At 49.0% G+C, this 284,342-nt stretch overlaps 11 protein-coding genes across 52 annotated transcripts; 5 read left to right on the top strand and 6 right to left on the bottom strand.

Annotated features, from left to right (window-relative positions):
- Nucleotides 1-45,518: 45,518 nt before the first annotated feature.
- LOC105748798 (uncharacterized) lies at nucleotides 45,519-146,875 on the bottom strand. 15 transcript variants are annotated; one of them, XM_049705039.1, is made up of 16 exons: nucleotides 146,791-146,875; nucleotides 144,584-144,641; nucleotides 143,173-143,261; nucleotides 142,151-142,835; nucleotides 139,210-142,031; nucleotides 116,956-117,075; nucleotides 91,208-91,549; nucleotides 90,814-90,861; nucleotides 90,467-90,646; nucleotides 89,202-89,541; nucleotides 63,947-64,073; nucleotides 61,293-61,480; nucleotides 60,933-61,096; nucleotides 60,686-60,820; nucleotides 49,429-49,624; nucleotides 45,519-47,686 (listed from the first exon to the last, which is right to left on the bottom strand). In XM_049705039.1, exons 1-5 carry the CDS (start codon nucleotides 146,858-146,860, stop codon nucleotides 141,926-141,928), a joined length of 1,008 nt encoding a protein of 335 aa, XP_049560996.1. In that variant the 5' UTR covers nucleotides 146,861-146,875; the 3' UTR covers nucleotides 45,519-47,686; nucleotides 49,429-49,624; nucleotides 60,686-60,820; nucleotides 60,933-61,096; nucleotides 61,293-61,480; nucleotides 63,947-64,073; nucleotides 89,202-89,541; nucleotides 90,467-90,646; nucleotides 90,814-90,861; nucleotides 91,208-91,549; nucleotides 116,956-117,075; nucleotides 139,210-141,925. The 15 variants fall into 15 exon arrangements, 1 of the variants encoding a protein (XP_049560996.1); XR_007474906.1 differs by lacking the exons at nucleotides 89,202-89,541; nucleotides 90,467-90,646; nucleotides 91,208-91,549; nucleotides 116,956-117,075; nucleotides 146,791-146,875 and adding an exon at nucleotides 145,555-145,695 and having other exon boundaries at nucleotides 143,453-145,246; XR_007474903.1 differs by lacking the exons at nucleotides 89,202-89,541; nucleotides 90,467-90,646; nucleotides 91,208-91,549; nucleotides 116,956-117,075; nucleotides 146,791-146,875 and adding an exon at nucleotides 146,211-146,315 and having other exon boundaries at nucleotides 142,151-143,261.
- EOLA2 (endothelium and lymphocyte associated ASCH domain 2) lies at nucleotides 145,092-153,820 on the top strand. 9 transcript variants are annotated; one of them, XM_033413579.2, is made up of 5 exons: nucleotides 145,092-145,228; nucleotides 147,231-147,302; nucleotides 148,823-148,935; nucleotides 149,558-149,838; nucleotides 150,593-153,820. In XM_033413579.2, the coding sequence occupies exons 3-5, from the start codon at nucleotides 148,874-148,876 to the stop codon at nucleotides 150,814-150,816; spliced, it is 567 nt and encodes a 188-aa protein (XP_033269470.1). In that variant the 5' UTR covers nucleotides 145,092-145,228; nucleotides 147,231-147,302; nucleotides 148,823-148,873; the 3' UTR covers nucleotides 150,817-153,820. The 9 variants fall into 9 exon arrangements, with proteins under 9 accessions (XP_033269470.1, XP_033269472.1, XP_049561007.1 ...); XM_049705050.1 differs by lacking the exon at nucleotides 145,092-145,228 and adding an exon at nucleotides 146,166-146,304; XM_049705052.1 differs by lacking the exon at nucleotides 145,092-145,228 and adding an exon at nucleotides 146,172-146,308.
- Nucleotides 153,821-157,750: 3,930 nt separating this feature from the next.
- On the bottom strand, nucleotides 157,751-158,859 carry LOC125963119 (melanoma-associated antigen 8-like). The gene has a single exon (XM_049705046.1). It carries the CDS (start codon nucleotides 158,754-158,756, stop codon nucleotides 157,956-157,958), a length of 801 nt encoding a protein of 266 aa, XP_049561003.1. The 5' UTR covers nucleotides 158,757-158,859; the 3' UTR covers nucleotides 157,751-157,955.
- Nucleotides 158,860-163,637: 4,778 nt separating this feature from the next.
- On the top strand, nucleotides 163,638-164,411 carry LOC125962960 (melanoma-associated antigen 1-like). The gene has a single exon (XM_049704545.1). It carries the CDS (start codon nucleotides 163,638-163,640, stop codon nucleotides 164,409-164,411), a length of 774 nt encoding a protein of 257 aa, XP_049560502.1.
- Nucleotides 164,412-173,996: 9,585 nt separating this feature from the next.
- LOC125962959 (heat shock transcription factor, X-linked-like) lies at nucleotides 173,997-174,590 on the bottom strand. The gene has a single exon (XM_049704544.1). The coding sequence runs from the start codon at nucleotides 174,588-174,590 to the stop codon at nucleotides 173,997-173,999; it is 594 nt and encodes a 197-aa protein (XP_049560501.1).
- A 1,746-nt stretch (nucleotides 174,591-176,336) lies between these two features.
- On the bottom strand, nucleotides 176,337-207,610 carry TMEM185A (transmembrane protein 185A). The gene is made up of 7 exons (XM_004286689.4): nucleotides 207,417-207,610; nucleotides 190,888-191,064; nucleotides 188,515-188,722; nucleotides 183,430-183,513; nucleotides 180,101-180,277; nucleotides 179,128-179,251; nucleotides 176,337-177,956 (listed from the first exon to the last, which is right to left on the bottom strand). Exons 1-7 carry the CDS (start codon nucleotides 207,452-207,454, stop codon nucleotides 177,712-177,714), a joined length of 1,053 nt encoding a protein of 350 aa, XP_004286737.1. The 5' UTR covers nucleotides 207,455-207,610; the 3' UTR covers nucleotides 176,337-177,711.
- Nucleotides 207,611-217,349: 9,739 nt separating this feature from the next.
- LOC125962958 (melanoma-associated antigen 8-like) lies at nucleotides 217,350-218,123 on the bottom strand. The gene has a single exon (XM_049704543.1). The coding sequence runs from the start codon at nucleotides 218,121-218,123 to the stop codon at nucleotides 217,350-217,352; it is 774 nt and encodes a 257-aa protein (XP_049560500.1).
- Nucleotides 218,124-225,565: 7,442 nt separating this feature from the next.
- LOC125962879 (melanoma-associated antigen 8-like) lies at nucleotides 225,566-226,674 on the top strand. Its single transcript, XM_049704421.1, has one exon. The coding sequence runs from the start codon at nucleotides 225,669-225,671 to the stop codon at nucleotides 226,467-226,469; it is 801 nt and encodes a 266-aa protein (XP_049560378.1). The 5' UTR covers nucleotides 225,566-225,668; the 3' UTR covers nucleotides 226,470-226,674.
- Nucleotides 226,675-230,858: 4,184 nt separating this feature from the next.
- On the top strand, nucleotides 230,859-232,316 carry LOC101282277 (heat shock transcription factor, X-linked member 3-like). The gene is given in 4 exon segments (XM_033413582.2): nucleotides 230,859-231,066; nucleotides 231,069-231,328; nucleotides 231,758-232,107; nucleotides 232,109-232,316. Coding segments are annotated over 4 exon segments (1,026 nt in total).
- A 697-nt stretch (nucleotides 232,317-233,013) lies between these two features.
- Nucleotides 233,014-239,218, bottom strand: LOC125960239 (protein EOLA1-like). 7 transcript variants are annotated; one of them, XM_049704424.1, is made up of 5 exons: nucleotides 238,121-238,253; nucleotides 237,123-237,194; nucleotides 235,490-235,602; nucleotides 234,587-234,867; nucleotides 233,689-233,832 (listed from the first exon to the last, which is right to left on the bottom strand). In XM_049704424.1, exons 1-5 carry the CDS (start codon nucleotides 238,182-238,184, stop codon nucleotides 233,823-233,825), a joined length of 540 nt encoding a protein of 179 aa, XP_049560381.1. In that variant the 5' UTR covers nucleotides 238,185-238,253; the 3' UTR covers nucleotides 233,689-233,822. The 7 variants fall into 7 exon arrangements, with proteins under 7 accessions (XP_049560386.1, XP_049560385.1, XP_049560384.1 ...); XM_049704425.1 differs by lacking the exon at nucleotides 238,121-238,253 and adding an exon at nucleotides 237,468-237,613; XM_049704429.1 differs by lacking the exons at nucleotides 235,490-235,602; nucleotides 238,121-238,253 and adding an exon at nucleotides 239,197-239,218 and having other exon boundaries at nucleotides 233,014-233,832.
- On the top strand, nucleotides 238,135-282,906 carry IDS (iduronate 2-sulfatase). 14 transcript variants are annotated; one of them, XM_049704417.1, is made up of 14 exons: nucleotides 238,139-238,214; nucleotides 239,784-239,841; nucleotides 241,164-242,274; nucleotides 242,394-245,085; nucleotides 257,865-258,023; nucleotides 259,204-259,343; nucleotides 260,342-260,478; nucleotides 261,073-261,250; nucleotides 263,907-263,995; nucleotides 265,647-265,847; nucleotides 267,352-267,522; nucleotides 272,809-272,935; nucleotides 274,897-275,070; nucleotides 277,974-282,906. In XM_049704417.1, the coding sequence occupies exons 7-14, from the start codon at nucleotides 260,428-260,430 to the stop codon at nucleotides 278,444-278,446; spliced, it is 1,464 nt and encodes a 487-aa protein (XP_049560374.1). In that variant the 5' UTR covers nucleotides 238,139-238,214; nucleotides 239,784-239,841; nucleotides 241,164-242,274; nucleotides 242,394-245,085; nucleotides 257,865-258,023; nucleotides 259,204-259,343; nucleotides 260,342-260,427; the 3' UTR covers nucleotides 278,447-282,906. The 14 variants fall into 14 exon arrangements, with proteins under 14 accessions (XP_049560373.1, XP_049560374.1, XP_049560371.1 ...); XM_049704414.1 differs by lacking the exon at nucleotides 238,139-238,214 and adding an exon at nucleotides 238,737-238,870; XM_049704419.1 differs by lacking the exon at nucleotides 238,139-238,214 and having other exon boundaries at nucleotides 239,245-239,841; nucleotides 241,164-241,252; nucleotides 241,590-242,274.
- The last annotated feature ends 1,436 nt before the right edge of the window (nucleotides 282,907-284,342 follow it).

Genomic DNA, 284,342 nt, shown 5'->3' with positions numbered 1-284,342 from the left:
GGGTCACGTGCTGGGCCAGATGCTCTGTATTTATTATTATTATTTAAATTTTTATTAGAGAACAGTTGATCTACAATGTTGACTTACTTTCTGCTGTACAGCAAAGTGTATCAGTTACACATACACATATATCCACTCTGTTTTAGATTCTCTTCGATCCTCACAACAGCTCCATGATGCATTATTAGACATATGAAAAAACAGAGGCTCAGAAGGAAAAGTATAGTAAGGTCACGTATAAGATAGAGCTGGCATTCGAAGTCAGATCTGCTTAGATCTAAAGCCCAGCATCTTCTCCCCTGTTCTCCACTGAACAGATGAACTAGGGAAGGCTTTGAATGTCAGGTGGAGGAGGGCCTGCTCCTGGGAGGTGATGGAAGGCAGGGCAGTAGGTTGAAAGAGTGAAATCTGAGAAGGGAAAGACTCTCAGCTTTTCGTGGTAGCAACTATTCTAACTGCTCTATCACTCGGGCAGCATCTTGGATCCTGGGTTTCATGAGGATGAAGAGGATATGAGGAAACCTTCTAGAAGTCAAACCCCGCAGCAAGGCTAACAGGAGTCAAGGTGAAGTTTCTGTAGACCTGTTTCTTTCATGGTCTGGTAGCAGCCAAATGGAAGAAAAAACATAAGCCCTTCATAAATGGTTTGCAATGGTCAACAATGAGTTTCCTGTGTATTTAAATCAGGCCCATTGGAAATATGGAAATTTTCATCTAAATACTTTGATCCTTCCGATTGGGAGGTTCTTTGAGAAACTGTCCTGAGTCTGTGGCCTTCTGTTTATTTGATCTCCGGGCTGGCTGGGCTGGGGAGACTCACCCTAGAATTGTCTCCGCCGAGGCCTAGAGGACTGTTGCATAGGAGCCCGTGGCTCTCCCTCCAGAACTCATGCTATTTGACCACAACGCTGGCCTGTTCTCTAGCAAAGGCTAGGCTAGAGTAGACCTGAGCTGCAGATGGACCTGCCGTTCAAAAGGCTGGGCCTACAGCAACGCGGAAGTTCCTACCAGCAAAGGCCCAGTGCCGTGTGAGAAACCTCTGGAACGCATGATCAATGTGCACCAGACAGCAGGCTGCCTCACACTAGAAGGGGCTGCAGAGGGTGTCTAGGCCACATGGTACAGATGCGGAAAGTGAGAGCATCTGGGCAGGGCAGCAGGCTCCCACAGGCCTCAGAGTGTGTTCAAGCTGCTCTCTGGCCTAAAGCCCGGGGCTCAGAAGTTCTTAAGAACAATTTGACAAGTTCCAAAAGACTTCTTTTGGATGAGGTGTTTTGAGTTCAAATCACCTCAGGACGGAACTGCCGCCTATTTGCTCTTTTGACTTTCTTTGGCTTCCTCACCTAATAACATAAACAATAATAGTAAGACAGTTGACAGCAGCTTGCATATGCATTTTCCCCTGGACTCTTCACAACAGCCCTACGAGGTTGACAGAGCGGAGATTTTTAAGCCCGTTTATACCAAGGACAAAACTGAGGCTCCAAGGAGATGAGAAACTCATCCAAGTCAAGCAAGTGGTGGAGCTGAAACTTGAATCGAGTAATTCTATTCCAAGCCCAGCACTCTTTCCCCTCCCATGGCCTTCTCCGGGAGCAGTACCAGTGAAGCGGTTTTCTGCAAAAGCAAATCGTGGTCTTTCCCAAGCTGCGCTCAGTTGAGATAAAGTATTTGCATGTGACCTTGTCCCCTCCGCAGCCCCTAGAGATCACACCCCCAGCCACCTGGGGCCCAGCACAACCGCTCTAAGTCCCAGCCAAGGCCTCACTCCATCCGAGATCACCTGCGGACTTGAGCTGGCCCTTCCACCCCTCCCTCTGTGGCAGAAAAGACTCACATGCAAATGAAGTGGGACATTCGTATTTGCATTGGAGGAGATCAAATCAAACATGATGACCACATCCACTAAATATTCCAGGCATTTCCTTTCCAGTTTTCCTGCCTGTCACCCATTCAATCTGGTGTAAAAGGGCCATGCAAGAATGTGATAAATATTTTTTCCTTCCTAAACCGGCATTTAGCATGAAGAGAGAAGGACTGGGGTCAGAGAGTTAACTGTTGAAATATTTGCTTTCACTGGGCCAAGTATATGTGGGAAGGAGTTGGGGTCGTTCGGGATCGAGGTATCACTGGAGGGGAAATGTAGGCGCGATGTTCAAGGCAGGCTTAGTCCCAAATCCACGGCCGGGACACGTACCATCTTTGCTGTGCTTCAGGCTACTCAGAGGCAGATGGGCCAAGAGGTGGACACGCTTTGTGAAGAAATAGGTTTGTGCCTAGTTGCTGCTTGGCTGCTTAAAAGCGTGTTACTTTTCCTACGTGGAATTTGTCTCGAAGGACAGTGAACGGGTGTCTGCTTAGGACTTGTGGAAAGGCTGACCAGCAGTACGCGTGAGGCAGGCGCGGGCAGGACCCGCATGAAACCCTCAACTGGGCTGGCAGGAGGCCACCTCCTACCCTGACCAGAAGGCCTGTCAGCTCCCTGATCACAGAGCTGGAACACAGACCTGGAGGCAGGGAGGTTTTGCGTGAGAAGGGAGCTCAGGGATGGGATGAGTCAACGCCCTCAATCTGAGGCCAGAGAGGGGAGGGACTTGTGCAAAACCAAGAGCAAAGCTGGGGCCAGCGCTCAGGCTTCCAGACCCGGGGCCACGGTGCTTCTTGTGCTCCAGGCCACCCCCCACCATGTGGGCCACAGAGCTCAGGGGTGGACAAGCTACCTTCTTTCTCTCTTGCTGCTTGTCCCGAGGGGAGCCCCCTCCCAGAGCTTAGGAGAAAGAAAGTGGTGGCACAGATGACAATGTCCCCAGCAAAGAGGAGCTCTGAGTAGATCTAGGACCTGTTTGCAATAGAAACAGGAGAAGCGCCACCTCCCGACAAGCCCTTTCCCACTGGACTGGACCTTCCTTCTCAGATATGCTCCGTTCAAAGTTCACCAACTCTGCACGTGACTCCTGGGGCCTAGCTCAGCCAGGCTTTTCTGTGGGTCTGATGGACATAGAAAGCAGCAGCCTTCTAGAGGACGGGGCAGACAAGTTGCACTTAGAATGTGGTTTTTGAGTGAGTGACTGACAAACTGGGCCTATCATCCCGGTGTGTGTGTGTGTGTGTGTGTGTGTGTGTGTGTGTGTGTGCGCACGCGCGCACAGGGCTATCACTCCTGCCACCCCCCATCTAACTGATGAGGAAACCGGGGCTCAGAGGGCTGCCCATGGTCACACAGCCAGCATGTGGCAGAGCTAGGACTCGAAAACAGGTCTTCAGCCTCTCTTATCCCCCAGTCTTTTCATTATAAACAGTGTAGCCTAGGGGCTAGGAGGCCGGCCCTAGAATCAGACACCTGGGTTCAAATCCCAGTTCTACTACTTTACTTACCTGATATGGTGACTGTGACCATTAAATGAACCAATATATGGTCACACTCCATGCTTAACACAAGTCCCAAAAGACCTTTCTCACCTAGAAAGGCAACAGGAAGTCTGGCTACTCTGTGCTAGACCACGAGCTGGGGGGATGGGCGGCATAGCTCTCGGCACCTTTGCCTGACCCTGCTTGGGCCAGTCCACGTGTACACTGGTAAGGAGCAGATCGATGACATTTCCTGGGCCTCTCTACTCACTATCCACATCCAACCTTTTGTTTTTCTTTTCTGTCCCTTCCATGATGGAGGGAACTCTCCCCCCTCCCCTCAGCCCTGGGTGTAAAAAGAACACCCGGACCCTCCCTCTGGGTTTGTGGGCACAGAGGACAGAAGCACTTGCAGTGGAGGGACACTGCCCCCACCCCGCCCATGTACTCGGTCACATTCGGTCCACCCTCATCGAGTGACTGTGATTGCAGGCAAGCCCCAACACCAGGCTCTGTCAGGACACGGAGAGTAAGACCTTCCCGGCTTGGCTGGCCCCACAGCTTTCCCCTGGATATGCTCATTTTAGTTCCATAATCATGCCTAGCAAGAGTTTGATAGAAGAAGGAAAGGAGGCTCTTGGAGGGATACGATTTGTCTGTCCATACTCACAGGGCCGTAAGTAGCCCGGCTGGGATTTGAATTCAGGTCTCTCTGTGCCCTAAGCCCATGTTCCTTTGGCTCTCCAGGGGCTGGACAGGAAGAGGTTTATAAGGAACTCTTTTTCTCCCAAAGGGGATCTGGGCCAGACCAGAGGAAGCAAGGGGCCTGGGCTTCTCAACTGGAAGACTCCGTGGCTGAGCTGACGAAAGAGCTACATGGAACCACGTGGCTGTGAGGTTAAATCCATGACTGCCTCTTACTAGCAGTCTGCTCAGTTCAAGGTAGGCCTTGGCAGCGGTAGTCCTGGCTGGCAGTGTGCATGTGGTCAAGAGAGCATGCCCCAGAACTCCATCCCCTTATGGCCCTTACTATCCTAAACTCCCATTACCCATTGTTATGGGCTGAACTGTGTCCCCCACTTTCCCTACGTTGAAGTCTAATACCTCAGAATGTGACTGGATTTGGAGATAGGGTGTTTAAAAGGGCAATTAGGTCAAAATGAAGTCATTACGGGGAGCCCTAATCCAATATGACTGGTGTCCTTATAAAAAGAAGAGATTAAGACACAGACGTGTAGAGGAAAGATCACGTGAAGACATGGGGAGAAGGCCATCTATGAGACAAGGAGAGAGGGCTAGAACAGACCTTTTCCTGACAGGCCTCAGAAGGAACCAACTCTGCAAGCACCTTGATTTTGGACTTCCAGCCTCCAGAAGCAGGAGACAATAAGTTTCTGTTGTTCAAGCCACCCAGTCTGTGGTACCTTATTACGGCAATCCTAGCAAATGAATGTACCCACTTATAGAGCTCTATCCCCCCTGCTGGATCATGAGCTCCTTGAAGCCAGGAGCCCAGCACCAGCCCAGTGCCTGGTGCCCAGTGGATGGTCAGTTAAGAGTCACTGAAGGGGCTTCCCTGGTGGCGCAGTGCTTAAGAACCCGCCTGCCGATGCAGGGGACACGGGTTCAAGCCCTGGTCTGGGAGGATCCCACATGCCACGGAGGAACTAAGCCCGTACGACACAACTACTGAGCCTGCACTCTAGAACCCGCGAGCCACAACTACTGAGCCCGTGCACCTAGAGCCTGTGCTCCACAGCAAGAGAAGCCACCGCAATGAGAAGCCCGCGCACCACAACGAAGAGTAGCCCCCGCTCGCCGCAGCTAAAGAAAGCCCACGCACAGCAACAAAGACCCAGTGCAGCCAAAAATAAATAATAAATAAATAAAGAGTCGCTGAAGGCAACGTTGCCTGGGGTGGGCGGGAGCATATCAGACTGGGAGGCAGGCTCCCCATTCCTCTCAGGACAGGTCTGGGGGGCCTGCCTGCTGCGCCTCCCTCCCTCGATCTTTGGCAGTCAGAGGGGGTCTCCTTCATGGAAGAGGGTGTGAGCATCTGCAGCAAGGAGCCTGGTAGCCCGTGCTCCTGGAGACTCCAGGTTGCTCTGGGAAATACTCTGTGCCGGTTCTCTTCTCCATACAGCATGGGGTGAGGGCCTTGACAATCAGGTTCTGGTACCTAAGCGTCCCGTGTACCCATAAGTCTGGGATGTCTGAAGCATGACGATTTGGGGAAAGGGGTGGTCGAGATCTTGGAAGTTAAGTAGGAAGTAGAATGTTAGGGTGAGGAGGGCCCTGAACACCAGGCCTCGGCTGGGACTTCGTTCTGAAGCCAGGGGAGAGCCAGGCCTTCGGAGCGGGAGGCATGACTTCACAGTGGGAGGAATGTCCTTCACAGTGGGGATAGCCTGGAGCAAGGGAGACAAGAGAGTGGGCTTTGCCAGCACCCACGTGCGATGTAAGTAGTCTGAACCCCAGAAGCCAAATGGTGAGTGATGGCTGAGGGAGTGAGGCGTTTCTAACTGGGCAGCTGGGGCTATGGTAGGCTTCCTGGCCATGACCTGAAACTGTCCAGCCCTGTGTGCTCCCCAAGGTCAGAGGAACTTCCATTGTCTCCACAGAGTTCACTGCCAAGCTCAATCCGAGGGCCCAGCATAGAATCAAGAGTCTCTCAGGAGAGGTTTGTGGACCAAATTAATTTGCAGAAGAAGGAACGAATGCTAAGTTTCTGTTTTAACCCTGTAGAACGACCTTCCGCCCCCCAAAAGATGCAGGGAATGAAAAGTGGGGAGACTTCATTGTGAAAACCAGCTAATATTTAAACTCAAAACTTCAGAGGTACTCACGGAAGTCAGTTCCTGAGAGCAAAGGGGAGCTGCAACTTCCAAAGGGCAGTAGCCCTCTGCGATTTCCACAGACATGCAGAAGAGGAGAGTCCAGATCTACAGTGAACCAGCTCCATCCAGCAGCATTAATCATCGATGATGCCTTTGCATCTGTTTTGGTCTAACAATACAGGAAGAAAAGGTCTTTCCAGGGTCAAAGAAAATGCTGTGTTCAGTGTCACCCTTTGTTTGTCTCCGAGCTCCTTTCTGTGAAAGTTCTGCAAAGCCCTCAGGGGCATGCAGGACAGCCCCATCCCCTGGGAAGAACAAAGGGTTTGTCTGTGAGTCCTTGGGCCTGCTGCCTGGGTATATATACTCTGACATACAAATGACATCCCATGCCACAGGTGAGATGGCCGATCAGTAAGAGAGGACTTGCAGCTCTTCTGGAATTTGTCCTCAGTAAAGCTGTCAAGACCTTCAAAGACTGGGGTCCACAGCGGGGAGTGGTTAGCTCAGGTTGGTGGTAGGGCTGCGAGTAAAACGCAGAGAGCTTGACTCCTGGGCCCAGGCTCCTCGCACTGGACCATCCGGCCTACTTCTCAGGCTAGACCCACAAGTCCCACCAGTCTGACCATCGTGATAGAATTGTCTGGTCAAGTCAATGACAATTAATTTGGCTAATTTCTTTTCTGATCCCAATGATCACTTGTTTGCATTGGCCAGGAAATGAGTTTAAATGGACTGGTTGTTCAAATAGGTCCTTGACGACGGTTGGGCATAGAGGGCTTTGTAATTTAGAGTCCGGGGTTGTCTGTCACAGTTAACGGTACATCAAAGAGCAATGGATTAAGAATAGGCCTAACTGGTCCATCCAGACAACGGAATACTATTCAGGAATAAAAAGAAATGAGCTATCAAGCCATGGAAAGACATGGAGGAACCTTAAATGCATGTTGCTAAGCAAAAGAAGCCGGTCTGGAAAGGCTACGTGTTGTATGGTTCAGTATATATGACATTCTGGAAAAGGTAAAACTATGAAGACAAAAAAAGAGAGAGAAAGATCCGAGGTTGCCAGGAGTTTGAGGATAAGTGGGGAGGGACGGGGGTGGAACACAGCGGGTATTTAGGGCAGAGAAACTACTCCATGTGGTACTGTAATGGTGGATGCATGACATTATGCATTTACTGAAAACCATAAAATTGTACAACACAAACGGTGACCCGAATGTAAACTATGGATTTGAGTTAATGACACCATATCAATATTGGTTCATCAATTATAACAAATGCACCACACCAATGCAAGATGTTAATAACAGGGGAAACTGAGCGAGTATATGGAAACTCTCTGTATTTTCTGCTCCATTTCTCTGTAAACCTAAAACTCCCCAAAAAGTCTATTAATTAATAAAAATAAACATTGATAGAATAGGCCTAAGTGTCCAGATATGGGAGGAAACAGTGCAGGGCTGGAAAGCTTCTGTTCCATAGCAGACAAATAGGCAAATGCCTGGTAGACTCTGAAACCGTGGCTAAAAGTCTTCACCAACACATGAGGGTAAACACTGGACAATTTGGTCCTGTATCTAAGTACTTAGGAATAACTTTTTATAGGCATTATGTAGTCATGGTTTTGGCGATAATGCTGTATGTAGCTGAACAATAGCCCCAGAGCATATGAAAATGGAAAAAGCAAAACAAACTAGAAACTCAGAGGATAGTTGTCATTTTTTATATCAAAAGACTTCAAAATTTTCCCTTTCAATCTAGACCAACTGCATTACATCCTACGATTTTCTCACTGAAGACAGAGAATGTGGTTACATACCAAGAAGTGGAACTCTTTAGCCTCTCATTGTTCTTCTCCAGCCTTGGTTTTTGTGCTAAGTCCTTGAGTGCCTAAGACCTGGAGCAAATAAACAGATATGGCAATAAAAACATAAAAGAACGCAGGAGACAAACACTACTGGGTTGACCTTATATGTACAATTGACAATTATGGAACATAGCACTTAGACTGAATTCTACACACAGTTCAAGGTACTTCAGCATAAGTATCATTAACTCTGGCTTTTGTTGAGTGAGATCCCTGGAGGTGGAACCACTTTCAGATAGTTCAAGAGGTCCCTCTAAAACACATTCTTTTCACAAGAGAGAAGACTTGGTATTACAGAGATGGCAATTCTTCCAAAATTGATCCATAAATTCATTTCAATTTCAATAAAAATTCGAATAGATTTTTTCATCAAACTTGACAAGCTGACAATAAAATTTACATGGAAGAGCAAAGGGGCAAGGATATGAAAAAAACACTCACGAAGAAGAAGAAAAGAATGAGCAGGGGATCATGCTACCAGACAGCAACATTTCTTATGAGCCTACAGTAATAAAACTATGTGGTATGAGCATAGGGGCAAAGTAAATCAGACCACTGAAACAGAACAGAAAGCTCAGATGTAGGGAACCTTCGTATATGACAATGATAGAACAGCAGAGAGGCAGGGAATGGATAGACTATTTAATAAATAGTGCTTAGATGATCGGATAGCCATGTGAAAAAAAAGGAAATCCCGATACAAAAATAAGTTCCAGGTGAATTATAAAGCAATATGTAAAAATAAAACATTAAAACACTAAAAGAAAATAAAGGAGACTATATTTATGATAAGGTAGGACTCCTTAAGAGAAAAACACAAGCCATACCATAAAATATTAACAAATTTGACTTCTTTTAATTAAAACATTTATAGAACAAAGGCAACATGAAGTTCAAAGATACCTACAGACTGCGAGAAGATATTTGCAACAGATATAAGTGGCAAATATTCGCATTTATAACATCGTAAAACATTCTCAGGTCAAAAAGTAAAAGACAAACAACCCAACTAAAATGGAGAAAAACAAAACAAACAAACAAAAAAAAAACATGATCAGGCACTGCACAGAGGATGAGACCTGAAAGACCATTCAAGATATGAAAAGCTAGTCAACTCCCTACTTATCAGGGAAATACAAACTAAAGCGAGAAGATACCTTTCATGCCCATCTATTTGGCAAAAGAGTAAAGTCTAACAGTATCAGGAATGTTGTTGACGATGTGGACATACACTGTTGCTGCAAGCACAAGCTTGGCCTGACTGCTTTGGAGACCCCTCTGATGATGCTTCGTAGATAGTTGCTTAAACGATTACTTACAGTGGAGCTCAGATAGCTCACTTTAGACCTTTGCTCTTTTCTAAATTAAGTACTGAACACTAAACATTTCTCTATAAGCACTATTTTGGCTGCACTCCACAAATTTTGTAATGTCATGTCTTCATTTCCATTTAGTTCAAAACATCTTCTCATTTATCTTGAAATGGGTTATTTAGAAATGTGTCGTTTAATAACCATATATTGAAATAACCAAGAAAGTGAGAAGATGACCCACAGAATGGGAGAAAATATTTGCAAACCATACACCTGATAAGGGACTTGTATCTAGATATATATAAAGAATTCTTTAAAAAAATGTTATTGAAGTATAGTCGATTTACAATGTTGTATCTAATTTCTGCTGTACAGCAAAGTAACTCAGTTATACAAATATATATATATATATATACATATATATTCCATTCATATTCTTTTCCATTATGGTTTATCACAGGATATTGAATAGAGTTTCCTGTGCTATACAGTAGGACCTTGTTGGTTATCACTTCTATATGTAATAGTTTGCATCTGCTAATCCCAAACTCCCACTACATCCCTCCCCCACCCTCCCTCCCCATTGGCAACCACAAGTCTGCTCTCTATATCTGTGAGTCTGTTTCTGTTTTGTAGATAGGCTCACTTGTGTTGTATTTTAGATTCCACATTTAAGTGATATCCTATGGTATTTGTCTTTCTCTGTCTGACTTACTTCACTTAGTATGATAATCTCTAGGTCCATCCATGTTGCTGCAAAAGGCATTATTTCCTTCTTCTAATGGCTGAGTAATATTCCATTGTACATATATACCACATCTTCTCATAAAGAACTCTTACAACTCAACAATAAAAAGACAAACAAAAAAATACAATGTTTAATGTTATTCCCAAAGAAAATGTTTCCTAACTGAACTCTCCTGTCAAACAAAATTGTTCTATTTAATAATGCTTATCACCTATTATACAGATGCCCTGTGACAAAAATAATCTTTTGAGATGAGGTAAAAACCTCAATAGTATCTCTCCTTCTCATTTTTTTTCTCATTTATCTGCAATCCTTTATCACAAAGTAAAACAAACAAGAAAAATACTAAATATACTGAGCACATGTTCAAATAATTTCGACTCCTGACAGTTACTTGGCATTGACATGATGCTTCCATGGGTCTGATTGGCTCAGATTAAATATTTCATACCCAAATTTGGCTTCCTTCTCTATTTGACCACAGCCTTACATGGTGACACAGCTTTTTGTTCCAGCATCAATCCTGAAAAATACGGTGGCCCATCTGGTTAGAGCAATGTGGACTGCAGATGCAGTCTGTCCAGGGCTCAGCTAGCAGCCCAACCACACTGTACCTGTGAGTCGCGGGGGTCACCTCACCATTCCTGGAAGGCCAGTGGAGTAAATGACAAGAGAGCAGGAAAGGAGTCAGTGAGGACTCAAAGCTGTGTTAACCAAGAACACCAGATTTCCCAGGACAGGAGCACTTCCAATAGTTGGCTTCATTGACCCGGCTCTAAATACATCTGTTCTTATCAAACTATGGTCTAGAATTGTAACTTTAGGGCTAGGAGATCTCAGATACAGCCAGAATCACCTTTCCTTATTTGGTATACTTGCTCTCCCCTGCCTACTTCCCATCAGGGGCTGATTGGCGGTGAAGTCCCTAAGATGAAAGAAAAGTCAGCTAGGAAGTGGAGTCTGGGAGTAGCCAGGACAAAGCCGGGGAGGTCAAGCATCTGTGACATGCCACTGAGTCTCTCTGAACCTTCAATTCCTCGTCTATCAAATGTGCATCTCATACCCACCCTGCCACACCGGATATGAGGATTCAGTGTCAGAATGCACAGAAAGAGCCCCTAAAGCCTCTGGCACAGAGCCAGCCCTTATGCTGATTAAGAGTCGACCCCTGGGGCTTATGGGAAGGGGATCCTGGGTAGCCATCCCAAGACGGGAAATAGCTCCAGAGCTGAGCCCTCAGTCAGCACAGCTTCCTCCACGCCACACAGGACGACAGCTTGGAGAACGGGCCCCATGGATGGGTGGTCACACAGCTTGCTCTAGTTGAAAGTCAGCATCTTCTGAGTGCACAGGACCATATGACAACATGTTCACTGGGTACTTTGGGGGAAGCAGCTGCCGGGCAAAAGAATCATCCAGCAAGTCCTCTCAAAACCCCAATTCAGGGACTTCCCTGGTGGCGCAGTGGTTAAGAATCTGCCTGCCAATGCAGGGCCCACGGGTTCGAGCCCTGGTCTGGGAAGATCCCACATGCCGCGGAGCAACTAAGCCCGTGTGCCACAACTACTGAGCCTGCGCTCTAGAGCCCCGAGCCACAACTACTGAAGCCCATACACCACAACTACTGAAGCCTGCGTGCCTAGAGCCTACGCTCCGCAACAAGAGAAGCCACCGCAATGAGAAGCCTGCGCACTGCAATGAAGAGAAGCCCCCACTCGCCGCAACTAGAGAAAGCCCATGCGCAGCAAAGAAGATCCAATGCAGCCAAAAATAAATAAATAAAATAAATTAAAAAAAAAAAAAAAACCCCAATTCAACCTAGAATAGATGCTATGCAAGGCCACTGCAGGGTACTGCTTAATTGAGGTGACTCTTCTCCTCACCACTCTTTCCACCTTCATCCGGTATCTTTTAGTTAATTGTCAAAAGGTTGTGCTCTTTGCAGCACCTGCTGTTCCAGTGGCTGCTACAGCTGGGACTTTGAGGCTGCCTGACAATTTCCTAATTCTGATCCTAAGTTGAGGACACTGCCAGAGCAACACAGGAGTGGCAGAATATCTAGGGTAACCGTGTCATGCCACGTTGACTTCTGTGGCTTGCTCAGTACATTCTGGATTTATTATCCTCTTTAGCTGCTGTGACCTTGAGGAAAAGCCATCTGAATTGTAGTGTAAGTATAGCTCACTTAAGAAGGGGGATCTGCTCTACATCTATTAAATGATGTCTTTCAAACTGAAATGAGTGTCTTTGGAGTGACACTGTCTTGGATTACCCTTTTGAATTATCCATGCTCCTTCCTTTAACACAACGGAAGGCTGGCATCACCATCACACCTCATTCTGGGGAGTTGGGCAGAGGTAGTTAGAAGGAATTTTTATTAATATCTGTGAATGGGTACTCTAAAAATAAAGGAAATGCTTTTTAAAAAAATAACTGCATTGAGACAATGCCTACTTTCACAGAGCTTAACACGTGTTGCCATCATCTGTTTGATGGCATCTATCCTTAAAATCAATTTGTAAGTATGGATTGAGTATCTGCCATATGTGAAAGAGAACATTCCACACTTTAAACACAGAAGCTTAAGTAATCATAGAAGACGTGATGCTGTCACTTGAGTAAGAGGAGTACAAGAAATGGAGAGGGAACTTGAATTTCTGTGTACCTACTATGTGCCAAGCTCTATGCTAGGTCTCTCTCTCTCTCTCTCTCTCTCTCTCTCTCTCTCTCTCTCTCTCTCTCTCTATATATATATATATATATATATATATATATACATACACACACATATATTTATAGTTACATGTCTATAATTTTAATTTTCTTAAGAACCATAGAAAATAGGTGTTATTAGCTCCTTTTAATAATGAAGAAAGTTGAAGTGGGTAGATATTAAGCTGGTTATACATGGCCATACAAGCAGTATGAGATACAGGCAGGATTCAATCCCAGTCTATCTGACTCCAATGACTGTGTTCTTTTTACTATACTGCGTTGATATCTAAAAATGTGGTTCTTCAGATCTGGGGCAGGAAATGTCCATGATGATCCTGGATTATCTTACCATACCTAGCAAGGAAGCAAAGACTACTAAAGTCATGTAAAAAGGACTTAAGGAGCCAGTTTAAAGAGGCTCCCAATGGCCAATGCAAGCCTCAATATGAATAAGAACAATGGATTAAAATACATCGAATATGTTTAAATCCATAAATTCATCATTATACTTTTTAAAAAAATCACTCACTGACTTTACTTGCAGATGCTGGCGAACTAGCTCAGTATTTTGAATCAGGCATTTATCTTACCTTCTTATAGAAGCTGTGCCCTCAGATAACCAAGTAGTAGATAAACAGACATATTCCAGCTAACAAATAAAGAAGGAAATATAAACTAAGAATATAACAATTTTGCAATCCTTCATGAATGAATGAATCTAGACTTGATCATCAGTGGCTGACATCAAAAGAGACAACCAGATAATATGTCTGACATAGTCTCACCAAAACCAAAGCAAAAAGCTTCAACATGAATCCGATTAAGCCTCTAAAATCAACTACTAATTTAGAGAAAACACGGAGTCCGAGGGTACTTAGCATACCTATTCAATGTAACGATGGGGATGCAATCAGCAAAATTCAGACTGTGGGAAATGCTACAGGGAAAAGAATACATGTTCTTCACAAAATAAATTGCAAGATGAAGAAAGATCGGGGGGAACCTGTAGGTTAAAGGAGACTAAAAGGCTATATCAATCAATTACAGTATCTCTTCTTATTTAGGGCTTTATTCAAACAAACAAGAATCCTTTTACCCCAATTGTAAGATAATTGGAAACTGGAACACTGGCTGGATATTTGTTGATTTTAGTGAAGTTTTGTTCATTTTGAGCTGTGATCATTGCATAGTGGATATTTTTAAGAGTCCTAACACTTTAGAAATACATCCTGAACTACTTAAAGCTGAGGTCTGCAACTTGCTTCAAGATATTACAGAAAGAGGGAAAGTGAATGTGGTATAGATGAAAGAGTGGCCATGGGTTGATCATTTTTGAGGTTTGGTGATGGGATTAGGGGTATCCTTATATAATTCTATCTGCTTTTGTATGTCTTTTTCATAATGAAATGATATAAAACATATATATGATTTGAAGAGACATACATACAAAATCCCACATCTTGGAATTGATCCTACAGATATACAGTGGAATCACACCATATGCATATGCGAGTCATACAGATTCAAAAGTAGGCACTCAGCATACAGAGAGGGAGAGGGGAGAAAGGTGTGAGAGAGACAGAAAGAGACAGAGACAGAAAGATAGAGGAAAGAGAGTTGAGAGAGACAGAAGACAACAATTGAAATGGTGTAGCAGTTGTGCCTACCATTCTTCTCAATGACCCTGCTCTGCCCTAGAGAGAATGTAAAGTAGATGCTGTGATTCTGTTAATCCCTCAGTAAGTCTCCATCCCCATGTGCCTCTCACAGAGTGAGCATCTCGTTGTGATGCTGGTATTTAAAGATGCATACATGTCATTCAACATGGCTCATAACTACAAGCTCATCTCAACAGGTGCTGAGCCAAAGACCCAGAGATCTACTTCAATGCTGGAGGACAAACAGGCAAACAGACTCTGCTGGAATGATAAAGATATGGTATGTCGGCCTTCCTAAGGGAATTTTAAGGGTGTTTTTGACTATATGGGATTTTCACTGTGTGTGGTAGTTAAATAATCTAACAAAAGATGCCAAAGTCCACTGTACCCCACACAGGTGTGCAAGGATATGTGTAAAATATTTTTAATATTTAATATACCATTGTCATATTTTAAAAACTGGAGAAATCCCAAATGTTCACTAATAGAGGATTGGTTAAACACAGTGCATCCCCACAATGGAATACTTTACGGAGCCTTGACAGAGAAGAAGGTAGATATTTCCCAACCACTGATAGGAAAAGATGTCCAAGACATAGTGTTACATGGAAAAAGCACGTGGCAGGACAATGCATGTGGTGTGCTTCCATTTTTGTAAATAACAAAAGGAATAAAGATGTACCTATGGACATGTACACACCATTGTTTATTACAGGACATTTCAAGAATACACAGGAAGCTGGCAATAGTAATAGACTCTGATGAGAGGGGATGGGAGTTTAGAGTGGGAGAGTTACTTCCCTTGCACTGTACACTCTTCTATATAGTTTGAAATCTTATCATGTTCATGTATCAATACTGAAACTTTTGCTGAAGTATAACACACGTATAGAAAAGTGCATAGTTCATACCTGTACAGCTCAATGAATGAGCATAAAGTGAACACACCCAAGTAACCACTACCCGGGCCCCCAGATAGAACGTTACCAGTCTCCAGAAGCCCAGTCAGGCCCATCATCTTCCTCCCCTTCCTCCTGAAAGTTAGCACTATTCCTGATTTCTAATACAATCGTTTAATTTTGTCTCTTTCCAAATTTTATAGAACTTGAGTCACACAGCGCATGCACTCTTTAGGGTCTGACTTATTTTGATTGACATGTTTGTAAGAGTTTCCCATGTTCTTGTTAATTTGTACCGTATTCCATTGTATACATGCACCACAATTTATTTATATATTCACTGTTGATGGACATTTGGGGTGTTTCTGTTATTTGGCTGGCACTAAATAATGTTCTAATGGACATCCTCGTATGTGTCTTTTGGTGAATACATGCAGTGGAATTACGGGGTAGATTGCTGGGTCATAGGGTCGATGTTTGTTTAGCTTTCCAAAGTGGTTGTATCAGTTCAGCCTTCAGCTAGCAGTGTATGCAAGTTGAATTAACTTTTCAAACAAACAAGAACAAGAACAAAAACAAAACCCTAATTCAATTCATATAAGCATTGTTGATTTGATTGGTATTTCTGTGTTATATTCTGTTTCACTTGTAAAAGTTAAAGACATGGGTCACTATGTTACCACACGTGCTTATGCAAGGTTCTTGTGACAAATCCTCATTTGAGTTTCATGTCAGGGAGAAGATGATCTTAAAAGAGGAATATAGCTGCTTTCTGGTTCTCAGATAATACACACCACTGTAACCCTTAACCTTGACTGCCAAGAAATCCGGAGTTAATGTCAGTGTTCAACAGCTATAGCATTCCACTCATCCAGAGTATTTGGTGATATCGACTCTTTCTTTTTCAAATAGACAATTCTGTTCTATGTCTTACTTTGCATTATGTTTAAACTGGTAAGCTTCTGCAAATCCTTTTGGAAATAAAGGGGAAAGGTTAAATTGTAAATAAATAAAGCAAAAATAGTTCTAGTCCCAGACGGTGAAGTTTTAAAACAAAATTTAGGAAACTAAGGCTAATGCAACCCCAACAAGAAAAGTACAGAAAAGAAGCAGTATAGAATGCAGTGTTCTGTAATTTGTGATTGGTCAATCACCTGGTTACATGGCTGGTGGCCTAGGCAATGTCAGGCTTGGATGAGTCCTAGGTTCTCACCAAACAAAATGCTGTGTTTTATCTTGATGGGAGAAAGGTGGCAAAAGCAGTGCTCTCCCAGGATTTGGGAATTTTTGACTCAATAGCCTTTGGACAAGACCCTCTCCCCAGACAAAAGTCCAATTTCTTCTCCTTGAACTGGAATTAAATCCACATTTGGAAGGGACACACAATCTACTACCACATTTCTCAGTCAAGTATTGCCCCCTTGGAACATCTTCCTAGCTGTGCTTCCAGGCAGATCGAATCCCACATCCTTCCTGGTCACTGTCAGAATGAACCCTAGCCAATCCAGAGGTCCACTTTCCTCACCTTGGGATGCTGCTCTGATGTTCAGTTAATGCTTCGTGAATGCATCAATGAATTTCTTAGATCTCACAGTAGTGACCAGATGGTCTTAGTAAGAGCTTTCCATTTGGCTCGGGGCTAAGTCTATGCTCAGTTTCAAATGGATATCACAAAGAATAGCAGCTCAAGGGAGAAAGAGAGCCTGGGCTGAGGTCCCAGTAGGGTTTCCAAAGATCTGGAATTCGAATGGAACTTTGAAAAATAGATAAGGTAAAAAGGTATAAAGGTATAAAGGTATAATAAAGGTATAAAGATATTTGGTAAATCACATATGCAGAGCAATATGCCTACAGACCAAAGTAGAGGGAATGAATATCAGGAAAGGAAATTTGGGTCAGTTCACAAGGCCTTGAATGCCAAACAAAGGAATTTAGATTTTATGCAATTATTGAAGATTTTTGAGTAGGCTGAGAAGAGATCACGACAAAAGAATTATTTCAGGAGATGAATCTGGCTGTGGTGTGCAGCACAGACTGGCTTGGGGAAGAAAATAAGTAGATATTGTACTGCTATTGCTATTATCCAGGCAAAGACAACTAGTGCCTGAAGTTGGGAGAGAGCAACAGAGACGGAAAGGCAGAAACAAGAAGAGTACAAAGGAATAATCACCAGGGTTCAGAAGTGATTAGATGTACAGAAGGAGGCAGAAGGGAGAGCTGAGAATGCCACTGAGGCTTGGAGCCCGGAGAACCATGGGACAGACACCTCTACCACATGTGGAGGCATCCTTTGTAATAACAAAAGATTAGAACCAACCCAAATATCTGTCAATATGGACTGACTGGTTGAACAAACTATGGTTCCTCTTTGGGATGGCATGCTATACAGTTAAAAAAAAAAAGGAGGGCTTCCCTGGTGGTGCAGTGGTTGAGAGTCCGCCTGCTGCTGCAGGGGACACGGGTTCATGCCCCGGTCTGGGAAGATCCCACGTGCCGCGGAGCGGCTGGGCCCGTGAGCCATGGCCTCTGAGACTGCGCATCCGGAGCCTGTGCTCCACAACGGGAGAGGCCACAACAGTGAGAGGCCCGCGTACCGCAAAAAAAAAAAAAAAAAAAAAAGGAGCAAGGAAGTTCCCCATACGGTGACATGGAACAATCTCTAGGACATGTTAAGTGGAAAAGGGGGAGCAGAGCGATGTTTGTAGTACATGTTACATTTGTGTAAGAAATAGGGGATGGAAAACTACTTATTCTCACTTGTTTAATATTCAAATATACAATGGATGCATAAACCAAAACCTAATAAACATGATTGCTGTAGAGGGAGGGAGGATAAAGAATGGAGGCAGGATGGAAGCAGGACTTTTAGAATATCTCCTGTTATATCGTTTTGACTTTGGAACTATGTAAATGTTTTATACAAATTAAATTTAACAGGGGAAGGAAAAACAATCCCCAAAACCCAGAAAAAAAAAAAGAAGCAAATGAATCAAACTGTGTATCAACTTGGTAACATAACCACACAGAGAAAAATTACTTCAAGTGACTTTAAAACACAGTACTTTGACTACCTCCCTAGCAGAATTTATTCTAAAGGCAAAAGGAAGAGCAAAGACATCTTAACTTGCATTCGGTAGTCTTGGTAGTAACACTGGAATTGTTCCTTTGAAATTGTTACAGATATAATATAGGGGAATGCAAGTAATTATATTAATATCATTAGGAACCAGGACTTTCAGAGTGGGAGAGAAGAGACAGTTACAAAATCAAAGATGTTAAGTAAAAGCCTATACTCTTAAATTCAACTTTGAACTATCAGTAGGAACTCATCACTTTCCCTTTTAAAAAAATACGCATTTTCTAAACTCTTTTAACTAAAAAGACCTGACAACCTAGCAGCGGTGAGGAAACCCAGCCCTCAGAAGGGACTTAACCTGCACACCGCAGTGAAAGTTCCAAGTCTTAACCACTGGACCGCCAGGGAATTCCCAGACTGTGCTCTCTTAATACCATTTTACATCAAGAGGAACTAGAGCTCCTTGGAGAAATGGCTGACTCCAGGACTGGGTTTGGAATTGTACAAGATGAGCCTGAAACATCTCATCAAACCAAAAATCAAGAAATCTATCATGACAAAAGGAAACAGAAGCCAACTTGAAAGGACCCTCACTGACCTAAGATGAGACAACTTTAGCAACCAAATGAACGACTAAAATGGATCGAAACACATTAAAAATCCATTGGTTCATAGCAATACTTAAAAGACTTGGTTGGTCACCATTGGAGGTTGCTAGGATACCAACTCATTCCGAAAATTGATGTTTTTAAAAGGAAGGTATCGAACATTTATCCTGCCTTTCTTTTTTTGTTTACACCGTAATTCAAGGTAACTAAATGGCTGATAAGTAAAATTCTTCTTTATAGAAAAGCCCCAACTAATAAATGAAGAAGGAATAACAATTAGAAAAATGCCATTTTGCAACTCTTAATGAAATAATGGACCTAAGCAGTAATCATCCCTGGTTGTTAAAGCCATTAGGGGAAGGGGTGATGGGATCTTTATGATGGAGGACTCCAGGTGATACTATCTGAGCCCACTGATCAATGTTAGTATAGCTAAAAAGTGGGGGCAATCAGACATTATTTGCCTCATGAAATAACGGGATAGAAGGTACACAGCCTTGACTGTGAAGTATTCTTTCCCCAGAATTTCAACCTCGATCTAATCAAAGCCTCTAGACATAACTACCAGTTTACAGAGGATAGAGAAACGAGTTCAAGGGACAATACGAGGAAACAATCAAGCCAATTGAGAATGTGAGACATTCTTCAGGGCAAATGACCGGGTTTCTCCAACAACTCAAAAGCAATAAAAGACTTAACGAGACATAACCAAGTGCAATGTGTGGGCTTTGTTTGGGTGCGAACTCCAACAAATTAACTGTAAAATGATATCCTTGGGGAAATCAGGGAAAGTTGAATATGGATTGGGTATTAAATGATATTAATGAATTATTGTTAATTTTATTAGATGTAATAATAGCATAGTAGTTATTACATTACATATAACATATGTAATGTATTATAACTACATATAATATATATGATGATGTATTATAACGACTATGCCATATATATGTATATATATATATATGAGCTAAAAAAATTGAAAGGCGGGCTTCCCTGGTGGCACAGTGGTTGAGAGTCTGCCTGTCGAGGCAGGGGACACGGGTTCGTGCCCCGATCCGGGAAGATCCCACATGCCGCGGAGCGGCTGGGCCCGTGAGCCATGGCCGCTGAGCCTGCGCGTCCGGAGCCGGTGCTCCGCAACGGGAGAGGCCACAACAGTGAGAGGCCCGCATACCTCACAAAAAAAAAAAAAAAAAAAAAAAATTGAAAGGCACTACTGCTAATGAGAAAAGAGAAGATGGAGGAAATGAGAAAAGAGAAGATGGGGAAAGAGGTAAGTTTAGGGAAAAAGGGATGAGAATTTCATTTTTATTTTTATTTATTTATATTTTTAAGTCCTTTTCCTGCCAGTTGCTAGCTGTGTGACTCTGGGCAAGTTCCCTAACCTCTCTGTGCTTCACTTTTTTATAACACATTTTTTGATGCTATTTTTTAAAAATTTTATTTATTTTTGGCTGTGTTGGGTCTTCGTTGCTGCGCGCGGGCTTTCTCTAGTTGCAGTGAGCAGAGCTGCTCTTTGTTGTGGTGCGCGGGCTCCTCATTGCGGTGCCGCGGAGCACGGGCTCTAGGCGCATGGGCTTCAGTAGTTGCAGCACGCGAGCTCAGTAGTTGTGGAACGCGGGCTTAGTTGCTCCGCGGCATGTGGGATCTTCCCAGACCAGGGCTCGAACCCGCGTCCCCTGCATTGGCAGGCGGATTCTTAACGACTGCGCCACAAGGGAAGTCCCGGGATGAGAATTTTAAACATGAAGTTCAGGAAGACAGCCAAAGAACCAAGTATAGATGTGCAGCAGGAGCTTAAAAATGCACACTTGAAGCTCAGAAGAAATGTCAGGGCTGGAGAGAGATTTGGGAGTCGTTCATATAGATGCCTCTAAGGAGTGAAACCTTGGGATTCGGTTAATTTCACTGGGAAAGAAGAAAGGGCCCAGTCCAAAACCTAGAGAATACTTAGATCACAGTGAGGTGGGTAGTGGAGGTGGAAGAGCAAAAGGAAGACTCAACACCAACAACACAAAAGGAGGAACGAGGAAGGGGTCAGAAAAGCGGGAGAAAACCCCAAATAGTTCAATCTCACGGACACTAAACAAGGAAAGGATTTCAGGGCAATGGTGATCAACGGTGTTGAATCCTCGAACAAGACTGAGGAGGATCAGGCCTCAGAAAGTAGAGTATCCCTTACCTTACATTCCTACTATCCATCCAAATTAACTTCAGGCTGACAGTGACCTCGCTAGTAATAGTGAGCCTCTAAGAAACCGTCTTAATCAACAGCCTCCGCCTGTTCCTTCATTCATTCCTTCCCTCACGCGCCCACTCATCCAGCCACTCATTTCATCAGCATTACTGAGTTCCTGCCCCAAGCCAGAGCCCTGCCGCATTCTGCAGATACTGAAACAAATACAGTATCTGCCCTCCAGCTTAACGAGGAAGGCAGACCTGGAAAAATAATGACCACATGGTGCTAACATTTCAGCATCGACTTATTGAACGTATGTATATTCTGGGCCAGGCACTAGGGGAGGCACTAGATATACAAACACAAACAAGAGGTTCCTGCCTCCGGGGCTCAGAAAAACAGCTGGGAAGGCAGACGGAATTAGAATATGTTGCAATGCGGACTAGAAATACGAGGAATGTACAAATTATGTGAGAGCGCAGAGCGGAAAATGAAGCTTGTAAGGCAGTCTGTGAAATAGGGACTATTCATATGTCCATTTCACACACAAGGAAACTGAGGTATAAGGAAGTGGGGTTACAGCTGTGAGTGGCAGAGCCAGGGTTCAAGTGTGGGTCTGTGAGACTCAGGAGTTCAGGTTACCCACTCTGTCATCCTGCCTGAGGGCCTCTTCCAATACCCCTATTCCCTTTCCACTGTGCCACGCTGGTCACACCTCCAAGGGCACAGAGCGGGTGATCAATGAGTGTCTGCCGAATGAACAAGGGAAGTGTGCAACCTCACAGGGCTGTTGGAAAGGTTCACTGAGATAAGTACCAGGTCATCTGAGGTCACAGTGTAGGGTGGCAGGTGAGGATATAAAGACCCCACACACAGAGGATCTCTGCTGGGTGGGCCACTATTACCAAAAAGAGCAGTCAGGTAACCAGTGTGTCTGGACAGCTAGTGATAGGCATCGGGGAGCTTTGAGACTGGGGGGCAGGACCTCAGTCACAGGGACTGGGACGGGAGGGGCAAGGGCTAGGCACAGTCACAGCCCTGGAGGACTCGTGCTCTGAATGCAGGGGCTCGGGGACCCAGATCTAGTTACCCAAACTAGGCCAGCAGCACAGAGAGGCGACAGCCTGCCGGGCTGACCTGGTCCCTAGTCCACCAAGCCACGAGAAAGCCCTCTGATGGTGAAGGGGGAGGAAAAAGAGGGGAAATCGAAGGGGGAGGAGGCCGAGAAGGCCGAAGAAGAGGAGGGTGGAGGAGAGGGAAAGGAGAATAAGGGCAGCTGACGTTTACCCAGTGCTGAGGGTGGGCCAGGTGCTGGGCTGAGTACTTTACAGGCAGTCAGTAACCCAACCATCCCGTGAGGCAGAAACTAACGTTTAACTCTCCATTTTATAGACGAGGCATTAAGTAACCTACTTGACGTCACAAAGCCAGGATTTGAACTCCGGCAGCCTGACCCCCAGGCAGGGTTCTAATCCACGGAACTTTCCTGGGTCTCACGGTCTTACTGAGATGGGCTAAGCTTGCTAGGGGCAAGGGGCTCTGCCCGCCTCTTCCTGCACCTATCCGAGCCCTGCCGGCAGGTAGCAGTGGCCCTGGTCGATGATGTACATGTGACCAGTCAGCACAGCAGAGAATTAACAATCTGCTCCAAATATTTCTTTTGAATTGCAGAGAGAAGGTGCTGGGGCGGGGAGCGGAAATGCTTCCATCTCCTCCTGTGAACTCCTCAGGTCGCCAATCCCTTGATCTGGAACAATGAAGATGTTAACAAGGCCTTGCACCGGGGTCCTGCCCTGTAGTTTACAAAGCCTTTCACATACATTACTTAACGTGTCACTTTGGAGAAAACAATTGAAAAAAAAAAAAAAAAAGCTGGTTCTTGATCCTGGAAACTTTCCCCAAAAGATTGTGTATTCCTCTCCACTTCAATCCACATATATTTCCCAGATGTCTCTGGTCTTCCTGGAATTTCTATTAAGAATTTCAGCGATCCCAGCAAGAATGTTCAGACATCACAGTTTCTACTAACATATGGAGCCCAGATCTCCTGGTGTCAAATTAATTTCGCTTTCTACCCCAGCTGGGACCAATGCTTCCACAGGAATAGTAGCAGGGAAACAGGCTCCACAGGAGCTGAGGTGTCATTCCTGGTTTCTGTTCCGTTAGCCCCCAATTCAATTCCCCCACTCTACTCAGATTCCCACAGCTAGACCCACTTATCCTTACGCCTAGAGGCTCAAGCCCAACCCAGTTCCCAGACCAACCCATTCACAGGCATAGGGGCCAATGCCTGGCCTTAGCCCTGAGGCTGCTCTCCTGGATCTGGTACCCCCAGAACAGCTGCCTGAGAAGCCGTGATGCTCCCGGACCAGAACTCTCCCCAAGCCCACCTCTTACACGGACACAGTCTTAACAACTAGCCTCTTGCCTCGATTCCTATCCCTAAGTTCTCCATGTTGTCCTACCAACTATCTCTGCCCCCTTTAGAACTAGCGCCCTGGCAGATGAGAGTATCTTACTTGTCTCTTCCCCCAACACGTGGCACGGAGGATGGTCCTCAATGCATGCCTGCTGGGTGGATGAGCCCTTCCGCCCGGCCTTGGCCTTGCCCACCCTTTTCTCTGGAGCTGGAACCTTGGCCCACTGATGGGTCTGGCCACTAAGGAGGGGACTTCTAGATGATGATTCCCCAATTGGCTGAAGATCCAAGCAATACTCACACACCCACTCTTTAGCTGTGTGATTTTGAGCAGGTTACTGAACCTCTCGGTGTCTCGGTTTCCTCATTCGTAAAGTGGGGAAAGAGCATTGCTACCTAATGGGATTGGTGTGAAGATCAGAAGAGTAAAGCTATGTTAAGTGCTTGGTACAGCGCCCATCCATATAAGTATCTGCTCCTGCCATTGCTATTACTGTTGAGTTAGTTACTGTGGACCCTTCAATGTTGACCATTTCCCAGAATGTCACTGCGGCCCCTGGGCCTGCTCCCTTGCTCCGCACCCACTTGCCTGCCTCTGCCTGTACCAAGGCCACTTCCCCAAGCATGTGTTCTGGCCCAGTGTCTGTATCCAGCACCAGGGCTCGATTCCCTCTCCCCCACTGCCTGGCCTGCTTCTGCCATTAAGCCCATCATTCCAGACGCACAAGTCTTAGCAGGCTGAACACCATCCTTCTAACAACTGTTCTCTCAGGGCCGGGCCAACCCTAGGGCGAGCAGAGGTGGGAGAAAGCAGTGGGGTTAGAGGGGTAAAGCAGCAGCACAAAAAGCTGGGCCATGTCCCTGGGAACTAGGTGTGGCTGGACAACCCTCTGCAAGCCGGAAAGACCACTTCCCCCGATGGCGGAGCCACCCTGGGAAGAGTGTCACAAAGCAGGAAGGCAGCTGGGCTGTTTGCTTCGTGGGGGGTAGGGGTCCTGCCAGTGCAGCTCTTGACATAATCAAAAGAGAATCCTAGCATCTCAGGGACTCAGGGTCACACTCTGAGGGAGGACAGTGGCCCACCCAGCAAGATCACTTCTTTGCTGCTCAGAGCCCTGGAGGCTCTGCAGACCTGCTGACGTGGGGAATGTCTGACACGGGGGTGCCCTTAGAACTCGTTTAGCCCCTTGCCTTTCTCCTACAGGTAAGGACACTTCAAAACTAGCCTCAAAGAATGGCTTGTCTTGGCAATTGGACCCAAGCACTTCTTGCTGGCCTATGACCCACAGCGTCGCTCTTATCCTCACTGCTGTGTTCCACATCTTCCCCATCTACCACCTTAATGCCTGGTCCATTAGGTCCCTCAGCCTGAGCAATGCACTTTATAGACTTGGGCTGCACCTCAGGGCTTTTCACTGACTGTGCTGCTCCAGGCAGTGTCTGCACAGAGAACCTCTCCTTCAGCCCCAGCCAGACTGGTCCCCTCCTTTGCCTCACATGCATGCAGCTTCCAGGTCATGGGATTCGGGCACTGTGGCCCAGAAAAGCAATAATAATAGCAACACAAGCTCCTTGGCAGCAGGTGAGATGTTTTTAACTTTTAAAATAAAGAACAGGGGCTTCCCTGGTGGCGCAGTGGTTGAGAGTCCGCCTGCCAATGCAGGGGACAGGGGTTCGTGCCCCGGTCTGGGAGGATCCCACATGCCGCGGAGCGGCTGGGCCCGTGAGCCATGGCTGCTGAGCCTGCGCGTCCGGAGCCTGTGCTCCGCAACGGGAGAGGCCACAGCAGTGAGAGGCCCGCATACCACAAAAAAAAATAAATAAATAAAGAACAGAATACTAGTACAAATCTCAGTTTCAGCTCTGCTTAGCTACACGATCCTTAGCAAGTTATTCAACCTCTTCGAACATCAGTTCCTTTATCCATAAAATGGAAACTACACGGGATACCGTACCTGAGTGCCTGGCAGTAGGAAGAGCTCACTAAATTCTAACTAACAGATGATGTAATAACCTTTACATCTTCGCCATCCATCAAGCTGGTGCCCCAGGGCAGTTGCTCAGTAAGTGCTGAGTGAAAGATGTTTCCTGGCCTGATCAGCCCAACCACCAGGTGAGGCAGGTAGAGGAGACCCTGGCCTCCCCAGGGATGGAGAGCTGAGGCTGGGTGGCTAAGTGACTTGTCCCAAGTCAGAGTTAGTAAGCAGAAGAGCCTGGACTGGGAGCTTCTCTTTCCTGACTCCCAATTTGCTGTTTACTATTTTATGTCACCTGATCAAATTTAGGGCCAGAAAGGAATGTAGAGATTACCTAGCATATCCTATCATCTCAGAATGTGAAAACTGAGGCCAGAGAGACCAAGGACGTTTCACAAGACCAAAGAGCTAGTCAGCTGGGGAGTAGAGCCCAGGTCTCTGACTGCCAGCTTACTGATCTACCAACAACACAACAGCTTAGCTTGCAAAAATCACCTCACGGTTCCTAGTTCAGCAAACATGGTCATCCTAGGCTCCAGGCTACCGCAGCTTTCTAAGGAAACACCCAAGTGGTAAGTGCAAAGGCCTCCTGCAATGACAGGCCCGCCCTCAGAGGACCAGATTCATTCTTCACAGAGGGTACACTTCCCATGTGATTTGAAAAAACGTGTCAACGCGAAGCTCGGTGGCAATCAGGAGTGCACCAACAGTCACAAGCTCGGTGGTATGGAGTTCCATGTTGGAAGTGGACCCTACAGAGTTTCTGGAATGTCAAGCATGAGCTCTGAGAAACACCCTCCTTGGCAGGTCCTCTAAAGCAACAAAGACGGTTAAATGAGGCCCAAGCAGCACAGGATATTATTGTTTACATGCGACCCTTATCCCAGGGCTGTGGGAAATGGAGCCAAATTCCACAAGCTCTTCTCTCGCGAGAGCTGCTTGGCAAAACAGAGAAGGCCAGCAAGGCTTCTTGGTCTGCTGTTCTTTCTTGAAGTCAGCTTCATTCGAAAACAAAAAATGATGTCCTCAGAATTTAAGCTCCGACCCCGGGGAGATGTATTAGGTTGTTCCACTTGGAATTAATCTGAGGATGCAAACGTCAAACGAGCATCATGTTTGCCTCAAATGAGGAACACATGAGGAGGGGGCAGAGGTGAATAACTCATTCATCAACGCAACAGAAAAGGGATAGCCACTGCTCTTTGAAAGGCTTCCAAATTCAAAGGGTTTCAGCTGAAACACGAGGGGATGTTTTCTGTAGAAGAAAGTCAACACCTTGTATTCTAATAGTACTTTTTTCCCCTTGAAAATATCACCAAACACATCTGTTACACACTTCCTTGTAGTTGGGCCACGGTGAGTGCAGAAGCCTGTGATTGATGGAAGAGGCCCATCTCCGTGCTCACGGCATGCCCCGGCCAAGCACACAAATCAGGAGTACCTTGCCCTACATCCTCGAGCACAGGCAAGCTAGTGCAGGCATCCACAGGCTCAGTAAATGCCATGCTTCTTGGTTCCCTCCGCTTCCGATATAAATAGCCACAGCAAATCTTAGACAAGCGGTCTGTCTTGGTTAGCACACTTGCGTGGGTCTTGGCAGTAAAGGAGAAAGGCCTTTGGAAAGCACCATCTTTGTGGACAATCTAAAAATGATAACATTCTGCAGTTGGTTTTACTCCTACTGCATTCACCTACCACTTACTGCAGGTCAGGTTCTGGGCTAGGTGTTAGAGAAGAAGAAAGGAGGAAACAATCAATTCTGTCTTATGGAGCAGGGATTGGGCTCGATATTTTTTGAGCTGGTCATGTAGGACATGAACAGAGCTTTGACAGACATGGGGATGGGGATGGAGTACTAATGAGAGAAGATGTAAGAAGGAAAGAAGCTGGCTAATGGCTCATGCACTCATTTGCTTAAACAGTTGGAATCACTGGATTATAAATGGTTGGGGCTGTCTTCTCAAAGTGAATGAGCATATTCATGGAACACACACTTGTTATTAATAGGACACAATGCCTTTTTGCAAAAGACTGCATGGAGTAGAAAGCAATGGACTCCCATAACTATGTTAGTATTCATTTATAAGATTTCTGAAGCTTCTAATAAACAGGAATTTGGTCTTGTCTAATTGGGTTTTAATAGTTCAGACAAAATTAAGAGCTAGAGGAATTTTATATGGCCTGTTTTTCATTCAAACTTTCTATAATCCTCATCTCTTTAGAAGCTATAAATTATAACTTACCCTCATAAGATTATAAACAAAGCCCATAAGTACAGGAAAAAAAATTAATCAGATATTGTTAGTTTTATTAGATAACAGATATTGCAACCAGAGTCCTATGTCTGGTCAATAACGCCACAGGAAAAGTCATTCATTACTTTCTAGCCTATTGGTGAGACATTTTATGAAAATAAAAATCGTCTCCTATACTGTTAGAACATACATCTGTAAAGGTACATTTTACATCTATACCATGGATGGTAATATTATGTCTATGTCATTAACTGGGGAAGCACCCAAAGCTGAGGATCAATTATTCTTCATTGTTTGAAATTCTCGAAGGTCTTCTACGGTTCAGAAGGAATCTCTCATTGTTACGTTCCAATGTCCTGAAATACATACCTAAAGAATTCTAGGCATTTTCATTGTTTTAAATAAAAAGAGGTATTTATCCCAGTTCGTATTAAACTTGCAAAATTACAAACTGGCCAGAACCCAACCCAGGACACATCACAGAATCCAGAGATGAATGGTTCTATAAAAGTAGCATAGAAGCAGGGAGGAAACCTCTAGGAAAACAAAGGGTGGATGGGTCAGGGAGCCGAGTTGGGTAGGACTTGGGGCGGGGGGTAGAGGGTGGGAAGGCAGCCTGCAAAAGAAGGACAGGAACAGTGGACAGAGGTTAAGGTGGGAAGCTTTTTTTTAATGTGCTCCTTTTTCTCTCCTTATCTTTGTCCTGAGAAGACCATTTTCTGCCCCTTTGCCACCGGAAGGCATGTTAGCCATAGACCTGTACCCACCAGGGGTGGCAGGGTAACTTCGGGGTGGAATTCAGGGCTGGCTGGAATGATGGGTCCTAGATAACATGTGCATATGGATTGGCTGTCCCTTAAGAGTTCTTCCCTACCTGCATCCACACAACAGTAACCCTGAAAGCTCCAGGACTACAACTGGGAGAGGCTTCTCTCGAAAGAAAGGAATGCGGAGGCCCAGTCACCATTTGTAACACTAGAGGTTTTCTCCCCGGAGGCATCTCTTCCCTATCAAACTCACTGAGGGGCACCAGCCAAGGCTTAAGGTTTAGTTTCTCCTCAGAGTTACATATTACAACCCAGGATAGCCAACAACTCTAGTGGAATAGAATCTCACTAGGAAAAACAGCCAATGGGTATTCCCTGGAAAGTATAGTGGGACAACTGAGAATAGCAGATGAAACTGGGATGGGTTGTACATTCTCTAATACCAAGTGAGTGCAAGGGGCCTGTGGCAAAAAGGACTGAAGCAGCTGAAGGAATCTAGCCCCTATGCATTCTCAAAGCTGACGTGCCAAGACTCCCTTCTGTGACAGAATCCCACATTAAGGACAAATTGGCAAGAGTGAAATCAAAATGGAGCACCATAGTTTCTTCTGCTGATCCTCCTGTAGAGAGTAACTATATACTCTGGGAAAACTATAAAGAAACCACAATATGAAGAGACTGGAGGATGAACAGAAGCAGGTATATTCTGAAGGGGAGTTGACACAAGGTGAGTTACCCATTTTTACAGCTTTTAGACTGAGGGCAAACTAAAACTGCTAAGCGGCTAGGACACCAAGAATAAGACACCAACAGTAAATTAACAATCTTGCTGGTATGAAGAACTATAGGACAGAGTTCAGGACCACAACCATTGGAAAGTAAGGGGCGAATCCTGGAAAGAAGAGAGCCAGAGACAGAGGGAGCTCCAATTTCTGTCTATAGACCCTCCCAAACTCAGCTGACTCCTGAACCACACATAAGTGGGAAAGGATTTAGCTAAAGATCAAAGCCCTGAACTAAGATTTCAACTACCACCAAGAAGCAAAGTTTAGAGTTTAAAATCTAACCACATCAACTGTCCACCAAAACAATAAAATCAATATTTTTTGAAGGAATAAATCGGAATCCAGAGTACCCATAAGATAACACTGAAAATATCCAAAGTTATTCAACATATAAAGAACCAGGAAATTGTGATCCATTTGCAAGCGCTAAAACAACCAACAGAAAACAAACCTGAAATGACCCAGATGCTGGAATTAGCAAAAAAGAATTTTAAAGTGATTATTATAACTATGCTCAAGGGAGTAAGAGAAAATATGCTCACAATGAATGAAAAGACAGAAAATCACATCAGAGAAATAGGGACCATTAAAAAAAAAGAACCAAATAAAAGTTCCAAAACTGGAAAAATATAATACCCGAAAACAAATTTAGAAACATCATAGGATGGGCTTAACAACAGAATGGAAATGGAAGAGGCAAAGTTTCAGTAATCTTAAGGTAGAACAATAGAAATAGCCAATCTTAAGAACAGAGAGAAAAATATTTTAGGCAACAAAAACACGAACAGAGCCTCTAGCACATATGGAACAATATCCAAAGGTCTAACATACATGAAATTACAGTTCTAGAGGGAGAGGTGGGGGAGAATGAGGTAGAAAAATACAATGAATGTGTAATGGCTTGTTTCCCCCAATTTAGAGAAAGACATAACTTTAAAGATTCAAGAAGCTCAGCAAACCCCAAGAAGGTAGAAAAGAAAACTCTGGGAATATCACAGTCAAACCACTGAAAACCAAACATAATTAGAAAATCATAAAAGCATCCAGAGAAAAACAATGCTTTATATACAGAGGGGGAAAAGTTTCAAATATGGATGACATCTGAAACAATGGAGGCCAGAAAAGAGCAACGTCTTTAAAGTGATGGAAAAAAAGCCAACCCAGAATTCTATACTCAGCAAGCATATTCTTCAAGAATAAAGGCAAAACAAGGACATTTTCAGATAAAACAAAAGTATAAAAAAAAAAAAACTTTGCCAGCAGACCTGAACTACATGAAGCACTAAAGGTGTAGGAAGGAGAACAGCTCCACAACACGATGCCCCAATGACATTTTTGGCTCTATATGGACCACTTAGTCAAGGCGTGACCACAGTCTAACCTGGGTCTTGGAAGAACACTCTGCAATTCCTCCTGGAGCAAAGGAAATAAGCAGCCTGGTGAGGATCTATCACACGGCTGTTCTCATCCATCTCCCTAATGTCAGTTGACCACAGGACTTTCCACCATGCCCCACCCCCTCCTCAGGGTACAGCTAGCTGCATGCTATAAAAATATCTGCTGTTGTTTAAAGTTGACTCCTCAGTGGCAGAGCAATCCATTGTTCATGCCACCTGTCACCTGGCCCCTCTGGCTCAGTATCATCCTGTGGGACTAGAGATATCGGGTACTAGTGCCAGACTGATCTTGCTCTTGTTGCCTAAGTAATAAACTGAATCCATTTGGACTTGTTGTCTCTTTACCAGCTGAATCTATGTAAGTGTGACAAGCCAACTGAGCAGCTGCCTAGATACTACTTGACCTCTTGACAAGAGGAAGTTCTTTATCAGACTGAAGGGAAATTAACCAGATGGAAATGAGTTACTCCTTTAAAAAATGGAAGTGACAAATATCTTGCTAAATACCGAAAGCTATTTGTGTTCCTCTTAATTTCTTAAAATACATACAACTATTTAAAGCAAAAATGATGATGTTGTCTCGTAGGCTCGATATGCAGATGTAATACATATGACAACTACAGAATAAAGGACAGAGAAGGGTTAAATTGACCTCTAATGTTGGAAGGTTTCTATATTTTATATAAAGTATTATCATATTATCTTTACTTAGACTGTGTAGAGATATATGTAGTAATCTGGAGAGCACACTCTAAAAATTACTATAAAGAGGAATATCTAAAAAGCCAGTACGCTTTCTCCTTCTATTTATTTATTTATTTAAAATTTTAATTTTATATTGAAGTATAGTTGATTTACAATGCTGTGTTAGTTTCAGGTGTACTGCAAAGTGATTCAGTTATACATATACATGTATCTATTCTTTTTCAAATTCTTTTCCCATTTAGGTTATTACAGAATATTGAGCAGAGTTCCCTGTGCTATACAGTAGGTCCTTGTTGGTTATCTATTTTAAATATAGCAGTGTGTACATGTCAGTTCCAAACTCCCAATCTATCCTTCCCCCGAACCCCTCCCCACCTGGTAACCATAAGTTCATTCTCTAAGTCAGTGAGTCTGTTTCTGTTTTGTAACTAAGTTCATTTGTATCATTTTTTTAAGATTCCACATATAAGTGATATCATATGATATTTGCCTTTCTCTGTCTGACTTACTTCACTTAGTATGATAATCTCCAGGTCCATCCATGTTGCTGCAAATGGCATTATCTCATTCTTCTTAATGGCTGAGAAATAGTCCATTGTACACATGTACCACATCTTCTTTATCCATTCATCTGTCGATGGACATTCAGGTTGCTTCCATGTCTTGTCTATTGTAAATAGTGCTGCAATGAACATAGGGGTACATGTATCTTTTCAAATTATGCTTTTCTCCAGATATATACCCAGGAGTGGGATTGCAGGATCATAGGGTAGCTCTATCTTTAGTTTTTTAAGGAACCTCCACACACTGTTCTCCATAGTGGCTGCACCAATTTACATTCCCACCAACAGTGCAGGAGGGTTCCCTTTTCTCCACACCCTCTCCAGCATTTGTTATTTGTAGACTTTTTAATGATGGCCATTCTGACCAGTGTGAGGTGATACCTCTTTGTAGTTTAGATTTGCATTTCTCTAATAATTAGAGATGTTGAGCATTTTTCCATGCGCCTGTTGGCCATCTGTATGTCTTTTTTGGAGAAATGTCTACTTAGGTCTTCTGCCCATATTTTTGATTGGGTTGTTTGTTCTTCTGATATTGAGCCACATGAGCTGTTTGTAAACTTTGGAGATTAATCCCTTGTTGGTCACATCATTTGCAAATAATTCTATGGGTTGTCTTTTTGTTTTGTTTATGTTTTCCTTTGCTGTGCAAAAGCTTTTGAGCTTAATTAGGTCCCATTTGTTTATTTTTGTTTTATTTCCAATACTCTAGGGGACAGATCAAAAAAGATTTTGCTGTGATTTATGTCAAAGAGTGTCCTGCCTATGTTTTCCTCTAAGAGTTGTACATATCCTGTCTTACATTTAGGTCTTTAATCCATTTTGAGTTTACTTTTGTGCATGGTGTTTAAGAATGTTCTAATTTCATTTTTTTACATGTAGCTGTTCAGTTTTCCCAGCACCATTTACTGAAGAGACCATCTTTTCTCCATTGTATATTCTTGCCTCCTTTGTCATAGATTAATTGACCATAGGCGTGTGTTTATTTCTGGGCTTTCTATGCTGTTCCATTGATCTATATTTCTGTTTTTGGTGCCAGTACCACACTGTTTTGATGACTGTAGCTTTGTAGTATAGTCTGAAGTCAGGAAGCCTGATTCCTCCAGCTCCATTTTTCTTTCTCAAGATTGTAAAACTCCAGAAACTCTTATGTCATGCAGAATATTTGGAGTAAAATGCTTAAAAATAAAGTAAGTTTGTTTGCCCTAAACTTGAAATAAGCTAACATTAAACTCCCTTGTCCTATTTTGGTTGATAAAAGTGATAAATGACTTAAACAGTTTTTAAAGGCAATGAATAAGTGAACATGGGAATACTTAGTATTGTAAAGGTGTCAGTGACTCCCAGATTAATGTGTAATTCAATGCTATTCCAATTAAAAATCTAGCGTGGCTTAAAAAAATTTTTTTTGAAATAATTAGATTTGCAGGAGGCTGCAATATAGTTCATAGAGTCCACTGACTGTTTCCCCCAGTTTTCCGCAGTAGTGACACCTTGTATGATTGTAGTAAAATACAGTTCACTAGACCACAGAGCTATTCAGTTGTTACCAGTTTTCATATGTGCTCGCATGTGTGAGAGGTTCTATGTAATATAATCACATGTGCAGACTCATGCAATCATATTCATAATTAAGATAAAAGATTGTTGCATCACCACAGAGGTACTCATTGATGCTACTCCTTTATACCCCTCATCCCTGACCCTGTCCCTTGGCAACCACTAATCTATCCTCCATCTGTATATTCTGTCATTTCAAGAAGCTTACATACTTGGAATCATACAGTATTGACCTTCTGAGCTTGGGTTTCTTCACAACCATCAAGTTCTCAGTATCAATCAAGGATTTTGTGTATAGCAGTAAATCATTTTTTTTATTGCTGAGTAGTATCCCATGGCATGGATGTACCATGGCTTGCTTATTTATCACCCACTGCAGGGCATTTGGGTTGTTTCCAGTTTGGGGTTATTACGAATAAAGCTACTATGAATATTTCTGTACACATTTTTACATGAGCATGAGTTTTCATTTATCTGGGATAAATACTCAAGTACAATTGCCAGGTTATATAGTACTTACATATTTAGTTTTATAAGAAATTGTCATACATTTTGTCTAGAATGACTATCATTTTACATTCCCACAAGCAATGTATGAGAATTCTAGTTTCTCTATATCCTCATCAGCATTTGGTGTTATCACTATTTTTTATTATAGCCATACTAATAGGTAGGTAGTGATATCTCATTATGGTTTTTTTAATGAGTGAATATATAATATGATATGATATAATATAATGTAATATAACATAATATAATATAGTAAGAACCTGGCATGAGCAAATGGTAAGAGTGTGTTATCTCATTATGGTTTTAATTTGCATTCCCTGATACCTAACCATGTTTAATGTATTTTCATGTGTTTATCTGCCATCTGTGGATCCTCTTCAGTGAAATGTCTCTTCATATATTTTGCCCATTTTCTAATTGGATTATTTGTTTTATTCCTGTTGAATTCTGAGAGGTCTTTATATATCCTAGATTCTAGTCCTCTATTGGATACGTAGTTTGCAAATATTTTCTCCCAGTCTGTAGCTTGTCTTTTGTTTTCTTAGCATTGTTTTTCACAGAGCAAAAGTTTTAAATTTTGTTTTGTTTTAATTTTTTAAGTTTAATTTTGATGGGTTACAATTTATAAATATTTCGTTTTATGGATCATGGTTTTGGTATCAAGTCTCAGAATTTTTCACCAAATCCCAGATCTGTACATTTTTTTCCTCTAAAAGTTTAATATTTTACATTTAAATCTGTGAATCATTTTGATCCAGTTTGCTTTAAAACACATTCTGAATAAAACGGTCAAAGGACAAGAGAGACAATTTACTTCTTCACAGGAAGAACCAGAACTACTAAACAAGTATGCGAAATTCAGTCTCACTAGTAACCAAAGAATGTAAAATTGCAACAATAACAAAATATATTTTAAACTAATTAAATTAGTAAAAATTTAAGCAATTTGTGCTGAAGAATTCCCCACACTCTGGGTTTGGTTGATTACATTGTTATGGTGTTTTAAAATGTAGGTTTTATTATTATTCAGGTATAGCTAGGCAAACAGATCAGGAGACAACTGCCATTGAAAAGATAGTTTGTTACTCACAGTTCTCAAGAAGGGGACACGGCACACCACACAGGGCCACACAGGGAACCACCAAGGTCAGCCATCAGGCAAAAGAAGTGAGGGGAAAGTATGGGCAAAAGCCTTTACTGTGGTTTTCCAAGAGATGGATGGGAGAAACAGGTCAAGCAAGAAGGGCAGCTTTAGGATTGGATAGTTTTGAGTAATTTTGGCAGGCTCTGGGCTATAGGGGTGGTCCTTAGTTGTCTAGCGCCTGGCTCTGGGATGATTTAGGGCAGAGAGATAGTGTCCTGGACTGTGGAAGCCTGATAAAAGGAGGAGGATGGGGTACGGACTCAAGATTAGTTGGTTTGCATATCAAAGATGTGCTGTATGTAAGTTGTTTATCCCAGATTAGCTAATTCTGGTAGGGTCAGTCCTGCCCTGGGTCCACAAGGGTCCACAATATCAAAGCATCATAAATATAGAAAATAAAATACATGAGATACACATGGTGTTGTGGAGGTGGGAGTTTTGGTAATGGAGTGACTAGTACATGTCTTTGCAGTTACTGCATCATGAGTTTTCCCGAAGACAATAAATACAGAACTGAATATCCTCCCATAGTGGTCCATTTGTAGGATTTACTGATCCCAATGTACCAAAAGATAGCGTTTTTAAAGAAAAGAAAGCCAACCAACAACAGTAGTTGGGCAGACTACAGGAATCTCAGGCCAAGCATACCAAAAGTGAGCTTTCCTCAATATCCCAAAAGCCTCCAAAGTACCATCTGCTTCTGGCCCAGTCTCCTGACTAGAGAGATTCTGGATTAAGCCCTGAACTGCATGGTATTGAAGCTCCCACCATCAGACTATCAGATTTAACAATGACTGTCACTTCCCTATATTCTGGCTTTCCAGTTCTTACATATTCTGCTTCTTATGGAAATTACTAGTTGCAGGACACTTGCTACATGCCAGGCAATGAGAGAGGCTGGGTATAAACATCACCTTATTTAAGAGATATTGAGAAATAGACTCAAGCATATATGGAAATTTAGTATGAAACTGGCATCTCAAATCATCAATCTCAGTGATGAAGATGGCATTTCAAGTCACTTTTTAAATAAACGGTGCAGGGACCATTGGAAAACTATAAAATAAAATCCATACCTCACACCATACATGAGAATAAACTAGAAAAAAAAGGGGGGATCTAAATGTAAGAAATGAAACCATACAAGTACTAGAAGAAAACGTGTAAATTCCTCTTTATCTATGATGCAGGGAAAGGTTTTATAACTATGACTAAAAATCCAGTGAAAACAAAAGACTGACAAATTGGACTGCATAAAAGCAAATAATCTTTGCACAACAGAAAGCACTAAAAATGAAGTAAAAGGAAAGTTGATAAACTGGGAGAAAATATTGGTAGCATATATCACAAAAGGCTAGTTTCCTAAAATAGGAAAAATATTCAACAATTGAGGGACAAAGGACCAAAAACCTGGCAGTAAAAGGGGGTGTGGCATGAACAGATAATTCACAAATATATATCCCTTAACATACGAAAAGATGTTTCAACTCACTCAAAATTAGAGAAATGCAAATTAAAACAACACCAAGGTACCATTTCTCACCTATCAGATTGATGAAAATTTAAAAGAATGAGAACAATTTTATTTGTGAGACTGCAGACAAACAGGCACTTTCAACCATTGCTGATGGGAATGCGCATTGGTACAATTCTCGTGGAGGAGAATTTGCCAATAGCTAACAAACAAAACTAACATGCATCTACCTTTTGACCCAGCAATCCTACTTCTAAGAATTACCCATGAAGCTACACCTCTGACAATACAAAAATACATACATACCAGGTTTTTTATTGCAGCATTGTTTGTGATTTCAAAATGTTGAAAAAACCCTAATGCCCATACATAGAAGAATGTTTGAATAAGCTATGCTATATCCACACAAGGGAGTTCCAACGCAACTGTAATAAAAGAATAAGAAGGATTTCTATGAACTGAAATGGAGTGATTTCCAGGATAAGTGAGAAAAAAGCAAATTGTAAAAGAGTTTCTATAGTATGTTATCCTTCATGTAGGAAAGTATGGGATATAAGAAAATTTACAGGTATCTGCTCATTTGCACAAAAAGAAATACAGAAATGGTAAACCAGAAGTGAATGAGCTTGCTTACCTATGGGGCGTAGGCAGGAACAGGGTGAAAAGAAGGGAGGTGAGAACACTATATATTAGGGTTGATCAAATATGTGAATGTATTTTAGATAATGAGTGTCAGCTTTCTCACTGTTGGAGAGAGGAGTTAAAAAATAAGGGAAGGAAATTGAGCTACATGAGCTGTTTGTGTATTTTGGAGATTAATCCCTTGTCGGTTGCTTCGTTTGCAAATATTTTCTCCCATTCTGAGGGTTGTCTTTTCATTTTTTTAATGGTTTCCTTTGCTGTGCAAAAGTTTTTAGGTTTAATTAGGTCCCGTTTGTTTATTTTTATTTTTATTTTCATTACTCTAGGAGATGGGTCAAAAAGGATCTTGCTGTGATTTATGTCATAGAGTGTTCTGCCTATGTTTTCCTCTAAGAGTTTTATAGTGTCTGGCCTTACATTTAGGTCTTTAATCCATTTTGAGTTTATTTTTGTGTATGGTGTTAGGGAGTGTTCTAATTTCATTCTTTTACATGTAGCTGTCCAGTGTTCCCAGCACCACTTACTGAAGAGAATGTCTTTTCTCCACTGTATATTCTTGCCTCCTCTGTCATAGATTAGGTGACCATAGGTGTGTGAGTTTATCTCTGGGCTTTCTATCCTGTTCCACTGATCTGTATTTCTGTTTTTGTGCCAGTACCATACTGTCTTGATTACTATAGCTTTTTACTATAAATAACCCAATGAAAAAGTGGGTGGATGACCTAAATAGACATTTCTCCAAAGAAGACATACAGTTGGCCAAAAAACACATGAAAAGATGTTCAACATCACTAATTATTAGAGAAATGAAAATCAAAACTACAATGAGGTATCACCTCACACCGGTCAGAATGGCTATCATCAAAAAATCTATAAACAATAAATGCTCGAGAGGATGTGGAGAAAAGAGAACCCTCCTACACTGTCGGTGGGAATGTAAATTGGTGCAGTCACTATGGAGAACAGTATGGAGGTTCCTCAAAAAACTAAAAATAGAACTACCATATGACCCAGCAATCCCACTCCTGGGCATATACGCGGAGAAAACCATAATTCACAAAGATCCATGCACCCCAATGTTGATTGCAGCACTATTCACAATAGCCAGGTCATGGAAGCAACCTAAATGTCCATTGACAGAGGAAAGCATAAAGGAGATGTGGTATGTATATACAATGGAATACTACTCAGCCATAAAAAGGAATGAAATAGTGCCATTTGCAGAGACGTGGATGGACCTAGAGACTGTCACACAGAGTGAAGTAACTCAGAAAGAGAAAAATAAATATTGTATAATATGGCTTATATGTGGAATCTAGAAAAATGGTACAGATGAACTTATTTGCAAAGTAGAAATAGAGACACAGATGTAGAGAACAAATGCATGGATACCAAGGGGGAAGGGTGGGGTGGGATGAATTGGGAGATTGGGATTGATATATATACACTACTATGTATAAAATAGATAACTAATGAGAACCTACTGTATAGCACAGGGAACTCTACTCAGTACTCTGTGGTGACCTATATGGGAAAAGAATCTAAAAAAGAGGGAATATATGTATACATATAACTGATTCACTTTGCTGTACAGCAGAAACTAACACAACATTGTAAAGCAACTATACTCCAATAAAAATTTTTAAAAAAATAAGGGAAGGAGGGAGGTTAGGATGAGCCCTGTGCTGTTAGGTTGGAATTAGAGATATCAGTGTGAACTCATGGTGTTTAAGAAAGAGGAGAGATGCAAAAATTAGTGGGCAAAAGCATAATGATAAATAGGATATCTTCATAGTCTCAAAGTATCTCTCCACAAGATTCTTATTAGTTACAAAGGGAAAAACAGTAACTTTAGGGTGGATAAACCAGCAGACACCCCATTAACCAAATGATCAAAGTTAATATCACCAATACCATAGATATCATGAACCTCCAGATACGATGCACTGAGAAGGGCACACATACTTCTGTGGTATTCTGGCCAGAAAAGCATAAACTCAATATAATCATAAGATAACATCAGACAAACCCAAACTGAAGAACAATCTATGAAATAAGTGATGAGTACTTTTCAAAAGTGTCAAGGGCATGAAAGACAAAGAAAGACTGAGGAACTCTTCCCAGATTAGAGTGGGATCATGGATTAGATCCCCAAACAGAAAAAGGACTGGTGAAATTTGAATAAGGTCTGTAAGGTAGTTAATAATATTTTATTAATGTTAATTTCCTGGTTTTGAAGTTTTACTATGATTATATAAGGTGTTAACATATGGTGAAGCTGGATGAAGTGAACTCTATGTACTATTTGTGGAAGTTTTTGGAAGTCTAAAATTATTTCAAAATAAAATCTTTTTTTAAGTTTCTGCCTGAACCAGCACCAAATTCATTAAGGGTTCCTCAGGTTATCTTTCATGTGGAAGGTCAAGAATTGGACTGCAGCTTGGAAGGTCTAAAGACCTCAAGACCTTGCTCCTTTAGGATCCCAAATCAAGGTGGGTAAAAGAGGTAACTAGTAACCAAGTGAGGGCAGGAGGCCCTTCTAGTTTCTGGATGAGAGTGAAAAGGAAGATTATGTCCATGGGCAATTAATGAATCCTCTTTTTATGACTGAGGATAAATTACATAAAACATCCAAACTAATCTTAAGAATTAATTTATAAAAGATAAGAGGGGCTTCAGTTATCCAATGTAACACAATTGGAACTGAAACTTAAGCACTCCAAGGAATTCCTTGGTGGTCCAGTGGTTAGGACTCCACGCTTTCAACGCCAAGGGCCCAGGTTTGATCCCTGGTCGGGGAACTAAGATCCCACAAGCCACGTGGTGCAGCCAACGAAACAAAAAAGAAATGAAATTTAAGCAGTCCAATTTTCCAGTTAGACAAAGAAGTTCAAATTCTGACCCTCCTTTCTCAGCAATAAGACTATATACAGTGGCAAAAATTTGGGCAGAACGAAAAGGACCAAAAATAAAAATTTTTTAAAAAGGAAATTCTACACAAGAGCCCTAAGAGGAACAGAGAGGTTCCTCTCCTACTTAGCCTATTCCCCTCCCAGGAAGGGAAAGAACAAATGAGGAAAGAAGTGAGGTTTTGAAGCTGTTCATTGGTCTCTTATCTGTTGACCCCTTACTGACCATTTCTTGTTACCGACAAATCCCTTTCCCTTTAACTTTACAATCTGCCATCTTAAGTTCAGGATCCTTCACTTAACATCTAAAGCTCTTCCACAGCATGGCCCTAACCTTTCTCTCCAGTCACATGTTTATTTCTGAGGCATAGAGCTTAGTGGTAAAGTGATGGATGTTAACTAAACTTATTCTGGTAATCACTTTGCAGTATACACATATATTGAATCACCATGTTGTACACCTTAAATCAATACAATGTTATATACCAATTATATCTCAATAAAACTTGAAAAAGGAAGGAAGGAAGGAAAGGAGGGAGGGAGGGAGGAAAGGAAAAAAGAACTTAGGCTTTGGAGCCCAACAGACCTGGTCTGAATTCCTGTTCTGCCGTCTCTTAGCTGGTGACCAAGTTACTTAATTGCTGTGAGCCTAAGTCTCCTGATTTGTACAGTAGGGATGATACTGTCTGTAACTAATGTGATTGCCGTGAGTGGCAATTCAACAAGAGAATGCATGCAAAGCACTTAACGTCACGCATGGCACAAACTAATGACTCAATACATGGAGACTACTACAAGTCCTAAATGGATCCTGTGATTCTCACCTTGTTACTTTTACTCAAGCTGTTCTGGCCTCCTGGAATGCCTCCGCCTGTAGAAATTCTATCTGTTCTTTAAGGCCATTCCCCAAAGCCACCTTCTCAGGAAGTCTTTCCTTTTGTTCCACTAGGACATATTCTATCCCTGCTCTGAATGTCCAGTTCATTTGCACTCCTCCGCTGGCACCTCCTTCACACTGAGCCTGAACTGAGCAGGTGCTCCGTGACTATTTACTGAATTAAATCCACGTAATGCCCAAATGTTACATGATTTTCTAGAATTTTTAGTAAGAATTCCAAGTATCTGAGCAATAACTCGATTAATTCCAGGTGCCAAGTTTCTGCTAACAACCTCAACTCAACATGACCAATAACTGAATCAGGGGTAAGAAAGCACAGAGCAGAGGATGGTGGGGAGGAACTCTGTTGACATTTGCTGCCTATGACAATGTGGGCCTCCAAGATGTGCATGTGTCATATATGTGTTTTGGGGGCCTGCTACTGTCATTTTCTGTCTGTCCAGATCCCTTTCTTTGGGGTTTGTTAACTATGGAGAGCTTGAAAAACAGTTCACAAGCAAACATATGCAAATGCTTTTTAGGTAGATGGGAAAGATGACATTTGCCTATTGGAAGGAATAAAGGAATAACTCTGATGCCCCTCTCAGCCCTGGTATCTCTTGCTCTGCCTGCCTCGAAACACCAGCAAGTAATGCCAAGGGAAAGAAAAGTGTGAATAACACTCACCCAACTCTTTCCTGAAAGTTAAAGGTATCTGAGTCAATGCTGAGTTCTTAGGGTTTGGATGCCCACAGGTGTGCATTACCCATATGGCCTCAATGGGCACTCGTCATACAGTCACAGATGAGCAAAAAGAACTGCCTCCCTGAAGAGGGAGGAAGAGAGATCTCCACCAGCTCTGTGGAGATGCACTGACAGATTCCAGACCAAACAAAGCTTTGTGGGTTATTTTCCCTTCTTACTCCTGACTTGGGAATATTTACTGGCGTGTGAGTACATCACTCTCCATCGTTAATGACTCAGAGGGAGTTTGAGGGCCATGGAAAACCAAGTAAGCGGTCAATTCAAGTGGAGTTAAAGTAATCAGGTTGCCTTTAATATTATGTTAGTGAAATTAATAATGCTCAATTATCTTTGAGTCTTTCACAGTCAGATTTAACACGGGAAACATGGTCCACAGCAGTGCAATATATTGACACACATTAGGATGTCACAAAAATGGGACAGAACAGCTATTCTCTTGAATAGAAACAACCCTAGCTTCATGTTCCAGCCTCAAAATTCTCTCCCTCCCTCTCTTCTCCCTTCCTTCCTGGCACAGACATTTAATGAATACCTACCATATACAGAGCCCTGTGACAAGTACTACTGGAAATACAGAAATGAATAATGTTGTGTCCTCAGTAATTTGCAAGTTTAACAGGGAAGAAAAGACTGTAACAAAAGCAGAAATGAGCCACTTGAGGATCCTACAAAATAGCCCACAAACCTCAGACACTGGTTCCCTCCAAATAAACTCAATCCTGGAGATGTGACCAAAGTAAGAGGAGTGTTGATAGATCTGAGAAATTAAAGGGAACTTTGTGAGAGGGTTCTGGGGAAGTCTGCCCATTTATATTTATTATAGGTACTGTCTTATTGGACTTATTTCAAAGAGAGTCTTTGTGGGGTAAACTTTCTGAGGCCCTGAATGCCTGACAATATTTCATTCTTACATTTAAATAATATTTAGCTGGGTATAAAATTCTAGGTTCCAAGTTCTTTCCCCTCAACACTGAAAATTAACACTCCCCTGTCTTCTTGTATTTTGAGTACTGAGACATCGGTATGATTTTGTTCCTTTGTAGATGATCTGCTTTTTCTTGCTAGGAAGTCTTCTCTTTGTCTTTTTTTTTTTTTAAATAAATTTACTTATTTATTTATTTTTGGCTGTGTTGGGTCTTTGTTGCTATGTGCAGGCTTTGTCTAGTTGCGGTGTGCGGGCTTATTGCGGTGGCTTCTCTTGTTGCGGAGCACGGGCTCTAGGCACACAGGCTTCAGTAGTTGTGGTACGTGGGCTCAGTAGTTGTGGCTCATGGGCTCTAGAGCGCAGGCTCAGTAGTTGTGGCGCTCGGGCTTAGTTGCTCTGCAGCATGTGGGATCTTCCCGGACCAGGGATTGAACCCATGTCCCCTGCACTGGCAGGCGGATTCTCAACCACTGCACCACCAGGGAAGTCCCTTCTCTCTGTCTTTGATATTTAAAAAAATTTACTAGAATGTATCTAGATATAGGTTTACCTTATATAACCTGTTTAGCAAACTCTGAATCTTTTCAAACTGAAGTCATCCATATTCCACTAAGACTGGGGAATTCTTGGTCTTTATTTCTTCAAATGCTTAACTCCTCTCCAGTTCTTTTTTCTCTCATTCTTGTGTTCTTATTAAACTGACGTGACACTTCTCTTTCCATCTTCTACATCTTCCATGTTTCTGAAGGATTTTTTCATATTTTTCAATTATTATTTTAGCTCATTAATGTCTTCTTCATTTGTACCCATCTTGTTATTAACCTCCCCCCACCATCAAGTTCTTTATTTCAACTCATATTTTTCATAGCTGATATTTCTAGATGATTCTTCTTTGTAACTGTTTATTTTTGCTTCATGTTACCAATATGCTCCCTTAGCTCTTCAATGATATACTAGTTTGTTTTCAATTATTGTTTTGACTAGTTTATTAAGTTTGCTTTCTCTGGTAAAGTCTGTTAAGTTTGTTGTCTTTCTTTTGGAATAGTTGCACTCATAAGTTGTATTATTTAAGAGGATCAATGCTCAGTAACTCCTAAGGTTACCACAGCAGTTTTCTTTTTTGATTGGGCAGACCACCTTTGTTATAAGTTTCAATCAGATTTCTCAGATTAATGTTAGTGACTCCACTCTCATTCTGTTAGGTTTAAGTTATACATTCATCCTTCCAGGGGTTTATTCACCCATCCAAAGAAACAAACTTTTCCACATCATGCTTAATACATTAAGGTTTCTGAGAAAATTCAGTAGAGGCAGAATTCACCTGAGGGGCTCTGCTTTTCACCTATGATAACCACTGACAGAAGTTTGGACTCTCTTTGGGCATGACTGCACTAAATTAAAAAAGTGGGGTGAAAATAGCACTTTCCTGGGAATTAGTAGACCTAAGCTCCAACCACAATTCTGTCACACAATAGCTGTGTGATCTTGGACACATCACCTAACTCTCTAGGCTTCAATTTCTTCATTTGTAGAATTAGGGTTGAACTGCATCATCTCTAAGGTCCCTTCAAGCTGTACAAGTCTATCATTCAGTCTCATACGGATATACCATTCCAAAGAAACATCAGTATTTTACATAGAGGAATCTACTGCTTTAGGAAAAAAAAAGTACATAAATTTACTTTTGTAAAAAGACAACCAAAATACAGTTCTTTTTATTCCAAACTATTGATCCAACTCTCCACACCCACCTTGTGCCCTTAAATCTGTGTTTGGAAATGTTTGAATCATGTAAATATGAGAATTAGAAACACTATAATAATCAGTTGTGAAGCTATTTAAAAGATTTTTTTTTTACTTCTCATACAATTTTACAGGTTACTTTCCATTTACAGTTATTACAAAATATTGGCTATATTCCCCGTGGTGTACAATACATCCTTGAGCCCATCTTACACCTAATAGTTTGTACCTCTCACTCCCCCATCCATTGCCTGTCTCCCCTCCCCACTGGTAACCACTAGTTTGTTTTGTCCTCTCTATCTGTGAGTCTGCTTTATTTTGTTACAGTCACTAGTGTGCCGTATGTTTTAGAGTCCACGTGTAAGTGACGTCACACGGTATTGTCTTTCTCTGACTTATTTCACCTCGCATGATGCCCTCCAAGTCCATCCACGTTATTGCAAATGGCAGAATTCCACTCTATTTTTTGGTTGAATAGTTTTCCACTGTATATATATATATAGAACACCTTCTCTACCATTTATCTGTTGATGGACACTTAGGTTGCTCCCATATCTTGGCAATTGTAAATAATACTGCTATATGCAGATGGCCAACAGGCACATAAAAAGATGCTCAACATCGTTAATCATCAGGGAAATGCAAATCAAAACCATGATGAGATACCACCTCACACCTGTCAGGATGGCTATTATCAAAAAGAACACAAATAACAAATGTTGGTGAGGATATGGAGAAAAGGGAACCCTTGTACACTGTTGGTGGGACTGTAAATTGGTGCAGCCACTGTGGAAAACAGTATGGAAGTTTCTCCAAAAAACTAAAAATAGAGTTACCATATGACTCAGCAATTCCACTCCTGGGTATTTATTCCAACAAAACAAAAACACTAATTTGAAAAGATACATGCACACCAATAAATTTACTTTTATGTGTAAACCATGCAACTTCCTATAGAATAATTGAGAAAAGAGGAAAGTATATGCAAAGAGTCCAATTTGCAAGTTACTCTGCAATAAAGCTCAGTTTCTAACCATTTCCTTTATTAATCTTACTCCTAGCTATAGACTACCTCAGGGCATTTTCACAGCTTTCACCAATCTGTTCCCATTTAGTTTTAGCTGCTAAATCTATAGACTCCAAGTGCTAAATACTAGATTAATAGGTCCTTACTAAGAGTTCCAATAGCTCAGCTAGCTCTTGTGCTCCCAGCTTAATCTCTCTTGTCTTCCCCGGTAATCAGCCTTTGCATAGTTCCCAAGTCTCAGCCCCTTTCTCCAGTTCCCATTATTTTTCTCTCCTTGAATCAGAGTTTGTGAGCTGCTTTTTATGCTAGAGGCACATGATGTCATTGTGTCTACGCCCAGCTGTTCTTAATTTTCTCTCAGCTCAGCTCTCTTGGAGGACTCTCAGCAGGCCCAAAGACACAAGCCTCCCTTCTAGGGTGCAGATGAAAAGCTGGGGTGGAGGCGGGGAAAGGGCAATTCACCAACCCATAATGACTAATCCTAGCAAAATAAAGGGCAAGTCCCTTTTAAGAAACAGAGCACTCCAGGAGAGGGCGGAGCCAACTGAATAAGCCCCAGACTCCGATGAGACAAGTGTGCTCCCGGAAGCTGTCATAGCAACAGGAGTTCGCTATCCAAGATGTCAACCATCTCTCTACCTTAGGCAGTTCTCTAAGACCTGAGAATCACGCTCTGAGTGCTGTCTTGAATTACCTGGCTCTAACTACCCACAGTGCCAGCCTCCTGCCTCCCACCAAGGACTGGCCTTCTCTGTTTAGAGAGTTAAAATGGATTGTGGCGAACTCTAGACAAATTTAGCTCTCTCCTCCACAGATGCCCAGTGTTTTGTGGTGTTGTAGAAAATGCCCTGATATACCAATTCACATGACTCATAATTCTTATTGAATTTATGTTCCAGTATCCATAAGCGCTGCTTGAAAAATGATGATGTAATGATGCTTTACACAAAGGAATGAATCTCTCAGGTGGAAATTCTTACTATACAATGGCACCTGGCTAGAGCAGATGGGATAGTACCCATACTAGTAACTTTGAAATGAGTTTCCCACTGGGATAGTGGTAGAAATATTTTTCCCTCATTCTATTTAGACCAGCAGCCAGTTGAGAACAAATCCCTCCAGAGCAGGGCAATTTTGATGGAGGAGAGTAGGAGAACACAGTGGAAACCCATGAGGCAGGACCTAATGGATGAGATAGCAGCAGTTCTCAGCCCTGACTACACATTAGAATCTCTGGGGGAGAGGGGGGGTGTTAGCTTTTAAGTTGATCTTGAAATAATTTTAAAATTACAGAAAAGTTGTAAAAACAGCACAGACAGCTGCCACACACATTTCATTTAGCATTTCTCACATCAAAATTTTACATAACCATAGTGCAGTTATCAAAACTAAGAAATTAACCTAGGTACAATACTATTAACTAAACTATAGATTTTATTTGGATTTCACTAATTTTTCCAGTAATGTCCACTTTCTGTTCCAGGATCAAATTCAGGATACCATGTTGCATTTAGTTGTCATATCTCTTTAGTTTCCTCCAATGTATGACAGTTTATCAGTCCTTCCACATCTTTCATGATCTTGAAGAGCACTGAGCAGTTATTTTGTATAATGTGCCTCACAAATCTTTCCACTAATGTCCTTTTTCTGTTCCAGGATTGAATCCAGAATATTATGCTGCATTTAGTCATGCTATCTTCCTAGTTGCCTCCAATTTATGGCAATTTCTCAATGTTTCCTTGTGTTTCACGACCTTCACAATTTTAAAGATCGTCACGTACTTTGTAGAATGTCCCCCAGTTTGGGTTTGTCTGATGTTTTCTCATGATTAAATTGGGATTATGTATCTTGGGAAAGGATAGCACAGAAGTGAAGTACCTTTCTCATCACATAGTATCAGGAAGTACATGGTATCAATATGACATACTGGTGATGTCAGCCTTGATGACTTGGTTAAGGAGATTTCTTCCAGTTTTCTCCACTGTAAAGCTACTATTTAAAAAAAATATTATGTTGATATAGTTGTAGATTCACATGAAGTTGAAAAGGTGATACAGAGAAGTTCTGTGTACCCTTTACCCGGTTTCCCTCAATGGTACATGTGTATATTCTTGTAAATACCACTACAATCAGAACAATTTCTACAATCAGAAACAGAACAATTCTATTACCACAAAGATCTTCCTCATGCTACCTCTTTATAGTCACAACCCTCCTCCCAACATACCTAACCCATGGACACCACAGATCTGTTCTCCAGTTTTTAAATTTTATCATTTTAGAGAATATTATATAAATGTAATCAATCAGTATGTGACCTTTTGAGACTGACTTTTTCTACTCAGCATAATGCCCATGATATCCATCCAAGTTGTTGTGTGTATCTGAAGTTTACTCTTTCTATTGCTGAGTAGTATTCCATGGAATGGATGTACCATAGTTTGTTTAACCACTCACATTTTGAGGGACATTTGGGTTATTTTCACCTTTTCATTATTGCACATAGCTCTGCTATGAACATTCATGTACAGGTTTTTGTATGAATGGAAGTTTTCATTTCTCTGGGATACATGACCAGGAGTGCGACTGCTGAGTTGTATGGTAAGTTTATGCTTAGTCTTTTAAGAAACCACTAAACTATTTCCCAGAGTGGCTGTATTATTTTTACTTTCCCACCAGCAGTGTATAAGAGATCTAGTTTCTTCATATCCTCACCAGCATTTGGTATTATCGCTATTTTAATTTTAGCTGTTTGAATAGACATATAGTGATATCAAATAATGGTATTAATTTGCATTTCTGTAATGGCTAGTGATGTTAAACATCTTTTCAAGTGTCTATCTGTCATCTACATATCTTCTTCAGTTAAATGCCCATTGCCATTTTTTGCTTATTTTCTAATTGGATTATTCTTTATTCTGTTTAGTTTTGAGAGTTCTTTATTCTTTGTCGAATATGTGGCTTACTGATATTCTGTCCCAGTCTATAGCTCGTATTTTCATCCTCTTTAAGAGGGTCTTTCACAGAGCAGAAGTGTTTAACTTTGGTGAGTTCCAATTTACCTTTTTTTTTCTTTATATGGATCATGCTTTTGGTGTCAAGTCTAAGAACTCTTTGCCTGGCCCTAGATCCAAAAGATTTTCTCCTATGTCTGTTTTCTGAAAGATTTATAGTTTACATTTTGCAAACTTACATGGTCCATTTTTGGATAGTGTCTGCATAAGGTGTGAAGTTTAGGTTAAGTTTCTTTTTTTTTGCCTATGGATGTTCAGTTGCTCCCATACCATTTATTAAAAAGGCTATCCTTCCTCCATTGACTTGTTTTTGCAACTTTGTCAAAAATCAGTTGAACATATTTGTGTGGGTGTACTTCTGGGTTCTCTTTTCTGTTCCACTGATGTGTGTGTTTATCCCTCTGCGAAACCCCACTGTCTTGATTAATGTAACCATATAATGTCTTGAAACCAGGTAGACTGATTCCTTCTACTTCCTTCTTCTTTTTCAAAATTGTTTAGCTATTCTAGGACCTGTGCCTTTTCATATACATTTTGAAATAGTCTTCTGAAAAGAACTTGGAAATGATCACTCCCATCCTTTCAAGAAAACTGGGCAAACCAAAAAAAATCAATGACTTTTCTTGGACCCATCAGAGAACCGAGGTTGCAGGGCAAACCACCACCCCAAAATCTAAAGATTTAGGAAGATCCAGAGAGATACAGCTGTAATTTACTTACCTGGAAAAGAAGGCTCTGGAATATAAACTGGTAGGAACACCAAAACTGGTAATTTTTACAAATTGCTGGAGGAAGAATGTGGACTACTGTAAGAGTGAGAAACTTCTGAGGACTGAAGGCACAGGGGCACCCCCCAAATTTCAGGAAATCCACCAAATTCTCACAATAAAGATGTGAATAAGATCCTCTTGTGAATCTGGCGGGGGAGGGAAAGAAAAATCATTGTGAAGTATGCCTAGAGCCTTCTCCATAACTCTACAAGGAAAAAGACTTTGCCACACCTTATCCTAACTGGGGAATGGCATTCCTCCCGCTCCAGCCTCCCTCTAGCCAACTTTAGAAAACCACATACAAAGACAACATCTTTAAGGAAGACAGAGTAGGGGGAACACCTTACAAGGGAACAAGCATAAGAATTATATCAGACTTCTTGTCAGAAACCATGCAAACAAGAAGAGACTGGAATGAAATATTTAAAGTGTTGAAAGAATAAAAACACCAATCCAGATTCTATATCTGGCAAAATTATCCTATAGAAATGAAACGAAGTCTTTCTCAGAAAAAAAACAAAAATGGAGGGAAATAAAAGAAGACTTGTCCTGCACAAAATGTTAAAAGAAGTTCTTCAAGGGGAAGGAAAATGATGATAGAGGTCAGAAACTTGGATCTTCATAAAGGAAGAGTGTCAGAGAAGGAATAAATGAAGGTATGGTAAAATCTTTTATTTTTCTGATTCTTAATTGGTTTAAAGATAACTGTTTAAAGTAAAAATAGTAACAATATACTGATTGATTATAGCATATGAATAAGTGAAGTAAATTACAACAATGTCACAAGAGATGGAAAGGAAGATTTAATAATACTCTGTTATAAGGTACCTGCACTACATTTAAAGTGTTATTTGATAGGGATTGCATTGAATCTGTAGATTGCTTTGGGTAGTAGAGTCATTTTCGCAATGTTGATTCTTCCAATCCAAGAACATGGTATCTCTCTCCATCTATTTGTATCATCTTTAATTTCTTTCATCAGTGTCTTATAATTTTCTGCATACAGGTCTTTTGTCTCCTTAGGTAGGTTTATTCCTAGATATTTTATTCTTTTTGTTGCAGTGGTAAATGGGAGTGTTTTCTTGATTTCACTTTCAGATTTTTCATCATTAGTGTATAGGAATGCCAGAGATTTCTGTGCATTAATTTTGTATCCTGCCACTTTACCAAATTCATTGATTAGCTCTAGTAGTTTTCTGGTAGCATCTTTAGGATTCTCTATGTATAGTATCGTGTCATCTGCAAACAGTGACAGCTTTACTTCTTTTCCGATTTGGATTCCTTTTATTTCCTTTTCTTCTCTGATTGCTGTGGCTAAAACTTCCAAAACTATGTTGAATAAGAGTGGTGAGAGTGGGCAACCTTGTCTTGTTCCTGATCTTAGTGGAAATGCTTTCAGTTTTTCACCGTTGAGGACAATGTTGGCTGTGGGTTTGTCATATATGGCCTTTATTATGTTGAGAAAAGTTCCCTCTAGGTCTACTCTCTGCAGGGTTTTTATCATAAATGGGTGTTGAATTTTGTTGAAAGTTTTCTCTGCATCTATTGAGATGATCATATGGTTTTTCTCATTCAGTTTGTTAATATGGTGTATCACATTGATTGATTTGCATATATTGAAGAATCTTTGCATTCCTGGAATAAACCCCACTTGATCATGGTGTATGATCCTTTTAATGTGCTGTTGGATTCTGTTTGCTAGTATTTTGTTGAGGATTTTTGCATCTATGTTCATCAGTGATATTGGCCTATAGTTTTCTTTCTTTGTGACATCCTTGTCTGGTTTTGGTATCAAGGTGATGGTGGCCTCGTAGAATGAGTTTGGGAGTGTCCCTCCCTCTGCTATATTTTGGAAGAGTTTGAGAAGGATAGGTGTTAGCTCTTCTCTAAATCTTTGATAGAATTTGCCTGCGAAGCCATCTGGTCCTGGGCTTTTGTTTGTTGGAAGATTTTTAATCACAGTCTCAATTTCAGTGCTTGTGATTGGTCTGTTCATATTTTCTATTTCTTCCTGATTCAGTCTTGGCAGGTTGTGCATTTCTAAAAATTTGTCCATTTCTTCCAGGTTGTCCATTTTATTGGCATAGAGTTGCTTGTAGTAATCTCTCATAATCTTTTGTACTTCTGCAGTGTCAGTTGTTACTTCTCCTTTTTCATTTCTAATTCTATTGATTTGAGTCTTCTCCCTTTTTTTCTTGATGAGTCTGGCTAATGGTTTATTAGTTTTGTTTATCTTCTCAAAGAACCAGCTTTTAGTTTTATTGATCTTTGCTGTTGTTTTCTTTGTTTCTATTTCATTTATTTCTGATCTGATTTTTATGATTTCTTTCCTTCTGCTACCTTTGGGGTTTTTTGTTCTTCTTTCTCTAATTGCTTTAGGTGCAAGGTTAGGTTGTTTATTCGAGATGTTTCCTGTTTCTTAAGGTAGGATTGTATTGCTATAACCTTCCCTCTTAGAACTGCTTTTGCTGCATCCCATAGGTTTTGGGTCGTCGTGTCTCCATTGTCATTTGTTTCTAGGTATTTTTTGATTTCCTCTTTGATTTCTTCAGTGATCACTTCGTTATTAAGTAGTGTATTGTTTAGCCTCCATGTGTTTGTATTTTTTACAGATCTTTTCCTGTAATTGATATCTAGTCTCATACCATTGTGGTCGGAAAAGATACTTGATAAAATTTCAATTTTCTTAAATTTACCAAGGCTTGATTTGTGACCCAAGAAATGATCTATCCTGGAGAATGTTCCATGAGCACTTGAGATAAATGTGTATTCTGTTGTTTTTGGATGGAATGTCCTATAAATATCAATTAAGTTCCTCTTGTTTAATGTATCATTTAAAGGTTGTGTTTCCTTATTTATTTTCATTTTGGATGATCTGTCCCTTGGTGAAAGTGGGGTGTTAAAGTCCCCTACTATGAATGTGTTACTGTCGATTTCCCCTTTTACATCTGTTAGTATTTGCCTTATGTATTGAGGTGCTCCTATGTTGGGTGCATAAATATTTACAATTGCTATATCTTCTTCTTGGATCGATCCCTTGATCATTATGTAGTGTCCTTCTTTGTCTCTTCTAATAGTCTTTATTTTAAAGTCTATTTTGTCTGATATGAGAATTGCTACTCCAGCTTTCTTTTGGTTTCCATTTGCATGGATGGGGAGGGGGAAGGGTAAGCTGGGACAAAGTGAGAGAGTGGCATGGACATATATACACTACCAAATGTAAAATAGATAGCTAGTGAGAAGCAGCCGCATAGCACAGAGAGATCAGCTCGGTGCTTTGTGACCACCTAGAGGGGTGGGATAGGGAGGGTGGGAGGGAGGGAGATGCAAGAGTGAAGAGATATGGGAACATATGTATATGTATAACTGATTCACTTTGTTATAAAGCAGAAACTAACACACCATTGTAAAGCAATTATACTCCAATAAAGATGTAAAATAAAATAAAATAAAGTGTTATTTGAAGATGAACTCAGTTAAAAATGTATATTGCAAACTCTAGCGCAACCACTAAAAAGTTTTAAAGTATAATTGATATTCTAAGAGAGGAGATGAAATGGAATCACAGAAAATCTCAGTTAAAACCAGAGAAGGCGGGAAAAAGAGCAAGGGAGTAATTTTCTTTGCTCTGAAGTCTACTTTATCTGATAGTAATATAGCCATTCCCACTTTCCTTTGAATAATATTTGCATAGCATATCGTTTTCTGCTTTCACTTTCAACTTACTTATATATTAACTAGAAAATATAAATAGTAAATAGTAAAACTACTATCTGTCCCTTTCCATACTTTATTAGAACTGAATTACTAGGTCCAGCCCACACTCAATGGAAGGGAATTAATCTCCACCACCTGTAGGGAGGAGTATCAAAGAGTTTGTGGACACATGTTGAAACCACCAGAGCAATTATTAAATATTTTGGGGGTGACAATTTGAAGCTATGCAAATATCTTGCCCTCTAAAATTATTACTAGGCCTAGTTCTTTTTTTTGAGAATGGTATTTAGAAAACAAGATGTGGTTCTAGGTAAGCTCAATTCTATTTGAATGTTGCTGCTTTTAGGCCCTGCCAGTAGAGAGAGCGAGGGAACACAGGCATGTAAAATAATCCATGTATACACACATATAAATATTAATGCCTGAATCTACTTACCTTTACATGTATATATTTATATATGGATATAGATAAGCTTACATTTTTATATGGATATCTCTGATTCTAATCCAGTACCACAGAGTTTATTCCAGCCTTCCCTCCATGTTTTAAATATACACCCAGGCAAGATCAAATACATCATTTGTGGGGCCCAGTGAAAAATGCAAACGTGGGGCTCCTTGTTCAAAAAGCGGGGTAAAAGTGTCACTAAGGTACTACAATGTACAGATTTTTCCTTTCTTCTGCAGCCTTTCATTCAACTTGTCATGATATTTTCTATTTGCTACTCAATATTATTCTAAGTCAAGAAAAAGTAAAAATCTCAATTATTAACATGTATCTTACCGTTCATCTTTACATTGTACAATACCAGTTTTAAATAAAAATACCAGAGCATTTAATTCATATGCAGAATCACCAAAATTGCACAATTTGTACTGCATGCCCCAGCCCTGGAAGGTGACTTGAGCTGGCCAGAAGAGATGAACACAAAGCCAGACTCAAGAAAGTTAGTTATAATGGAGGAAGAGAGGGTCACCTACATGTGGAGTAGGCCCAAAGGACACTCTCTAGGGCATGGGAAGGCACTCATGAGGCAAGTGTAGACCCTTACAGCCACCTGAGAACCCTACCCCATGACTTGTGTCACATGTGTGTGCTCGGGCCTGACAACTGTTTGGTTTCATCCTTCTTCTAGCTGCTGGCCTGACATGCTGTGCCTTATCAGAGGGCAGGGAAGTTGACCCAGGCATCTCCCTTCCTGAGGCAGATGCCTGCCACCCCATCCGACAGCATATAGGCACCTCTCAAGGGTATTACCACCTCCTCACAAGGATGCACTAGGTATCTGGATCAGGGATGGGCAAGAGATTCACCCCCACTGAATGTGCGTGGTGCTGTGAACCAAGTGCAAGGATGGTCACTGCCATGCTCCACCTTGAGGGGCTGCAGGGTGCATGCACCTGACTTGACCCTCCCCACATCGAGGCTCCCGCTGGAGATGGATGGACATGGATGCGGGTGGGGGAGGGTAAGGGAGACTCGGGCACCTGGAACGAAGGGAGTGGCAGTCAAGAACCCATCTTGAAGATATGGGGAGGTAATGGGAGGTGGAACCATATGTGAATTGAGCTTCTAAGCCCCCAGTACATTCTCTACTGTCCCACTGGACTTTACTTACAAAACACAGGTTCAAAAATAAAATTATTAAGAATTTCAAATGGCAACCGCAAGGCATTAAACCCACGGCATGGAGCCCCCTTCTGAGCATGGGGCCCTGTATAATTGTGCTGCTCATATGACTCTGAAGATGTCCATGTCCCCTCTCCCCCTCCACCTGCTGTGATTCTAATGTTCAGTCAAGGTTGAGAACTACTGAGCCAGATACTGCAAGGGTTGGTGGTCAAGATGGTCTTGCTCAAACCAGCTCCCAGGCTACCAGAGCCCCTCAGAAAACCATGAATGGAGAGACTGACCCAACAGTAGCTGAGACGAGGAGACCAGACTGTGTATCACTGCCTGAGGCTGTCATTACAGAGATCACAGTAAGGAAGCAGGGAGGTCAAACACTCAGTTTTAAAGAGAGGCTCTCATTCCTCTCTCTCTCTCAGAGCCCACAGCCTTACCTCAGTACCTGCTGGTTGCATGTTGGCCTGCCTTGTCCAATGTGAGGGGTTTTAAGGTACAGGTTATATACATCTAAGCAAAGTGCAGGTACCAGCTAAGTCATGGAGGCCACCTTTCTCAGCAACTTATTTTCTTACCTATTTTACCCACCAGCAGGTTAGGCTCTTAGCAAGGAACCCTGAGGCTGCTCTAGGCAGCCATCTTAGCCTGGGTCCACAGCTTATCAGCTGAATTCCAGAGTCAGAATATACAAATTCTCTCACCTCTAGCCCCTAGCATGACATAAGCTCCTCAAAGGGTTTCTTTCCTTTTCATTCAACCTTGATTCTTTTTTTAAATTAAAAATATTATTTTTTTATTTTTATTTATATTGGAGTATAGTTGATTAACAACATTGTGTTAGTTTCAGGTGTACAGCAAAGTGATTCAGTTATACATATATATGTATCTATTGCTATATTTAAAATAGATAACCAACAAGGACCTACTGTATAGCACAGGGAACTCTGCTCAACCTTGATTCTTTTTAGAACATTTTAGCCTCTGTCACCTTCTGTAGCTAGCATAGCAAACACTCACTTAATATTTGTAGCCTAATTTGCTTGCTTCTGGCCTGCTCATAGTCCAGTTCTTAGAGTCTTTCCCTTAACTTCCATCACCTTTCTTGGTTCCTCACTCAGGCAAAACTCCTTCCACCTCCTAGCGTTCTCTTTCTAACCTCTCTCTGGTACCCTAATGGTGCTTTATAATACCAAAGTATCTGTATTTACATTACAGGGCAAAGAGAAATAAAATGAGAAAATATACACACTGGGGGACTAATCACAGGCCCTTTCTGCCACTTTGGTCCTGAAAGTCAGTCCCCTGGGGAAGATGGACAAGCGCAGTGTCAAGAACCAGAGCTCTGGAATTTGAATCCTAAATCTGCCTCTTACCAGGTTGCCGTGTGACCCTGGACAAGTTACTTAACATCTTTGTCCTCTGGATTCACTCTCTGTCCTGCTTTCCTCCCCAGGAAACTGGTATGGATTATATCAACAGGTTTGACTGGTCCCTGGCTTCTGGTTGGATTTGGTCAGAAAGGAACTCTGGCCATTGATCAAAGATTGGGAGAAGAGTGTAGTTTCCTCCTAGCTTCCTGCCTCTGAAGTCACCCTGTGGGGAGTTAGCTATGTCCCTTGACCAAATACCACTGCTCATCCGAAGGCTACCTGCTCTAGACGTCTCTCCTTCCAGACACTCTTTCTAGCCTCTCCTCTCCTTCATGCCTTTGGGCCTGGGTGATAGTGGTGGAGTAACAGCCCCACTATACTAGCCATAGGGTATTTCGCTAGCCCTTATGGCTTCCCTACACCCTGCCTATGTCTTGTAAATAGTCGCTTTAGTAAACCCTTCTCAAACTATCCTGACTGAAGTGTGCCATATTTCCTGTTAGGACCCTGACTAGTGCAGAGCCTTATTTCCATTGCCTTTAAAATGGAGATAGCAACACCTATATCACAGGATTGCTGTCAGAATTTAAATGAGACAAGTTAAATAAAAGTATCCAGCAATGTCTGGCACAAAATAGATGCTGAATTAGCTCCCTCCTCGTTTTTTCTTTCTTCTTCAAAAGCTATTTTTTATTTTTGGGTTTGAGTCCTAACAGTGTGACTTATGAGCTAAATAATTTTCAACAAGTGCTTTCACCAATCTGAACCTTAGTTTCCACATTTGTAAAATGGAGTTCATTTAACAAATTCATCCTACTAAAATTAACAAAGCTTCTACTATGTACCAGGAACTGTTCTGAGCAGTGATTTAAGACTATCCGTCTTGCCTATGTCACAGAATTATTGTAAAGATCAAAACAGCAATGAGTCCTTAAATACCACAAACTTCCAAAACTCACCCAAGATGAAATAAACAATCCTATTATCATTAAAGAAATTGAATCTGTAGTTGAAACCTTCTGAAAAAGAAATCTTCAGGCTCAGATGATTTCACTAGCAAATTCTATACAAAATTTAAAGCAGAAATAACACCAGTTCTATACAATCTTCCAAAAAATAGAAAAGGAGGAAATGTTTCCCAACTGATTTAATGAGGCAAGCCTAATACTGATACCAAAATCAGACAAAAACAGTTCCAAAAAAGCAAGCTACAGACCAATATCCCTCATGAATATAGACATAGACATCCTCAACAAATATTATCATATCAAACCTAGCAATATATAAAGAAATAATACACCACAATCAAGTGGGGTTTATCACAAAATTACAAGGTTGGTTCAATAACAGAAAAATCAGTCAATGTAATCCACCATATTAGCAGTCTAAAGAAGAAAAACTACATGATTAGAGGCACACCTTGGAGATATTGTGGGTTTGGTTCCAGACCACTGCAATAAAGCAAATATCACAGTAAAGCAAGTCACATGACTTGTTTGGTTTCCCAGTGCATATAAAAGTGGTATTTATACTATACTGTAGTCTATTAAGTGTGCAATAGCATTATGTTTAAAAAAATGTACATACCTTAATTTAAAAATACTTTATTGCTAAAAAATACTAACCATCATCTGAACCTTCAGCGAGTTCTAATCTTTTTATAATAATAACATCAATCACTGATCACAGATCATCATAAAAAATATAATAATAAAGAAAAAGATTGAAATATCACAAAAATTGCCAAAATGTGACACAGAGACACAAGCATCCCAAGTGCTGTTGGAAAAATGGCACTGATAGACATGCTCAATGCAGGATTGCCACAAATCTTCAGTTTGTAAAAAAAATGCAATATCTGCAAAACACAGTAAAGCAAAGAGCAATAAAATGAGATATGCCTGTATATCAATCAATGCAGCAAAAGCATTCGGAAAAAAGTCAATATATATTAGTAATATAAATTCTCAGCAAATAGGAATAGAAGAAAAGTTCCTCAACCTAATAAAGTGTCTCCAAAAAATCTACAGATAACATCATACTTCATGGTAAAAAGACTGAATGTTTTCTCCTTATGACCTGGAACAATGCAAAACATTGTCTCTTGCCACCAATTCAACATCACACTGGAAGTCTTAGCCAATGCAACAAAGCAAGAAAAATAAACAAGAAGCATATATATTGGAAATAAATAAAATTCTATTTGCAGGGAACATAACCGTCTAGACAGAAAATCCCAAGGAATTGACCAAAAAATTTTCTAGAAATAATAAGTGAGCTTACTAAGGTGGTAGGATATAAGGTCAACATACAAAAATCAATCATATTTCTATATACTCCCAATGTTACCACTGGAAACTAAAATTTAAAAATATACACACACACACCATTTATTGTAGCTCGAACAAAATGAAATATACTTATGTGTAAATCTAACAGAATATGCAAAGACTCTGTATGCTAACAACCATAAAACACTGATAGAAGAAATTTTTAAAAGATCTAAATATACAGATAGATATACTGTGTTAATGGATTTAAAGAAACAACATAGTAAAAATGTTAATTCATGCCAAACTGATCTATAAATTTAATGCAATTCCAGTCAATATTCCAACATAACATTTTTTTAGATAAGTAAAATTTATTTGAAAAGCAAAGGAACTAAAAGAGCTAAAATAATTTTGAAAAAGAAGAATAAATTGAAAGAATAACACTATCTGACTTCTAGACTTACTGTAAATCCACACTAATCAAGACAGTGTGGTACTGGCAAAGGGAAGGAGCCATAGATCAATGGAACAGACAGAGAGTCCAGAAATAGACTCACATAAATATGGCCAATTGATTTTTGACAAAGTTGCAAAAGCAATTCAATGGGAAAAAAGTATTTTCAACAAATGGTGCTGAAACAATTTTACACTCATATGCAAAAATATAACCTTGACCTAAACTTCACACTTTACACAAAAATTAACTCAAGGTGGATAATTGATCCAAATGTAGAAAATAAAGCTATAAAACTTTTAGAAAAAAAGAACATAGAAGAAACTCTTCATGACCTTGGGTTAGGTAAAGAGTTCTTAGATATGATGCCAAAAGCATGATAAACTGGACTTCAAAATTTTAAAGTTTTGCTCTGTGAAAGACACTGTTAAGAGAATGAAAAGACGAGCCACAGGCTGGGAGGAAATATTTTCCAACCACATATCTGACAAAGGACTTGTATTTAATATATAAAGATCTTTCAAAAGTCAACTCTTTATCCTCCTAACCATAAGATCATTCTAATTCAACCTGCCCTCACTGAGCATGTGCTCTAGGCCAGACCTAGTGCTGGATACTTTCACATCCAGTGTCTCACTGATTCCTTATACCAATCACAATTTAGGTAGTGATCATTATCGCCATTTTAGGATGAAAAAACTGAGGCATCAGTGATAAACAGAGAAAAAATAATAAGATTGATGGGAAACTGGATAGTAAGGCACTTCAATCTTAATCTCAGATTATACCATTTTGATTTCCCATACTGAGGACATGTTGTGATTCATAGAGCTAGTAAGGATTTTTAGAAAGAAGAAGAGTTTTCACTGAAGTAAGTAGCACTCTAGGTAGGAGAAACCCGGTCATCTAAACTGAACCCAAATTAGGGACATTTGCCCAAGTTGTTGGCTTTCATGCCTGCAAGATACAGCAGGAGAGACATCAGGTGATTAAAGGAAAGACTTCCTGGCTGACCAGGGGCTTCCATGTTCCAATATATGGATGGGTGAGCTCATAGAATCTTTGTCTTCAGGAGAAGAGATGTTCTCAAGAGTTTCTTTCAGGTTAAGAGATGAAGGAGAACGGGGAAAGTAAAACAGAGAAGTCAAAGAAAGAAAATGTACCCAAAATGCCATTTCTCCTGCCTTAGCAAGGTCAGTTCAACAGGTTATCATGCCTTCCCTCTTGCCTCCTTTCTAATTTCATTCTTTAAATCACAGATAAAGTATTTAGCTTCATTACTTTCATTAGACACAATCATTAGTGTGAATCATAGATCAAAAAGCCCAAGTGCCTTTTGGGAAATTCAACTTAACCAGATTTTTTCTTCCTCAGTCTCATAATATGAACAGTGATGTGGTGATGGATAATTTGTCTATCCAAGATCATCGACCCCATTGCACCTTTTAAAAACCTATCAAAACTGGTGTTGACGAATGTAAATACTGTCTTCAATTTTAAATAGACCTTATGGCATAAATAATCTAACACTAGACATGATTCTAGTAAGCAGAGGCCAAGCCAAATGGGCTACACAAGTATAAAGGCGGCCCCCGTATTAGGGAGAGTTTGAATCACATCGCATTTGTGTGAAGGTTTTCCATTTGACAGAAATAGATTTAACATAGTCCATTCAAAACAGTCTCATTGCAATTCACTGGGGGCTTTAAGAAAGGTGGAAAACTTTAAACAGGCACACTTTATTCTAAAAACCCTTTGTCGGATACCTGTACACATACGAAGACAACAGTCAATAGCAAGAATAAAGGTTTTATCTCATTTCCACAGTACTTTTCTCTTAATATGCCTCCAATCAGCAATGCTCTACCTCTGGAATTCCAAGCTCAACTTGCATCTAAGCACTGTCAAATGAAAAGGAGATAATAAAACTACCAGTGTGTTACAAGGTGATTAAATTTACATAATGCCTCTGGATTTGATTAAATGCCAGATCCCCGCTCCAAAAAAAATTACCTGTAGAGGCGTTAAATCTTACAGCACACACTTCACTGCCTTTACGCTTTATCCACAGAAGCTCCGGTTTATCTTAGCTGAGATTACTGCCATCCCTCCACAGGAACACAACATGTAGGTAATGCCTGGAAGCTTATTCAGGAGAGTGGCAGGGACTCATGTAGCTGATTTGCAGAATAAATATCAGAAAAATGTGAGAGAGACAGTCATTGTACTCATCCAGAGAAAAGACCGTAGTGCAGACTCAGAGGTAGATTTTTCTACTCTACTAAAAATGGAAGGGCTTCTTAAAATGCTATCCAAATACTTTCTCCCTAAACCCAAGGCTTTCCTCCCATTAACAAACTCTGAGGAGCTCACCATGGCTTGCTCTTCCAGGGGCACACTGGCGAGGAGTGAGGCCACAGTGTGCCAGATTTGAAATCATTCCTGTCAAATTGGTAAGACGATTTAAGCATGTTCTCTCACCCTAAATATTAGTGCACGCCAGGATCGCATAGTGGGGTATTTTCTCATCACTCAGTTGCTGCACAGCCCTGGATGGCAGTCTTTGAAATGAAAACATTCACACAAACAAGTAAAAAACAACAAAAAACCTATGCATTATAGTTTTAACAGGCACCAAAGCATAAGGCACTGTGATACAAATTTCGGAATACCTGTCACACCTATTGAAAAAGATTACACAAAAAAAGTGCCCTTGAACATCATTTGCCTCTAGACCAAGCCATTGGAAAGGGGCTGGTACTGGCTCGGAAAAGAAATGTGCCTTACCACTTTTCAATGGAACACTAAGAAAAGGGACTATAGCATCAGCATGTTGTTCATTTACTGGGTCCAAGCTGCTTTCGTCGGAGAAAATTGATTACTTCTCTACCAAGACTGATGTAAACTAGTCATTCCACATATTCCTAGCTTCAGTTAACAGAGTCTTAGCTGGGGAAGTATAGAAATCTAAGCTCTACCAGAGCTCTTGGTGTTGTTCAATGTTCTACACATCCATCCCTTTCAAGGGATCCTACTGTTTGCTAACACATGTGCATCAATCCCTTGCTAGTCATTCACTGAGATTTAGAGGTAGCTATGGTCTACCTACAGCCTACCTACAGTGTGCCTGCACTGCATTCAGTGAAGGTAAGACTCGGGTTTCAGGTCAATGCATTATCATTAAATCATAAATAGTAACCACAATTGTGGCAGGCAGGTTGCCTCAGCAACCTGAAACAGTACTTTAGCATATGTCTGACGGACAGTACTTACAAAATAACCTTTTAAAAAGTGCCATTATTGGGCTATTTTCCAAGCATACAACAATTTGAATATAAAAAGACCAAATTCCCAATTGCCTAGGCATCTGTTATGGCCCTTAAAAATATGTGTGAGCACAATAAATAAGTAGTTTTCAAGGATACAGGATGTGTTTTAGTATTTCCAAAAAATCGTATTTCGTTAGTTTTTATAATAATCATTTGGAAGGCTAAAACTAAAATTTGTTTTCCTGCAAAATGTTTTTCTTTATCACACCGGTTTATTATGGAAGAGTTGCTGTGAGTCATGAGACTGCCTTGTTCCTTTTTCTTTAAAAAAAAAAATCCCCAGGGAACTCAGGGAATTAAACTCATAAATTTAATTTCAATATCTGGTAAGCGGTGGGGACAATTATTAAGGCAGTCATTTATGAGTACCTAGGGGAAACCCAAGTGATAAACAGTAGTCAATATGGATTCTTCAAACACAAATCATACCAAACAAAGCTAACTCCTGTTCATGATAGGATGACAAGCTGAATGGTGAAAGAGGATGGAACAAAGTTAACATATCTTAGAGAGAGAAGCATCTGATGTAATTTCATCTGACATTCTTATAGGAATACCAGAGAAAGGCAATAAATAGAGCTAGTAAAAGAGAAACCTAACGTAACAGCTAGAACTGGTTTAGTATAAACTCAAAGTGAGTGGAACCAATGACAGGGTAGGATAAATTTCAAACGCAATACCACCCAGATCATGAACAACTACTCTCAGGTTATATCAACGTGGATTGTAATCTTAGTCAATATAATCAAAGTACATATAGCTACATACACTGTTGGGGAGAGAAATAAATTAAATGCATTATTGATACATTGGAGCTGTTTAAATCAATCGCATGTGTTGTGTATTATAAAGTCAAGTATTTCCCATATAGAGAATCTTCATCAAATGAATACAAATGTAACTGGAAGGCATCCGTCTGTACAAAGAGGCCACTGAGAAGCACACAGAGACTGTGATGATACGGAAGAGATTCCTCTTTGTTTAGGGAAGGGTGGTAATCCAAGGCTTCTTTTGTCTGCAGAGCAAGTCCATAAACGGTCAGACTTACCTCTCCAGTTGTATTTCCAGACCGATCGCCATTCCCCTGGGTTTTCACACCTGAAGGCTGTGTGGTTCCTCAGCCTAAACTATCTTTTCTAAAGTGCCATTAAAATGTCTTCCTGTAATAGTCTCATCAACCCTTTAAAACCAAGCTCAAAATCTTCTTTCAAACATAATATTTCCAGATTCCCTAATTAAATTAAATTTTTCACTCCTCCAATACTCCCACAGCACCTTGTTTAAACTTCTGTATATACCTTTATTATCTTCCTTGTATGAGAATGAACAGTGTACATGTTGACTTCCCTGTTAGACTGTGAACTCCTGGAGGGTGAGAGCCATGTCTTAGTCATTCTTTATCTTTTTCACAGCAGGTATTCGACAAGTATTTGTTGAATTGAATTGGATTGGGACTGGAATAAACACATCATCTAGACATTTATTATTGCGAAAGTCCCACAATTCCAGGGCAACTGCTATTGGTTCGACGTTTCCCTTTCCAGATTTTCAGGTTTATTTTCCCATGCTTGGAATAAAATAAAACTGAAAACCTGAAAATAAGTAAGTAAATAAGACTGAAAACCTGAAAATAAGTAAGTAAATACTCTTCCAACTATTCAATTTCTATCAGACAGTTAAGAAATGAAAGGCATTTACCTGACATCTAGAATGGTCTTTCTTTTGGACTCCAAGGGACTTAGAAATTCCCAATTCAGTGACTGGGCCATGACGTCCAGATTCTGAATCCCCAAAACAAGAAGGCAAGGCAGTTGGAGAATCAGGACTGGAGACAAAAAAAAAAAAGAGAGAGAGAGAGAGAGAGACCAGAATAGAAATCATCTCCTAGTTACCATGTACTTTATCTTGGACACCTCATTCAGATCAATCTGAATTCCAAGAGGCAACACCCAGGGAAGGCAGCATTGGTAGGGAAAGTGGAGAACTCTGATCTGGAAAATAAAATTAAAGACCACTTCCCTCTTGTAGATTGGTGGTTTTGGTCAAAGTAGAGGTTGTAAGCCTGTGTCTTTAACTGAGGTGGAACATGAAGAGATTAAACAAAAATGCCCAATAGCTGCTGATTCTGCCTGAGGTCTTCTAACAGTATTACACAGAAAGGACTGTGGGGCTTCGTAATGTGGGAATCCCTTTCCAGCTTGAATTGTAAGCAGGAAGTGCTTCCTCCCACCCAAGATCCCCTCCATGGTTTAGCTCCCAAGAATATGCTATTCCAGCATGTGAGAATTCAGCGCCACCCTCTTGAGCCTAGCATGCAGCACATACTCAGGAAGTGGATGTTGTGGCCTGTCCTTAGAGAAGCACAGGCTCACAGATAAACTAGGGTTGCTCTGTAATGACTGGCTAGCCAAGAAGTACTTGCTGACTTAGGGAGACAGTACATGTGCTGGTTAAAAGCACAGCTTCTAGGGTCAGATGAACCTGGGTTCAAATACCAGCTCTTCCACCTACTAGCTGTGTGACCTTGGACAATGTCCTTAACTTTTCTGTGCCTCATCTATCATTTGGGAATAATTATTGCACATCCCTCATGAGTTTGTTGGGAGGATTAAAGGAAATGCCACGTACAAGTCTGATGTACAATAAGTGTTCAAATAAGGGTGTGCTAGAATTAGCAGTTCCTTGAGGGAGGACTCAAATTGTACATGGCCAAATGAAAACTAGTAAGGACAGAACATGTCCAAATAAGCAAGAACTTTATAGTCAATGAGGCTGGACCAGAAAATATAGGCTGAAGCTGAAGGAGAAACTCTTACGAAAAGGAGGAAAGAAACTGTCATCAAGGTTGAGACAAGCCCTGGAGGCTGGATTGGCAGCTCCCTTGAAAGTGGTCCGAGGCCAGAGTGGATAAATGGTGTGCAGGTAGGGAAACCGATCAAGCTAATTTTGATTTCCCTGAAGCATCTGCAAGCCGTTGGAATCCTTCAAGTGCTGGAATGCATAACTGGGTAACACCCTCAATATACAGAAAAGGTAAAAGAAACCTGAGGACAGTGAATGAAAATTGAGTTTATACATTCAAAAAATTGGCCATCTTTAGTGCCCTCTATAGAAAACTCATCAAAACCCCAGGGCTTTCCTAAAGTCACGTTTAACCATGCAGCCTTAAAGGGAATCTGCAGGACTGCATGTACTGACGTGGAAAGCGTGCCAAGATATATATACGTAGAAGTGAATTTACAAAACTGTTTCTAGCTCTAGCCAGTGTTTCCTGAAAAAGCATATATGTGTATGTATGAACCTATATGTATATAGTTGCATCAATGTATACATACATACACTTTTGTATGCATAGAAAAGTTCTGGAAGGATACACAAGAAATTGTTACTGATGATTATGCCTAAGGAGTGAGACTAGGGACGTGAAGGGGCTCTTCACTTCATATCCTTTTGTACTGTTTGCATTTTTACTATGAATATGTATTACATTTATAATTTAAGAAGGAACAAGACAGAAGAGAATAACTAAAACCTCAGACTATTGTACGGCGCTTTGCATGAAGTAGAACCCAGTAAATGCTTGAATGAATGGATGAAAGTCACTCAATTGTCCCATCAGTTGGTATATGAGAAGGGAGAAAAGGATATAAAAAGAAAAGAAATAAAAGGGGGAGAATACAGAGATCACAGAAGCAGCCTGGAGCAGTTTTCACTACCTCAAAAGAGGAAAACTAGAAGGAAAGCTACCAAAGGAAGGAGCTGATGAATACCTTCCCTGCCCCAGTGGCACCTGTTGGCCAAGATTCCAATGTACTTGGCAAATACTGTCCGCAGACCTATGAGAGGGTGTAAACAGGAGGCTCTTTAAGGAGCTGATCAAAGCTGGGCTGTGCTCCAAACAGGGAAGGAGCGGATCAGAAGTTAATGTCCTCCTCCTGCCCACAAAAGATGCTTTGCCATGAGGATGCATCTCAGTAAGGAGCCCAGGGACTCCATGGAAAGTGCAGTAAAACATCCCATATTGGTAATGATATATGCCATTTGCAGAACACTACGTTCCCAAATATGAGAGTTTATTTTAAAATGTCCTCCCACAAAGAACAGTACAAATTAAAGGTAGAAAACCCTATTAGGTCATCCACTTTCTCCTAAAGGCCTAATGCAGACTATGTTCTGCCATATAAATCTTAACGCTTTCAGTGATGTATGAGGAGGATTTACACTAACAAATCCTAAATGGAAAACACGGGCACAAAGCGGCAATACTGACTGCAGAGGAAAGAGAGTTACCTTTACTGATTCATCCCGAACTCTGAACTGCCAGGATGTTTTTTAATTTATATTTTTTCAAAGAGTTACAACTTCATTGTAGGTTTAATGGATGGAGCTATCAGAGTCAAGTTAAAACAAATGAACACACGTGGCATTTTCATTGATCAATTCAATTTAGTATGCTCATGGCAGACAACTAAATTCCTCAGCAAATATGGGGAGAAACAGGGAGATCTGGTGAACAGCAATCCAAGTGTGCCTTTATTTCAACAAGGGCAAATACTCTTTGGTCAAGGTGCTAAGGTGGCTGGACAGTGCTGTGGCTTTCTTGCCATTAGAGAATTCCCTAGGAAAGCTAATTAGCTCTCCAATGAAACTCACTTACACTGATCATCTTCAACTCTGTGATTTAGCAGTGAGGGCCCTTATAAATATGTTTTTAAATTTTCTTTTACTTTACTTTTCAGACTCTTCTCTTTTCCTTCCTTGTGATCCAGCTGGGAAAAATAGGAATGTTTCCTAACTTTGGGACAATTACTCAACAAATGACCTATAGTAAAACCACAAGGGGAATTCAGACTTCTATTTCCTTCTCCTTTCTTTTCTTCCTTACTTATTGTCTGGCCATCTGAACGATCAGCCTGGCTGCACCACCAACTTGCTGTGTGGCCTGGAGAAGTGGCTTCTCCTCTCCAGGGCCCATCTGTACAATAAGGAGCTAGACCAAACGAGCAGTCACTTTCGATGGCGTTGACTCTATTAAGCCTGAGTGAGAGGACTCTCAGAAGTCCTTCTTGACCCCATTATCAGCCGGAAAGAGCTGGAAGCCCTCTCTAGTCAGATCCCCAACCCCTGGTGGAGGACACCCAGCCTTCAGTGTTCTCCCAGGGGAGTAAAACTTCTCTGGTGTAAAAGTGAGAGCCTTCCGCTGAGGCTCTGGGTTGACCTCTCAGGGATCTGCGTCGATAGAGGTTGTACCAACCAGCTTCTGTGGCACAATAGATACTCACTTGGTAGACAGAGCAAAAACTCAATTAATACTTTGTGACTGACTGACAACTTCAGTAAAAGAACTCACAATGACCACACACTTAAGGCTCTCAATGATCCTGCAACTGTCTCTGCCCTAAGCTACACTGCCATCTTTATGTGTCTGTCTCAGTCAGGGTTCTCCAGAGAAACAGACCAATAGGATAGATAGATACAGATGTGTATATACACATACCGATAATATATAAATATACACATATAAATACATATATACACATATACATGTATATATAAATACACACATGCACACATATATATATATATGGAGAGAGGGAGAGCAGGGCAGTATTTGAAGGACTTGTTTCACATAGCTGTAGGGGTTAACAAGCCTGAAGTTCGTAGTGCAGGCTGACAGGTAAGAAATTCAGGTAAGAATTCATGCTGCGGTCTTGAGTTCAAAATCTGCGGGGGCAGGCCAGGCAGGCTGGAAACTCAGGAAGGGTTTCTATGTTACAGTCTTGAAGCCAAATTCCTCCTTCTTTGGGAAATCTCGGTCTTTCATCCTAAGGCCTTCAACTGATTGGATGAGGCCCACCCACATCATGGAGGGCAATTTGCTTTACTCAAAGTCAACTGATTTAAATGTTAATCACGTATAAAAAAAGATTTTCACAGCAACATCCAGATTAGTGTTTGACCAAACAACTGGGCACCATGGCCTAGCCAAGTTGACACATAGAGTTAATCATCACAGTGTCCAAATGCAGCCTGCCTTTGCTGCTCACCTAGGCCACTTACCACTCTCCTTTGAATTGGGTTTACCTTGGGCTAGCTGATACTGGCCTTGTACCCTTTCCCTGGTCCCTAAATCCTGCCAGACCTTATAAGAATAATCCCTCACCTTCGTTCCACTCTTCTTTTAACTGCTATTAACTGCTTCCAAAATAGCTTCAGTCTGAGCTGCTAGAGCAGCAACAGCAAGTGGCAAACAAAAAGAAGGCAGTAGCCCCTGCGCTCTAGCTCAGGAAATTCCTCTCCACTCAGGAAATTCCTCTCCTTCAAACTTCCCTGTGCGCCGGCTCTGCTGGCTCCCTAAAGCACTTGGCTTTGTATTCTATCTCCCCAGTCTTCTCTGGCTCCGTGTCACACCACTTGCCTTATTTCTGACCTGCTATTCCCTCACTGATCCCAATCTTTGCTGTCCACCAACACCGGGCAAGAGGTTCCATGTCTATGGCTCCCACCCAACTGGCAAGGAAGACCGAATTGTCTGTAGGATGCATTACAGTTCTTAAAACACTTTCACGTTCACTGTCCACTAACTGGCATTCTTGACACCACCCTGAGAGCTTATAAATGAGCAAAGATATTATCTCCACAAAGCCTCATTTGGCAGATGAGGAAACTGAGGTTCAGAAAGAATAAGTCCTCAGCACAAGGGCGTATAGCTATAGCCACTACGCGTGCCCCTGCTATGGGGGCTGGGATCCTGGGTTATTTCATTAAGTCAGATGCACCTTTGCAAGGAACTGAATACTACTAGGCTGACTACTAACAACAATAACAATCTCACCTTAGATTCACATGCAACTTTGCTTCTCAAAAGATCTCAAGGACATTTTTCACCTTTCACCTAAATCTCTCTTTCTGGCTCAAAAATTCGCAACAGCATCTCTTCTCCCTACCATAGGCTACAGAGATACAGAAATTCTCCCTCACCGTCCATCTCATACTTTTAACTTGAATTTATCCTACAAAGTCATTGACTGCAAAGTTTTATGAGGCTGTTTTTTAACTGGCACACAGTGGGTGAGTCTGGACACAGTAGTTTCCATCCTGAGGGATGGGCCCAGGTAGGAAAACCTGGCCCAAGACATGTCCACAAAGACTTTGTAGGCTCTAACTGGAAATTGGCTGGGGTTGGGATAGACCAAGCTGGGGAGATCCAGGACCCAGAGACCAGATAGGCCCAGGAAGGCTCTAAGGGTAGGATCTCCAATGACATACGAGAAGTAGAGGCTAATAGGCAGCATCAGGAAGGCCTGGAAGTGAGTAACAGGGCAGTGTCCCCACAGAGCAGATGGAGACACCCTAAGAGGGTCTTGTAATAAGCAGTAGACAGAGGTCCGGGCAAGGCACGCAGCAGCTTCAGTGAGAGCCAGTAGCAAGCAACAAGGGGCTATGCTGGACCGTAAGGAGGACACATTGTGGAGTCTCAGACACAAGCTATAGACAAAGATCTCTGCAGGCTGATGGGCAAATCCAGAGAGGTCTGGCAGTGGCCAGGCTCAGACCTGAAGACCGAATAGAGCAGCAGAGCTCCAGTTTTCCAAGGACAAGGACACCTAGTATGAAGCCAAGGCAGGGACCTAGGCTCTCTGGTAAAAGAAGAGTGGGTAACAGACAAGCAGTGAGCTCCTGGGTGTGGAGGAGAAGGCAAGGGGTTGGTCACGGGAAGATATCAAGAATCGATTTATTAGGACTGAGGCACAGAGTCTGAGAAGAACTTACAGCTACGCTGCCTCAATGACCCCGGACCCTTTATGTCTCCCTTGAATACAGACAGGATGGGGCTCAGAGCCTTGCTGAGTGCGGCGATGGCCTACCTCTGGAGGCCACATAGGCCCAGCTGTGGGTAAAGGAGGTAAAGGAGAACTGAAGGAGCACGAAGCCAATAACCAATCTCCTTATAGGGCTTGTGGAGTGGAGACAGCACTTCCCTGACCAGAGGAAAACCTGTAAGAAAACCCCCAGTCGTACATGTCACCACCTCCCTGATCCAGGGATCTCATGATGTGAATCTCTCCTTCTCATTCCACACGGTGTCAGTAAGTACCCTCCAGAGCCAAAGCAGGGGGAAACTTAACCCTAAATATTCCAGAAGCCTAGAATGGGAGAGCTGGAACAGCTCAGCTTCTAGCACTAGAAATATGCGGGACCTGAGACCCAGAATCCCTTTAGAGACCTGCCCAAGATCACACAGTGATTTAGTAACGGAGGCTGGGACTCAGGGCTCCTAACTCAGCCCGAAGTTATTTCCATTAAATCCCAAAGATGAATATTCCAACACCGGTACAAATCTGAAGATAGCCTTTATGGTAGCCCAATTTCCATCCATGCCTTGGACAATCAAGCTGATTTATCTCATTTGGTTTCAAAACACACATTTATAGATATAGATCAATAGGGAGTAGGGAGACTTCAGCAGCCATTATATCTAATAAATTAACTTTCCTTCCATAGCCTGACTTGCACTGTCATTTGAAAAATAAAGGAAATACCTATAATATGCACCTCACCACAAAGTGTGCTATATTTAGTAAATTTCAGTAGCATGGTTAATCTCAAAATTCCAGTATTTCCCTGTTGCTATAGTTATGGCATCTGGTTAAATCAGAGTTCAGCTGCTTTGGGCAATGCTAACACTGATTCCAGCCAACTTTGTGCTTTGTTTCTAATGTACTACGAGGAAAATGGGAGCAAAACACTCACTTTCCCTCCTACCCCTCCCCAGGAGCAAAGCCCCTTAGCTAGTCTGGGTTAAGCAACATATTGACTCCCCAGCTAGCACCAATACAACTGGAACCAGTGAGTCCCCGGGCACTGACTTGATGATGCAAACAGCTCCAGGTCTATAGTGGGGAGTTACTGTGCTCTGGACGTGCTAACGTGCCAAAGCTATAATCTGCTCACCCAGAGAGTTTTGATGCCTAGTACACAGTTGTCCCCCGGTACCCACCCCCACCCGCAGATACCCAAATCCGGGGATGCGCAAGTCCCTTATATAAAATGGCGAAGTACAGTCTGCCACTTGTATCCATGGGTTCCACATCCTCAGCATACACGGAGGGCGGGCTGTGGCTGGATGCTTGAGTGTCAATTCCGTTTACAAACATATACCATTTAAGGATTCCTGGACAGGACAAAATGTGGACTTTTAAATAGAGTCACTTTGAGAGCTTCTTTTGCTTGCTTTTCAAGACAAGTTGTCTTACGTAGGTTTCTTAGGTCTAAACACTGGGCCCATTAATGGGCTCTAACCTCTCTACATAGGCCTCTATTTCCCTTACTCTGAATAGTGACTTGGTCTCCAAATGTTATTCTGAACATTTACGGCCATCATAAACACACAGGACAGAGTATTTTCAAAGTGTGACAATAAAATCAATAGCATATAAATTATGGCATGGATTTGAAATGGCAGGCCATCCTTTAGGATTGAAACATAGAGTTAGGCCCATTTTTTAAAAGGGCATTTAGCAGGTTTTTTATAATCCTTTCTCTCAGATGGTAATTTTCCCGTGAACGTTTCACAGGTACACATTTTCTGGAAACTATAATCTGTATCTGAGTTTAAATGGACTTTTCAAAAAATCATTCATCCACAGATACTGAGATTATTCTACTGATGTCTAAACATATTGGCGATGGATACTTGTGAAGAAGTTCTGATAGCAGACTCTTGAATAACCCTACAGAAGCATGTTTTCAAAATGGTCCCTCCTTTCTCTATCTTGGAGTGGGATGCCCTCTTTTTTTTTCTTTGCTGTACGCGGGCCTCTCACCGCTGTGGCCTCTCCCGTTGCGGAGCACAGGCTCCGGACGCGCAGGCTCAGCGGCCATGGCTCACGGGCCCAGCCGCTCCGCGGCATGTGGGGTCTTCCCGGACCGGGGCACGAACCCGTGTCCCCTGCCTCGGCAGGCGGACTCTCAACCACTGCGCCACCAGGGAAGCCCTGGGATGCCCTCTTGATGGACCAACATGCACTGGTTTCTGGTAAAATGACTATAGAGCTTTTGCACTGTGCTACATTCATTTCGTCTGAAGATTATCATCTGGTCACGCTGCTAAGTCCTCACTTAGCTCTGAAAGTCCGTCACAGAGACAGAACCGGGGCAGGACATCTTCACACAAGGCCAGTGGCTCGTCTCAGTTACTGTAATTTCCACCTGGAAGCCCTCAGCTTGAGAGGGACCTAGATTCATGGGAGGTCTGCTACTGTGAACTTTTGGGGGACTACATAAATATGAAATCTGGAGATTGGCACCCTTTTTTTTTTCAAATAAAAAGTATCCACGGAATGCCTTCAGAGTGTGTGCCATGTCTCTGATACCCCAGAATCTTAGCAATAGCTCCCGATTTTCAACACTTGAAAACTCACGTACACTGCTCACATGGCAGGAGGCATTCTACCATTTTGAATTTCTATTTATACTGATATTGCAACAGTATGATTACAGGGCATCAGTAGTTTCATCACACAATAATATGCATTATTGGCCAACTTTTCCATTCCTATTTCTAAATGTCTTACCAACATTCCCATGTGATTAAAACATTCAGTGTACAAATTCTTGCCCTAATGGGGACTTATCCTCACTGATGTTCACATCAATTCAAAACTCAAAGTGACGTGAACTGCTAAGTCTTTGGTGAATGTGGCAGGGGTGCTTTGGAGAGCAATACAAGAATCTCAAAAACTTTCTTACATAATTACATACCCTTTGAAATATATTTCAGAGTGAAATATAATTTGCTGACAGTGATTAGAGAGAAGATAGTAAAAGAGTATCCTTTATTAGCTGGCCCTTGCTTGCCTTCCAAATTAAGGGAACACATGGTATAGGAGAAAAGCACTGAATTAGAAATCAGAAGTCCTAGGTTAGTCTTTGCTCTGCCAATGACCAGCTGTGGGACATTGGGCACATCTCTTGCCCCTTCAAACCTCACTCTTCCCATGTGTAAAATGATGGACTTGGAACGGCTCATCTCTAAAGGCCTTTCCTACTCCAGAGTCTGTGGTTTCCTAACATTTTCATTCTGCAAGTCATAGTGAGAGTCATCTCCTGTTTTCTGATATCCATGTTAATGGTATCACTACCAACCCTAACCGATTCAAGGCTTAAGCTTCTGAAATCGTGTTACCAGACTGGCCTTTATTACCTCTTTCTCAAATACTTCCATATTATTCCTTTCCAAGTTGACTTTAATATGAGGTTCCTTTCATTGAGTTTATCTGGACCAGTAAAACATCACAAGGGAAGAAACTGACACACTTTACTCCACAGGAAGCCTTTTGTGCCCTCTCGGATGATAGATGGGTAGAAAACAATGTCCTTTGATGACCAGCTGAAGGAACTTTAAATGTTTACTCTAGACAAGAGCAGACATAGAAGTATATGAAAGCTGTTTTTAAGTATGTGAAGAGCTCTCACATTGGCAAAGGATTAGCCTTGGCCCGGGGGGCCGAAGGAATTTAATCTAGGACCAAGCAGTAGAAGATACTAGTTGATGGATTTTGGTGCAGCCTAAAGAAGAACTTTTAATAGAACAACCTGTAGATGAAGTAAGCTGCCATGAGATATAATGGGCACCCTGTCACTGGACATATTCAAAGAAGACCATCACACGTAGGGATGAAACCGAAAGGACTTAGTTAGCCTAGGATAGCTGATCTTTGCGGCCCCTTCCAGCTCTGAAATTCTGTGGGCTCATTTCCACCCTCACTCCCGTCCTCCATCTTCCATCCTCTCATTTCCTCCACTCCCCTCCCCAGCCACCACAGGTAGCCCGTCAGGTCATCTAAATGCACTCCTCCTCTCTATCCCCACTGTCCCTGCCCAGGCTCAAGCCCCCATCCTTTCTCACTTGGGACTAACAAAAGAAACAGCTGGTAACTGGTACCCCAGCTTGCAGTCCCTCTCCCTCCATCAGATTTCCACACTGCTGCCATGATAACTCTAAAATTTTTTAAATTGGCAACATCACTTCCATACTTAAAGCTCTCCAGGGCCCTCCTGTTATCCTACAGGAAAAAAAATCCAAATTTCTTAGCACAGAATGTGTCTTTCAAAGCCTGTCTTTCGCCTACTTTTCCACTTCATGCCTTAGTCAAAATGGACTCTTCACGTTTGTCAGAATACGCCAGGGCACTTTTGCAATTCTGCACTCTTCTGATATTTTTTCCCTCTGCTTTGAATGCCCTTCCCTCTCTTGCCTATCTGAGAAACTCCCACACAACCTTCAAAGTCTAGCCCAGTGTTCTGTAGGGATTTATCACCTCCCCAGATAGAACTAATTGCTCCTTTATCAGTACGATGCTACCATTTTCTAAATACCTCAACATATCTTACTCTCTGAAGATGCATTTGGTGAACTGTGCATGTGGCCACGTCTAGAAACAAAGAATGCAGATGTGCCCTAAATGAATTCCCAATCGACTGGATTTAATCTTCTACGTGGCATTGCTGAGTTTGTAAACTATTTAGCTTCTTCAATAATACTTCTTTATGCTTTGGTTTCAATTCAATTTCTAGACGCTGAGGATGGAAAGGCTTTATTATTATGACTTTTTCTGAGAATTTTAAAATATTAGTTGCCAGAGCATCCTGAGGAGAAAGATGTTGTTGTGAAGAAAAATGCAAATGGCTTTGCTCATGGAATGCAGTGAGTCAGTGGCAGATGAACAGGCGTAATTTAATTTTGCAGGGTTAGACAACACAGAATGGAAATAGAAACTAGAAATGCTTTTTTCTTTCTAAACGATGAATTCTACTTCTTCCTGTTCCAGATAAAGGTCTTACTAGGTCAGGGCAGCAGGTTGAGAGCAGGTGAGAAGTAGAGAATGATGAAGCCACAACAGGGTAGCAGAGAGAGATGATTCCAGAGAAATGAACAGAAAGCCAAAGGATGCAAACTGGTGAGCAGAGTCAGATGATAAGCCCCAAGACCTTGCAAATATCTACATTTATGCTTATGTGTGTAAGACTCACTCTGGAGGGAACCCCAAGAAGGTGGCTGTACCAGTTGCCTCTGGAGGAGGGAACTAGGGGACATAGGATCACTAGGAGAAGGGGACTTACATTTCACTTAATATGATTATTTTATTTGCATTTTTATCACGTGTTTTCTTTTACAACAAGAAAGCGTATAATAAGGATAGACGTCAGCGACTGTGAATAGTGAAAATGTTGAAGGAACAGCACAAGATACTCACAGGCCAGATAGACCAGCAAGGCTGTCCTACCTAAGCAAACAAGGCAGGCCAGAGAACAAGTCAAGGCCCCTGCCCTTGACCCTGACCCTAAGGGCAGTGCTGCCCAAATTGCAGGTACCTGTATCTATTCCCTTCCTACCTTGCTGCAAATTAATTCCGAGCAAGCCTGATCTAGATGCCTACAGGTCTAGCTGAAAATACCTTGCTGGGCAGAACATGAGGGAGGGAGCAAATGGAGTTTCCTGGCAGTGTGATGGTTAATTTTATGTGCCAAATTGACTGGGCTATCAGATGACCAGATATCTGATTAAACATGATTTCTGAGTGTATCTGTGAGGGTGTTTTTGGAAGGTATTAGCATTTGAATGGGTAGACTGAGTAAAGAAGACGGCCCTCCCCAATGTGGGTGGACATCATCCAAGCCAATGAGGGCCTGAATAGAACAAAAAGGCAGAGAGAGGTTGAATTCAATCTCTGTCTGACTGATTGAGCTGGGGCATCGGTCTTCTCCTGCCTTTGGTTCTCCTGGTTCTCAGGCCTTCAAACTACACCTCCGGCTTTATCCAGGTCTCCAGCTTGAACGTGGCAGATTGTGGAACTTCTCCCATTGGTTCTGTTTCTCTGGAAAACCGTACTACAGACTGCTTTGATAATTGGGTTCTTCAGTGTACATTATGTTCTTGCATATGCTCTTGAAAAAGGTCTGATAAAATTTTCTAAAAATCTATTGCGACAATGGTCACTTAAACAATGATGGCTACTTATGCCCTATATGTTGACTCAATCCCATCTTAGTGACAGATACAACACATGCCATGTGACCAGAGTCCAGAAGCTCTGGTAATGGTGTGGTCAAGGCGAGCCCCAGAAGGAAATCACCATCACCATCTACGAAAACACCCTAAAAGAAAATGACGTACCGAAGGGAAAGGCATCAATGTCTGCTTTGAATACAAAAGTCAATACACCATTATGGAACATGTGAGGGAACTGCCTTTTTCTTAGCAATTACATGGCAGGCACTACAGTTAAAACACTCTACCAAGTTGTGATTATTACCCCCATTTTTACAGCTGAGAAAATTAGGCTCAGAGAGATAAAACTAGCAAGTAGAAGAGTCCCTTCAAAGCCAATTATGTCTGATTCCAAAGACTATGCCTTTTTTGTTCTAAGAAACTAGGATCTAGAAATCACATTCTGTGCAGGAAAAGCCAATACTGGAAGGAGAATCTACCAGAACCGATCAATAGAGCTGTCAGCTAGGTCCACCAGAAGGTGGTAGAGGGCAAGGCATGTCTGCTCAGGACAGGTCTAGGACACGGTCCCCAGTCAAGGGCTGCCTAAAATTATTCCGAAGGACAGGACATGGGCAGCAGGACACTGAAGGTCATCCATCAACAGGGTCATGATGGCTGAAGTCAAGGGTTAACAAGGGAGAAGACCAAACCTTGATGTGAGAGGTACCACCTTGCAGCTCCAGACATCAGACTGACCCAGGGATAAACAGAGGCAGGCATAATCTGGCTGGCAAGAAAGGGGTTGGGCTGGGCCCAGATGTTGGCTCTGCCCCCATTGTTCCTTATGGAACTGGATCATGGCCCGGCTTGGTAAAGTCTTAGGGAGGGCTCTAACAGTAAAAAAAATGACATTCGGGTGACGTAAGTTTACCTACATGTTCAACTAATACACCACCACCATTCATTCATGTACTTAATAAACATTTATGGAGGTGCTATTATATACTAGGCACCATGGCAACAACAGGGACAATGACACAGTCCCTATCACCACCTGTGTGGCTCAGAGTTGGGCATTTTGGGAACACTCAGTGCATTTGGAATGATTCTTTCAATATCTGCCTTCACCTGGGAGAGCCGTGTATGTCGGGAGAGACATGTATCTGGGAGCGGGAAGGCAGTTGGAAAATCAAAGATTACAGTAAAATATGATAAGTATAATAATGATGGAGATAAGCCAGGGGTAGGGGTGGCTAAGGGAGTTCAGAGGAAGACATCTAAATTCAACTGGGATAAGGACGGTCAAGAAAAGTTTTCCAGGAAGGAGGGGCTCCTCACACTGAATTCTGAAGAATAAGTAGAAGTTAGCAAAATAAAGAAGAGGGGGAACTGTCCCAGTGGATGGGACAGCAATGCCAGTATTCTGACTGAACAAGACTAATAATTAGTAATCACTTAGCAAACCCTCATCTCAGTCAAACAATTGGATTTTAGCCAATCAGAATGATGGAGGCCGCTGCGGTGGACACGAGGCTGTGCACCATGCCCTGTGAGCATGTGCTAGCCAGCAGAGTTGGCTGGTTTTTCTGGTGCAATATGGAACACTGAGCAAGGGGTAGGGGGCATCACAGGAACTCTCCAGGAGAACACAGGGGAACAACCCTACGCTCTCTGCCGCTTAGTCATGAAACAGCAGTCCTGTACAACTCAACAGGCTTTCTAGTCATTTCTTCAAGGTGGCCTGGATTGTTTGTTGACCAGTTTGCTCCCTGCTCCAATGGCGTACAATCTTCTCAAGGAGAGCAGCTCTGTCTGTGGTGTTAAAGACATCTGCCAAGTCATTGCTATTTCTTTCACTGAGAAGTGGAATGTAATCACCTCCCCTTGAATCTGGGTTGGCCCTTAGTGTCTTACTTGGCCAAGAGAACGCAGTGGAAATGACTTTCTGGGACATCAGAGGCTGGGTCATAAAAAGCCATGAATCTTCCACCTGGATCACTAGAACACTAGCTCTTAGAGCCCAGAGCTTCCACATAAGAACACCAATCGTTGGGCTTCCCTGGTGGTGCAGTGGTTGAGAATCTGCCTGCCGATGCAGGGGACACGGGTTTGAGCCCTGGTCTGGGAAGATCCCACATGCCGCAGAGCAACTAGGCCCGTGAGCCACAACTACTGAGCCTGCGCGTCTGGAGCCTGTGCTCCGCAACAAGAGAGGCTGCGATAGTGAAGAGGCCCGTGCACCGCGATGAAGAGTGGCCCCCACTCGCCACAACTAGAGAAAGCCCTCGCACAGAAACGAAGACCCAACGCAGCCAAAAATAAATATAAAAATAAATAAATAAATAAATAAATAAATAAATAAAAGATTACTATTAATGAAAGAAAACCCGACATCTCAAGTTAATGAATTTAGTACTTTGAAAAAAAAAAAAGAACACCAATCGCACTGACACCCCACGCTGGGTGTAGGTGCTCTGGCTGACAGGGCCAGCTGAGCCTAGCCTTCCAGCCATCCGCCAAGGCACCAGACACGAGCAAAGCTATGGTGATGGGCTCACGAGACCAGCCCATCTTCCAGCTAAATACCGTTGAGTGATCTCTGTCAATGACAAGAATCACCCAGCTAAGCCCTGAATGAATCCTGAATTATGGAATATTGTAAAATGGTTGTTGCATCGAGCCACTAAGTTTTGAGGTTGGTTTATTGCATAGCAATACACAAGAGGGACACCGTCTCAGTCACCATGATATCCATGGTGCTGGCACTGCGTCTGGCACATAGTTGACCCCTAGCCCTCTGCTATATATTCGTTGACCAAAGGAATGAGTGCTAGAGAGAAGAATAAGAGAAAGGGCTACCAGAGAAAGATAAAAATGACTTACAAGTGGCAGTTGTTATACGTTTAGAGAACTTCAGATAAATGAGTATACTTTTCTAAATAATATGGTACCTACTCTGGGAAGCTAAGCAAAAGAGACAGCTAAATTCTCCTGGGGTGGCAGGGGGGATCATGAAGTAACAACGGAGTCTTTACCCCATGTTCCCTACCTTAAAATCCAGCTGTCCAGTGGCTTTCCCTTCATCCCAAGATCTCAGGTTTTTCCAGTTCTCATGATATGGACCTAGTCCAGTTACAATTAATATGCTTTTCCTTCTCTTCACTTATAAGACCTTTGCACTTTCCTGGAAGTGATTAACTCCAAAAAGACAAGCTAGAAACTTGGAGCGAGAGATTAATTACCGAAACGAATGCACTTCCAAGTTTGGCTTCAGAACTAGGCCCACCTTGCAAAGTATACACACAGACTATGCCTCCCAATGGAGATATCTGGACTTTGATTCTAAATGTAACTAGGTTTTACTTCCCTTACTTTTAATTGCCTGAAGTTTAGCCTGAAATTCAATCAGTAGACTATTGTTTTCTGCTTCCTGGGAAGCAAGTCACAGCTGAAAGGACTGCTGGGGGAGAACTGGGTGGGGTTATAAATCTGAATCTTGGCGTGACTTTTATGAATTTTCTTTCTTGCCCATTTTACTCACCTCTTTCTGGCTCTGATGTTATCAGTAATTTCCCGAGACAGAGAAAACCCAGACTTCCTCAAAGAGTTCAACTACCTGCTTCAGCAAAATCCGAAATGGGGGGGAGACTAGCTGCTCCATAGAAACCCCCCTCCTGTGTTTGTGTCCAAGGAGAGGCACACAAAGAAAACACACTGGCAGGCCGCTTTCATTTCTGCCTTCCTCTAGTTGGCTAAGAAGCGAAGCCCGTGGTGATTCTGGTCATGCCACCCAAAAGCCAGAATGGACAGGACACTCTTACAGCCAATGACGACACATTAAGATAGAATATTAAGCTTCTTCTGATGTAGTCAAAGGCATGGGCTATCCAGCACCAACAAAACAGATGAGGAGCTGTGCAAAGCGCAGACTAGAAAGCAGCCTTATTTTAATTTTCTCATCAAGTCCAGAGTTTTGCCTGCTCAGCGTTAGTTTCCAAACGGCACACATGTTAAAAGATCAAACCTGGCTTCTTCTACCTACCAGTGAACTCGGAGTTAAGAAACCTGGGCTCTAGTCCTGCCTATGCTGTTGACAGACTCTGTTTTTCCAGACCAGCCCCTTCCCCTCTCCGGGGGCATGAGTTCCCTCAGCTGCAAAACAAAGAGCATGGACAGACAGTGTTTAAGGACTGGAAGTGACAAATGCAGTCAAATGTTCGTTATCCAAGAGCAGATTCTCTGTGGGTCGCTTTGCCTTCAACCTTATGGGTAGTGCCACTTCTGATGAGTACCTTCCCCACATAATTAAGGCTCTGCTGCCATTTCAATATCTTCTTTACTTTGTATTCGGAAATGTCCTTTGAAATCCACACACTTAATGACTCCTATGTTGTAAAGGAAGTCTTAGAGAGCAATGCTTATCTCATTCTAAGAGACCTAACAGATGAGGAGCATATATTCAAATGTAAGCACAAGGGGGCTTCCCTGGTGGCGCAGTGGTTGAGAACTTGCCTGCCAATGCAGGGGACACAGGTTCGAACCCTGGTCTGGGAAGATCCCACATGCCGCGGAGCAACTAGGCCCGTGAGCCACAACTGCTGAGCCTGCGCGTCTGGAGCCTGTGCTCCACAACAAGAGAGGCCGCGATAGTGAGAGGCCCGCGCACCACGATGAAGAGTGGCTCCCGCTCGCCGCAACTAGAGAAAGCCCTCGCACAGAAACGAAGACCCAACACAGCCAAAAATAATAAATAAATAAATAATTTTTTAAAAAAATGTAAGCACAAAAGCGCAATCACCAAATAATAGGGACTGCATATTAAAATGGCCACTATGTGCCAAGACTTTCCATGGAGCATTCTAATGCTTACAACAGCAATAAAGGTTCCAGCGACAGTTGTTGATGAGGGCCACATGCTGTGCTGGACACTCTGAAATATATACTTTCTGACAGCAAACACTACATAGCACGTACTGCCTGCCAGGCCCTGTTCTAAGTCCTCCATGTATATTAATTTCTTCAATACACACACCAACTCCACACGGGAGGAGCTATGCTTAACCTTGTGCTACAGATGAGGAAACCAAGGCACAGAAAGTTTAAGTAACTTGACCAAGGTCACAGAGGTTAATAAATAACAGAGCTAGGAACCAAATCCAGAAAGTCTAATTCATACAACCCTTTGAGGAAGATAATGTCCTATGCCCATAGGGAGGCTTTCAGCTGTCCATTAACTGACAAATTAACCTCAAAACTCCACTGGCTTAACATGACAACAGTTCGTTCTCACTAATGCTACATGTTCATTGCAAGTTGACGAGGCTCTATGCTCTTCATGGTCACTTAGGGACTCTGACTGATGAAGGCTCTACCACAAGTAGTGCCGCCAGCTGCCACAGCAGGGAGAAGAGAGCACACAGAGATGGCACACGTGCTCTTCTCTGCTTCAGCCGAGAAGTGACACAGGTCGTTTTCCCTCATGGTCATTAAGTATGTGGATTTCAAAGGACATTTCTGAATACAAGGTAAAGAAGATATTGAAATGGTAGCAAGGCCTTAATTAAGCAGGGAAGGTACTCACACAGTCCCACCTAACTACAAGAGGACTTGGAAGTTAGTCTTTCACACTCCCAGAAGGGAAGAAACAGATGTTAGTAAACACTAGTAGTGTCCACCACAAGCTGCAAGTATCACAACACCCAACTAAAAGTTCCACTCCATACCTTATGGAAACCAGCATTCTTGTAACAGAGAAGAAGAAAATGGCTATTGGACAGGTAACCAACAGCGTTCATCATACACCCTCATCTTAAGATGAAGAACCCAAGACTTAGAGACGTTTAGTAATGTACACAAGGTCATTCAACAAGGAAGTAACAGCCTGAATTTGAACCCTGGTCTGACTCCAAAAGTCTGTATTGTTTTTACTCCAGCAAACTGCCTCACAAAGGAAGAAAGAAAATGTTTCGTGATCATCTACCACTCAGGGTTATCCACAGTGGTCCACAAAGTCAGGAGAGAGAACTGGAGCTCAAGCTGGCTATGGACCACCACTGCATCATACAGAAGTGCAGGTGTCAGCACTGGAAGGGGCTCTCAGGCAAGAGACCAGACCACCTTTCGCCACATCAGCACTTTTTCACACACAGAAACTGTGACCCATCAGGTGAAGTACTCTGTCCAAAAGTACCTGGACTATAATGAGATAGCTCTACTATAGCATTTGTGTCAGCCAGGGTCCTGGCAGCAACCAGAGGACACATTCACAAAGTAACTGAAGGTGTGGGCGGGGTAAAGGGGACCAGGGGATTGGGCAGCAGGCCCGAACCAGCAGCAGGGAAAAGCTGTTACCATCCTAGTCCTGAAGAGGGAAGGAGAACAGTCTGGTAAAAACTGAGGCTGTTGGAAAGGGACAACCCAACAGAAGGTGTGGCACAAAATAGAGGAACACCATCATTGCCAAATGTGACCTGGCAGAGAGGGAGCTGGAGAAATAAATATCCAGACCTCTCTTTCCTCCCAACTCTCTAATCCTCCTCCCTCCCCCACTGATACCTCCCATTGGCCAAATCCACTGGAAGCCAAGGGTCAAGGAAGCCTGGGTGATACAGTCCATATAAGTCTATCTCCAGGGGCCCAGAGCAGGGGAGAAAGGGTAAAAAGGGGATCTGAAGTGTTAAACTGAGACTATACATTATAGCAACTTTTCTTTTTATTTATCGATTCATTTGTTTACTTATTTACCATGTTCAGTGTCAGAAAGTGCTAAATACATTTAAATCCCCATCAAAATTCAAGTCTGTCTTTGAAATCTGGTAGTGAAAGCATGTCACCTATCCAAGTATAATGCTATTTTTATTTAGAAGATCAAGGGTATATTTTAAGGCCATGTTTAGTTCAGCATGAGGTAAAGAAAACTACATTTTAACCACAGCTTGACTTCTCGTTAAACATGGCAGATTGACCACATGTGATTATCTCTCTCTCTCTCTCTCTCTCTGTCGAAGCCCCATTAAAACAACAGTAAAGAAATTAAAACAAAACAATGAGAGAGAGAGAAAAGAGAAGAGAGAGAAGTGTACAAGTCCACACAAACTAAGAAAATAGGAAAGGAGACCTTAGTGGATGAGAGCTGTCAACACATTTTTTGAAGATGGGAAGTCAGTGGAGGAGTGTGTGCCAATTTAGAAGAGTGAAGGAAATGCCAAAGAAAAGTGAGCCAGTTAGCCCCAAGAGAATTCTGGGAAGGCTTAGGACTTAAAAATACCAGGTACCACAGACGTTAGGGGTAAGATACAGGAAAACAGGAATTGAAAGTATGTACATGGAGGAGTAGGTTCCCACATTTCCTTCATCCCATGCAGCTAGCCAGGCAACCGTTCCATCCACCCTTTCTGTGCCCAGGAAACAAAAGCTGTAGTCTCTGAAGACACTGGATCAGACACACTCGGGGCACTAGGAACACTGGGTATAGTAGAGGGTGGGATGAGGCACATGACAGAAAATGGAGGGATCAAGTGAAAGTCTATATATGGAATGGCAGGAACCCAGCCAGCCTACCCCCAATCCCAAAATACATGCAGGCAGGCTAAGGGATTCTATCCTTGAATAAGTAAAGGTCACTAGAGGAAATTCCCCTGTATACTGACATTTGGATGTCCTCCCACAAAAAGGCAGTCGCTGCCCAATCACTCTACAGTGAAGCCACTAGTTGGCAAGCTCTGCCTTTCCATCCAACGCTTCCACTCAGCTTTTGAGGGCTCAACTCTTAAACACGAATTGACAGCCAAGGATCACAAGACATTTAGGGAGAGCCTCTAAAATGAGAGAATAGAAGAAAAGTTTATATGTATTTATATATATTTATATATATAAATGTGTATTTTTATGTATTTCATATATATATATATATATATACACAAACCATGAAAGGACGCTATGAGAAAGATAGAAAACAAGGCATTGATGGATATTGAAAATATGATAATCAAAATGAAAAAAAGAGTAGGAAGATTAAAATAGGGAAATCTCTCCAAAAGTAGAACATAATAAAGACCAAGAGAGTAAAAGATAAGAAAAGTAGAGGAATAATCACGGAGGTCTAACATCCAAATAATTGAAATTTCAGAAAGAAGAAAGAGGGAAGAAAATTATTAAAGTAATAATACAGGAAAATTTCTCAGATACTAAGGACATGAATTTCCACATTGAAAGGGCAAAAGGAAGGGCCAGAAAAGATGAATGCATAAAGATCTACACCAACTCACATCATCATAAAATTTCTGAATAATATGGGTTAAAAGAAAATCCTAAAAGCTTCTAGAGCTGTATAAGAAAAAAAAATCCTATACAGAAGATTAGGAGACAGACTGGCAGCAGACTTTTAAGTAACAACATTGAAAACTAGGAGACAATGTCTTTAAAATTCTGGGAGAAAAAAATCAACCTATAATTTTATATGTAGCTAAACTATCTACTTCATATGATGAGTTATATAATTTTGCCTTTAGGAGAGTTGCATTTCCATGCTCATTGACACCTGGCTTGGCCATAAGATTTGCTTTGGCCAATGAAATGTGAACAGAAGTGACATGTGCCAATTCTGAGCAGCAGCACTGAGAGTCATCACTGGTTTTGTCAGTGCTCCTTTTCTTTTGCTGTGAGAACTGCTTTTCCCAGAAAGAGGTTTCTTCCTCAGCCTGGGTCCAAGAATGAAAAATACCAAGAGAGAGCTGTGGCTGACCCATGAAGAACAGAAGACATGAGTAAGAAAGAACTTGTTGTGTAAACCATTGAGGTTTTAGAATAATTTACCACCACAGCATAACCATTAGTCAGTAAAAAGCTGACTAATACACTTCCCATACGCCTTTACCTAGGAATCTACTAGAGCATGTGCCTCAACAGAACAAGTGAGTAAACCAAAACAGAGGGAGACTTTGGACCCAGAAAACTAGGACTCTAACACATGAAACTGGTGACAGAAAGTCCTAGGATGATACCTGTGCAGCAAGCCTAGAGAGCAACTAGCCCAGACTGAAGCAGGAGGCTGGAACACTCCAGGAAAAAATAAAATTGATATAGTATCTGATAGTTTTTAGTATTTAGAAAATAATACTGAGAACTATTTGACAAATCTGATGGATGTTGTAGAGAAACTAAGGAATAAATACAAAGAAAACCAGGCAAATACAAATTAAGCAATTATTGACCCTAGGGAAAATAAAATATTATTTAAAAAAGGACATGTAAGCTTAATGCATTGGCTTACCAGTGGCCAATATTTACAAAGCTATAATAATATAAACATTGAATACCGATTTTGAAGAAATATGCAATTTACTTATATTAGGGCAAGAGGGGAGGGAAGATGGAGGGATTCTGTTCACAAATATTCCAGGGCATCTCCTTCCAGGCATGTGGTAGGACTGCCCTTTTCTGGCCTTCTTTAAAATTAACTGTGGCCCTATGGTTTCCTTCAATCAATAAAACATGAGGGAAACTGCCTTGTGACATAACTGGGCAGAAGCTTTGAGAGCCAGGATGTAGTCAGCCTGTTATTTGCAGAGATCATGGAATCGGGTGTTGTGATGGAGACTCCATCAGCCTAGAGGACCAGCATAAGCCAGAGATTCCCTAACCACCTAGGGTGAACATGTAGCAGGAGCAAGAAATAAACTTTTGTTGTATCAAGCCACCAGTAATGAGGAGCGGTTTGTTTGCAGCATACACTAGCCAAGCATGACTACGAGACAGCTAGAGTCTCATCTACCATTACAGGAAGTCAACAAGCAACATCTAAAATAATGAACCAAGGAATAGCAGTAAAAACATGTAAAATATGAAGGTAAATACCACAGGCAATAACTAAAATGGTTAAAAGGTGGTTGCTCCAAAGGAGCAGGCTTAAGAGGGAGCCGTGCTGGCCTGTTTTTGTTGTCTGTGTTGTTACAAGCCTGATGTTTTAAAAGAATATTTGTACTATTACCTTGATAAAAATAATTTTAAACCATCCTATATGTGCACACTCTAGTGGGGATCCAGTATAAGGAACAAGATGCTGGTAGCAGCAGGGTTGTATGTGAATTTCCTCTCCAGTGCTTAGAATTCCTAACGAAGAAAAGAGGGTCTAGCCTACATTGTTTTTAATAGAGAAACTCAATTACCATGAGACCTTTAAGACAGGTCCCTCTAGATTGAACACTGACTCCAGATATTTGTAGGACTTTTATCTCCAGGATCATAATTCCAAAAGAAGCAATGATAAAAACAGTAGATATGGATGAATGAAGAGTTTTGATTCTAAGTAATCAGGGATACTTAGAATAAGTCGTCAGAAGGACTTGGAGATTGTATTATAAAATCCTCATGAAAGTACATGTTTCTCCAAGGGCTGAGGAGAAAAGGGCTCCCTAGGAGCATCTCTGTCACAATAGGACAGCTGCCCAAGTGGACCCTGATACCTCGTTCTAGAGATATTTCTTCCTCAGAGAGTTTCTCTGCTCACGTTTAGAGGAATTTGTACTGTGCTTCTGTAAAGGAGCAATACCTCTTACACTCCAATAGTGAATAAGGCAGAGCAGCCTAGGAAAGACCTGTGCATCTCACAGCAAAGTAACACAGAGATGAAGCAAGATGAATGATGGCTTATGGTGAAGCCCATTTCATCACCCAGAAGAGTCAGGAGACTCACCCAAAATACCCAACTCATCCAAAACATCAGGAGAGAGAAGCCTCTAGTGAAAGCTGTGTTTCTGTGTGTACTGCCACATCAATCCAACCATACTGCCTGTTATAACACGGCACCCATTTGGAAGATGGTGTGTTGGGAACAGGGATAGTACTTGTAGCTTTGGACCACAGAGTAAGTTATATATGCCTGGATCAGGGTGCACTGTCAACAACAGCTCCCATCATATGCCCAATGCATTCCTAAATGGCTCCATCTTTGGCTGCTCTTGCAAGCCTAGTCATTTGATCATGTCATGGCTGCTTGTGAACTGGAATCACATAAATGAACCAAATGGGTCCTTTATATCTGAATTGGATGTGAGGTGTTCACACTGACTTTTAAGTATGGACTTCCATATGTTCTGGGACATGACAATATTTCAAGATGATAATGAAATCAAACTATAAATTTCTGACTGGGGAGTAGGTGCAAAAGTACCCAGCTCTACTATCCTTCCTTCCCAATCCTTCTTCCAAGACCAAATCTTCTCTCCCCTCCCTAAACTAAAGACACATCACATACATCTCTGACTGATGCAGAGCTATAGCTCCAAGCCATACTGGATGCTCTAACCTCTGACTCACATGGTCCCTAGGGCCTAGGACCAGTTTTTCAGTGTTAATAGCTTTCTCTTCCACCTCCTGCTAAACTAAACAAAAGTTCTAAGAATGTCGACCAAATTGTCACTTTGATCCAACATCTTGAGTTCAAGGGATTCTAACATGTTCTGAACGCTAAAAATCTCAACTCTTCAAAATCTGACCCAAATCTACCTTACCTTCCAGTCTTTTCTCCAGTAGCTTCCTGCAACATCCACACCTCATTCCACTATGCTAGATTACTTGTGGCTCGGCGAACAACCCATGTATTTCCCTGCTGTCAACCTCTGCTCATGCCAGCGCCTTGACCAGGAATTTTCTACCCCACTCAGAGTGCTACAGCCATTTGTTGATGTATGTTTTTCTCTCCCACTAGACTATGAGACAACCTGAGAGTAGGGACTGCGCCCTTCTCATCTGTGCATTCCTGGCACCCAGCATAGCACGCAGCCCATAAGAGGTACTCGATAAATATGTGTTAAACAAATCTTAAAAGGCACCACAAACCATTCGCTGATTTCTTAAAGTAACAAATGTACCAACTGAAGCATACTACTCCACATGATGCTTCAGAACAGCCGATATCAAGGCTTACATAGCTAAAGAGCCTAAACAAACTAACAAACAAACAGTGATCTCAGATCTCCAGAGAAAAAAAAAAAAGGAAAACCTCACTTCTCAAAATACTACTTCAGTGTGGCCAGAAGACGGGAGGAGCCTCATGGAAGCCTTTCAACTCCAAAAAAAAAAAAAAAAAAAAAAAACAGGTGCAGTGTATGTTCCTGGGCCCTCCGTGTGCTCTGAGCTTGCAGCAAATGACTACTCCAGATAGGATTCTGTTTCTCACCTGGGCACTGAGAAATCAGAAGTCTGGCAGGAGAACAGAGCCACAGTTTTCTTAGTTAATAGATCTCTGATGCTCATGGTGTTGAAACAAATGCAGAACAAGAGGAAACAAAACATCCCCTCTCGCCTCAACACAAAAGAGCAGCCCAGAGGTCCAGGTGGTCCATGACAACAGCGAAGGTTAGTCCAGGAGCCACAACTAAAAGACCAAACACCAACATTCACTACATGCACGAGGCAGAAATGCTACAACGGTTCCCTCTTAACCCCATGAACTGGTTTGAGGGCTTAAGCACAATGCATGTCATTAAGGACTTTTAAAGTAGATATGCTGTGGATAATCTGCATATGATGGAGATCTGGTTACTGTATAGAGCAAATGCCACCCGATTTCAGACGTCACCAAAAAGTTTGCTAACATGTACATGTAGCATAATTTTTAACCAAAAACCTGGAGTTCTGAAAGAAAAATGACACCTCCAAGCCTATATGGAAAGCGGCGGGAGGCAGGGGTAGAAAAAGACGTACAGGAGAGAGGGGCAGCGTGTTGGTAGCAGTCGACAACGGTTTGTGTAATTGAACTTGTCTGGCCTTCCTAAAGACCTTGACGTAAACCCAGGCACCAGCTGACAGAAGCAGTAGCAACTTGAGTCCATTTGCCAGAAATTCTATGGGCAAAGCAAAAACATCACGTTTGGGCTGTAAAGAGGGACTTGGGCACAGTCGCTATTAAGAAAACAAAAAAGAGAAAATTATTTTTAAAAAGCTACATGACAGTACCTCTTTAATGATCATAATGTCCTCTGATGAAGGTGGAAGGTATTTGGAAAATAATCAATAACCTTCCCTAATAGTTTTTTCGGGGGGAAATGGTGGTCATCCTTTCGTTGCCTTCTCTTCAGCCATGCACCAGTGACACATGGCAGTTTCAAATTCCTCCCAATGACAAGGCACCCTGGAGAGTCTATTTCACGCTGGACCACAGAGGAAAGAGAAAGTTGTCAAAAAGCTAGGGCAGCCAGATTTTTCTAATAAATCTGGACAGTTAGCTGTTTGGTATCGCATAGCATTTTATTTCATAGGAGGCTGGCAGATCCCCCTGTGGCTTCTTTGGTTAATGCTTCCTGGAGAGAAGAGGCAAGAACTGTGAGTGGGTTCACCCCAAGTGAACTGTGAGATGCCCAGAGTGTCCCATGGATGTATAACCGGACTATGGGATAAGATAGACTACTGCCCATATTTTGCAGCAAAGCTTTTATAGCAATAGTGGGGACTACAAAGATTTCAATGCCAGGAGAGCAGGAAAAGGACAAGCACAGGTCAAATGGAGGCAGAACTTGGAGAGCCACAGAGTTGTCCCCAAGGGGGCTGACCGGCCCTCCAAGTTACAAAGATCAGAAAACTACGACAAATGCAAGCTAGCTATTTCAGATGGCAATCCGGTTAGGAAAGACTGGGCAGCAGTGGCAGTACTAGTCATCAGGCAGGTAGAAACACTGTGTTCCCACAAGAGTTTACTTGAACTGGACCCTAGCTGGCAGCCAGGTAGCGAGACAGAGCCCAGCACCCCAGAAAAAGGCCTAGCAAAGCCTAGGAGGGATGTCAGAGCCCCAACGAAGCAGGACAGCCTTCAGTGGGTTCCGGGAGCTTGTCCCAGCTTCACCCACACCCTAATGTAAAAAGGGTGACTGCAGGGCTTCCCTGGTGGCGCAGGGGTTGAGAGCCTGCCTGCCAATGCAGGAGACACGGGTTCGTGCCCTGGTCCGGGTAGATCCCACATGCCGCGGAGCGGCTGGGCCCGTGAGCCATGGCCGCTGAGCCTGCGCGTCCGGAGCCTGTGCCCCGCAACGGGAGAGGCCACAGCAGTGAGAGGCCCGTGTAACGCAAAAAAAAAAAAAAAAAAAAAAAAAAAAAAAAGGGTGACTGCAGACTAATTAGCGCCCACGGGCCTCAGGGGCTCTTCCCAGGGGCACTTAGTACTGAGTCATCAGACTACTTCCAGATGTTATCTACTGAGCAGCATCGGGGGTGGGGTGGATTACTACTCGCCTGCCAAGGTCAGTCCTTAATGCTTCAGGCACTGAACGTCACTGAGTCTTCCGGCTGAGACCTTTAGCACCTATCCGTGATCGGGGGGCCGGGGCAACTAGAGTCTGACAATCAGATGGCAGGTCTGGAATGCAAGGTCTATTTCACCCCTGTGCTCTGCCAAGGTCATCAATCCACTGTGCAGGGCATCCAGTGCCATGTAAGGGAATGGAATTCAGCCTTTGATTCAGCAATCCAAGGCACTAGCTCGCATTATATCAATGTCTAAGTGATACCAGTAGATAAAAATCTAGCATTAGCATTTCAGTGTCAGTGGCCTCAGAGAGAGCTTCAACATACGTACCAGATGGATTCACTCTTTTAGATTTAGTTCCCTTCTCTCGGCAAACTCCTGCAACAGCAAAGGAATAATTACTGCTCAGTGGAATACTGTACAGCGCTAGCCAACAAATAAAGTGACATCAATTTAAACCAGTAAATATGAATATTTGGAAGGGAAAAGAATTCTCTTTCCAGAGCAATTATTTGTCTTTTCAGAAATGTTTGCCAATACAAAACCCTCCTCCCCCGCCTGTGGAACTGCAAAGACAAGAACCACAGCAGGGCATCTTCACCACTGGAAGGGGCTGGAAGGCATTGGGCAGAGGGGCAGAGATGGCTTTGTACGGAGCCTTGTGCATTGCTAAGGGGAACACAACTTAAATCTAAAACTCATATGCAATGGAAAGCACACTCACAAAGGAAAGATAGCAAATGGTAGGGTGACCACTATTTTTGTTTGTTTTGTTTTTGCGGTACGCGGGCCTCTCACTGCTGTGGCCTCTCCCGTTGCGGAGCACAGGCTCCGGACGCGCAGGCTCAGCGGCCATGGCTCACAGGCCCAGCCGCTCCGCGGCATGTGGGATCTTCCCGGCGGACCAGGGCACGAACCCGCGTCCCCTGCATCGGCAGGCGGACTCCCAGCCACTGCGCCACCAGGGAAGCCCCCAGGATGACCATCATTTTTTTCACGTGGACTCCACTTGACAGACAAAAGATCATTTTCGCGTTCATTATCTCACTAGAGGCACCCAACATCTCTGCAAGGCAGGCAGGGAAAGGACTGTCAGACCCATTTTACAGATGAAGAAGCTGAGATGTGATAGCGATTTAATGGACTTCATTCAGACCTGCTTCTGTCCCACAACCGTGGCATCACCTAGGTGGCAGTGGATACAAAATGGCATCCTCATCCCTCCACTGGCCACCTCACCCCAACCACACCAGCTACTGCTCTTAATTCACTGAGGAAACTGCCTGCATCCTAGGTGTGGAGGCAGCTGTTCAAAGCCCTTTACACCCACATCCAACTGGCTCCCACTAGAGGCCGACAGCTGGTCTAATTGAATTGTCATTAGGCACTAGAGGCAGCACCTCCACGGTTTACCTTCGACAGAGAAGTCAACAGATGTATCTCCCTAGCTACTCAAGAGTGTGCTTGGAACAGTTCACTTTGATTCCCTTTTAAAGCAATAATGGCCCCACCACTACTACTCCGCCACACCACAAAGAGCCAGCAAGGCACGGCAGCGGCTCAGTACCCTGAGGACTCATGAACCGCTCCCACCCTACCCCCATCCACATGGACATTTAGGAAAACCTTCAACAGCATCGCTCTTACACTGGGGCAACAAGGTCCCTGCCCGAGACCTCACACTTTACAGGGCCTTGCTCTGGCCCCACTCCAGCCTCACCACTGCCCATAGAGCAAGGAATCTATGGGGCCAAGGGGACTTGCCCACCCAACGTCTATGCTTCCCTCTTCTATGCCACTCTCAAACTACCCAAGACCTTGAAATTCCCTGCCCATGTGCCCCAAGCCTGTGTTCATGGCCTGGCAATCCTCTGCCCTAGTTTTGCTTTCCTGAGGATGGACCAAACCACAGATGGACACAACCCTAGGCCTGAGTGGTGAACGACGGGTGTCCACTGAGCAGCTGTTACCCTTCTACCCGGTGATGATGAAGCTTGACCATGTGGGCTACAACAGTACCTCTCAAACTTTAATGTGCTTGTGAATCATCTGGGATCTTATTAAAGTCCACACCTTGGTTAAGTAGGCCTAGAGTAGGCCCTGAGAGTTGACAGTTCCAATGAGTGCTTGGGTAATGCTGATGCTCTGGGCTGGGGTCCACAATTTGAGGAGCAAGGTTGGTGTCTATAGGCTTGTGTGGAGGGCCCCTCAGGGTAAGGGACAGAGCCAAGAGCTTGGAGAGAAAGGGGAGTTTGCAGTGAGCCTGTATTTTGCGCCCTTGCCCCAGGCCCACCAAAGTTAGGGGTGGCCTTGCCTTTCATCATGTCAAGAAGTATCAAGAGTATGTCAACATCTCTGAGCACCAAAGGAAAACAGTGAAGTGAGACATACCATTTGTCCCTCCTCCAAAGCCCCTACATCCTTCCCACCATCCCCTCCCATGCCAGAAACTGGGAGGCCATCTCCTGGGACCTGTCACAGTGAACACATTCCATCAATTTTCAATATCAACCTCCCCCTTCCATGGATGGCCACGTAGTGTTTTGCTATGCCACCATAATGTCTGGCTCTCAGAAGTCCGACCTTCCACTTTGCTTACCAGTGGTCGGTGTCAAAGACTGAAGATGTGGAATTCAAGTAAGCTGGAAAAAAAATACTAGACTCTTAAAGACAACACATCTTCTACCAAGCAGTCCCACGTACTCCCTGGCCTGAGAGGAAGGGCAGGACCCTTTAGGTAGACCGGACCCATCCACACTAACACGTAGCCAAGACATCATAAAACCCCAGCCTCAGGCACTGGTCCACCAGCAAGTTACAGACAATCTATACTCACATTACCGCACCCACATGAGCAAGCCTGGAGTTTTTCCTGTCCTTTATCATTGTAAAGAGATAGGTAAAAACAAAAATAAACACAAAACCACAGAAATATTGTTTAATTGGAATACGCAAATGGGGGAGCAAACCACCAATGCATTCCTGAGGCAGTTTTCAAAACTTCTTCAACGCGAAGTCACTCCAATCCAAGGGTAGCGGTAGCCCGTACAAAACAGATGAAAACAAAACTTCATATGGAGTATGAAATGGGGATGGGCAGCCCAGAGCCCTGTTTACTTGGGACCCATTGACTGTGACTCCATACACATGGAGGCACCCAGGGCAGCTCCTAGAAACCTCTAGTGCTCCCAAGTGCTCCCTTTGGAAATGATCACTGAAGCGTAAGTCACTTTATTAAGATCAGATCAGACTTTCTAATCTCACCGATTAGCACTCAGGCACAAGAGAAGCAAAAAAAAAAAAAAAAAGTTCAGATGAAAAAGTTACAGCACAGTACAGTGGTCCGGGGAGTGGATCACAGGGCTGCGAAATGTTTTGATAACACATCCAAATGAAGCCTCATGCTCACTTGAGGAATACAGAGAGCTGGGTTTGAGTCCTAATTCTGCAGTTAAATCACTTTGTGACCTTAAATAAGGCCCTTCCCTTCTCTGAGCCTCAAGACATAGGACGCAGATGGCCTTTGTCCAGCTCTGACACTCTGGGATTTTATGATTATTTCAGCATTCCATATTTAAGTGAAGATTCACGGTCATATCATCCATCACAGATAGATGCTAGCAGAAAATAAAGGAAGCCTCTATGGTGTTCTGCTGGCACAGTTCTGTGCTTTCGTTCAGAAGCTCAAAGCATTTTAATAGCTTATTCTGTTGGAACCATAGCAGAAAAACAAAAAGGAAATTAATCTTGAAGAAATCATATATCTGCCATCTTTTACTATCTCTTAGTAAGGCTCCAGCTACTTCTGCACATTGCCAGTCCTTACTGAATTCTGGAAAGAGGGACAGAAGATAGTGTTTGTGTCTTTGCAGGGAGGGAGGTGGTCTTTAGGGTATAAGACCAGGGAGGCAGCGAGCCCATCAGGAAGCATTTGCAGGAGTCTAAATAAGCGATAGAGAGGACCCGAACCAAAAAGTCATGTCAATGGAGGTGGAAAGGACAGGACAGGTCCAAGTGGCATTCAGGAGGATACACTCACAGGACTGGGTGCTGGGGTTGAGGAGAGGGAGAATGAATGCCAAGCATTTTACTTGGGTGATGACACACATGACAGTGCCATTATCCAAGCTACGACGCTGAGAAGGAAAAAGAGATTTGAGACGCAAGCTGATGAGTTAAAGGTTGGAACGTTGACTGTGAAATGTCTGTGGATCATCAGGTGGAAACGTCCAGTATGCCCGTGAGTATACTGTTGTAAAGTCCTACAGGTCTCCGCAGGACCGAACGCAACCACGAGATTGTTCTGGAAGTCCTCAGCATACGGGGTCCCTGCCTCCTTGTAATTTTGCCACATTGTCTCGTTTATTCATTAAACCGTTTAGAGTCCCCTCCCCCAAATGTCCAGAGTCCCTCCTTACTGCGCTAGGCAAGGGGACATATGGGTGAACAAAAACAGACGTGCTCTCTGCTCTCATCTAGCTTGTAGTCTCGCAGTAGAGACAATTAACAAGAAAAAATATATAGTTATCATTTTAAGTTATGATAAATATTATGAAGGAAACAAATGGGTACAGTGATCAAGAGTACCAGAGGGAAGAGGGGGGACCTCTCGAGAAGGCCTTTAAACCAACACTTGAAGGACATTCCTGGCCAAGGTAATAGCACATGCCAAGACCTAGAAGCAGCAAGAATTTAGTCACAAAGCTAGGACACCCCTAGCTTGGGTTCTGTGCTGTGCCTGGAAAAGTTGCTGCTGTTACTGATGTCTCAGTGATAGTAATAAAGTAGTACAAGAAGGCATGCTCATAAAATTATAGCAAAGCCAAAGCACTTGATGCCTGTGACATGGTGGTTAACGATTTTATGTTGTCACTGATGGGACTGGCTGGATACAGATGGTTACATTAGTCAGATGTAATATTAACTTAAACAAAACTTTAAATAAAATTGCCACGGAACTCTGCATTCCATTACTAATAGCTCTGATTGCCTCAAATCATGCCAGAATGTGGAAGTCGCGCTCTGGGCAAAGTCACCATTCTGTACGATTTCAGTCAAACGCTGTCATTGAGGAAGCAACACTTAAAATAATGTTCCTTTTAATGATTAAATAGAGGGTTGGCACAAACTACAGAACAGAAAAAAAAAAAGATTCGATATAGCCACTGGGGAAGGGATAAGTAGGTTGTGTTTTGCAATTCCTTCCTGGTGGGTTTACAATTATTCCACAGCATGACAGCTAAAATGCCTAAGAAATCGCTTACCTGAACCTCAGTAATAATTAGTTTTCTATCCTTTGTATGTTCACTGTGAGTTCTGTTGACCTCGCCATATGGAAAGTCTGAGTTTACCCATTTACAGTTCAAGTATTCATTCCTTGCAGGCAAGCAAAAGTCTGCTGGGGGGTGAACAGTGCCTGGCCAGCAGTGTGTGTTTTAACTAGGATGTTTAAGATGCATCAGTTGAATAACTAATGTATAAATCTTAGCTGGCTGGGTAAGAAAATGAAAACAAGCTTTATTGGGTATAGACACAGATTTAGCTCAAGTCTTTTTGCTTTTAAGATGAGACGTCAAAAAAGGCAAAAGACAGACTCCTCTTTGTAGCGCAATTAAAAGGGAAACGAATTGTGTTAATGTGTTTTGCTTGTGATTTGGCTGAAAACCGCGGTGCTTCAGTATCACAATTTAGGTGCGGACCAGCAGCCAGTGAAGAACTCACCGGTGCTGTCAACTACTCGCCATTCCCTCGTTTGTAAAACCATTCAGGAATGTGTGGTCTGCCTGCAGCAAGCTATAACTAAAGCTATTCTTTGTAATTAAGGGCTATTTTTAAATTTACATTTTAAAGTCCACTGGCAGCCCTTATGTCTTTTGTCTCACGAGGGTGGAACCGACAGGGTGGGCCGTTCAGAAAAGCCCTCAATCTAACCCCAGCCCTCAGCAAAGGAGCCATGTGTGATTCTGGCAAAGGACTAAAGGGCTCCAGCTTGCTGGTGGTGTTTGCGTCACTAGGGGGCTATCAGCCCCATCGGAGTCCCTGGAACACAGCGGCCCTCTGCTGTAACACAGTACATAAGCTATTGCATCTGCAGAACTCTGTGCAGCTTGCTTTGTGCTATTTCCACAAATGCTAAATAGCCCAACAGAACACAGACTTTCTTCAACACTCCTGGCTCCGGCAAACAAGCTGGGGAAAGGATTTGACTATATAGAGTTCAATTTTGACTCTTGGGGTTTCCAGAGGTTCAGCTCAAATGTAGTGCTGAGGGTGTGTTTCTTTCCCTCAAGTCAAACAAGCTGAATGCCGAAGGCCACAGAATTGTCTTCCGTGCTTCAGAACTCACAAGTGACGGATGAGCTGTACGTCTCTACCTCCTCGAGCCTCACTTTATACACAGGGAAACTGAGGCTCTGAAAGATTAGATGACTCGCCTAAGGTTTCCTGGCCAGTTAGTGGCAGAGGACTGGCTAAAACCTGAGTTTTGTCCTCTCCCGGCGGGCCTCTTTCCAACACACTTCATCACCCGCTAAAGCCAGCCCGCTAGAAAATGTCCAGGCAGTGTGTCACGTGGAGTAATTTACTGGTATAGAGGGCTATCTGTGAGGGGTAAGCGAATGTAAACTCTAAGGCTCTTACAGAACAGCCTGGTTATTGAGCTGCCCAGCTTCCATCTGTGGTCAGGCCAAAGCTTAACGCCTTGCTGGGTCACCATGGCCCAAGCAGGGTTTGACTGGCTTAGACTTGAACTATGCTCCACCGTTCCTCGTATCTGTTACCCCTAACTCTGACCCATCTTCTTGCGGCTTGGCTTGTGACCTAATACTGCCTTCCCCCCAACTTCCATCCCACCATATTCCATTCCTCAGTCTTCCACCCCTACTGCTGCCCCACCTGGCCCTATCAGGATTTGAAGTCCAGGCCATCGTAGACAGAGTCCTCCCTCCCTCTTGGCCCACCAGTCCCCATGGATGAGCAGTGGGGGCAGGGAGTGAGGTGGCGGAGGCAAGGGTTATTTGAACACTCGCGTTTTCAAAAGATCAGCTAGAAGCTTCTCTCCACCACCCCTTGGCATAGCTACAGGGCAACGAAAAAGGATAATCGAAAGCTGACCCAGGGCCTTGCAAAGGTCATGAAGGCCCTGCCGAATGAAAAGATGAAATTAGGATCCACCCACAATTAGGACTGAATGCATTTTCTTACATTCCTGGCTTTTTAAAACTGTTCACCTCTATATGGTTTATAGTAGCATTTTCCTAGCTAGAATATTTGCTAGGTATGAAATTACTATTATTTGGGACAATTGTTTTGGTGATGTTTTTAAAAGAGCCAGGAAGTCACCTAAACTATCGGAAAGATAACTCCTCATCAAACAGCTTGGGTGGAGCATTTAGAGCAATAATCGCTGTGTAGAGAAAGTTAGCAAGAAAATTCAGCCTCATTAGCAAATGTGCGTTACACTAGTGACTGGCAATAAAATAAATACATAAAACTATAATTCAATTCAAACTACTACTAAACTTGTGATAATCTAATCATGGGTTGGCATATTTTACCTTTCCTCTATCTATTAAAAAAAACAGCAGCAATGGGTTTCTGAGTAAATTAGGAGTATAAACATGAGCTCTTAGGGGATGTTTAACCCGGTTCAGAGAACAACTTGTTTCCAAGCTCTCTGACAACATTCATTTGCATAGAAATAATTAGTGTGCTGATTTCAAATGATCTTTACCTATTCATTGGAACATACTCCATCAAGACCTCTCCTTGGCAATATTTGGCTTGCTGTTTATAATAACATTTCTGCTTGCAAGTAATAAAGATCAATCATTTTAAAGGAACGTCTAATTCGGAATTGTCTCGACATCAGAATGCCCACCCCTCCCCCCTCCTCCCTCCGCCCCTCGCCCGCCCTGTCTATGTTAGGGAGGCCCAGCTACACTACACAGACACACTTCAGCGTCCACCAAACCCTCATTAAAGAGCATTAGAATAAAAATGCCTATAAGTGCCCCCATGCGATAAGACCTGAAGCAGTTTACCTGGTTATTAGGGGTATATAAACCAAGACTCCACTTAGGAGCCAGAACACCCAGGGCGCTAAGAGATTTTAAAGAAAAAGAGACAACCATGTACCTGTGTTACTCTTACAATTAGAAAACAATCTAGTCGTGTAGAAGTTTTCAGAGGAAGGATAAAGAAGTATATTCGTAACTCAAACACTATCTGAGCAACAGCACCCCTGGCGACAAAACTCTCAAGGGAAGCCCTAGGAACCCAGCTTCTCTTTAAAGACCTCCAGAGCCTCAGAGCTTCCCACCTCCCAAAGCTCTTCGCATCAGCCAAAGGCTCAAGGCATTAGACCGCCTTTCTTTACATGGGGCCGAAACCTGCCTCCCTGTAATTCCTACACATTGGTCCAAATATCTTGGGGGGGGGGGACGACTAATGTTTTCTATGGTTCTTTACATGGCATTTTTCACATACATGTTCTCAGTGGACCTTCTCAATAATCCTGTGAGGCAGACATTCCTACGACTTTTATCTTTTTTTCTAAACTATGTGATGCATAGCAGTGTTTTGGGTTTTTTTGTTTGTTTTTCGTGTTTTTTTTAAAAATATTTATTCATTTATTTTTTTGGCTGTGCTGGGTCTTCATTGCGGCGTGCGGGACCTTCGTTGTGGCATGCGGGATCTAGTTCCCCAACCAGGGATCGAACCTGGGCCCCCTGTGCTGGGAGCATGGAGTCTTAACCACTGGACCATCAGGGAAGTCCCTACGACTCTTGTCTTATAGGTGAAGACCTAGAGGCTAAGAGAGACTCAATTCTGCACAAAGTGGCGAAGTGGCAGGGGCAGGGCTTCAACTCAGCTTCCCTAAATCCATCTTTTATGCCACTTTTATTACTCTGCCTTGTCTTGCCGAAACAGTTAAAAAAAAAATAAAGCTTCTGCTTCCCCATGAGAACAACCCTTGAAGGCAGAAAGGGGTAGAATAATTGAAGGTGTACTCTCCATGAGGTCACCCTGAGAGATCTCTGCTACTCACGTGGCTTTAAATCCCCCATACAGAGGGGCCCGTATCTGTTTCTAGCCCTGAGTTCCAGGACACAGTAGCGGCCCTCCCGTCTGGATGTCTCACAGTACCTCAAATTCAGCAGGTTCCAGGCTGAACTGATCAATTGCTCCTCATTGTCTCTCCACCCTCCACTCCTGATCTTGGTCAGAAACAGCACACTCTACCCAGGCAGCCATGCCAGAAACCTGGAGAATTATACTAGACACTTCTTTCTCCCTCGCCAGCACCCTTGCCCCAACATCATAAGGATTCCAAGACTTTGAAATCTCTTTTGATCTGCCTCTTCCTCTCTATCCCCACTGCTACTGCCCTATTCCATTCACCATGAAATTTCACTTCGACAAATTCAACAGACTCCTAACGGTCTCTGTGCTTCCAGTAGCAGCCCTCTCAAATCCACCCGCCTCCAGGTAGATCACCACCAGAGGGATCCAATATGACGATCTACGTCCCTCCCCTGCTACCAACCTGCCAATGGCTTCCTGTTGCTTCCAGAAGGGACTGTCAAACCCAGCTGATCAAGAAGATCACTGGGAATGTAGATGGAACACCTTTATATTTTTTAAGTTCCCCAGGTGATTTGACTGAGTCAGCGAAGTTGGGAAGTAATGGCGTGAGAGGCAAAGTTGACACCCTCAGTGATCTGATTCCTGCCTACCTCTCTAGTCATCATTCCTGCCACTTTACCCTCAGCAATGAACATTCCAGTGATCTCAGAAACATACCATGCTGGCTCACACCTCTGTCCCCCATTAAACTGATCTCTCAGCCTATGATGTTCTTTCTACCTTTGGCCAACCTCTACTGAACCTTCAAAACTGAACTGAGGCGTCAATTCTTCAAGAAGTCTTTCGTGACCGCATCAGAGTGGATCAGCCGTGCCTCCTCTGTAACCCCCATCACACTGCACAGAGTTCTCTATCATAGCACTTAGCACACTGTGTTGAAATTACTTCCTATGTGTCTGACTCCCTGGCAAGCCTAAAAGCTCCTCAAAACCAAGGACCACGTTTATCCATCACTGGCAAACGCCTGTAATGTGAGAGGTACTCAGTAAATGTCAACCTGAAATGAACTTGATTTCAAGCGAGGCTCTACACTGACTAACTGGAGATTTGGATTTTGGGAAACTCAGTTCACCTGCTTGGGCCTCAGTTCCCACATCCATAAAATAAGATAATAAATCCCCAGTTTCATTCATACGCCAAACATGTGAATGTCCACTAAGTGCCAGGTACTGGGTTATGTGAAGGTTGAACCAATCAGTTAGATTTTTGTAAACTGTTACACAGTATTGCAAAAATTTTTCTGCAATTTTAGCTTTTGCTTAGTCTCTCTGGACCAGAAATAACAATTTCATTCCATAAAACCAAAGTCTACTAAGCTGTAGTTTCCATTAGGCTCACCAAGGTGTCAGGGTAAAGTCACTCTGCCCAGAGGGAAGGGCACTGGCCTAACTGGGATTGGAGGTGCAGCCCGGGAAAGCATAACATACAGAGAACCTGCTCTGGCAGGGGCGGTGCTAATCCTCCAGGGACACAGGAGTCACAGCTGAGCACCACTGAAGAAAGGTCACTGAGCCCCAATCCTTCTCTCTACTGACCTCTGCCTGACCTGTGCTCAGGTTTCCATGGGAAAGGGTGTGGAGCCTGATGCAGCAGTTTACACTGGGCTCAACAACCTGACTTCCTGAGGCTTATCCAGGACTTCCTGAAGCTTGTCTACTCAGATGAGTACTGGGTCCCCTGAGATATTTCTGGCGATGTCACTGCCAGAGGCAACAGTCTTAAAGTTCAGTCCCACAAAGCCCAGGGAAACCAAATTGATTTGCTGGACCTGAAGAATTTGATCCTAGAGCAGCTCTGGGCTATTCTCTACCAAATTACACTGCTGTTCTTGAGGGCTTGTATCCTGCATGCCCAGAGGGGATCACAAACTCACTAAAATCCTCGGACTAAAGATTCTTGGACCTGTTCTAATCTCCCACTCTCTCCCATACAGTTGTTCATCCTCTACGGGGAAATTCCAGTCAACAATTGCTTCTTAGAACCCAAAACTCTGCAGGCATCTAGCAATGACAGCATGTGATATAATGCCCAATCCCTTAATGCAATCTGATGTCTCATTGGCTCAGAAGTAACTCCTAGCATGGGGGAGCTATCAGAAGTTACGCCAAGAGCCAGGCAAAGAGGAGACAGAAGCATTTCCTTTATGTACAGACCCCCGGAAAGCATAAGTCCACTTTCACTGATGCAGGTTCTTATCAAGCATTCCTTCTGGATACCAGCCAGGTGATCATGCCTACCTCCAAGAAAGTGCAAGTTTTGAGCTCTTTGACTAAGAGAAAATAAAAGATGAGACCTGTGCTATCATGTTATTGCACACTAGACATATGGAGTTAGACTTCCAGGATAACATTCGGCCCGTGGACCATCTCAATCACTCATTCAATAAATATTTACTGAGCATCTACTCCGTAGCTGGAAAATCAGCCAAAATCTGTCCCTGCAGAGCTCACAGCCTAGTAGGGAAGACAGACATATAAACAAAAGAGTTGCAATATGACATTGTATGAAGTCCAGAAGAATCCCAGAGCTGGAAGCCTCAGAAAAGGCTCTCCAGAAGAGGGGACACCCAGACAGGGCTTTTGAAGGATGAAGAAGGCAGACAAGGCAGGAAGAAGAGTCTGAGCAGAGGGAACTTGTTAAACATCCCAGAAGAATATTGCTGGAGCCTGAGATGAGATGGGGGAGGGGCATCATGAGAAATGAAGCTAAAGAAGTAGGCAGGAGGCACATCAATGCGCCCGGCTGAGAGCTTGAACGATCTGCTTCAGGAGACTGAGGAGCCACCAGGGCGACTCTAAATATTTTCATGTTTTTATTTTGTTGTTACTAGTGGTGTTCTTGTTTCTGTTTGTTCTTTGCAGTGAAATGGCCATGACTAAATTTTCAGTTTGGAAAATAACTTCGCGTTGGTGGAAGGGGGTGTGGAGCATGGTGAGAGACCAGATTACAGGTCACTGAAACCGTCTACATGAGAGCCGATAAAAGCTAGAACAAAGCAGCAGCATGGGGGTACAAACAGCGGATTCAGGGCAATTTTCCAATAGAATAGATTTGGTAAATGTGGGGCTTTTGGGGAGAGGGAGAGAAAAGGAATGATGGCCAGATTTCTATCCTAAAGGACCCCAGATCAATGGCATTGCCATCGACTGAGAGGCAGAGCAAGTTTGGGGGCAGCTGGGATGGGACTAGTTCAGTTTAACCATACAGCTGGCAGAGCCACAGGTTCCACAGCCACGGATTCAACAAAGTACATGTCAACAATATTTGAAAAATAAATTTCAGAAAGTTCCCCAAAGCAAAACTTGAATTTTCCATGCTTCGGTAAACATTTACATAGCATTTACATGGTATTTACAAGTATTTACATAGCGTTTACAGTGTCTTAGGTATTATAAGTAATCTAGAGATTACTTAAAGTACACAGGAGGATGTGCATAGGTTATACGCAAATACTGTGTCATTTTATATAAGGTACTTCAGCATCCTCAGATTTTGGTATCCACGGGAGTGCAGGAACCAATCCCCCGTGGATACCAAAGGATGACTGTTCTGAGTTTGAGAAGTCTGTGAAATAGAGATGTCCTGCTGATGGTTGGATACATGTGTCTGAAGTTCTCAAGATATTTCAGAGCTAGAAATATATATTTGGGAGTTATAAGTGTGTAAATGATAGTTCACATCTTGGGATTACGTAAAAATAACCAAGGCAGAAGATTTATAATGATCACAGAAGATGGTCAAGAAACGGGCAGATCATTTAAGGTAAAAATAACATTTAAGGTAAAAATTAAGGTCATTTAAGGTAAAAATAACCTGAGATAAAATAATCAGACGTAAGAGAACCAGGAGAATAAGAGACTGAGAAAGTCAAAAGAGGTTAGAGATCAAGAAGGAGAGAATAAAGAGAAAACAGATGCAAAACATTATGAAAGTAACATAGAACTTGGTAATGAATCGACTCTTCCCTATCCCATTTCTCTTACATCCAGATACGATGACAAGTTTCAAGTTCGGGTGATTAGAAGAATAATGGTATAAATAACAGAATTAGAAACGCAGAAAGAATAAATAGCTTGGGAGGAAAGCTGATGAGTTTCAGTTGGGATATACTAATTCTGAGATGCAATCGGGACATTAATCTCTAGTAAGCAGATGGGAATCCGAGACAATCTCAGGAGAAAGCTCAGATGTGGAAGTTAATATTTGAAAAACACGTGTATGAAGGTATCAGTGGAATCAGGGAAATTCTCATGGAAGAGAATATCAAAGTGAAGAGGAAAAGAAAGTATGCAAATGGCCAAGAAGCACATGAAAATATGCTCAGCATCGAGTCATTAGGGAAATGCAAATCAAAACACAAAGAGATACTACTTCATACCCACTACTATGGCTGTAATCAAAAAGACTGACAATAACAAGTGCTGGTGAGGATATGGAGAAAATGGAACCCCTCCTACATTGCTAGTGGGAATGTAAAGTGGTGCAGTTGCTTTGGAGAAGTCAGGCAGTTTCTATGGAAAAGTCTGGCAGTTCCTCAAAAAGCTAAACATAGAGTAGCCATATGATCCAGCAATTCCACTCCTAGATATCTACCCAAGAGAAATGAAAAATGTTATGCCCAAACAAAATTTTGTACACAAATATTCATAGTAGCACTATTTATAATAGCCAAAAGGGAACAACCCAAGTGTCCACCAACTAGTAAATGCATAAAGAAAATCTGGTATATCCATACAATGGAATATCATTTAGCTGTAAAAAAAGAATTATACTTTATTTTAAAAAATTATGCTTTGGGGGCTTCCCTGGTGGTGCAGTGGTTGAGAGTCCGCCTGCCGATGCAGGGGACACGGGTTCGTGCCCCGGTCCGGGAAGATCCCACGTGCCGCGGAGCGGCTGGGCCCGTGAGCCACAACTACTGAGCCTGTGCGTCCGGAGCCTGTGCTCCGCAACGGGAGAGGCCACTACAGTGAGAGGCTCACGTACCACACACACACACACACAAAAATTATGCTTTGTGAAGGACATTGTTAAAAGAATGAAAAGAGAAATCACAGATTGGGAGAAATATTTGCAAAATATGTAGGATAAAGGACTTGTACCTAAAATATACAAAGAATCCTTAAAACTCAACAGTAAGAAAACAAACAATCCAATTTAAAAATGGGCAAAGGATCTGGACACTTCACAAAAAAAGACATATGGATGGCAAATAAGCATATGAAAAGATGCTCCACATCAAATATAATTAAGGAATAACAAATTAAAACAATAATGAAATATTACCATGCACTACTAGGATGGCTAAAATCTAAACAGCTGACAACACCAAATGTTAGGAAGGCTGGAGAGCAGCTAGAGCTCTTGTTCATCACTGATGGGAATGCAAAATGGTACAGCCAATTTGGAGGACAGTTTGGCACTTTCTTACAAAACCAAGCATACTACTATTTGATCCAGCAATCATGCTCCTTGGTATTTACCCAAACATGCTGAAAACTTATGTCCACACAAAAACCTCTATACAGACATGTACAGCAGCTTTATTCATAATTGCCAAGACTTGGAAGCAAGCAAAATGTCCTTTGGTTAGTGTATGGATAAATAAACTGTCGTCCATCCAGACAAAGGAATATTATTCAGTGCTAAAAAGAAATGAACTATCAAACCTTGAAAAGACATGGAGGAACCTCAAATGCATATTACTAAGAGAAGACAATCTGAAAAGGCTACGTACATATGATTCCAACTACATGACATTCTGGAAAAGATGAAGCCATAGAAGCAGTGGTTTGCTAGCGGTTCTGGGGGAGGGAAGGACTGCACTGCACCAAAAAGCCCCTGTGCTCCAACTATTCATCAAAACTATTCTATACGATACTGCAATGGCGGATACGTGACATGACGCATTTGTCAAAACCCACAGAACTGTACCACACGAAGAGCGAACCCTAATGTCAATTATGAACTTTAGTTAATAATAACGTTTCAATATTGGTTCATCACTTGTAACAAATGAACCACACCAATGCAAGATGTTGGTGGGAAAAACTATGGTCAGAGGAGTGGGAAGAGGGGAGTATGTGGGAACTCTGTAATATCTGCTCACTGTCTGTAAAACTAAAACTTCTAAAAATAAAAGTCTATTAATTTAAAAAAATTAAAGGAAGAACGAAGTACTAGTCCATGTTAATACATGGGTGAGCCTTGGAAACATTACCTTAAGTGAGAGAATCCAGTCACACAAAAGACTACAGATTACAATATATGATTCCATTTATATGAAAGGTCTAGAGGAGGCAAATCTATGGAGACGGAAAGCAGATTAGTAGTTGCCTAGGGCTAGGGAGAATAAAGGGGAAACAGAGTGAGTGCTAATGGCTATAGGGTTTCTTTCGGGGGTTTTAAAACTGTTATAAAATTTATTGTGATGATTGTGGTGATGGTTGTGAATCTACAGCTCTGTGAATATACTAAAAACCACTTTAAATGGATGAATTGTATGGTATGTGCATTATATCTCAATAAATCTTGATATTGCTAATGAATTTGAAAATCTCAAAAATGGATGATTTTCTAGGAAACTTAGCCAATTAGAATCACAAAGATGTACAAAATATGGGGAAAAAAACCTGTGCTGTTTAAAAATATTTCCTCCAATGAATATAATAGTGTCCAAACAGTTTTATGAGTAAGTTCTTTATAATTTACAAGGAACAGATAATTTCCATCCTCTAAATACAGCTTCCAGTATAGAGGAAAAGAAGGAACTAAGCCCCATTATGTTATAAAACTAAAGTTATCCTACCCACAAAACCTGGTAAACACATGCGCAAAACACTGAGAGAGAGAAGACTGAAGATTAATGTCACTTATGAACATAGATGCAAAAATCCTAAATAAAATACCAGCAAACCAAACTCAGCAAGACAAAAAGAATACTACACCAGGACTTCTCTGGTGGCACAGTGGTTAGGAGTCCGCCTGCAAATGCAGGAGACACAGGTTCAAACCCTGGTCTGGGAAGATCCCACATGCCGTGGAGCAACAGAGCTCGTTCGCCACAACTACTGAGCCTGCGCTCTAGAGCCCGCGAGCCACAACTACTGAGCCCCTGTGCCATAACTACTGAAGCCTGCGTGCCTAGAGCCCGTGCTCTGCAACAAGAGAAGCCACCACAATGAGAAACCCGCACACCGCAACGAAGAGTAGCCCCCACTCGCCACAGCTAGAGAAAGCCCACGTGCAGCAATGAAGACCCAACGCAGCCAAAAATAAATAAATAAAATAAATTAATTAATTTTTAAAAAAGAATACTACACCATAAGGAAAGAGGAATTATTTCAGGAGTACAATTTAATATTAGTAAATCTAGGCACACAGTATATCACAATAACTAGCCAAAGGAGAAAACCTGCATGAATGACAAAGAAGTTCTTAAATTTCTTAAGAAAAAATATCTACAGCAGAACAGAAAATTGGGCAAAAGAGTAAAGAATAGAAAAAAAAAAAAGCAGCTTCACTGGTAACCAAATAAATGTAAATTTTAAAATAGGATATTAGGGGACCTTCAAGATGGCGGAGGAGTAAGATGTGGAGATTACCTTCCCCCCACAGATACATCAAAAATACATCTACACGTGGAACAACTCTTACAGAATACCCACTGAACGCTGGCAGAAGACCTCAGACTTCCCAAATGGCAAGAAACTCCCCACATACCTGGGTAGGGCAAAACAAAAAAGAAAAAACAGAGACAAAGGAATAGAGACGGGACCTGCACCAGTGGGAGGGAGCTGTGAAGGAGGAAAAGTTTCCACACACTAGGAAGCCCCTTCACTGGCGGAGACGGGGGTGGCGGCGGGGAAGCTTCTGAGGCACGGAGGAGAGCGCAGCAACAGGGGTGCGGAGGGCAAAGCGGGGAGATTCCCACACAGAGGATCGGTGCCGACCGGCACTCACCAGCCCGAGAGGCTTGTCTGCTCACCCGCCGGGGCTGAGGCTCGGGCTTTGGAGGTGATATCCCAGGGAGAGGACTGGGGTTGGCTGCGTGAACACAGCCTGAAGGGGGCTAGTGCACCACGGCTAGCTGGGAGGGAGTCCGGGAAAAAGTCTGGACCTGCCTAAGAGGCAAGAGACCGTTGTTTCTGGGTGCGCGAGGAGAGGGGATTAAGAGCACCGCCTAAACAAGCTCCAGAGACGAGCGCGAGCCACGGCTATCAGCGTGAACACCAGAGACGGGCATGAAATGCTTCTGCAGCCACCAAGAAGCCTGTGTGCGAGCACAGGTCACTGTCCACACCTCCCCTCCAGGGAGCCTGTGCAGCCCGCCACTGCCAGGGTCCCATGATCCAGGGACAACTTCCCCAGGAGAACACATGGTGCCCCTCAAGCTGGTGCAACATCATGCCAGTGTCTGCCACCGCAGGCTCGCTCCACTTTCCACACCCCTCCCCCCCTCCCCCCAACCCCCCCCCAACCCCCACCCCCCCGGCCTGAGCGAGCCAGAGCCCCCTAATCAGCTGCTCCATTAACCCCCTCCTGTCTGGGCGAAGAACAGACACCAGAGGGCGACCTACATGCAGAGGCTGGGCCAAATCCAAAGCTGAACCCCAGGAGCTGTGCGAATAAAGAAGAGAAAGCTGTGCGGCCTCAGGAGCAGCAGATTAAATCTCCACAATCAACTTGATGTACCTGCATCTGTGGAATACATGAATAGACAACAAATCATCCCAAAATTGAGGCGGTGGACTTTGGGAGCAACTGTAGACTTGGGGTTTGCTTTCTGGATTGAATTTGTTTCCTGTTTTATGTTTAGCTTAGTTTAGTATTTAGAGCTTATTATCATTGGTAGATTTGTTTATTGATTTGGTTGCTCTTCCTTTTTATATATATATTTTTCCTTTTTCTCTTTTTGTGAGTGTGTATGTGTATGCTTCTTTGTGTGATTTTGTCTGTGTAGGTTTGCTTTTACCATTTGTCATAGGGTTCTCTCTGTCCATTTTTTTGGTTTTTTTAGTATAATTTTTAGCGCATGTTATCATGGGTGGATTTGTTTATTGGTTTGGTTGCTCTCTTCTTTCTTATTTTTATCATTTTCATTTTAATAATTATTTAAATTTTTTATTTTAATAACTTGTATTTTATTTCATTTCTTTTTTTTTCTCCCTTTTCTTCTGAGCCGTGTGGCTGACAGGGTCTTGGTGCTCCGGCCAGGTGTCAGGCCTGAACTTCTGAGGTGGGAGAGCCGAGTTCAGGACATGGGTCCACCAGAGACCTCCCGGCACCATGCAATATCAATCGGCGAAAGCTCTCCCAGAGATCTCCGTCTCAATGCTAAGACCCAGCTCCACACAACGACCAGCAAGCCACAGTGCTGGACACCCCATGCCAAACAACTATCAAGACAGGAACATAACCCCACCCATTTGCAGAGAGGCTGCCTACAATCCTAATAAGTTCACAGACACCCCAAAACACACCACCAGACATGGTCCTACTCACCAGAAAGACAAGATCCAGCCTCATCTACCAGAACACAGGCACCAGTCCCCTCCACCAGGAAGCCTACACAACACACTGAACCAACCTTACCCATGGGGGGCAGACGCCAATAACAATGGGAATGACGAACCTGCAGTCTGTGAAAAGGACACCCCAAACACAATAAGTTAAGCAAAATGAGAAGGCAGAGAAAGACACAGCAGATGAAGGAGCAAGGTAAAAACCCACCAGACCAAACAAATGAGGAGGAAATAGGCAGTCTACCTGAAAAAGAATTCAGAATAATGATAGTAAAGATGATCCAAAATCTTAGAAACAGAATGGAGAAAACGCAAGAAAGGTTTAACAAGGACCTAGAAGAACTAAAGAGCAAACAAACAGTGATGAACAACACAATAAATGAAATTAAAAATTCTCTAGAAGGAATCAATAGCAGAATAACTGAGGCAGAAGAACAGACAAAATCAACAGAATACACTTTCTTCTCAGGTGCTCATGAAACATTCTCCAGGATAGATCATATCTTGGGTCACAAATGAAGCCTTGGTAAATTTAAGAAAACTGAAATCATATCATGTATCTTTTCCAACCACAACCCTGTGAGACTAGATATCAATTACAGGAAAAAATCTGTAAAAAATACAAACACATGGAGACTAAACAATACGCTACTAAATAACCAAGAGATCACTGAAGAAATCAAAGAGGAAATCAAAAAATACCTAGAAACAAATGACAATGAAAACACAATGACCCAAAACCTATGGGATGCAGCAAAAGCAGTTCTAAGAGGAAAGGTTATAGCAATACAATCCTACCTCAAGAAACAAAAAACTCTCAAATAAACAACCTAACTTAACACCTAAAGCAATTAGACAAAGAAGAACAAAACAAAACAAAAATACCCCAAAGTTAGCAGGAGAGAAATCATAAAGATCAGATCAGAAATAAATGAAAAAGAAATGAAGGAAACAATACCAAAGATCAATAAAACTAAAAGCTGGTTCTTTGAGAAGATAAACAAAATTGATAAACCATTAGCCAGACTCATCAAGAAAAAAAGGGAGAAAACTCAAATCAATAGAATTAGAAATGAAAAAGGAGAAGTAACAACTGACACTGCAGAAATACAAAGGATCATGAGAGATTACTACAAGCAGCTATACGCCAATAAAATGGACAACCTGGAAGAAGTGTACAAATTCTTAGAAAAGCACAACCTTCCGAGACTGAACCAGGAAGAAATAGAAAGTATAAACAGACCAAACACAAGCACTGAAATTGAAACTGTGATTAAAAATCTTCCAACAAACAAAAGCCCAGGACCAGATGGCTTCACAGGTGAATTGTATCAAACATTTAGAGAAGAGCTAACACCTATCCTTCTCAAACTCTTCCAAAATATAGCAGAAGGATGAACACCCCCAAACTCATTCTACGAGGCCACCATCACCCTGATACCAAAACCAGACGTCACAAAAAAAGAAAACTACAGGCCGATATCACTGATGAACATAGATGCAAAAATCCTCAACAAAAATACTAGCAAACAGAATCCAACAGCACATTAAAAGGATCATACACCATGATCAAGTGGGGTTCATCCCAGAAATGCAGGGATTCTTCAATATATGCAAATCAATCAATGTGATACACCATATTAACAAATTGAAGGATAAAAACCATATGATCATCATAATAGATGCAGAAAAAGCTTTTGACAAAATTCAACACCCATTTATGATAAAAACCCTACAGAAAGTAGGCACAGAGGGAACTTACCTCAATATAATAAAGGCCATATATGACAAACCCACAGCCAACATCGTTCTCAATGGTGAAAAACTGAAAGCATTTCCACTAAGATCAGGAACAAGACAAGGTTGCCCACTCTCACCACTCTTTTTTTTTTTTTTTTTGCGGTACACGGGCCTCTCACTGCTGTGGCCTCTCCCGTTGCAGAGCACAGGCTCCAGATGTGCAGGCTCAGCGGCCATGGCTCACGGGCCTAGCCGCTCTGCGGCATGTGGGATCTTCCCAGACCGGGGCACAAACCCGTGTCCCCTGCATCAGCAGGCGGACTTTCAACCACTGTGCCACCAGGGAAGCCCTCACCACTCTTATTCAACATAGTTTTGGAAGTTTTAGCCACAGCAATCAGAGAAGAAAAAAAAAATAAAAGGAATCCAAATTGGAAAAGAAGAAGTAAAACTGTCACTGCTTGCAGATGACATGATACTATACATAGAGAATCCTAAAGATGCCACCAGAAAACTACAAGAGCTAATCAATGAATCTGGTAAAGTAGCAGGATACAAAATTAATGCATTCCTATAAACTAATGATGAAAATCTGAAAGAGAAATTAAGAAAACACTCCCATTAACCACTGCAACAAAAATAATAAAATACCTAGGAATAAACCTACCCAAGGAGACAAAAGATCTGTATGCAGAAAACTATGAGACACTGATGAAAGAAATTAAAGTTGATACAAACAGATGGAGAGATAGACCATGTTCTTGGATTGGAAGAATCAACATTGGGAAAATGACTATACTACCCAAAACAATCTATAGATTCAACACAATCCCTATCAGACTACCAATGGAATTTTTCACAGAACTAGAACAGAAAATTTCACAGTTCGTATGGAAACACAAAAGACCACGAATAGCCAAAGCAGTCTTGAGAAAGAAAAACGGAGCTGGAGGAATCAGGCTCCCTGACTTCAGACTATACTATAAAGCTACAGTAATCAAGACAGTATGGTCCTGGCACAAAAACAGAAATATAGATCAATGGAACAGGGTAGAAAGCCCAGAGATAAACCCACGCACATATCTTTGATAAAGGAGGCAAGAATATACAATGGAGAAAAGACAGCCTCTTCAATAAGTGTTGCTGGGAAAACTGGACAGCTACATGTAAAAGAATGAAATTAGAACACTCCCTAACACCATACACAAAAATAAACTCAAAATGGATTAAAGACATTATAAAACTCTCAGAGGAAAACCTAGCCAGAACACTCTATGATATAAACCACAGCAAGATCCTTTTTGACACACCTCCTAGAGAAATAGAAATAAAAACAAAAATAAACAAATGGAACCTAATTAAACTTAAAAGCTTTTTCACAGCAAAGGAAACTATAAAGAAGGCGAAAAGACAACCCTCAGAATGGGAGAAAATATTTGCAAATGAAACAACAGACAAAGGATTGATCTCCAAAATATACAAGCAGCTCATGTAGCTCAATATCAAAAAAACAAACAACCCAATCAAAAAATAGGCAATAGCCCTAAATAGACATTTCTCCGATGAAATTATACAGATTTCCAACGAACACATGAAAGGATGCTCAACATCCCTAATAATTAGAAAAATGCAAATCAAAACTACAATGAGGTATCACTTCACACCGTCAGCATGGCCATCATCAAAAAATCTACAAACAATAAATGCTGGAGAGGGTGTGGAGAAAATGGAAGCCTCTTGCACTGTTGGTGGGAATGTAAATTGATACAGCCACTAGGGAGAACAGTATGGAGGTTCCTTAAAAAACTAAAAATAGAACTACCATATGACCCAGCAATCCCACTACTGGGCATATACACTGAGAAAACCATAATTCAAAAAGAGTCATGTACCACAATGTTCACTGCAGCTGTATTTACAAGAGCCAGGACATGGAAGCAACCTAAGTGTCCATCAACAGATGAATGGATAAAGAAGATGTGGCACATACATACAATGGAATATTACTCAGCCTTAAAAAGAAACGAAATTGAGTTATTCGTAGTGACGTAGATGGACATAGAGTCTGCCATACAGAGTGAAGTAAGTCAGAAAGAGAAAAACAAATACCGTACACTAACACATATATATGGAATGTAAAAAAAAAAAAAAAAAAAAAAAAAAGGTTCTGAAGAACCTAGGGGGCAGGACAGGAAGAAAGAGGCAGACGTAGACAATGGACTTCAGGATATGCGGAGGGGGAAGGGTAAGCTGGGACGAAGTGAGAGAGTGGCATGGACATATATACACTACCAAATATAAAATAGCTAGCTAGTAGGAAGCAGCCGCACAGCACAGGGAGGTCAGCTCAGTGTTTTGTGACCACCTAGAGGGGTGGGATAGGGAGGGTGGGAGGGAGATGCAAGAGGGAGGGGATATGGGGATATATGTATACATATAGCTGATTCACTTTGTTATACAGCAGAAACTAACACACCATTGTAAAGCAATTATACTCCAATGAAGATGGTAAAAAAATAAAATAAAAGTAAAAAAAAATAGTATATTAATTCTTTGCAGTCAAATCGGCCAAAAATTCAGTGATTTCAAGAATTCAGACAAAAGGGGCATGCCCATACTCTACCTCTAACATGACAATTATTATAGGGTGGTTTAGCAATACTCATTGAAAGCCTGAAAAATGTGCCTACATGTGGAACCAATAATTGCACATCTAAGAATTTATGTAAAAGAAGCAATCGGGGTTTTTGCAAAGACTTAGCAACAGAATACTCATCTCTGCATTGTTTGCTGTAGGGAAAAAAATAACCTAAATGTCTAACAGTAGCGAGTTGGTCAAATAAATTGTCCTTTCATACAATGAAATGCTAGTTAACCACTGAAAGTGTAGAATAATGAACTTGAAAGAATGTTCAGAATATATTAAGTAAAAAGCTCATGAAAGAGGACGCAGAATATAGAGAAAAGAAGACTGAAGGATTATAATAAGATGTTAATAGTGATTACCTCTGAGTGGTAAAAATACGGGTGACGTTTACATCCTTTTTCATTCTCTTTTTTGTATATGTGTGATTTCTACATGGTCTATAGTAAACATATATTACTTTGATAAAGAAAAATTCAATAAGAGTTCCTTTTAATGTTCATACTCTTTGAGAAGTTCTACTTCTAGAAATTTATTCTGATAGTCATACATTCAAACAAGAACATACATTACTATAATAACCAAAAAGGGAGACCAATTTAATGTCTAGCAATAGTAATTATAAAGTATGACATAACTCTAGCTATAGCTATAGGATGGAATACTGGGCAACTATTAAAAATCATGAGGTAGAAGAACATTTAAATCATAAAACATTCAGTGAAAAGGCAGATTATAAAATATTAAATACAATGCAAAGCTAATTTTTTTTAAACTATGTATAAATAGAAAAAAGAATGGAAGGAAATATACCAAAATGAACATCAACTCTGGTTCTCTCCAAGTGGTAGGGCTACAGATAATTTATTTTCATCTTTCTGCATTTCGCACTTTTTCTACAATGTAATTTTAAACTCCAGAAAAAATTTAAGTTTGCATTTGAGGAGCAACTCTCTGCTGCCATCATGCTGTGAGGCATTTATATCTAAGCATGTTGGCATTCCATAACTGAATCCAAGAACTGGTCCTGTTATGAATGGGAAGAATATAGATTAAAATAAGTGAGAATAGGGGCAATATATTAATATCACGGATAAACAGAAAACTTCGGAAACCAATATATCAAGATGATAAGAATGATTAATTCTTGTTGGTAGGAACATAGGTGGTGGTTACTTTCGTGGGTGTGATTTTCTATATTTTTTAAAAAATTTTCCAAAAATAAAAAATAAGATAAATAAAACCAAATGAGAGAGCTATAGATATTTCCAGTCATTGGTTCAGGAACAGTGGGGAAACCTCTGATCGTCTGTCTCTGAGACTGTGGGAGAGCCTAGTTAGTTCTGGGATGGGAGGAAGCAGCCACAGCCATTGCTTTCCTCTATGGCCTCCAGGGTTGAACCCAGAGGCACTACCAGTGAAATAATGCAATGATGCTAGTCTCTCCATTCCATTGCATGCCAGGGAGCCCCTCACCCTATGCCAACAGCCGCCCAATTCAGAGTCTCGGACCTCCAGGCCTTCACAACCTCTAGTTATGCAGAGCTTCCAGTCAAAAGCATTTCCTTCCCTGCCATGGCCCCCTTCTCTAGCTCTTCAGCAATCTGCCCCCTGCCACTACACTGCGAGCTTCTGGAGGGCTGGGACCGTGGTTTAGCTCAAATCTTGCCCCTGTGCCTACCATAGCACCAATTAACATTTACGAGGCTTTGCAGGCAGGTATGAAACAGAATCTTGATGCCTAGTTCAGGAGTAGAGAGCAAGGATACCAGCAACCCAGAAGTGTTTCATCCTCACAGAAAAGCACAACCCAGCCCACTACTGGTGATGATATGACTAAAGTCGTTTCATGGGTAAGAGTGTCACCTAGTGGAATGGGGCAGACCTGGGCAGTGATTAAAGTAGGTCAAAATAGAAATAAAATAATTCAAACAGATCTTCTCTGAAATAAAAATACACAACTCATCACAATAACTGGAGCAGTGGGGACCAGATGAACTGTCTGTGTAAGGACATGGTAGCAACAAAGTCAACATAGCATCAATATACAAACTTACTTGTTACACGATAGGTTTCCTTTGCTTCACAGTGAAAAAACACATCTCATCTCACTGCCAAGGGCTTACAAATTAATCATAAGGGTCAAGGTTCATGGTACTTACTCAAGGTTTCTGTGGATACTATGTTACTCCCATAACTTTAGAATTATTCTACTATTTTCAGCATTGTTTCTCTTAGTGGAGAGATGATGGAATTTGTCTATTATAAGAAGTATGTAAAGTGAGAAATTTCCTTTGCCAAAAGTTCATATAATGAAAGGTATGGAAAAATAACTTTTTTTCATTGAAACAAATTAATCCTGTAAATATTTGCTGGGTGTCCCAAGCCACGGACTAGTGTTCTTAGAAAAAAGCTTTCAGGGGTAGAAAAACTGAGGTCAAAATTAGTATATTTTCAAAAAAATTATTTTATTTTCCTCTTCAAATATAAGCCAAATAGTGGCTGTCAAACATCACAGGGAAATGCTCCATTTCCCGCGTCAGAATGGACTGAGGCCCCGCTGTTCAAGCTCACACACAGCACATCTGAGAGCATGCATGGGTGAAACTGATCAGAGTTGGTCTGTGTGAAGTGATGCCCTCTCTTCCAATGCAGTAAACTGGAGATGGTCAAACTGGATGCGGAGCTCCACGGAACTACATACACTTCATGATGCCAAGAGTACTATACACAGCTTGAGAAGCACATTCTGAACAAGTAAGTGCCTTCGAACCTCTGAAAGGCAAGGCAAAGCTTTTTTTTTTTTTAGTTTTTTTTTTAAGATTTTAGGCAAAATCTTAGCCAGCATAATAAGAAAGTCTGTGGAATTCAAGAGGTGACACCTCACCTGTTTTTATTTATTTATTTAGGCCGTGCCACAGGGCTTACAGGATCTTAGTTCCCTGACCAGGGATTGAACCTGGGCCCGGCAGTGAAAGTGTGGAGTCCTAACCACTGGACCACCATGGAATTCCCACCACCTGCTTTTAAACACCAGCACAGTGACAAAGCTCATAATAAAGGTGGACAACCTCCATAACACCTTTCATCCAGATCACTGCAAGTTTCTGAGGGATCTCTCCATCTTCACTGTCTCAATTTGGCCAAACCTACACATTCTAGCCATATTAACAGCCTTGGAGTCTAACTCTGGCCATTTCATACGGCCTTTTCTCCTCCAACCCGTGCTTAAAAATCTTCACTGCTTCCAAAGTGCCTATCAAAAATGTTGCAACACCTCAGTTTAGTATTCAAGGTCCCTCAAAATGTGGCCCCAACCTACCTTTCCAAGCATATTTGACATAATTCCCCCATAATGAGCCTGTGGTCCAGCCAAATTAAAATTCTCACTGTTCAAGTGTACATACATTTTCTCACCTCTCTAGCAGTGAAAAAAATCAGGTCATCACAAAAGGCCATTAGGATCCTTCCCAAGTGCTGTGCAAAGCTTGCCCAGAAGAGAAGCATCTTTAGCTGTGCCATCACATAACGCACTGCCTTTGGAAATACAGATCCATGGAGGATGAGTCACGAGTTTATACATCTCAGTACCTGACCTGGATTATTTTAATGCTTGTTCTGGTACTCACTAGTCCACTGCTTCCCAAACGTTTTTGTAATTTTGACGTTTCATTGGTCTTACTTAAAAAAAATTTTTTTGTAAAACTCACTGACCCTACCCTAAAATGCTGGAAATTTTTTCTAAAAAATTAAAGCCAATTAAGATGAATTTGGTTTTGAGAATTTTAGAGCAATTTTGTGAGATCCTATGAGACACCCTGGAATGCCCCCAAAATGGAGTTGAGAATCACTGTCTCGGCAAATATGTTTGCCTCTCCATGCTTTATTATTTCCACCTACAGAATGAGAAGTAATGATGCTGGGAGGGTGAGAGGGAGGGAGATGCAACAGGGAAGAGATATGGGAGCATATGTTTATGTATAACTGATTAACTTTGTTATAAAGTAGAAACTAACACACCATTGTAAAGCAATTATACTCCAATAAAGATGTTAAAAAAAAAAGATTAACTGAAGGCATTCTCAGGAAAATGCAAATGGGATGAGAGAAGGTTAGAAATGATAGTTTAGGAACACAGATATATCCAAGTAATGAATAAACTTGTAAATAACATTCTTTGCAGGTAATAATAATAAGCCACCAACCAAACAAACTAATCAAAATCTCAACATGGGGCTTCCCTGGTGGCACAGTGGTTAAGAGTCCACCTGCCAATGCAGGGGACGCGGGTTCGTGCCCTGGTCCTGGAGGATCCCACATGCCGCGGAGCAGCTGGGCCCGTGAGCCATGGCCGCTGAGCCTGCGCTTCCGGAGCCTGTGCTCCACAATGGGAGAGGCCACAACAGTGAGAGGCCCACATACCGCAAAAAAAAAAAAAAAAAAAAATGGCCAGCATAAATTAGTCAGTTAGCTCATCTGATAGGTGCTAAACAGTTCCTCCTGCTTCTTAAGTAGTTCTTCTTCCCCATCCTGTAGAGTGACTACTTAGGTCACTAGATGCTTCCAGTTCTTACCAGAAACACAAGTGATTTTGACCTTTCAGGGGAAGAACCATCCCAAAGACCCACAGAAGCCGTGGAGGGGTGGACGAGCCCTTGCCTTCCCTTAGGAATTGCCATGTGTTTAGAGAAGAGGGTCTAGATTAAACCAAACCCATTTTCAGAGCTGACTAGACATCCCAACAGGAAGCTGCAAGTGTCCCAGATCAGAAGCAGGGCAAAACTCAACACACAGCATAGCTCTGGGCTTCTGAAGTCTTCATTGCTCTTCCCTCCTCAGTCACAGGAGATCAGAAGTTCCAGGTATCCCGGGACTCAGCGTATGGGCTAGCAGACAAGCATAAGGGAAAGCTATCCCATCTCTGAAAGAGCTCTGAATGCAGAAGCTAAAAGGCTATCTGTCTGGGACATTGCAAAGATTACTGTATTAGATGAAATGTGGGATTGATCTCTTCCAGTCCCAGGACTCGAGGAATACTAAAGGGGGGGTGAAACAATAGGGCTCACCCCAATCTCTGGTATGCTGCACTTTGAAATCTACAGATGACTTTCCCTCCCACTATTACAGTTGATCTTCACAACAGCTTTATGAAGCCAATGTAGTTAGAATGACTTCAGAGATAAGGAAATTTATGCAGAGGTGAGTCAGTGGCCCAAGGTCATGCAGCTGGTGAATAGTAGAGCTAAGATCCAAACACTCCTTTTATGGAAACACAACACCTGTGAACAGAAGATATTTTTCTGTTTTTCTGAAGCCCTATCACCCTTTCTGGAGAGCCTCCAGGATGAAGACCTTGCAGAAGACACAATCTAATTTTCTCTTGAAACATTCTTCACAGCTGTGGAACATACAGTCAAGGGTATCTGTGGCACTGTGGCAGGAAGCATAATAATTAGCAGAGTAAATTCTATTCTTGAGGGAGTTCCTCTTCCCTGGTAGATTCCTCAGCATGAAGCCCTCTATCTCCAAAGCAGGACATGGCCCCTGTGATTTACTGCGAGTGCCTATGTCTGAGTCCTTGAGAAGAAAACTGAGTATTATTTGTGTTTTACTAGAAGAATTAATACACCAAGGGGAAAGAATTTTGAGTAGAAGCACTACTGTGGGCTTCTAATGACTGGAAAGTAGCACTGCCTCATGCATTCAGACCCCAACAGTACGGAAGTTAGGACTGATATCTATGAAAAACTAGTTTCTAACCTAATTAATCTGGTACTAACTTAAATAACTCCTTACCTTTTTCACGCTAAAACAGAGGTCAGGGAAATGATGTACTAATGTAACAGTCTCCCTCAGTCTCAGTCATATTTGTTCATCTTTAAGAGTCTTTCTTCTTGAAAAGCAGTGATGAATCTATATGAAAAGGAATCTCCTAAAATGTCTCCCTTCAGCAATTATTGCAGTTCATGAAGAAATTTAGTTTGCAAATACTTAGAAAACAGGTGGACTTCTGATTATGAATGTGATGGAGTAACTTGTAGTAGACTAATACTTTCACCGAGAATAACTAAGAAATCCAGATAAAATTTTAAAATGTCTGTTTGAAGGCACTAGAGCATGACGAGGCAGCCAGGACTTTGGAAAAGAGAGGCAATGACACTCTGCAGCCATTTTTTTCCTCAGAATGTTTGCTGATTCTGGGCATGAGGTAAACGGGTGGGGATATGAGTGAGAACATGAACTGAGGACCTCTACTAAGAGGAGAGAAACCAGCAGAGCACTGGTAGAAAGAAAGAGGGGAAACTGAGCCCAATATTCTGCCAGTTTTCCCCTCAAGATATTTACCAAACTCTGAAACTGCATTAACTGAAAAACTAAAGAAAAAAAAAGAGACTGTCAAACTAGAATTTTAAACCCAGGAGAAGTGTCTTTCCAAAAAGGAAGGCAAGATTTTAAGCAGCGTGGCATCATGGGTCTGAATCTCCCTAAATTTGAATCTCTCACATAAAACAGATAAAGTGCTAGAATAATAGAACAAAAACCCATAAACAACATCTACAACAAAACTAGGTAAAACATACCCCAATGAAACCCAAAATATGACCAGGTAGAGATCATCCACTAACAGCCATGAAACAGTAAAGTATCAGCATCTGCTGAGAGGAGGAAGGGATAAAAATGGCACCTGCGGGCTTCCCTGGTGGCGCAGTGGTTGAGAGTCCGCCTGCCAATGCAGGGGACACTGGTTTGTGCCCCGGTCCTGGAAGATCCCACATGCCGCGGAGTGGCTGGGCCCGTGAGCCATGGCCGCTGAGCCTGCGTGTCCGGAGCCTGTGCTCCGCAATGGGAGAGACCACAACAGTGAGAGGCCCGCGTACCGCAAAAAAAAAAAAAGAAAAGAAAAAAAAATGGCATCTGAAATACCTGAAAATAGGAATACCCCAAAATAGTCAACATGTATTTACTGCAAAGCACAGCAGAACATTTTAGGAACAAAAGTCACAGGAAAGAAGGGTTCTGTACACGCCGATGGAGGAGTAACTACAAGGCGTTTGAGAGGCTGAGCAATGTGGGCTTGAGAAAATCTAAAACTTCATCTTCTACTCTGGGATGAAGTAAGGTGGAAGAAACGTCACTCCCATGGTTAAGACAAAAAATAAGCCAGATTAACTTCAAATTCATGAATTTTTCTACTGCATTGGAGAGCTGAGTTTGCAGAGCAGCACACTTGCCCAAAATCTGAGGAGATACAGTCCCTACCAGAGGAGAGGAGACGTGAGCACTCACTGATCTGGGGTAAGCTTACCAGAAACCAGTAAGAAGAGTTCCGCTAGAAACAAACACTAATGAACTGGTGAAGGCAGGTTATGGACTGGCAGGATAGTAGGAAGGCTCTGAGGGCCTCAGAGACTGGGGGGTCTGCACTCTGTTGCAAGCGCTTTCTCCATGAATCCTGCTGGGGGCTTTCAGAAAAGCTCAGAAAGAGCCCTAAGAACGGACCACTGCAATGCGGTCCTTGAAGAGAGGAGCGTTAGCCATGCAGGAGGAATACGAATCTCAACCCCATGCATTTCCTCTATCTCCCCCAGGGAAAACAATGCCTTTCTCTGTGGGGAAAGGACAACACACTCTAGGGCAATGGTGGAAATTCATTGCAGCTGGGAGAAGGAAATGGGGAAAAAAACTACTCCTGGGGGAAGGGCAGAAATATACACTGGGCACAGAACCACATACTCCTGAGGCCATACCGTGGACTTAGCACCTAAGACTGAGATTTGGGCAGAACAACAGAAAATGCCCACCTCCCAGTTCCCCACATCACTAACTAAATAAATTCAAGTAACTAGTAACAGCATAATAGTACTGGGAAAGGGACAGAAGAGGAAACAGAGTATGCAAAGATACCATCTGAGGCACAGTGTAAAGGGAAGACCTAAAGTTCAGTGTCGAAAAGACATTGCTCTGGAAAACCAACTCTCATGTTAAGCACAAGGAATCACTATAGGAATTTGAAGTCTGTCGTACACTGAGGGTGGACATAGCAACAATAACCTCAAACCCAATCCAACTCCTAACCAGGTTAACTCAAAACTCTGTTCTAAAGACCCAGCAGAAGGAAACATGTGCCCATTTCCAGGCATAAAATCTTCATACCTCATTCTCTACTGGCCTACACGATATGTTTGGCTTCAAACAAACAAATAAAAACGCACACAAAGGTAAGAAAAATCACATTCCCAAGAAACAAAGTGATCATCAGAACCAGAATCTGATATGACACAGACACTGGAGCTATCAGACAAGGAATTTTAAATAATTATGGTTAACATGTTAAAGGCTCAAATGGAAATGGTGGACATTATGCAAGATAAGCAGGTAACTGCAGTAGAAAAACACACACTAAGAAAGAACAAAATAGAAATGCTAGAAATGAAAAGCACAGTAGCAGAGATAAAGAATACCTTCAATGGGCTCACCAGTAATCTCAACACAGCCAAAGAAAGAATCAGTGAACTTGAAGATCAGTCAACAAAAATTACCCAAATTGAAACACAAAGAAAATTTAGAAGAATATCCAAGATAATATAAAACAGTCTAGTATGAGTCTAATTGGAATCCCAGAAGACAGAGGGATGAGAGATTATTTTATTTTTATTTTTTATTTTATGACAACATAATGGGTGAGAATTTCCCAAAATTAAATGACACACACCAAACCACAAATGCAAGAGGTTCAGAGCCCCCAGTAAACCACCTCTTGGCGTATATTCAAACTACTGAAAACGAAAGAGAAAATCTTGAAAGCAGCCAGAGAAAAAAGAAACTTTACATAGAGAGAGAAAAATAAGAATTACATCAAATTTCTCATCAGAAACCATGCAACTCAGAAGTCTATACCCAGAAAATATCTTTTAAAAAATGCAAGGTGCCATTGCTGGTGCCAATGTAAACTGGTCCAGCCACTTTGGAAAACAGCTTGGCAGTTAGCTCCTTAAAAGGTAAAACATAGTGCACTCTGCTTCTGCTGTAAAAGGTATAATAGTCTGATGACACAGGAGTGGTTTCACATTTAAAAAGTCATCACCTGGAACAAAATAGAGAATGACTAGTATTATATAAACATTGTACCTTAAATAGTTTATTCAATCTCTTCAAAAAATAGTTTAATTTACTGAAAGAAACATTTTTTAAATGTTACATATAAGTTTATCATGCAAACCAGAAATTTTACTCCTAGGTATGAAGTAAAAAGAAAACATATGTCCACACAAAGACTTGTAAGCAAATGTTCATAAAAACATTACGTATTAAAGCCAAAAAGTGAAAACAATTCAAGTGTTCATCAACTAGTAAACAGATAAATAAACTATGCTATATCCATGGAACAAAAAACCGATACATGCTACAAAATGGATGAACCTCAAAAACATTATTCTAAGTGAGAGAAGCCAGACGCAAAACACTCAATATTGTACAATTCAATTTACGTGAAATTCCAAAGAGGGCAAATCTATCGGCATAGAAAGAATATTACTGGTTGCCTGGGGTTGGGCGCGGAAAGGTGACTGACCTATGGTATGGGGATCTTTGGGGGTGATGACAGAATTCTAAAAGTGGATTTGGGTGATGGTTGTATGATTCTGTAAATTCACTAAAAATCACTGAAGTGTATACTTAAAAAAGGTCAGTTTTACAGTATGTAAATTTTATCTCCATAAGGCTAACTTTTAAAATGAAAAAGAAATAAAGACTTTCTCAGAAAAACAAAAATAATGATGGAAATCATAGCCAGAAGTCTTACTCTACAAGAAATCTTAAAGAAGTTCCTCAGGCTGAAGAAATATATTAGGGTGAAACATGGATCTCCACAAATAAATCAAGAATGCTAAAAAGAAATAAATGAAGGTAAAATACATTGATTTTTCCTATATTTAATTGACCTAAAAGATAACTGGGGGCTTCCCTGGCAGCGCAGTGGTTAAGAATCTGCGAGCCAATGCAGGGGACATGGGTTCGAGCCCTGGTCCATGAAGATCCCACATGCCACAGAGCAACTAAGCCCGTGCGCCACAACTACTGAGCCTGCGCTCTAGAGCCTGTGTGCCACAACCACTGAAGCCCACAGGCCTAGAGCCCGTGCTCCACAACAAGAGAAGCCACCACAATGAGAAGCCCGTGCACCGCAACAAAGAGTAGCCCCCGCTCACCGCAAATGGAGAAAGCCCACGCGCAGCAATGAAGACCAAATGCAGTGAAAAATAAATAAATTAAAGAAAGAAAGAAAGATAACTGGGTGTTTAAAGAAAAAATAGTAGTAAAATATTGTGCCAGAGTAGCTATAATAACACCAGCAAAAACTTCAGGACAAAGAACACTATTAGAAATAAAGAGGATCATTACATAATAAAGAGGTCAATTCTCAAATAAGATATATAACAGAGCTTAAAAATACATTGGACAGGGACTTCCCTGGTGGCGCGCCTGCCAATGCAGGGGACATGGATTCGATCCCTGGTCCAGGAAAATCCCACATACTGTGGAGCAACTAAGCCCATGCGCCACAACTACTGAGCCTGCGCACCACAACTACTGAAGCCCGCGTGCTGCAACTACTGAAGCCCATGCGCCTAGAGTCTGTGCTCTGCAACAAGAGAACCCACCACAATGAGAAGCCCACACACCTCAACAAAGAGCAGCCCCCGCTCGCTGCAACTACAGAAAGCCTGTGTACAGCAATGAAGACCCAACGCCGTCAAAAAAAAAAAAATTGGACAAAAACTGATACTACTGAAAGGAGAAAAGGACAAATACACAATTACAATCAGAGACTTCAACACTCCTCTCTCGCTAACTGACAGAACATGTAGGCAGAAGATTAGTAAAGCTATAGGTTACCTGAACAGCACTATCAACCAATCTGACTTAATTGATGTGTGTGTGTGTGTGTGTGTGTGTGTATAAACGCCACTCAACACATTATTCTCAATTGCACATGGAACATTCATAAAGATCAATCATATTATGGGCCACTAAAAGAAAAAAACCACAATGAATTTTAAAGAATAGTGATCATTAAAAGTATGTTTTCAGAACATACTGGAAATCAATAAAAGATATCTATAAAGGATACTGCTAAAAATAGAACTACCATATGACCCAGCAATCCCACTACTGGGCATATACCCTGAGAAAACCATAATTCAAAAGGATACATGTGGGCTTCCCTGGTGGCGCAGTGGTTAAGAATCCGCCTGCCAATGCAGGGGACACGGATTTGAGCCCTGGTCTGGGAAGATCCCACATGCCGCGGAGCAACTAAGCCCGTGCGCCACAACTACCGGGCCTGCGCCCTAGAGCCTGTGAGCCACAACTACTGAGCCTGTGTGCCACAACTACTGAAACCCACATGCCTAGAGCTTGTGCTCCACAACAAGAGAAGCCACCGCAATGAGAAGCCCGTGCATGGCAACGAAGAGTAGCCCCCGCTCACCGCAACTAGAGAAAGCCCGGGCACAGCAACGAAGACCCAACACAGCCAAAAATAAATAAATAAATTTATTTTTTAAAAAAAGATACATGCACCATAATGTTCACTGCAGCACTACTTACAATAGCCAGGACATGGAAGCAACCTAAGTGTCCATCGACAGATGAATGGATAAAGAAGATGTGGCATATATATACAATGGAATATTACTCAGCCATAGAAAGGAACGAAATTGGGTCATTTGTAGAGACGTGGGTGGATCTAGAGACTGTCATACAGAGTGAAGTAAGTCAGAAAGAGAGAAACAAATATCATATATTAATGCACATATGTGGAACCTAGAAAAATGGTACAGATGAACAGGTTTGCAAGGCAGAAATAGAGACACAGATGTAGAGAACAAATGTATGGACACCAAGGGGGGGAAAGCAGGGGTGTGGGTGGTGGTGGTGGGATGAATTGGGCGATTGGGATTGACATATATACACTAATATGTATAAAGTAGATAACTAATAAGAACCTGCTGTATAAAAAGTAAATAAAATTTTTAAAAAAAGATACATGCACCACAATGTTCATTGCAGCACTATTTACAATAGCCAGGACATGGAAGCAACCTAAGTGTCCACTGAGAGATGAATGGATAAAAAAGATGTGGCATATATATACAATGGAATATTACTCAGCCATTAAAAAGGAACGAAATTGAGTTGTTTGTAATGAGGTGGATGGACCTAGAGTCTGTCATACAGAGTGAAGTAAGTCAGAAAGAGAAAAACAAATACCGTATGCTAACGCATATATATGGAATCTAAAAAAACGATACTGATGAACCTAGTGGCAGGGCAGGAATAAAGACACAGATGTAGAGAACAAACTTGAGGACACAGCAGGGTAAGGGGAAGCTGGGACGAAGTGAAAGAGTAGCATTGACATATGTACATTACCAAATGTAAAATGGATGGCTAGTGGGAAGCTGCTGCATAGCACAGGGAGATCAGCTCGGTGCTTTGTGACCACCTAGAGGGGTGGGATAGGGAGGGTGGGAGGGAGGCTCAAGAGGGAGGGGATATGAGGTATATGTATACATATAGCTGATTCACTTTGTTTTACAGCAGAAACTAACACAGCGTTGTGAAGCAATTATACTCCAATAAAGATATTAAACAAAATAAAGGTCACTGTTAAGAGAATGAAAAGACACAGACGGGGGGGGGGAGTAAAAATCTCTGCAAATCACATACCTGAAGAAGGACTTGTATTCAAACTAGATAAAGAACTCTCAAAAATCAACAATACAATAATCAAGACAGTGTGGCAGTGGAGGAGGTGTAGACACACAGATCAGTAAAACAGAATAGAGAACATAGAAATAGGTCCACACAAAGATGCTCAATTGACTTTTTACCCCCAAAAAAGTAAAAATTGATAAATTATACCTCATCAAATCTAGAAAATTTTGCTCTGTAGACCCTGTAGAAGAGATGTAAGGACAAATTATAGACTGGGAGAAAATTCTGCAGATTATATATCCCACAAAAGATCTGTATCCAGATTATACAAAGAACTCTCAAAACTCAACATCGAAAAAACAATTCCATTAGAACTTGGGCAAAAGACATGAAGAGACATTTAACCAAAGAGGATATACAAAGGACAAATAAGGACATGAAAAGATCTTCAACATTGTTAGCCGTCCAGAAAATGCAAATGAAAACCACAATGAGATATTACTACAAGTCTCAAAGTGGCTAAAATAAAGAATTGTGGCAACACCAAATGCCAGAGAGGATGCCGGGAAAATGGATCACTTACATACGCTGATGGTTGAAATACAAAATTGTGCGGCCACTCTGGAAAATAGTTTGGCAGTTTGTTTAAAAACTAAAAATGAACTTATCAGATGTCCCAGCAATTGCACTTTGGGGCATTTATCACAGGGAAATCAAAAGTTACGTTAGTGCAGAAACCTGTACATGAATGTTCATAGCCACTTTGTTCGTAATAGCCAAAAACTAGAAACTATTAAAATGTGTGAATGGTTAAATTGTGGTACATCCGTACTATGAAATAGTATCTAGCAATAAAAAGGAATGAACTATTGATACAGGCAACAACTTGAATGAACTTCCAGGGAATTATGCTGAGTAAAAAAAAAAAATCTAATATCAAAAAGTTGCACACTATAGTACGATTCCATGTATACAACATTCTTGGAAAAACAGAATTATACAGATAGAGCACAAAACAGTGGATTCCAAAGGTAAGGGATGTGAGGTAGGAAGTGCTGGAGGCTATAAAGGGGTGCGTATGAGGTGTGATGATCATATAGTGATGGTAATGATGTCTCAGTTTTGTACCTTGATTGTGGTGGAAGTTACACAAAGTCACATGTGTGATACAATTGTATAGAAACACACACTTGCATGTGTAACTCATAAAATCTGAATAAGCTCTGTGAACTACACCAATGTCAATTTCCTGGTCTAACATTATATTCTAGTTATGCAAGATGTTCACACTGGGGGAGGCTGAGTGAAGGAACGTCCCTGTAGGTTTCTTTGCAACTTCCACTAAATCTATAATTATTTCACAATAAAGTTGATAAATTTAACAATAAGAAAATAAGCACCTTTAGATTCAAGTTTGAGAAGCACTGGGTGCAGAGCAGGGAACAGGAAACTATGTTCTTCTGCAGACCAAATATGACCCACTGCTTGCTTTTGTAAGCAAAGTATTATTGGAACACAGCCATGCCCATTCATGGCTGCTGAAAAGAAAAAAGGAAAGGAAAGGACCACTATTTTGTAAATGGGCAAAAGATCTGAACAGAAAATTCACTAAAGAAGTTATACGGATGGCAAATAAGCACATGGAAAGATGTCCAACATAAGTAATCATCAGAGAAATGCAAATTAAAAACCACAATGAGGGCTTCCCTGGTGGCGCAGTGGTTGAGAGGCTGCCTGCCGATGCAGGGGACACAGGTTCGTGCCCCGGTCCGGGAAGATCCCATATGCCGCGGAGCAGCTAGGCCCGTGAGCCATGGCCGCTGAGCCTCCGTGTCCGGAGCCTGTGCTCCACAACGGGAGAGGCCACAACAGTGAGAGGACCCCACAAAAAAAAAAAGAAAAAAAAAAACCTACAATGAGATACCACTACACACCTCAGAATGGCTAAAAAAAAGAAATTAGCAATACCAACTGCTGGAGCAACTGGCATCAGCAGGATGTGGAACAACTGGCACTCTCACAGCCTGCTGGTGGGAATGCAAAATGGTATAGCCACTCTGCAAGAGTTTGGCAGGTTCTTATAAAGGTAAACATCCACTTACCATGTAACCCAGCAATCCTGCTCCTAGATAGTTACTCAAGAGAAATGAAAACAAAAAACCTGTATACAAATATGTATAACAACTTAATTCATAAGAGACAAAAACTGGAAACAAACCAAATGCCCCTCAACTGGTGAATGGATAAACAAAATGTGGTACATCTATACAGTGGGCCACTATCCAACAATTAAAAAGGAGTGACCTGCTGATACACACAACCACATGGATGAATCTCAAAGGCATTTTGCTAAGTGACAGAAGCCAGACCCAAAGGACTACATACCACATGATTCCATGTAATTCACAATCTGGAAAAGGTAAAACTATAGGGATAGATATCAGACCAGTGGCTGCCAGGGTTTAGGAATGAGGGGGGGTGGAATACAAAGAGGCAGCACCAGGCAATTTGGGGGGGGGGTGATGGAACTTTCTGTACCTTGATTGTGGTGATGGGTACTCGGCTCTGTGCTTCAGTCTGAAGTCATAAAAAAGTATACCATAGAAGTTTGCTCTATGTAACCAAATAAACCAAAATAAGATCCCCCTGCACACCCACCTAAGTGAGAGCATGTGCTACCAAGGATGTAACGGGAACTCACACACTGCTGGTGGTAGTGTAAATTGTTACGGCCACTACGGAAAGCTACTTGGCACCATCTGCTAAAATTAAACATGTACATCCTGCAAATCCTCAATTCCACCTCTAGACATATATGCAACAGAGGCATATATTTACCAAAGAAACTAAATACCTGGCTATTCATAGCAGCTTTATCTGTATTAGCAAAAACCTGGACACTACGCCAATATCCGCAAACAGTAGAATAGATCAATCAATCATAGTCCAGTCATAAAATGGAATACTGTATGGCAATGAGAAGAAAGGAAAGGCTGCTCACGTGACAACCTGAATGGATCTCAAGCAATATTAAGTATGAGAATCCAGACAATAATAAGAGTACGTAATATAGGATTCCATTTATGTAATCAAAGATGTTACAAGTCAGAATAGTGATTACTCTTGGGCAGAAGTAGTGACTTGGAAGGGATTACAAGGGAGTTCTAGCAATGTTCTATTACTTAATATAAATGCTGCTTATTGGTGTGTTGACTTTGTGAATATTCGTTAATCTGTTCACTTAATATTTGTGCATTTTCCCTGTTTGCAAAGTATACTATACTTCCATTTAAAAAGGTTTAAAAGCAGAGTATGTATATTTCATTATCTTTCCTTTTTAAAATTTAGGTTTGCTGGTCAAACATTCTTTGATTCCAAAGGCAAGGACCAAAAATCAAACAAGAAAACCTTTGTTCCTGATTGGACAGAAGGATGGAAGCAACTTTTGATTACTTGCTCTATCATGAATGGTGCCAGGGGCTTCACAACAACCAGTAGAGGTGGGAATTTTATTTCCATTTTTAGAGATGGAGAAGACCCAAGGACAAGAAGATGAGTGGTTTCAACTATGATTTGTGATTCAGCATTTCTAGAATGATGATCTTTGGGAACATCAGAGAGAGAAAGGGCTCTAAAGAGCATCTAGTCCAGCCTCTTTATTTTACAAAAGGAGAAAATGTGCTGCAGAAGAGAAAGGGGTCATTCAGGGTTATCCATCTACTGAAAGAGAAGGGACTAGAGCTTCAGTCTCCTAAGCGCCATCCAGTGTATGTCCAATGCATCATGGCCATCGTTTACAGACAAATCATCAAAACCCTTTAAGGAATGGAGGGAGAAAAGCATTAAATTGGGAGTTGAAAGATCTGGATCCTATCCCAGTTTTGCCAAGTAAGCTTGACTTCCCCCTTTGGGTTTTAATTTCCCCACCCGCGAAATACAAGGTGACAATACAAAATCAACAAGAGATAGCAAGTCTTGGATCCATGACAGAGGTAGATCCAGGTTTTGTGGGACCTGAAGCTTCATAACACTTGAGGCCCTCGTTAAGGATAAGAATACAAAATTACCAATACAAAATCAGGAACAAAAGTAAATATTTAAAATGAGAAAAGAAATACAATAGAGTACACATTTGAAAAAGTCGACGAATGCTAGACATATCTCAAAATTCAGGAAAAATGACAATAAACTAAAGCATATGTTTATTAATTGCCTGATAAGCCTCTGTAATACATTATTCCCACTTTTCTGTTATAGTCGGAGACTCACAGGACTCAGCACATAGTTTTCCTCACAGCTAAGATTTAGTACAGCAATGCAGCAAGGACACAAAGGTGGATCACAAGGGGGAAAGATACAGGCAGAGCCTGGAAGAATCCACGTGCAGACTTCCTTATGCTCTCTCCTTCCCACGTGGAACCACACAGAGGACACTCTTCCCTCAGCAGAGAAAACACGGCGACGTGTGTGATGTTGCTGCCAAGGGCAGCCCAGATTCAGTGCCCACGGCTTTTCTTCGAGGCTGTCCACATAGACAGCGTCTGCCTAGCGTGCACCTTCTGGGAGAATTCCAGACTGCCAGAAGGAAAGCAGGGGTCCAGCGTAAAGCACTCTGTATGTATAAACAGTCTAAGCACAGTGAGCCATTCTCATCAGTTCTCCATTAACTGGGGACACTCTGAGAGCCACGATGCCAGATGCCAGCAGAAGGCCACCCTCACAAGCAGGTCTTCCTAAGCACAGCAGTCTCAGGCCTGCTACATTAACTTCTGCACACCACTCAATGTTTGGACTCTTGTTTCGTGTCTGTGCTCACAACCTCAGGAATTCTGAAGAATGCCATTTCACACAACCCCCATCCAAACAGGAATATAAACATATCTTGTTTCTAATTGCATACACTGCACACTGCGTATATTCCTGACAGGACAGAACTTGTGTTCGTTGAGTTTACATATCTGATTCATGACTGGAAGACTTTCCCACAGTCTAGCTTCTGGCTCCATATATTGTGAACCTTGATGCTCTTCCACTGTCAACATACTTCTGGTACCTAGTGCTGTAAAGCACAGTGACATCACAACGTTCCCTCCAGCCTCACACCTCTTGTCCTGGTACCGTGCGCATTGGCACGGTAAGCAGGAGTATTCCTGGAAGCGAGTTCAATACAAGACGGCTAGCAATAACTTGGAACATGTACAGAATTGGTTGGGAGCCCCTTAAATATGTCTCTCCAAATCCAAACTAAGTGTATCCCAATTTAATGTCCCCTTAGCCAGATTCCCAATACGCCCATGGCCACTGTATTGTCACCCAACATAAGAGCAGGAGTGATGGAGACAGCAGAATGGAAACAGAGATGCTCTGAACCAACTGTGGCTAAAATACCTTTTGTAGATTTTACAAACCATACGACTAGCGCATACCACAATGCTAGGGCCCCTTCCAGGCCTGTCAATGCCAGTGACTCTGAAGCTTGATCTTGAACTTCATTAGCTTCGCTGTGCATCTCTGGTCCAGAGAGTTACAGAAGGGGAACCAACACTGAGAAAAGGCTTGGGACCCAGATAATAAGGCAGAAGGGAGGAGGGTACCTAACCAGAGGCAAAGATAAGGCAATCAGGATGAATTCCAGATAAACAGAGTGCAAAAGCACCTGGGAACGAGTGATTAGCATGTGACCTAAGGGATGGAAAGACAGCCTGAACTGGGACACAACACAAGGAACCCAAACTACAGAGCTGTCTTTCCTCCACGGCTGAGGCAAGAAATCTAGCATGAGGTTTGGTAGACACCGAGTGGGCAGGACAAGGAAGCAGTTCAGGGGAGGCAGGCTTCTTGAACCACCAGCAGAGAAAAACTGTGCTGGGCCAGCACACAGTCGAATTGAGCAACGCGGAAACCAACAAGATGGCTGAGAAAGACAACCTTGTGAATAGGTCAAGACTGAATTTCCAGATGGAACAGTCACAGCATCCAATGTTTCCCGAGCTTGAAAGGGCCTTCTAGGTCCCATGTTCCATCCCCCGCCCCCCCCCCCCCGTGGGGACAGGGAGCAGGCCAGCGGTGTAGGAGTCAGAAGGACTGGTTGAGTCCTGCCTCGGTCGCTTACTGTGCCAGCTGAGGTAAATCACGTCCCCTCTCTGATTCTCAGCTGCCTCATCTCTAAAACGAAGAGAATGATAACGCCTTCCCAGGAGCCCAGGGAGAATCCAGTGTGATACTGGGATGAGGAAAAGGATCTGGAGGCATTTTCCTGAACTGGAACACAAGGACCGGCAGGCAAGCCTGCTGTGCAGTGCAGAGCTTTGCAGGACCGTTAGCTTCGCCATTACCCCAGCGCAGACAGCAGCACAGGAGCTGTGCCCGCCCACCTCTCTGCAGACAGTTGGGTGGCTCAGAACACGCCGACTCTCGCTGACCCTTCCCTCTCCTGAACGGATAAGCAATTTAAAACTGCGATCTTGGTGCTATTTAGTGGGAACTTGACAGTACTTCTTTGGGATTAACTTGATATGAATAACAGTCATTTTCCAAATAGGATGTATTCTGAGAAGTAGTTTTGCCAAGAAGGGAGAAAGAAGGAGGGAGAAGCATCGAAATGTCTGAAAGAGAGGGAGGAAAGCAAGGGCAGATTTGCTGTGATGGCAGACGACACTTTCACTCCCTTATGTCCCCACCAACCCTGGTCCAAGCCCTACTCTATCCTGGCAGGAAGATGTATATGGAAGGGATTGGCAGCAAAGTATGCCTTTTTCGAAGTCACACGGCTTTGGACTACACACAGGAACAAGTGACAGACTTGACGAAAACTCTGGTACCCTGGTTATTCTGGAGAATCCATCAGTGGGACCCTCAAGTGTGAGGACACATATAGCCGCTGGATTTGGCAGCACTCAACTGCAGTACCAGGGATTAAAATTTAAGGATGCTGCTTCTGGACAGCTGCGGCACACAGCAGGCCCTTAACCTCCCCTCTGAGTCGGCCTCCCCTTACATTCAAGAGAGCACCAGACACAGGTGAGTGAGCTGACCCTTTGGGTACCATCAGGAAGTATATATACCCTGTGAAACGCATACTCCTGACTCACGCGCAACAGCTCCCCGCCCCGCAGCCTGAAGGAAGCTGTGGACCTGCTCACGAACAACACGATTCCAAGTTCCTAAGCCACACTGCATGGGAGCTGGAAGGAGGTGAAGTGGTCAAAGCAGTGAGGCTGAGCCCCTTGCCTTGGAGATGTGTAGCAAAGGGGCTTGGCCAAGAACACATGCAGGGCACAGGGACGGCCCCACACTTCAGAAGCATAACTCAGGGCAGCAGCCAACAGCCTGGGCACCAGGCTCGGAGTGTCTATCCTGTGTCCCCACCCTGCTTGGTGGCCACACAGACCCTGGGTTGGCTGAACCTGTGTTTGAATCCCAACTCTCCCTGGGCCAACTGGGAGAGCTCAGCCGAGTCCCTCGGCGTCTGCGCTCTCGGTTTCCTCATCTGCCCGGTGGGTCTAACAGCACTGGTCTTGCCAGGCTGATTCCAGGACTGAAGGAGGTGAGATGTGGGCGGCACCTTGGCCCCAACTCCTCTGCCTGGGCTCTTCTTCCTCACCGCCTCTGATCTCCTGTCCTCCCAACCGAAAGCTCACCTCTCTGGAGTGGACTCCTATATCACCGCCTTCCAAACCCTGCCCACTCCTCGGTGCACAGCTCAGAGCCCGCCTCCCTCTGGAGCCTTCCTCATCTGCCAGGGAGATTCATCCCGGACTCTCCTGAGGCCTCACAGCACTTCAGATGGTTCTGTGGAGAGGGTCTGGTCCTGCCTGCAATGAGATTACTGACACACCCGCCTTGCTGACCCACCTCGCACATGCTGACCCCCAGGGCAGGGCCGATCTCATCACCTGCTGAGTCCAGAGCAGCACAGCAGCGTGTCGTGGCATCAAGCCTACGAGCGCCGCGTGGCGATGAACAGAACTGTTCATCGCCACCATCTGTCAGCATCTAGTCAGTGTCTCCTCGGGCAGGGGCAGGCTCTGGGGACGGTACCAAGGTGACCTGGGTGGGATCATTATCCTCAGAGGGATTGCAGTCCAGCTGGGGTAACAGGGCGCGCACACACACACACACACACACACACACACACACACACACACACATAAAACAGAAACCGCCCAAGGTAACCTTGAACAAAAAGAGTACAACAGACAGGGTTCTGGAAGGTTGTAGAGAAGGAACGGTCCTGAAGCCAGCCTCAGAGGCTTCAGGAGGACACAGAAAGTGAGGAGGGAGGGCACCTACCGTGAGTGAGCAGCGTGGAGGACTGGGGACCGGGAGAGTCAGGCTGCGGGAGTGGACAGTGCGGCCACTACCAAGGATGCAGGAGAGGGCCGCCGTGAGGAAGGCCACGTTAGGGTCACAGCCTCGTGAAGTGTACAGAGCAATGGCTGAGCCCGGGCCCACTGAGGGCTCATCATCACCCCACGAGTTGAGGACTATTTTTATTGTCCTCATCTGACAGATGGCAAGCTGAGGCCAGATAGGTGCAGGCATTTGAAAGCCAAGCTCTGGGAGCCAGGGGTTGCCCCGGGCAAAGCTGTGTTTTAGGAAGCCTGGTTATGCTACAGGGGAGGCTGGGGTGACAGGGGGCCGGAGAGGGATTAGAAATCTGCTTGTGTCACGTGAGCAAAGGCCCCAGCTTTAAGAGAGCTCAGGAAACACCAGAAGAACAGGATGTTCTTCCAGAAACTTCTTCTCCTTGAGGATTCTATCTGCGGCTCCTCTACTCCTCACTGCTACTTTTGTAATGGGGGTAGGGGTGGGAAACTGAGTGGGAGAGGGGTGACGGGGAAAAGACGTTCTTGTGCTTTGTAAAAGGTGTCCGAGGAAGGCTCAGGCACAGACCCTCCAGAGGTAACCATGGTGAACTGAATATTCTGGGGAAGAGTCCACAGCCCCAGCCTCACCATGCCCGGCCACAAGTTATGCCTCCCTCCTCGGAGATTCCAGAACCTATGAGATGCACCTTTCTTAAGGCCCCTTCTGCTTTCCACCTGTCTGTCTGTGGCTTGTCAGCAAGTTCCCTGTCTTCTCCATCTCTGTAGACCCAATGCCTGGCGCCAAGGAGGTGCTCACACACCAGAGAGTGAGGGGAGCAAGGAAGGAAGGAAGGAAGGAATGAGGGTGTCCGATGGCCACTGACAGAGCTATTGATGGACGAGTCACCACACGGTCAGCTTCTGGAGGAGGGGAAGGTGGGCACACTCCCTCTTTGTTTCCCACCCGCCTGATGCTAAAGAAGCTCCTTGACAAGCCCTTGGAACACACATCTACTAGACTGTTCACCTCACCAACTGAGCACAAAAAGAACACCTCTGTGTTGGGATCCAGCCTCCCTGGCGTTCAGTCTCCCCTCGCTTCCTCAGACGGTGCACGTGCCACCTCTGCCCCCATGGGAAAGCTTTCATCCTTCTTAATGAAGGGCTTGGGCAAAGCCACAAAGAACATTCTGGTCTTCTGCCATATTCCACATAGGACATGTGACATTTAAACGCACTGGCTACTCTAGCAGTTGAGCTTTCGTCTCCTTGCTAAAGTGGGTTCCCCACCTTAGCCATGACATTACTGAATTGAAACAAAGGCTGACAAGCAAAGCTCTATAGTCTGGTAAAGCAGCTGGTCTACTGGACACACACAGGAGGAGCCCCAGCAAGGAGTGCAGAAGACAGAGCACTCTACCAACACTGAACCTGGGGCACTCAACACAGCACTGGATAGAAGGGATGGAGGCCGTTTACATGAAGGCTTCTTTCTACGTGCCACGTCATTAAGATTACCAAGAAAGCACATGGATGCCAGACACACCGACAGCTGTCCACAGTTCTAAACCTTCACTTAGACCTGGAGCGTGGAGACAGGCCTCGGCCAGGGTCTGAAAGCAGGTCATTTGTTTCTGCCAGAAGTTCCCTTAGACAAGTGTCCATTAACTCTCAGAATGAGACTTCCTTATGATCCAGACTGCAACCAAACCAAAGTGCAACTCTTCTCAACAAAGTGCGACGGCTTCTTAACCCACACGGTGCTCTTTACAAAATATTTTACAGAGGCTGCCGGCACTCAAAGTTGGGAAACAAATACATTCTGTCTGCTTCATCCTTCTCCTCCTCCATCCCAGGTCAGTTTCCACATCTGTATAATTGAGAATTTTGCCCTCAACGGAAACCACTCATTCTACACAAATTTTCAATTTGTAATATAATCAGAGTATCAGTAAGTAAAGAACTCAGAATCAAAGGATGTGAAACATCAAAGGCATTCTGTGATCAGAGCCTTGCTTTTCAAAATGATATCCATGGACCAACAACTTAGGCATCAGCTGGGATCTGCTGAGAAGTGCAGAATCTCAGGTCCACGCCAGAACTTCTGAATCAGAAGCCACATTTGACAAGATCACCGAGGGATTTGAAAGCACACTGAAGTTTGAGATCTAGATCACTGGGTTTCAAACTCGGTTCTGTGGAATGCTTCATGGGCCTTTAAGAGGAGTGGGCCAGGAAGAGATTGGGAAGAAGAAGGGGTGTGGGGAGCAGGCCTTACTTCGGCTGAGCAGCCTGCCTCTGATCTCTTTGGGAGGTTGAACCCCCAGCCAGACTAAGATATTCCATGGGCACAAAGGTTGGAGAATCCCTATTCTAGACCAATCATCTCATTTTCTACATGGCACAACTGAGATCTTCCAAAGAGCATAAGGGAATTTTACCAAGACACATCATAGTCCCTTGAACACTGTTAGAGAACTCTGAAATTTACCAAGCCTGGGAATCAAGCAAAATCTTCATAGTCATTGTTGCCGGAATAACCTCTAACCTGCAAAAGTAGAAGCAAAGACAGACCCCAAGCCCCAGTGGAAGAGGACATGACGTCCAAGGCTGTGCCCTGGAAAAGCCCTGTGACATTAGTGGCATTTTGCGCCACCTGGTTTTCAGGAGAGGAGAGAGACGCACAGAGATAGTAAGTGCCAAGGCTACACAGGAAAAGAAGAGCTGACACCCCAACGCAGGTCCCCGGGCCCCAAAGCCCAGGCTCTGGATTGCATCATTCACATTGTGAGCACACACTGGCAGCCCCTCTGTGTGCCCCATGCACTGGCCCAGCCTATGAGCTACATGGACACACATCCACTCAAAAAAAGGGCAATCCATCCTCACAGACCCAGAGGATACAAACAATGGGCTCCCTTGCCAATGCCTGGGCTCCCAGCATAAGCCCTACATACGGAAAATGCAAACTCAGTTGCTATATCTTCATGGTAACAAGCATTAAGAATCTGTTTTAATATACATTGTTATGTATCTGACATCTCTATGCCTTGGGAAAGGTAGAAAGATCAAGAAGGCAGAAATGGTCAGAGGGGGAATAGGAGAAGAAATACTTTACAACGTACTGACATATTAGTTTCAGCACCTCGTTTTTACATTCATACCCCCCAAGCACTGCATAGAGCTTTCTGCCATGGAAGCTCTTATTACCGACCATCTTTAATTAAAACTGAAGTTGAAAAAAAAAACAAACAACCCAATCAAAAAATGGCCAGAAGACCTGAATAGACATTTCTCCAAAGGAGACATACAGATGGCCAACAGGCACATGAAAAGATGCTCAATGTTGCTAATTATTAGAGAAATGCAAATCAAAACTACAATGAGGTATCACCTCACAAAGGTCAGAATGGCCATCATGAAAAAATCTACAAACAATAAACGCTGGAGAGGGTGTGGAGAAAAGGGAACCCTCTTGCACTGTTAGTAGGAATGTAAATTGCTGCAGCCGCTATGGAGGACAGTATGGAGGGTCCTCAAAAAACTAAAAATAGAACTACCATATGATCCAGCAATCCCACTCCTGAGTATATATCTGTAAAAGACAAAAACTCTATTTTGAAAAGATACATGCACCCCAATGTTCATTGCAGCACTATTTACAATAGCCAAGATATGGAAGCAACCTAAATGTCCATCGACAGATGGATGGATAAAGAAGATGTAGTACATATACACAATGGAATACTACTCAGCCATGAGAAAATAATGAAATAATACCATTTGCAGCAACATGGATGGACCTAGAGATTATCATACTAAGTGAAGTAAGTCAGAAAGAGAAAGACAAATATTCTAAGATATCACTTAAAAGATGATACAAATGAAATTATTTACAAAACAAAAACAGACTCACAGACATAGAGAACAAACTTACAGTTACCAAAGGGGAAAAGCTTGGGGAGGGATAAATTAGGAGCTTGGGATTAACAGATACACACTACTATGTATAAAATATATAAACGAAGTCCTACCGTATAGCACAGGGAACTATATTCATTATCTTGTAATAAACCACAATGGAAAAGATTCTGAAAAAGAATAGTTGCTGTACACCAGAAACTAACACATTGCAAATCAACTATACTTCAAAAAAAAGGTGAAGTTGGAAGAGCTGGCCAGCAGATGGCACAATGAGCAAGCAGCACATTACTAGCGTCAAACCCTCCTGTTATTTCAGCCAGAAAGCTGGCCCCTTTCCCAAAGCCTCCTCGGAGTATCATCTGGGAACATTCTAGTTGGGCGATGCAACACACCAAGGCCACCCTCCCACATTGTCTTGTCTTCACCGCCTGCCCTCCTCCTTCAAATGCAGTAGGTCCAGAGGCAGTAAGCGAGGGGCCCACATGGCTACTTCCTCCTGGCACTGGAGGCTGCCACAGCTCAGGCCATCGGTGAGCTGCTCTGGGCAAACCCACACCACGTCTTCTTTCTCTGGGTCATCAGCAGCAGCAACTCCGCTCAGCCTGGGCAACTCTGGGTGCCACATGGGGCAAATCAACCTTCTGGTGCGAGCCAGGAGAATCTGCCCCAAAGCCTGCACCCCCACCCAAGCAATAACCCTCAGAACATAAAGACCTACCGGCGTCTCTCTAATCTTCTTTCTGAAGTCAGGAACAAGAATTGGAAACCTCATCACAAGCCAGGAAAAGGAGGCCGCCTGCAGAGAAAGGCGCACGTGTACAGATCGGCAAGGACAAGCACCTGCACGCGGAGCGACACCTTACTCACCCGCGTGCCGCTCTTCTCTAACTGCTGCCTGGCCTGGGAGGCACACAGAGGTTTGTCAGATCACCGACTAACCAAATGAGTGAATCGATGAATTCTTCTCAGGGAGAGAAACAGTGGTTTGCCTTTAAAAGCGCAAGTGAGGGCATTGATCTACTGTACGCAGCGCACAGGCCTGACTCCTTAGGGTGGCCTCCGAGTTGAACCCAGTCTGGTTTCCCAGCTTCCTCTCCCATGAACTGGCTCCACAAGCACCTGGACTCAGTCCCCTGAACGTGTCTGGCCCTTCCAGGGGGCCCGTCCCCCATCTCCCAGCTAAGGAGACCCTTCTCACTTCAAGACCCAGCCCAGACGGCCCTCCTCCCTGAAGCCCTCCGCAGCCCCTGGCTCTGAGTCAGGGCTTCCCCGCTCTTCACGTTGCCCTCCTTCCGCCTCGTTTCAGACTCTGTGCTTTACAGGTCTGCCTGGAAGATGCCCCTCCCCCACCAGCCCTGAGTAACCCAAGGGCGAGTGGACACCTGTGTCCCTGCACAGTCCAGGACCCTCTCACAGGACGGACGTCTGCGGACTTAAATGGGCTTTGCCTTCTGACGCCTGGTACCCAGATCTGCCCTCTCCCATCAAGCTGCGCTGACACCGATGACGCTGACAGATGGCCAGTCAGCCAACGCCCTGGAAGCACGTCCCCTGCCCAACCCAGCGGTCGTCTGATGCACAAGAAGCCAAAGCACCTCCCACCAGGCCGGCCGCAGGGCAGAGCAAGGTGCTGCCCGGGCAAAGGCAGCTGGCGCCCCGTGCGCGCACGCAGCCACCCCTCGGGCACCACTTCTGGGTGTTGGTTCTCCCGGTCAGTCGATGTGGATCGCAAGGCCTCGGGCGCTGCGAGGGCCTGACCACGGGGGCCCACTGCGGGGACCTCTAATGCCCGTCCGTGCTCTGCAGCTCCCCGACGGGCTGGCAGAAACTGTCAGGTCGACATCGCAGGTTGAAGGGACACCCTGCCCAACCCTGCTTGCTCCCTGTCCCCTTAGTGGGTGTGAGTCCCCAGCCAGCCTTTGGCACTAACTCTCTCCCGGGATCAGCTTCCCGAGGGACGCAACCCGAGCCGGCCGGCCCTGGAGTGGTCCAAGGAGCAGGTGATGAGATGGGGTCTTGGTACGGGATTGTCATCACCCGCCTCACTGGCAATGAGGACCCCACCCCGGGGATGGGTGGTGTGCGGGCGGACAGCCCCGGCCGCAAGGCCGCAGCCCAGTTGCTAGAACTCTCATGCTAGAACGTTCGCTGGGCTGGCAGGGGGAGAGGAACGTCCTGGCAGGCGAGAAGATCCAAGCGTGCGGAACGCGGGGGGCACAGGGGAAGGTGACCTCTTTGCTTTGCCGACCATAGGGGATGAGCAGCTTAGGGTGAAGAGCAAAGTGAGAAAAAAGGGGGCCCCAGGGTCTCCCCAGTACCTTACAAAGGAGCCCCCATCTCAGGCAGCGGACAATCGTCCAACCCAGGATTCGACAGAAGTGGCTGAACCTCAAAGACGCTGAATGTTCAACCAAGGCACGCCCGTCCCGCCAGCATCGGAAGCCCACCTGGGCAAACCTGCATCCTTGACACGAGGACCAGGGAGACTGGGAGGAAGCCCCAGAAGAGCGGGGCTCCCCAGATGTCTCTGAGCTTCTGAGCCTGAGGCAGCGGCACACCCCTCCCCCTAAAGAGCTGGCGTCCCCAACTCACCCCCGAGGGAGCAAACATGACCCGCGTCCTTCCCCACAGGTGCCCTCCGTCCCAGGAGACAGGGTAGCCAGCCGCCCCGATTTGCTGTGGGACCTGAAGCGCTACAAGCAGGAGAGTGCAGGAAAAATGGGGAGAGGTGGTCAGCCCACTGCCAGGCCCCCAAGCAGAGCGAAGTCACCTCACAACACAGGCCGGGCGCGCCAGGCCAGGTGAGGGAGGAAAGGGACGAGCCCCTGCCCTCCCCCGCCGCCCAGGGACCGCAGCAGAGGTCGTGGGGCGCCACTGAGCGGCCAGAAACCAGGGGCTATGACGATGGCCGCCACTGACCAGGAGGCCTGACCCACCGAGCGGGGCAGGTGGTCAGTACAACACGGCTTCCCGGGGGCTCGATGGATGGGCAACCAACCAAGATACAGTCTAAGACGGACACTCAAAAGAGCAAGGACGGACGGCAGGAGGCCGAGGGCAGCCGCCCCAGTGAACAAGTCACGATCCCTCGCCCAGGTTCTGCCCCCGAGCCAGTTCTCAGACGTGGAACCGCGGACCAGGGACGTGGCGGGTCCCCAGCGGGAAGGACGCTGCAGCACCACGGCAAGCAGGCACTGGAATGACCCCCCAGCCCCTCCCAAAGGGACCTCGGGCTCCGCGCTGGGTGACCCAACACCGGGAAGCGGGACAACCAGACAGCTGGAGGCTGGTGGACACCGGGCCCAGCTTGACCCTGATGTGGGAGACGCGATAAACTCTGTCTCTGCGGCCGCTTCAGGAGGACCCCTGGGCTGGGGTTTCTGAGCAGAGGCTGTCACTGGTCCCAGGTACGCAGGGCCATTCCCGAGGGTTTGTCAGTTGGTCTTCAGCAGGGAGAGGCTGCAATCCAGTATCCTCCGGAACCAGGCGCAGGGCTTAGTGAGATGTCTGCCGAGGAATCCTTCAGAACCTGGGATGACCCTTAACGGGAGTGAGAGGATGTAAGGCCCAATGGCAACCCTGCACGCACTCCAGCGAGTAAAGGAGAAACGTGTAGAGAAAGAGCAGGGGAAACACGCCCCAGTCGTGCACTCGCGAACCTTCCTGCCTCCAGGCGATGCCTTATGGGCGTCCCTTGCTCCTGACTCTTCACATCCTCTCTGTCCTTTGTAAAGTCGCCACGGAGAGCACAGGGATACTCAGGAGGCGGCTGAACGGGCCCTACAGGCACAGAGCACAGCAGTCCTGTCATCCAAGCCCTGTGACCACGGTTACGGGATGGCAACGCTCGCTCCAGACTCCCACCCCCGCACCCCGGCCCCACTCCTGAATCTCTCAAACAAGGAAGCTGGCCCCATTCACTGGGCCACGGCCTGATGTCGGGAAGGCCCCCTCCAGCTGCGGAGGGCCTGGGGCCCGGGTCGTTGCCCAGAGACTGAGGACGCTGAAGAGCACGTAGACCCAAGAGCTCAGGAGTGCCGCAGACCTGGAGACGAGCATCTCCCGCCCCCAGCCAAAGGCGATATAACCGTCTGTAACGTGAATGCAAGTGGGGGCATCGCCAGAAGCGCACAGGAGGCCCCCTGTGCTGCGCCACGTTCCCTGCGCAGGCGCCAACCCGAGCAGTGGCGGCCAAGCGGCTGCTCACGTCTGCAGGTCCCCTGCGTGCAGCTTCTTCCCGAGGTCCTGCAGCGCCAGTCACTGAGACAGAGTCAGAAACACCTGCGGTTCTCAGGCTGGACCCCTCGATCTGGGCCGTGTGGAGAGGGACACGGCCAACAGGAGCTGCCCAGGGGACAGAGGGGAAGGAGGGGGCAGGGGAGCACGTCTTAGAAACAGGCCAGATGTGGGGCGGCAGGAGGTAAACCGGGAGCTGGGGCAGAGAAAACAAGGCCGGCCGTCTTCCTGCAGCTGCACGGCTGCCCCGGGGCTTGCCCTGCGTGAGTCCAGGGCAGGGACTAAAGCCAGGCACTGACCGAGTGACTTACCCAGTCAAGAAGGAGCCCTTTCTCACGGGCAGAGCGCTGGACGCCAGGGCACCGGCTCCTCGGGGACCACCAGCCCCAGGGGGCGGGCCTGGGAGTGGGCCGGCGGGACACGCCCTGACGTGTGGGGCACTTACAGGTCGGAGAGGGTGTAGGCGCATGCCGAGTCCAAAGCTGCCCTTCAAAGAGAGGAGGAAACCAGCCCCCAAGGGGCAGGAGGAGGCATCTGAAACACAAACAACCAGGGCGGGACTAGTACCCGGACCCCGAAAGGAGCTCCCACGACTCGGCACAAAAAGGACACGCAGCTCAGTGGAAAGATGGGCAAAAGGCGTTGCAGAGAGGAAACCAGCCCTACCAAGGAGGACACTAGGGAAACTGAGACTTTGGGTCGAGCCCGTCCCACACCGGTGGTACCCCCAAACGTGCGGCAGGAGCAAACTGGAACCCTCTCCGGGCCTCAAAGACGCAGTTGGGGTGGGGGGCTGGAGGCACCCAGGCCACCGGGGCCGAGAAGGGGACGCAGCCGCCGAGGCAAGTGCCCAGATGGGTCGCAGGGACAGTGAGGTCTGCTGGTGCCACGGGCGGGGGTCAGAAGGGGAAGTGCACTCAGAGCAGGTGCCCTGGGCTCCGAGAGGAGACGATGTCCTGGGGGCACCGCCCCCCAAAGAGCAGTGGCGCAAACGACGAGGACTTCCTAGAAGGAAGATGGGGTGCCTCACGGGGACAGAAGCGTGTCGGGGGAGGAAGCGGAGCTTGGGGAGGAGACTCCCTCCTGGGGTGTGGGCTGCGGCCCAGTCACAGGGGCTGGGAGGAAGCAGCAGCCCGAGCAGCGGAAGGCGGGAGCGGCCAGGCTGGAGGCCCGGCTGACCCCCAAGTGAGCAGACAGGAGGGAGAGAAGGCCTGTTCCTGCCGGGACCTTGCTCCTGGAGGGTGTGGGAAGCAGCAGGTGGAGAAAGCGTCACCGGGAAGTCAGAAATCAGATGGTTTGAAGGCTCGGCGCTGACTTAGCTGTACTGAAGATCAAGGCTGAGCTGCAGAGGGGTCCCTCTCCCGGGGGCAGCCACACACCGTCCCACGCCCACCTGCAACACGGCCAGGCCATTCCTCCTGCGCCCGCCCATCCGGCAGCGAACTGGCCTGGCAGCCACTACCCCGGACCTCCCCCGCCCCGGGGGACCTGGGGCTCCCCGCCTCTCAGCACACACGGGAGGGTCAGAGAAGGGAGTCCTTACGGAGCGCCGTCACAGCTGTCCCCCAACCAGCAGCCACCGATCACGTGCCTCTAGCTCACTGGGCAAGTTCCAGTTCTTCAAAACCGGGATTCGGGAGCAACGCCAGCAGCCCACCCACCATTCCCGGGACCCTCCCTCATGATTTGAAACCACCCCGACGAGGTGCTGGGGTGTCTGGACGCAGCTCGCAACCACTCCTGGGGCGACGAGCCGAGGAGGGGACACCGGCATGGAGGGAGTTGGACCTGCTGATCGCTCAGGTGCCCCGCAGCCCCGAGGCCTCACATCCACGAAGGCACCCTCTGCTCCTCACCTCGGGGCCGGCATTCCTGTTTCCTCAGGCTTCCGCAAGGAGAGAGGAGGCCAGCTCGCTGGAAGAGAAAGCAGTGCTCTGTTGAGCCAACGTCCCCTCAGCAGCAGCTGTGGCAGGCGCCCGGCTTACAGGAACGAGTAAGAGCTTGTCCTTGTCTTCCCGGGACTCCTGGAGAGCAGCTCCAGCCCGGGAAGAAGAGCCCAGCGAAGGCAGGCAGCAGGAAGGCACAGGGCGCTGCCAGAACCCCAGACGGGAGCTCCTGACGCTCGCGGCGGGCGGAGAAGGGGACGTTACAGCTGTGCCTGGGAGGAGGACAGGAGCTCGCCAGGACAAGAGGAACCAGGGCTCCAGGAGCGGGAACCGCACGTGCCGAAGTGTAGAGACCCGCAGAGCGCGTGCGCGCAGCGTGCACGGACAGCACAGGCACCCAGGGTGTTGGGCGACAAGGACGGAGAGCTGGGGCCGCCCGAAGGCCCTCCCAGGGCACCAAGGAGGTGTTGGGGCTTAAACAGGAGAGAGCTCGGCAGGGTCTTCAGCCCGGGGTCGATGAGGACAGATGTGCGGTGTGACACGGAACCGATGGCCTGTGGGGCACCCACTGGAGGAGGACAGACAGGAGGCGTCCCGGCCGCTGGGGAGACTCAGGTGACAGCAGCACCGGCCCTAGGTCATGAGGCCTGAAGTCAGCCAGTAGCAGTGGGGACACAAAGAGGAGCATTTATTCTCATCAGGCACTTGGGAGGCAGGGACACCGGACTTGGTCACCAAGGAAATGGGAGGGAGGGCTGCCTAAGCAAAGCAAGGAGGAGCAGAGCCAGGTGGGCGACACTGAGTGGGCTGAGGCCCCGCCCCCCCGTCCCCCCACTGGGAGGAAGAGGACAGGAAACAGCTCTGAAGGGGAACCTGGCTTTGTTTGGGACATGCCAGGTCCCAGGCGCGACAGGAAACCGACTGAGAAATTTTCTTCTCACCTCAGAAAAGGCCAGATAAAGACTGTCCCTCAGGACTCGGCCAGCAGTCGCAGGGTGGCTTGGACGGGAGGTGGCCTGGGCATTCAGCCCAGAGGTGCAAGACTCAGCCCAGAGGCCCCGCCCTCTCCCCCTCCCTCCCCTCCGACCCCCCTCCCCCTCCCCCCCCCCACCCCGCATCCCTGTCCCCTGGGGTCCATTCTGAGGCTCGGATTCGGTCGCTAAGGACCCTGGGTCGCTTCCACTTTGACCCTTGCCGACTGTTGCGGCGCGGACTGGACGCCTAAGGCAAGGGACTCAAAAGGGCACTGCCTGGCCTCCGCCACTGAGCTGGCCTCGCCCACCCTCCATGGGTTCCCAGGGGCCCAAGCTCCATCCCGGTCAGCTCCGCCCCCGCCCCGCACCTGCCCGGCTTTTTCCCCAGCTCGGCCCCACTCCTCCTCAGTTCTGCCTCCTTCTCCAGAAGCTCCTCCTCACCCAGCTCTTTCCCACACTTCCGCCCCAAATACTCCTCCCCCCGTTCCTCCCACCTCCGCCCTGCCCCTCCCCCAGCTCCTCCCCAGCTATTCGCCACAGCCCCGCCCCTTCTCTTCCGACCCGCTCCCCCGCCCACTTCCTGGTCCTCCTCTGGGTGCCGCTCCACGCCGCCGGTCTCGAACCTCCGAGCGGCCTGGCCTTCCGCGCGCCGCATGGCCTGGCGGCTCCTACTCTGTCTCCTAGCGGCCGGAGCCTGCGGCAAATGCGCGATTGTTCGTAAGTGCGTGTCTACGTGCCTGCGTGCGTGCGTGCGTGCGTACGTGTGGACGTGCATGCGTTCACCCCGGAAATAAGGAGCGTCAGCGCTTGCGGGCGCGGCTACCTGTCACCGGTCCCGGTTCCCCGAGGCGGACGACCGTCCTTCCCGGTGGCCGCAGCCGGGCCGTCCCACCGCGCCCGCGACTCGCCCCGCCCACAAGGAGCCAGGACCCGCCGCGGCCGCGGACGGTACCTCCGGGCGGGAGTTTCCCGGGATCTGCGTCGGGGAGCGCGCGCGGGGCGGCCGAGGCTGCACCTTCCTGTCCCCTCCACCGCCACCGTCCCCGCCCGCCATCCTTCCACGTGTGTGTCCCGCGATGCGCTGGTCCACACGCACCAGCCGCCCGCAGTCCTGCCCCCCCCCCCCGCCTCCCGCGGGCACCGCCCCCACCCCCCAGCCCCCACACCCCACACCCCACCCCCCACAACCCACACCCCACCCACCTCCCTGCCCTGCGGTGCTCAGCTGCTTGTCCACGGCTCCCCTCTCGGTGGGGCCCAGCCAGGAGTCCATTGAGGGTCACGGACTGTGGGGCTCTCCAGATCCTTCCCGCGTGGCACTGTGAGGAGAGGTGTCGTTTTCTCCTGTTGGATGCGGGAGCTGCTGGGCTGTAAGGTCACCGTCACTCCTGTGGGATGGGCTTCTGTGCTGCGGGCTGAGGCATCGTGGGGTCCCCGACCCAGCCGGGCAGGGACGGAGCCGTTGCCTTGATGAGCAGGACCAACCCTGAGGGAGGCGGCACGTGTGTTTCTCATCGGTTGGGCCCTCCTGGGTCCTGGTGGTCTCCGGTCCCTGCCGAGAAGAAGACCGTTGGGGTTCCTTGGCCGGCATTGCTGTCTTGTGGCTGATGACTTTTCTCCTTGTCCCTCTGGTTCTCGTGCAGGTGAAGACACCCAGACAAGTGGAAGAGTGTTTTCTCCTCTGGCCACCAAGCAGGCACCCTCTGCGTCGAGAGGTAGGCGGGCACTCAGCCGCCTTCTTCCCGAGGGACTCTCCCCAGGGATTCCGCCCGCACGGTTCGGGTCCCGTGGTTGTGATCTGGTGGCGCCCGTGAGGAAGGGGCTGGCTGAGAAGCTGAGTGGCGGAAACCGCGGGCGAGCCTGGGATCCAGTCACACACCCCAGTAGGAGCCGGAGAAACGGCCAGGCCCCAGGGACTGGCCAGCCTCCCTCGTAACTAACCCAAACGCAGTGAGGAGGGCGACCCTTTGTCACCCATCAGGTTGGCAGAGGTTAAGCGGGGTGATGATGCTCGGGGGCCCGCCAGTGCGTGAGGGCACGGCAGCCTCGCCCGTGGCTGGCAGAGTGTACGTGGGGGAGCCTTTGCGGAAGGCCGTTTGCTGGCGTGTGTCAGCATCTCGGGATGTGTGCCGTGTGACGCGGGCCTCCTCCGGCCCGGGGCTTCAGTTAGCGAGTGTGTGGTCGTGTTGAGTGTCTAGAGGGGCAGAAAGTGCCAAGCAGTCTGGGAGTCCCCATCGGCGGGGGAAGAGTCAGTAACCTGTGGGACAGCCGACGACGGGGTACCGTGTGGGCGGTGAAAATAGGACAGAGGGAGACGTCCAGACGTGAAGCAGTGTTCCCGAGGTGCTGTGAGCGGAGAAGTCATCCCCCACCCCCGCGTGGAGAGGTGTCCAGGACAGGGCTGACCCTCTGTGATCGCTCGCCCGGGCAGTCGTGTCAGAGTCCCACGGTCTGGGTGGCTTGAACTACAGAACGTATTGCCTTGCGGTTCTGGAGGCCAGAAGCCCGAGATCTAGGTGCCGCCGGTGGCGGCTCTTGTGGGGGCTGTGGAGGGAATCTGTCCCATCCCGCCCCCCTCACTCCCGCGGCTCTGCTGGCTCTCCTGTGTGCCGGTCTGTCTCTAACTGGCCCCTTTTTGTGGGGACATCAGTCCTGTTAGAGGAGGGTCGACCCTAATGAGCTCATCGGACCTTGATCACCCCTGTGAAGACCTTTGCTTTGTAGGTAGGGTCACACTCTGAGGAACTTGGGGTTGAGATTCCAGCACGTGAATTTCAGGGGCACGGTGTGACCCCTACCACTCTCCAAAGGCTCTGAGGTAGGAGCACACGTGGAACGTTCCAGGGATGGAAGGAAGGCCTTCATGGCTGCAGGGAGTGAATCCAGGGGCGAGGAGAGCAGGCAGCCAGGGGGAGGAGCCAGACCATGTGGGGCCTCATGGGCCCTGGAGAGAAATGTGTCTCCGCTCTGCTCGGGGAAGGAAAGCCCTGGAAGGTCCTGGACTGGCTGCCTTTGCGGCCTTGTCCCCCGTCCTCACAGCCACGTGGAAGTGGAGGCTCCGTGCGGTGCCGTGACCCGGCTGACTTTCAGGCCCGCGGCTCCCCTGCTCCTCTGTCCTCAGCGAGCAGGGACCCTCCCCCCACCACCCAGGTACAAGGAAAGCAGGCGAGGACGGGGGCGCGTGGAGTCAGGTCCCCTGGAACCATGCGCTGTCTCTCCTTCGGCGCCTCCTCAGCTGCAGAGCGGGGTGACGGTAACCTCCCGGGTTATTTGAGGATTGAATTCTATGGTCCCTGGATGGTGCCCGTCCCAGGTCCTGGCGTGGAGACGGAACGCGCACCAGTGCCGGTAGTTCCTGCCGTCACGTATCCTTTCTCGGGCTCCGGGCCGGGGTGGAAGCGGTGGTGCGGGAAGGGGTGGGAGGAGGGTGGCTCCCAAGGCGCGCGGGGAAGAGACACCTGGCAGGGCCATGTGAGAGCCAGGCCGTCCCCAGGGCCGAGCCAAGGTTGGTTGCCAAGGATTTGCACTCAGCAGCCCTGGGTAAGATGGGGGATCCGCAGAGCATGGGCAGCGGCAGGGCCAGGGAGCTGCGGGGCCGGGGGCAGGGGAGAAGCCAGGCCCAGGACTGTCCCTGTCTGTGCCGGGAGAGGGCCAGAGCCCGGCCACTGGGCTGTGAAGCCAAGGGGCCCTCCCTCCCTCCTCTCTGCCGCCCGGGGCCCAGTGCCCTCTGTCGTGGAATTGCCCACACGCCTCTCTCTCGCTGTCCCGGCCTCCCTTGTGAGGTCCCCGCGGACTCCATCTGATGGACGGATCCCCCCGGTCGGCACCCCCTGTCAGCTGACGGGCGCGGAGACGGATGGAAGGGGCTGGCGCCCGGGGGGCCCACGGGGCTGAGGTCAGGCCCACGGGTCATGAGCTCGGAGGCCGGCACGTCAGGCTGCTTGACCGTTCTGGTTCTGTGTTTCCACAGGCACGTGAGGCCCTGGGAGCTCTGGGAGATGAAGTTCGGCTGCCTGTCCTTCCGGCAGCCTTATGCGGGTTTCGTCTTAAATGGGGTGAAGACCCTGGAGACGCGGTGGCGGCCCGTGCTGAGCGGCCAGCGGCACCGCACCCTGGCCGTCCACATCGCGCACAGGGACTGGGAGGACGCGGCCTGGAGGGAGCTGCTGGCCGGGAGGCTGGGGATGAGCCCCGCGCAGATCCAGGCCTTGCTGCGGGACGGGGAGAAGTTCGGCCGCGGAGTGATAGCCGGCAAGTGACGATCGCCTCCCGGGGCTGCCCCCCAGGGTCTCAGCCGGGGCTTTGGCGTCTCGTTTTCTTTTGAACCGGTCGGTGTGGGGTTAGGGTTCGTTTTCCTGAGGCACCTCGCCTTCGGAGGGGCCGGGAAGGTCCCCTCCCCGCCACTCTGGGCCTCAGTCCCCCTTTGTGCTCTGAGAGGCAGAGGCGGGTCCGGCTCTGCCCGTGGCGCTCGCCTCCGTGTGTGTCCGTGTGCGCGCCGTGGCAGAGCCCGCGGGAGGCAGCACGGCAGCCAGAGCTGCGTGTGAGGGGGACCTGGGGACTCGGGCTGCCCGGCCGGCTTCACGCGCCCGCCTCACCCCCGCTGCCCGCCGCATCCTGAGGAAGTCCCCTAAAGCCCCCGGCGGGGGCAGGTCCCGCATCAACCGCTGGCCCCCGGCGGATCGCTCAGGGACCTGATTGCCCGTAGGCCCCCCGCAGCGGCGGCCCGGGGCCCTCCTGACCTGTACCTGCTGCCTGCAGCGGTCGGGCCTTGGTGGGGTTGTGGGGGACCAGGCCTCTCCTTTTCATTGCTCTCCCTCCCTCCCTCCCTCCCTCCCTCCCTCGGCCTCGCCCCCAATTCCCTGAACCGAGGTTGGCGGGTGCGAAGTGCTCGGCCAGAGGGACCCAGTTCACCCCGGGTCCCCTCGATGACGTGGTCTTGGTCTCTAGCGGTCGTGACTTTGAATCACCTTGTTCTCCATCTGTGTGCTTGTGTCTTTGTGCACAGGGCTGGTTGACATTGGGGACACTTCGCTGTGCCCGGAAAACTTAGGTCCCAACGAGGTTGCGGAGCTGGAGAATCAAGCCCTGCTGCCCAACCTGCAGCAGAAGTACCTGACTGCGCTTGCCAACCCCCGCTGGCTGCTGCAGCCTGTCCCCGGGAGAGGCGGGAAGGACGTCTTCCAGGTGGACATCCCCGAGCACCTGATCCCCTTTGGGCAGGAGGCCTGACCAGACTGGGCTCTCGAGAGGAAGGTGACCGAGAGACCGGCTCATTGTGCCACCGTCCACTCGCCTTCACGCCCTGGACGTGCACGTCTGGTTCGGTCTGAATCGGCCCTGCCCCGGGGAGCGCTGCCCGCTCCGTGCTGTTCACGGAAGCAGACGTGCCCACCTGGTGCAGGGACAGGGGTTGGGACTCTCCTCGTGCGATGCCGCTCTGGGCTCAGCGACAGAGTCTCGAGGACTTTGACCTTTAGGAAAAGATGGCAGTGCCACTCGTTTTGGCCCTACTGGTTCTGGGTGGTTGAGAGAGATGTGTTTTGAGGGGACCAGTTGGCGTTTTCCCCTCTTTGGCCTGGTCAGAACTCCCAGATGTTTGGACCGCGTCTGGGGAACGAACGATGGGGGAAGGCCGGTGGCGGGCCTCGTGCACGTGGGAGAGGACCGCAGGCCCAGAAAGAGGGCGCGGTCTGTCCTTGCAGGTGACCCTGGCCCTGTTGTAAAGCGTCCCTTGGCTCACGAAGCGTGTGTGTTAGACGTGCTGCCCGGCCACTTCACGTCCGAAGACAGGCTCCTAAATACAGCTCTGACGGCAAAGTGAAAAGGGCTGGCGCTCGCTTTGTGGAAACCTCTTACTTCTCTGTGGGGTTTGGGGCCATTTGTCAGCAAGCTTTCTAGGGGTTGTCACCTCTGAAGGTGCTGGGCTTTCCCCCAGGTGTCGGCTGGGAAGGGCCCGTCTCTTCTGAGGCAGACGGCAGTGTGCACGCCTACCTTGGTGGGTGGGATGGCCCTCCTTTCCGGCGGGCCTCTTTGGGAGGCCCCTGGATGGTGGGCTGGACACACGCTCAGCTGCGGGTCAGAAACTTCTGGCATCGTAGGGGGACCCAGGAGGAGGCTCCTTCTGCTTCAGGATGCATGACTAATGGAAGGTGACACCCCTGAGGTCAGGAGCCAGGCTGTGCTGCCTCCTGACTAGCAGGCAAGGCCCAGGGACCAGCCTGTCCTGGGCTGGCCTCAGCGCTCCCGAGCCACGTCCGTGGCTGAGCGTGGGAAATGCTGCGGCTTCAATCGAAAGGGGGCGGCGGGGACCAAAGCCTGCCGGGGCTGTGGGTTTCCAGCCTCGTCGGGCCCGTCCACTGAGATGTGTGACTAGTACGGACAGTTAGAAAGGAAACAAGACTCGCACTTCTCGTTCGATTCTTCATTTGCTCCCGTGGACTTTGGCTTTTCTTTATTAGAGACAAAAGTAGGTTCTTGGTTATGAGATGGGGCTTTTTGTGTGTCCCCAGGGGCCTGCGAGCTCAGGGATCGCAGTGGTCCTTGCACTGTTGGCGGAGAGCACGCCTGCAGTCTGAGGAGCCCCCCTACTCCTCGTCCACCTCAGGGACCTTGTTTGGGGACGTAGCTAAAAGGGCCCCCGGCAGGAGGGAGAGACAGCTGTTGTACAGAGACATCTCCGAGCCATAAGCCGGGTAAACCGTGGGGCTGGCGGGCAGTTCCCTGGCGCCATAGCGGGGGCACAGAAGTGACATTCCAGGGAGTGCCCTGCCCGCTCAGGCCGCCCTGCTCACTGGGGGCGTGGTGTCCCCTGGCCCATCCCGCTCCACCGCTCGTAGAGCACGTGCTAGAGGACAGGAGAGGCTGGGTAGCGCTGGGCCCCTGAGCACCTGGGGCTTTCTTCTGGGTGGTGGAATCGTTGTAAGGGATTTGTGGGGAGCGTCTAGTGGCAGCCACCGGCTTCTTTCCCTTCGGGGCTGTTGCGCTGGTCCCGGGCTGATCAGTTGCTCCCAGGTTGCATTTTCTCTGAATGTTCTCGATGAGCAGAGGCTTGTCTCTCTGAAAGTTGGAGTTGCAGAAGATCTGAAATGAAACGAATCACTTTAGCCATTCTGGGAGAAAATACCCACTCCTCCCCGCCCACCCCCGTCCCTCATAATGGTCTTATCTGACTGTGGAGAAAAGGTCTCTTTAAGTTCCTGGCAGGTTATTCCGCCCTGGAGTGTGCGCTCCCTAGAGCTCCCCGAGGCGAGCCTCGGTCGAGGTGTTACTGTCGCTACCTGACATCTCGTGGCCTCTCGAGGGGGTCTGTAGGCGCACCTGCAGGTCCCCTCTAAGGGGCTGTGGCTGAATACCACAGGCTCTACGTTCTCATCTTTCCTTAACTACCTTCTCACGTGAGGAAACTTATTCTCGGAAATGAAACCCGTTCAGCACGTGGCCCATCTGGCCTCCCCGGGAGGTGTTCGAATAACAAGAGAACGTGGGCAGCGGAAGGGCTTTCTGCTTTACCATCAGCCTCTTCTTCCCTGGAGAGCGGCTGCTCAGGCGTATTTTGCTGAATCCGTGCCGGTTCATTTGGCGGATGAAAGTCGTCAAGCTGTCTGTGTTGAAAATCCTGTCTGCGCCTCTGCGGTGAAGAACCTCCCTCTGGAAGAGGTCTTCCTCGACGATCACCATATCTCCCTTGTCATTCCAGCGCACAGAGGTGAAGGCGGGCTCCTCCGCCATCGTCCAGAGCTTTCTTGGGAGGGAGAGCTGAAGAATACTCTGGCCACACCGTAGTCTGCGCCCTGTGGTGGCGGGTTGTCTTGGGAGACGGGATCTGGGCTCTCGGCTTGGTCGCCCTGCTTCTCCGAACTCTCCCGTGAATCCACGTTGGGATGCGGGGACGCACGAGAGGGGACCCACGTTGCTGGCTCTGCGTCAGCCGATGGGCCCAGCATGGCTGTACACAGCTCATCGCTGCTCTGACTAGCCATGGAGCCAGTCTGGATTGGGAGCATTCTCCACCCGAGACCGTATGACTGAACTCTCAGGGCAGAAATGCCTTGGACCAGAGCGGGGATGCCCAGTAAATACTGTCCGCAAGATTCTAGAATCTCGGTAGTGGGGCAGCCAGCCGCTCAAGTCGCAGTCTTCTTTATTGTCACGTGATGTCACCGAGGCGGTCTGGAGAGGGAGCCCTGGCCAAGTGTCTTTTTTTCTAAAAGCCTCGAAAAGTGTGGTTCAAGTTCCCGGGAAAGACTTCCGTCTGCCGCCAGGCACCTTGTTTCAAGGGGCCAGGCCCCGGATGGGTTGAGAAACGTGACCCTGTCTCCACTCCCATCCCTTCATGCTGGCTTCCGATGTGCTCAAGGGCCAGGCCCTGGCGAGGCGTAGCTTGGCTGCCACTGAGACCACAGGGATCACGTGGGCCCCTGGCGACTGTCCCTCCCAGAAGATGGGGCTCCCTAGCGGGCTGGTTGGCCTAGCCTGAGTCGGTGCCCACCCCCCCCACCCCCATCCCCCTTCCGGCTCTGGTCGCTTGCAGCTGTTCCTGCCAGCTGGCCGGTCCCGCTCAGATGGGCCCAAACAAAGGGTCCTGATTTCCTGCCTCCCAGGTCAAGCTGTCCCCAGAGTAGGGCTGTGCGCGACCTCACATTCAACTCGAGTGTTCCCCAAGCACCTCAGACACAGCCCTGCCCACGATGCCGCGTGGGAGGGCATAGCCACGTGCCCTCCGCTGGGCATCGAGCCTCCTTTTGGGCTCTGCCTGCCCCCAGACCCCATCCCTGTGCGGATCACAGAGGGCTTGTCTTCAGCGTCCATTTCTTCCCGTAGAAGCCCTTCTCATGGCCCAAGAGCGCTCACTTTTGGAACACCTGCGTGCGTCCTTTTCCCATCGCCTTCCCAGACCGTCGGATTCAGCCTCCCTGGAGGCTGCCTCGAAAGCCCTGTTTCCTTTCCGCAGTGGGGTGGTTTGGCTTCTGCTCCCCCCGATCCTGGCCTCCCACGTCCACCTTGGGTCTCCGTGGGTACTTGCCCTTTGAAGGACTTGATCTGGGGCTTCGGCGTGTAGCCTGTCCCATTGAAAGCAGGCATTTCACTGGTGCGCTCCCAGGCCAGCCCTGCTCTCCTTCCCCATGCCCGCCCCTGCCCCCCCTCCCCCCCCACCCCCGGGGCCCTGTCCCCGCTGTTACCTTGAGGATACATGGAATGATTTTGTTTGCTTTCAGCTTCGACGCTTTTGAACGGGCCTGCGTGACACGGACTCAGTCCCAAGGAAATTTCCTACTTGCCGACCTAGACGTGACCGGGGGAAGCCCCCGTCCACGTGCATTTGGAAGTAGATGAGGGTCTGGGTGTCGGACGCGCCGAAACCCGAGTGAGAGTCGTCCGTCTTCACCGCAGGTGGGAGGATAGGACGGTGGGTTTGGTGATGCGCGTTCTCTGGCCGTTGTGGGCGACTTTGTCCTTCATAGTCACTGTGTAGCGGACAGAGTGGCACCTTGGAAAGGCCCGTCTGCGAGGATCCTAGGTCCCTGTCCCAGCTCTGCCACTAAGCAGGGTCATCTGCCCTCTGTGAGCGCCACTGCCCTATTTCTGAAAGGGGAGAGCTAAGAGGGTGTGCAGGAGGATCGCCCGAGGTGCCTTTCAGCCTAAGGACTGGCATCCTGGATGGAGCTCCCGGGCCTAGATTCGGGCCTGCTCCCTGGTCTTTATGCTTCTAAACTGGTTTACAAAGCATTCTTCAGGTCAGTTCCTCCTGTAGGGACATGACCTCGGAGGCTGCGAATTGTGGTGGAGGCCGTCGGTGGCTCCTCAGAAGGGGCCCAAAGGCTGGGGCCTCCTTGGGCCCAGCCTGCCTGTGTGGCCTTGCCTGCTGCCCCCCTCCTCGGGCCCTCCCTCGCCCCCTGGGTCCCGTAGGAACTGCCTCCTTCCTGGTCCCCCTCCCTGCCAGGTGCCAGCCGGGCCCCGGCAGTGGGTTTGTGTGGCACCGTGGGGTCTTCCTCAGCCGGGTCTCGGGACCCTTCAGCTGGGCAGGCACAAGCCCTGGCGACGTCCAAGGCCTGCCTTTGCCAGCCTCGCCCTCCAGCCCCTGCCCTTGGCTTCCGCGCCCTGATGCCCCCAGCCCAGAGGCCCCCCAGCCGCTCCCCTCCCTCGCTGCCGCCAGGGTCTCGGGGTGTCTGCCAGCGTTAACTTCCCTCCAGTATCTGAGGAGGCTCCTGCAGGGGCCTTATCCCAGTAGGCACTGGGGCCTTACAGTCAGTCCCAGGCAGTCTCAGTCCCTCCCTCCCCGTGGCTCAGCCATGAGCAGCTCAGCAGGCCAGGTTCCCGTTGGACAGGAGGGCCCCAGGGCAGGAGCAGGGACAGGGCGCCGTCACACGGGAAGGTGCCGGGACTGGCCAGAAATGCCGGCACCTGGCGGTGTCAGCTCTCAACAAGCCACAGACGAGCCCCACACTGTCTCTGCTTCTCCTTGGCACCTTCCTTTCTTGGGCCTGCTTTTTGTCAACTGAAAGACACCGTGTGACACTGAGAAGAGCAGTGAATCGCCAGTCAGAAGGTCAGCCACGGGCTGGGGTGGGTGGGAACAGCGTGGGCTCGAGAGGAATTCAGACCAGGGCTCTGGTCCCCACGCCGTCACTTACCAGCACGTGATCCTGGGAAGATTCTCAAGCCCCGTGGCCTCAGGTTCCTCACCCGTGAAGCGAATGGGTGTGATGAGCCCTGTCTCGGGCTGCAGGGATGTGTGTGAGCTACGTAGAGCAGCTCACAGGGCCTGGCGTCTGTTGGAACTTCGATGATTGGCAGGTATTTCTCATATTGTTCGGCCTCAGACCCTTCCCCTCTCTCCTCTGGCATTTGGTTGGGCGGTTTCTTGTCCCGGTCGTGTCAGAGAATATGCAGCTCAATAGGATGTGGAAAAGCTAATTAGCCAAACAAGATGTTTCATCAATAAAACTAAGGAAATTTTCCCAGTTAGAGGGTGTGTTAAATTCGGGTGCGGAGGGGTGTTCCCAGCGAGATACGACACGAAGCTCCAGGAAATAGAATCAAGGAACAAGGCTTTGCATCCCTCCCAGATGCTCTTCCATCCAAACCGTTCCTTTGCTTCATTTCAGCCCCACCAGACATCGAGTCCTTGATTACAATTGCCAAAGTACAGTCACGATAATGATTAAAGCTAATTAGCACCTTGGGTTCTGGTTCCCCCAAGAACAGGGAAAAGAGGGCCTGTCCACGGACTCTGGGCATCACGTCAAGGGAGTATGACCGCGTTTCTCCAGCTGTTGCATATATAACACCTACTTCTTCACTATGGTCAACTGCAATGCAACAAGAGCCGGGACCCCTTCCTTCCTGCCCGAGTATGAGATTTCTCTCGGGTTCATCCGTGATCCAGAAGGACACCTCACAGTAATGTCGCATTTCAGACTTTCCCCCCAAACCCCAGTCACACCGCCTGCAGGTCTGGCTGCTGCCACCACCCAGCTTCATCACCATCACCTCCCCACAGAAGGAAGCCCCGCTTCCCAAAGCCCCAAACTGCCCTGGCTCGGGGCACTTAACACTCCAGGGCTCGCTCCTGGAGCCCCACCGCCTCGTCCCATGTGGACTTGTTCTGTGGGACTTAGGGGACGTCTCACCACCTTCCTCATGTGACAGCGGCTCCTAGACCATCACTCTACGTGTGAGTGTGTCCTGCTTTTCCTAGCGTTCCCGCTACTAACACAGGGCCTTCCGGAGAGCAGAGGCTCCGTGGAGGTCTGCCGAATAAATAAGCCGGAGAGCAGGGGCCTGCCTTACTCAAATCAGTTTTTTCATACTTTCGTAAATCACCGTGCAAATCCAACTAAACAGAGATAGCTTAGTTTTACAGAATGACAGACAAGCAGGATAAGAAGCAAAAACTCACTACGATTACTTTTATTTTTCTAATTCTTCCCCCATCTACATTACTGCTAAGTACTTTCACATGTCCAGAGCAGTTCTGATTCCAATTCCGTGTTATCTGCTTCAGGGTCACAAAATGAAATGGGAGATTTCCCAGTCTCTTTTACAAAAGAGCAAAACTCTTGTTCTTAAACTGGGTAATTATAAACACATTCTAATCAATGTCATTCACAAAGTTAGACACTGAAGCTTGTTTAGTCTTCCATTAAACGGAATAACATTTAAAAAACTCCTAAAGAAAACACAGATGATATTCCATGTCATCTTACACAAGAGGAACCCAAAGATGCTACACACCATGTTCCCCCCACTCGCAGGGGCCCTCACTACTTGGAAACTCGACCGCTCTCTCTTCAAACTCAGAGTGAAGGACCAGCCTCACTTGCTACCAGTGAACTTGGGCCTGGAAGGAGCCTGGCTGCTGCTCTGGCTCAGGCTCCCTCTTCCTCGTCGCTCACACCCCCTGCACACAGGGATGGGAAGGACCTGGGATCCAAGCTACTGACCCTGAGCAGATGCTCCAGGACCTGCCACTTGCTGGTCTCCGCGTAGGCCCGGGCACCCCACAGGAACTCGTAGCGGGCAGGGTCGCTGTGGGGCACCTGCCGGTACTCCAGGTAGCCCTCCTGCACCCACACTTTGGTGAGCAGCTCCCTGGGCTCCCCATAGATGCAGGACTCCCTCCCGGCACACACCCCCATGTTGCCGAGCACTCCCCACACCTCCTCCTCAGGGGCGCGGTCACCGAACAGGGTGACCATGGTCAGGACCGGCACCAGGAGGCCGGCCTTGGGCGTGCGCTGCCCGGCCCTCAGCACTGCATCCCAGGTGAGGCCCAGGGTGGGGACCAGGACGTAGGTGCGCTCGCGGGGGTCCACCTCCTTCACGGCCACGCCAAACGCCAGCTGCAGGCACTCGCAAACGAGGCGGAGGACCACGGGGAAGTGGTCCCGATGCTCCCGGAGGACCGTACTCAGCATCTCCGCCTCGGAGGTCGGCTCCCCGGTACGAAACTTGAGGAGCAGGAACCCCACCAGGTCAGCCATCAGCGCAACAAGTGCCTCACGGGACAAGGGCTCGGCATAGGCGGAGAAGGAGGGGGCGCCAGGGGAGGCGGAGGACGAGGGGGATGCGGCCTCCTCCCCCGCAGCCCCCAGCAGCGGCGCCTCCACCGGACCCTGGGCCGGGACTGGGGCCTCAAGGTCGGCCTCAGGCTGGCGGAGCTCACTCATCTCGACCGGGGGCCTGATCACTGGGGTCGGGCCGCCCACGGGAGTGTGGGCAGGGGACCTCGTACCTGGGGTAGAGAGGGGGTGTGAGCGGCCTCGGCGGAGAAAGGCACCCTGGGCAGCCCTGGCAAAGGCCACTTACAGGTCTCGTCTTAAGGGCTGCCCTCGGGCCTCACAGGGGCGCTCCTCCCGGGTGGCCTGTCCCCTGCCAACCTGAAGAAGGAAGTGAGGGGGCTCCTCAGGGTGCAGCCAGCACGGCCCCAGGTTCTGGGGCTGACAGGGCGGTGGGGTGACTTGGGTGTTGTGGGGTCCCCTCTGTTCTGGGAGGGGGAGCCCCTGGGTACACACTCAGGGCACGCACCTCCCCTTGGCTCCTGGCGCTGCCTGGGCCTCCTCTGCTCTGTGCCCTGAGGACACGGTCCTCAGACCTGGGCCTTCGCCTCCCGGTTCCTGGAGCCCCTGTAAGAGGAATGGAGGGCGCACCTCTTGTGTACACTGTGGCACAGCTCTGGGCCTCGGTGCTGGTAGGAGGATTGGGCCGGACTCTGTGAGGTCCCCCCAGTTCTGAGTTCTGGGGTGGGTGGTCCCCTCGGGGCTCGCTCGTCGTGCTCACTGTTCCCCTTAAGGGCCTGGACCCTCCCCTTTGCAGGCCGGAGGGGAAACTCAGAACAGGACCCCGAATCTGAACAGAAAGCAGTGAGGGGGCCCCACAGGTGGCCGCACCTGCCCAGGGCCTCCCGAGGGTCCTAGGAAGGGGAGATGCTGGGTCCTCACCTCCTCCTCACATCCTGCCTGGCCTCCCAGCGCTGACCACAGGGGCAGGTTTCTGTTGAGGCCCCTGTTCCAGGGCTGGGGGTCTGCTCAGTCCTCCCTCGGGGTCCTGGGAGTCCACCCTCTGTGGACCTGAAGGCTCACCCCTCACACCAAACACCTGACCTCCTGAGGACCCCGACCCAGAGGTCAGGAAACATCTCATCTGCTGACCATGCTCTGGCGCCTCCAAGGCCCCCGCGGAAGGGCAAAGGATCCCTCCCTGTGTTGGGGTCTAACGTCCTCAGTCCTTCCTTCCTCGCGTGCAGGCTGGACTCTGGGCAGGACCTGGGATTGTCCCGTCTGCCAGTGTGAGTCCCTGCTCCTTATACCAGGTCTCCAGTCTCTCCGAGACCCTGACGTCAGGACGTCAGGACAGGCCTACCGTGCTCATCCCGCCCCGGGGCCTTAGTCCACCAGGGACCTGACATTTTACCCTCTGCCCTCATGCGACCCCACCCCTTATCCCAGGTCCCCAGCTTCTCTGAGACCCGGAAGTCAGGAAGTGCTGATGTGCTCATCCCGTCCTATGACCTCAAGGGGCCAACTCTGTTCTGGGGTCCACGTTTTCCTCAGTCCTCCCTCAGGGCCCTCACCTTGACTCCACGCAGGACCTGGGATTCTAGCCATAGCACACCTGAGAGCGGACGCTTATACCTGTTCCGAAGCCTCTCTGAGACCCGGATACATATGTGAGGACTCGCTGCCAAGTGCTCATTCCGCCCCAGGGCCTCCCAGGGCTGAAGGCAGGGAAGGGTATAAGGGTGAGGGTCTGACAGAGACTGTGGAGCGGGTATAAGGGGCGGGGTCTCAGGCGGGCACAGGAGAGAATCCAGGTCCTGCGTGGAGCCAAGGTGAGAGCCCTAAGGGAGGACTGAGGGGAGCCTGAACCCCAGAACACAGTTGGCCCTGGGAGGCCATAGGGCGGGATGAACAAGTGTGGCACTTCCAGACATCCGGGTTTTAGAGACGCTGGGGAGGGCGTATAAGGGTCGGGGTGTCTGGTGGGCACGGAAGAGAATCCCACTTCTTGCGTTGAGTCAAGGTGAGCGCCCTGAGGGAGGACTGAGGGGAGCTTGGACCCCAGAACAGAGTTGGCCCTGGGAGGCCATAGGGCGGGATGAGCACGTGCAGCACTTCCTGACATCCGGGTCTCAGAGACGCTGCGGAGGGGGAGCACGGGGCGGAGTCTCAGGCTGGGGAGGCAGTATAAGGGTCGGGGTGTCTCGTGGGCATGGGAGAGAATCCCAGGTCCTTCGTTGAGACAAGGTGAGTGCCCTGAGGGAGGACTGAGGGGAGCCTGGACCCCAGAACAGAGTTGGCGCTGGGAGGCCATAGGGCTGCATGAGCACGTGCAGCACTTCCTGCCATCCGGGTCTCAGAGACGCTGGGGAGGGGAGTACGGGGCGGGGTCTCAGAGAGGCTAGGGAGGGGGAATAAGGGTCGGGGTGTCTGGTGGGCACGGGAGAGAATCCCAGGTCCTCCGTGGAGTCAAGGTGAGGGCCCTGAGGGAGGACTGAGGGGAGCCTGGACCCCAGAACAGAGTTGGCCCTGGGAGGCCATAGGGCAGAATGAGCACGTGCAGCACTTCCTGACATCCAGGTCTCAGAGACGCTGGGGAGGGGAGTATGGGGCGGGGTCTCAGAGAGGCTGGGGAGGCGATATAAGGGTCGGGGTGTCTGGTGGGCACAGGAGAGAATCCCAGGTCCTGCTGTGAGTTAAGGTGAGCGCAGTGAGGGTGGACTGAGGGGAGCCTGGATCCCAGAACAGAGTTGGCCCTTAGAGACCATAGGGCGGGATGAACAAGTGCAGCACGTTCAGACATCCGGGTTTCAGAGACGCTGGGGAACGGGTATAAGGGGCGGGCTGTCTGGTGGGCACGGGAGAGAATCCTAGGCCCTGCGTGGAGTCAAGGAGACGGGCCTGAGGGAGGACTGAGGGGAGCCTGGACCCCAGAACAGAGTTGGCCCTGGGAGGCCATAGGGCTGCATGAGCACGTGCAGCACTTCCTGACATCCGGGTCTCAGAGACGCTGGGGAGGGGAGTACGGGGCGGGGTCTCAGAGAGGCTAGGGAGGGGGAATAAGGGTCGGGGTGTCTGGTGGGCACGGGAGAGAATCCCAGGTCCTCCGTGGAGTCAAGGTGAGGGCCCTGAGGGAGGACTGAGGGGAGCCTGGACCCCAGAACAGAGTTGGACCTTGGAGGCCATAGGGCGGGATGAGCACGTGCAGCACTTCCTGACATCCGGGTCTCAGAGACGCTGGGGAGAGGAGTACGGGGCGGAGTCTCAGAGATGCTGGGAAGGGGGTATAAGGGGCGGGATCCTAGGCGGGCACAGGAGAGAATCCCAGGTCTTATGTAGAGTCAGGGTGAGAGCACTGAGTGTGGACTGAGGGGAGCCTGGATCCCAGGACCCAGTTGGCCCTTCCAGCCATAGGGCGGGATGAACAGGTGCAGCACTTCCTAACATCCGGGTCTCAGACACCCTGGAGAGGGGGAGCACGGGGCGGGGTCTCAGAGAGGCTGCAGAGGGGGTATAAGGGGCGGGGTGTCTGGTGGGCACTGCGGAGAATCCCAGGTCCTGTGTGGAGTCAAGGTGAGGGCCCTGAGGGAGCACTGAGGGCAGCCTGCAACCCAGAACTGAGTTGGCCCTGGGAGGCCGCCACGTGCAGCACTTCCTGACATCCGGGTCTCAGAGAAGCTGGGGACCTGGGATAAGGGACGGGGTCTCATGAGCACAGAGGGTAAAATGTCAGGTCCCTGGTGGACTAAGGTTAGGGCCCTTAGGCAGGACTGAGGGGACCCTGAGGGAGGACAAAAGGGACCCACCAGATCACCGCCCTTGCAGGTGGCCGTGGGAGGCCCCGGGGTGGGATGAGCACGGTAGGCCTGTCCTGACGTCCTGACGTCAGGGTCTCGGAGAGACTGGAGACCTGGTATAAGGAGCAGGGACTCACACTGGCAGACGGGACAATCCCAGGTCCTGCCCAGAGTCCAGCCTGCACGCGAGGAAGGAAGGACTGAGGACGTTAGACCCCAACACAGGGAGGGATCCTTTGCCCTTCCGCGGGGGCCTTGGCGGCGCCAGAGCACGGTCAGCAGATGAGATGTTTCCTGACCTCTGGGTCGGGGTCCTCAGGAGGTCAGGTGTTTGGTGTGAGGGGTGAGCCTTCAGGTCCACAGAGGGTGGACTCCCAGGACCCCGAGGGAGGACTGAGCAGACCCCCAGCCCTGGAACAGGGGCCTCAACAGAAACCTGCCCCTGTGGTCAGCGCTGGGAGGCCAGGCAGGATGTGAGGAGGAGGTGAGGACCCAGCATCTCCCCTTCCTAGGACCCTCGGGAGGCCCTGGGCAGGTGCGGCCACCTGTGGGGCCCCCTCACTGCTTTCTGTTCAGATTCGGGGTCCTGTTCTGAGTTTCCCCTCCGGCCTGCAAAGGGGAGGGTCCAGGCCCTTAAGGGGAACAGTGAGCACGACGAGCGAGCCCCGAGGGGACCACCCACCCCAGAACTCAGAACTGGGGGGACCTCACAGAGTCCGGCCCAATCCTCCTACCAGCACCGAGGCCCAGAGCTGTGCCACAGTGTACACAAGAGGTGCGCCCTCCATTCCTCTTACAGGGGCTCCAGGAACCGGGAGGCGAAGGCCCAGGTCTGAGGACCGTGTCCTCAGGGCACAGAGCAGAGGAGGCCCAGGCAGCGCCAGGAGCCAAGGGGAGGTGCGTGCCCTGAGTGTGTACCCAGGGGCTCCCCCTCCCAGAACAGAGGGGACCCCACAACACCCAAGTCACCCCACCGCCCTGTCAGCCCCAGAACCTGGGGCCGTGCTGGCTGCACCCTGAGGAGCCCCCTCACTTCCTTCTTCAGGTTGGCAGGGGACAGGCCACCCGGGAGGAGCGCCCCTGTGAGGCCCGAGGGCAGCCCTTAAGACGAGACCTGTAAGTGGCCTTTGCCAGGGCTGCCCAGGGTGCCTTTCTCCGCCGAGGCCGCTCACACCCCCTCTCTACCCCAGGTACGAGGTCCCCTGCCCACACTCCCGTGGGCGGCCCGACCCCAGTGATCAGGCCCCCGGTCGAGATGAGTGAGCTCCGCCAGCCTGAGGCCGACCTTGAGGCCCCAGTCCCGGCCCAGGGTCCGGTGGAGGCGCCGCTGCTGGGGGCTGCGGGGGAGGAGGCCGCATCCCCCTCGTCCTCCGCCTCCCCTGGCGCCCCCTCCTTCTCCGCCTATGCCGAGCCCTTGTCCCGTGAGGCACTTGTTGCGCTGATGGCTGACCTGGTGGGGTTCCTGCTCCTCAAGTTTCGTACCGGGGAGCCGACCTCCGAGGCGGAGATGCTGAGTACGGTCCTCCGGGAGCATCGGGACCACTTCCCCGTGGTCCTCCGCCTCGTTTGCGAGTGCCTGCAGCTGCTGTTTGGCGTGGACGTGAAGGTGGTGGACCCCCGCGAGCGCACCTACGTCCTGGTCCCCACCCTGGGCCTCACCTGGGATGCAGTGCTGAGCGACTGGCAGTGCACGCCCGAGGCCAGCTTCCCTTTGCTGGTCCTGACCATGGTCACCCTGTTCGGTGACCGCGTCCCTGAGGAGGAAGTGTGGGGAGTGCTCGGCAACATGGGGGTGTGTGCCGGGAGGGAGCTGCTCACCGAAGTGTGGGTGCAGACGGGTTACCTGAAGTACCGGCAGGTGCCCCACAGCGACCCTGCCCGCTACGAGTTCCTGTGGGGTCCCCGGGCCTACGCGGAGGCCAGCAAGTGGCAGGTCCTGCAGTATCTGCTCAGGATCAATAGCATGGCTCCCAGGTTCTTCCCATCCGTGTCTGCAGGGAGTGTGAACGATGAGGAAGAGGGAGCCTGAGCCAGAGCAGCAGCCAGTCCCACGTCCAGCAGCTTCTCCCGTGGGGCAGGAAGGGGGGCTGCTCCTTCACTCTGAGTTTGAAGAGGGAGCGGTCAGCCTTCTAAGCAGTGAGAGCCGGGCGAGTTGGGGGAAGCCGGTGTGCAGCATTTTGGGTTCCTGTTGTGTATGTTGACATGGACTTCCATGTCTGTTTCCTTTAGGAATTTTTCAAATGTTGGTTCTTTGAATAGAAGACTAAACAAGCTTCAGTGTCTAACTTTGTGTATGACGTTAATCCCACAGGTATTTGCACTAATTCAGTTCAAGAACAAGAGTTTTGCTGTTTTGTAAGAGAGGTTGGGAAATCTCCCAGTTCGTTTTGTGACCGTGTACAAGATAACAGGGAATTGGAATCAGAACTGCTCTGGAAATGTGGAAGTACTTAGCAGTGATATAGATGGGGGAAGAAATAGAAAAATAAAAGCCATTGTTGTTCCAATTCTTGCTTCCCTGTCTTGTCTGTCATTCTGTAAATAAAACGAACTATCTCTGTTGAGTTGGATTTGCACGGGTATTTTAAGAAAGTAGGAGAAGGTTCATCTGCGTCAATAAGCCCCCTGCCCACTGGCTTGTTTATTCCGCAGACCTCCACGGAGCCTCTGCTCTCCGGAAGGGCCTGTGTTAGTAGCGGGAACGCTAGGAAAAGCAGGACACACCCACACCTAGAGTGATGGTCTAGGAGCCACTGTCACATGAGGAAGGTGGTGAGACGTCCCCTAAGTCCCACAGAATAAGACAACATGGGACGAGGCGGTGGGGCTCCAGGAGCGAGCCCTGGAGTGTTAAGTGCCCCGAGCCAGGGCACTTTGGGCCTTTGGGAAGTGGGGGTTCCTTCTGTGGGAGGCGATGGTGATGAAGCTGGGTGGTGGCAGCAGCCAGACATGCAGAGGGTGTGTCTTGGGTTGCAGGGGAAAGTCTGAAATGGGACATTGCTGTGAGATGTCCTTCTGGGTCGTGGATAAAGCCGAGAGAAATCTCGCCCTGGGGCAGGAAGGAAGGGGTGCTGGCTCTTGTTGCATTGCAGTGGGCCACAGTGAAGAGGTAGGTGTTTCATAGCCGCCACCTGCAAGGATTTCCAGAGAAATGAGGGTCTTGCTCTTTGAAGCCCTGCTCGGTATTCCCGGGGCTGGCCCTCCTCTCCCTGCCCTGGGAGAGCCAATTACCAACTGTATGGAAACGACCATTTTAGTCACCTGGAGTTTACGTTGGCCACTTGTGAGCAAGGTCTAGATTTCAGTGGGATGAAATGAATGAAAATAGGGGGTTTGAAAGAAGAGAGGCTGCCGAAGTGGAAAGGAGTCGCCGTGTGACTGGAATCCTGGGAGCTTTGCGTGAGCTGCACCCAACTGGGGAAATCACCACCCTTCCCTCCATGCCGACAGACACACACACACACATCCAAATTGAATAATATATCCTCCAGGAGTAAAACACACAGAACAGCAATTTTGACTGGTTTTCTATTCCGTTTCCTATGGAGCTGCAAATTCTCTGAGATGTCATGAAAAGAAAGCAATTTCCAGAGGGGAGAAGGACAGAGTCTGGGATCAGAATAATACTAGAAATAAGTCCTAGCCACTAAGAAGCAACGTCCGCCAGTGTCCCCGCGTTCAGGCAGGTGCAGAAATATGGCGGCATCAGAGACCCACAGGTTTGGGCTGTGACCTGGCATCGAAAGGAAGGGGCAACTTCTGGGCCTAATGGGATTGGGAGGTCACTGCAGTGGGAGGTGCAGACGGTGCCGGGGGCTAAAGAGGCAGCCCTCCCTGCTGAGCGCCATACGACAACGTGAACATTACGTGGGATCCTGGATTTGAAGCACCTGCCATATAGCAGGTGGGCACTTGGAAAAGGTGGAGAATTTCAGGGCCAATGTAACCTGCTCAGACACTCCTGCCGGAAAAGAAGGGGATTTTGTCATCACAAATGGTAAGCGCTGCTTTTGTTGAGCCTCTACTAGGCAGTGTGGCATTGGAGAGCCGTCAGGTGCTCGTCCCCATCTTGTCTTCCTCTCCTCCCCGCACAAGTGGGGACACAGCACTGCCAGAGTCCTCTTCACTTGGGAGGGGTCATGTGATGACCCTTTGCCACTGAATTCTGAGCAGAAGCATTTTTGTCACGGCCATCTGTATCGAAGGCACACCGGGGTCGGGGGTTAGTCCTCAAGCCATGACAACACAGACACAGACCACTGTGTTTCCTCCCCCAGGGTCTTAAGTCCTGCACCTTTGACCCTTAGATGTGAGATGCCAGACTCTGCCTTTAAGGCCCTGGGCAGGGTTGGAGGTGTTCCAGAGAGAGGCTGCCCCACAGGGAGCTGGCGGAGGGCATTTCCCTCAAGCAACCCGCACCCTTAGGTCCCTGAGCTGCACCCATCCGTCCCCGCGGGGCTGTGCTGAGTCTCTGTCAGGAGGGCAGCCGCCAGCTGCCGAACGGCCCCGTTGGGGTCGGGGGCGTCCTCGTGGGGCCCAGCCCCGAGTCCCCCTCAGGGGTGACCCTGCTGCCCACAGCGCCCACTCTCTCCAGAACCTGGCCTCGGTCTGCACAGCCTGGCTTTTGCCCTGCCTGTCCCCCGACTAGGAGCCGCTCAGGCCCCGGTCCTGATGACCTCGTGCATGTATGTTTACCTGAAAGTCCCAGAGAAGCATCCCCCCCCGACCAATATCATGGTTCGGGTGGAGCTGGCAGGACGTGATGTAGGCACTCGGCGAGTCTCCTCGTGGTTGGTAAGTGATAATCATTGCCGCGTGGATGTGGGGCGAATCTCTGTGCTTCCGACTTATTTTGAAATCATTCCCTACGTAATGCCCAAATGTTTGAGTACACTGATGGCCTTCTGAATGTGACCGTGAGGTTTTGGTTTTTGAGCCTGAGTGCGAGAGGCACAGGCGTGTCCTGTCAGCCACCCGCAGAGCCGGCTAGGACTCTGGTGTCCTCGATCAGGGTGTTTGAGCAGAGGGACAGGCTGTAGCAGATGGCAGGGGTGGTCCCCAGGACGCTCCCCCAGGCCCCAGCCACCTGCAGACCCGCATGAGGGTTTGGAAAGGAGCCAGGCAGGAGAGGGCTTTGGGGTCCCGGTGATGCAGGCTGTGAAGAGAGTCAGCCGCCCCAGAGAGGTGGAAGGAACAGCACCCACCAGATCCCATCTGACCTGCCCTGGGCTGGCCGGGGGAGGCAGGTGGGAGCAGATGCCGCTGCCAGTGAGCTGCAGCCCTGGACCCCAGCAGGAAATGGGTGCTCTTGGGACAACGGGTGCTCCAGGACCAGAGCCCCGTGGGGCACTCCCGGGGGAAAGCAGGGATTCCTAGTGCCCGTTCGTGCAGTGAACTGACTGATGGGGGGCAGTGCTAGCCCAGGGACGGCCGTGGCAGGCAGCGCAGCAGCGGCCGGGACACGCCGAGAGCGCCCCAGGGACATTCAGGGAGGCACTTTTCAGGGGGGCAGCAGCACCCTCCCCAGTAGACTCTGGACGAGCACACACCACCCCGGCACACAGCCAGTCCTGACCAGGGCGGGGCAGGGCACACGGGAGCTGCTGCCCATCAGCGGGAAGCTCTGACGTTCTCTGCGTGCGCTGAGCCTGCCCCCTGAGGGGCTGGTGTGAGTTGTCTCAGCCGTGGCCCTGTTTCCCGAGAAGCCCCCATTCCCCAGCCCCAGCTAACGTCTGCTCTGAGCTCCAGCCTCCTTGGCAAAGGGCTGACCTCCCGCCTGGCTCTCGCCTACCCTCCTCTGTGGCAAATATCGCCGGCTGCTGCTTTAGGGGCCTTTGTGAGCAAGTGCGGGGCCCGGGCCTGTGCCTGTCCGTGGTCCCTGAGCTGGGGCTGGGCACAGGGATAGGGCTGGGTTGGTGGCGGGATGCAGGGTGTGAAGCCAAGTGACATTCACAAGACAGCAGCAGGGTGTAAAGCCACGTGTGAGCAAGCATCCAGGAGGAGGTGCATCCGCAGGGCCCTGAAGGGCACAGACACTCACGCCCCGTGGGGATGCGGAGAGCCCTCCAGCCCGGCGGTCCCCGTGCTTTGAATGCAGGCTTGCCACCTGCCTGACAGCCAGTGTGCCCGGGGAAGTGAGCCTGCAGGAGAACGTGGGGCCACCACGCCGCTGGGACAGAAGGGAGCAGAGTGGGCAGTGGAAGGAGAGAGCAGGGCCCAAGCCTGAGCATAGGAGCCGCCTTCAGAGGGCCGTGCCTCGGACCCCCACGTCCGGGACCCTTCTCCATCCTCACGCCCTCAGTCCTAGACCCTCACCCTCCTCCCTGGCCCTCGTGTCCATTTCACGAGAGATGGTGACCTGATGGGGCTGGGGAGGCCACGTGGGCAGAATCCAGTGTCAGGCTCTCATGGGCACTAATGCCTGGCTTCCCTGTGTTTTCTCCATTATGTGGCCTGAGGCGTCAGGTAGTAGGACCCCGTGGAGGACAGCTGAATCCCCCTTGACTGTTGGGGAGACAGGTCAGGCCAGTGCGGGGATGGGTCTTTGCACGCATATGATGCTTAACTTGAATAAGAGTCCTTCTAGTGACAAGCTGATCAAATCATGGAGACTCCCTACGCCTCGATTTCTCCATCTGTAAAATGGGCCTCCTAATAGTACCAGGCAAAAGCATTGGTGTGGGTTTCCCCATGATGTGACCTGCTTGTAGAAAGCCTGGGCCAAATGAAGTGGTCGGTGGCTGTAGCTCTTGTTACTGAGTGTGTAAGAAGGATGCGCCCTCCCCCATGTTGTGAGGATTCCCGACCAGTGCACGTCTTGGGATCCCCGCGTACGTGGGTTAGCGCAGTTTTTCTTTTCTCGTGAACATTTGTTGTCAGAATGCTTGGGCTCGCCTTCCTCGTCTTCTCGCTTGTCCCCGTTCAAGATGAGGCGGTTGATCTGAGGTGTCGCCTCCATTGGAACACGGGTGTTTGCAGCTTTAGGTCCCAAGTGCCTCTTTGGCCGCGTGCCGTAAGTCCTGGGGCCTTTGGTATGTGTTTTCTTCATTTCAAAGTATTTTCTAGTTTCCCTTGTGATGTCTTGTACGTTCCCTGGGCTATTGTTATGGACTGAACTGCGTCCCCCCAAAATTTGCATGTTGAAGCCCCAATCCCCTAGAACCTCAGAATGTCACTGTGGCTGGAGTTAGTGGTTCTTAGGTTGAAATGAGGCCATTAGGATGAGGTCTAATCCAAGATGGCTGGTGCCCTTGAGGGAAGAGCGGATCAGCACACGCAAGGAGAGAAGGCAGGGGCTGGGGGTGCGTGCACAGAGGGTGACCACGTGAGGGGCGGTAAGAGCACGGCCACCTGCAACCAAGGAGACCGGCCGCAGTACAAGCCACCCCTGCTGGACCCTCCCTCTCGGCCTCCTGGTCGGAACCACCGTGAGAATCTGTGTCTGCTGTTTCAGCCCCTCATCCTGTGCTGTGGGATTTGGCATCGTCCCAGACTAATGCGGTTATTTGGGGACGCACGGCTCAATTTCCCTCTCTTTGCAGATTTCCCACATTTCCTTCTGTTATTGAGGTCTAATTTCACTCTATTTTGGCCAGAGAACATACTTTGTATGATTTCAGCCCTTTTGTTTGTATCCCCTTAAGTTTACTGAGGGATGCTGTGTGGCCTGACGCGTGGAGTACCCTGGAGAACGTTCTAGGTACGCTTGACGAGCACGTGTCTACTCTGTTCTTGGGGCTAATAGTCTACACATGTCATGAGACCTAGTCTTTGTACAGTGCTGTTCAAATCTGTGATTCCCTTACTGCGGTGCTGTCTGGTCGCTGTACCCATAATGAAAGCAGGCTGTGTTAGTCTGCTTAGAGCTGCCATAGCAAAGTCCCACAGAGGAGGTGGCTAAAACTACAGAAATGTACTGGGTGCCAGTCCTGGTGGCTAGAAGTCCAACGTCAACTGGCTGGAAAGTGCAGTCTCAGGTGAGGGAAGGCGTCTCTTCCTGGCTCGCAGACAGCTGGTTTTCTCTTGGTCCCTCACTTGGCTGCTTCTCTGAACAGTTTGGGGGGGGGGGTAGGGAGGGAGGGAGGGAGAGCGAGAGAGAAAGAGGGAGGGAGGGAGGGAAAGGGGGAGAGACAAAGGGAGGGAAGGAGGGAGGGTAGGAGAGAGGTGGAGGGAGGGAGAGAGTGAAAGGGAGAGAGAGGGAGGGAGGGAGAGAGAGAAAGAGGGAGGGAGGGAGAGAGAGAGAGAGAGAGAGCAAGAGAGAAAGAGGGAGGGAGGGAGGGAGGGAAAGGGGGAGAGACAAAGGGAGGGAAGGAGGGAGGGAGGAGGGAGAGAGGTGGAGGGAGGGAGAGAGTGAAAGGGAGAGAGAGGGAGGGAGGGAGAGAGAGAGAAAGAGGGAGGGAGGGAGAGAAAGGGGCAGAGACAAAGGGAGGAAAGGAGGGAGGGAGGGAGAGAGAGGGATGGACAGGGCCATAGAAGGGGAGGAGGGAGAAAGAGAGAGAGAAAGAGGGAGGGAGGGAGAGAGGGGGAGGGAGGGAGAGAGTGAAAGGGAGAGAGGGAGGGAGGGAGGGAGAGAGAGGAAGGGAGGGGGGCGAGGGAGGGAAAGAGAGAGGGGCAGAAAGGTAGGGGGAGAGAGAGAGAGAGAGGGAGGATGGGAGGGTGGAAGAGAGGCTGAGGGAGGGAGGGAGATCTTCGGTGTCTCTTCCTCTTTTCCAAAGGACACCGCTCTTGTCGGACGGGGGTTCCACCCTTGTGACCTCATTTAACCTTACTGACTTCCCCAAGGGTGCTATCTCCAAATACATGCACCTTGGGATTAGCACTGCAACAGGTGGACTTAATGGTTGGGGTGGGAGCTGGGGGATCCATTTGAATCCATCACAGGGGGGACCGAAGTCTCCCACTTCTACTGTAGACCGGTTTCTTCCGTCCCTTCTGTCCATTTTTGCATCGTTCATTTGGGGCACTGCTGTTGGGCTGCTCAAGAGACCCCCCTGACGTGCACTAGCTGTTGCATTGTGACAGACGGGAGCGGCAGATGGGACCACCCCTCACCCGGGCAGACCCGGGGCTCCTCTGGCTGCTGGTGCTTGGATCATTCCTGGTACCTTGGGTCTACTTCCCCTCCTCCCCCAACCCACCTTTTTTTTTCTTTTCTGTGTTTCTGGCCACCCCGCAAGGCTTGGGGGATCTTAGATCCCCGACCAGGGATTGAACCCGGGCCACCGCAGTGAAAGCATAGAGTCCTAACCCCTGGAACTCCAGGCAATTCCCGCTCCCCGCCCCCTCCTTAGCAGTGTTTGGGAGGGGATGTCGCCCTATCGCTGTGACAGCCACAGAGTCCTGGCCAGGTCCCCCGGCCCATCCCCCACACGTGGAGGCAGCAACTGTGAGCTGGGGGTGCGCCCTGGCCTTCAGTGCTCTGTACACACCACTGGGCGCTGACCACAAGGACTCGCGGTATAAGCGCGACACCCCAGCGCCCAGAGGGTGGTGGAGCATGGCGCCCTTGAAGTGTTTAGCTCGAAAGGCAAGGAAAAGAGAACCAGGAAAATGTCTCCAGACGCAGGACCCACAGTGAAAAGCAAACCTCAATCCTGCTGTCCAGACACCAGAGAGCACCCCCAAACTGAACACCCGCAGGCCCCTGCCAGGGACCGTCACCTCCACACCTGTGTGTCTCAGGACAGTAAGGGCTCTTTTCAGGCCTCTGACCAGGGGAGGCCTGAGCTCTTCTCATCTGTCAAATCGAGACTCTGCTGGACACGGTGTCCCCGCAACCATGAACCCGTGGATGCCAGGCCCTTCCTTGTGCTTGTCCAGCCCTTCAAGGGCCTTTCTAGTGAGTGGAGGCACGTCGTCTGAGGGGCTTCACTGGCTACCTGCTAGGTGCGCGCACTGGGCCGGGGGTGGGCTGTCACCTGTCATCGTTTCCTGCTGAGGGGACTCAACTGCTCAGCCACGCCCAGGACGGAGGCGCCAAACACGTGTTGGGTGGAACATCGCTCTCATGTCCCCGTGCTCTTTACTGCCCTGCAAGGTTCTGGCCGTGTTACCACCTCCGTGTGTCTGCAGGGTCTGCCTGGTCAGGGTCCTCTGTGGGCCTGCCTGGAGGGGTCGGGTATTCCAGGAAACAGCGGGAGCCCATGCAGCAGCAGCAAAGGGGCTCAGGGGCCGACGGATCAAGGTCAGGGAGGCGGCAGGCCTGGCGGCCACCTCGGGCATCCAGGATGCGCAAGAGGCAGCAGCGCGGCCCCCGGGACTTGCGCGGGGGGGGAAGGCTGAGGACTTGGGGGGGTGCGGCGGCCAGGCCCGGCACGGGCCAGGGAGGACTCATCTGGGCGGGAGGCCAGGCGCAGCAGAGCCAGGGGACCTCGGCTGGCTGGGCCACCTCTGCCAGGACAGGGACTAGAGGGACCAGAATCTGCACGTTGGGATCCGGCGCGGGGGGCTCGGCTGCTGTCCGAGGAGGGGCCGGAGCGACAGAGTCAGTCCCGGCCAGGGCGGAGGCATGGTCGAGTTGTGGGTAGCTCGGGGTCCCCTGGATGTGCTCAGGATACGGTGGGAGGCCGTCCTGTGGCTCCGCGGCGCTGGGCGCCGGGAGGTGCCCCGGGGCTGCCGGCTTGCCGTCCACCTGCCCGGATGCTGGTTTAGTGTGCACTCTCGGCTTCATCCTCACCAGGAGGTGCGGGCAGTCTCTCTGAAACAGGGGACTGTGGTAGAAGTGTAACTGAGGTCGCGGTTGAGAGAGAAAAGGAAACCCCGAGTCACAAAAGAGTTGCTCGCAAGCAGCAGCCGCCTGGCTGGGCCCCTGGGCGCCCTCCCCCAGCCGACCCAGGGCCTCTTTGGAGAAAGCGGGACCCGGTCCCAGCAGGACGCTGTGCCCCAGCTTTGACATCCCCGAGACTCGCTCACTCACCATCACCTTTCGCCCTTGGAAAATGACTGAAAATGGCCCCTTAGGACGAGTACAAGGCCCACGAAAGGGGACTTGGCGTTTGCAGGTACGAGACTGCAACAAGGTTCGGTAGCTTTCTAAGGAAGTGTCCGAATCGCCCCCTGGCCAGCACCTCCAGGGGCCAGACCGGGGACGCTGACTGCTTCCCAGGAAAGGACCTGCGCCCCCACTCAAGTGATGCTCTGGAGCTATGGGAGTCAAGGGGGCACACAGACCTCCCCCCTCCCCCCGGCGGGCCACTGTCCCCGAGCAGGAGGACGGGAAGGGCCAGCGTTGCAGCAGTGTCCTCTTGTCCCCCGCTGTGACTGCGTGTCAGGCACGAGCGGCACTGCCCACGTGTCAGGAGTACAGGATGACGCCTTGCCCGCGTGTGCTGTGAAATGATCACCACAGGGGGTCCAGTTCACACGCATCACCTCACACAGACACACCAAAGGGAAAAGGAGGAGGGAGAGAAGTGACGTCCTTGTGCTGAGAACGCTTCGGGTCCCCCCATAACAACGTCCCAACACAGCGCGCGGCACTGCCAGCTCCGGCCGTCACGCCGGTCCCCAAGTACCATCTTTAAAGGAAGCTCTCCCGACACGCCTGCCGCCGTCCCAGGCGGCCCCGGGGTTGGCACCCGCCCCCCACCCCACCCCCACCCCCGGGCCCAGCGGCTCAGCCCCTGGAGAGGGCTCCTCCCCCGCCGTCCCCCGCCCTCCTTACCTCGCTCAGGACGTGGGCGGGCCGCTCCTTTGTGGACAGGTTGGTCACGCAGAGGGACGTGTGCATGTCCTGGTACACTTTGCTGAATCCATAGCGGTTAAGCTGGCGGATGAAGCTCTTCATACATTCTGTCTTGAACACCTTGTCTAGGCCATCCCTGTCCAAAACCTCCTTTTGAAACAGTGGCCTGTTGACGCCTATGCAAGTCCCGTCTTCATTCCACCCAATGGATGCAAAGCGACTGCTGTGGACGATCGTCCACAGCTTCCTGGGAAAGGGGTGGAAGAGCAGGCTGCCTTCCCACACGGCCTCGCAGGCGGTGCGAGGCCTTTTCAACAAAGGCTCTTCCGTCAAATCCTGGAAAGCGGCTTCTCCAGGCAGCAGCCTGAGGTCGGGGTGCCCCGCGGGCACGGGCTGGTCCAGGGCGAGGGACTGGGGGGTGCAGCTCCCTGAGCCGAGGGCCGGAGCCGCTGTGTCGGGAGGAAGAGGCGCCTCGCCGAAGCCGGGCGCCATGCCCGCGGCGGGGCCTTTCTCGTCCGCAGCCATGCGGAGCGCGGCGTGTCCCTCCACCACGTAAACGGGACAGTGCAGCGCGGCCGGCAGCACCCTGGGCTCACACTCCCGCTCAGCCCCTCACAGAAGTGCTCCGGTTGCTCGGGGGTGACAGCACAGCCCAGCCAGGAAGTGACATCATAAAGGGCAGGCCCGTCAGCATGTCAGCCTCCTGCTTCACGCCCGTCATCGCAGGGGGCACGAAGACACTCGTGCACGGGTGCAGAGCCACAGGCCGAGCGCTCGTGCAAACCGGCCACGGCCTTCTGGTCCCGGAGCCCCCGGGCCAGGCAGACGTGCACGGACCCACGTGTGACCCACGAGGTCAGAAGTCCTCCTGTGTGTCCCCTGGCCTTCCGGGCCGTGCACAGCACCCATGATTTCAAGCACGAGCAACGTCCGGGACAGGGCCCACGATCAAGGGTGCAGGCACCCTGCCGTTTCGGCACCGTCACAGGCCGTGCAGCTGGTCCTCCACAGAGACCCTCTCCAGGCCCTGCCGTCGGTCCACAGGAGGTGCAGGGAGGGGCTGCAGCAGTGATGGGTGAGCTCCTGGGCACAGAGGAGGTCAGGCCGCTGTCCCCTGCGGCTCCTCAGCCTGCACGTGTCCACCCCAGGCTGGTCCCACTCTGCACACCTAGTTTCCCATCACCCGGGACGGAGCGGTCGCCCTGAGCCTTCACCCACGGTGCGGCTCACTTTCTGCCAACCGCTGTCCACGGGACCCCCGTCTGGGTTTGCCCAGGCCGTGAGTGCTGCCATCCTGCTCTGGGACCTGCTGCTCGGACATCAGACAGGCGGCCATGCACAACCGCCCATCTGGCACGTTCTCCCCACGTGCGCGGCCACCTCCACTGATGCCCCCCACCCTACTCTGGTCACGGGCTCGAGGATCTTCCTGAGATTTCCACGACCCAGAAACGCCTCCAAACCCAATACGTCACCTTCCGACGGCCCAGGCGCCCAGCCCAGTGGGTGAGAGCGAGGGCTCGGCCAGAAGATGCCAAGGCCGGCACCACAGACCTGCTGATCCCCAGCTGCCTGGCTCACGCCCTCAGAGCCTCTGCTTCCCCACGAGGATACTCGTAGGAGCACGTGCTTCGTGGGGTCCTGAGGACTCAGGGGGACATACAGCAGGAGGCAAGGTACCTGCCACTTAACTCACAGCTACCGTGGTTACGGAGAAGCGTGCTGTCTCACAGCAAGTTTGAATCTAAGGAGCTTAAGCAATGGTCCATCGGTGGCCCTTGGCTACCTGCAGGAAGCCTTCCATCACCAGCAAAAGGTGGCCTTCCTTGTCGATTCTTGCAAACCGTGGGCTGAAACGCCACGTGAGTTAACTGTCTCTAGAGACAGCTAGGGTGAGCTACCCAGAAATCACAGTGCATTTTGCATAGATGTAAGTGGTACTCGGTGCCCACGTGACTGGGCAATGCCTCAGGACCACTGAAAAGCCGAGTTCCACTTTAGAATGTCTGGGAACTCGCCAACACTCTCGGGCACCTCCTCAGCTGTCAGCATTGTGGCCGTGTGCTCCCCCGCCAACAGCCGAATCCCTGGGCCTCCCGCTTTCCTCTCTGTAGTGCATATTCTGGCTGTCCCTGGAGACTCCTGAGAGATGCTCACCCACCCCTGCTCCCCTCGGCTGCTGGTGGCAGCTCAAGGTTCCCTTTTGTGCTCGCTGACAGGACTTCCAGCATCCTGGACTATATCCAAATTAAGACCCGCACAGTGCACGTGGAAAATGATGAACCAGTTTATTGAACAGCTAAAGGGGAAAAACAGAGTGGATTGGGCTACATTTGCTATACACCAAGCAGGAAAGTTGGCACCATTCCAAGTGTCCCCTTCAGACAGCACAGGCTTCCTACAGGCTGGCACCAGGGTGGAGCGGTGGGCGCGGTAGATGTCAGCGGAGCCCGGTTTAGACAAGGTAGCAGCTGCCCCCTCTCCCCTGCTCCCAGGTGACAATGCCAGGGCTCCTTTTACCTTCTTTTACTCACGGCCTGCTTGTTCCCATCACATCTGCTTTCTTCCCTCTGACTTGTGGCTGTACCCCCAGCTCCTGGAGTCGTGGTCCTCCTAGCTAAAAGCATGGGCCCAGCTTGGGGGCAGACACAAAGCCCCAGCCCTCAACGCACACACTCTGATGGCCACGTTTAGTCTCGGCACCCTCCTCCAGTGCTCCAGCTTCCAGTCGTGCTGTATGGCTTTCTGCAAGTCAGTGTTCCCAGCATGTTAGAGAAAAGCACAGTTTCTTGCTTACTGCGGCCGTTCTGGCAGCAGCAGCTACTGTGTTTGTGGAGAGATTGAAGGGGAAATGGCAATGTCCCATGAAGGGATGGCACCCCGATGGGCAGGACAGGGGTGCCACTGGCCTCTACTTCTGCAACAGAACACGTATGTCTTCAGTACAAGCTTGTAAAAAAATACTTTAACAGAATATACTGTACAGAACTAGGATTTAACACGGTATATTACAACGCTAAAATATTTGTATAAATACTATACAGGCACGGAGTCACTCCATTAGAAAGGGCTCACCAATGGGGCCAGTAAAAACCCAGAGAGAAACGACGTCCACGGCAGGAGCAAGGCCAGCTGAGGCAGCATGGGTGCACACGGGGCCCGAGGCCCATTCACAGTCCCCTAACTACACCACAACAGGGGCATCTGAGCTACGCGGCCAGGCCGGCCTGGTTCAAAAATACATTTTTCAATAACAATTTTGATGGGAATTTTCACACTTTGAAAACCAGCTGTGTAGCCATTCCTGCTCAGGCCTAATCAGCCACCCAGGATGGCTCCAAGCCAGCTCCACAGGCACCTTCCCGGGGGAAATCACTTCTTCCCTCTCCACAGGCTCCCTCCATCAGCTCCACAGCCGCTGACACGCACCCCACACCATGCTGCGTGTTCCAGGCCCCTGTCACCTGCGTGTCCTGTCGCGGTGAGTCATTGGTAGGCATTGAGTGCAAACAAGGCATGAGATGAAGTCCCCGGAGACCCAGCTCCAGCTCCAGTTCTGGGGGTGGGGGAGGTGAACGGAGAGGCAGAGGAAGGCGGAAGAGAGTGCGGGCCAGGTCCTCTCACGATCTGCCCTGGAAGGGGCTGTCTAATCTGGCATTTCGATATTTAATTTGGGAGGTGGGAGGACATACTTCCCAGGGCTCTGGGTGATAACCACCCTGGTCTTCTTTCGAAACATAGGAGCGATCTTAGGAGGCTCTGGAACTGGCGTTTCTTCAGTTTCCTCATTACCTTCACGGTGGAGGTCGTAGGAAATGTTTCCATATTCTCTCAAAAATGGGCAGATTTCAAGCAGAAACTGACAGAAATCCTTGCGAATCCCAAACCACCCTGAAAAGGAAGAAATGTACTTTCTCAAACACTAGTCTCCATTGAATTTCAGGTTACTTTTCTTTCATGAATGAGAACTTTTCCTTGTACGCTGTAGTGCTTTATCCTGATGTCTTGGGAATGAAGCCTGAGCAAGGCCTCAATACCAACTAAGGGTAAGAAGGAAGCCCTGCAGCTCTGCAGCTCTGCAGGTGGCATTCCTGGACTGGCAGCTACCAGATGTCTCCCTGGGGCCTGTTAGGGATATGATCTTGGGCCCCAGCCCACACCTCCTGAACCAGAAACTGTGGCGGGGTGGTGGGGGGCAGTCCTGGGATTCTGATGGGTCCTCCAGTATGCGAACTACTGCTCTCACGAGCCTCAAATATCTGCGGTGTCTGGACTATGTCAACATCCTCCAGTCTGTCTTCCCGGCCCAGAAGAAACACATGTGTGACAAAGAATGTCACCCAAGAAAAGGATCTCCATCACCCTCTGGAGTCCGGGAAGATGGCAGGCGTGTGTTGGTCCAGGCCTCAAAGCTCCTTCTCCAAGGCCCGTTCTTCTGGTCTGGGTACCACTAAACCGTCAGCTCAGTGCTGGCTCTCCTGGGGCAAAACCCCCGGTGGCATTAGTTTCCAGAAGGGCGTGCTCTGGGCCTACATGCAAAGGAGCTCAAAGTCTAGTGAGGAGGGGGCCCTCATCAAAGAGCACTTCGGAACCGGCTATCACAGCACACAGGTGGAGGGGAAGAGAGAGAAGCCGGGCACCACTGACAAGACTTGGAGACCTCAGGAATGACGCTGGCAAGAGCGAGGACAAAACAGACACTGGGAGGACGCTCAGGGTTTGGTAGATGATGTGGATTTTCATCTCATCCTCAGGAGCCCCTGGGAAAAAGGAATCTTGGTCCCGGTGTTGCAGCGGAGGGGATGGGCCCAGAGAGGCTGCCTGCCGCGCTCAGGCGCCCCTCCGGTCGTAGGGCCACGAAAGCAAGGCTGACGGCACGCCCTTCCCCTGGAAGATTCCAGGCCTTCTTCAGTCCTACCTTTCCCAGGGCAACTCCCTGATTGGGGTCCTTAGGTTCGTCTTTTCATAAAGCGGGGCCACATACACACACAGCCACGCATCAGGCACACAGACACACACGCACACACACAGTTCAAGCGCTTCGGAAATGCTGCGTACATACAGTGGTTTCCGCCTTTCTGCCCGAATGTGGTTGCCATGAGAGTGATCAAGGAAAGCCAGAGCGGGACAAATATCGGGACACAAGAGAACGCGTTGTGGCCGTCTAGCTTGTGAACCAGCAGGATCTAAAGAAAGAGAAACAGTTGAGGTTCTGTCGATGGAGCATCTGAAAACAGACCCTCTCTGAAGCCAGACTGCACTGCCCCTCCCTCGTCAGGTCTCATAAGGGGGACGTTCGCTCCACAGGAGGCAACGGTAACCCTCCATTCTGGGGGAAAGGACAGGAAGAGCTTTCATATGGCTCTTCAGGACTAAGCAAAATCCATCCACCTACAACATTTCCAACATCAGGACTGTTCTGGGAAACTCTTGCAGCTGTTTGGTTGGAGGAGTCAACAGTGCCCACTCTATAATTCTCCACAGGGCTCAGATACAAAAATATCACATCCAACTTTCTCTTTCTAGAAGACGACAAATCGGGGCTTCCCTGGTGGCGCAGTGGTTGAGAGTCTGCCTGCTGACGCAGGGGACACGGGTTCGTGCCCTGGTCTGGGAGGATCCCACATGCCGCGGAGCAACTAGGTCCGTGGGCCACAACTGCTGAGCCTGCGCGTCTGGAGCCTGTGCTCCGCAACAAGAGAGGCCGCGATAGTGAGAGGCCCGCGCACCGCGATGAAGAGTGGTCCCCGCTTGCCACAACTAGAGAAAGCCCTCACACAGAAATGAAGACCCAACACAGCCCAAAATAAATAAATAAATTAATTAATTAATTGGAAAAAAAAAAGAAGACGACAAATCAATACATTCAGATGCGTGGTGGCTAGAAAGGTACACTTCTCACTGCCAGCCCCCAGGCCCCCAAAGAAAGGCCGCTCTGACTGTCCTGTGGTCCTCTGTTGGCAGGCTCGCCCGGGGAGCTGCTGTGCTGGGGAAGCTCAGGCTGCTGGGCCTCAAGAGTTCTGCCGAAAGCTTACCTCAAAAGTAAGGAGTGGCACGACAATGGTCATCCAGCTCAGCGCCATGGTGATGTGTGTCCTCCGCTGCTCCGCGATCACATCCATGGAGCGCAGGAACAGCACGGACCACACGATGTAGTAGAGGACCACCAGGCACAGAAAAGACATGAGAATCCACAGGGGGACACACACGACCTGAAGGGAGGAGGAGAGAAGAAAGGTCTTTAGGGTAGGCAGAGCCAACTCCTTCCTGGATCTCTGCACTTAAGACGGTGCCAGGCCTGGAATGGGGCCAGCGTGGGAAGAGGACCCGCTGCTCACTGTTGGGGTTGCTGTTGCCCCGGCAGCCCTCAGGGTGACGGGACTCGCAGCCACTGCCCTGAGGCGTGAGCTCGCTCAGCGGGCCCCGGGCTCTGCCCGCCTCCCCTCCACCTGTGCCCTGGCTCACCCGGACATCCCCTCTTCCCAGTCATTTCCCATCCTGCCAGAGGCACTGTGGCCAAAGGCTCCTTGGCAACCCGGGCTGCGCAGGGGGCCCAGGCCCTCCATGAACTTGCAAGTCAAGGCTGGGAGGCTTCCGCCACTCGGTCTCCGCTGCCTCGCCCAGGTGTGTTCTGTGTCAGTTGCTGTCATACCAGAAAGAGCTTGTTTCACCCTCACACACAAGCCCACACGATGAGTCCTGGGGGCCTCAGCAGGCTCCTCCCGTGTGACCTTTTCTCCCTTCTGCATGGCCCCCTTGGGTACATCTGTTGTCTCTTTGTCTTCTCTTACAAAACAGTAAAATTGACTGTTATCCTTTGGTGTCCAGTTCTATGACTTTTCACGCACACACGTATAGATCTGTGGAGCCTCGGGCAGGACACAGGACAGCTCCTTCACCCTGCCAGACTCCCTCGTGCTCTCCCATCACTGTGTCACCCCCTCGCCCCACCCATAACCCCCGGCAGCTGCTGCTCTGTCCTCTATCACGACACTTTTGTCTCTTCAAGAACGTGATGGAGACGGACTCATACAGCATGTAACCTGAGGCTCCCTTCTCCCAATCAGCACATCTCTGAGATGCCTGCAGGTCGTTGCGTGTATCTACACGTCACTGCTTTTCACTGCTGAGCGCTGCTCCACTGGGTGGACGCACCCCAGCCTGCTCTCCAGTCACCCTGGGAACGAGATGCTGGTGCTTTCCCGCTTTGGGCACTTGCAAATAAGGCTGCTATAAACATGTGTGCCCAGGTTTCTGTGTGGCTGTACGTTTACATTTCTCCAGGGGAAACACCCAGGATTGGCACTCCTAGGTCACATGGTAACTCCATGTTTAATTTATAAGAAATTGCCGAGCCGTTTTCCAGAGCATCCACCCAGTTTGGCATTTTTACCAGCGACGGGCGAGGGTCCGGGTCCCTCGGGTCTGCCCCAGCACTTGGTATTGTGGTTCTTATCTTTGCCATTTTGATGAGTGTGCTGTGGTACCTCATCCTGGTTTTTATTTGCTTTTCCCGAATGGGTAGTGATGTCCTTTTCATGTGCTTATTCACCATATGTCTATCTTCGTTGTGAATAGTCGCTTCAAGTCTTTTGTCAATCTTAAAATTAGGTTGTTGAGCTTTTAGAGTTTTGAGAGTTCTTTAGATGCTTTGGATACATGTCCTTGGTTAGACATCTGCTTTGCAAATATTTTCTCCTGGTCTGTGACCTGTCTTTTCATTAATTTCATTTTAATTTTGAGCTTCTTTTATAGACCATGTTGTTGGTGCCATTTCCGGGAACTCTTCACCTAACTCCAGATCCCTAAGATTTTTCTCCTATGTTTTCTTCTAACACTTCTTTAGTTTTTACCTTTCATTTTTAGACCCAGGACTTGAGTTGGTATATGAGTTTTAATCCTTCTGAGGAGCTCAGAGCTCCTGACTGGATGTTTGCTGTGCACAGCTTCCCCTTATGTCCCTCCTCCTAAAGCACGTCTGGGAACAGACTCACTTAGAGGCCTGGTCCTCGTGGGTGGAATGTTAGCGACCAGCCTCACTTGGTTTCTCTTGAACACTGTGGGAAACCTGCAATCTGGCTGCTTCATCTGCTGGGACTTGCACAGGATTGGGGCTGGAAAAATTCCTCTGTTCATCTTTAGAAAACATGCACAATTCCTAATCTTTTTTTTTTTCTGATTTCACCTTACACTAAAATTTTGGTCTTACCCAGATTTGTTTCCTCCATGGCACAACAGAAAGCTCTGAACCCAATTACTGTTCTCTAGACACAGCACCCTGAAGATGGAAGATGGGCGCCTGAACAGTATGTTTTATTATGAATGTTTTATCAGAGATTTTAGGCAGAAGGGATGGATCTTGTCTTTATTCACTAGAGAGGTAACTTATGTTCCCATATTTTCTTCCTTGTCACCAAATGAATATTTTCTTTTTTTTTAACTATATTTTTTACCTTTGTTCTTTCTTTTTTTAAAGGTAAACCATGTTAATCACAGACAATGTCTTATGTACAAAAGTACACATCAAGCAGGGTGGGGCCGGGGAGAAAACCCCAAACCCTGGCAAGACCTCGCCTCCCAGAGGCAAGATAATTCTTCTACCTTTTGTCTCATCTTCTTTCTATGCGTTACTAGTTGAAACCGTACTGTTTTCTCTAATTTGCAGCTTGCCATATATCTCTCTCTCTCCATCCATTCTTCTGTCTATCTATGCACAATCAGTTTTAACCGAACACCCATTAACGGAAGCAAGAGGTCACTCGCATGACTCAGACTTCACCCCTGGCAGGAGTGTAAACTGGCATAGCTTTTTGGAAAAGGGAGTTGGCAGTGCAGTTTGTATTTCAACATCTCAAAAAGTTCCCACCCTCTGGCCCAGTAATACTGTTTCTGTAGTCCTTCCTAGGAAAACAATGAAAAAAAAAACAGGCAAAGATTTTTATGCACAAAATTATATGCTGCAGCATGATTTATAACTGTAAAACACCGGTAACAACTTCAATATTCGGAAATGAGGGGACAGTCTCATAAATGTATTTGAAGAATATTTTGCATCAATTAAACTTGAAAAGTCATGCTTATAAGAACCCTTTATTGACATGTAAAAATGCTTATAATACAACATTAGAACAACAAAGCAGGATACCAAATTATACATGCAGTATGATCTCAATTATCTTTATGAAACAATAAACCCCCAAACAAGGAAACAAAAAACACTAACCATGTTATCTCCCAGTGGATTATGGGTGATTATTATCCTATTACCTTCGCTTGCCTGTCTTTTCCGACATTTCTACAATAAACACGAATGACTTTTATAATAAAAAGAAAAGTTTATTTAAGGATTTAAAAAGTTACATACAAGCCACGGCCAGTGGATGATCTTGTCCAGTCTTAAGGCAATGAATATGAACTGGAGAATGTTGACAGAACACAGGATTTCTAACTAAAAATGAAGAGAAGAATCAGTTAAACAAAATAACGGTTGCATTCAATACCACAATTGTTTGGTTAACACACTAAAAGGCAATGCAAATTATAATGCAGCAAAAGTTTTATTATGTCAAGTTGCAACCTCCTGATTCTCAGCACCGGAGGAGCAAAGCAGTGCTGTGTCAAGGAGGAACCTGGCCTGGCCTTGGGCCTCGTCCTCTGCTCAGTGGCTGCTCGGCCCTTTATGCTCATCCAGGCAATGGCCTGTCTCCAGGCTCGCGATCTGCAGAGACGCAATCTCTGGTGGTCTCCCCCAGCTTTCTTTCTGCGCCTACCCACAAACATCTCTGTTCTTAATCATCCCTGTACTGCTTTCTTCTTGTACCTGGAACTCAGCCTGCATCCCACCCCTTCCTTTCTGGCTCCTCGAGGACCCTGTCACATCAAGACATCAATTACGGATTCTTTATTGCATCTTTAACCCCGCCACTCCACGATCCTTCCCAGAAGCACAGAAACATGTTCAACTCATTCCCATTCAACACAAAATAACCCCAAACCATCAAGCTCTGTGAGACACCATGGACACTCGAGTCCCTACGGCCACCCCTGCCACTCCAAGCTCCACCCACTGTGGCCCGGCCTCCACCCTCAGGACCACCGGGAAACTGCTTTCATCAAGGTCACCTGATCAGCTCTGCAGCGTCGGACCACTTCAGCTGGCATCCTACTGGGCGTCTCTGCAGCGTGGGAGATTGCCCACCACTCCTCCCTCCTCCGAGGATCCCAGCGTGCAGTCTCGCCATCCTCCTGGTCTCTGACACTTCCCTTTCATGTGCCTTTTCCTCTCCTTACATGGTGATGCCCCCCAAAGCCTTAAACTCAGCCTCTCTCCCCACTGTAGAGACTCAGACACAAACACACGTGCTTTCACTCCCTCACCCTGCCCTGGGGTGGGGAGCAGAGCCAGCCTCCACATCCCTGGCCTGCGCGACCTCCTACTGCTCGCTTCTCCAACCTGTCTCCACCTTGGCCTTCCTGCTGTGGCCCAGAGCCGACTCTCCCTGAGGCACTTCAGAGGAAGCCCTTCTCCCCCGAGTTCATTACCCCACCTCCCGCACCTTGCTGCCTTCACCCTGTCTCACCGGGAGCTACCGCTGTGGCCTGATTCCCCAAATCAGGACACAGGAGGGCAGCCCGCATTCTGTTTCCCACACCCTCAGGCTCAGGCACTTGGCCCTGTCCTCCACCGTGCAGACTTCTCTAGCATCCCTAGCCCGGCCCCCATCCCGACTACTCCTGCTTCCTCGGGCCCTCGTGCTCCCGAATGCCCCGCAGGCGGCCCTCCTTCTGGCTGCAGTGCTCACTGCTCTTCAAGGGCTCATCACTGCCCACAGGATGAAAGTCACAGGACGCCATGTGACCTGGCCCAGAGCTGCCCCAAAGTTCCCAGTTCCCAGGGCATTTAGCGACTCAGCAATTCTTTCTGAGGCCTCTGGGCCAAAAGAAACACCTAACAGTTCCACTGATTTAAGTCATTAGATCTAAACTGAGTGCTTATCCTAAGTAGCCATCTAAAAAAAAAATTACCTCACGTTAATTGCAAGAAAAATATTATGTGTGTCCCATTCTTAACTAACTACAAGTAATTCCTGGTGGGACGTGTGTGCCTGCTGGCACTGCACCATTCCTCAAGACACTGCCACCCTCATCACCTGCTCTCCGTATGCATTTTTGCACAGCATTGCCTTCTCATCCCAGCGACTGCCAACAACTTAGACTCTTCCATGACACTATCTAAATGAATGTAGTGTGACCTCATAGTGAAGCCCTAAACTACATGGAGCTAGTAGTCCGTAGGGTGTCCCTACAGATGTCAGGGGTCACTGCTTTTCCCTCAGAAATGTCTGGTATCCCATGGTGCCCCTGGGAGCTCATTATGGTGTCCTGGGAAGCTCAGCAACGCCTTGAGGACTGAGGACTGGCCCTTACTCAGCCCAATCCCTCTATGCAGACCCCCTCCTCCCCGGCTCCCTCCTTTGTACTTCATGCTCCAGGCATTTTTTTTCTTTTTACTGTGGAAAAATACACGTAATGTAAAACTTACCCTCTTTGTCCTGACCGTCTTTCAGGGTACAGTTTAATGGTGTTAAGTACGTTCATTCATATTACCACCGTATGACTGTGGCTGTGACACCATCACCATGTTCCACCTCTAGGACTCTCTGCATCTTACAAAACTGTGCTCCAGTCATATCTGAGTCACTGGTCCACTCAACATGACAGACTTTCTTCTGCATCTACGGCTTCTTATGTGTTATTTCCTCTGCCTGAAAAATACCATCCCCTTCCTACCTGCACAGGGCACCCTGGCTCACCCGGACTCCTCCTTCAGGGCTCTGGGGGAACCTAGCCCCAGTCACCCCCTAGCCAACGTAGGTATTCCTCCTGGGACACAAGAACCAGGAGGGAGCTCAACTCTTGGCATGTGCTTTCTTCTCATAGGTAGATTGCCAAGAGTGTGGCCACACTGCATTAGGAAAATACGGTTTCGTGCCCAGTATAGTCCTAGCCCTTGTACATGCTTTTACTTTCTAAGAAACAAAGTTCCAAATTTTCAGTTTTCTTAAACCTCCTCCTCAGCCCTCATCCAACAGTATTTATAGAACTTTCTGAGTGCTTTTCAACCTGGGTAATGCTGCTCACCTGCGGAAGAGCTAGGACATGTGCAGGGGCCCTAATGGCTGTCACAATGACTTGAGGGAGCACCTCCGCTAGTGTTTAGTGGGCAGAGGTCAGGGATAAGTGTCCTGAAATGCAGGGCACAGTCCTGTTCAACAAAACATTTCCTATCCAAAACGCCAAGAGCATACCCAGCCCCACTGAGAAACACGGCCCCAAATAGGTAAAATGGAGCAGCTGTGATCTCAGTGATTTTGTTTAATGTAAGCTTTTATAAATGATTTTTAAAGCTTGGTTTTACTTCATTTTGCTCAGATAATAGAGAAAAATGCAAAGCAACAGAGGCACAAAGTAGACAGGTAAGTGTGACTGGGTGGAAATGGTGCCTCGAACTAATACAGGGAATAGAGATTCAGGGGAAGTTGGATGAGTCTGGAGCTCGTGTAGAAATCGGAGTTTACAAATGCGAATTTAGGAAGTGAGAGCACGTACGTGGCAGTGGAGGCAGGAAGTGTGAACAAGATCATTCAGAGGAAGTGCACGCAGTGAGGACAGAAAACGCCCAGGACTAGAATCCTATGCAACAGCAACGTGCAAGGAGCGGACGGAGGAAGAATACTTCAGAGAAGGAGCTGAACGCAGGCAGAGGTGGCCAGACTGGTCGAGGGACCACGGGTGTCAGGAGCTACAGCGCGGCCAGCGGCCAGACAAGATGGGGGCTCAAGAGGCCCCCGGATGAGGCCACAGGCCACGGGGAGCACGTGCCGGAGCAGGGAATGCGGGGTCCCTGCCGCACTGCTTCCCAGAGCCTTTCTGTGAGGAAGGAAGACGCACGAGAGGCAAACGGAGGCCTGAGGGGGTATTGCTGCTGTTTTCTGTTTTCCCTTTCAGATGAGAGAGCGAGGTCGCTGGAGAGTAGACCAGTTCAAGAGCAAATTCTTGGAGGACCTGGCGGGGCAGAGGGTCTGAAGCGGGAGGGCAAGCGCAGGGAGGCTGAGAGCAGGCCCCCAGGGCTCCCCTCCCTCCATGGCCGCCCGGACCAGGGCTGAGGGGTCGCTCTCCCCGTGCCAGGCACAGCCGCTCCTGTCACTCGGGGCCCTGTTCCCAGTGGTGCCCCGGGGCCTGGCTCCATCACTCTCCCACTGTGGGTACCTCCCTCGCCAGGTTCAAGTACCCTGAGCTGCCACCCACCAGCTCCCACTCTCCCTTCTGACCAACTGTGGTCTTCTTCCTCCGCTCTCGACCCGCGCAGCTCAACACGGCATCCACAGTGTCCAGTTTCCCCCCTCGAGCCATTCTGGACCCGGCTGTGGGCCCTCAGCTTCTGGGCAGTTCGGCGCACGGGCTTTGGAGTCGGGCTGCCTGCAATGGAATCCTGGCCCTGCCCCTGGATAAGCGGCCAGGAACAAATTCCCTACCCTTTCTGGAAACCAGGGGTGGCAAGTGCAGCCACGTCACGGGGTTGCTGCAGATCTTCAACGAGATCCTACTGCATGGAAGCATCCAGCCCCAGGCCTGGTACACAGCAAGTGGTCAATAAATATTATCTGCTATTATTTTCATTACTACTATTAGCATTGCTAGTATTGCTTTTTCATTCGTGTGTGTATCCCTTACATTTAGGCCAAGAGGGCTTGGCGTATAGTAAATACTTGATAAATGCTTACTAAATGAACATATAGGCCCATCAGGATAAGCTAGCCAGGGAGCAGACAAAGTGCTGGTCATGGGGTCTGAGGTGCTGTGCTGGTTAGTTTTACACGTCAGCTTGGCTGGGCTGTAGTACCCGGTCGTTTAACCAAACTATAATCTAGGTATTGCTGTAAGGGTACTGACTTTAAGAAAAGGAGATTTCCCTCCATGATGTGGGTAGGTCTCATCCAATCAGTTAAAAGGCCTGAAGAGCAAAAACTGAGGTTTCCTGGAGAGGGAGATATCCTGCTGAGTCTCCAGCCCGCCAGCCTGCGCCATCAATTTCAGACTTGCCAGCTCCTTCAAATAAACCTCCCCATGTGTATATCTAGCCGCACATCTACGTCTATATCTACATCTACATCTATCCTACTGGTTCTGTTTCTCTGGAGAAGCTGGCTGATCCAGGTGGGCAGGGAAAGACGTGAAGCTGGAAGAAGCCTGATGGCCTCAGTGAAAAACCAGCGTTCTAAGTCAAGAAAGAGAAACATGATTATTTCCATCATCTTTCGTTTCCTTACGTACCATGATCTAGCGTTAGTGATCAACCTCTTCCTAACCAAGGACAAGAAGTCTCCATTACAATAACTGACCAAACGATTTTGCATTTTAAAACCTGCTTAAATATACGAAAGCTCACCTCCAGTGACCTGTCATGTCGAAAGCCCCAAACACAGGCTGCCACAGACACTGGGGAAACGAAGAAGAGCGGCATGAAGACCAGGAGCCAGAAGTGGCTGCCTCGCTCGATCCTGTCGCAGACCAGCACTTCAAACATCAGCAGCAGCAAGTGGATGCCCACCGCGATCAGCATCGCCTTGAACTCCACACATGTTTCCCCTTCTGCTCTGGAAAGGGACAGAAGGCGAAGAAAAACACCCTCAGCTCGGAGTCCCCGTAACAAGCAGGCAGCTCAGGGCAAATGCCAGCTTACGTGGGTACTAAGGACCGTATTTGTAAATTTAACAAAAGGCTCAGGAAAATCAGGTAGAAAGCTAAATCAACATTCCTCCTTAACAGGCAATCTTTCAAACATCAAAGAACTACTACAGGACGAGAAATGAACATTTACAACCAAACCAGACTTAGACTTTGAACGGAATAAAGATATTCTCAGAAGCAAGAGCCACAGTTATTACTTCCTGACAGTGCACATAAACACTCTGGTTCATAACTTTAAGTTCAACTACTTCCAAGATTATTTAAGCTGATTGCTTCTACTGCTAAAATCTGAAATATCCCTTAAATCTCACGATCCCTGTCTCTCAATGAATTAAAAACCATGTAAATCACATTTCATGCAATACTATCAAAATAGCTCTAGTTTTATGAATAAGTGTGTGCTATTTCAAGAAAATACAGCAACTGTTGTTAGGTGCTATTTTAAAATGCAAATAAAATTGTGAATGCCTTTTTATTTTCCTTTCTATTCCATTAGGATGAATTGACACCTGCAGATGATAAAGAAGAGCCATTAAAACTGTTCTTTAAATCAGTTAAAGCTGCTTAAGGATCATGCTTGGACTTAATAGGTTAACAATTAAAAAAATAATAAGGCCACTAATCAGGAAAATGCTTAACAATGCATTTGCAAGGCTGACTGTGCTTCATTCAAAATATAGATGAACATTTGTGATGTGTCATGTTGGTGATAAATGCTTGTAAATTTAGGACACAGAGAAAATGAGGTCAGTGGTTATTTCTATAGGACCCAACAATGTTCCATTGGACAGTACTGACACTAGAATGACCATGTCTGTACATTCAGGACATTCAACTACGCACATACAATTCCTTTTCTTAAGGGAATCTTGAAAGGAATCTTAAATGTAACCAACAGAGAAAAGTTCAGATAGCTTCTAAATAACTAGTGGAACTTAAAATGTTTAGCTATGTAACTTTTCATTCTTTGAGTAGCAAACATTAGATATCTGAAAATACCTCATAAAAAATAAAAGATTTATGGCCACACAGGTAATCTTAAAAAAGAAAAACCTAAGAACTTAAAAAATCTAAGCTACACATGAATGTCCCCCATCTGCCAGGGCTCTTTGTGTAGCTATTTTCAAGTTCTTAGATACGTATGCGGTAACATATTTTACTCGATCTAAATCTCATTTTTAAAGTTCATAACAAAGATTTAAACAAGTTGAGATGGTCCCCACTTCTACACTTTTCTCACATGAGCAGCTGCACTGTCCCCCTCTTCTCTCCCCACCTGCCTACCCGGCATTTCTTCACTCCTCATCTTCCTGGTGATGGTTTAGAACAGCCCCTCACTCTCAAGTCCCCCTTTTTCCTTTCCAAAGTTCCAAACTTTGTGAGGGAGAGCAGAGAGACTCTTGTGGGCCCCAGCAGCACCAGGCTGCACACTGGAGTGAGCTCACGACAGGAACTTGGACCAGAACACCGTCCAAGAAGAAAGGCGTGAGGGGAGGTGGGGGTGAAGGTAAAGGGTACGCCTCTGCCCGGCCCCCAAGGCTCTGCTCTCCTTCACGGCATCTGGGTCTCACCTTTTCCTGTCTCAGGACCTAACTGTTTCCTGGCCAAGCTGCCTCCTCCACACTAACAGTCCTAAAACCCCAGGACTAGGAGATTGGGACAAGGGGAGACCCAGTTCCAGGACTGAGTGGAGAAGGATATATCCCTGATGGCCAAAGCTAGACCTGTGGTTTGTAGAACTGCTCCTACAAACATGATGGTTTTATACGTCCTTGTCTAGCATGGTATAACAGTTCTATACTTTGGATGCATGTTAGATTACTTAAGCTTTTGTAGGCTGGCTAGGAACTTAAGCACCTAAAATAACAGTGCATTTGTTAAAAAGTGGATAGCAAACACTTAATTTTTAAAAACTTAAAACAGAACTCAGCTTGCCTATATTATAGTTCTTAGAAAACCTCAGAGAGGTAGAAAAGAAAATAGTCCTGACTTTTGATAAAGTGAAAAACAAGATACTGCCCCCCCCCCCGGCTCAGAGTAGAGACCAAAAGGTTTTATAAAGCAGTATTACCGATATTGGGGATTTCGTGCCCAGACTCCAGTTCCAACCGAGGCTCCAACAATGACCATTAACTTCCACAGCCATATTGGAGCAAAGACAGCCCAGTAACTCCACTGAATGATGCCATCCAGACGAAGGGCCAGCAACACAGAGAACAGCAGCAGACAGGCATAGATGAGGAATTTACTGGGAGAAAAGCAAAATGATTAAAGAGGATTCACACTTACAAATATGTGATATTAAAATGAGGAGTAATAACATTGCTTTCTAGCACATGAAGAGAGTCACTAATTCAATAATCATATATCAAAAATTCTATGTAGAAGACATACTGTTGTTAGAGGATAAGACAAATATAAAGAAGACTAAAATAAGTTTCCTGCTTCCCAGAGCTTCCTGGTAGGAGGGAGTCCACACAGAAACATATACTTACAGCACAGCATGGCCTGTGCCATAATGGTTCTATGGGTGGAGTGTGACGGCAGCCCAGAAGAAGAAATACGGATTCTGTCTGGGGGGACTGGGAAGCAGAGAGGTGATGACCCTGGAGCTGGTTCTGGAGGATACATGGAAAGCTGCCAGGCAGGAAAGGATAGGAGCTGAGGAAGCACTCCAAGCAGAAGGAACTAGCCATCAAGACATGGAGACTGAAAACAGTGGACAGGTTCAGGATATGGTCAAGTTCTGTCACTGACTAATTATTTGATTCTATTTTTAAACAGGTAGCCATTTGCCATATTCATATATAGTAATATCTTAGTATATGTATTATCCTTTTTGTGACTGGATTATACATATAAACGTACACTCATATTTCACATAAAAGGGACTTCATGAAGAGGATGTTTTTAAAATATTAATTAGAAATTACATAGTTGAGGACTTCTACTTCCAGCTTTGATACAGTAAGAGGGATGGAGTTTTCCTTCCCACCTTAAACAAGAAACTGGACAAAATATATGAAACAACAGTTTTCAGACAGTGAACAACAGGCAGTGAAGGACCATGATGGCAGAAAGAAAACAAAGGAGATAAACTCTATCAATGCCCCAGCTTACTGCCTGGAGGCAATTTCCAGACTGCAGTAAGAAGGCAGTTAAAACCCAACCCCATTGACAATTACATGAAATATAAATGGTCTAATTACCAATTAAAAGACAAAGATTGTCAGGCTGGATTTAAAACAGCAAGAGAACTATATGCTATCTATAAGAAACCTACTTTATCTATCTACAAAGTGACAGATAGATAATAAGGACAGAAAAAGTTATACCAGGCAAACACTAACCAGAAGAAAGAGTGACTTTACTAATATCTGTTTTAGTCTTCTATTGCTGCTATAACAAATTACCACAAACTTAGCAGCTTAAAAGAACGCAAATTTATTATCTCACAGCTGTGTGTGTCAGAAGTCCAGACAGGCTTAGTTGGTTTCTCTGCTCAGAGTCTCATAAATTAAATCAAGATGTCAGTTGACTGGGCTCTTCTCGGGTGACTCTGGGAAGAATCTGTTTCCAAGTTCATTCAGGTTGTTGGCAATCCTGTTTCTTGTGGTTGTAGGGCTAAGATCTTAGTTTCTTTGCTGGCTGTCAGCTGGAGGCTGCCCTTAGGTCCTAGGGTTCTCTCTCTGAGAAGAACATAGGCCTCTACATTCAAAGCCAGCAGCAGCATATCGAATCTTTCTCATGCTTCTGACTTCTTTTGCCATATGGCTCCTGCTTCCAGAGAAAGTGCTATGCTTTTAAGACCTTATGTGATTAGATTGGGTCCACCTGGATAATCCAGGATACTCTTCCTATCTTAAAGTCCACAACTGTGGTAGGCAGAATTCTAAATATGTTCCCCAAGATTCCTGTCCTCAGTTATTCAGTCAAGCACTAATCTACGTACTACCATGAAAGGACTCTGCAGATGGAATTAAGGGTACTAATCAGCCAACTTTAAAATATGGAGATTATCCCAGATTATCCAGTTGTGTCCAATGTAATCACATAAGCCCTTAAAAGCAGAAGAGGAAGGCATACAAGTAAGTCAGAGAGATGTGGCAGAAGAGGAGAGATAAGGCAGAAGGGGAAGTCAGTGAGATTCCAAAAGTGAGAAGGACTCCACCTGCCTTTGCTGGCTTTGAAGATGGAGGATGGGAGTCATGAGCCAAGGAATGCAAGCCGACTCTAGAAGGTGAGAATAACTCCTAGCTGACAGCCAGCAAGGAAATGGGGTCGTTAGCCCTACAACCACGAGGAACTAAATTCTGACAACAACCCAAATGAGTTTGGAAGCAGATTAATCTCCAGAGCCTCAAGAAAGGTACAGAGCCCTGCTGACACCTTGATTCCAGCCTTGTGAGACTCTAAGCAGAAGATCCAACTGAGCCATGCTGTACCTGTACTTCTGACCTACAGAACTATGAGATAATAAGTTTGTGTAGTTTTAAGACACTAAATCTGTGGTAATTTGTCACGGATGCAATAAAAACTAATACTGTAACCTTAAAGACATCTGCAAAATCCCCTTTACCGTGTAACGTAACATATTCATAGGTTCCAGGGCTTAATGGCCTGGATGTCTCTGGGGGAATCATTCTGCCTACCACAATATAAGGTTTATTATATATATATATATATATATATATATATATATATATATATATATATATTTTTTTTTTTGGTACGCGGGCCTCTCACTGTTGTGGCCTCTCCCGTTGCGGAGCACAGGCTCCGGACGCGCAGGATCAGCGGCCATGGCCCACGGGCCCAGCCGCTCCGCGACACACAGGATCCTCCCAGACCGGGGCACGAACCCGCGCCCCCTGCATCGGCAGGCGGACTCCCAACCACTGTGCCACCAGGGAAGCCCTAAGATATATTTTTGAACAAGGAATATTACCAGGGACAAACAGGAGCATACATAATGATAAAGAGGTGATTTGTGTTGGAGGAGGATCTAGCAACCGTAAATATTTATGTACCTAATAGCAAAGCTTCAAAATACACGTAGAAAACATTAATAATTAAAACATTAAGGAGAAACAGAAAAATCCACAACTATTACTGGAAATTAACACTTCTCTCTCAGTAACTGATAGAACACATAGAGAATTACTAAGGATATACAAGTTTGTAATAACACTATCAACCAACATGACCTAATTGATATTGATAAAGCATTCCTCCCAACAACAGCAGAATACAAATTCAAGTGCAAATTTGGGTGCACATGGAACATTCACAAAGACAGACTGAATTCTGGGCCATAAAACAATCCTCAACAAATGTAAAAGGACTGAAATCATACAAAGTAAATCTCTAAGCACAATGAGATTAAACTAAAAGTCAATAACTTAAAGATATTTGAAAAATTCTCAAAACACTTACAAATTAAACAATACTCTTCTAAATAATCCATAGGTAAAAGAAAAAAAAACACAAGGAAAATTTTTAAAATTCTGGACTAAATGAAAGTGAAAACACAACATACCAAAATATGTGAGATATAGCTAAAGCAATACTTAAGGGGAATTTACAGCATCAAACGCTAAGTAGAAAAGTTCTCAAGTCAACGATCTATGATTCACCTTAAAAAACTAGGAAGAGAAGGAAATTTTAAAAAAATGAATGGAAGTAAATAATAAATATACACACAAATATCAATGAACTAAGTAAGAAACATGTTAGAGAAAAATCAATGAAACTAGGGACTTCCCTGGCAGTCCAGTGATTAAAACGTCACCTTCCATTGCAGGGGGTGCAGGTTCGATCCCTGGTCGGGGAGCTAAGATCCCATATGCCTTGCAGCCAAAAAGCCAAAACATAAAACAGAAACAATATTGTAACAAATTCAATAAAGACTGTAAAAATGGTCCACATAAGAAAAAAGAAATCAATGAAACTAAAAGCTGGTTCTCTGAAAAGATCAAGAAAATTGGTAAACCTATACCTAGAGTTATCAGAAAAGAAACAGTAGACACAGATTACCAATACAAAGAATGAAAGCGGGGACATCACTACAAATCCTACAAACATTACAGGGATTAGAAGTGGATATTATGAACAATTTTATGCACATACATTTCTTGAAATAAAGATATTATTAAAGTTCACACAAGAAGAAATATTTATATTCCTATATCTATTTAAAAAACTGAAATTGCAGTTGGACTCCTTCTCACAAAGAAAATGTCAGGGCCAGACAAAATCTACCAAACACATAAGGAAGAAATAGTACCAATTTTTCACAAACTCTTGCAGAAAAAGATGAGAGGGGAACATTTCCCAGTATTTTATGAAGCCAGCATTACCCTGATACCCAAACCTGACCAAGAAAGAAAACTACATACCAGTATCCTTCATGAAGACAGATGCAAAACCCCTAAAAAACAGGATATTGAATCCAGCAATATATAAAAAGGATATTACATTATGATTAAGTGTGCTTTAGCCAGGACTGCAAGTTTCACTTAACATTGGAAATCAGTTAATGTAACTCACTGTATTAATAGAATGAAAAAGAGAAGCCATATGATTATTCAATAGTTCCAGAAAAAACATTTGACATAATTCACTACTCACTCAAGATAAAAGCTCTAAACTAATTAGGGCTAGAAGGGTATCTAGAAAAAAACCTAGTTAAAAATGCTTAATGGTTAAAGACTAAATACCTTCCCCCTAAGACTGGAAACCAGGCAAGTATGTCCACTTCAATACATCTATTCAACACTGTACTGGAGGTTCTAGCCACAAATATAATACAAGAAAAAGAAATAAAGGGGATAAAGATTCAAAAGGAAGGAGTAAATCTGATATTTGCAGACAACATGATGTCTATGTAGAAAATCTTAAGTACTCTACCAAAGAAGCTACGAAATCTAATAAGTGAATTTAGCAAAAGTTGCAGGATACAAGGTAAATATACAAAAAAATGTACTGCATTTCTATATGCTAGCAATGAGAAAATGGACACTTTTTTTAAAAAAAAAAACTATCATTTACTGCAACTTTCCTATAAACCTAATAATATTTAAAATTAAAAGTTTATGAAAAACTACCATTGACAACAGTATCAAAATATGAAATACTTAGAGATAAATTTAACAAAATATGTGCAAGACATACTCTGAAACCTAACACTACCAAAAAATTAAAGATCTAAATAAATGGAGAGATACACCATTTTTATAGATTAAAAAAATCAATATTGTTAAAATTTACATCCTCTATTAGTTTCCTATGGTTGCTATAACAAATTACTATGAACTTGATGGTTTAAAACAATACACATTTATTCTCTTATAGTTCTGGAGGCTAAAGGTCCACAATGGGGTTCACTACATTAAAACTAAGGTGTCAGCAGAGCCATGTCTCCAGAGACTAGGAGAGAATCCATTCCTTGCCTTTTCAAGTTTCTAGAGCTGCATTCCTTGCACTACCTTGGGCCCCTTCCTCCATCATCAAAATCAGAAAGGCAGCATCTTCAAATCTCTTTCTCTGCCTCAATCGCATTGCCTTCTCCTCCTAATAGTATCTCCTTCTGCCTCCCTCTTATATGGAAACCCATGAATGCATTTAGGGCCTGCCTGGATAATCCAGAATACTCTCCCCATCTCAAGATCTTTAACTTAATTACATCTTTTGCCATATAAGATAATATTCACCTTTTTGCCACAGAAGCTAATATACACAGGTTCCATGGATTAGGAAGTAGGTATCTTTGAGGGACATTATTTAGCCTACCATACTCATCAGATTATTCAAAAGATTCAATGCATGTAGTCCCATTTTTGCTTTTGTTTCTCCTGCCTGAGGAGACATATCCAAAAAAATATTGCTAAGACTGATGTCAAAGAGCATACTGCCTATGTCTTCTTCTAGGATTTTTATGGTTTCAGGTCTTACATTTAAGTCTTTAATCCATTTAAGTCTTTAATCATTTCTGTATATGGTATGAGAAAGTAGTCTAGTTTGATAACATCTTACACTGTCAGAATGGCTATTATTAAAAAAAAGACAACAGATAACAAGTGTTGGTGAGGATGTGAAGAAAAGGGAACCCCTGTGCACTGTTGGCAGGAACATAAATTGGTGCAACCACTATGGAAAATGGTATAGAGGTTTCTCAAAAAATGAAAAATAGAACTACCATGTGATCCAGCAATTCCACTCCTGGAGATTTATCTGAAGAAAACAAAAACACCAATTCAAAAAGATATATGTACCCCTATGTTCACTGCAGCCTTATTTACAGTAGCTCAGATATAGAGGCACCCTAAGTGCCCACTGATAGATGAATGTTTAAAAAAGATGTGGAGTGTGTGTGTGTGTGTGTGTGTGTAATGAAATATTACTCAGCCACAAAAAAGAATGAAATCTTGTCATTTGTGACAACATGGATGAAGCTACATGGCATTATGCTAAGTGAAATAAGTCAGACAGAGAAGGACAAACACTGTATAAGTGCATTTATATGTGGACTCTGAAAAAGCAAACTAACAAACGTAACAAAACAGAGTCATAGATACAGAAAATAAACAGGTGGTTGCCAGAGGGGAGGAGAGGAAAGGAGGAGAGAAATAAGTGAGGGAGATTAAGAAGTACAACTTCCAGCTACAAAATAAATGAGTCATGGGTATGAAATGTACAGTGTGGGGAATATAGTCAAAAATAATATAATATCTTTGAATAGTGACAGATGGTAACTAGACTTATTGTGGTGATCATTTAAGAATGTATAGAAATATAGAATCACTATGTTGTACACCAGGAACTAACATAATCTTGTAGGTCAATTATACCTCAAAAACAAACAAACCGATAGAAAAAGAGATTAGATTTGTGGTTACCAGAGGTCGGGGTTAGGGGAGGGGGAATTGGATGAAGTCAGTCAAAAGGTAGAAACTTCCTGTTATAAGATAAATAAGTATTAGACAGGTATTTTACAACATGATAAATGTAATTAACACTGCCATATGTTACACATGAAAGTTGTTAAGAGAGTACATCCTAAGAGTCCTCACCGCAATGAAAAATATATTTTTTCTTTTTCTTTTCTTTTGTATCTATATGAGATGATTAATGGTCACTAAACTTACTGTGGTAATAATTTCATGATGTATGTAAGTCAAATCGATATGCTGTATCTAAGCTTACACAGTGCTGTATGTCACCTATATTCCAATGAAACTGGAAGAAAAAAAACACAATAAAGCAAGGCGCAATAAAGTAAAGCGCAATAAAACGAGGTGTGCCTGTATGCATTCAAGGTTCCACCATGTCTTTTTATGGCTTGATAGCTCATTTCCTTTTAGTGTTAAACAAGATTCCACTGGAATAAATAATAAACCACAGTTTATTTATCCATTCACCCTTTGAGGGACATCTTGGTTGCTTCCAAGTTTTGGCAACTATGAATAAAGCTGCTATAAATATATATAAAAAAAAGATTCAGTGCAATGCCAATGAAAATCCAAGCAGCCTCTTCTGCAGAAACTGACATACTCGCTCTAAAAATTATATGAAAATGCAAAAGACCTCAAATGGGCAGAACAATTGTGAGAAAGAACAAAGTTGGAGAAACTATACTTATACTGCATGTTTTCATGGCTTACTATAGAGCTACAGTAATCAAGACAATGTAGGATTAGCATCAGGAGAGACACAGAGAACAGAATAGAGTCCAAAAACATGCCTGTACATACATGGGAAAAGGTGCCAAGGCAATTCAATAGAGAAACAATTGGGCTTCTATAAATGGTGCTGAAACAACTGGACAGATGGGAAAAATGAACCTAGACTCTTAACCTCACAGCATATGACAATCGTTGCTAAGGAGGTAGAGCAAATGGAACCCTCATATATTGCTGGTAGGAATGCAGTGTAGCCACTTTAGAAAGCACTTTGGTAGTTTCTCATAAAGTTAAGTATACCCTTACTCTACAGCCCAGCAATCCCATACCTAGGTATTTACTTAAGAAAAAGGAAAACATACGTCCACACAAAGACTTGTGTTCAAATGTTCAAAGCAGCTTTATTTATAATAGCCACTGGAAACAACCCAAGTGTCCAAAAACTGCTGAATGGTTAAACCAACTGAGGTATGTCTATTCAAATGGAATACTAATCAGCAGGAAAAAGGAACAAACTAGGGATGCATGCAACAACATGGATAACCTCAAATGCACTATACTAAGTAAAATAACTCAGACTGAAAACACAACACACTGTGTGACTCCACTTATGTGACATTGTGGAAAAGGCAAAAGTATAGATACAGAAAACAGATCACCCGTGATTACCCGTGGCTGTGTTGGGGGAAAGGATGACTACAAAAGCACACGAGGGAAGATTTTGCAGTGACAGAACTTTTCTATATCTCTGTCTTTGGGTGGTGCTTACACAAGTGAATGGGTTTATCAAAACTCATAGGACTGTGCACTAAAAAACGGTCAAATTTACTGCATGTTAAACATACTTCAATAAACCTGGCCTATCTATTAATCTATCTAATGTAAATTGACAGAGCCACTTTGTGGAACAGTATGGAAGCTCTTTAAAAAACTAGAAATAGGGCTTCCCTGGTGGCGCAGTGGTTGAGAGGCCACCTGCTGATGCTGGGGACACGGGTTCTTGCCCCGGTCCGGGAAGATCCCACATGCTGCGGAGCGGCTGGGCCCGTGAGCCATGGCCGCTGAGCCTGTGCGTCCGGAGCCTGTGCTCCGCAACGGGAGAGGCCACAACAGTGAGAGGCCCGCGTACCGCAAAAAAAAAAAAAAGTCAAACCAATTAGAAGAAAGGAGATGACACAGGTTTATTGTGACTGAGTAAGGACAAGAGAAGCAGTTTACTAGGACAGTAATTTGATCAATTAGACTTCAAAACAAAAAGCATTAAAATGACTAATAAAGAAAATCTAAATAATGAAAATCTAACAACATGACCATAGAATATGGAAATAATCTGACAATATTTCTTGTACAAATATACCAATATACATTGTGGGCTTCTACATGCTACTGTTAAATCATGACAGATAAAGCAGACAAAGTTCCTAAGGAAATTATGGAAATGAACGCTAGCGTAGATAAAAATAGCATGGTTCTATCAAAGCAAACAAAAGATACTTTCTTTACATGTGTACAGAATTTTTCCAGAGGGAAAAAAAGGATCATGGGGCATCAATACAAAATACACACAAATCTAACTTAAAACTTTAAAAACTGTTTGAGCGTGTGGGAAAGAAACAGTCTCTGCCCCGAAGATGCTCAAAGACTAAGAGGAGGAGAGGGGGATCAAGCAACTATATATCATGGCAAACTGGGACATGGAAGGTTCATTTCCCTGGGAGAGCTGGGAAAGGAGGTGGGGTCTGGGGATAGGGAATTCCAGAAAAAGGGAAGACGATTCTTTAAAGCATGAGACAGTATTTTGTACCCCAGGAGACTAGAACACGTGGAGTACGTTCTGTAAATCTTGGGGTGGGGAGTGCTGGGGAGACAGGAGAAAAGGCACCAGAGGAAACAAGGGAAAGGTAGAATGGGGGATTTGAATATCAAGGTAAAGTCCTTAGAATTTATTACTAGGCAATAGGGGGCCACTGAAGATTTTCTGAGCAAAAGAGTGACAGAAGGTAGAGAAGAGTGTGTAAGGTAGATTGTAGTTGGTAGAGACTGGAGGCAGAAATTCTACACAAGTCATAATAAACTGACAAAATAGACTGAAAATTGCCTAACCTGGGACTTCCCTGGTGGTGCAGTGGTTAAGAACCCACCTGCCAATGCAGGGGACACGGGTTCGAGCCCTGGTCCGGGAAGATCCCACGTGCCACGGAGCAAATAAGCCTGTGCGCAGCAACTACTGAGCCTGCGCTCTAGAGCCCGCGAGCCACAACTACTGAAGCCTGCGAGCCACAACTACTGAAGCCCGTGTGCTGCAACTAGTGAAGCCCACGCACCTAGAGCCCATGCTCCGCAACGAGAAGCCACCACAATGAGAAGCCCTCGCACCGCAAAGGAGAGTAGCCCCCGCTCGCCACAACTAGAGAAAGCCCGCACACAGCAATGAAGACCCAGTGCAACCCAAAAAAATAAAGAAAATAAAATAAACCATGATAACTGTAGAAGAAAAAAAGTGATAAAAAGCTCCAAATATAAAAAAAAATTTAAATAAAAATAAAAAAAGCCTAAACTACTATGAGTTACTTTTCAAGAAACATTCAGACCAGAATCCAAGTATAGAAACAGACTGCTGAATTCTCCACAAATCAGCAAATGGAGGTTCCAATGGATATTCTGGCATCAAACCACTACTTCCTTAATTTCACTTTTCCAATTATACCTTAAAAGGGAATTTACCCCACTTTCATCTGAGTCTGTAATGCCAGTACAAGATCACTGAGTGGTGTCACGTGGGTCAAACTACAAAGCTAGTATCCTCTCTGAAATGTACACAGAGCTTTCTGCTGGAGCCTCAAATTCCCTCTCTCCACCTTGGGGGGAAGGGAAAAAGGATTTAGGGAGGGAGGGAATATACCTAGTAAAGAGATGACACTGTGCGTATAAACGTTCTATTATCTTGTTTTCCGCAAGTCAAAAGAATGCAGCTGGACTCTTTTTAGACCCATCAGTTTTCTCCAGTGGAAGCCGCTGGCTTTAACTGGAGCAGGCACACATGCACACACACATGGTCTGGGTGACCATCCCTGTGAGCGCCTCTCTGTCTACAACTTTAGAGAATAGCTCCAACTGACAAACTGCTAATTGCCACTCTCCCAACGTTTCAAAGGAACTGCACCTCTTACACTGAGCAGAACCTTATGAACAAAATTTAAAGTCATTGACTGACAAGAAAGTACAAAAGCCAAATAAAAACAAATCACTCTTGAGGAGGACTAGCCAGAGCCCAGGCCTGTGGGAACTGTTTCCCAGCTGTGTGGTTGTGCGTGGGTCACTCTCTCCTCATCGGGTTGCTCCTATATCCACTCATGGAGATAAGGGGATATGAGAGCCCTGTGTAAATGATGGATTTTACCCATTTTAGCTGCTACTAGTATTACAAAAGAGAAAAGTTATGACAATCTCATTTAGCCATCATTTTTCTCACTATTAGGTCATAGGTGACAAACTACGAATTGTCAGTTATAAAGAGCCTGTCTCCAGAGTTGAAGGCTTTCATCTTGAATTCTAGTCTCCTTGCACAGGCATGGCCTATGATCAGGCAACGCAATTAGAAACCCCAAGCTCAATACTGGGAAGCTTCACTCCCGAAGTCCTAGGAAACTACCTAAAATCCCTCAGTCCACTGTCTCTCCCCTACAACAGAGTTCCCCCATGGCTCACGTCTATCTGTACTCAACATCCACTCACTCAGCACATTTCTCGAACACCTCACCATCCTGGCCTCCAAAGAACTCACAGCCAAGAAAAACATGCGTGTAATTAGCCAGTAATGGGAATGACATTTTTGAAACCAGAAACTCTGCATTCAAATGAGACGTGTAAGTAAGTAATGGGAATGATAGTTTTGAAACCAGAAATTCTGCATTCAAATGAGACATGTCTCCTTTAAACAGTCCCCCCTGGGAGGCAATGCACTAATTCCACTTCCTTGCTCAAACCATCTTTGGAGCTTTCCTCCTGGAATCGCCTTGAGAGCCTGCGGTCCGTTCTTTTGAATACCCCCAGTGGTGCCAAATCTTCACTGAGAGTGGATTTTTGGAAACGGCCAAAAGTCAGTCAGAGCCAAGTTTAGTGGATAGGATGTGTGATCAAACTAGGCAGCACTATTTTGGTTAAAAAATGATATATGATTATAAAGCAATGAGACGGATTTTCTTACAGGATTTGCTTCCAAGGAAATTTCAAATGAGTAACAAGGGGTATGAGCAATGGAGTAGGTATATATTTACCTTTTCCCTAAGTAACTTCTTTGAAAGATAATACTCATTTAGATGCGTAAGCTCGAATACAAGGTTTGCTTTGCTTAATCACAACTCATAAACAGAAGGCTCCTTAGTATGTCGGACCTCCTATGCCACGGCTGGGGTGGGCAGATGCTACTAAATCAGAAGGGGGGCATATGAATACCGGAAAGAGCACAGGTTTCAGAAGGAAACCAACTTGTTCGACTCCTGACTTGGCCCCTCACCGCCTGTGTGACTTCAGGGAATTCACAAGCTAAGACTCTGCAAAACAAGGCTAATATCGAACTCAGAGGGCTGTTGTGAAGGTTCAAGATAATGGGTGCAGAGCAGTGATACTGTGCCTGGCACGTGGTAGGTGTCCCAGAAGTCATAGCTATTATTAATAACCTCAGTATAATCAACAAGCTTTTCTTACTATAGGTAGTTTGAGGTGACAGAATGACAGAAAAACAGACAGTTGGGTGGTGAAGAGTTCATTAACAGTACCAACATACACTCACTATTGATGGGTCTGGAGCCTGCTTTAAAAAAAAAACAGTAATGTGTCAAAAACATTTACAGTAATTGTTAACACTACGCGTAGTATTTTTAAGTCACGTGACAAGCGTTGCCCGCAATGCCCCTACCACACTGACCTTGCAGCACTGTCTTAACACACCAGGCCCTCCCATGACCCCGCGCCTCTGCATACTTTGTCCCTTCTAAGATGCCTTTCCTGCCCTCTTGTCTGACAAAAGCCTATAACTATATGCTTCAGAATCGAGCTGTGGAACCTTCCCTGTCCACGCTAGACAGAATTAGTGGCTCTGCCCCTTGTGTTCCCGCAGCATTTGGTTCTTTGGTTCTTGTGCCTGGAACGCCTTGTCCCGTGTTGAATTTTAATGTTTCCATTTCTGCTTCGTCCGCCGGGCTCGAGCGGGCAGGGACCACGTCCCATTCACTCCTGTACATTGGGCACCCGGCACATCTCTGGCACACAGTAGGAACCAGGGAGATGTGTGATGAAGTAATGCTTTACATATACTTTACAAACGCCTCTTAAAGGTCAGGTAGCTGCCTGTTGTTAATTACCCGCAATCACATTCATGTTTCCAGACTTCAAATAAGAGACAAGATCACTCACACAGACTCCAGAATGGCTTTAGATGTTGCAGCATATGGAAGCTTCTAAATGCTACTGACCTCAGGACCCCATCCCCACACGACGGAATGCTCAGAGCAGCGCTCCTCAGCCTTTGTCCCCGTCCAGGACACCTGCGGGATGCACCACACTCCATCTGGAGCTCACTGCGGCTGACTCAGAAGTTCTAGCAGAGTTCTCACAGCCTTCGAGCACTGCCTGGCTACCAGGGCTGAAGGGCCTTCTCTGAGCCAGCAACTGCACAAGGTAGCAGAGACTCCCAAGGCTCCGTGGTGCGGACAGGGTGCCGGCTTAATGCCACCTACTCCCAGATCTCTAGCTCCCAGGAACACCTCACAATCCAAGTTTGTCAATTCCGTATACTTCTAGGAGTTTGCCTATTCAATAGGTAGGGCTCCCTAGCTGTTAGGAAGCCTTGGGCATTCAGGGAAGGACTTGGTGGGTCCGGGGTGTCTGTTTCAGCAAGCCTTAACCTATGTAACTAAAAAGAAGCTCATGATCAACCAGTTCTGAGCCAGATGGAAATAGGCATCTGAGTGTTGACAGCTGTGAATCATTCTCTGTCAGTGTAGTTTTCCAGAGCCTTGGCAATACAGCAGCGGATTCAGACTCCCAAGATCAAAAGGTTGGAAAGGAGATCTGGAGCCATGGCCCATGCCTTGGGGCCCACCAAACCGTGACAGTGACTATTCCGGAGACATACACAAGCCACAGAGTCAAGGCAGCCGTGGTCTGCTTAGTGTCGTGGTGTTCCCAGCTCGCCAATGGAATGGCTGCATCCTGAAGGAGGGAAGAAGGTGAGAGGAAAGAGAACCAGGCCGCAGACCACGAGGAAGGCAGTGACTCTGGAGAGTGAGTCGTTCGTTCATTCATTCATTCATCCATCCATCCCACAAATACTTTTTGAGCCAGGTACTACTCCAGATATGCAGGGTACCATAACACGCAGAGTCATGGCCCTGCCCCCATGGAGCTTAGAGTTTCATAGGGGAGACAGGCATTAGTCAAACAAGGGTACAGATGAGTGTAAGATGGAGGAACACAGCACACTACGCAGACTGTACAAACAGGGCGCAGTGCGCTGGGCGGGGAAGTCAGAAAAGCTGCCCTCGGCAAGCAACAAGTGAGCTGAGATCTCAAGGAGAAACAGAAGCTAACAAGGTAAGGAGGAGAGGAGAGAGAGGGAAACACTCCTGGCAAAGAGAACAGTATGTGCTAAGGTGCTGGGCTAGGAGGGAGGTGTTGAACTGGCTCTGAATTCCAGGCGGGGAGCGAGGAAGCAGCATCAGGGTTTGAGGCCCTGGCACAAGGTTTCCTCCTGTCTCCAGCCCTCGGTTTGCTCTTCGAGCTGTCTGGAAGGTCCTCCTCAGCATGGAGCAAAAACTAAAGAACAATGTCGAAAACGAGGTGTGCCCACAAGACATGACACACCACCAGCTGAGAACTGGCACCTGCCGACATCAGCTGGCCACCGTCTCACGAGTCCCCACTGTGAGGAAACACGGCTCTCTCCCACTGACTCAACACGGCATCAGGAAAATGAAAACGAAAATGGCATCCTATAAAAGATCTTCAAACTTTTCAGGGAGATGTGCATCTCAATCCCAATAGAATTAAAGGGTTGATAAGTACGTTGATGTTGACTATAAACCTGTTTAGATACCTGGTATTTAATTGTCATTTTCCTGTGCCAATTTCCGGGGGCGGGGCGGCGGGGGGGCAGAAAGAAGCTACTACAGGAAAAAACGGTTAAGGATGCTATCCGGGCAGCACTATTTTGTTTCAGCAAGTGCTCTTTGTGGCTTCCGAATGATCTGTCACCTTGCAAAGTTGTCCTGGAACTTTCTACTTGTAAAGCGCTTTGCAATCAATCATTAATTTGGCCTCTCTATCCTGCTGAGAGATTATACTCATTCTGCCTATAAAACAGACAGATAAGTGAGTGGCCCAAGGACACAAAACAATTCAGCTTTTACTTATCTTTCTTATCACCATCGTCAAACAATGTAGATACACAAGGCCTATCCAACTCCGGCACCAGCCCTGCTACCCTGGAGACCAATCCTAACCCCTAGGAACAGCAGAGGAAGGCGCTGCAGTCAGTTCTCAGTTACCTGCTCTCAACAAGCTCCTCTATGCAGAGCGCCTTAAAGGCCAACAGTGATAATGACTGCACTGTGATGGGGACACTGGCCCTCCAGACTAAACAGAACATGAACTCGGTAGTGCTCAAAGAGCAATAAGAGCACCCAGTAAGTCACAATGGCTCGAACCTTAAAATGTCAGCGTCCCTAAGGAGGCTGCACTCCCAACACACACACACACACACACACACACACTCATCCTCTCTCTCTCCCAAGACACGCCCCACAAGCAGCCTGGAAGGTGGTCTCCACTGGGCTCCCACAGCACAACACTGCACTGTGCTGTCAATCATCTATTGGCCTGCCCTTCTCCACCCTCACGCTGGGCCCTCTCAGCAGCTGAAGCAGACGGCATGGGACCTGGCATAGGAAAGGTTTATTGAGTGCGTGCCTTCCACCACCAAATAAGGGAGCTAGGCACTCCCTTCACAGAGCAGTGGACTTCGAAGATCAGCTAGGCCAACTCCTTATTTTTCAGATGAGCAGAGGATCCCCCAGTTACATACGGCCTGCTCTCCAATCCAGGTCTTTAGGTTCAGTTTAGTTCCACAAACATTTGATAAGTGCCTACTATGTGTCAGGCACAGTGGGAGCTGCGGGGAATAGAGATTTGAGCAGGAGACGGTCTCTGCTTTAGGGAGTTCACAGCCTGTGGAGGTAAGAGAGTTACAGAACACTTGGTCAAGTCCAAGGACAGACGCTCGATTCCTTAGCCAGTGTTCCTTCCCTCCAGTCCACTGGCTAGTCCCCATCTGGGAAACAGGACAGCAATATCTGCTTCCTGCAAATAAACTTACAGTCAAGACTGATGAGAAAAGGTGTACGGAAAATTGTCAGGTTTACCCCCCAAAAGCGTTATGTAAGGTCCTGCCATACCCTGACACGGACTCCAAGGATTCAACAGTGTTTCAGACATCAGTTCCACAAAGAAGCAAACAAGCGAGGGATGGGCATACGTCCAAGGGAAACCTCAAGGGCTTGGAGGAACTGTAGGAAACAGCTGGGGTGGTGGGTAGGGGTGTCGAGTCAAGTGAACCGGCCCTGGCGCGGGGAACGCATGGCAGGCAGCGGGTGCCAGAAGATGGAGCTGAGAGAGGGAAGTTGGGACAGCGACGAGGGAGGGAGGGCAAGCGGAGAGGCGCGGGGTTCCCGCGGGGCGGGGACCGCGGCCGGGAGGTTCTAGATGGGGCGGCGGGCCGGGGGCTGAAGGCAGCGGGCGCGGGAGGAGGCAGCGGGCCGGCGCCGAGGCCGATCGGTTTTCCGGGGAGGCTCGGGCAGGCCCCGCCGCCCGCCACAGCATCCCGGACGCCGTGCCTCCCCGAGCCGTGCGGGCGACGCCTCACCTCGGGTTGAAGTCCTGGAAGAGGCCCCTCAGGTTCATGGCGGAGAACTTCACCGCGCCGTCCTCCTCCTCCTCCCCCCGCCCCCCGCGCCGCGCAGCCTGCACGTTACAGCGGGTTCATGGTGCCAGCGCGAGCCGCGTCCCAGTTGCCGACGCCGCCGCCGCCGCCGCCGCCCTGAGAAACCTGAGCCGCACCTCCCACCCCTCCTTCCGGGCTTCCGTAGGCCGCCGCGCATGCGCCCCGAGCCCCGCCCGGCAGGCCCGAGCAGTGCCGCGAGCGGCGCGCGATGCCGCTTTCCCGGCTCACAGTGCGCGGAGGCCCCGGCCCTCGGCTCCGCGCCCGGAGGAGGAGACGGCGGGGGCGACGGAGGCTGGAGGGACCGGGAAGTCGGGGTAGGGCGCGGAGAGCCGAGCGGGATCGCTGACTCGGCGCAGGCCTGCGGGGAGCGAGCGCGTCGCCGGCGAGTCCCGCGAGGAGGTCTTCACGGACACCTGTCACCTTGGCCCGCGCTGCCTTCTGGAGGTTCTCCAGCGAGAACTGAGCCTTGGGGCTAGTGGCCCCGGGTGACACGTTGCATTTTGGCCATCTCCTCCCAGGCCTTCACCTGTCAAATCTGTCAGTGACTGCGTCCCAACTTCCCTCCCAAGGCCCAGGCCAGCGCGTGGAGATATGCTGGCAGTCCCAAGCTCAGGCTACCCTGCACCAGTCATCTGCCCTCCCTACCGCCTTCCCCTCCTCGGTTGCCTCTCTCCGTTGGCAGCGGACCTGTTCACTGGGTTGGCGGGGGTGAGGGTAGGGGTGCCCAAACTGGAAATGTGGAAGCCATCCTCGCTTTGCTAACCTAGTTCAGAGACTCTTTGCCTCCTGCCCAGACTCTCTGGTCACCTCCCACCCGGCCCAGCTCTTTCTCCACTCTAAGCCATGCTATTTATAACTGCCAGGTTCGTTTTCTGTGGGCAAGTCAACATCTTTGAGCCTCATTTTTTCTCCTCTGCAAAATGGAGATGATAAAGTCTACTTCCTAAACTTGTTGGGAAGATTCAATGAGCTAGCGTGCATAACACACTGCCTGGTGCACGCTAGGTGCTCAGAGAATGCTGTTGCTATCTGGTGCTTCTTCAGGGGCCTACCTCCTCAAGGATTCTGTTTACTTTTGGAATTAGAGAGCAGGACAAGCTCACGGCAGGTGGCCTGGAGTACCTTCTTCACTTCGCCTGATTTAAGAGTTTTCCATGAGCACAGCAATACCTTAGACATTACTCTGTATCATTATGGATAATAGCTGCACTTTGTAACAATAGCAGAATTTCACAAACGGCAATTTTATAGGACTTAGCCCTGGGGGCAGCTTGAGAAGATCACGATTATGGTAGTCATACTTTGCCATGATGGTATCACCTTTCTTCTGTGAACCTGCAAACATTTCACAAGTAGTAATTAGGTTTCCCAAACCCACCGGGGAGTGGGTATTATTATATGAGCTGTTTCTAAGGATGAATAACCTGAATCAAATTTGTTAGCTGCTGAAGCACCAGAACCCTGTCCCAGAGTTTTGGTCTAGCTCCCCTGCCCATCCTCCAAGTGGAGTCTGGTGTGTACCCCTGAGGAGGTTCCCAATGAACATACAAATACAGAAGAGAAAGCTGAGGCATAGAGAAGCTTGTATAATGTGCCCTGAGCTGCCCAGCTACTAAGGATGTAGGACTTGGCGTCCTGCCGAACCTGCAGCCCATACTCTGCAAAAAAGAGGTACTTGCCAGTGACCAGATTGGCCAGCACCACCTTAATTACTGGTGGCCTCACCCCAAATAGGCATTAAGAGTGAGATTGTTTGTCAGTTCAGACACTTGAATAACAGACACTGTTGCCCTTTCAAGAGCTTCACAGACAGAGACCAGGCGGGCTGCTCAGGGTCCGGAGCCTCAAGGGCAGGCACTACTTTGGTGAGGTCCCAGGGGGTCCCAGAGCTGACCCACTGCTCTGCAAGCCCGCAGTACCCCCTCAACCTGAGATGACCAGGCCAACTGTCAATGTATTGTTTTGCTCTGACAAGCCAAATTGCCAAGGGAGCATAGAGGCCTGTCCACGAGGACATATGGGAAGAATTGGACGACCCAAGGCTTCCCATCCTCAACCTTCGAGAAGTGGATGAACCTAGACTGCCTCAGCTTTACTGGCGGCCCAGCCATGTCCTCTCCTGGTGCTCCCATGGAAATAAGAATCAGAACATCCAGGCTTCCCTCTTGTCCTCTCTCCAACAAGTACAAAAGACCCCGCTGCCCATCTGCTGCCCACCTCAGACCACTTGCTCAATGTACCACCCTGGGCAGTGGCCCAAAGCTTCCCTGGCCTGTGTGGACAGACCCATGAGGGACCTGAACATTGAGGAAAGACCCTGAGCCATGCATAGGATGACACCCTCATCATCTCTAGCTAACCCGGACTGGCCACCAAATTTCAGGGCCACCTTACTTAGAGATTCCCAACAATCTTCATACAAAGGCATGAAATGGCTCTGGATTGAAAAGGCATGAGCCCCAGATAAGCCAGAAAGCAGTTGGTGGCTCGTCCAATTCAACATTCATATTGACTCCAATGTGATGGGGTGGAGGGTGGGCTTCTGAAGAGCAGGGCCCTGAAAGGAGAGAATTCTGCTGCCTTCAGACAGTCTGGTCATGGAGGAACTGGGTCAGGGGAGGAAGTGGCTGGGGCCCAGGGCTCCGCGCTGCCAGGGCTCCGCCCCCAGGCCACTGCAGCAGCAGAGTGGAGGGGGCATGGAATTAGAGGACTTAGACCAGCTTCACCGCCGCTCCACTGGAGGGAGGGACAGCTGGGAGCCAATCCCTGGCCATGCCGGGGGGCCTACCCCAGGGTTCCTGGGGGACCAGCTTGACAGCTTCTTCAGCCGGGAGCCTGTGGCTACAGGCTGACCCTCTCTGTACCTGAAAGTCTCCACTCTGAGCTCCTGAAAGGCTACACCCTTAATGCCACCAATGAGAAAATCCCTGGAGTCCCTGGAGTTCCCAAGACTCCACTTACAAGGTGCCTCCCCCCAGAGCTTCCGTAGAGGGCCCTTGTTTCTGGCTACTTTAGCTTCACTTGCTAAGTGTGCCGTCTTTCTGGTACTGAAAGCTCCCTGGCAGGTGGTTGGAGCCTGGCAGGGGGTGTGGCAGAACACAGGGGCTGTGTCTGGGGGCCCGAGGAGCTGGGGGAGGGGCTGGGGTGCAGTGGAAGGGACTGAGGCAGTAGGATCTTTGGTTCTGCTTGGATTGCAGCTGCCCCCATCTTCCTCCAGAGCCCAGAAGGGGCCACCCCTCACTGGGGAGGCTTCCCTCGGGACTTGCAAACTGCAGCTGCCGAGACAAGAGGGAGACAGGGGCGTCTCAAGGCCCCACTGGCCGTCTTGTCACTGGGGCCTGGGAGCGGGTGGATGAGCGCCTCTCCTGGAGCAAGCTTCCCAGGAGGAAGGGAACACGGGCCACTTCCTGTTGGCAGGCCGATGGGCAGGCGGTGTCTGTCTGGGAGTCTAGAGCCACCAGGATGTCCCTGTGCTTCCACCCTGGACCTCTCTTGCCGCCATGGGCTCCAGGAAGGCTTCCCAGGTGGAGAGGGAGGCTCTGGGCCTCTGCGAAGCGACATCTCAGTGAGACAGCTACATTGCTTTGTCACAGTCTCCGGTCTACACTGGGATCCTGCCACCTCCTAAAATGTTTGCTCCAGCCCCATGGACTGCACCCCATCCTGCCCCGGCCTCCCTGCAGTCAGCAGGAGGGGGCTTTCCCGGGCCTCTGTGTCCTGCGGGCTCAGCTCAGGAGGCCCTTGGGCTTCCTGCTACTGCCTGCACCCCTGCAGCGCGGTATGCCATAGGTGCTCAGCAAGTGTCCAGGAAATGAATTCGGGAGCCCGACACACCCAAGAGCCCCGCTACCAAGCAGTTGCCCCTCCTCCCAGGCCTCACTCTGGGTCCACCACCTCTGCCGGAATCATGATCTCCGCTTCCTAAGATTCCAGAAGCTGCAGGCAAGATCTGTGGGCAGCCGCACCATATTCTCGCAGGGCATGGACAGGGCTGAGGTTTCTTGAACAAGTTATACCATGTTTGCACAGATGTGAGATAGATCATACATTTCATAACATATTTTAAACGGAAAAAGAAAAAATCCGTCAAGCAATGTACAAGTAGATAATAAGACATACACAGATTCCGGAATATTAAAATGTGGGGGAAGGTAGATCTTGGATACACAGTAATAATAACCCCTTGGCATTGAGCACCTACACTAGTTCAGGCATTTCATATGCAGGTGACACCTCGTGTCATATTTCCTAGGGGCTAAATTATGCCCCCCAAAAGATATGCTGAAACCCTCATCCCCAGTACCTGCGAGGGGAACTTATTGGGAAATAGGGCCTTTGCAGATGTAGTCGAGTTAAGATGAGGTCATTACAACAATCCCACTACTGGGCATATACCCTGAGAAAACCATAATTCAGAAAGAGTCATGTACCGCAATGTTCATTGCAGCTCTATTTACAATAGCCAGGACATGGAAGCAACCTAAGTGTCCATCAACAGATGAATGGATAAAGATGTGGCACATATATACAATGGAATATTACTCAGCCATAAAAGGAAACGAAACTGTGTCATTTGTTGAGACGTGGATGGATCTAGAGACTGTCAAACAGAGTGAAGTAAGTCAGAAAGAGAAAAACAAATACCTTACGCTAACACATATATATAGAATAAAAAAAAATGGTTCTGAAGAACCTAGAGGGCAGGACAGGAATAAAGATGCAGACGTAGAGAATGGACGTGAGGACACAGGGAGAGGGAAGCATAAGCTGGAATGAAGTGAGAGAGTGGCATGGACATATATACACTACCAAATGTAAAACAGATAGCTAGCGGGAAGCAGCTGCATAGCACAGGGAGATCAGCTCGGTGCTTTGTGAGAACCTAGAGGGGTGGCTCGGGAGGGTGGGAGGGAGAAGCAAGAGGGCGGGGATATGGGGATATATGTATACGTATAGCTGATTCACTTTGTCATACAGCAGAAACTAACACACCACTGTAAAGCAATTATACTCCAATAAAGATGTTAAAAACAAAACAAAACAAAAAAGGAGGTCATTAGACTGGGCCTAATCCCATATGACAGGTATCCTTAAAAGAAGAGGGCAAATTGGCCGTAGGCATGACCAGAGGGGAGACAGCCATGTGAAAATGAAGACAGAGACTGGAGTAATCCAGCCATAAACCACGGAACACTTGGGAACATCACAAGATGGAAGAAAGAAGAAAAACCCTCCTCCAGAGCCATCAGAGGAAGCATGGCCCTGCCAGCACCGTGATGTTTTTCACTTGAGCCTTCAGAAAAGGGAGAGAAGTTGCAACCCCACTGGTGACTTCAATTTGTGGTACCTTGTTGGGCGGCCCCAGGAACCGAACACAATCTCATATCAAGGCTCAGAAGTTGTACTGTTACACTCTCCATCCTACAGATGAGGACACCGAGAGCCTGACGCCGGACCCTGCCCAAGGGGACTCTCCTAAACCCTGTCAAGACCCCACCTCCCCTGAAATGAAGAGGAGACCCTGGAGGAGAGGTGGGATCTAGCACTGAGGGCGTGAGGATGGAGAAGGGTCCCGGACGTGGGGGTCCGAGGCACGGCCCTCTGAAGGCGGCTCCTATGCTCAGGCTTGGGCCCTGCTCTCTCCTTCCACTGCCCACTCTGCTCCCTTCTGTCCCAGCGGCGTGGTGGCCCCACGTTCTCCTGCAGGCTCACTTCCCCGGGCACACTGGCTGTCAGGCAGGCGGCAAGCCTGCATTCAAAGCACGGGGACCGCCGGGCTGGAGGGCTCTCCGCATCCCCACGGGGCGTGAGTGTCTGTGCCCTTCAGGGCCCTGCGGACGCACCTCCTCCTGGATGCTTGCTCACACGTGGCTTTACACCCTGCTGCTGTCTTGTGAATGTCACTTGGCTTCACACCCTGCATCCCGCCACCAACCCAGCCCTATCCCTGTGCCCAGCCCCAGCTCAGGGACCACGGACAGGCACAGGCCCGGGCCCCGCACTTGCTCACAAAGGCCCCTAAAGCAGCAGCCGGCGATATTTGCCACAGAGGAGGGTAGGCGAGAGCCAGGCGGGAGGTCAGCCCTTTGCCAAGGAGGCTGGAGCTCAGAGCAGACTTTAGCTGGGGCTGGGGAATGGGGGCTTCTCGGGAAACAGGGCCACGGCTGAGACAACTCACACCAGCCCCTCAGGGGGCAGGCTCAGCGCACGCAGAGAACGTCAGAGCTTCCCGCTGATGCGCAGCAGCTCCCGTGTGCCCTGCCCCGCCCTGGTCAGGACTGGCTGTGTGCCAGGGTGGTGTGTGCTCGTCCAGAGTCTACTGGGGAGAGTGCTGCTGCCCCCCTGAAAAGTGCCTCCCTGAATGTCCCTGGGGCGCTCTCGGCGTGTCCCGGCCGCTGCTGCGCTGCCTGCCACGGCCGTCCCTGGGCTAGCACTGCCCCCCATCAGTCAGTTCACTGCACGAACGGGCACTAGGAATCCCTGCTTTCCCCCGGTAGTGCCCCACGAGGTTCTGCTCCTGGAGCACCCGTTGTCCCAAGAGCACCCATTTCCTGCTGGGGTCCAGGGCTGCAGCTCACCGGCAGCGGCATCTGCTCCCACCTGCCTCCCCCGGCCAGCCCAGGGCAGGTCAGATGGGATCTGGTGGGTGCTGTTCCTTCCACCTCTCTGGGGCGGCTGACTCTCTTCACAGCCTGCATCACCGGGACCCCAAAGCCCTCTCCTGCCTGGCTCCTTTCCAAACCCTCATGCGGGTCTGCAGGTGGCTGGGGCCTGGGGGAGCGTCCTGGGGACCACCCCTGCCATCTGCTACAGCCTGTCCCTCTGCTCAAACACCCTGATCGGGGACACCAGAGTCCTAGCCGGCTCTGCGGGTGGCTGACAGGACACGCCTGTGCCTCTCGCACTCAGGCTCAAAAACCAGAACCTCACGGTCACATTCAGAAGGCCATCAGCGTACTCAAACATTTGGGCATTACGTAGGGAATGATTTCAAAGTAAGTCGGAAGCACAGAGATTCGCCCCACATCCACGCGGCAATGATTATCACTTACCAACCACGAGGAGACTCGCCGAGTGCCTACATCACGTCCTGCCAGCTCCACCCGAACCATGATATTGGTCGTGGGGGGGGATGCTTCTCTGGGACTTTCAGATAAACATACATGCACGAGGTCATCAGGACCGGGGCCTGAGCAGCTCCTAGACGGGGGACAGGCAGGGCAAAAGCCAGGCTGTGCAGACCGAGGCCAGGTTCTGGAGAGAGTGGGCGCTGTGGGCAGCAGGGTCACCCCTGAGGGGGACTCGGGGCTGGGCCCCACGGGGACGCCCCCGACCCCAACGGGGCCGTTCGGCAGCTGGCGGCTGCCCTCCTGACAGAGACTCAGCACAGCCCCGCGGGGACGGATGGGTGCAGCTCAGGGACCTAAGGGTGCGGGTTGCTTGAGGGAAATGCCCTCCGCCAGCTCCCTGTGGGGCAGCCTCTCTCTGGAACACCTCCAACCCTGCCCAGGGCCTTAAAGGCACAGAGTCTGGCATCTCACATCTAAGGGTCAAAGGTGCAGGACTTAAGACCCTGGGGGAGGAAACACAGTGGTCTGTGTCTGTGTTGTCATGGCTTGAGGACTAACCCCCGACCGCGGTGTGCCTTCGATACAGATGGCCGTGACAAAAATGCTTCTGCTCAGAATTCAGTGGCAAAGGGTCATCACATGACCCCTCCCAAGTGAAGAGGACTCTGGCAGTGCTGTGTCCCCACTTGTGCGGGGAGGAGAGGAAGACAAGATGGGGACGAGCACCTGACGGCTCTCCAATGCCACACTGCCTAGTAGAGGCTCAACAAAAGCAGCGCTTACCATTTGTGATGACAAAATCCCCTTCTTTTCTGGCAGGAGTGTCTGAGCAGGTTACATTGGCCCTGAAATTCTCCACCTTTTCCAAGTGCCCACCTGCTATATGGCAGGTGCTTCAAATCCAGAATCCCACGTAATGTTCACGTTGTCGTATGGCGCTCAGCAGGGAGGGCTGCCTCTTTAGCCCCCGGCGCCGTCTGCACCTCCCACTGCAGTGACCTCCCAATCCCATTAGGCCCAGGAGTTGCCCCTTCCTTTCGATGCCAGGTCACAGCCCAAACCTGTGGGTCTCTGATGCCGCCATTTTTCTGCACCTGCCTGAACGCAGGGACACTGGCAGACGTTGCTTCTTAGTGGCTAGGACTTATTTCTAGTATTATTCTGATCCCAGACTCTGTCCTTCTCCCCTCTGGAAATTGCTTTCTTTTCATGACATCTCAGAGAATTTGCAGCTCCATAGGAAACGGAATAGAAAACCAGTCAAAATTGCTGTTCTGTGTGTTTTACTCCTGGAGGATATATTATTCAATTTGGATGTGTGTGTGTGTGTGTGTGTGTGTGTGTGTGTGTGTGTGTGTGTGTGTGTGTCTGTCGGCATGGAGGGAAGGGTGGTGATTTCCCCAGTTGGGTGCAGCTCACGCAAAGCTCCCAGGATTCCAGTCACACGGCGACTCCTTTCCACTTCGGCAGCCTCTCTTCTTTCAAACCCCCTATTTTCATTCATTTCATCCCACTGAGATCTAGACCTTGCTCACAAGTGGCCAACGTAAACTCCAGGTGACTAAAATGGTCGTTTCCATACAGTTGGTAATTGGCTCTCCCAGGGCAGGGAGAGGAGGGCCAGCCCCGGGAATACCGAGCAGGGCTTCAAAGAGCAAGACCCTCATTTCTCTGGAAATCCTTGCAGGTGGCGGCTATGAAACACCTACCTCTTCACTGTGGCCCACTGCAATGCAACAAGAGCCAGCACCCCTTCCTTCCTGCCCCAGGGCGAGATTTCTCTCGGCTTTATCCACGACCCAGAAGGACATCTCACAGCAATGTCCCATTTCAGACTTTCCCCTGCAACCCAAGACACACCCTCTGCATGTCTGGCTGCTGCCACCACCCAGCTTCATCACCATCACCTCCCACAGAAGGAACCCCCACTTCCCAAAGGCCCAAAGTGCCCTGGCTCGGGGCACTTAACACTCCAGGGCTCGCTCCTGGAGCCCCACCGCCTCGTCCCATGTTGTCTTATTCTGTGGGACTTAGGGGACGTCTCACCACCTTCCTCATGTGACAGTGGCTCCTAGACCATCACTCTAGGTGTGGGTGTGTCCTGCTTTTCCTAGCGTTCCCGCTACTAACACAGGCCCTTCCGGAGAGCAGAGGCTCCGTGGAGGTCTGCGGAATAAACAAGCCAGTGGGCAGGGGGCTTATTGATGCAGATGAACCTTCTCCTACTTTCTTAAAATACCCGTGCAAATCCAACTCAACAGAGATAGTTCGTTTTATTTACAGAATGACAGACAAGACAGGGAAGCAAGAATTGGAACAACAATGGCTTTTTTCTATTTCTTCCCCCATCTATATCACTGCTAAGTACTTCCACATTTCCAGAGCAGTTCTGATTCCAATTCCCTGTTATCTTGTACACGGTCACAAAACGAACTGGGAGATTTCCCAACCTCTCTTACAAAACAGCAAAACTCTTGTTCTTGAACTGAATTAGTGCAAATACCTGTGGGATTAACGTCATACACAAAGTTAGACACTGAAGCTTGTTTAGTCTTCTATTCAAAGAACCAACATTTGAAAAATTCCTAAAGGAAACAGACATGGAAGTCCATGTCAACATACACAACAGGAACCCAAAATGCTGCACACGGGCTTCCCCCAACTCGCCCGGCTCTCACTGCTTAGAAGGCTGACCGCTCCCTCTTCAAACTCAGAGTGAAGGAGCAGCCCCTCTTCCTGCCCCACGGGAGAAGCTGCTGGACGTGGGACTGGCTGCTGCTCTGGCTCAGGCTCCCTCTTCCTCATCGTTCACACTCCCTGCAGACACGGATGGGAAGAACCTGGGAGCCATGCTATTGATCCTGAGCAGATACTGCAGGACCTGCCACTTGCTGGCCTCCGCGTAGGCCCGGGCACCCCACAGGAACTCGTAGCGGGCAGGGTCGCTGTGGGGCACCTGCCGGTACTTCAGGTAACCCGTCTGCACCCACACTTCGGTGAGCAGCTCCCTCCCAGCACACACCCCCATGTTGCCGAGCACTCCCCACACTTCCTCCTCAGGGACGCGGTCACCGAACAGGGTGACCATGGTCAGGACCAGCAAAGGGAGGCTGGCCTCGGGCGTGCACTGCCAGTCGCTCAGCACTGCATCCCAGGTGAGGCCCAGGGTGGGGACCAGGACGTAGGTGCGCTCGCGGGGGTCCACCACCTTCACGTCCACGCCAAACAGCAGCTGCAGGCACTCGCAAACGAGGCGGAGGACCACGGGGAAGTGGTCCCGATGCTCCCGGAGGACCGTACTCAGCATCTCCGCCTCGGAGGTCGGCTCCCCGGTACGAAACTTGAGGAGCAGGAACCCCACCAGGTCAGCCATCAGCGCAACAAGTGCCTCACGGGACAAGGGCTCGGCATAGGCGGAGAAGGAGGGGGCGCCAGGGGAGGCGGAGGACGAGGGGGATGCGGCCTCCTCCCCCGCAGCCCCCAGCAGCGGCGCCTCCACCGGACCCTGGGCCGGGACTGGGGCCTCAAGGTCGGCCTCAGGCTGGCGGAGCTCACTCATCTCGACCGGGGGCCTGATCACTGGGGTCGGGCCGCCCACGGGAGTGTGGGCAGGGGACCTCGTACCTGGGGTAGAGAGGGGGTGTGAGCGGCCTCGGCGGAGAAAGGCACCCTGGGCAGCCCTGGCAAAGGCCACTTACAGGTCTCGTCTTAAGGGCTGCCCTCGGGCCTCACAGGGGCGCTCCTCCCGGGTGGCCTGTCCCCTGCCAACCTGAAGAAGGAAGTGAGGGGGCTCCTCAGGGTGCAGCCAGCACGGCCCCAGGTTCTGGGGCTGACAGGGCGGTGGGGTGACTTGGGTGTTGTGGGGTCCCCTCTGTTCTGGGAGGGGGAGCCCCTGGGTACACACTCAGGGCACGCACCTCCCCTTGGCTCCTGGCGCTGCCTGGGCCTCCTCTGCTCTGTGCCCTGAGGACACGGTCCTCAGACCTGGGCCTTCGCCTCCCGGTTCCTGGAGCCCCTGTAAGAGGAATGGAGGGCGCACCTCTTGTGTACACTGTGGCACAGCTCTGGGCCTCGGTGCTGGTAGGAGGATTGGGCCGGACTCTGTGAGGTCCCCCCAGTTCTGAGTTCTGGGGTGGGTGGTCCCCTCGGGGCTCGCTCGTCGTGCTCACTGTTCCCCTTAAGGGCCTGGACCCTCCCCTTTGCAGGCCGGAGGGGAAACTCAGAACAGGACCCCGAATCTGAACAGAAAGCAGTGAGGGGGCCCCACAGGTGGCCGCACCTGCCCAGGGCCTCCCGAGGGTCCTAGGATGGGGAGATGCTGGGTCCTCACCTCCTCCTCACATCCTGCCTGGCCTCCCAGCGCTGACCACAGGGGCAGGTTTCTGTTGAGGCCCCTGTTCCAGGGCTGGGGGTCTGCTCAGTCCTCCCTCGGGGTCCTGGGAGTCCACCCTCTGGACCTGAAGGCTCACCCCTCACACCAAACACCTGACCTCCTGAGGACCCCGACCCAGAGGTCAGGAAACATCTCATCTGCTGACCGCGCTCTGGCGCCTCCAAGGCCCCCGCGGAAGGGCAAAGGATCCCTCCCTGTGTCGGGGTCTAACGTCCTCAGTCCTTCCTTCCTCGCGTGCAGGCTGGACTCTGGGCAGGACCTGGGATTGTCCCGTCTGCCAGTGTGAGTCCCTGCTCCTTATACCAGGTCTCCAGTCTCTCCGAGACCCTGACGTCAGGACGTCAGGACAGGCCTACCGTGCTCATCCCACCCCGGGGCCTCCCACGGCCACCTGCAAGGGCGGTGATCTGGTGGGTCCCTTTTGTCCTCCCTCAGGGTCCCCTCAGTCCTGCCTAAGGGCCCTAACCTTAGTCCACCAGGGACCTGACATTTTACCCTCTGTGCTCATGAGACCCCGTCCCTTATCCCAGGTCCCCAGCTTCTCTGAGACCCGGATGTCAGGAAGTGCTGCACGTGGCGGCCTCCCAGGGCCAACTCAGTTCTGGGTTGCAGGCTGCCCTCAGTGCTCCCTCAGGGCCCTCACCTTGACTCCACACAGGACCTGGGATTCTCTTCTGTGCCCACCAGACACCCCGCCCCTTATACCCCCTCTGCAGCCTCTCTGAGACCCCGCCCCGTGCTCCCCCTCTCCAGGGTGTCTGAGACCCGGATGTTAGGAAGTGCTGCACCTGTTCATCCCGCCCTATGGCTGGAAGGGCCAACTGGGTCCTGGGATCCAGGCTCCCCTCAGTCCACACTCAGTGCTCTCACCCTGACTCTACATAAGACCTGGGATTCTCTCCTGTGCCCGCCTAGGATCCCGCCCCTTATACCCCCTTCCCAGCCTCTCTGAGACTCCGCCCCGTACTCCTCTCCCCAGCGTCTCTGAGACCCGGATGTCAGGAAGTGCTGCACGTGCTCATTCTGCCCTATGGCCTCCCAGGGCCAACTCTGTTCTGGGGTCCAGGCTCCCCTCAGTCCTCCCTCAGGGCCCTCACCTTGACTCCACGGAGGACCTGGGATTCTCTCCCGTGCCCACCAGACACCCCGACCCTTATTCCCCCTCCCTAGCCTCTCTGAGACCCCGCCCCGTACTCCCCTCCCCAGCGTCTCTGAGACCCGGATGTCAGGAAGTGCTGCACGTGCTCATGCAGCCCTATGGCCTCCCAGGGCCAACTCTGTTCTGGGGTCCAGGCTCCCCTCAGTCCTCCCTCAGGCCCGTCTCCTTGACTCCACGCAGGGCCTAGGATTCTCTCCCGTGCCCACCAGACAGCCCGACCCTTATACCCCCTTCCCAGCCTGTCTGAGACCCCGCCCCGTACTCCCCTCCCCAGCGTCTCTGAGACCCGGATGTCAGGAAGTGCTGCACGTGCTCATACAGCCCTATGGCCTCCCAGGGCCAACTCTGTTCTGGGGCCCAGGCTCCCCTCAGTCCTCCCTCAGGGCCCTCACCTTGACTCCACGGAGGACCTGGGATTCTCTCCCGTGCCCACCAGACACCCCGACCCTTATACCGCCTCCCCAGCCTCTCTGAGACCCCGCCCCGTACTCCCCTCCCCAGCGTCTCTGAGACCCGGATGTCAGGAAGTGCTGCACGTGCTCATCCCGCCCTATGGCCTCCCAGGGCCAACTCTGTTCTGGGGTCCAGGCTCCCCTCAGTCCTCCCTCAGGGCCCTCACCTTGACTCCACGGAGGACCTGGGATTCTCTCCCGTGCCCACCAGACACCCCGACCCTTATTCCCCCTCCCTAGCCTCTCTGAGACCCCGCCCTGTGCTCCCCTCCCCAGCGTCTCTGAGACCCGGATGTCAGGAAGTGCTGCACGTGCTCATCCCGCCCTTTGGCCTCCCAGGTCCAACTCTGTTCTGGGGTCCAGGCTCCCCTCACTCCTCCCTCAGGGCCCTCACCTTGACACCATGCAGGACCTGGGATTCTCTCCCATGCCCACCAGACACCCCGACCCTTACACTGCCTCCCCAGCCTGAGACCCCGCCCTGTACTCCCCCTCCTCAGCGTCTCTGAGACCCGGATGTCAGGAAGTGCTGCACGTGCTCATTCTGCCCTATGGCCTCCCAGGGCCAACTCTGTTCTGGGGTCCAGGCTCCCCTCAGTCCTCCCTCAGGGCCCTCACCTTGACTCCACGGAGGACCTGGGATTCTCTCCCGTGCCCACGAGACACCCCGACCCTTATACTGCCTCCCCAGCCTGAGATTCCGCCCCGTGCTCCTCCTCCACAGCGTCTCTGAGACCCGGATGTCAGGAAGTGCTGCACGTGCTCATCCCGCCCTATGGCCTCCCAGGGCCAACTGTGTTCTGGGGTCCAGGTTCCCCTCAGTCCTCCCTCAGGGCCCTCACCTTGACTCCACGGAGGACCTGGGATTCTCTCCCGTGCCCACCAGACACCCCGACCCTTATACCCCCTCCCTAGCCTCTGAGACCCCACCCCATACTCCCCTCCCCAGCGTCTCTGAGACCCGGATGTCAGGAAGTGCACGTGCTCATACAGCCCTATGGCCTCCCAGGGCCAACTCTGTTCTGGGGTCCAGGCTCCCCTCAGTCCTCCCTCAGGCCCGTCTCCTTGACTCCACGCAGGGCCTAGGATTCTCTCCCGTGCCCACCAGACAGCCCGCCCCTTATACCCGTTCCCCAGCGTCTCTGAAACCCGGATGTCTGAACGTGCTGCACTTGTTCATCCCGCCCTATGGTCTCTAAGGGCCAACTCTGTTCTGGGATCCAGGCTCCCCTCAGTCCACCCTCACTGCGCTCACCTTAACTCACAGCAGGACCTGGGATTCTCTCCTGTGCCCACCAGACACCCCGACCCTTATATCGCCTCCCCAGCCTCTCTGAGACCCCGCCCCATACTCCCCTCCCCAGCGTCTGTGAGACCTGGATGTCAGGAAGTGCTGCACGTGCTCATTCTGCCCTATGGCCTCCCAGGGCCAACTCTGTTCTGGGGTCCAGGCTCCCCTCAGTCCTCCCTCAGGGCCCTCACCTTGACTCCACGGAGGACCTGGGATTCTCTCCCGTGCCCACCAGACACCCCGACCCTTATACCCCCTCCCTAGCCTCTCTGAGACCCCGCCCCGTACTCCCCTCCCCAGCGTCTCTGAGACCCGGATGTCAGGAAGTGCTGCAAGTGCTCATCCCGCCCTTTGGCCTCCCAGGTCCAACTCTGTTCTGGGGTCCAGGCTCCCCTCACTCCTCCCTCAGGGCCCTCACCTTGACACCATGCAGGACCTGGGATTCTCTCCCATGCCCACCAGACACCCCGACCCTTACACTGCCTCCCCAGCCTGAGACCCCGCCCTGTACTCCCCCTCCTCAGCGTCTCTGAGACCCGGATGTCAGGAAGTGCTGCACGTGCTCATTCTGCCCTATGGCCTCCCAGGGCCAACTCTGTTCTGGGGTCCAGGCTCCCCTCAGTCCTCCCTCAGGGCCCTCACCTTGACTCCACGGAGGACCTGGGATTCTCTCCCGTGCCCACGAGACACCCCGACCCTTATACTGCCTCCCCAGCCTGAGATTCCGCCCCGTGCTCCTCCTCCACAGCGTCTCTGAGACCCGGATGTCAGGAAGTGCTGCACGTGCTCATCCCGCCCTATGGCCTCCCAGGGCCAACTGTGTTCTGGGGTCCAGGTTCCCCTCAGTCCTCCCTCAGGGCCCTCACCTTGACTCCACGGAGGACCTGGGATTCTCTCCCGTGCCCACCAGACACCCCGACCCTTATACCCCCTCCCTAGCCTCTGAGACCCCACCCCATACTCCCCTCCCCAGCGTCTCTGAGACCCGGATGTCAGGAAGTGCACGTGCTCATACAGCCCTATGGCCTCCCAGGGCCAACTCTGTTCTGGGGTCCAGGCTCCCCTCAGTCCTCCCTCAGGCCCGTCTCCTTGACTCCACGCAGGGCCTAGGATTCTCTCCCGTGCCCACCAGACAGCCCGCCCCTTATACCCGTTCCCCAGCGTCTCTGAAACCCGGATGTCTGAACGTGCTGCACTTGTTCATCCCGCCCTATGGTCTCTAAGGGCCAACTCTGTTCTGGGATCCAGGCTCCCCTCAGTCCACCCTCACTGCGCTCACCTTAACTCACAGCAGGACCTGGGATTCTCTCCTGTGCCCACCAGACACCCCGACCCTTATATCGCCTCCCCAGCCTCTCTGAGACCCCGCCCCATACTCCCCTCCCCAGCGTCTGTGAGACCTGGATGTCAGGAAGTGCTGCACGTGCTCATTCTGCCCTATGGCCTCCCAGGGCCAACTCTGTTCTGGGGTCCAGGCTCCCCTCAGTCCTCCCTCAGGGCCCTCACCTTGACTCCACGGAGGACCTGGGATTCTCTCCCGTGCCCACCAGACACCCCGACCCTTATACCCCCTCCCTAGCCTCTCTGAGACCCCGCCCCGTACTCCCCTCCCCAGCGTCTCTGAGACCCGGATGTCAGGAAGTGCTGCACGTGCTCATTCTGCCCTATGGCCTCCCAGGGCCAACTCTGTTCTGGGGTCCAGGCTCCCCTCAGTCCTCCCTCAGGGCACTCACCTTGTCTCAACGAAGGACCTGGGATTCTCTCCCGTGCCCACGAGACACCCCGACCCTTATACTGCCTCCCCAGCCTGAGACTCCGCCCCGTGCTCCCCCTCCGCAGCGTCTCTGAGACCCGGATGTCAGGAAGTGCTGCACGTGCTCATCCCGCCCTATGGCCTCCCAGGGCCAACTCTGTTCTGGGGTCCAAGCTCCCCTCAGTCCTCCCTCAGGGCGCTCACCTTGACTCAACGCAAGAAGTGGGATTCTCTTCCGTGCCCACCAGACACCCCGACCCTTATACGCCCTCCCCAGCGTCTCTAAAACCCGGATGTCTGGAAGTGCCACACTTGTTCATCCCGCCCTATGGCCTCCCAGGGCCAACTGTGTTCTGGGGTTCAGGCTCCCCTCAGTCCTCCCTTAGGGCTCTCACCTTGGCTCCACGCAGGACCTGGATTCTCTCCTGTGCCCGCCTGAGACCCCGCCCCTTATACCCGCTCCACAGTCTCTGTCAGACCCTCACCCTTATACCCTTCCCTGCCTTCAGCCCTGGGAGGCCCTGGGGCGGAATGAGCACTTGGCAGCGAGTCCTCACATATGTATCCGGGTCTCAGAGAGGCTTCGGAACAGGTATAAGCGTCCGCTCTCAGGTGTGCTATGGCTAGAATCCCAGGTCCTGCGTGGAGTCAAGGTGAGGGCCCTGAGGGAGGACTGAGGAAAACGTGGACCCCAGAACAGAGTTGGCCCCTTGAGGTCATAGGACGGGATGAGCACATCAGCACTTCCTGACTTCCGGGTCTCAGAGAAGCTGGGGACCTGGGATAAGGGGTGGGGTCGCATGAGGGCAGAGGGTAAAATGTCAGGTCCCTGGTGGACTAAGGCCCCGGGGCGGGATGAGCACGGTAGGCCTGTCCTGACGTCCTGACGTCAGGGTCTCGGAGAGACTGGAGACCTGGTATAAGGAGCAGGGACTCACACTGGCAGACGGGACAATCCCAGGTCCTGCCCAGAGTCCAGCCTGCACGCGAGGAAGGAAGGACTGAGGACGTTAGACCCCAACACAGGGAGGGATCCTTTGCCCTTCCGCGGGGGCCTTGGAGGCGCCAGAGCATGGTCAGCAGATGAGATGTTTCCTGACCTCTGGGTCGGGGTCCTCAGGAGGTCAGGTGTTTGGTGTGAGGGGTGAGCCTTCAGGTCCACAGAGGGTGGACTCCCAGGACCCCGAGGGAGGACTGAGCAGACCCCCAGCCCTGGAACAGGGGCCTCAACAGAAACCTGCCCCTGTGGTCAGCGCTGGGAGGCCAGGCAGGATGTGAGGAGGAGGTGAGGACCCAGCATCTCCCCATCCTAGGACCCTCGGGAGGCCCTGGGCAGGTGCGGCCACCTGTGGGGCCCCCTCACTGCTTTCTGTTCAGATTCGGGGTCCTGTTCTGAGTTTCCCCTCCGGCCTGCAAAGGGGAGGGTCCAGGCCCTTAAGGGGAACAGTGAGCACGACGAGCGAGCCCCGAGGGGACCACCCACCCCAGAACTCAGAACTGGGGGGACCTCACAGAGTCCGGCCCAATCCTCCTACCAGCACCGAGGCCCAGAGCTGTGCCACAGTGTACACAAGAGGTGCGCCCTCCATTCCTCTTACAGGGGCTCCAGGAACCGGGAGGCGAAGGCCCAGGTCTGAGGACCGTGTCCTCAGGGCACAGAGCAGAGGAGGCCCAGGCAGCGCCAGGAGCCAAGGGGAGGTGCGTGCCCTGAGTGTGTACCCAGGGGCTCCCCCTCCCAGAACAGAGGGGACCCCACAACACCCAAGTCACCCCACCGCCCTGTCAGCCCCAGAACCTGGGGCCGTGCTGGCTGCACCCTGAGGAGCCCCCTCACTTCCTTCTTCAGGTTGGCAGGGGACAGGCCACCCGGGAGGAGCGCCCCTGTGAGGCCCGAGGGCAGCCCTTAAGACGAGACCTGTAAGTGGCCTTTGCCAGGGCTGCCCAGGGTGCCTTTCTCCGCCGAGGCCGCTCACACCCCCTCTCTACCCCAGGTACGAGGTCCCCTGCCCACACTCCCGTGGGCGGCCCGACCCCAGTGATCAGGCCCCCGGTCGAGATGAGTGAGCTCCGCCAGCCTGAGGCCGACCTTGAGGCCCCAGTCCCGGCCCAGGGTCCGGTGGAGGCGCCGCTGCTGGGGGCTGCGGGGGAGGAGGCCGCATCCCCCTCGTCCTCCGCCTCCCCTGGCGCCCCCTCCTTCTCCGCCTATGCCGAGCCCTTGTCCCGTGAGGCACTTGTTGCGCTGATGGCTGACCTGGTGGGGTTCCTGCTCCTCAAGTTTCGTACCGGGGAGCCGACCTCCGAGGCGGAGATGCTGAGTACGGTCCTCCGGGAGCATCGGGACCACTTCCCCGTGGTCCTCCGCCTCGTTTGCGAGTGCCTGCAGCTGGCGTTTGGCGTGGCCGTGAAGGAGGTGGACCCCCGCGAGCGCACCTACGTCCTGGTCCCCACCCTGGGCCTCACCTGGGATGCAGTGCTGAGGGCCGGGCAGCGCACGCCCAAGGCCGGCCTCCTGGTGCCGGTCCTGGGCGTGATCACCCTGTTCGGTGACCGCGCCCCTGAGGAGGAGGTGTGGGGAGTGCTCGGCAACATGGGGGTGTGTGCCGGGAGGGAGTCCTGCATCTATGGGGAGCCCAGGGAGCTGCTCACCAAAGTGTGGGTGCAGGAGGGCTACCTGGAGTACCGGCAGGTGCCCCACAGCGACCCTGCCCGCTACGAGTTCCTGTGGGGTGCCCGGGCCTACGCGGAGACCAGCAAGTGGCAGGTCCTGGAGCATCTGCTCAGGGTCAGTAGCTTGGATCCCAGGTCCTTCCCATCCCTGTGTGCAGGGGGTGTGAGCGACGAGGAAGAGGGAGCCTGAGCCAGAGCAGCAGCCAGGCTCCTTCCAGGCCCAAGTTCACTGGTAGCAAGTGAGGCTGGTCCTTCACTCTGAGTTTGAAGAGAGAGCGGTCGAGTTTCCAAGTAGTGAGGGCCCCTGCGAGTGGGGGGAACATGGTGTGTAGCATCTTTGGGTTCCTCTTGTGTAAGATGACATGGAATATCATCTGTGTTTTCTTTAGGAGTTTTTTAAATGTTATTCCGTTTAATGGAAGACTAAACAAGCTTCAGTGTCTAACTTTGTGAATGACATTGATTAGAATGTGTTTATAATTACCCAGTTTAAGAACAAGAGTTTTGCTCTTTTGTAAAAGAGACTGGGAAATCTCCCATTTCATTTTGTGACCCTGAAGCAGATAACACGGAATTGGAATCAGAACTGCTCTGGACATGTGAAAGTACTTAGCAGTAATGTAGATGGGGGAAGAATTAGAAAAATAAAAGTAATCGTAGTGAGTTTTTGCTTCTTATCCTGCTTGTCTGTCATTCTGTAAAACTAAGCTATCTCTGTTTAGTTGGATTTGCACGGTGATTTACGAAAGTATGAAAAAACTGATTTGAGTAAGGCAGGCCCCTGCTCTCCGGCTTATTTATTCGGCAGACCTCCACGGAGCCTCTGCTCTCCGGAAGGCCCTGTGTTAGTAGCGGGAACGCTAGGAAAAGCAGGACACACTCACACGTAGAGTGATGGTCTAGGAGCCGCTGTCACATGAGGAAGGTGGTGAGACGTCCCCTAAGTCCCACAGAACAAGTCCACATGGGACGAGGCGGTGGGGCTCCAGGAGCGAGCCCTGGAGTGTTAAGTGCCCCGAGCCAGGGCAGTTTGGGGCTTTGGGAAGCGGGGCTTCCTTCTGTGGGGAGGTGATGGTGATGAAGCTGGGTGGTGGCAGCAGCCAGACCTGCAGGCGGTGTGACTGGGGTTTGGGGGGAAAGTCTGAAATGCGACATTACTGTGAGGTGTCCTTCTGGATCACGGATGAACCCGAGAGAAATCTCATACTCGGGCAGGAAGGAAGGGGTCCCGGCTCTTGTTGCATTGCAGTTGACCATAGTGAAGAAGTAGGTGTTATATATGCAACAGCTGGAGAAACGCGGTCATACTCCCTTGACGTGATGCCCAGAGTCCGTGGACAGGCCCTCTTTTCCCTGTTCTTGGGGGAACCAGAACCCAAGGTGCTAATTAGCTTTAATCATTATCGTGACTGTACTTTGGCAATTGTAATCAAGGACTCGATGTCTGGTGGGGCTGAAATGAAGCAAAGGAACGGTTTGGATGGAAGAGCATCTGGGAGGGATGCAAAGCCTTGTTCCTTGATTCTATTTCCTGGAGCTTCGTGTCGTATCTCGCTGGGAACACCCCTCCGCACCCGAATTTAACACACCCTCTAACTGGGAAAATTTCCTTAGTTTTATTGATGAAACATCTTGTTTGGCTAATTAGCTTTTCCACATCCTATTGAGCTGCATATTCTCTGACACGACCGGGACAAGAAACCGCCCAACCAAATGCCAGAGGAGAGAGGGGAAGGGTCTGAGGCCGAACAATATGAGAAATACCTGCCAATCATCGAAGTTCCAACAGACGCCAGGCCCTGTGAGCTGCTCTACGTAGCTCACACACATCCCTGCAGCCCGAGACAGGGCTCATCACACCCATTCGCTTCACGGGTGAGGAACCTGAGGCCACGGGGCTTGAGAATCTTCCCAGGATCACGTGCTGGTAAGTGACGGCGTGGGGACCAGAGCCCTGGTCTGAATTCCTCTCGAGCCCACGCTGTTCCCACCCACCCCAGCCCGTGGCTGACCTTCTGACTGGCGATTCACTGCTCTTCTCAGTGTCACACGGTGTCTTTCAGTTGACAAAAAGCAGGCCCAAGAAAGGAAGGTGCCAAGGAGAAGCAGAGACAGTGTGGGGCTCGTCTGTGGCTTGTTGAGAGCTGACACCGCCAGGTGCCGGCATTTCTGGCCAGTCCCGGCACCTTCCCGTGTGACGGCGCCCTGTCCCTGCTCCTGCCCTGGGGCCCTCCTGTCCAACGGGAACCTGGCCTGCTGAGCTGCTCATGGCTGAGCCACGGGGAGGGAGGGACTGAGACTGCCTGGGACTGACTGTAAGGCCCCAGTGCCTACTGGGATAAGGCCCCTGCAGGAGCCTCCTCAGATACTGGAGGGAAGTTAACGCTGGCAGACACCCCGAGACCCTGGCGGCAGCGAGGGAGGGGAGCGGCTGGGGGGCCTCTGGGCTGGGGGCATCAGGGCGCGGAAGCCAAGGGCAGGGGCTGGAGGGCGAGGCTGGCAAAGGCAGGCCTTGGACGTCGCCAGGGCTTGTGCCTGCCCAGCTGAAGGGTCCCGAGACCCGGCTGAGGAAGACCCCACGGTGCCACACAAACCCACTGCCGGGGCCCGGCTGGCACCTGGCAGGGAGGGGGACCAGGAAGGAGGCAGTTCCTACGGGACCCAGGGGGCGAGGGAGGGCCCGAGGAGGGGGGCAGCAGGCAAGGCCACACAGGCAGGCTGGGCCCAAGGAGGCCCCAGCCTTTGGGCCCCTTCTGAGGAGCCACCGACGGCCTCCACCACAATTCGCAGCCTCCGAGGTCATGTCCCTACAGGAGGAACTGACCTGAAGAATGCTTTGTAAACCAGTTTAGAAGCATAAAGACCAGGGAGCAGGCCCGAATCTAGGCCCGGGAGCTCCATCCAGGATGCCAGTCCTTAGGCTGAAAGGCACCTCGGGCGATCCTCCTGCACACCCTCTTAGCTCTCCCCTTTCAGAAATAGGGCAGTGGCGCTCACAGAGGGCAGATGACCCTGCTTAGTGGCAGAGCTGGGACAGGGACCTAGGATCCTCGCAGACGGGCCTTTCCAAGGTGCCACTCTGTCCGCTACACAGTGACTATGAAGGACAAAGTCGCCCACAACGGCCAGAGAACGCGCATCACCAAACCCACCGTCCTATCCTCCCACCTGCGGTGAAGACGGACGACTCTCACTCGGGTTTCGGCGCGTCCGACACCCAGACCCTCATCTACTTCCAAATGCACGTGGACGGGGGCTTCCCCCGGTCACGTCTAGGTCGGCAAGTAGGAAATTTCCTTGGGACTGAGTCCGTGTCACGCAGGCCCGTTCAAAAGCGTCGAAGCTGAAAGCAAACAAAATCATTCCATGTATCCTCAAGGTAACAGCGGGGACAGGGCCCCGGGGGTGGGGGGGGAGGGGGGGCAGGGGCGGGCATGGGGAAGGAGAGCAGGGCTGGCCTGGGAGCGCACCAGTGAAATGCCTGCTTTCAATGGGACAGGCTACACGCCGAAGCCCCAGATCAAGTCCTTCAAAGGGCAAGTACCCACGGAGACCCAAGGTGGACGTGGGAGGCCAGGATCGGGGGGAGCAGAAGCCAAACCACCCCACTGCGGAAAGGAAACAGGGCTTTCGAGGCAGCCTCCAGGGAGGCTGAATCCGACGGTCTGGGAAGGCGATGGGAAAAGGACGCACGCAGGTGTTCCAAAAGTGAGCGCTCTTGGGCCATGAGAAGGGCTTCTACGGGAAGAAATGGACGCTGAAGACAAGCCCTCTGTGATCCGCACAGGGATGGGGTCTGGGGGCAGGCAGAGCCCAAAAGGAGGCTCGATGCCCAGCGGAGGGCACGTGGCTATGCCCTCCCACGCGGCATCGTGGGCAGGGCTGTGTCTGAGGTGCTTGGGGAACACTCGAGTTGAATGTGAGGTCGCGCACAGCCCTACTCTGGGGACAGCTTGACCTGGGAGGCAGGAAATCAGGACCCTTTGTTTGGGCCCATCTGAGCGGGACCGGCCAGCTGGCAGGAACAGCTGCAAGCGACCAGAGCCGGAAGGGGGATGGGGGTGGGGGGGGTGGGCACCGACTCAGGCTAGGCCAACCAGCCCGCTAGGGAGCCCCATCTTCTGGGAGGGACAGTCGCCAGGGGCCCACGTGATCCCTGTGGTCTCAGTGGCAGCCAAGCTACGCCTCGCCAGGGCCTGGCCCTTGAGCACATCGGAAGCCAGCATGAAGGGATGGGAGTGGAGACAGGGTCACGTTTCTCAACCCATCCGGGGCCTGGCCCCTTGAAACAAGGTGCCTGGCGGCAGACGGAAGTCTTTCCCGGGAACTTGAACCACACTTTTCGAGGCTTTTAGAAAAAAAGACACTTGGCCAGGGCTCCCTCTCCAGACCGCCTCGGTGACATCACGTGACAATAAAGAAGACTGCGACTTGAGCGGCTGGCTGCCCCACTACCGAGATTCTAGAATCTTGCGGACAGTATTTACTGGGCATCCCCGCTCTGGTCCAAGGCATTTCTGCCCTGAGAGTTCAGTCATACGGTCTCGGGTGGAGAATGCTCCCAATCCAGACTGGCTCCATGGCTAGTCAGAGCAGCGATGAGCTGTGTACAGCCATGCTGGGCCCATCGGCTGACGCAGAGCCAGCAACGTGGGTCCCCTCTCGTGCGTCCCCGCATCCCAACGTGGATTCACGGGAGAGTTCGGAGAAGCAGGGCGACCAAGCCGAGAGCCCAGATCCCGTCTCCCAAGACAACCCGCCACCACAGGGCGCAGACTACGGTGTGGCCAGAGTATTCTTCAGCTCTCCCTCCCAAGAAAGCTCTGGACGATGGCGGAGGAGCCCGCCTTCACCTCTGTGCGCTGGAATGACAAGGGAGATATGGTGATCGTCGAGGAAGACCTCTTCCAGAGGGAGGTTCTTCACCGCAGAGGCGCAGACAGGATTTTCAACACAGACAGCTTGACGACTTTCATCCGCCAAATGAACCGGCACGGATTCAGCAAAATACGCCTGAGCAGCCGCTCTCCAGGGAAGAAGAGGCTGATGGTAAAGCAGAAAGCCCTTCCGCTGCCCACGTTCTCTTGTTATTCGAACACCTCCCGGGGAGGCCAGATGGGCCACGTGCTGAACGGGTTTCATTTCCGAGAATAAGTTTCCTCACGTGAGAAGGTAGTTAAGGAAAGATGAGAACGTAGAGCCTGTGGTATTCAGCCACAGCCCCTTAGAGGGGACCTGCAGGTGCGCCTACAGACCCCCTCGAGAGGCCACGAGATGTCAGGTAGCGACAGTAACACCTCGACCGAGGCTCGCCTCGGGGAGCTCTAGGGAGCGCACACTCCAGGGCGGAATAACCTGCCAGGAACTTAAAGAGACCTTTTCTCCACAGTCAGATAAGACCATTATGAGGGACGGGGGTGGGCGGGGAGGAGTGGGTATTTTCTCCCAGAATGGCTAAAGTGATTCGTTTCATTTCAGATCTTCTGCAACTCCAACTTTCAGAGAGACAAGCCTCTGCTCATCGAGAACATTCAGAGAAAATGCAACCTGGGAGCAACTGATCAGCCCGGGACCAGCGCAACAGCCCCGAAGGGAAAGAAGCCGGTGGCTGCCACTAGACGCTCCCCACAAATCCCTTACAACGATTCCACCACCCAGAAGAAAGCCCCAGGTGCTCAGGGGCCCAGCGCTACCCAGCCTCTCCTGTCCTCTAGCACGTGCTCTACGAGCGGTGGAGCGGGATGGGCCAGGGGACACCACGCCCCCAGTGAGCAGGGCGGCCTGAGCGGGCAGGGCACTCCCTGGAATGTCACTTCTGTGCCCCCGCTATGGCGCCAGGGAACTGCCCGCCAGCCCCACGGTTTACCCGGCTTATGGCTCGGAGATGTCTCTGTACAACAGCTGTCTCTCCCTCCTGCCGGGGGCCCTTTTAGCTACGTCCCCAAACAAGGTCCCTGAGGTGGACGAGGAGTAGGGGGGCTCCTCAGACTGCAGGCGTGCTCTCCGCCAACAGTGCAAGGACCACTGCGATCCCTGAGCTCGCAGGCCCCTGGGGACACACAAAAAGCCCCATCTCATAACCAAGAACCTACTTTTGTCTCTAATAAAGAAAAGCCAAAGTCCACGGGAGCAAATGAAGAATCGAACGAGAAGTGCGAGTCTTGTTTCCTTTCTAACTGTCCGTACTAGTCACACATCTCAGTGGACGGGCCCGACGAGGCTGGAAACCCACAGCCCCGGCAGGCTTTGGTCCCCGCCGCCCCCTTTCGATTGAAGCCGCAGCATTTCCCACGCTCAGCCACGGACGTGGCTCGGGAGCGCTGAGGCCAGCCCAGGACAGGCTGGTCCCTGGGCCTTGCCTGCTAGTCAGGAGGCAGCACAGCCTGGCTCCTGACCTCAGGGGTGTCACCTTCCATTAGTCATGCATCCTGAAGCAGAAGGAGCCTCCTCCTGGGTCCCCCTACGATGCCAGAAGTTTCTGACCCGCAGCTGAGCGTGTGTCCAGCCCACCATCCAGGGGCCTCCCAAAGAGGCCCGCCGGAAAGGAGGGCCATCCCACCCACCAAGGTAGGCGTGCACACTGCCGTCTGCCTCAGAAGAGACGGGCCCTTCCCAGCCGACACCTGGGGGAAAGCCCAGCACCTTCAGAGGTGACAACCCCTAGAAAGCTTGCTGACAAATGGCCCCAAACCCCACAGAGAAGTAAGAGGTTTCCACAAAGCGAGCGCCAGCCCTTTTCACTTTGCCGTCAGAGCTGTATTTAGGAGCCTGTCTTCGGACGTGAAGTGGCCGGGCAGCACGTCTAACACACACGCTTCGTGAGCCAAGGGACGCTTTACAACAGGGCCAGGGTCACCTGCAAGGACAGACCGCGCCCTCTTTCTGGGCCTGCGGTCCTCTCCCACGTGCACGAGGCCCGCCACCGGCCTTCCCCCATCGTTCGTTCCCCAGACGCGGTCCAAACATCTGGGAGTTCTGACCAGGCCAAAGAGGGGAAAACGCCAACTGGTCCCCTCAAAACACATCTCTCTCAACCACCCAGAACCAGTAGGGCCAAAACGAGTGGCACTGCCATCTTTTCCTAAAGGTCAAAGTCCTCGAGACTCTGTCGCTGAGCCCAGAGCGGCATCGCACGAGGAGAGTCCCAACCCCTGTCCCTGCACCAGGTGGGCACGTCTGCTTCCGTGAACAGCACGGAGCGGGCAGCGCTCCCCGGGGCAGGGCCGATTCAGACCGAACCAGACGTGCACGTCCAGGGCGTGAAGGCGAGTGGACGGTGGCACAATGAGCCGGTCTCTCGGTCACCTTCCTCTCGAGAGCCCAGTCTGGTCAGGCCTCCTGCCCAAAGGGGATCAGGTGCTCGGGGATGTCCACCTGGAAGACGTCCTTCCCGCCTCTCCCGGGGACAGGCTGCAGCAGCCAGCGGGGGTTGGCAAGCGCAGTCAGGTACTTCTGCTGCAGGTTGGGCAGCAGGGCTTGATTCTCCAGCTCCGCAACCTCGTTGGGACCTAAGTTTTCCGGGCACAGCGAAGTGTCCCCAATGTCAACCAGCCCTGTGCACAAAGACACAAGCACACAGATGGAGAACAAGGTGATTCAAAGTCACGACCGCTAGAGACCAAGACCACGTCATCGAGGGGACCCGGGGTGAACTGGGTCCCTCTGGCCGAGCACTTCGCACCCGCCAACCTCGGTTCAGGGAATTGGGGGCGAGGCCGAGGGAGGGAGGGAGGGAGGGAGGGAGGGAGAGCAATGAAAAGGAGAGGCCTGGTCCCCCACAACCCCACCAAGGCCCGACCGCTGCAGGCAGCAGGTACAGGTCAGGAGGGCCCCGGGCCGCCGCTGCGGGGGGCCTACGGGCAATCAGGTCCCTGAGCGATCCGCCGGGGGCCAGCGGTTGATGCGGGACCTGCCCCCGCCGGGGGCTTTAGGGGACTTCCTCAGGATGCGGCGGGCAGCGGGGGTGAGGCGGGCGCGTGAAGCCGGCCGGGCAGCCCGAGTCCCCAGGTCCCCCTCACACGCAGCTCTGGCTGCCGTGCTGCCTCCCGCGGGCTCTGCCACGGCGCGCACACGGACACACACGGAGGCGAGCGCCACGGGCAGAGCCGGACCCGCCTCTGCCTCTCAGAGCACAAAGGGGGACTGAGGCCCAGAGTGGCGGGGAGGGGACCTTCCCGGCCCCTCCGAAGGCGAGGTGCCTCAGGAAAACGAACCCTAACCCCACACCGACCGGTTCAAAAGAAAACGAGACGCCAAAGCCCCGGCTGAGACCCTGGGGGGCAGCCCCGGGAGGCGATCGTCACTTGCCGGCTATCACTCCGCGGCCGAACTTCTCCCCGTCCCGCAGCAAGGCCTGGATCTGCGCGGGGCTCATCCCCAGCCTCCCGGCCAGCAGCTCCCTCCAGGCCGCGTCCTCCCAGTCCCTGTGCGCGATGTGGACGGCCAGGGTGCGGTGCCGCTGGCCGCTCAGCACGGGCCGCCACCGCGTCTCCAGGGTCTTCACCCCATTTAAGACGAAACCCGCATAAGGCTGCCGGAAGGACAGGCAGCCGAACTTCATCTCCCAGAGCTCCCAGGGCCTCACGTGCCTGTGGAAACACAGAACCAGAACGGTCAAGCAGCCTGACGTGCCGGCCTCCGAGCTCATGACCCGTGGGCCTGACCTCAGCCCCGTGGGCCCCCCGGGCGCCAGCCCCTTCCATCCGTCTCCGCGCCCGTCAGCTGACAGGGGGTGCCGACCGGGGGGATCCGTCCATCAGATGGAGTCCGCGGGGACCTCACAAGGGAGGCCGGGACAGCGAGAGAGAGGCGTGTGGGCAATTCCACGACAGAGGGCACTGGGCCCCGGGCGGCAGAGAGGAGGGAGGGAGGGCCCCTTGGCTTCACAGCCCAGTGGCCGGGCTCTGGCCCTCTCCCGGCACAGACAGGGACAGTCCTGGGCCTGGCTTCTCCCCTGCCCCCGGCCCCGCAGCTCCCTGGCCCTGCCGCTGCCCATGCTCTGCGGATCCCCCATCTTACCCAGGGCTGCTGAGTGCAAATCCTTGGCAACCAACCTTGGCTCGGCCCTGGGGACGGCCTGGCTCTCACATGGCCCTGCCAGGTGTCTCTTCCCCGCGCGCCTTGGGAGCCACCCTCCTCCCACCCCTTCCCGCACCACCGCTTCCACCCCGGCCCGGAGCCCGAGAAAGGATACGTGACGGCAGGAACTACCGGCACTGGTGCGCGTTCCGTCTCCACGCCAGGACCTGGGACGGGCACCATCCAGGGACCATAGAATTCAATCCTCAAATAACCCGGGAGGTTACCGTCACCCCGCTCTGCAGCTGAGGAGGCGCCGAAGGAGAGACAGCGCATGGTTCCAGGGGACCTGACTCCACGCGCCCCCGTCCTCGCCTGCTTTCCTTGTACCTGGGTGGTGGGGGGAGGGTCCCTGCTCGCTGAGGACAGAGGAGCAGGGGAGCCGCGGGCCTGAAAGTCAGCCGGGTCACGGCACCGCACGGAGCCTCCACTTCCACGTGGCTGTGAGGACGGGGGACAAGGCCGCAAAGGCAGCCAGTCCAGGACCTTCCAGGGCTTTCCTTCCCCGAGCAGAGCGGAGACACATTTCTCTCCAGGGCCCATGAGGCCCCACATGGTCTGGCTCCTCCCCCTGGCTGCCTGCTCTCCTCGCCCCTGGATTCACTCCCTGCAGCCATGAAGGCCTTCCTTCCATCCCTGGAACGTTCCACGTGTGCTCCTACCTCAGAGCCTTTGGAGAGTGGTAGGGGTCACACCGTGCCCCTGAAATTCACGTGCTGGAATCTCAACCCCAAGTTCCTCAGAGTGTGACCCTACCTACAAAGCAAAGGTCTTCACAGGGGTGATCAAGGTCCGATGAGCTCATTAGGGTCGACCCTCCTCTAACAGGACTGATGTCCCCACAAAAAGGGGCCAGTTAGAGACAGACCGGCACACAGGAGAGCCAGCAGAGCCGCGGGAGTGAGGGGGGCGGGATGGGACAGATTCCCTCCACAGCCCCCACAAGAGCCGCCACCGGCGGCACCTAGATCTCGGGCTTCTGGCCTCCAGAACCGCAAGGCAATACGTTCTGTAGTTCAAGCCACCCAGACCGTGGGACTCTGACACGACTGCCCGGGCGAGCGATCACAGAGGGTCAGCCCTGTCCTGGACACCTCTCCACGCGGGGGTGGGGGATGACTTCTCCGCTCACAGCACCTCGGGAACACTGCTTCACGTCTGGACGTCTCCCTCTGTCCTATTTTCACCGCCCACACGGTACCCCGTCGTCGGCTGTCCCACAGGTTACTGACTCTTCCCCCGCCGATGGGGACTCCCAGACTGCTTGGCACTTTCTGCCCCTCTAGACACTCAACACGACCACACACTCGCTAACTGAAGCCCCGGGCCGGAGGAGGCCCGCGTCACACGGCACACATCCCGAGATGCTGACACACGCCAGCAAACGGCCTTCCGCAAAGGCTCCCCCACGTACACTCTGCCAGCCACGGGCGAGGCTGCCGTGCCCTCACGCACTGGCGGGCCCCCGAGCATCATCACCCCGCTTAACCTCTGCCAACCTGATGGGTGACAAAGGGTCGCCCTCCTCACTGCGTTTGGGTTAGTTACGAGGGAGGCTGGCCAGTCCCTGGGGCCTGGCCGTTTCTCCGGCTCCTACTGGGGTGTGTGACTGGATCCCAGGCTCGCCCGCGGTTTCCGCCACTCAGCTTCTCAGCCAGCCCCTTCCTCACGGGCGCCACCAGATCACAACCACGGGACCCGAACCGTGCGGGCGGAATCCCTGGGGAGAGTCCCTCGGGAAGAAGGCGGCTGAGTGCCCGCCTACCTCTCGACGCAGAGGGTGCCTGCTTGGTGGCCAGAGGAGAAAACACTCTTCCACTTGTCTGGGTGTCTTCACCTGCACGAGAACCAGAGGGACAAGGAGAAAAGTCATCAGCCACAAGACAGCAATGCCGGCCAAGGAACCCCAACGGTCTTCTTCTCGGCAGGGACCGGAGACCACCAGGACCCAGGAGGGCCCAACCGATGAGAAACACACGTGCCGCCTCCCTCAGGGTTGGTCCTGCTCATCAAGGCAACGGCTCCGTCCCTGCCCGGCTGGGTCGGGGACCCCACGATGCCTCAGCCCGCAGCACAGAAGCCCATCCCACAGGAGTGACGGTGACCTTACAGCCCAGCAGCTCCCGCATCCAACAGGAGAAAACGACACCTCTCCTCACAGTGCCACGCGGGAAGGATCTGGAGAGCCCCACAGTCCGTGACCCTCAATGGACTCCTGGCTGGGCCCCACCGAGAGGGGAGCCGTGGACAAGCAGCTGAGCACCGCAGGGCAGGGAGGTGGGTGGGGTGTGGGTTGTGGGGGGTGGGGTGTGGGGTGTGGGGGCTGGGGGGTGGGGGCGGTGCCCGCGGGAGGCGGGGGGGGGGGGCAGGACTGCGGGCGGCTGGTGCGTGTGGACCAGCGCATCGCGGGACACACACGTGGAAGGATGGCGGGCGGGGACGGTGGCGGTGGAGGGGACAGGAAGGTGCAGCCTCGGCCGCCCCGCGCGCGCTCCCCGACGCAGATCCCGGGAAACTCCCGCCCGGAGGTACCGTCCGCGGCCGCGGCGGGTCCTGGCTCCTTGTGGGCGGGGCGAGTCGCGGGCGCGGTGGGACGGCCCGGCTGCGGCCACCGGGAAGGACGGTCGTCCGCCTCGGGGAACCGGGACCGGTGACAGGTAGCCGCGCCCGCAAGCGCTGACGCTCCTTATTTCCGGGGTGAACGCATGCACGTCCACACGTACGCACGCACGCACGCACGCAGGCACGTAGACACGCACTTACGAACAATCGCGCATTTGCCGCAGGCTCCGGCCGCTAGGAGACAGAGTAGGAGCCGCCAGGCCATGCGGCGCGCGGAAGGCCAGGCCGCTCGGAGGTTCGAGACCGGCGGCGTGGAGCGGCACCCAGAGGAGGACCAGGAAGTGGGCGGGGGAGCGGGTCGGAAGAGAAGGGGCGGGGCTGTGGCGAATAGCTGGGGAGGAGCTGGGGGAGGGGCAGGGCGGAGGTGGGAGGAACGGGGGGAGGAGTATTTGGGGCGGAAGTGTGGGAAAGAGCTGGGTGAGGAGGAGCTTCTGGAGAAGGAGGCAGAACTGAGGAGGAGTGGGGCCGAGCTGGGGAAAAAGCCGGGCAGGTGCGGGGCGGGGGCGGAGCTGACCGGGATGGAGCTTGGGCCCCTGGGAACCCATGGAGGGTGGGCGAGGCCAGCTCAGTGGCGGAGGCCAGGCAGTGCCCTTTTGAGTCCCTTGCCTTAGGCGTCCAGTCCGCGCCGCAACAGTCGGCAAGGGTCAAAGTGGAAGCGACCCAGGGTCCTTAGCGACCGAATCCGAGCCTCAGAATGGACCCCAGGGGACAGGGATGCGGGGTGGGGGGGGGGAGGGGGAGGGGGGTCGGAGGGGAGGGAGGGGGAGAGGGCGGGGCCTCTGGGCTGAGTCTTGCACCTCTGGGCTGAATGCCCAGGCCACCTCCCGTCCAAGCCACCCTGCGACTGCTGGCCGAGTCCTGAGGGACAGTCTTTATCTGGCCTTTTCTGAGGTGAGAAGAAAATTTCTCAGTCGGTTTCCTGTCGCGCCTGGGACCTGGCATGTCCCAAACAAAGCCAGGTTCCCCTTCAGAGCTGTTTCCTGTCCTCTTCCTCCCAGTGGGGGGACGGGGGGGCGGGGCCTCAGCCCACTCAGTGTCGCCCACCTGGCTCTGCTCCTCCTTGCTTTGCTTAGGCAGCCCTCCCTCCCATTTCCTTGGTGACCAAGTCCGGTGTCCCTGCCTCCCAAGTGCCTGATGAGAATAAATGCTCCTCTTTGTGTCCCCACTGCTACTGGCTGACTTCAGGCCTCATGACCTAGGGCCGGTGCTGCTGTCACCTGAGTCTCCCCAGCGGCCGGGACGCCTCCTGTCTGTCCTCCTCCAGTGGGTGCCCCACAGGCCATCGGTTCCGTGTCACACCGCACATCTGTCCTCATCGACCCCGGGCTGAAGACCCTGCCGAGCTCTCTCCTGTTTAAGCCCCAACACCTCCTTGGTGCCCTGGGAGGGCCTTCGGGCGGCCCCAGCTCTCCGTCCTTGTCGCCCAACACCCTGGGTGCCTGTGCTGTCCGTGCACGCTGCGCGCACGCGCTCTGCGGGTCTCTACACTTCGGCACGTGCGGTTCCCGCTCCTGGAGCCCTGGTTCCTCTTGTCCTGGCGAGCTCCTGTCCTCCTCCCAGGCACAGCTGTAACGTCCCCTTCTCCGCCCGCCGCGAGCGTCAGGAGCTCCCGTCTGGGGTTCTGGCAGCGCCCTGTGCCTTCCTGCTGCCTGCCTTCGCTGGGCTCTTCTTCCCGGGCTGGAGCTGCTCTCCAGGAGTCCCGGGAAGACAAGGACAAGCTCTTACTCGTTCCTGTAAGCCGGGCGCCTGCCACAGCTGCTGCTGAGGGGACGTTGGCTCAACAGAGCACTGCTTTCTCTTCCAGCGAGCTGGCCTCCTCTCTCCTTGCGGAAGCCTGAGGAAACAGGAATGCCGGCCCCGAGGTGAGGAGCAGAGGGTGCCTTCGTGGATGTGAGGCCTCGGGGCTGCGGGGCACCTGAGCGATCAGCAGGTCCAACTCCCTCCATGCCGGTGTCCCCTCCTCGGCTCGTCGCCCCAGGAGTGGTTGCGAGCTGCGTCCAGACACCCCAGCACCTCGTCGGGGTGGTTTCAAATCATGAGGGAGGGTCCCGGGAATGGTGGGTGGGCTGCTGGCGTTGCTCCCGAATCCCGGTTTTGAAGAACTGGAACTTGCCCAGTGAGCTAGAGGCACGTGATCGGTGGCTGCTGGTTGGGGGACAGCTGTGACGGCGCTCCGTAAGGACTCCCTTCTCTGACCCTCCCGTGTGTGCTGAGAGGCGGGGAGCCCCAGGTCCCCCGGGGCGGGGGAGGTCCGGGGTAGTGGCTGCCAGGCCAGTTCGCTGCCGGATGGGCGGGCGCAGGAGGAATGGCCTGGCCGTGTTGCAGGTGGGCGTGGGACGGTGTGTGGCTGCCCCCGGGAGAGGGACCCCTCTGCAGCTCAGCCTTGATCTTCAGTACAGCTAAGTCAGCGCCGAGCCTTCAAACCATCTGATTTCTGACTTCCCGGTGACGCTTTCTCCACCTGCTGCTTCCCACACCCTCCAGGAGCAAGGTCCCGGCAGGAACAGGCCTTCTCTCCCTCCTGTCTGCTCACTTGGGGGTCAGCCGGGCCTCCAGCCTGGCCGCTCCCGCCTTCCGCTGCTCGGGCTGCTGCTTCCTCCCAGCCCCTGTGACTGGGCCGCAGCCCACACCCCAGGAGGGAGTCTCCTCCCCAAGCTCCGCTTCCTCCCCCGACACGCTTCTGTCCCCGTGAGGCACCCCATCTTCCTTCTAGGAAGTCCTCGTCGTTTGCGCCACTGCTCTTTGGGGGGCGGTGCCCCCAGGACATCGTCTCCTCTCGGAGCCCAGGGCACCTGCTCTGAGTGCACTTCCCCTTCTGACCCCCGCCCGTGGCACCAGCAGACCTCACTGTCCCTGCGACCCATCTGGGCACTTGCCTCGGCGGCTGCGTCCCCTTCTCGGCCCCGGTGGCCTGGGTGCCTCCAGCCCCCCACCCCAACTGCGTCTTTGAGGCCCGGAGAGGGTTCCAGTTTGCTCCTGCCGCACGTTTGGGGGTACCACCGGTGTGGGACGGGCTCGACCCAAAGTCTCAGTTTCCCTAGTGTCCTCCTTGGTAGGGCTGGTTTCCTCTCTGCAACGCCTTTTGCCCATCTTTCCACTGAGCTGCGTGTCCTTTTTGTGCCGAGTCGTGGGAGCTCCTTTCGGGGTCCGGGTACTAGTCCCGCCCTGGTTGTTTGTGTTTCAGATGCCTCCTCCTGCCCCTTGGGGGCTGGTTTCCTCCTCTCTTTGAAGGGCAGCTTTGGACTCGGCATGCGCCTACACCCTCTCCGACCTGTAAGTGCCCCACACGTCAGGGCGTGTCCCGCCGGCCCACTCCCAGGCCCGCCCCCTGGGGCTGGTGGTCCCCGAGGAGCCGGTGCCCTGGCGTCCAGCGCTCTGCCCGTGAGAAAGGGCTCCTTCTTGACTGGGTAAGTCACTCGGTCAGTGCCTGGCTTTAGTCCCTGCCCTGGACTCACGCAGGGCAAGCCCCGGGGCAGCCGTGCAGCTGCAGGAAGACGGCCGGCCTTGTTTTCTCTGCCCCAGCTCCCGGTTTACCTCCTGCCGCCCCACATCTGGCCTGTTTCTAAGACGTGCTCCCCTGCCCCCTCCTTCCCCTCTGTCCCCTGGGCAGCTCCTGTTGGCCGTGTCCCTCTCCACACGGCCCAGATCGAGGGGTCCAGCCTGAGAACCGCAGGTGTTTCTGACTCTGTCTCAGTGACTGGCGCTGCAGGACCTCGGGAAGAAGCTGCACGCAGGGGACCTGCAGACGTGAGCAGCCGCTTGGCCGCCACTGCTCGGGTTGGCGCCTGCGCAGGGAACGTGGCGCAGCACAGGGGGCCTCCTGTGCGCTTCTGGCGATGCCCCCACTTGCATTCACGTTACAGACGGTTATATCGCCTTTGGCTGGGGGCGGGAGATGCTCGTCTCCAGGTCTGCGGCACTCCTGAGCTCTTGGGTCTACGTGCTCTTCAGCGTCCTCAGTCTCTGGGCAACGACCCGGGCCCCAGGCCCTCCGCAGCTGGAGGGGGCCTTCCCGACATCAGGCCGTGGCCCAGTGAATGGGGCCAGCTTCCTTGTTTGAGAGATTCAGGAGTGGGGCCGGGGTGCGGGGGTGGGAGTCTGGAGCGAGCGTTGCCATCCCGTAACCGTGGTCACAGGGCTTGGATGACAGGACTGCTGTGCTCTGTGCCTGTAGGGCCCGTTCAGCCGCCTCCTGAGTATCCCTGTGCTCTCCGTGGCGACTTTACAAAGGACAGAGAGGATGTGAAGAGTCAGGAGCAAGGGACGCCCATAAGGCATCGCCTGGAGGCAGGAAGGTTCGCGAGTGCACGACTGGGGCGTGTTTCCCCTGCTCTTTCTCTACACGTTTCTCCTTTACTCGCTGGAGTGCGTGCAGGGTTGCCATTGGGCCTTACATCCTCTCACTCCCGTTAAGGGTCATCCCAGGTTCTGAAGGATTCCTCGGCAGACATCTCACTAAGCCCTGCGCCTGGTTCCGGAGGATACTGGATTGCAGCCTCTCCCTGCTGAAGACCAACTGACAAACCCTCGGGAATGGCCCTGCGTACCTGGGACCAGTGACAGCCTCTGCTCAGAAACCCCAGCCCAGGGGTCCTCCTGAAGCGGCCGCAGAGACAGAGTTTATCGCGTCTCCCACATCAGGGTCAAGCTGGGCCCGGTGTCCACCAGCCTCCAGCTGTCTGGTTGTCCCGCTTCCCGGTGTTGGGTCACCCAGCGCGGAGCCCGAGGTCCCTTTGGGAGGGGCTGGGGGGTCATTCCAGTGCCTGCTTGCCGTGGTGCTGCAGCGTCCTTCCCGCTGGGGACCCGCCACGTCCCTGGTCCGCGGTTCCACGTCTGAGAACTGGCTCGGGGGCAGAACCTGGGCGAGGGATCGTGACTTGTTCACTGGGGCGGCTGCCCTCGGCCTCCTGCCGTCCGTCCTTGCTCTTTTGAGTGTCTGTCTTAGACTGTATCTTGGTTGGTTGCCCATCCATCGAGCCCCCGGGAAGCCGTGTTGTACTGACCACCTGCCCCGCTCGGTGGGTCAGGCCTCCTGGTCAGTGGCGGCCATCGTCATAGCCCCTGGTTTCTGGCCGCTCAGTGGCGCCCCACGACCTCTGCTGCGGTCCCTGGGCGGCGGGGGAGGGCAGGGGCTCGTCCCTTTCCTCCCTCACCTGGCCTGGCGCGCCCGGCCTGTGTTGTGAGGTGACTTCGCTCTGCTTGGGGGCCTGGCAGTGGGCTGACCACCTCTCCCCATTTTTCCTGCACTCTCCTGCTTGTAGCGCTTCAGGTCCCACAGCAAATCGGGGCGGCTGGCTACCCTGTCTCCTGGGACGGAGGGCACCTGTGGGGAAGGACGCGGGTCATGTTTGCTCCCTCGGGGGTGAGTTGGGGACGCCAGCTCTTTAGGGGGAGGGGTGTGCCGCTGCCTCAGGCTCAGAAGCTCAGAGACATCTGGGGAGCCCCGCTCTTCTGGGGCTTCCTCCCAGTCTCCCTGGTCCTCGTGTCAAGGATGCAGGTTTGCCCAGGTGGGCTTCCGATGCTGGCGGGACGGGCGTGCCTTGGTTGAACATTCAGCGTCTTTGAGGTTCAGCCACTTCTGTCGAATCCTGGGTTGGACGATTGTCCGCTGCCTGAGATGGGGGCTCCTTTGTAAGGTACTGGGGAGACCCTGGGGCCCCCTTTTTTCTCACTTTGCTCTTCACCCTAAGCTGCTCATCCCCTATGGTCGGCAAAGCAAAGAGGTCACCTTCCCCTGTGCCCCCCGCGTTCCGCACGCTTGGATCTTCTCACCTGCCAGGACGTTCCTCTCCCCCTGCCAGCCCAGCGAACGTTCTAGCATGAGAGTTCTAGCAACTGGGCTGCGGCCTTGCGGCCGGGGCTGTCCGCCCGCACACCACCCATCCCCGGGGTGGGGTCCTCATTGCCAGTGAGGCGGGTGATGACAATCCCGTACCAAGACCCCATCTCATCACCTGCTCCTTGGACCACTCCAGGGCCGGCCGGCTCGGGTTGCGTCCCTCGGGAAGCTGATCCCGGGAGAGAGTTAGTGCCAAAGGCTGGCTGGGGACTCACACCCACTAAGGGGACAGGGAGCAAGCAGGGTTGGGCAGGGTGTCCCTTCAACCTGCGATGTCGACCTGACAGTTTCTGCCAGCCCGTCGGGGAGCTGCAGAGCACGGACGGGCATTAGAGGTCCCCGCAGTGGGCCCCCGTGGTCAGGCCCTCGCAGCGCCCGAGGCCTTGCGATCCACATCGACTGACCGGGAGAACCAACACCCAGAAGTGGTGCCCGAGGGGTGGCTGCGTGCGCGCACGGGGCGCCAGCTGCCTTTGCCCGGGCAGCACCTTGCTCTGCCCTGCGGCCGGCCTGGTGGGAGGTGCTTTGGCTTCTTGTGCATCAGACGACCGCTGGGTTGGGCAGGGGACGTGCTTCCAGGGCGTTGGCTGACTGGCCATCTGTCAGCGTCATCGGTGTCAGCGCAGCTTGATGGGAGAGGGCAGATCTGGGTACCAGGCGTCAGAAGGCAAAGCCCATTTAAGTCCGCAGACGTCCGTCCTGTGAGAGGGTCCTGGACTGTGCAGGGACACAGGTGTCCACTCGCCCTTGGGTTACTCAGGGCTGGTGGGGGAGGGGCATCTTCCAGGCAGACCTGTAAAGCACAGAGTCTGAAACGAGGCGGAAGGAGGGCAACGTGAAGAGCGGGGAAGCCCTGACTCAGAGCCAGGGGCTGCGGAGGGCTTCAGGGAGGAGGGCCGTCTGGGCTGGGTCTTGAAGTGAGAAGGGTCTCCTTAGCTGGGAGATGGGGGACGGGCCCCCTGGAAGGGCCAGACACGTTCAGGGGACTGAGTCCAGGTGTGTGGCTGGAGCAGATGAGTTTGTGGAGGGCCCCAGCCTGACACCATCAATTCAGGTCCTCTGAGCGATTGTTGGCATGGGAGTTTTAGAGATTTTGATGTGCTGTGAAGTTTCATTCATTGCCTGTAGAGGGAAGCGTGTGTGCAGAGCTACCCAGGTAGGCTGGGCAGGCTCCTGTCGTCCACAGGGAGCAGCGTGGGAGGAAGCACAAGCTCTGCTCTGCCGTCACAAACCTGCGATTGATCCCCGGCCCCACCACTGCTGGAGTGTGAGTCTAAGCAAATCACTTTACCTCTGTGAGTCTTGACTTCCTCGTCTAAAGGACGGGCATAATGTGAAAGTCTCCCCATAAGGACTAATTTTTTAAATTCTGTCTGGTGGGGGTGAGGATGACACGGGATGATTCACATGAGAGCAATCTGTAAACCAGAAAGCACCTACTACGAATAGTGTTTGAAGAGACGTCTCTGTTTTCCCAAGAAGGATTTGCCAGGCTAGAAAGAGTGTGGGAAAGCAGGCCTGTGCCTTGAAACCTGCAGCTGGGAGACAGGCAGACACTGAAAAGCCTCCAGCTTGGAATGGAGGAAGAGAACAGTGACTATCGGACTCCAGTCCCAAAGGTCCTACAGGATATGGCCTGGGGACTTGGGGGCCATGGGTAGGTTTTGACCAAAGATGTATAGTGGCCCCTGGACACAATAGGAGGCAGCGTGAACTGAGTCAATCCGACAGGGTTTGAGAATTAGGGGCTGTAGCAGCGCCAGGAATCACTGAAGCTAGGAGCTTCCCTGAACTGTGTGGGAGTTGATGTCAGCCTGCTGCCTCGGGAAATACGGGTCTGTGATTTGCTCTCCACGATTCCATCAGCCATGATGCTTTGGCAACCAAAAGTGTTTTCACCAGCTTGACCTAAACCCTTTTGGTGGTAAAACCAAAAATGGATGATGCCACAAAGCTATTTATAGCATCCTGAATTTTTCTTTATTTATCCCATTTGGTGTTAAGAGTCATGTGGTTCACTGCAGAGAAGTCAGCGTGTTTGCTAGACCCTGCCAGGGTGTCACTGATATATGCTCTGTGTCCCCATCATCTTCATGAATCCTGAAACTCACGTGGCCCCCAAGGCTTTTGGACGAAGCGTTGTGCGCATGTGATATTAACACCAGTAAGAACCAACATTTTGACAGAGGCCCAGGGTTCCTGGGTGTGTGACCTTCCTCCAGCCTTCGGCCAGCAGGGATGCCCTCCCTGGGACAGGCAGGACTGAGGCCCAAGCCCCAGGTCAACCTAGATGACTAGATACCCCACCATCTGTCAAACTGCATCAGGATGTGGAATCTCGTTTGGCACCAACCACGGTCTTCCATGGGAGAAATGGGATGAACCTAGAGCTAAAAAGAGGAAGCGTTCTTGGAAAGCGTGTTTGTCCACTAGTTGTTTATATCTCTGAAAACCTGTCCACTGTCTTGTTTCAGGAAATCCCGAGCGCTGTGCCATCGCCCAGTGCTGTCCCACAAAGCCTGCGTCCCCCACACAATTCTGGTGTGTTTTGTGCTTTAGGAGTCTCTGATTTTGAGAGCTCGGTGATGACACGGAGCTCGGCAGCATCAGGCTCACCCAGTTGCCTTGCTTTCATAGCACACTTCCCAAGAGCCCAGGGGGAAATGCAGCTGGAGGGAAAGGGCGCTGTGCTGCCACAGGTGCTAGTTGCTCTGCTGGGTGGCCCCCTCTGTCCCTGAGAAGCCTGTCTGTTAACTTTGGACAGGATGGAAAGATGCCTTCAGGGAGTAGCACCGACGTCTCACTTGCTCCATGCTTAGTAACTAATTATATTATTAGGATTAACCTGGACCCTAAATTGTAAAGTCCATGTTTTCCCTGAGCAAAATTGAGGTTTTCTGCCAGCCAATGATCTGGAAGCTCTCTCTTGCCTGCCCACCCCTGCTTCTGTGCCTTGGTGACTCTCCATGTACCCTGGTTGCCCATGAGGATGCATGGTGGTCAGCCTCACACACAGGGCTGAGCAGCCCAGACCAATGCCCTGGGCTGGGTTTGTCCTTGGCACCGTGGCCATCATGGCTCAGAGGCTATTTAGGGTTTAAGTTCCAGCTCTGCTGGCGGTGAGATCTTGAGCCAGTGCTGACCCTTCTCCAGCCTCAGTTTGCACATCTGTATGCTGGGCGTAGTAACAGTGCACAGTCCCTGAGGCAGCAGGGAGGATTCCATGAGTTGAAAGGCTGGAATGAATTTGGTGCACAAAGATGTTATGGGGAAGAGAAGCAGGAAAATTATGTTGGGGTCTTTTGCCTGCCTTTGGGCCCCACCACCGGCTGACAATTGCAGAAAAAGTGCTCAATGCTACCTTGCCTCCAGCCTGTTGTCGTGTCCCTCTGGGGTTCTGAGAACTGGTTCTTTAAGCAGCTTGTTGTTGACGTAGAAGACAAGTTACACTGGAAATGCGAAACCAGAGTTGCTCTGCTCAAAGTGCCAGGAACAAGGCACCAGGAAGATGCCCCACTTGCTCCCTGGAGCCTGTCAGGCAACTGGGTGGGTATCACCTGAGTAAGGCTGAAGTCCCCTGTGCCACAGGCTGCGGCTTCAGAACTGGAAGCATTTCACTGGCCCAGCTGGCATTTCTCTGAAGTTCACGAGCCATGGTGTGGGACTCAGGAGAGCCAGCAGTCGCTGCAGCTGTGCCCCAGTGAGGCTAGAGCTGGGGCAGGCCACGTAGGGCAGGATCTGGAACTCCACTGGCAGAACCTGCTACCCACAGCCCCAGATTATTGAGTACCTGCTGGACACTGGGAACAGACCCCTAGGCAGTCTCTTTGTGGGAATTCACATTTCCTGATGCGGCCAAGGGAAGTTTAGCAGCGGGTCAGGACCACCCTGTGGAGCTAGGATTGAAATTACATCTGTCTGAAGGCAGAGCCCATGCTCATTTAATTGCCCCATCATGTGACCACTCCACGTGCCACCACTCAGAGAGGTGGGGGCCACGTGGCCCGCTGGAGGCCAGCAAGCTGTCGGGGGCAGTGACGTTGGGCAGCTGGTGGTTTCTGCCGGGGTACAAGGTGAAGGCTAGGACCGGGAGTTTCAAGCTTTTGCTCCTACCCGGGGTTCAAAGGCAACACTTGGGCTCCAAAATTCAATGGAGAGAAATTCCAGCTTTAAGGACTTTTGCAAGCTGTGGTTTGCCTGTGAACACATGTCCTTTAGCAAGAATCCCCTCTGGTATGCCTTCCACCCAAGTGTTTTTATTGGTCCCTTAGAGACTCTTACAGAAGTTTCCCATATTGATAGACTTTTAAATGATGTTACAGAAATATCACATCACACGGATTACATAAGGGGTGACGTCCACTGCTTCCCAAATGCCACATTTCTTCAAGTAAAATGCAGATGACAGCCTGCAGTGTATAAGGAAATGACATCCTAGTAAAGGCAGAATTGAAATTCTCATCCCTTTTACTTATTTTAAAATTATTAGTGCCATCTAAAATGAGGGCTTCCTTTTCCTCACCAAGCCTGTGCTCCCCTTGCTACCTTTCTGGTATAAACTACTAACTGCGTGAGGACACCTGTCTGATGAGGCACATGCTAATTCGCTGTACCACCAAAGATTCCTTCCACACTTCTGTTCCTCCCCGCCCCTGAAAAGGGCCTCGTTTCGGACCATCTTTAGCTATTCCTTCTGTAGATGGACCCATTCGCGCCTGAGGTGTGTTTCATGGCACAAGTATGAGAGGGGCCCCAGAGGAATGTCACCCAAGCCTTACGCTGTTTCCCAGCTCCACTTGTCCCCTGGCTTTGACTGCAGAAGTGCAGAGGGAGAGGGGGTTGCCCTGGCCATCCAGCTGTGGGCTCCCCTTCGCAAGAAACACCCGATTGTCGGAGTATAAGAGCACAGGTGTGCGATGCCAGACAGGCTTGGGGCTGGCTCGCAGCCCCTCCCCTCACACAGGAAGCCCCCCAGCTGTGAGAGTCCTCCTTGAGGTCTCATTATTTCCCTTCCCTGAGGCTCTTAAGTCTGGGGGAGTAAGCCGAAATCCTCCCTAGATGGAAGAGGAACGGGGAAAACCAGGAGGAAGGGGGTGACCAAATGTAACCTCCTCAATTTGGATGCATGCAGCTCAAATAGGAGGGAAAAAAAAGATCTGACTAGGCATTTGTAGTTTAAGTGTATGCTTCATCTATATATTATTTTAAGGACATGAATCACCAATGAAGTAGCACCAGCGAACACCAGCGCTTGGGCGGGCCCTGCTGGAGGCTTTTAGAAATTCTGCACTTCCTGGCTCTGACAGCCCTAGAGTTGCCTGCTCCAAGCTACAGGCCTGTCCTCCCATCCAGAGCCATGCTCGCTGAGTCAATGAATGGCAGGATGGAAAAGTCTGGGCTTGAAGAGAAAATGAAGGAAAAAGAGAGTAGAGAGAAGGGAAAGGAAAGATTGTTCATGGGATGATGCAAGATGTCCAGAGACAAATGGGCCTGGGACCAACTTCTTCCACAATGAGAGAATCATCTCACCTTACAAAGTCCTTGACTTAGGGCAGGAGCTCAGCAAATGTCAATGCTGCAGTGATGCCCAGTCCCTCTTCTGCCCCCTCATGTTCCATAAGGCTTTACTTCAACAGAATCAGATTCTGGTTGTGATCCAATTCACCTTCACTCCCCCGGGAGTTCCCAGCTAGAAACCAGGCTATTCCTGCTGTATCATCAACCTTGGGGCAGCCCAGACCCAGCTCCATCCACCTGGCACTCCCCAGGCAGTTAGAGGACAATCCAGCACATCTTGAGGTAGCCATTTCCGGGAACAGGGCCCTCGGTATCCAGCACATGTGGTGGCAATCGCAGCCCACATCAGGTTCCTTCTCAGGTTCAGTTCACATGCCCACAGAGACAAGGGTGATGCCTGCCTCTCTGTGCAGGGTGAGCTCTACCTTCTCATCCAAGTAATTCTGGTCATGCGTGTCATCCCAGTGATCCCTCAAAACCCAACAAATAGTGCCAGCCCTGCGGATACAGCAGTGAATGGAAGGGGCAGAGCCTGCCCTCGAGGAGTGCCCGTCCGAGGATCCCAGATCTGGAATGAAACAGCCTTGAATTCTCCCCTGAGTCCTCATCCTTTTGCTGTGGCAGGGGATTGTGGAATATTGACCAATAGACCAATATGTTCTGCTCTCACTGCCTGAGAGCGCCTGTGAGAGGGCCACCCGGCAAGGAACTGTAAATGGTCTCTAGGAGCTGAGAGCGGCCCTGGCTGATGGCCAGCAAGAAAATGGGGACCTCAGCCTACAGCCACAAGAAGCCGAATTCTGCCAACGACCTGAATAAGTTGGAAGAGGACACGGAGCCTCAGATGAGAACATAGCCCTGGCTAACACATCGATTGCAGCTTTGTGAAACCCTGAGCAGAATACCCAGTTAAGCTGCACACAGACTTCTGACCCAAGGAAACTATGAGGTGATAAATGGGTGCTACTTACAGCCACTAAGATTGTGGTTACACAGCACTTATTGGTCCCTCTCCCTCACTCACTGAAGACTCGGGCACCTGGCTCCCTGGTTTCCTTGGCATCCTGAGTCCTGCCATCATCCTGGGCGACTCTTCAGTGTCTACCTGGGCAGCTTGTGCTACTCACAGCTCCTTAACTCCTTCCTTGCCTTTGACAATCTCTCTTGCTCTCCACCTCAGCACCCCCCTCTTCAAGGCCACATCCTAGATCTTTTCATCATCAGGATCTGCTCCACCTCACACATCTTGAACTTCAGGATCCCACTCACTGACTGAAAGCAGCTCTCTCACACCCGAACTGCTCTCTCACGGGCCCTCTCCATTCGCTCTCACTCTTGTCCTGCTGCTGCTACTGCCCAGCAAAAGAATAATAATAACAAAAACAATAGAATTATGCCAACTGGTACATGTAATTTTCTAGCTCACCTTACATTCTGCACAGCCCTGCAATCTCATTACGTTTTGAAACGTTTTTAAGTTGTATTTCTCTGCTAGGGCTGATGTGACTAAGTACCACAAGCTAGGTGGCTTAGAACAACAAAACTTTATTCTCTTACAATTCTGGAAGCAGCAAGTCTGAAATCAAGGTATTAGCGGAGGTGTGTTCCCTCTGAAACCGGTACGAGAAGGATCCTTCCTTGCCTCTTCCAGCTTCTGGTGGTTTACTGGAATTTTTGCCATTCGTTGGCTTGTAGATGCATCACGCCAATCCTCCATCTTCACATGGGCATCTTCCTTTTGTGTGTGCCTGCCTTCTGAGTCCAAATTTCCCCTTTTTATAAGGACATCAGTCACATTAGATTAGGTCCCACCTTAATGACCTGATTTTTTTAAAGGTATTTTTAAAAATGTATTTATTTATTTATTTTTGGCTGCGTTGGGTCTTTGTTGTTGTGCGCGGGCTTTCTCTAGTTGCGGTGAGCAGGCTTCTCATTGTGGTGGCTTCTCTTGTTGCAGAGCACAGGCTCTAGGCGTGCAGGCTTCAGAAGTTGTGGCTTGCAGGCTCTGGAGCGCAGGCCCAGTAGTTGTGGTGCACGGGCTTAGTCGCTTCACGGCATGTGGGATCTTCCCAGACCAGGGCTCGAACCCGTGTCCCTTGCATTGGCAGGCGGATTCTTAACCACTGCCCCACCAGGGAAGCCCTAATGACCTGATTTTAACTTGATTACCTCTGTAAAGACCCTATTTCCAAATAAGGTCACATGCTGAGGTACTGGGGGTTAGGACTCCAACAAATCTTTTTCTTTTTTGGGGGGGTGGGGTGGGCAGACACAATTCAACCCCTAAAGGAAGTCAAAGAGAACAAAAGGCATATAATACAAAGCAAAGGTCCTGTGCTCTGCCCTTCAGCACCCCATTCTCATTGTAAATGTTTCTAGTTTCAGTTCGTCTGATAGTTTGCCTCTACCTTTGTAAATACTATGCTTACGTCTATATCAACTTTTTTATGTTGTCAATTTTAGACATTATCTGCTAACTTCCTGCTATGCTAGATGAGATTATAGTTAAGTCATCCTTTCATCTTTTTGCCTATATTGTTAACTTTTGATTATGGTAATTGATCAAACATACACAAAAGTACAGAAAATAGTATAATAAAACTCACATGCTCATCACTGAAGTTCATCAGTTATCAACTCATGACCAATTTCCTTTCATCTCTCCCTACCATTATCCCTTTTCCTCATAATATATAGATATATCACTATTTTCAGGTCTTCTATTGGCTACTTTTATATCTTTAAATAATATCCCTATACCTCTCTTTCTCTTTCCCTCAACTAGGGACAGTAACTTGATTTTCTCCTTTGTAATGATGTTAATGTGCCTCCACTTCCCCCCATTTCTCTTCCTCCCTTCCTCTTCCCAACTTTCCGTCAATTGTTGTTGCAGGTTGGATTCCCACAGAAGCAGGCTCTAAGGTGAGATTAATATGCAGGAGTTTCTTTGGGAGTTCTCTCAGGATCAACACCTGTGGAAGGGAAGGAAGGGAAGAGAAAGGAAGGGAAGGAATCAGGATTGGGTAGATGGAGAAGGTGGGCTGTAATGCCATCTCAAAAAAGGCTTCAGCCAACCCTACAGGGATTTCTGAAGCTGGGATGGTCTTTCAGAGATAATTTGGTTTTATATTATATTAATTATATTAATAGATATAGTTTCCTAATATATATGAATATATTATATAAGTTATGGTGGGGATAGCAATGGTGGTGTTCTTCCATACTTCCTTTGGTTGCTAGAGTACATCCTTAAGTAACCTCCTAAGAAAGGGTCGAACAGGAAGTAAGTTTTTGAATTCTCGCATGTCTGAAAAAGTCTTTATTCTATTCTCATACTTATTTGACAGTTTGGCTATGTATAAAACTTCACTCTGAAATTTTGTATAATTTTTTCATCTCTGCAAGCTTTTAGAATCTTTCCTTATCCTTGGTGTTCTGAACTTTCACAGAACTATGCATAAGCTTGGGTATGTGTTCATTCATTGTGCTAGGTGCTCAATAAACCTTTTCAGTATGAGCTATTTTTTCTTTAGCGCTAAAGTTATTTTTCTACTATACCTTTAATTTCCTCCCCTCCGTGTTTTCTCTTCCATTTCTATAACTTAGGAAGATGTTAGTCTTGCTCATTGTCTCATATTCTGTTTGCCTATGTTATTGAGTAATAACTTAATTTGTTTTCGTATGTACTCACTCATATAATCACTAATCAGATAAAATACTAGAACATTTCCAGCATCCGTGAAGACTTCCTCATGCCCCACTCCTGTTCCATACCTTCCCCCAAAGGTAACCACTACTCTGACCTTATCACCACAGATCTGTTTTGCTGTTCTAGAACGTCCTATAAATGTCATTGCACACCATGTACTCTTTGATGTCTGGCTTCTTGCAATTAACATTATGTTTTTTGAATTTAACTATGTTGTTGCATGTATCAGTAGTTTGTTCTTTTTACTGCTGCATTGTATTCCATTTTGTGATTATATCACAGTTTATCTATCCAAATTATTGGATACAATTGAAGGACCTTTGGGTTGCTTCCAGTTGGGGGCTATTACGAATAATACTATGAACATTCTTGTCCATGTCTTTTGGTGGCTAGAAGTCTCACATCTGTTGGGCATATGCCTTGGAGTAGAGTTGCCAGTTCTTGGAGCAGGTACATGTTTAACTTTAGCTTTGGCAAATTCTGCCACAGAGTTTTCCAAAATGGCTGTATCAATGAATGCTCCTACAAGCAACATGAGAGAGTTGGAATCGCTCCACATTCTTGCCAGCCCTTGGTGGTGTCCTTTGCTATATTTCTGTTCAACATTTTAAAAGTTTCTCTCGACTTGACTTTTCAATTCTTTTATTGAATGTTGAACTTTACAACCATAGTTTTAATTTCCAAGTGGTCTTTAATGTTCTGTTGGAATTTTTCCATAGCAATCTATTCTTGTTTCATATAGTCAATCGCTTCTCAAGTCTTTCTGATGATCTTAATAAAGGATATTTTTGTTTGTCCTTTAAAAATTATTCTTTTCGGTGCCTTAGTCATCTCTTTCCTTTAGGGCCAGCTTTGCTATTTGTTTTTCTTGATATTTCTCTGTCATCTTGTATGCCACCTTCAAATGTTTGGCCTTTTTTGTTGTCCGATTACACTTAAGAACGAGGCTGACTGGCAGCTCTGAGTACATGGGCGGGACTTATTGACTTGCAGGCTTTGTTTTAAGATGAAGAGGCAGTGTGCTGATAGTTCTGTTGGGGGTCCTCAAAAATGTCATAATATGGAGACATTTTTTTGGTGGTGGTGGTTTCAATACTGACTCCAGTTTTCCTAGCCCTCCCCCAGACAAATTATTCAATTTCTTTAGAGAAGAACCCTTCTTTTTTTCATTCTTGTGTTAAAGACTGGCTTTGGGGCCTTCTGGGGGAGGTTAACAGCCATATAGAAACCTTCAGTTAATCTGTCTGGGTTAAGTCCCATGTCTTACTCTGCCTACTGTCATACCTGCTGTCTCAGAATTGGGAGACTGTCTAAGCTAAGTTTTTTCCCTCCTTAGCTGAAGTCCCTTTGTAGGTATTCTAGGCTGTGACTTCATCAGTCTCCACTGTGGCAGCTTCCAGGAATCTGGGGAAGTTTTTAAGCCATTGTAGGTCCCCCTCCCTTTTTTTTTTTTTTTTTACTTTTTAAAAATGGAGATAAAATTCACATAATGTAAAATTAACCATTTTAAAGTAAATAATTCAGTGGCATTTAGAGTGTTGTACAACCACCACCCCTATCTAGTTCCAAAACATTTTTATCATCCCCAAAGGAAACCCCGCACACATTGAGCAGTTGCTCCCTATCCCCTCTCCCCCAACCCCTGGCAGCCACCAATTAGTGTTCTGTCTCTACAGATTTATCTCTTGTGACTATTTCAGATAAATGGAATCATACAATATGTGACCCTTTGTGTCTGGATTCTTTCAATTAGCAGGATGCTTTCAAATTCATCCATGGTGTAGCATTATCCATGGTGTGGCATGCATCAGTACTCCATTCCTTTTATTTGGCTGCGTGATATTCCATTGTATATATCTACCACGATTCATTTATCCAGTCATCTGTTGATGGACATTTCAGCTTGTTCTACTCTTGGCTATTGTGACGTGCTGCTATGAACATGCATGTACATATATTTGTTTGGGTACCAGTTTTTAGGTCTTCAAATCTTCTACCTAAGAGTAGAACCACTGAGTCAAATGGTCATTCTATGTTTAATTTTTGAGGAACTGAAAACTGTTTTCCGCAGTAACTAACTGAATCATTTTACATTCCTAAGAGCAAAGGTATAAGGGTTCCGATTTCTCTACATCCTCACCCATGCTTGTTATTTTTAGTTTTTTGATATTAATCAGTCTAGTGGGTGTAAAGTGCTACTTCACTGTGGTTTTGATGTACAGTTCCCTAATAACAATTGAATATGAGCATCTTCTCCCATGCTATCTTGCTGTCAGGTTATATTATTTTTGTTCCTTCATGATGATTTCAAAGGGCAGAAGAGATGTGAACACAGAGGTGTGCCACTTAAGCCCCCTGTCAGTGAAGGCCTTCTTGCCCCAGTGGCTGAGAGGGCAGCCCTTTAGGGCCATCTACCCCTTCAGGGCTTGCCTCAGCTGCAGAGAGCCACTTTGCCCAAGATCACAGCCCTCCAAGGGTAGCCACATTCAGTGACTTATCCAGGTGATGTACAAATACCTGGCCATCTCGGCCTAACTCGAGACAACTCTGAAGGCCTATGCTAGCTCTAGACTGCCCCGTGGGGTTGCCAAGGCCTGTAGCACCGCTCGACTGCTCTTTCTGTCCATTCTTACGCCCTTCCCACCCTTCCCACAGGTATTTCTCCTAAAGGCACTCCCTAATAAACATCCTGCACGCTTAACTCTGTTTTAGAGTCAGCTTTCTGGTGAACCCAACCCATAAGAGACAATAAATGCACGTGTCTTGTTAGTCAATTTGAGCTGGAAGTTGAACCAATTATTATTTCTTTAATATTGCAGAAATAGAGTTAAGATGGGCTTGTATAAACTACTTTATATTGAAAGATCGGGACTCTGTGCTCTGGATGCCCCTGTTAAACCTCACGTAGGCATTGAGCTACAGGGTGGTGCCAATCTTGAGACATCCAAGGCCTGATTTTATGATGTTTCCAGTTAAATATTTTAGTTTTTAGTGAAACTAGGTTACTCCCTTAACTGCTCAGTGAATTGGAGCCACTGTGTGAACGCAGCTGATCTTGAAGAGGGCATTCACATTCTGGTCTGTTGGGAGGTTTAAGTACCTTTTTAAAACTCAGCTTTGAAATTTCAATCGTGGGAGTCATTAAAGTCCAGGGTATCTAGAGAAATCAGGGCTGCTTTGTGTTCCTGAAATTAGACCACGTGTCCAACAAAGTCAGTCTTCAGTGTTTGTTTTCACTTCTCCTCCACCATGATCTCCCTCTACTTCTGCATTTCATCTTTCAAGCCTCGCCAGTTGCCCTCCAAGTTCAATCTCAGCTGTGCCTGTGGCCTCTTGGCCTTTGTTGGAACATTGAAGGCCTCCCCTCTTCCCTCAGTCTTTTTTTAAATTAATTAATCTATTAATTAATTAATTTATTTATTTATGGCTGCGTTGGGTCCTCGTTGCTGCGCGCGGGCTTCCTCTAGCTGCGGCGCGCCGAGGCTGCTCTTCGTCGCGGTGCGCAGGCTTCTCACTGCGGTGGCTTCTCTTGTTGCGGAGCACGGGCTCTAGAGCGCAGGCTCAGTAGTTGTGGGGCACGGGCTTAGTTGCTCCGCGGCATGTGGGATCTTCCCGGACCAGGGATCAAACCCGTGTCCCCTGCATTGGCAGGCAGACTCTTAACCACTGTGCCACTAGGGAAGTCCCCCCTCAGTCTTTTCTTTGATGACGGCCATAGCAAGTTTGAGGACAGAGAGGCCATCTTTTCTGTCCAGAATTGTGTGGCCTTCACACACCCTGGCGGAGCTGGTGGATTGGTGTTAATCGGCAGGGTTTCTGTGGAACCATTCCAACCTGCTCTCATGGACTCTTATGGCATCAATTCTTTCATAACCATAAGAAGACTCCCTAGGAAGGGATCTGACCTTGCAGTCAATGGTCTATTCATTTTGTGAATGAACAAAGTTGTATTCACCTTGTATTGCTTCATGATAAGTTACCACAAATTTAGTAGCTTAAAACAACACACATTTGTTAGTTCACAGTTTCTGTGGGTCAGGAGTCCAGGCACAGCTTAGCTGGATCCTCTGCTCAGGGTCTCACAAGGCTGCATTCCCTTGTAGAGTTCAGAGTCCTCTATCAGGCTCTTGTGGTTGTTGGCCAAATCCATTTCCTTGTGGTTCTAGGACTGAGTTCTCTTGGCTTCTCAATGACTGTTGGCTGGAGGCCACTCTCAGGTCCTAAAAACCGCCCACAGTTCCCTGCCATGTGGCTCTCTCTAGGGGCAGTTACAATATGGCTTTTCCAAGACCAGCAGGAAATCTCTCTGTGCTAGCAAGATGGACCCTTATACACATCATAATGTAGTCACAGGTGTGACATCCTGTCTCACCTTTGCCAGATTCTGTTGGCTAGAAGCACAGGTTCCACTCACACCCAATGGGAGGGGATTATACACGGGCATGACTCATTGATGCTCACCTTAGGGGTGTGTACACCATGTCTGTCAATGGATGCTAGCTGTGCACCTTTATTCAAATTTAACTCCTCCAGAAAGATGCAGCTGAGACTGCGTGCTCAAATGCTCATAGGCCTCATGTCTGGTCTCTCATATCTGTCATTAGAGGCCCAGCTGTTGTCTAGACGGGCTCTCCAGCTGCTCCTTCTTGGTGTACCCCAACACCTCGGCAACAGGTCAGGGGCTGCTTAGATCAGTGTTGGACTGGGTGAATTTGTCTTCACATCTGATTGCTTCCTCTGGAGAAACTCTCTTTTTGACAAATCAGAAGTCCACCTCTGTGATGGTGATCAGGTCGTGCTGCTGTCCCTCCTCCCCACAGGTGGTACATGCCTGGGGGGCTGCAGGCAAGGACCCGTCTGCCTCCTGATTCCTCATGCATCCTTCCCACCTCCCGCCCCAGGGCCTGGACGGGATGGTGCTCCGGAAATGTTTGCCGACTTGAACGGAGTCCACAAGAGAACTACAGACATTTTTAGAGGTGGGAACTGTGTGTGGCTTTTGCCTCATTCCCTTCCTTGGTCAACCCTGGGGTTTACTGAATGATTTTGTGTTAATGGCTTTTTGATAATGACAAGTATGATATCATTTGCTCCTTAGTTCACAAGCTCGCAGGAGACACCCGTTGCTATGAGAAAGTATCACAGATGCCAAGGAAAGAGGAAATAAGGATGAGAGTAATTTTCTAAATAGACACTGGAGTCCTTGTTGAGGTTGGGCTCAGAGTTTCCTGAAACATCAGGGGCCATACTTTTGGGAGGGAAAAGGCAGCCACCAATACAAGGGAAGTGTCCGGATGAGGAGGGACAGCTGAGGTGCCTCCTGAAGCCTGGCAGCTTGGGCACTTGGCCGGGGCTGGCCCACCCCGAGGGACTCGTCCTATGCTCTGGTCTGGGGAGTGCAGGTGGAGGCTGGCCCTTCCCAGGGAAGGGGGCGTTGCCAGCCAGGCTGCGGTGTGAACAGCCAACCTGCTGGGACCCCAGGATACAGCAAATGAGGTGCAGCGGCAATGGCAGCAGGCCTCCTGCGATGACTGCGCTCTGGCTGCCAACCGAGGACGTTCCCTCTCACGGAAACCCACCCTGCACCTCCGCTTCCTGGCTGTGTGCCGGGTCAAGTGACTTGGCCTCTTTGAGTTTTAATTTCTGGATCTGTAAAATGGGAATGATAGTAGCATCTAGCTCACAGTGTTGGTGTGAGGAGAAAATTAGCATGTTGCCTGGGTATAGGAAACCCTCAATAACTATACTAATATTTATGTGTTCCTGTATGCAAAAAAAGATCTCCAATCTGCCTGGCATTGTGTTAGGTTATTTCACTAGGAGGTGGAAGTGAGTCAGAGACAGAGAGAGAGGATTGTGATGTCCTGCCTAACCCTCAGCCCCAGGCACCCAGTGAATGATTCTTGCCACCGGAAGAGTTATGACCCTCACTCCTCCCATCTCCTACCTGCTCCCCATCTCCTGTTTCCCCACCAGCCACACCAGCCCCTGTGCCATCAGCTAACACTGTCAAGCATGTTCTCCACAATGCCTGCTCCCTCACCTCCTTCAAGTTTTTGTTCACATATCACTTTACTAGTGAGGCTTTGCCTGGCCACCCCATGGAAAATAACATGAAACTCCCCATGTGCCACCCACGCCCCCATATTTTTTTTCCAGACCGCGCATGCCCACTGCTATTCAATGTTTATTTGGTCATTTATTGTCCACAAGCTCCACGAGGGAAGGAACTTAGAACTCCCAGCCGCCAGGACTTCCAAGCTGCCAACAGTGCGCGGTATACATATCTGATGTACTTAGTAAGTATTTGTTGAGCAAGGGGGTCCCTTATAGATGGAGGAAGGCGAGTTCTCAAAGGGCCTCATGGAAGGAGAATGGCATTTGGGCTGGTCTGCAAGGAAAAGTATGACTTTTATAGAGAGAAGAGGGAAGGGAAGGGCCTCCAGGTGAAACGCATAGCACGAGCAAAGGCGAAGTGGCGGCAAACTGCTGGTTGAGGACAGTGGTTGCAACGCAAATCTTTGGAGACACCTGGGAAGACTCCCCAAGTACCTGCCCGACGCGGGAGGTGCGCCCCAACCAGTGAATCGGCCCGGTGGGCGGGGCAGGCGCTGCGCGGAAGCCTCGGCTCCGCCCCCTGTGGCCCGGATCTCGCGCAGGCGCACTCGCGCTCGGGCCGGGGCGCCGGCCTATGCGGCCGGCTGCGGCCGCGTCGGGCAGGGTTCCCGGGTTTACGACGCGCGACAGGCGGCGGGGGCGGCCCTACCCTCCTGCCAAAACCTGTCATCGTCGCCCCGGAGCGGCTGCGTCGGGGCAAAAATGCTGTCGCCAGGCGGGGGCCTGCTCTGGCTTGGCCTGGTCCTGGGCTCCGTCGGATCCGCGGCGCTGGGCAGCTCGGCCACAGGTGCTTCCGACGCCCTCGCCCACATTGCGGGGCTCCCTCCTTACTTCCCTGCCTACCTCCATCCTTAACTCCCTCGCTCCCTCCCTCCTACCATTCCTTCTTCCATCGATCCTTCCTCCCTTCCCTCCCTCCCACCCACCCACCATCCTTCCCTCCCGCCCTCTTTTTTCTCTCCCTCCCTCATCCAGGCTTGAGGCCATGGCCAAAGCCTAACCCTGCCACCCCGGACTGGGGCTTCTTCTGTGCACCCACTTCCACCCTCCCTGGCGTAGCTGGCTGGGTTGTCAAGGTGCTGGGGCCAGCCTTGGACCTCTGGGTACCCTAGCACCTACCCCGGGTGGGGGTTGGGTGTCAGTGCAGGTGATCTCACTGAAGCCCCTCCTTCCTGTGCAGATGCTCTGAATGTCCTTTTAATCATCGTGGATGACCTACGCCCCTCCCTGGGTTGTTACGGGGACAAGCTCATAAGGTCCCCAAACATGGACCAGCTGGCCTCCCGCAGCCTCCTCTTCCAGAATGCCTTTGCCCAGGTATGTCTGGGCACCTCTGGGTGTGGGTGTGTGCCTCGTGCACTGAGGGCTGGGGCATGGTACTCATTGTGCCAGGCATCTCTTTAGTAGAGGGGAGCACAGTTTGGGAAATGGCGGCTGAACAAACCTGGTTGTCCACTGGCAAGGAAGCTTGTGCCTTTCAGGGGTGCTTCTCCTTGGGTGGAGGGTGTGCCCTGGTATACTGTGTTCAGGCTGGTCCTGCCCACCTTTCTTCCCCCAACTGGAGGTTGCCTGGTGCTGAGAAGGAGGGGATGCTGCCACAGCGGCCCTCCTTCCTGTGCCCCTTCATGGGGCCGCTCCCTAGACCTTTGCCTGCTCCGGGCACCCGTGAGACGCCATCATGCAGAACGACACAGTCATCTGCTGGATGGAGGGGCTGGGGCCTTCCTCTCTCGGGGAAGACTTCTTGCTGGCGGCTGGGTGAGGCCCAAATCCTGCTGGCTGGCTTTGAGATCTGCATGACTCAGCCGCCAAGCTGTTAGCCGAGGACCTGGGAGGTTGCCTGGTTACCTTTTAGCTCCCAGACTTTGTTTTCCTCTGAGGACGTGTCCCTCTGCTTCTGCTCCCTACCAGCAAGCCGTGTGCGCCCCGAGCCGCGTGTCCTTGCTCACCGGGAGGAGACCAGACACTACCCGCCTGTATGACTTCAACTCCTACTGGAGGGCACACTCTGGAAACTTCTCCACCATCCCCCAGTACTTCAAGGAGAATGGCTACGTGACCATGTCGGTTGGAAAAGTCTTTCATCCTGGTACTGCTTGCCCCTCCGAGTCTGGGCTCTCTCCATTTTCATGTCTGAGGAAGGGGGTCCCCTCCTGGGGCTGGGGCTCAGTGGACACCTGGTTAGTCGCTGCCACCTTCGTGCAGGATATCACTTCTCAGCTTGGCTTTGTGTTCTCACCAAAAGTGAAAAAGGGTAGAAGGGCTTTTTCTTCCTTTTGGAAACTAGTCACGGTGCTGTTTGGTTCCTTTGGCTGCGTGGGGGGAAGGAAGGGCACTGGCTGCGGGGGAGGGGAGTGTTGGCTGGGCATCCAGCTCTGCGCCTGACCCCCTGTAACCCGGGGTCCCTGGCAGTGAAGTGAGACCAGGGCAGCTCTGCTGACTTGCCCAGTGAAGAGGCTGTAAGCTGGCAGGGGTTGCCTGCCCGCTGTCTGTGAATTAGGTCAGAAAGAGGAGGGTAAGCTGGTACCCAGGGTCTCTAGGGTGCCAGGAGCCACCCAGTCCTGACCTTCAACACTGCCAGCTAAACTGGCTCTCTTTAATGCCAGAATGAGAATGCTGAAGCAGAGAGTTTAAAACTTTTTTGTTTTTAACTTGAAGTAAGGCATTATTATTTGACAGAAAGTTGTGGGACAAAAAGGGAAGTATAAACTAAAGAATATAAATTGGGAATTCCCTGGCAGTCCAGTGGTTAGGACTCAGCGCTTTCACGGCTGAGGGCCCGGGTTAAATCCCTGGTCGGGGACTAAGACCCCGCAAGCTGCGCAGCGCGGCAGAAAAGAGAAAAAAAAAAAAGAACATAAATTGCTTGTATTTGCACCACTAAGGAGAGCTGTATTGTGATGACGTCCCCTGGTTCTGGGCATATTATTTTTCTGATTTGAGATTTTCCTGGATATCCAACTTTATATTGTGGAAGGCAGCTGTGCTCGCCACTGTACCACCAGTGATGCACAGCTATATTGTGAGTGTTTTAGACATAAACATTTTCCCGCATGGTGACTTCGTGCCGTCACTTTTAATGGCAGCACAGTGGTCTAACAGAGACATGTACTGTAGTTTAGTCCCACTTGTTTTCAGGTCTCCTCTGTGCCGCATTCCGCTGGGATGAGCACCTCTGGAGGCAGAGTGAACCGCTGATGGGCAGTGGCACCGGGAATGCCGGCCCCTGGGTTCTAGTCCCAGTTCTGCCACTTCTTAGGTGTGCATTGGACCTGGGGCAAATCGTTCAACCTCTTCCAGCCTCCGATTCCTCCTCTGGGAAGCTGGAGTGGCAGCTGCATTGATTCCCTTCCCAGGGGAGGATCCCAGGGCAGCGTGCGGTGGGGGAGCCTTGAGAGCCCGAGCTCTGTCCCGAGAAGCGCTTATCACGAGGGGCCGCAAAGTTGGGCCCAGTTTGGAAGGAGATCTGTCAGGCTGTGCGGCCGAAAGGTCGCCAGCAAGTGCAAGTAGAACTTTCTGCAGTTGGTGCTCACATCTTGACACTCTGGCCTGAGCACAGCTTGAGAGAGAGACGAAAGGAGCAAACACAGCAGAGGGGAGATCGTGCCTCAGGAAGGGAGGCCTGACGGGGCCCGAGGGGTGGCGCCTGGCCTCCTTACCCCTGATAATTAGATTGTGGGGTTGTCTTAGCCCGAGAGCAAACACTTGGCCTGCAGCCCTCCTGGAGACACATTTTTCAAGCGGGTCTTTGTTCTCAAGACCCTGTTGTGTCGGGGAGGGGCCTGCTTGAGGCTGACGGCAGCCACCATTGATTGCGTGCCAGGCGCCTGCTGGGTGCTGTGCCAGCTGCCCCCGTAATCCTCTCCCCAGCAGCAGGCAAGGTGGGTTCTTCATCGGCGTCATTTCCCGAGGAGGAAATGGAGGCTCGCGGAGCGTGCCCGAGATTGCACGGGCACGTGGGGCAGCGCGGGGGTTTGGACCAGGTCTGTCAGCCCACTCTGCGCTTCCACTGTGCCTGCGGGGTTGAGAAGCCCTCCGCCCGCTGCCCCTTTGCCTCCAGTCCTGCCTGGCCAGGTGCTCGTCATTGGAGTCCCCGTGTGTCCCTGTGCTGGCGACGCCCTTCTCCCGTGGCGCTGCCCACGCTACCCTCTCAGCTCCTCCCGGCTCATCTGCATAGGCGGTTCCTCCTTCCAGAGCCCTCGCCGCCAGCCCTCCCCGGACCTACGTCCCCTCTGTGCCCGGGGCTCCCTCACTCACACAGCACTTCTCCTCTCCAGACGGCTGGCAGTCCTTCCTCAGTGTCGCACGTTGTTATTTTGTCTTCCCAGGTAGACTGTAAACGGGTGGGTTTCTGCGTCATGAGAGAGCACTGAACCTGGCGTCCTAAGGCAGTGTCAGGGTTCGAACCCCGGCCCCCTTGTCTCGTGTCTGGTTGGCATCCGGCAAAGCATCCCCCTTCGCGGAGCCTCCCCTTGCCCAGCCAGCCATGGTTGTGCCCCTGCCTCTGCCGCCCCCTTTGTAGGGTAGGGCTCAGTACTCAGATACTGAGTACTCAGAGGGTCGGCTTTCGTGGGGACTTCTCATCATCTGGCCTAGGCTCCTGATTTTATAGATGAGGAAACTGAGGCCAAAAGAAGGGGATGGCCCTTTCCCAGTTGTGTACAAAGTGTACATTTTGGTGGGGGAGGGCATTGAAGGACTCGCCATGCTTTATTTAATGACTTTCCTCCTTCTTCCCCCTCAAGGAGTGTCTTCCAATCATAGTGACGACTCTCCCTATAGCTGGTCTGTTCCACCTTATCATCCGTCCTCTGAAAAGTACGAAAACACCAAGGTAAGGCCGTGCAAGGGGTACTGGTCTGAAGAGGGGCCTCTTCTTCCCTGCCTAGCAAATTCAGGTTAACTGTTGTGTGTGCAGCACGTGCGTCCTTCCCAGCTGGTTACGTGGTGCGCTTTGTGGGTTTGGTTTGTGATCATGACCTGGCAGGGATGAGCGCTGGGATCTTGAGCATTAGGTCCAGTGGAGAGGTGGCTGCATTTTCGAAGCCGGCAGGGATGCCTTGCTCCAGAAGCTTATGCTGTAGTGTGCAAGGCTCACTTAATGGCTCCTTCGTGCTCACTCTGGATAAGGCTCTGTGCAGAGGGTTCGTTATAGGAGATGCCGAGACATGGAAGGACGAAGAGAGACCCGTGCTCTCAGCACCTCAGCCCAGATTGGGAGAAAGGCTTTCCGTCTATCTGTCTGTCTGTCTGTCTTGGGCCTAATGGATATGTTCAGGTGTTGAGACCTTTGATAGGGGCTTTAAAATTTTAAAGCATTACGAAAAAAAGGAATCTATAAGGAAACTTAATCTCGGTTCAGAAGAGCCCCCGATGTATAAATGCAACTAAAACTTACATTTAAGAAATTCAGGGAAACAGCTGGAGTGTTGAGAAATGACATGTTTCTCAGAGGATTTTAGAGCCATCGTGTGGAGAAGGGTGTGGATTTGGGGAGGTTGGTGGGGTGCAGAAAAGTGTTCTAAATTCATGACAACTTTCATTTCAGAATACAGTGAAAGCCAGCGGGCTCTGGCCCTTGGCTTGTGGCTTGAGTATTAAGAGAATGAGATCGGAAGACCCCATCTCAATGCTTCTGTTCCCTGAAGTCATCTTGCTACTTTTAGTAGTCTCACAAATGCCAGGTCCCTGTGCCCATGTCCCACGTCATTCTCAAGATGGTGGGTCTGACTGTACCAAATCCCTGGCGGTGCTGCAGACCGTGTGAACGTGAGCAGGGGGGCAGATGGTGGCTGCCCTGCCCAGGGCGGTGTGGACAGGGCAGAGCTGTGAAAGGATGCTCCTCGGTGAGATGTCCCTGGGTATTTGTGAGGTAGAAGTCGTGGTCAAAACTGAAACTGGCCTTGTGGCCGACGTGGCCACTTTAAGAAACGAAGCGGTAGGTTCCATCCTGTGCATGGTGGAGTTGAGGATCTGGAAATTCCATGAACTGTCACTTTATCTAGTTAACTGTGACCCTGTCACTTATAAGCTTTAGTCTGTCGTTGAAATTGAAAACAGATTTTTTTTTCCTTTCCCTAATGACTAATGATGTGAAGTATCTTTACATGTGCTTGTTGGCCATTTGTATATCTTCTTTGGGGAAATATCTATTCAAGTCCTTGGTCTACGTTTTTTTATTGTTGAATTAGAGACAGATTTTTTTTTTTTTGATCGTGAGTTTACTTCGGTTTCCTTTAATTAATTATGACCTAGAGACAGAGAATGAACAACGAGAAGCGAACTAAGTTCTGCTGGATTTCTGGCCTCTGCCTGGAAAAGAAGAAACGCTTCTCTGTTTTACTTCTACTTCTATGTGCCCGTGTAGTCTGGATGACTAATACTTAATGTGCTCGAAATATAAACGTTAAATCCATTGTGGGGAACTTTCATGACTTCTATTTCTTGCACTTAAAAAGCTGACTTTGTATGTTTTGTTTTGGAAGACCTGCAGGGGACCAGACGGAGAACTCCATGCCAACCTGCTGTGCCCTGTGGATGTGGCAGATGTGCCCGAGGGCACCCTGCCTGACAAGCAGAGCACCGAGCAAGCCATACGGTTGTTGGGAAAGATGAAAACGTCTGCCAGTCCTTTCTTCCTGGCTGTGGGCTATCATAAGCCGCACATCCCCTTCAGATACCCCAAGGTGAAGAGCTGGCTGACGGCTGATCCAGCACAGCTGCGACAGCTGTGTCATAGTGAAGGTGGCCACGTCCTGCCATCCCTTGTCACCAGGGACGCCTGATGGCACTAGTATACTCAGTGGTATGAAGATGGGTTTCAGAGGTCAAGGCTAAGAAGTAGACTTAGGACACGTAGGAATCTTGTTAGAAACGCTTGGCTTCTACTTCCTCCACTGGAGGGTTTTTCGCTAGAAGTCAGTGAGTAATGTTGGGTTGGCTAGTGAGTCATCACGGAAAAGGGATGCAGAGCTGGCCACCGAAGCCTGCAGTAAGTGGCGGTCCTTGGTACAGAATTCCAGGAGATGTGAAGCCCTCTTCAGTAAGTGCCTTTCCCCCTGAGCCCTGAAACGCGGGGCAGCATGTGCCTCGTTGGAGGCTCGAATCCTGCACTTGCGTGTGTATCAGTTAGAGTATGTAGTCTCTTCTTTTTCAGAATATTTTTCAGTTTTTTCCTATCATGTTTTCCCCGGGCCTGAGCAGCCCACCCTTTTGACTTTGCAAAGCATGCCCGTCACTTGCGATGGGCGTGGAGACCAGAGACGTGCTCTTTGATGCTGTGAGTGTCGCGCTTTGATTGGCCCAGGGGATCTCACCTTCCTAGCAGGAGCTGTCAGCCCCGCTCGATGGAGTGAGACCAACTTCTGTCTCTCGTGCAGAAGGAGTTAACCTACCAGGCCTGACTGTGATCCGTTGAAAGGCCTGCTCCTGAGGTTGACCCTTGGCCTGGCCTCTGGGAACCTGGATCTCGGGAGTGTTCCCACCATTCCCAGAACTGCCAAGTGGCTCCCTAGGCCTGAGCTGTTTACGGAAACCCCTCCTTTCCTGCTTCGAGTCTGGGATTTTGATGTGTGCAGGCAGAGGGTGCCTGCGTGACCAGCCCCAGTAAAAATCCTGGGTGCTGAGGCTTTCACGAGCCTCTGCTTCCCTGGCAGCAGCGTTGTACACATGCTGTCACACAGCTTGTTGCTGGTGGAATTGCGCGCATCCTGTGTGATTTCACCGGGGGAAGACTGGCAGCCTGTGCCTGGTTTCCCCCAGATACCCCCTGTGACAATCCCCTTTGCTGACTGTGGCTGGTATCCTTTCTCTGCAGTAATTGCAGCCGTGAGTAGGGCTGTGTGCGGACTCCTGTGTGCTCTCCCAGTGAATTTCTGAGTGTGAGGCTGATTTGGGGAACTGGCCACACCTCTGCACACCTTTTCTAGTTGGAGGGGAGGTGGCAACGGGAAGAAGAGGGCATCGGTCTCTATGAGGGAAGAGAGCTGTTGCTGCTCGGTTTGTAGGAAACCAGCCAACTCGTTTCATTACCACTGGCATCTCGTGAGAGTGCCTTTCAAGTGGGGGAGGTACTTGTGTAGATGCGTCACAGGCTTGGAGGAGAGGCAGCGTAAACACCAGTAGGGGCCCAGCCTTGTGCCTTTGCCGGAAGAGTGACGGCCCGGTGGCTTTGTGTGCTTTCCCCCCAAGGAATTTCAGAAGCTGTATCCCTTGGAGAACATCACCCTAGCTCCTGATCCCCAGGTCCCTGCCGGCCTCCCTCCTGTGGCCTACAACCCCTGGATGGATATCAGGCAGCGGGAGGATGTCCAAGCCTTAAACCTCAGTGTGCCCTACGGCCCGATTCCCGCCGACTTTCAGGTATCAAGGACGGATTTGGGGGAAGTATTGGGCACTTATGACATGATGTCACGAGTGATGGTGCTTTTCTCGGTGGACATGCTCTGTCCCTTGTGTCTTGCTGAGAACTTTCTCTGTGTGAGGCGGCCTGTGGAGCACCGGGGTTGGGGCGAACGTGCTGGGTGGATAGAGAGTCTCCCCTTCAGCGTCTCCGCTTCCAAAGAAGGGGGTGTCTGGAGATCTGGGGACTTGCGGGCTGTGGGCCTGGCATGGGGAGAGGCCCTGGGTGACCCTCACTAACTGACAGGAGATGCTGTTGAATCCAGGTGACAGTCTGTCAGGTGTAGGGTGGTTGGCGACTCCCGTGCCACCCAGAACTCTCAGTTTGCTGGTCCTGGCGGGTCCCCTGTGGGAACGCCGACACGGGCATCCATTACTCTCAGGAGGTGGCTTGGTGAGCGGGGCCTTGGCACAGAGGGGGCTGGGGCACCAACACGGCCAGCCCTGTCCAGCTGCAGTGTCTGGGGTCCGTTTGCTGTGACGTGGGGGTGACTCGTCAACCCCACTCTCCCTGGCATGCAGAGCGCACGCTGAGCAACACTCTTTCTGGAATATTCCACACGCAGCCCTGCCTTTCTGTTAGCACGTGAACGCTCCCGCAGCCCGTCTACAGGGGAAGGAAGAGGGCAGCGTTTTCACAGTGCTTCCTGGGCCGCCTGCGTCAGAACCCCCACAAGGGCTCGTTAGAAGCACGGCATCCTGGTCCCACTCAGAGTCAGGGAGTTGGAGGCTGGGAGTGGGGCCCGAGAACCTGCATTTCCAAAAACACACACCTGGTGATTCTAATGCAGGCAGAAGTTTGAGAACCACTGCCGTAGGCTACGTGTCGAGACAAAACAAAACCAGACAGACTGCCCAGGTGTCTCTTGCTCTCTGGCCCCTGTGTTCGGCCGGCAAGGGTTTGAGCGAGGAGGGCCGCGCCACCCTGCGTCTCGGGTGGCAGTGGTGAGAGTTTGAGAAGCAGCGGGCCCGTCGGTCTGTTGGGTTCCTACTTCCCCCCGCAGGGGTTCTGAGAGCGGGGTTTGCTGGAGTTGCAGCCCCGAGGCTGCGCCTGGACATCGCGTTAGCGGCAGTCGTTCCCGATGACCCTTTACATTTTGGACTGCACACCGGGAAGGGTGCTCAGCGTTTTGTGTGTGCTCTTTGGTCCCCGTGGGACCCTAGCGGGGGGCCTGCTGTCTCTGTTGTCCAGGTAAGGACACTAGAGACTTGCCCAGATCACGCAGTTACTGTGGAGGAGCGCCCCCTGGGAGGTGTGATGCCAGAGCCCCCACGTTTGTTTCGCTGGCTCTGACCAGTCTAGGTTCGAATTCCAGTTACCCCACACCGGCTGCATGGCTGCTGACGAGTCATCCTATCTCCCTGAGCCTCGGTGTCCTTATCTGCAAAGTCGACACAAGATGGGGGAAGGTTTTCCGTGATGACAGCTGCTCTGAAGGTTTTCAGTGGGGACCACAGTGAATGTGGGGGGCGGGTGTCTAGGGCAGTGTCAGCTGCACGGCGAGGGTGCCTTCCCGATTGTCTCAGCCCCTCCTCTCACCACGCCTGCTGGTGGTGTAGCTGCCCAGTTGGACACACAGATTCACAGTGACCCAGAGGACCTCCCTGGTGTACTCGTGTGCTGATCCCCGCCCCACATTCACCTCGCACTTGGCCCTGCTCATCATCCGCCTGTAGCTCTGGGTCTCGAGCCTCTGGGTCCTGCGCCCCCTTCAGCCGTCAGCCCTCTAACTCAGTGCCGCGTGCGTGAGCCTGGGGCCACGCGGGGATCACTGGTGTGTGGCCCCCTCTCCCCCGTGTCCAGCTCCCCTCTGGGCTTTGCTCCCTCCCTGGATAGCTGAGGCCCCGTGGCCGGTCACTTACTCTTCCCGTCAGCTCCTGAGCACGCGTGTCCCTCTATCCTCGTCCTGACTGCAATACCCTGACCACAGGACAGTCCGGCCACCCTGTCTGCTCTCAAGCCCGCGTCCTGAGGCAGGGACATGCTTGCATGCCCAGTCCTCTGCTCGGCTCCCTCTTGCCCTCTGCAGCTGCTCTGAACCCTCACCACTCCCCTCCAGCCCCTCCCGTCCCTCTGCCCCCACGTCCTCCCACCCCCGCCCCCCCGCTCTTCTGCCCCGTCTCTCAGCAGATGACTGTACTTCCTGTTTCAGAGGCAGAGGCTGGTTACCAGTCTGAGGAAGGGGAAGGCACAGGCTGAACGTGGGTACACATCCTGGCTGTGCCCCTTGCCAGCTGTGTGTCTCTAGGCAAGTTAATCAACCTCTCGGAGCCTCGGAGTCCTCCTGTGTAAGATGGAAGTGGTAATGCTCAGCTTCCGGGGTGGCTCGGAGGATCAGATGGCACCCAGCAGGTACTTGGTAAACGGGAGCTGGAAATAACCTCCCTCACTTGTAGCCAGAACTGTGCGTGCCTGTGTGCTGAGCTTGCGGCCTTCTCCCTGGTCTCAGGAGAAGAGCAGCAGGGACTCAGCCCCTCCCTACCCCGTTGCCCCTCCTTGCCGTCTCCTCCCAACTTCCGTGCAGCCGTCCATCCCATCTTCAGAAGTACCGCCTCCCTGGGCCCTGCCTGTTTCTTCCCCTTCCTGCCCCTTCGCCCACCCTCCACGGGAGAATGAGTGCGACGTGCTCTGTTCTGCTGCGTCTGTGGCCTCACTGCCCTTTCATTCTTCGTCCACCTCTGTGCGGCCTCCTGCCTCCGCATCCCACTAAGCGTTCTCTCATCTGGGTCAGCCCTGATCTCACTGGCAAATAAAATCCAGCCTCGGGGGTCCTGACCGTCCCTGAATCCCTGCTGCCCTCTCACTGTTGAGAGAGCTACGCCTTCTGGAAATGTCTGCTCCTGGGCTTCCTCGCCAAGCCTCCTGGGCCCCCTCCACTGCAGGCCCCAGGGCAGGCGCCTCGTCCTGTGTCAGCTGCTTAGGAGGTGCTGCCCTCCGGGCTCAAGCCCAGGGCCGCCCCCCGTGTTGTTTGTGCTCTTCGCCCCCAGCCCTGCCCGCCGAGCCTGCTGTGGATGAGCCCCGGGACAGCCTCTCCAGCCCCACGCTCCTGATTCCAGACGCGTCTGTCTGTCCACTAGTTGGTAGAGGCCCCGTGTGGCTGCACCGCCGGTCCTGCTCTTCCTTTTCTCCTCCTCCTGCGCCCCCGCCCTCTCCGTGCCATTGAATCGTGCTGCCAGCCTAGCGAGAAACCTGGCGTTCCCTTTGGGGTCCTCAGCTCCTTTCCCTCCCCCGCTCCTACCCCATCTCCCTAAATTCCTCTTCGGCACCACTTCGTGGACCACCGCAGTGGTCTGGTCTTGGTTTGTCGCTTCAACGAGCGACCGTGGAGGTTGCCCCGTGCGCGCAGCGCTGATCTCTTGCTGGTTCCCCTCGAGCCCCTGGCGTCTGCTTCTGGCTCTCGGTGGGGGACCCTCATTCGCCTGCAGCCCAGATTGTGTCACTTCCTCTCCTCGGGTGACCTCGGTGCCTTTGCTGGCCTCCAACCCGAGACCTCCACTCCGTGGATGGACCCTCTGGGTCCGTATCATCTGGCCGTGACCTGCCTTTCCAGTGTCCTGTCCTGCTCCCCGGCGCTCCCATGTGACTCTCCAGCCACACTGGTCAGCTTGCTGGCCCAAAACGTGCCCTGGCCTGCGGTGACTCCACACTGTTCCCCGCTCTGCAGCCCCTGCTTAGGGCATCCGACCCCGCTTGTCTGACTGCCAGCTCCTTTCCTCAAATGCTAACTCCTCTGTGAAGCCTCCCCCGATTTCCCCAGGCCGACTCGAGGGCTCATCCTCCAGGGTCGTCCCTGGGCCCCACCAGTAATGCACCTTTTCTTGTCTCCATTCCTGTCCTCACTGGACGGGTGGCTCAGTGAGGTTGACGACCACATCTGTTGCTTCTCCTGTCTCCAGGGGCCCGCATAGGAAGGAAGGCGTACCCTTGACTAGTACACAGCCATCCTGACAGGTGTCTTTGGTCCCCAGGAGGACTGAAGTTCCCCAAGTTACAGACTGGAGACTTTTATCTACCAGAAGCTAGAAGTAGCCAGGGTTCAGCATAATCCTTCTAGAAGGTTAGATGGATATCCATTGTCTTCACCACCTGGGGAGAGGGGGCGAGTCTCATGACTGTTCTCACCGCGGGTCCGGCTGACAGGACCAGCTGGGACACACGGAAGCTGGGGCTGGTCTGATGGCTCGGCGGTTCCCTCGCTTCTCCCCTGTGGCAGGGGTAGAGGACTCATCTTTTTCTCTAAGATTTGTGGACAAGGCGGCGGAAGAGTCAGCCCAGCAGAGGCTGCGGCTCTTTCACGGAGCCTATCTGCTCCGGAAGCCGCTCTGGGGTGGGGGGTCCGTGGGGGGTGGGCTGCTCTCCCTCCTCCGCCACCGTTGTCCTGCCTGCGGGCAGTTTGTTGGGCCGGAAGCGCACGTGCCAGCCACAGGCTGTGAGGGAAGCGGCTGCCATCCACTGGGTTACGAAGAGCTCAGGGGAGAGGCCCACTCACGGCCGTTGTTAGAGTTGAGTTGCGTCCCTCAGGAAGATCCGTGGAGGTCCTGAGCCCCAGGGCCTCAGAATGTGGCCTTGTTTGGAAACAGGGTCATTGCAGGTATGACTGGTCAGGATGAGGTCATGCTGCCGTGGGCTGGCCCCTGACCCAGTATGGCTGGGGTCCTTGTGAGAAGCGCCAAGGATTGTGGCCACCGCCAGAAGCTAGAACGTTCCTCCCCTGGAGCCTTCAGAGACGCTCTGCCGACACCTTGAGTTCAGACTGCTGGCTTCCAGAACTGGGAGGCGATCTGTTTCTGTTGTTTGAAGCCGCCAAGTCTGTCATACTTTGTTAGAGCGGCCCAGGAAATGAATACAGCTATATGGTACCTTTGGTGTGACCCTCAGCAGACTTTGGAAGGCTGAGGGGTCAGTTTCTGTGTACATGGGTGTCTCCTGGGACCCACAAGAGTATGTGAAGGAGACAGAAAGGAATAGTAAGTGGTACATCCACGTGCTGTGATCTGTGCCCTAAAGTGAAAACTGATTTGCTTAGCAAAGAATCCTCCTTGTGGACATGCGGGTTTCGCTGTGGCTGTATGGGGTGGGGGGGGGTGAGATGGCAGGGAATGGAGTGTTCCGTTTTGGCTAAGAAGGTCATCAAGGGCACCCGAGGGCTGGGGCCCGGGAGGGGTGCTCAGGCGAGCACTGTGGCTGGGTATGCCGTGCACTTTAACTTGCAGTCACTCTCACTATTCTTCTTCTTTAAATTGCAGCGGAAAATCCGCCAGAGCTACTTTGCCTGTGTTTCGTATTTGGATACGCAGGTTGGCCACCTTTTGAGTGCCCTGGACGATCTTCAGCTGGCGAGCAGCACGATCGTGGCGCTCACCTCGGATCACGGTAAGCCTTTTGAAATGCCCAGGTGAGTCGCTCAAAGCATTGGACCTTTTCTGTGGAAACTTTCCTAGGCTACCTGAAATAGGTGTGTATTCTCTTTTGTGAACCAGCAGTGCCCTGAGTCTGGAGTCTTGGGTGCCCTTATGGCCACCTTGTTAGTCCTGGGACTTCTCTCCACGGAGGCGGGCCCTCTTTTGGGTCAAAGAAGCATCTTGGGGGCTTGGGTGGTGGAGCTGGGTGGGTGGGGGGACCTTGTAGTAACTGTTGTTTCTTGGTGAGCTCAGCGGGAGCCGTCCATTTGTGTGGGGAGCCCCTTTGACCCATTTCTAACCTAGAGGGTTGGAGGAGTTTTAGTTTCTCTTACGAAGATCCAGAACAATCCTGGCAGAGCCCAACAAGGCCCTCAGACCCGACTTACCCCTTCCACCCCAGCCCCGCTGTCCGCTCTGCCAGGAGCCTGGGGTTCACAACTCTGTGTCTCTTCTAAGGAAGTTTCTCACTTTTTCCAAAAGTGGAAACATCTTAAAAAAATTCTTTTTAATTTTGGCCAGGGTGTGTTTGAGGCCAGTGAGCCCCGGTTATCCTCCCTCACCCCCAAATTGTTTTGAAGCCAGTCTCAGGTGGTTTAGTTTTCTGAACAGTATTTCTAATAAATTTAGCTCTTTTTTTTTTTTTGCGGTACGTGGGCCTCTCACTGTCGTGGCCTCTCCCGTTGCGGAGCACAGGCTCCGGACGCGCAGCATGGCTCACGGGCCCAGCCGCTCCGCGGCATGTGGGATCCTCCCGGACTGGGGCATGAACCTGCGTCCCCTGCATCGGCAGGCGGACTCTCAACCACTGTGCCACCAGGGAAGCCCAAATTTGGCTCTTTTGAAGTTTAACCACACTGCCGTCATCCTACCTAGAAACAGGAAAACAGTTCTCTAATATCGTCAAATGTGAAGTGGGACAGTGTTAGATCATAGCATGTGCTCACTGTAGCGAGAAAGAAGTGTGCAGAGCACATCATGTAGGGCCAGAGCACCCTGCCCTTCATCCCACCTGCCCAGAGCTAACTGGTGCTGATGGATCGGGGGTCCGTCCACCTGCCTTCAGTCGTGCATATACATGGGGCTGTATGTCATGAGTGTGTATGTGCGTAACGTATCGTCGTGGGATGTGGCAGGATTGATTGTGCTTGTGTCCTGTTTCGTTGCCTGGCTTGTTTCTTCCACTTAATGTCATAGACAGTTCTCCGTGTCATTTCTCACAGGCCTACCTCGCACCTTGTAAAGACCCGTATTGTGAAGTGTGGAGGTGTAATTTTTCACCGTTTGCCTAATGATCTGCCATCCCCTTCCGGGCCGTCTTCTCAGCGCCCAGTTTTCTCCCCCGGTGCTTCCACAGTCCACTGCACCCCCGTGAAGGCAGGGTCACTCGAAGCTCGCTTTGGTTCGGAGGCAGCTGTAGCTGATTACAAATGGCCCTTCTCAAAAGGCCCTCCTGGGACTGCCTACATCCGAACCACAGAAGCCTTCTTGAACCCATGCACAGCAGCTTTTTGTAGTTTGGGTTACTTTTTAATACGAAATACTCAACATACAGTCTCTTTTATATTTTTCATATCAAAAAGGGCACTCAAACGTGAAGTGATTGGAAAGTTCCATCTCGGGGTATTCAAACTATCTTTTGCTTTAAATGAGGGTTGGGGGTGGTTTTTAATCAAGGTTAAGGGTCTGGAATCAGAAGTTATGTTTTCTTGGTCTGTGGTATGTCTTAAAAATTGAAAAAGATACTATTTTTAGAAGTTGAGCGATTGTGCCACAGTCTCACAGCGCCCGTTTCGGTGGTACACGCCCTCTAGGCGATCAGGTTTTGCTTCCTCTGGCTTTAACAACAGGGAATGAAATGGCGTCTAACTGAAATGAGCAAGCCACGAGGTGATTATTCTTTTTCTGTCATTCTGTGTGCTTTTTATGAACCAGGGTGGGCTCTAGGCGAACACGGAGAATGGGCCAAATACAGCAATTTTGACGTCACTACTCGCGTGCCCCTGCTGTTCTATGTTCCGGGAAGGACGGCTCCGCTTCCGGCGGCAGGCGACAAGCTTTTCCCATACCTCGACCCTTTTGATTCCATCTCAGAATCAGTGGAGCCAGGTATGAAAATTCAGGAGTAATGCTGCTTGACTTGGCCTTCCTGTGCGCGGAAGGGGAGTGGCAGGCCCAGAGCTAACGAGTATGGCCCCTGTCCACAGGGGCTTGGAGAGGGGGAGGGACAGAGGAGCAGCTGGCACCCCCAGGATGGGGAGGGCTGTCGTAGAGGTGACAGCAGTGTGCTCTGAGCTCAGAGGAGGGGATAGCAGACTCCACTGGGGCAGGGGCTGCCTGCTTACCGGTGAGCAGAACTCCGTCACCTGCTCACTTCTGGCCGGGCCTCAGCTCGGCAGCATCTCCATCTGCTGAAGCACCGGCTCTGTCAAATCAGTGCTTCTGCTTTTGCCGTCCCCAGGAGTGAAGGGCAAGTTTACTTTGACCTCCCTGTCCCAGTCCTCCCAAGCTGGTCCTCTCCAGGTAGCGTCAGGCCCCTGGCTATCCTGGTCTTTGTCTTCCAAAAAGCTCCAGTTTGAGAAAGCACTTCTGGAAACATCACTTGGACAAGATGGCCGTCCCTGCCATGGGGGTCGACCTGTGTGGGTTCTCTGTGAGTTGTCTCCTGACTCGATCTGCTCAGCGCAGAGATGAGTCGTGTACTTCAGGTGGCATTTGCCCTTCTTGGAGCGCTTTTGCTGTGAACTCTGCTAAACCAGGTTGCTCCCTTTCAGGACTTCTGCATTTAATCCATCGTGTTAACGTCTAAATCCTGTACTTTCTATTGATTCTTGTTTAAATTTTTCCTGGTTCTGGCCCATCATTCTGGCCTTTCTGGATCTTCCCGAGTTTGTTTTCTACGGCCCAATTTTATTTTCCACACATTTAATTTCTATGTGCTGCATGCACTGTCTTCTTTCATGTCATTGATAAAAATGTTAAACGGTTTCAGGGCATGATTATAGCCCTTTATTTGCTGGGAGAAATCTGACAGGTTGAGAATCCTTTCTGAAACTTCAGTTGGGAGGTGCTCAGGTTGTAAATTGATGTAACTGCACTGTCATCCTGCTTATTTCCAAATTTTACCTCTAGCCTCTATGTCTTCCCTGATCTTTGGACTTGGATTTCCAACAGCCTGTCCCAGTTGGCCAGTCTAACGTGCCCAAAGCTGACCATTTGACCTTTGACCTTAAGCCTTTCTTTTGACGCTCTTCCCCATCTCAGGAAGTGGCAGTGGTTGCCCAGGCCACAAAACCATGGGGCCATCGGCCCCCGTCTTTCTGTCATGGTCTGTACGCGGTTCGTGGTGTGTCAGCAATTGCGCCTGTCGCTCTCCATTCAGAATATGTCCACACCACTCCCCCCACCGGCCGTCACCACCGTGGACCGCACTGCCACCGTCTCTTGCTAAACTCCCCTTGCGTGTGCCCTTGATCCCTGGAGACTTTAGCAGCCACAGCGAGCCTGATAAACCCAAGCCAGGTGGTGTCACAGCCCTGCCCTGGGGCCTCCTACACTCGGGTGTCAAGTCTGAGTAAAAAGTCCTTACAGTGGCCGACAAGACCTGTCGTCCTCTGGGACCCCGCATCTCCCTGACCTCGTGTCTTTCAAGCGTCCGGGGCGGCCGTCTTGTACACTTCATGGCGGCCTGTGCCACTATTAGTGATGCCAAGCTTGACGGCCTGGTTAAGGCGGTTGTGTCAGCCAGGTCTTGCCCTTGTAAAGGTATCTTTTAAAAAAGCTTTCTTCACCTTTTTTCTTTTTATTTTACTTACAAACCAAATGCGTCGGAAATAAAATTGAGCCGTATAGAGCAAGCGCTTAATGATCCAGAAAGGCTAGAATGATGGTCCAGGGTCACAATAAATTTTAACAGGAGTCAATGTAAAGACTTTAAAGATAAGTCACCCATAATGAGGTACCATTTCACACCCATTAGAACGGCTGCTATCAAAACAAACAGCAAACAACAGTACTGGCAAGGGTGCGGAGAAACTGGGGCCCTCACACATTGCCGGTGGGAATGTAAAATGGTACAGTCGCTGTGGAAAAGAGTCTGGTGGTTCCTCAAGAGGTTAAACATAGAATGGTCGTGTGGCTCGGCGGTTCCACTCCTAGGTATATGGCTCACAGAATTGAAAACAGGCATTCAAAGAAAAACGTGCAGAAGAATGTTCATAGCGTTAATTAATAGCCAAAAGGTGGGAGCAACCTGAGTGTCTATTGACAGATGAATGAATAAGCAAAACGTGGCGTGTCCATACAATGGGATATCATCCAGCCTTAAAGGGAAGGAAACTCTGACATGGGTGGACTCTCTGAAGACATGCTGCTAAGTGAAAGAAGCCAGGCACAAAAGGACACATCCTCTAGATGTGTCCACATACACGTGCCTAGAGTAGCCAACACATAGAGACAGAAAGTAGCAGGTGGGTGCCAGGAGCTGGGGGTGGCGACGGGGAGTTGTGCAAGGTGAAGCGAGTTCTGTGATGGATGGTGGGGCTGTACTTAATGCCACCGACCCAGACACTACGAAATGGTTAAGGTGGTAAACTTTATGTCGTGTGTATTTTACAATAATAAAAGGGCGATGGATCAAGTGCAGACTTCCAGAAAGGAGTGAGCCGCGGGGTGATGCTACTGTGAGGCTCGGAATAGCCTGTCCTCAACAGACTTCTCCCCAACAGTCTGGGCCTCCACCGATGACCCTTGCCTGAATCACTTAAACACTGGTGGGTCCTAAATTCAAATCGTGTTTAGAAGCGCCAGCAGGCTGAGGGCATCTTCATTCTGCCCTGCTATCGGGTGAGGTGCCGAGTCGGCTTTGTTCCTAAAACTCTCGGGCTAAGAACAAATGCTGTAAGAGAACAGAAGTCGGCGTGTAGGGCCTGGGCGCGCGCTCTGCTCGTGCTGCCTGGCTGCAGCAGGCTTCTGCGCTGTAACCCCCTCCGCCGGGCTGCTTCCTCTTTCAGGCCGGCAAGCCGGGGACCTCGTGGAACTGCTCTCTCTCTTCCCCACGCTCGCGGGACTTGCAGGGCTGCCTGTCCCTCCTCGCTGCCCCATCCCCTCGTTTCACGTGGAGCTGTGCGGAGAAGGCCGGAACCTTCTGAAGCATTTTCAGGTCCGTGACTCGGAAGAAGATCTGTACATCCGTGGTAATCCCCGTGAGTTGGTGGCCTATAGCCAGTACCCCCGGCCTGCGGACTCTCCTCAGTGGAATTCTGACAAGCCGAGTTTGAAAGATATAAAGGTCATGGGCTATTCCATACGCACAGTAGACTATAGGTATACTGTGTGGGTTGGCTTCAATCCCCGGGAATTTCTGGCTAACTTTTCAGACGTCCATGCAGGGGAACTGTATTTTGTAGCTTCTGACCCTTGGCAGGATCACAATATGTATAATGACTCCCAAGGTGGAGCCCTTCCCCGATCGTTGACGCCTTGAGTTTTGCCAACCGCAGAGGGCATATATAACGCTCTCCTGTCCAGCTGGTGAGAGAAGGAATTACACTGGTTATTTCGTGATTACCTGTAATATTGGAAGCAACCCCAGGGGTAGGCAGTCAAAACAGGCGTCAACAATTTGGCCTCAGAATACGTAACAGCCGAAACTTTTTGATTTGTCTTTATAATTGGTAATTGGACTGGGCTGAACCTCTTCTTTCCTTTTTTTTGGAACACTCATAGCTTATTTGTTGAATGAATAAGTACAGAGTGAGCAAACTAAAATTGTCATAAGTTTAGCTATCAAGACCATAATAACTGAACATAACACTGTACTCAAGAAATACTTTAAGTATTTGTGAAATTTAGTGCATTTCAAAAAGTAACCACATGTCAAATTAGGTGTGACACAAAGTTCCTAGTTCTTTTGTTTATAATTTAATAATATATCTTATTTAGCCCAATATATTCAAAATATTATATCAACATGTAATCTAGGTTTCTTTTTAAAATGTAAAATAATAATGCTAGATGCCAGTGCCTTAAAGTCTAGCTTCAGTTTTTCTAAGATCACAAATTTTCAAATCTCAAAATAAAATATGCATGAAGTGATTAATATGGAATTTCTACATCAAATAATAAATAATGCTCACTAAACTAGAGGCATGAGATGTATGAGAAATTCAGTTAAAATTTTTCAGAGACTTTCTGGCCCAAATAATAATTCGTTAGCAAGTAATATGACCTTTGAACCCAAAGGCATCTATTTAAAAGGTATCTTTATTCACAGTGGAAAATAGTTACAGGCATAACTGTATCCATGAATTGAGTCATTCAAAACCATTAATGTTCTCCTTCTCTAGAGATGGTTGGTTGCAAACATCCATTTATCCAGGAGACAGGAAATAGTCTACTTTTTAAGTGCTGATTAAAGACAACATTAATTTTGTTAAATTCTAAATTATTTTGAGAACTGTGAAAACTTTTCATTAATATAATATTAGGTGATTTCTAATCCCCCAGAATGTGGTTCTATATTCCCTAAATATGAAAGTAACCAGAAAGGCAGGTGGTAGTAATAAGCTTAGCCTACGTCATCTTAAAAATGATGGAGTATTCACAGGTCATATTTACAACACGTTGAAGTTGATTAATTATCAGTAGTCACCAGAAGAGTCAAGCACTCTCTTAATAAACATCTAATGTAGTCCTGTATCAAAGTAACCTTTAGTAATTCTTTGTTTACAAGTGCTGCTTTGGTATTTAAATATTTGTGAAACAAAGTACGGCAAATTAAGTTACTGCACTGTGTTAAATTGTAAACAAAAAGGCAAGATATTATAAGATTACCTCAAATCAGTAAAATTTCAAATACAGATTTTTTTTTACTAATTAGCCTACAGTGGAGGCATATATGGTAACACAACAATCTTCTAAGCGATTAAGTGACAGTGTTCTGGCAACAGTTTCTGCTTGAGGAGTGGAGGGCCCTATTCCTCTCTCCTGATCCCGAAGCTCGAGTCTCTCCTGGGAAGCCTCAGCTTTGTAGATGGTTTCCTTCAGCCTTTTCTTTCTCCTTCTTCATCCTGTCTTCTTTGTCACTCACATCACTTCCACTAAGAATCTTACAATCCGGTCAAATTCCTCGTGATGTTTTCAGCGTATTTAGCTTCATCTCCTACTGCACGGTTACGAGAAGTTTTCACCCAGGCTTTTATTTTGCATTCATGGTTGACTATTATATGTACACTTCATCATTTTTTTCTCTCTTTATTTTCTTGAAGCACAGTTTTAGTATCAAAAATCTCCAAATTCGGGCTTCCCTGGTGGCGCAGTGGTTGAGAGTCCGCCTGCCGATGCAGGGGACACGGGTTCGTGCCCCGGTCCGGGAGGATCCCACATGCCGTGGAGCGGCTGGGCCCGTGAGCCATGGCCGCTGAGCCTGCGCGTCCGGAGCCTGTGCTCCGCAACGGGAGAGGCCACAGCAGTGAGAGGCCCGCGTACCGCAAAAAAAAAAAAAAAAAAAAAAAAAATTTCCAAATTCTACTCTTGCTGAAGGCGTAATTTGAACCGTGCCAAAGAGAGCAAAGTGACATGCATTCTGGCCATCACTCACCCACGTGACCAAAGCCACAGCTGGGGCTGGGTCTGCTTTGGGGTGTTTCGCGTGTAGATCTGGCTCTGCTGGAAGTGCTTCTGTGTCCTCTTTTCTCCGCGAGGGCGTAGCCTCAGAATGCTCCTTAGGTTTTCGCTTTTCTTGGCCTCCCTTTATGAATCTCTCCTTTTAGAAGCGCGGCTGCATTTCACATTCAGGGGCGTGCTCTTCTAAATCATCTCACGGGCGACGGTCGCTTTTTGTGTTTTTGACACTGAACCCAATTTAGAGCCGCTTGTGCACGTCTGCAGCGTTCATTGGGATGAGCGGCTGCTCTCTGGTTTTCACACTTCAAAGCCAACCACATTCCTTATCTTGAATCGGCTTTGAGAAACCATGTCTTCGTTGCATCACGTAACTTTTCTCTGATCCTGCTGAGCTGGACACGTTTTATTAATGGTTCTCAAGTCACTCTTTGTAGACTTGAGCCAGGGGTTCTTTTATGCAGTTTAGTTGAAACCCGGACCAGTAATCTCAGAAATTTTGAGTGGCCCTAAACCAGTGGCTCAGAAACACGAGGGTCCTGCCTGCAGAGCTTCCGCTTCAGGGTGTCTGGGCTGAGGCCTGAGAGTCTGCACTTGGACACATGACACTGCTCCTCCAGAGTCTGCACTTGAGGACCACTGCCCCTAGGTATGTGCTGGCCACTAGCCACTAGGCACATGTGACTATTTAAATTTCAATTAATTAAAAAGAAATAAACATTTCAAAAGCACAATCTCTGTCACACTTGCGACATTTCATGGGCTCAAGAGCCAGTGTGCGTCGTGGCTACCGTATCGGACAGCACCGATCTACAGCCTTTCTGTTGTGCCAGAAAGTGGACGAACGGAGCTGCCCTAGATTAACTCTGGGCCGATCCACCTGGCTGTTGGCGGGTTCCTCCTATGGGCTGATTCTCTACTCTGTTTGCCCACAGAGACTTGTCCGGTAGTGAACCACATACGTCTGGTTTAAGCTTAGCGCAGGGAGTTCCCTCTGGCAATCGGTCTCTTCCCCTCCACTCCCACCACCATCATCCTAGCCCTTCGCACCTCCTTCCCACGTAGTTTACCTCCCCCTCCTCTTTCCTCCCCTGCTCCCAAAGAATCCATGTGTCTTCCTGAAATCCTTCTTTGGTCCTGCCCTTTAAGAACACCGTTAGTGCCTACTACTGGGTCTACACAGACCTCCGCTGAGCAGTCAGAGTCTTCCCTGACTCCACAAAGCCCCTTTCCTCGGCTGACCAGTTTGCACACTGGTCCCTGACTGTCCCTTGCCGATCCCTGCCTCCCTGCCCACCCTTAGGTTGTCCCGTCCTCCCTTCACCACCCACCCACCCATCCATCCATCCATCCATCCATCCATCCATCCATCCATCCATCCATGATCACTCTCCACTGCCCGCTCCCATGCCCCCACTTCCAAGAGGCTGAGGGGTTTGAACTCTCTAGATTGCATCATGGGATGAAATAAACATCGCTGAGGAATCTTGTGGGCACCTTACTTTAAAAGTATTTTTTTCTGATTGTAAAATTAACATGTTAATTTTAGAAAAATTGGAAAATACGAATGTAGTAAAAGGTAAGAAGATGCATCAGTATTTTACACCAAGAGAGTCACTTAATATCTTGTCTTTTTTGGGATGTAAATTTTTTACACTGTTACGGTCATACCGTGTGCTGTATCGTGCAATTTTATATTCCTATTCTTTCACTGTTACATGTGGTTATTACAGGTTTTTGCAAAGATACTTTATACTGGTGGTAGTATATTTTATTGTGTAATTTCATCATTATTTACTTAACCTTTCAGTTATTGGGAATTTAGTCAATTTCCAAATTTTCAGTATTGTAAATAATGTTGTGATGAGCAACTTTGTGAATAAAATGATTTTGTGTACTTCACATTACTCCCATAGGACGGGCTCTCGGTGCCAAATTGCCAAAAGCATCTCGACTTCAGTCCTTGCCCCACTCTCCTGCTCCCTTAAGGTAGTAAAACTGAAAATAAAGCAAACAAGCATACAGAGTATACAAATCTTGAAAACAAACAAAACCCCTAACCCTCACGGTAACAGGTGAAAGTGGCATCCTGTATGAGCTTTGAATTCTTTGCTTATTAATGACCTCGATCCCCGTTCTCTCTGTACGATTGTTGGGCATTTGTATTTCTAGTTGTGTGAATTTGCCTTTAAATTTTAGGTTTCACTTTTATAAGTAATCAAACAAATTGCTCTTTTCCTACGTGATTTTTTTCCTGTCTTTTCCTATTCAACATGGAGACCCTTGCCGATCTAGAGATTTAATAAATATTCATATTCCTTAGCTTTTCTTGTGGTTGGTTTTTATACTTAATTTACCCTGTCTCTCCACCCCATTATCAGAATAGTATATGCTCATCTTGTAAAATTTGGAAGACGCAGGAAGTGGTGAGGATGAACAGAAGCGCGCATCCAGAGCGTGGCCACTGCTGCCGTGGGGACATGGCTTTCTGCTCTTTCTCCTGCCCACGTCCACGTGCACAGATACGAACACGTTCACCTTGACATAGCTCACATCTACCACGTAGAATCCCTTGTCCAGCTGTTTTGGTCTAGAGTAACGTTAGCCTGCTTTTTCATGCTGTTGACAGTTCTTGGTTTGCAGTTGTCATGACTGCACCACCATTCCTACATTAATCTTTTTTTTTTGACTGAAATTCTCAAATTTTTGTATGCATTTTAAAAAAATGGTGGTAAGATACACATAACATCAAATTTACCATCTCACACGTTATTAAGTGTACAGTTCTGTGGCGTTAAGCACAGTCACATCACAGTGTTATGCCGCTGTTGCCAGCATCCATCCTCAGAACTCTTCCTCTTGCAAAACCAAAACTCTGTCCCCGTCCAACAGTCACTCCCCATTCTTCCTCTCTCCCAGCCCCTGGTAGCCACCATTCCACTTTCTGTCTCTCTGAATTTGACTGCAAACCTCATGTAAGTGAAATCACACTCTTATTTGCATTTTGTGTCTGGCATCTTTCACTTAGAATATCCACTATGTTCACCCATGTCGTAGCAGGTGTCTGAATGTCCTTCCTTTCAAGGCTGAATAATGTTCCATGGTGTGGATAGACTGCATTGTTTATTCATTCATCCCCGATGGGCACTTGGGGAGTTTCTGCCCTTAGGCTATTGCGAATAATGCTGCTTTGAACATGGGTGTACAAATACCTGTTGAGTGTCTGCTTTTAATTCTTCTGGGCAGATACCCAGCCCATGCTCATCTCTAATCACTTAAAAATGGTGGGGAGGGGACTTCTCTGGTAGTGCAATGGTTAAGAATCTGCCTGCCAGTGCAGGGGACACGGGTTCGAACCCTGGTCTGGGAAGATCCCACATGCTGCAGAGCAACTAAGCCCGTGCGCCACAACTACTGAGCCTGCGCTCTAGAGCCCGTGAGCCACACCTACTGAAGCCCGTGTGCCACAACTACTGAAGTCTGCATGCCTAGAGCCCGTGCTCCGCAACAAGAGAAGCCACCGCAATGAGAAGCCCACACACTGCAACGAAGAGCAGCCCCGCTCGCCGCAACTAGAGAAAGCCCGTGCACAGCAACAAAGACCCAATGTGACCAAAAATAAATAATAAATAATTTTTTTAAAAAATGGTGGGGAGTGTGCTGAGAGATGAGCAAGGTTACACCCCGGCTACAGAGGGCAGGATTTCTCTGAACTCTAGCAAGGGGTGGCCCTTCCCCCTCAGGCCAACCTCAGTGAT

This window comes from Orcinus orca, chromosome X (assembly GCF_937001465.1).
Source record: "Orcinus orca chromosome X, mOrcOrc1.1, whole genome shotgun sequence".
NCBI lineage: Eukaryota > Metazoa > Chordata > Mammalia > Artiodactyla > Delphinidae > Orcinus > Orcinus orca.
Note: the sequence above shows the minus strand (reverse complement) of the source record. Positions and strands in the feature narration are given on the sequence as shown.

Coding starts and splice junctions, on each gene's coding strand:
- LOC105748798 (XM_049705039.1), bottom strand. CDS start 146,860: ATGGACTCCTGGCTGGGCCCCACCGAGAGGGGAGCCGTGGACAAGCAG. Junction 143,262..144,583: donor ACAGGAATGCCGGCCCCGAG/GTGAGGAGCAGA, acceptor TTTGTGTTTCAG/ATGCCTCCTCCTGCCCCTTG. Junction 142,032..142,150: donor CATCGCCTGGAGGCAGGAAG/GTTCGCGAGTGC, acceptor ACTCCCGTTAAG/GGTCATCCCAGGTTCTGAAG.
- EOLA2 (XM_033413579.2), top strand. CDS start 148,874: ATGGTCCCTGGATGGTGCCCGTCCCAGGTCCTGGCGTGGAGACGGAAC. Junction 148,936..149,557: donor CGGAACGCGCACCAGTGCCG/GTAGTTCCTGCC, acceptor GTGTTTCCACAG/GCACGTGAGGCCCTGGGAGC. Junction 149,839..150,592: donor CGGCCGCGGAGTGATAGCCG/GCAAGTGACGAT, acceptor CTTTGTGCACAG/GGCTGGTTGACATTGGGGAC.
- LOC125963119 (XM_049705046.1), bottom strand. CDS start 158,756: ATGAGTGAGCTCCGCCAGCCTGAGGCCGACCTTGAGGCCCCAGTCCCG.
- LOC125962960 (XM_049704545.1), top strand. CDS start 163,638: ATGAGTGAGCTCCGCCAGCCTGAGGCCGACCTTGAGGCCCCAGTCCCG.
- LOC125962959 (XM_049704544.1), bottom strand. CDS start 174,590: ATGGCTGCGGACGAGAAAGGCCCCGCCGCGGGCATGGCGCCCGGCTTC.
- TMEM185A (XM_004286689.4), bottom strand. CDS start 207,454: ATGAACCTGAGGGGCCTCTTCCAGGACTTCAACCCGAG. Junction 183,514..188,514: donor GACATGACAGGTCACTGGAG/GTGAGCTTTCGT, acceptor CTTCATTTTTAG/TTAGAAATCCTGTGTTCTGT. Junction 180,278..183,429: donor TCATCCACTGGCCGTGGCTT/GTATGTAACTTT, acceptor TCCTCCCTTCAG/GTCGTGTGTGTCCCCCTGTG.
- LOC125962958 (XM_049704543.1), bottom strand. CDS start 218,123: ATGAGTGAGCTCCGCCAGCCTGAGGCCGACCTTGAGGCCCCAGTCCCG.
- LOC125962879 (XM_049704421.1), top strand. CDS start 225,669: ATGAGTGAGCTCCGCCAGCCTGAGGCCGACCTTGAGGCCCCAGTCCCG.
- LOC125960239 (XM_049704423.1), bottom strand. CDS start 235,551: ATGGTCCCTGGATGGTGCCCGTCCCAGGTCCTGGCGTGGAGACGGAAC. Junction 234,868..235,489: donor CGGAACGCGCACCAGTGCCG/GTAGTTCCTGCC, acceptor GTGTTTCCACAG/GCACGTGAGGCCCTGGGAGC. Junction 233,833..234,586: donor CGGCCGCGGAGTGATAGCCG/GCAAGTGACGAT, acceptor CTTTGTGCACAG/GGCTGGTTGACATTGGGGAC.
- IDS (XM_004285947.4), top strand. CDS start 259,864: ATGCTGTCGCCAGGCGGGGGCCTGCTCTGGCTTGGCCTGGTCCTGGGC. Junction 259,949..260,341: donor GCTGGGCAGCTCGGCCACAG/GTGCTTCCGACG, acceptor CTTCCTGTGCAG/ATGCTCTGAATGTCCTTTTA. Junction 260,479..261,072: donor TCCAGAATGCCTTTGCCCAG/GTATGTCTGGGC, acceptor GCTCCCTACCAG/CAAGCCGTGTGCGCCCCGAG.